At 44.2% G+C, this 227026-nt stretch overlaps 4 protein-coding genes, 1 long non-coding RNA gene and 1 pseudogene across 15 annotated transcripts; 2 read left to right on the top strand and 4 right to left on the bottom strand.

The window, feature by feature from the left end:
* Positions 1 to 15402: 15402 nt before the first annotated feature.
* LOC128351323 (interferon-induced GTP-binding protein Mx-like) lies at positions 15403 to 64753 on the bottom strand. Of its 3 annotated transcripts, XM_053310782.1 has the most exons (15): positions 64690 to 64753; positions 61763 to 61944; positions 58680 to 58917; positions 57497 to 57689; positions 56045 to 56182; positions 43071 to 43225; positions 42301 to 42439; positions 40296 to 40494; positions 35249 to 35327; positions 34839 to 34961; positions 33721 to 33862; positions 30146 to 30304; positions 29632 to 29708; positions 26632 to 26889; positions 15403 to 16081 (listed from the first exon to the last, which is right to left on the bottom strand). In XM_053310782.1, the coding sequence occupies exons 3-15, from the start codon at positions 58776 to 58778 to the stop codon at positions 15851 to 15853; spliced, it is 1992 nt and encodes a 663-aa protein (XP_053166757.1). In that variant the 5' UTR covers positions 58779 to 58917; positions 61763 to 61944; positions 64690 to 64753; the 3' UTR covers positions 15403 to 15850. The 3 variants fall into 3 exon arrangements, with proteins under 3 accessions (XP_053166757.1, XP_053166758.1, XP_053166759.1); XM_053310783.1 differs by lacking the exon at positions 64690 to 64753 and having other exon boundaries at positions 58680 to 58993; positions 61763 to 62381; XM_053310784.1 differs by lacking the exons at positions 26632 to 26889; positions 64690 to 64753 and having other exon boundaries at positions 61763 to 62384.
* Positions 64754 to 69643: 4890 nt separating this feature from the next.
* LOC128351542 (interferon-induced GTP-binding protein Mx-like) lies at positions 69644 to 111645 on the bottom strand. 6 transcript variants are annotated; one of them, XM_053311189.1, is made up of 15 exons: positions 111558 to 111645; positions 109788 to 109915; positions 105671 to 105760; positions 94398 to 94590; positions 93296 to 93433; positions 91772 to 91926; positions 88116 to 88254; positions 85706 to 85904; positions 84344 to 84422; positions 83887 to 84009; positions 83468 to 83612; positions 78484 to 78642; positions 76492 to 76568; positions 75302 to 75544; positions 69644 to 72437 (listed from the first exon to the last, which is right to left on the bottom strand). In XM_053311189.1, the coding sequence occupies exons 3-15, from the start codon at positions 105725 to 105727 to the stop codon at positions 72207 to 72209; spliced, it is 1938 nt and encodes a 645-aa protein (XP_053167164.1). In that variant the 5' UTR covers positions 105728 to 105760; positions 109788 to 109915; positions 111558 to 111645; the 3' UTR covers positions 69644 to 72206. The 6 variants fall into 6 exon arrangements, with proteins under 6 accessions (XP_053167164.1, XP_053167165.1, XP_053167167.1 ...); XM_053311190.1 differs by lacking the exon at positions 111558 to 111645 and adding an exon at positions 106579 to 106656 and having other exon boundaries at positions 109788 to 110048; XM_053311192.1 differs by lacking the exon at positions 109788 to 109915 and having other exon boundaries at positions 111558 to 111629.
* Positions 106430 to 107230, top strand: LOC128350500 (protein bicaudal D homolog 1-like; annotated as a pseudogene).
* Positions 111646 to 120969: 9324 nt separating the features above from the next.
* On the bottom strand, positions 120970 to 161656 carry FAM3B (FAM3 metabolism regulating signaling molecule B). Of its 3 annotated transcripts, none has more exons than XM_053309417.1 (8): positions 161565 to 161656; positions 137017 to 137160; positions 133197 to 133320; positions 131551 to 131609; positions 126908 to 126958; positions 123411 to 123498; positions 122789 to 122921; positions 120970 to 121673 (listed from the first exon to the last, which is right to left on the bottom strand). In XM_053309417.1, exons 1-8 carry the CDS (start codon positions 161584 to 161586, stop codon positions 121581 to 121583), a joined length of 714 nt encoding a protein of 237 aa, XP_053165392.1. In that variant the 5' UTR covers positions 161587 to 161656; the 3' UTR covers positions 120970 to 121580. The 3 variants fall into 3 exon arrangements, with proteins under 3 accessions (XP_053165392.1, XP_053165393.1, XP_053165394.1); XM_053309418.1 differs by lacking the exon at positions 161565 to 161656 and adding an exon at positions 161095 to 161527; XM_053309419.1 differs by lacking the exon at positions 161565 to 161656 and adding an exon at positions 160821 to 160954.
* On the top strand, positions 161119 to 183391 carry LOC128350760 (uncharacterized). Of its 2 annotated transcripts, none has more exons than XR_008319440.1 (3): positions 161119 to 161613; positions 169121 to 169302; positions 183214 to 183391. It is a non-coding gene; the product is annotated as an uncharacterized LOC128350760 (long non-coding RNA). The 2 variants fall into 2 exon arrangements; XR_008319441.1 differs by lacking the exon at positions 161119 to 161613 and adding an exon at positions 161653 to 161842.
* On the bottom strand, positions 164388 to 225598 carry BACE2 (beta-secretase 2). Its single transcript, XM_053309416.1, has 9 exons — positions 224944 to 225598; positions 188801 to 188889; positions 185664 to 185877; positions 183230 to 183358; positions 181156 to 181290; positions 177698 to 177799; positions 176040 to 176189; positions 173632 to 173800; positions 164388 to 172029 (listed from the first exon to the last, which is right to left on the bottom strand). Exons 1-9 carry the CDS (start codon positions 225265 to 225267, stop codon positions 171776 to 171778), a joined length of 1566 nt encoding a protein of 521 aa, XP_053165391.1. The 5' UTR covers positions 225268 to 225598; the 3' UTR covers positions 164388 to 171775.
* Between the last annotated feature and the right edge of the window lie 1428 nt (positions 225599 to 227026).

Below are 227026 nucleotides of genomic sequence, written 5' to 3'. Positions count from 1 at the left end.
GGCGAAATTGCCTGCCACTGATGAACATGTACTGTGCCTGTTGTGTTTGGGTGAACAGCATGTTCCTGCTGCCTGTAGGATCTGTAAATCCTTTTCAAAACAAACCTTGAAAAATCGATCCTTGCACCTCAGAGTGGCCTTGCATTCTCCGACGCCGAGACCAGAGTCAACATCGGCTATTGGCTTGGCTCTGAACTTGACACCGAGAGATTCGATGTTGAAATTGGGGTCTGTGCATGCACAGTATAAAAACCCATTGACTGATACAGAAGAGATCATCTTTAAGAAGCCAAGAATGTCCAATGCTAGACATAAAAAAACACGTGGCACCAAAGCTCTTCCGATACCAACTCTCCACTTCCAAAGAAGCATAAAGCCAGCATGGTGTAGTGGCTAGAGTGCTGGACTAGGACCAGGGAGACCCGAGTTCAAATCCCCATTCAGCCATGATACTAGCTGGGTGACTCTGGGTCAGTCACTTCTCTCTCAGCCTAACCTACTTCACAGGGTTGTTGTGAGGAGAAACCTAAGTATGTAGTACACCGCTCTGAGCTCCTTGGAGGAAGAGCGGGATATAAAATGAAATAATAAAATAATAAATCAAAGACTCTGCATCCATTGGGATTGAAAACTCCTTCAACCACGATGGTTCAAAATTGAGATTTGCCGACATCGATGGAGGCTTTGCTGCCAATGTGCTCAACGTCAAGACTGGCCCTGCAATCTACCAGTCCTCCACTGGGCTTGTTGACATTGTCCTTAATATCGACACCGACATCAACACCAATATGTAACACCTTTGGCATTGACAACCGAGGAAGACTATGGATCAGCTCACCGGAATGTTCCAAGTTCACCACTGGCAGTGGTCCCTCCGCACTCCTACAAGCCTCTGTCACTATCACCAGCATGGACACCTGTGCATTCTCTGCTGCATTTATTTGACAATGAGGATGATACCCTCTTTGATCAGAGCACTGCTAAATCATTGATGAGTATGTTGGAGTCTACCACTAGTACCCCTTCTGGATCTACATTCCAGGGGTTTTTTTTAGTGGTGGCTTATATGTCAGTGCAGAAGTGGATGGGGATTCAACTCAGAAAACCCCTTTGATGTCCCCTTTCACTGTGCCAACAGCTGCAACAGGTCTCTCCACTTTTCAAGCTGTGAGACCAGCTGTTTCAGCAGCCCCTTTGCCACCTGCCACTACTACATCTTTGTGGAGACCATCTGCTACTTTTGTTCCACCACAACCTGGTGGAACAAAAGGGATGCTCCTCATGGGTGTGGTTTTAGGCACACAGTATCATATCTCCAGCAACCCAATTGGACTTTGTGGGATTTCAGTTGTGGAGAGTACAGTGGATTCTGCAGGGCCACATTGCGCATCAGCAAACTGTTCCTGCACAGCACCGCCTTCCACCTCCTTGGCCTGCTGCTGCACCTCACCTTCCCCCTGTGGTGCCAGTGGAAGCAGCCTAAGGGGTTCAAGTGACCCCCTTCCTGTAAATGTACCTGCTTAACCTGTGGCACTGTCTGTGCCTCCGCATCCGATTGTTCCACGTCTGGCTGCAGAGGGACATCATCCACCTCTGTCTTCTCACCTGGTAGGGGCTCCAGAAACCATCCCAGAGGAGGTCCCCGTACCATCTAATGACTCCTACAATTCTTCTGATTCATCCGAACCTGACACTGATGATGAAGGCGAAATACCTGAACATTCCTCCGATGTTCCCCTGAAACCTTCTACCTTACCTTACGAAGAGATGAAGTCCTACACAAAAATGATACAACAAATGGCACAATTTCTAGGTTTGGAAATAAAACCACCAATACCAGACCTTGAGGACCCTGTTTACAAAATAATGGCCACGGTGCAATCGACATAGCCTGTTGCCTTACCCATACTGCCAGCTATTTCAAAAGCAACCAAAACAGCTTGGGAGGTTTTGCAGACCTCTTTCCTAATGTCCAAGCACCTGGAAGGCCTGTACTGTATTCAAGAAGAGAATGGTTATCTTTTTGAAGAACCCAAATCCAAACTCTTTAGTAATGTGCAGCCTCATCTAAATTGGGCCATCATATCACACCCTCAGATAAGGAGGGAAGAAAACAATGTTTTTGGATGCCACATTTACTCAACTGCGAACATATCCATTCACATTGAGAACTATTCAGCCTGCATGGCATCTTACAATCATGGTTTGTGGGACTCTTTACCAGGAATTCTCTTTGTTACAACTGGAGGAATTCAAGGCTAAATATGAAGAAATACTTAGCAAGTCCGGTGGCCTTACCAGACAGCAGCTAAGTACTCTTAAACACTTGGCGGAGACTGAATCACAGTCAACGACTACTGCAGTCTACCTCAGGTGTTGTGCCTGGTTACATCCTCAGTGCTGCCAAATGATATGAGAGACCGCATTGAAAATCTACCATTCGATGGCAAAGGTCTCTTTAGCGACTCAACTGACTTAACTATGGAAACTTAAAAAAATAAATCAAGTTTTATAGCAAAAATTTTCTTCAGCGATGACAGTGCAAAGCCCTTCCCGCTACCGGAACTTTAGTCGATAACATTCTGGCTATTGTTACCTAGACCATAAACAACAAAAACAGAACAAACCGTACCATAAGGGCTTTGCTCAGAGGAACAGGAATCAGGGGCCACGTTCTGGAAAGGATGCCTCCAAGCTGTCCCTTTGATTTCTGAGATCGTCTACCGCACATTTCTTCATCGCCTGCCAGGGTATTCAACACCAACCTGCTGGCTGTCACTGGCAGGCCTGTAATACCACCTGCCTTGCAACTTCCTGCCATCAGATTAGCCAGTTATGCTCCAGCGTGGCTCCAGATACATCAGACCAGCGGGTCTTAAGGTTACGCAATTGAATTGGAAACTTTGCCAGGCTTCGAAAGTATGAAAATCACTCCCGCAACTCCCACCTTATGGGAAGAGATACAAGCTCTGTTGGACAAGGGAACAATAGTGCGGCGGATGGACCAGTGCAGATCCATCAGTGCGGTGGATGGACCAGCTGCAGGGATTCTACTCATGTTGTTTCCTCATTCCAAAGTGGGATGGTGGGATCAGGGTGATCATGGATCTCCACGGCCTCAATCAATTCATAGATACGCGCAAGTTCCATATGACAATGCTGCAAGGAATCCTTCCACTCCTTGCCAGGGAGAGATGGCTCAAATGGGGGATAAATGAGTGCTAATAATATTAATAGCACTAGCACTAGCAATAGCACTTACATTTATATACCGCTCTATAGCTGGAGCTCTCTAAGCAGTTTTACAATGATTTTAGCATATTGCCCCCAACATTCTGGGTACTCATTTTACCGACCTCGGAAGGATGGAAGGCTGAGTCAACCTTGAGCCCCCTGGTCAGGATCGAACTTGTAACCTTCTGGTTACAGGGCGGCAGTTTTACCACTGCGCCACCAGGGGCTCATTAAGGTGAGATCCCACGCTGGGAGCATAACGGGTGGGTCCAGATATAAGTGAGAGAGTCCCTTTAGAAATTTCTTTATCAGAGGAACTGTGAACCAAGATGGTGTGGTGAAGGGTGAGTGCACAATGATGACAGCGAGATGTACCCTCAAGGATAACTTAAGTCCAGATTATTTGAGGGTTAAGAGGTAAGCACAAATATGCTGAGCGGAGATTTCTGTATGTTTCATTCCTCCAGTAAATGAAGGAAGCGGGTCCATTTATTTCTATAGGACTTCAGAGTAGCCGGCTTGTGGGCTGCCACTAGGATGCGCTGGAGGTCAGGCGGGAAGGTGGTCGGATCCACCAGGCCGTGAGTCGCAGGAGGGGTAGGTCATGGTGGAGAAGGCAACCCAATTGTTGAGTCAGGAGAAGTGGAATTTCTGGCAGGTGAAGGTATGTGCAGTAGGCTTGTGCATTTCGGTTCGGGTACAAAACATTGTGTCCAAAGATGGCACTTTTGGACATTTTGTACACCTTACAAAAATGAAAATTTTCAAAACGAAGTGTTTTGTACCTGAGCCAAAATGACCATATTTCAGAACCGAAGCTTTGTACTTCAGAAAAATTTTCGGACTTGTTTTGTGAATGTTGCAGTCTCAAGAATTTCCCTGCTACTTCCTCATTTGAGTGGTGGTGATGACGTCTCTTAGTGAAGTTTACTGGATTGGAAGTGGCTTCTTCAAATCTAATGATCATATTGTGTATTACTCGGGCAATGATAACATCAGAAGAAGAGGAGTGGGTTTTATAATTCAGGATAAAATGGGTAGAGCCATAGAAAGTTTTTGAACAATTAGCGACAGGATAATGGCAATACCAATACCAAGTGGGGAATATTGAAATCAAATCAATTATATTGTGCCAACGGAAGTGCAAAAGTTCTACTCTTGCAGTGAAAACATTCCCTGGCACGGACTGTGGATCAGATCACGAACTGCTAGTTGCCAAGGTGAAGTTAAGGTGCTTTAATGTTAAACGACCACCCATGACTCAGAAATTTGATGTTGAAAAGATTCCCCCAGTATATGCAGTTGAAATTAAGAACAGGTTTAAATTGTTTAACATCATGGAAAGACAACCTGATGAATTATGGGAGGAAATAAAGACAACTGTCACTGAAGAAGCCCATCAACATATTGCATATAAGCGGCCAATGAACTAGGCTAAGTGGATATCAGATGCTACAATAGAAATTTCAGACAGGAGAAGGAAAGCAAAAGTTATTGGCAACAGGGAAGAAATGCGAAGATTAAATGCAGAGTTTCAGAGAGAAGTGAGAAAAGATAAAGAAAAATATAAATATAATATAAATGTAAAAATAAATGGGAAATAAATGCATAAATAAATAAATAATAAAAGATAAAGAAAAACATTGGTCAGAACATTGTAAGGAAATGGAGGAAGCAGTTGGGAGAGGTCATATAAGGGAGTGTTTTGCTTGTGTGAAAAAGATGAGAAGTCCCTTCATGGCAAGAAAGGCAATGGTTAGAGGACATGATGGGTGGGAATTATATGATCAACAAGCAATTAGAGAATGGTGGCGGGAATATACAGAACCACTTTATGCAAATGAAAATCAAAGTCATGTCATAAGACCGGAAGAAGACCTACTAGCATTGGAACCAGATATTCTGGAGAAAGAAGTATGGGCACTCAATCAGCTGTCTGACCGCAAAGCCCCTGGAGTCGATGGAGTACCAGTAGAGTTATTGAGAGCTTTACCAATAAAGGTATTGACAGTGTTATGTCAAAGTGTATGGAAGACTTGTCGGTGGCCAAAAGAGTGGAAAAGAATACCAAAGAAATACCAAAGAAAGGTGATACGAAAGATTGCTCAAATTATCGCATCATAGCCTTGATACCACAGTGAGTAAAATTTTATTGAAGATCATTCAACAACGTATGAATCCAACTGTCGATAGAGAGATGCCAGATGTACAAGCGGGATTTCGAGAAGGAAGAGGAACATGTGATCACATTGCCAATCTTCGATGGATGATGGAAAAGGCGAAGGAATATCAAAAGGACCTTTATATGTGCTTCATTGACTATACAAAGGCTTTTGATTGTGTTGATCATGATAAGCTCTGGAATTGCCTCAGAGAAATGGGAATATCATCACATCTCATCCAGCTTGTACAGTCGCTGTACTCTGATCAAGAAGCCACAGTAAGAACGGCATATGGAGACACGGTGTGGTTCAAGATTGGGAAAGGCATTCGTCAAGGTTGCATCCTGTCTCCCATACTATTTAATATGTGCGCAGAAATGATTATGAGAAATGCACATTTTGAAGAATCTGCTATTGGAATGAAAACTGGTGGTAGGAATATTAACAACCTCAGGAGCAGGAGGGTGGGTGAAAATGACGGGGAGGGAAGAAGGGAGCCCAGCAACGGGGAGAGAAAGCACTGGGGTGGGTGGGAGGGAACAGACTGGGAAGGGGGACAGGACAATGGAGCGGAGGGGGGAATCTGCGGGAAGATTTTCAGCCCCCAAACTTCAGCTTTTGCACATTTGGGCTCCGAAACCGAAAACTGGGGGCTTTGGGAGGGTCGATTTCGGACCCTTCCCAAATTTGGGGGTCTTTAGATTTGGCCAAAGCCAAAAGAGAAAAATTCCAAAATGCACAACTCTAATGTGTTGTCTGAGAGGAGTAGGAGATGCAGGAAACAGGGCCTCCTGGGCCACCACGGGGTGATGAGAATACACTTGGATCCATCCTGTATAATTTTCAGTAGAATCCTGGGCATTAGGGGAATCAGAGGAAAGAGGTAGGTGGATAATCCGGACCACAGGATCGTGAAGGCGTCCCATAGGGAATTGTCCCCAACCCCTGCTCAGGAGCAGTACAGGGGGCATTGTGAATTGGTCTGCAATGCAAAGAAGTCTATATGGGGCGTGAACCAACGACAGAATAGAGAGGCGAGCATTGGTGGATCTAACTGCCACTCGTGTGAGGTGGTACCCGAGCGACTGAGTGTGTCTGCCTGCATGTTGGTTCTGCCCTGATTATGCACCACCACTGGTGTGACATCAATGCCAGTTCTTGATGACATGTTGGTTCTGCCCTGATTATGCACCGCCACTGGTGTGATATTCTGTGACATCAATGCCAGATCCTGATGGCAAGGTAGAGGAGAAAGAAGTGCCCCTACTACCGATTGAGGTACGCCTTTGCTGTGGTGTTGTCTGTCTGCATCAAAATGGAGGAATGGGCAATGAGGGGAAGAGTGCCTTTCAGAGTTTTGAAGATATCAAGAAGCTGCAGGAAATTGATGTGAGTGGCTTATGCTGGTGTCCCTAGACCTTGGAGGTGGTAATCTAGTATATAAGCACCCCATCCTCTCTCTGATGCATCCATTGTGAGTGTAAGGCGAATTTGGGGGGATGGAAGGGGCCGCCAATTGCAAGGTTGACTGGATTGTTCCACCATCTGAGCGAGCCTAGCACCCTCAACAGAATGTGGAGGATACGAGATTGAGAATCCGTCGGAGGGTAAAAGGCTAGAAAAAACCAGTGCTGAAGAGGTCGAGCTCTGAGATGTGTATGTGGGAGCACATGTGTAGTTGAAGCCATGTGTCCCAACACCTGTTGCATGACTCTTGCTGGCTGGGCAGGATGGGAAAGCAGCTGTGTGGTCAAGGAGACGATTGCCTGAATTCTCCTGTGTGGTAGGTAGAGCTGTGTCTTGATAGAATTGAATAGGAGACCCAGGAATTCTATAATTCTGGTCAGCGCGAGTTTCGACTTGCTGTAGTTGATGGTGAGGCCCAAGTCCATGAGAAAGGAGATGGTGATATCTTGGCGGAGTGTCCGAGGGTCCTTTGCCACCAGTAACCAATCGTCCAGTATGGGAAAACCTGGATTCCCTATTGTTGTAGATGGGCGATGACTGGGGCCATGCATTTGGTAAATACCCTTGGTGCCGATGCAAGGCCAAAGGGAAGTGCTTGGAATTGGTATGTTTTGCCCGCTACCAGGAAGCGGAGGTAGTGCCGATGTTGGGGCCGAACTGTGATGTGGTAGTAGGCGTCTCTTAAGTCCAGAGCGGCGAACCAGTCCCTCATGTGAAGGAGGATAAACATAGTGGGTATAGTGACCATCCTGAGCCTCCGGTAGGCGGCGGAGGTCTAGGATAGGTCTGAGGGTCCCTTCCAGTTTTGGTACCGTGAAGTATCTGGAGTGGAATCCCAGGGAGTCTGGGTTCCAAACCAGTTCTATAGCGTTCTTCCCGAGCAGAGTATCGATTTCTGAAAGGAGAGCTGGTGCAGGTGGTGTGGGAACCAGAGGTTTGAGAGGTGGTGCTGCAGAAAACTCCATGGTGTAGCCAGTTCTCACAACCGTGAGGACCCAAGAGTCCGTGGTGATGCATTCGCAGGAAGGGAGGAACAGGGACGATCTTGTGCCCCATCTGTGAAGAGCTGGATAGTCATTATATTTTTGGGGGTGCCGAAGAGGTTCTTGGTCGAGGTGCCTGACACACAGGCATTTCCTAGGAGGAAATGGTGTGCATTTCTTGTAGGGCTGGTAGCAGGAGGCCCGAAAGAACCAGCCTTGTTGCGGTTATGGCTCTGTGCATTGGAATTGGCCCTGTTGCCAACGCTGAGGGAGGAATGGGCAATAAGATGTCTGTTAATAGCTCATGGAGCGAGGTGTTTTATGGAGACAGTGAACCTTTTGGAGAGTTTCATCCGTTTTCTCTCCAAAGACAGCCTCTCCCTCTAACATTAAGTCATCAATCCTGGCTCTAGCTTCTGATGTTAGTCTGGAAGAATGTAACCAGGCATGCCTATGGAGTGCAACCTCAGTGGATATGCCATTAGCCGCACATTCTGTGGTGTCTGATGGTATACAGCTCTTGTTTGGTTATCTGTGCCATCTCTCATAGGAAGACTTTGGTCGGTTCTCTTTGGTCTGGAGGAAGGTGGTCCAGAAAGGGAGAAATACGCTCCCAAAGGAAGTGATTGTATCACGCGTTGTAAGCTTGGTAATTTGCAATGCGCAGATTAAAGGCAGATATGGAGTATAAGTGCCTTCCCAAGGCATCTATCTTTCTGTCCTCCTTGTAAGCCTCTGTTTCTAGAGAATGAAGATTCTACTACCACTTAGTTTGGTGCTGGGTGCTTGTGGAGAAAAGTGCCATCCTTTTCTTCCAGGGTGTGAACCCTGTAGAAGTTCTCAAGCTTCTTCATGGGTTGAGGCAATGAAGAGGGCTTCTGCCAGCAGGATTCTGTCATGGTAAGAATGAAGGAGTTAAAAGGAAGTGACACTGGAGGCTAGATGTCTACTTCGATGAGGCTGAAGAGTGGGTCAGGTTCAGTTTTGTCCTGCTGGGACATCTGGACTCCTAACGAGTTGGCCATCCGTGAAATATAATCAGCATATATCTTGTAATCCTCAGATGGTGAGTTAGGTCTTAATTCTGACACCAGCTCCGGAGAGAATGACCCCAAGGACTCAATGTCAGAACATGAAGAATCTATAGGCTGATCCTCGAAATCAGAATATTGGTCCAAGGAGTCTTCTTTCTTCAGAATAGGCAACCCTTCATCACCCGATAGGTCCTGATGGGTTGGACGCTTGCAATCTGGGAGAACTGTGGCTGAGAGAGCTCAAACAAGATGGTTATGAGGAGGGACTCTGGGCGGCAAGAGAGACATCGTGTAGGGAGGAGGTGGCAGCGCGGTAGTCAGGGGCCGTGTATTTGTGTGTGGAGGAGATCGGGATCGGTTGCTTGAACCTGATGCCAAGTTCCACTGACCGCGTTGCCTGGCTACAGTCGTAGGAACTTTTGTACAGTCCCCAGTGTTTGGTGCGAGAATGCTGTTCCAGGATCAAGCGTAATTCACACTGGTTGTCAGTAAACGTTGGGACAAGGAAGAGGAGCAGTGGTATGAAGTGCTCTGCCTGGTAGGAAACCAGGAGTTGAACTCTTTTTCGAAGTCCTGGTCAACCCACTGGGGTTGGTCGTAAGACTTTCTCATATTCCAGTTTCCCATCTGAATAAGCATCTGGTGCATAAACTAGGTCATTCGGGCCCGATAAATTAGCCACTGAGTCTTTGGTACCGAGGTCTTCAGGTTCGGTTCTGATGCTAGGGGTGTCATGGTGGCGAGGAGCTGGATCTGCCGTAACCATGGCAGTCCTTTGGTGTCGTTTTGGAGCGGGAGGATCAGGTAAGGGCAGGAACTTTCTCTTAGGTGGAGCTTCCACTTCGGAGTCCTGTTTAACCTTTTTCTTTTTCGGAGGTTGTACTGCCAGTATCAGGGTTGAAGGCTTGGAGTTTGAAGTGGACAGGATCAACTATGCTGTCGGTTCTGAGGTCAGTAAAGGAACTGCAGGCTCAGCAGCAAGGGCTGTCTCGGGAGTGGTAGAAGCTGGCTCTGCCAGGGAAGTAGAAGGCTGTAAGCATGAGCCTCTAGGGGAGATGTCAGCTCCCGCTTGCATCTTTGTTGGTTTTGAGGCTGCCTCGGAGGACTTGAGGGCTTGTTCCCAAAGCCACAAGTGGAGATGAGAGGCTCTATTTTTCCTCATTTGTTTAGTGAACCCTGAGCAGTGGGGGCAAGTCTCAACCTTGTGGCATTCGCCAAGACAAAATAAAAAACGGTTGTGGCCGTCTGTAGAAGGGAGATTTGCTCGACAATGGATGCACCGCTTGAAGGTGACTTTGTTTTGCCATAGGCTGTTTGTAAGTGGCAAAAACACCAGCCCCAAAGGGCCGAGGAATGCGGGTGGGGGGGGAGAACTGAGGATTAAATAGAAATGCTAACAAGAGGATGGTACTACTAAATAAAATAGGAAAGAAGAATAAGCCAAAAGCAGGGAAGGAGAAATATAGGAGAATAATACTGAATAAATTCCGATTTAGCTAGGAGCTACTCTCAATGCTGTCGATCTGTCCACAGAGGAAGAAAGACTGAGGAGGGAAGCCTGTACAGCCGCATATATCCTGAGGGGGAGGGTACCACCAAAACGCTACATTCGTTTAGCTGGGAAAGCTTCCGAGGTCTCTGCGCAGGTGCAAAGCTCATCCATGTAAAGCACAGAGACCACATCAAAGAACTGTCCCTACTAATCACTGTTTCCAGTGGCATTTGTCATTTTAGATTACAAGCCCTTTTAAAACAGGGAATCTATTTTAATGTAAGGTGATTTTACTGACTTAATCAAAAATGGTATACATATTTTTACTCTGCCTTTTAGCAACCCCACCCCACAAAAAGCCTATGTGGCTGACAAGTGTAACTATGATAGGAGTCAGCTCCTTCTCTCCACAGCCTTTAGTTTGTGGCCTTTATTCTGAAAGAGAGAATACTAAAACAAACCAAGTATTTGTGTGGGGTACCAATCTTGTCACTCAGTGCAAGTGAATGGAAATCCAATATGGCAAATAAATAGCAATTCTATTTATCAATAACCTAGGTTGCACAACCAGGCCCAATAAAGACATGTGTTATTGGATAAACTAGGGCCACTTTATTAGTTAATATTCCATATCCTGCAATGAGGCATAACAATCAAGAGTGCGGGTACCCCACCAAGGGCCAGCCTCATAAGGAGGACCACCCAGAACTGGGTGAAAGATTGGGTGTTATGTCAGCCCAGATAAAATCAACTTCCAACCCTAAAATCAACTTCAGTGAGAAATGGGTGAAAAAAGGTCATACCAAAGCCAATCAGGCATGACCCAAAAAGCAACCAGATGACCCTTACTGAAGCAGGAAGGATGCTCAGTCAGAAGCAACTGAAGCTGCTGGGAGAACATAACATAGCCCTCCAACTAGTAGCCGATGATAGACCTCTTCTCTGTGAAGTTATCCAAGCTCCTCTTAAAGCCATCCAGGTTGTTGGCTGTCACCACATCTTGTGGCAGAGAATTCCACAAGTGGATTATGCATTGTGTGCAAAAGTACTTCCATTTGTTGGTCCTAGATTACCCAGCAATCAATTTCATGGGATGACCCCTCGTTCTAGTGTTATGGGAGAGGGAGAAGAATTTCTCTCTATCCACTTTCTCCACACCATGCATGATTTTACAGACCTCCCCGCAGTCGTTTTTTTTCTAAACTAAAAAGCCCCAGGTGTTGTAGTCTTGCCTCATAAGAAACTTTCAGTGAGCTGTCCACCACGACCCCAAGATCCCTCTCCTGGTCAGTCACCAACAGCTCAGATCCCATCAGCATATACATGAAGTTGGGGTTTTTCGTCCCAATGTGCATCACTTTACACTTGCCAACACTGAACCACATTTGCCACATTGTCGCCCACTCCCCCAGTCTAGAGAAATCCTTTTGGAGCTCCTCACAATCCGTTTTGGAATCATCTGCAAATTTGGCCACCTCGCTGCTTACTCCTGCTTCTAAATCATTTATGAATAAATTAAAAATCACTGGGCCCAGTATAGATCCCTGGGGGACCCCACTTCTTACTTCCATCCATTGTGAAAACTCTCCATTTATACCTATCCTCTGTTTCCTGTCTTTCAACCAGTTAGCAATCCACATATGTACTTGTCCCCTTATCCCATGACCACTAAGTTTCCTCAATATTTATTTATTTATTTATTTATTTATATTTGATTTGGTTTGTATACCCCAGAGACCAATCTGGCTGCCACATTCTGAACTAACTGAAGTTTCTGAACAACATACAAAGGCAGCCCCATGTAGAGCACATTGCAATAGTCAAGCCGGGAGGTTACCAGCTGGTGCACTACTGTTTTGAGGTCATCCTCTCCGAGGAATGGACGCAGCTGTCGAATCAGCCGAAGCTGATAGAAGCACTCCTGGCCATGGCCTCCACCTGAGAAACCAGGGTGAGGCCTGGGTCCAGGAATAGTCCCAAGCTGCACACCTGCTCCTTCTGGGGGAGTATAACCCCATCCAGCACAGTAAGATCTAACTCACCCCTCAGATTCTGAGCCCCCACAATGAGCACCTCCGTCATGCTTGGATTCAGCTTCAATTTGTTATCCCTCATCCAGCCCATTACTGCCTGTAGGCAGGCATTTAGAGAATGAGTGCCATTACCTGAATAAGGGAGAAATAGATTTGGGTGTCATCAGCAAACTGACAACACCTAGCACCAAGTCTCCTGACGACCTCACCCAGTGGTTTCATGTAGATATCGAAAAGCATTGGTGACAGAATGGAGCCCTGAGGGACTCTATATAACAGCTCTTGTTTTGAGGAGCAACTGTCACCAAGCTCCACCATCTGGAATCTACCCGAGAGATAGGAACGGAACCACTGCAAAGCAGTGCCCCCTATTCCCAACTCCCCCAGGCGACCCAGAAGAATACCATGGTCGATGGTATCGAATGCCGCCGAGAGATCCAAGAGGACCAACAGAGTCACACACCTTCTGTCAATTCCCCGGTAAAAGTCATCCATCAGGCCGACCAAGGCTGTCTTAACTCCACAGCCCGTTCTAAAGCCAGTTTGAAATAGGTCTAGATAATCAGTTTCCTCCAAAACCGCCTGGAGCTGGTTAGCCACCACCCTCCCGATTACCTTGCCCAACCAGGGGCGATTGGAGATTGGCCTATAACCATCCATCGCAGGCTTCTTAAGAAGAGGTCTAACTATTGCCTCCTTCAAACAGGGAGGCACCCTATCCTCCCGCAGCGATTCATTTATGATATTAACTAGGCCATCTCCAACGATCTCTCCGCTAGATCGAAGCAGCCAGGTTGGGCAAGGATCCAGAGAACAAGTGGTAGGCCATACTGCTCCAAGCAGCTTGTCCACGTCATCAGGAGTCACATATTGAAAATGATCCAACCTAACACTGCAAGAGGCATCGCTGGATACCTCCCTAACAGACCCTGCAGAAATAGTGGAGTCCAAGTCAGCCCAAATACAGGAGAATTTATCCGCAAAGAACCCACTAAAGGCGTCACAGCAGAGGATCTCTGGGAGCCCTATTTGGGGCAGAGGGAGTAGAAATTATACTCCTTACCACCCAGGATAACTCTGCCATACGTGAACCCACAGACGCAATGCACACTGACCAAAAACACTTTTTTGCTGCAGGCACTGCCATCGCCTAAGTTTTCAAATGGGTTCTATGCTGCATCCTGTCAGATTCGAGCAGAGTTCTCCTCCACTTGCGTTCCAGTCGCCTACCAAGCTGCTTCATCCCCCACAACTTCTTGGTGTTTTTCTTTGATGAGGAACTTTGTCAAAAGCTTTTTAGAAGTCCAGGTATACTATGTCAACTGGATCACCTTCAGCCACACACTTGTTGACACTCTCAAAGAACTCCAAAAGGTTTGTGAGGCAAGATTTACCTTTGTGGAAGCCATGCTGGTTCACTCTCAGCAGGGCCTGTTCTTCTATGTGCTTTACAATTTTATCCTTGAGGATGCTTTCCATCAATTTGCCTGGAATGAACGTTAAACTAACCAGCCTGTAATTTCCCAGATCGCCCCTGGTTCCCCTTTTGAAAATCTGTGTTACATTTACTACTTTTCAGTCCTCCGGTACAGAGCCCAATTTCAGGGATAAGTTATAAATTTTAGCAAGGAGTTCGGCAATTTCACATTTGAGTTCTTTGAGGACTCTTGGATGGATGCCATCTGGCCCTGGTGATTTGTTTTCAGTTTTTCCAGACTGTTTAGAACATCATTTCTTATCACTTCTATCTGACTGAGTTATTTAGCCTCCATCCCTAAAAGCCTGGTTCAGGAACAGGTATATGTTCAGTATCCTCTGCCGTGAAGACAGACGCAAATAACTCATTGAGCTCCTCTGCAACCTCCAAATTCTCCTTAATAATCCCTTTCACTCCCTCATTGTCTAATGGTCCAACCATCTTCCTGGCAGGTTTCCTGCATCTGATGTATTTAAAGAAGTTTTTGTTATTCCCCTTGATACTTTTGGTTAAATGTTCCTCAAACTCTCTTTTTGCTTCCCTTATTGTCACCTTGCATTTCTTTTGCCAGAGTTTGTGTTCCTTTCTGTTCTCTTCATTTGGACAGGCCTTCCAGTTTAGGAAGGAAGTCTTCTTCCCTTTTATGGCTTTCTTAATGTTACCTGTTAGCCATGCTGGCATCCTCCTGGACTTAGTGGTACCTTTCCTCCTTTTTGGTATACAATCTCACTGGGCTTCTAGTATTGTGGCTTTGAGTAAACTCCATGCACTCTGGAGTGAAGTGACTCTCCTGATTTTCCCTTTCGGCTTTCTTTTCATCATACTCATTATTTTGGAGATATTTCCTCTTCTGAAATTCAAAATGTCTGTGTTAGATTTCCTTGGTGATTCTCTCTCCACATGTATGCTGAATTTGATGGCACTATGGTCACTGTTCCCTAAAGGATCAATGACACTGACATCGCACACCAGGTCCTGGGTGCCACTCAGAATTAAGTCCAAGGTCGCTTTCCCTCTGGTTGGTTCCAAGACCAACTGTTCTAGGGCACAGCCATTTAGCGTATCTAGAAATCTGACCTCTTTGTTATGACCTGTGAATTTACCCAGTCTATGTGTGGGTAATGTGTGGCTCACCCATGTATTACAGCCCTGCCTCTCCTTGACGCCTCCAACTTCCTGCTGCAACTTATGATTTCCAGCTACTACTCATGCAGTCTCTCCCAAGCTCATTGGCTAACCCACATCACATGGTGCGGGAATCAAAATAGCAGCCCCCTTATCTGCCTCAAGGGCTGGGGGCACAAACCTGTCTCCCGCCAAGCCGCGTACTGCAGCGGAGAGCAGCGTTACAGCTGCAATCATTAGCAGATACCAGGCAAGGGGATGTTAGCCCAGAAATTCAGACATTACAAGAGCAGTTTCTAAAGAGCGAACTCTTGTAACATTTGCACAATTTGTGGTTGACCTTATGCGAATGCAATGTTACTGGGCTGATATACCCTTGTGTAGTTTGCCAGCTGTAATGTGAATAAAATACTTTATTACAATCATTGATCAGTTATATACAGAAACAGATGATACTGCATTTAGACAAGTATATCATATAGTGTACATCAACATAGAGGCCTTATGTAACAACATCAAGAAAGGATAGATCTCAACAGCAGTTGCACAAAATTCGGCAACCTTGTAGGTGGTAGAAGGTTTCTTTCTGCCAGGAGGAGTATGCTGTAAAACTCAGTAGTTTGGCCAGGAAAGATTGCACAGGCTATCATTATAAAAAGGACAAAACAGCACATGGTGGACAGAGCTGTAATGTGTAAAATGTACACTCACAAAGCAAGTCACTGCATAGATTAAATGTCTGACTAGTCACTGCAAATCACAATAAGTATGTTTTCTTTCTCAAGTAACTGTAACCTGCTTAGCTAACATTTCAAACATTGTGCTCTGTGATGCATCGCCTTTTTAGCCAGGAAATGTTGCCAAGTGGTGCCGAGCTTGAGTCAAGCGATTAATCCGCTCACTGAGGAACACTCTCTTTTCAGCAGCATCTTTGCGCTCTTGAAGTAAAACACTCAGCTCTTCCTTTTCTTGTAACAGTTGCAGCATTTCATTTTGTAAATGATCTCCATATTTTTTAAGCATGAAGAACTGGATAATCAGAGGGATCTGGCACGAGAGACGGTTGCCTGCACTCTGAAATGACAAAGCGCACACAAGGCCATTAGTAACGTGTGTGTAATCCCTGAACTGTGCAAGCAATGGCAGATAAACTAGGCAGTAGGAAAGAGCCTCTTCCTGGTAGAGACCACTACCACGGCCAGGGGGAAAAAGTGCTACTACCCCCCACAAAGTTGTTGTAGAGATGGGTTGTGTGTGTGGATAAATTATTAGAAAGCAATATGAGGGCATATCCTCAACTCCTGCCTTTAGGCTTCCAGCAGCATCTGGTGGTCCCTAACCCTTTAGAAATTGCTTGACTGTAGGGTGAAATAGGATGCTGGACTAGATGGGCCTTGGGCCTGATCCAGCAGGGCTGTTCTTATGTTTTTAAATACACCAGTCATGCATTTGACTAGCATTACATTGCCAGCAGAGGGTAGCATGCAGCCACATGCTGTCACACTAGCCTCCAGACCAAAAGGGACAGGGAGCAAGATTGTCTTTAGCTCTGAAAACTTTCATGGAGAGGGCCAAGTACCTCACCCTACCTGCTGCTCTAGTATTCTCACTTGTAGTTGAATATTTGTAGTTTAATGTTACAATGAACCAAATATATCTTTCCGCAAACTCCACTCCACTGAAGTAAGTGTGATCCAGTTTCAATGAGACTTGCTTGGGGATGTCATGGGAGATCATGGTTCAGATCCATGAGTGAAAGGAGAAAGTGGATTATTCCAAGCACTCTGGCATAAGTGCTAGCAGAAGACTTCTCACAGTGCAGCGCTACAAGGTACTGCACTGTTGTGTTACAGTATGAGGGGGGGAAAGTGAATAAGGAAGAGACCAGCTACAGCATGTAATCTCTGGAGGACCATAAAAAGCTCTCGAGGAAACCTATACAAAGTCTTGCATAAACAGAAGAACCTTGCTAGATTGGCAGATCACTTTTCTCACAAAACATTCTTTTGCTACATTAGTAACAGCCCTTGCAATCCAAGCTTGACTTGTGTCACAGGAACAATTGTATGCACAAAGTCTGCTTAGGAAGAAAGGAAAGGTTTTGCATAGCTCCTAATAAGGCTCTGAAGTCCATCTTAATGATTAAATACATAGATCTTTGCAGTTTGAGCTCCAACTCTCTCCACTTTCCTATCTCAGTACCACAGCCATTAAAAACCTATTCTAGAACAACTATTTTAGCTGATGTCCATGCTAAATATATTAATTATTTGGAAAGGTTCTCACTGCACAGCAGATCAGACAGTAAATGTATATAGTAAATCATATGCCATGGCATGCATGGTCTTCACATATGCCACTGGCTTACATTCTGCACAGTGCCCTGCCAATCCAAGAATAGAGGGTGTATGTGGCTCTGTACGACTCACAGCCCATCACTGCAGCTAGCAAAGAGGTAGAGGCTCTGTGGATACTAAGGATTCTGTCCTCTCTGCAGTAATGACTATCCCATCATTCCTAATGGAAGAATCATTGCTACAGCAAGGATACTATCCTGAATAGCCATGGAGCCTCTACCCTTTCTTTAGCAGCAAGGACAGGCAGCTGAGTCACAGGAAACCAGCATGCGTCTCCAGCTCTTAGACCAGTGGTGTGCTGTGCAGAATTGAAACTAGTGATTACAGGAGAATGGCATGTTGCTTACCTGTAATTTTGGTTCTTCTAGTGGTCATCTGTGCTTATCCACCATAGGGCTTTGTGCCTACGCAGAGACCAGCTTAGAACGTTCCAGGTTTCTTGGAGTTCAGGCGGGAGCCCTGCCCCCATTCACTTATGTGCCTGTATGTGGCTCTTCTTCTCCAGTCACTGAGTCCAGCTTATTGAACCAGAGGGGAGGTAGGGATGGTGTGTAAGAGCACAGATGACCACTAGAACCACCAAAGATCTAGAGCAACCTGTCATTTTTCTGTGTGGTCTTCTGTGTCTTACACCATAGCGAACAACGCAAGCTCAGGCTTACATGGAGGTGGGATTAAGTGAAGAGCAACTGAAGAACAGCCCTCCTGAAGGCAGAATGCATACATGCCTGGACATCCAAAACATAATGTTGGATGAAGGGCAGTGGAGAAGACCAGCTGCAGCCTGACAGATGATGTCTAGGGGAACAGAGTGATCAAATGCAACCGAAGGGGCAACTGCGCCTTCTCCGGTAGAGGGAGAGGTGTACATACAAGTTGGTATACCAGCTGAATGGTGTTCACAATCCAATGTGAGAGAGTCTGTGCCGAAACCTGGTAACCTGTTTGCGGGTTATCAAAGGAAACAAGCAATGAAGTGGAAGCATGCCACGGGGCAGTGTGGTAGAATGCCATGGTAGAATGCTAGTGCCCTGCAGACATCCAAGGTGTCTAGTTTACATTGAGCCAAGTCCATGGGAGAAGGAAAGAAAGTTGGGAGAACCATCAGCTGAGAGTGGTGAGAAGAAGAAACCACCTTTGGGAGGAAGGTGACGTTTGAGTGCAGCACTACCTTGTCTCTGTGGGAGACCAGGTAGGGAGGATTCACCCTGAGGACCTGGAGCTCACTAACAAGGTAAGCAGACATGATCGCAACAAGAAAGGTCAACTTCCATGAAAGGAGCCAGATGTCAACTGTTGCTAGAAGATCAAAAGGGACTAGAGAGAGGATCCCATGCTGGTGCCATAATTGGGGCATTTGGGAACCCTAACCCTTTAGAAATTGCTTGACTGTAGGGTCCCCAAATGAGGAAGGAACAGTGGATGGCATAAAGCAAGGTAGGTGACTACTAAGGAATGCAAGTGGAGGAGAACTAAGCTCAAATTTGACAGGACATAGCATAGAGCCCATTTGAAGGTTTATGAGGATGCGGTGCATGCAGCAAAACCACAATTCTGGTCTGTGCACATTGCTTCTTCAAGTTCGTGATCAGCAGAGTTGTCCCAGGTTTTGAGGAGTTTGATTCAGGCTCCTTCCATGCCGAACTGGTCCCTGGAGACTGTGTTCTGCTGTAATGCTTTTAATGGGTTCTTCATGGCCAAAATCTCTTTTATTCGGGCCAACTTGGACTCCATTGTTTCTGCAGAGTCTATTCAGGTGGTGTCCAGCAATCCCTCTTGCAGTATTAGATTGGATCAGTTTCAATCTGTGATGCCTAAGGATGTGGACAACTGCTTGGGGTAGTGTGGCCTACCATTTGTTCTTTGGATCCTTGCCTGACTTGGCTTCTATCTAGCAGCAAAATTGTTGGAGGTGGCCTAGTTAATATTATTAACTCATCACTGAGGGAGAATAAGATGCCTTCTTATTTGTTCCACTGCTTAAAAAGCATTCCCTAGATCCCTCTGTGCTGGATAGTTATAGGCCAGTCTCCAATCTCTCATGGTTGCACAAGGTGATTGAAAGAGTAGTGGCTAAACAGAAATTGATTATCATTCTAGACCCATTTAAAACTGGCATTAGAGCAGGCTATGGGATTGAGATGGCCTTGGTAAGTTTGATGGATGACCTTTACTAGGGAATCGACAGAGGAAGTGTGACTCTGCTGGTTCTTTTGGATATCCTGCCAGCGTTCAATACCTCCGACCATGGTATCCTTCTGGATTGCCTATGGGAATTGGGTATAGGAGACACTGTTTTGCAGTGCTTCCGCTTCTATCTCTAAGGAAGATTCTAGCTGGTGGAGCTTGGTGATGGTTACTCTTTGGAATGGGAGCTATTATATGGAGTCTCTTGGGGCTCCATTTTGTCATCAATGATTTTTAACATCTACATGAAACAGATGGGTGAGGTCATCAGGAAATTCGGTGCTGGGTGTTATTAGTATGCTGATGACACCCAAATCTATTTCTCCTTATAATCATCATAATCAGGAAATGGCATCCACTCCCTAAATGCCTGCCTATAGGCATTAATGGGCTGAATGAGGGACAACGAATTGAAGCTGAATCCAAGCAAGATGGAGGTGTTCATTGTGGGGGATCAGAATTTGAGGGATGAGTTAGATCTTCCTGTGCTGGATGGTGTTACACTTCCCCAAAAGGAACAGGTATGCATCTTGAGAGTGCTCTTGGATCCAGGCCTCACCCTGGTATCCCAAGGTGGAGACTATGCCTAGGCGTGCTTTCCATCAACTTAGGCTGATTCAACAGTTGCATCCATTTCTTGAAGAGAATGATCTCAAAATAGCGGTGCATCAGCTGGTAACCTCCAGGCTTGACGACTGAAATGTGCTCTATGTGGGGCTGCCTTTGTATGCAGACTTCAGTTAGTTCAAAATGCAGCAGCCAGGCTGGTCTCTGAAGTAATCCAGAGACCATATTATGCCTGTTCTCAAATAGTTGCATTGGCTGCCAATATATTTCTGGGCAAAATACATAGTGCTGGTTATTAACTTTAAAGCCCTGAATGGCCTAGGTCCAGGTTACCATAGTCTTTCCCCATATGATCCCAATCTCACATTGAGGTCATCCAGAGAAGTCCATCTCCAGTTACCACCAGCACGCCTTGTAGCAACTTGGAACTGGGCCTTCTCTGTAGCTTCTCCTGGCCTGTTTAATGCACTCCTGTAAGATATCCATAGTTTGGGCTCATTGTTGGCCTTCAAAAGTGCCCTAAAGACTTACTTGTTTGGCCTGGCTTTTAAAGATTTTCAAATTGTTCTTAAGTATTTTTAATTGGTTTTAAATGGCTCTGAATTGTGTTAAATTCATTTTTATATTGTTTTAAGCAGTTTGTTTGTTTTTGTTTTTGTGCACTGCCCAGAGCCTTTGGATGGGGCAGTATAGAAATGTAATAAATAAATTAAGTAACTATGTCGCTATTGTCGCCAGGTGAGCCTTAAGGGATGAGATCTTGAGCCCAGACTCCTTAAGGTGAAGGAGATATGAACAGACAATCTTGGAGGTCAGGGGGAAATTGAGGAAGGTTCTTGGAGGAAAGGAAAGAAAATGGTTCCATTTCAGGGATTAAGAGGAGTGTGTAGGTTTCCAAACGGCTAAGAGAATTTGTTGTAGCCTGGCTGGAAAGAAGGACATATCCACTACACAATGAGCCTGAGGCTATAGAGGTTGGGATGGAGAATTTGTACGTTCACCTGCATAAGGAGGTGGGAGTGAGGTACATGGGTGCTGGCAGAGGTGCGAAGTAGTGTGGGAAACCACAGGTGGTGGGGCCACCATGGGGCGATGAAGATACAGTCCAGCACATCCTGTTGTATCTTTAGGCATACCTACGGATAGGGATGTGTGAACTGGTTTGATGTCGAGCTGCTTCAACATTGAACCGGTTCAGTTCGACAGTTCAGGGTCAAACCGAACCACCTCTTGTTCGCTCTGGGATCTAACCAAACCCTCCCCCTCCCAGAAGATTTGGTCTGGTTTGGATCCAGTTCAGACTCGAAGCAAACCAGACCAGCTGGTTTTGTGCACACCCCTACCCATGGGGTGATGAGTATCGGTGGAAAGAGATACAGGTGAAACTCGGAAAATTAGAATATCGTGCAAAAGTCCATTAATTTCAGTAATGCAAATTAAAAGGTGAAACTGATATGAGACAGGCGCATTACATGCAAAGCGAGATAAGTCAAGCCTTAATTTGTAATAATTGTGATGATCATGGCGTACAGCTCATGAAAACCCCAAATCCACAATCTCAGAAAATTAGAATATTACATGGAACCAAGAAGACAAGGATTGAAGAATAGAACAGTATCGGACCTCTGAAAAGTATACAGTGTACTGTGCTTGATTGGCCAGCAAACTCGCCTGACCTGACCCCATAGAGAATCTATGGGGCATTGCCAAGAGAAGGATGAGAGACATGAGACCAAACAATGCAGAATTTCTGAAGGCCGCTAATGAAGCATCCTGGTCTTCCATAATACCTCATCAGTGCCACAGGCTGATAACATCCATGCCACGCCGCATTGAGGCAGTAATTGCTGCAAAAGGGGCCCAAACCAAGTACTGAATACATATGCATGCTTATACTTTTCAGAGATCCAATATTGTTCTATTCTACAATCCTTGTCTTCTTGGTTCCATGTAATATTCTAATTTTCTGAGATTGTGGATTTGGGGTTTTCATGAGCTGTACGCCATGATCATCACAATTATAACAAATTAAGGCTTGACTTATCTCGCTTTGCATGTAATGCGTCTGTCTCATATATCAGTTTCACCTTTTAATTTGCATTACTGAAATTAATGGACTTTTGCACGATATTCTAATTTTCCGAGTTTCACCTGTAGGCAAAAAGGCCGTTCCATGTGATTTCAAAATGTGTCTAGGGAATACTGGGCAAGCCTAACTCTAGGGAATTCGTCCCCAGTCCCACCTTAGAGCAGAAGAGGGGACATTCGTTGGAACTGTTCATGGATACATAGAAGTCAACTGGTGGTACTGCCTATTTGTGTAAGAGAGGAAAAGGCACAGCGCTCTCCAAAAACCATTCATGGGTGTCGGTATGAAGCCTACTCAAAACATCGGCCTTGGAGTTGGTGATGCCTCGAATATGTACAGCGTGAAGATTATGATGAGTAATGCACCATGTCCAAAGAGTCACCTTAAGTTGCATGAGGGTCCTGGAGCTGGTGCCATCTTGTCTGTTTATATACACACGTGGACAAATGTGTTGGTACCCCTCCACGAAAAAAGAACCCACAATTGTCTCTGAAATAACTTGAAACTGACAAACGTAATTGGCACCCATCATTGTTTATTCCGCATTTAACAAAAATTAGACTTTGCTTTAGAGTTTTGATGCAACAGAATATTTCAAATAATAACACAAATGAAAATGGCATGGACAAAAATGATGGGACCTTTAACCTAATATTTTGTTGTGCAATGTTTAGAGGCAATCACTGCAAACAATCGATTCCTGTAGCTCTCAGTGAGACTTCTGTACCTGTCAACAGGTACTTTGGCCCACACTTCCTGAGCAAACTGCTTCAGCTGTGTCAGGTTTGAAGGGTGCTTTCTCCAGACTGCATGTTTCAGTTATTTCCATAGATGTTCAATAGGATTCAAATCAGGGCTCATAGAAGGCCACTTCAGAATCATCCAATGTTTTGTCCTTAGCCATTCTTGGGTGCTTTTAGCTGTGTGTTTTGGGTCATTATCCTGTTGGAGGATCCAAGACCTGTGACTGAGACAGAGCTTTCTGACACTGGGCAGTATGTTTTGCTCCAGAATGTCTTAATAGTCTTGAGATTTCACTGTTCCCAGCACAGACTCATGGTACCCCATGCCAGACACAGCAAAGCATCCCCAAAACAGAACCAAGTCTCCTCCATGTTTCACAGTAGGTATGGTGTTCTTTTCTTTGAAAGCTTCATTTTTTCATCTGTGGACATCTGTGGTGCCAATTATGTTTGTCAGTTTCAAGTTATTTCAGAGACAATTGTGGGTTCTTCTTTTCTCGTGGAGGGGTACCAACACATTTGTCTACTTGTGTATGCTTTTGCCATCATGTTGTCTGTCTGTATAGTAACTACAAAATTGCAGAGGAGAGGGAGAAAGACTTTAAGCAACTTGTAGATTGCGAGGAGTTCCAAGAAGTTTAGATGATGAGCCTTGCTTGGGGACCACCTGAGGTGGAGGTACAGTATTTGACATGTGTTCTAAAGCCCTGTTTGGAGGCATCTATGGTGAGTATATGGGTAGGCTTTGGAGGATGAAAGGGCATACCTACGGAAAGATGAGGGTCTGTCCACCACAGAAGAGAAAGCCATATATGAGGAGGAAGGCAGAGGGTGGTAGAAGGACGGTCTGTTTGGTGGATGAAATTGCAAAGAAACCAATCCTGTAAGATGCGGGAGCGAAAACACGCGCGAGGGAGAACATGTGGCCTAGGAGCTGTTGAAGGGTGCTCGCAGAATGAGTTGTGTTGGATGCGACTGTGGCCACCAAGGTGTGCAACATTTGGATTCTGCAATGAGGGAGGAACACTTCGGCATGACAAGAATGGAAAAGATGAACAAGAAATTGTATGGAAGTGGTCAGAGTGAGTTGGGACTTCTTGTAATTGATGGTAAGGCCCAGGTGGTAGAAAAGTGTGATGGTGGTGTGCACTGATGCAGTCACCTGCAAGGGAAAATCTGCAATGATTAGCCAGTTGTCCAAGAATGGAAACAGCTAAACATCCACCTCCTGAAGGAATGCAATGATCATCACCATGCCTTTTGTGAATATGTGGGGGGCTGAGGCCAGGCCAAAGAAGAGAGATTTGAAATGATAAGTGCATCCATCTATTTTGAAGTGAAGGAACCTTTGGTGTTGGGGTCTGATAGGTGGTAGTACAGATCAGAGCAGCGAATCACATTCGTTTGCGGAGGAGTGTGAGAATGACCAGTATCATCACCAACCAGAAACATTTGTAGAAGATGCAAGAACTGAGATTTCTCAAATCTAGGATGGTGCGTATTCCTTCACTGGCTTTGGGGACTGCAAAGTACGGGGAATAAAACCCCAGACTGGCTGAAGGAGGTACGGGTCTGATAGCATCCTTCTCTAGGAGAGAGGTGACTTAGTCTTGTACTGTTCTTGTAGGGTTGGTGGTGAGCAGAGTGGGGGCGGGGAGGGGGTCAATTGAGAATTCCAGGGCATAGCCTATCCTGATAATTGTGAGGACCCATGAGTCAGCAGTGATTGCTTCCCAGGCTGGCAGGTGAGGGGATAATTGAGTGCCAACTTGGGTAAGCTGCGGAAAGTCATTATTTTTTCGGGAAGGAAGGCTGAGTGCGTTGCTTCTGGAAAGGTGGCTTATTTTACTGGAATTGCTGCTTTTGTTTGTATTGTGGGAACCTTTGGGGATGAAAGGAGTGGTCAGAAGATGAGTATGGAATGTTTTGGCGTGGTGGCAGAGGCCTGGGCCAATGGGTAGGCCTGTGGGTACGAGAAGGTTGTGACTGGAGGCTAATCTTCTTATGCAATTTTTGCACCTTCTGTAAGGTCTCATCTGTTTTCTCTCCAAACAGCACATGGCCATCAAATGGAAAGTCTTCAATGTGTGTATGTGCCTCTTGGGTAAGGCCCGAGGATCGAAGCCAGGCATGTCGGCGGAGACTAAAAGAAGTGGCCATGACTTTTGCCACACAATCTGCAAATGGGAGCGGGATCATAGACAGGCCCTGGAGTGAGTGAGGTAGTGATCCTCCCAGGGGTATTCATAACCGTACCTGTAGGGTTCTCTGGGTTGATACGAGGCCAGACAATGGTCCGAGTAGTGGTAAGAGTCTTGAGAAAATTCTACTTCTGAACCTGGGAGTAGTAGTAGGAACTCTGGTCCCAGAATAGAGATCGGGACCGTGGGTGGTAATTGTCCCATTCCAAGTATTCTTGGTACTGAGAGCAGGAAACATCTCGAGACCGCTTCTCCAGCAACAGAGGGTAGAGGTGGTCAAATTTGGACTGCAGGGCCAAGGTCACAGAACAGGCTTGCTCCAGATCCAAGTAGGTATCTTCCAGCTCCGATGTTGGGACACCTTGGGCATCATGAGCCCCTTGTCCAATTCTGCTTCAAATTCCTCGGGATTGAAGACAGGGTTGACGACATCCTGAGTCAAGTGCACTGAATTTGGGGAGCACTGGACAGCTGAGAATGTTGAATCAAAGGCTGGAAGGGCCTGTGTGGTAGTGGTAGAATCCAATCTGTCTGAAGGTTTCTTTTTTAGGCGAGGGGCTGGATTGCCCAATGCAGGCCAGTTTTCTGGTTTTGGAAGGGGCGGAGTTGCACCCCAAGCCTGAAGATTGAAAGAGCCTTTTCTTTTTCAGCAAGGCTTGCTGTGAAGTCTGTACCATAGCAGTCAGTACTGAAATCAAATCCAAGGGAGTCGCAGGCTCTGAGGCTGGCTGCAGGAGTGTGCTTTGTCCCAACTGTTTAGACTATGGGGCCGTAGAAGACGAGGCGGTCACTGTCGTGGTAAGACTGGGGAGGGGAGGATGTTCTGCTTCTGAGGTCTGCATAGTTGGTGTTGCAAGAGATTTTGAAAAAAGCAAGGCCTGTTCCCACAACCACAAGCAAAGCCTAGAGGCCCAGTTTTTGCAGGCCTGTTTGTTTTGTCTTGAGGAGGCACATGTGGCAGACTCTTGTGTCCATTGCTTAAATTTTACCAAATGCCATTGATGGGAGTTTGCAGGCACAGCGGATACATCTTTTAAAGGTGACTTTTGGGGCCATACTCAAAAGTGGAGTAGAAAACCCCGAAAGGAGGGGGAGGGATGAAGGAAATGAAAAACAAAGTGAAAGAAGAGGGAACTTTGATAGGAAAGAAAGTCAAATAGAAGAAAGGAGAACTTAACTGAAAACTTTTTTTTTGCTGAAGCTCAGATTGATCAGAAAAGATGATAATCTGTCAGTGGACAAAGAAAGAAAGGGGAAGAGGAGGCATGCGCAAGTGCATAAGGGAATGGGGGTGGGGCTCCTAAGAAATTTGGAATGTTCCGAACTGGTCTCTGCACAGGTGCAAAGCCCTACGGTGTAAGGCACTGAAAACCATGCAGAAGAACATACATTTCCCTGTATCAATCAATCGGAAAAATGTCTCAAGTGGCAGTAGCCTCAGGCTATGATCTGTAGAAAGGAAAAGAGATTTATAACTTACACTGAAGTATGCCTGCAAATGATAAGCCATTGCTGTGATTGAAGCATCTTCTTGAACAGGAAAGGTTCCAAAATTGAAGACCGTGGGGACATGTGTAGAATCTTTTTGATGTGGGTTTTTTTGTTGTTCCCTTACAGTGTTTAAGTCTTCACTGTAGACATTGTCTTGACAGTATAACATCTGCTCCATCTCAAACTGGTTTCGGATTGTAACCTCCGTCGTTTCTAGTTGTTTCTCTTTAATATCCTCAATTCTATTCTGTGATAAGCAAACATAGTACAAATTTCCAGAATGTAATATGGCAGCATCCCTTTTTGACTGTTCCATACCAATACTAGATGTAATGGCTGACATGGTGCATTGCCTACCGCCTCCATAAGGATCCACGGCAGGTACTTCAGAGGAAGCTCCAACACAGCAATGAGGCAGCGATTGCAGAAGCTTTGCTTCCAGAGGATCCCTCATTCAGGACAGTGGGGAAACCTTAGAAATCCTGCTTCCATAGTTGCTGCCTCAGGACAGTGTTGGAGCTTCCTCTGAGAGCCCTGCTATAGATCTTTATGGAGGTGGTGAGCTGTGCATCATGCCAGTCAATGTCCTTGCACGTTTCCTTATGATCCTTAATCTTGAACTCCCTTCCTTAGCACTTAAGATTGACAAGGCCTTCTCAAAACTGACTTTTACTGCAAGCCCTCCAACCCACCACAGTGCAAACAAATATAAGCACAAGTTCAGCTAACAACATTTGATTATGTTCATATTCCCTTTGGGGAGAAATGCCCAGTTTTGTACCAAATTCTGCAATGAGAAAAACTAGCTCTGTGAACTGAATATATTCATGCACACTAAGAAATAATGGTTTACATACATGACAGTGCCCTACCAACCAAATGAGGGATGTGCACACTCATTCTGTGTCTCTCCAAACCGCATCCGTGTTGCTAATGAGCTCAAAGAGTCTCTGTCACGACTACCAATTGCATTATCATTGTAGCATCAAGCCTCCCATTGGGAATAATGGGAGACTTGTCACTGCAGCGATGATGCAGTCCTTAGTAGTGATAGAGCTTCTGCTTGTTAGGAGTGTGGATTCAGTTTGGAGAACTACAGAACAAGCACGTGCCTCCTGCTCCTGGATTAGTGGGGTGCTGCACTGTATGTAGGCCAGTTCTTCTTCATAAGATACTGGCCGCCATTAGCAAGCCACCAGAGTTGCCGAGCATGTAAATGGCAGCCCTAGGTCTGTTGCAGGAGCAGGCTGTTGTAGAACTCCTTGAAATGATGTGTGGGCACTTGCTTCATGCTATTTCCACTGGAAACCCTGGCTGGAAAAATAGTCAAAGTAATCCCACTGAAATGAATTTCAGTCCCTCTTACTTTCAATGGGACTATGAGAAATCTCCCTCCTCATGTCAGCCACTGAAGATCTTCCTTGGAGGCCTTCAGGAGAGCCTTAAAGACCTCTCTTTTTAGCCTGGCTTTTAATAGTGTCTAATTTTAATGAGTTTTAATCTGGTTCAAATTTTTTTGATTGCAATTGTTTTATTATGTGTTTCTGATTGTAATTAAACTGACCTGAGCCATTTTAGCAAGGGTGGTATATAAACTGAATAAACAAAGAGTTGTACAAAGCAAGTGCCCAGACTTGCTTTTTAAAAGAGTTTTGCAACAGAAAGCTGCCAGGGCTGCCTTTTATGTGCACAGTAGCCCTGGGGGCACAGCATGTTGGCCACTGCTTATATGCATGTTTTCTTTGCCCGCCAGATAAAGAACTGTGCAGGGCACTGAAATTCTAATCCCATGACTTTTTTCTCCTGCCCCCCTGTCATGTGGGAGGTTACCAGACACTGCTCAACCATATCTACAACCAATGGAACTAGATTTTTAAAAACATGAATGCAGATGTTGTCAGGATGGTGCATTTTGTGTCCAATACCAGTTTCTGGATTGGCAACTGCAGACAAATGAGATGCAGCCCTTACTGCCCCACTTCTTGTCCTCTTAAAATGAGAGCTTGTGGGAAATGCTGCTTGAGTTGTGGCCTCAGAAAATAGAGATGTGCAGGATGTGTGAGTTCTCCCACAACAGTCACTTGGGCCAGATATGATTCAACCAGTCCCACTCGTAAGTATGGTTAGAATGAAAGGAAAACCATTCAATACTGTTGATTGTTCCCTTCTTTCTTCTTTGTATGAACTTTTGTGTGTGTGTGGTTCTACATTTACAGAGGAGAAAGAAGGGTGCAATCAGCTGAAGGTAGAGGACAGATTTGCCATCTAGGCAAAAAAAGAAAATGAAGGAAGGAAAGTAAATTAGATTTTGTTGAATGGTAGGAATGGAAACGTAATTGGCAAGGATAAAAAAAAGAATTAGATTTCTAAAAATCCAAACAGAGCACGACACAAGTTTGAGTAATCTGGAAACAAAAAACAAAACAAGGAATGGTGATATCAACAAGGAAAAATTGAGGTGTGTTTTTTTTTAAAAGGAAGTTGAGAAATTATAACAAATTTAAAGCCAGAGAAACTTGCCAAAAGTCAAGGAAATACTGAAAACAGAAAGAGGTGAAGATGAAAGAGCTGGAACCCTCCCTCATTCTCTTGTTAGTTTAAAAAAGGAATAGGATCAAGAGTACAAGTAGATGTCTTAAGTGAAGACAAGACATGAACTGAGAGAGAAAATAAGGAGAAAACAGCAGCTGATTTATTGTGAATAACTGAGGAGCTAAGGGGGGGGGGAGAGAGAAGGATGGATAAAGGAAAACAAGCGACACAGTAGAAAACAAAACAGCCAGCCGCAATCACAAAAATCCATATATAATAAAGGGAGAAGTTTGTTTTACTTGACCACTAGGGCAGTGCTAAGTCCAAGGTATTGGTGGTAAACAGCAGATGGTAATACACTTTTTTGCAGGACAGGCAAGTCGTCAAAGACACTCTCCTTCTGAACATAAGAAGCTCTACACTAGGAGAGTTTGACTTGCATCATACATGTTCTTACCTTAGCAGCTCTGTAAATATTGTGAAAGTCTACAAAATGATCTTTAGCAACCTCTGTAAATGCTTGACGCACTAGTTCTGAGGGGGGAAAATATACAGTAATCAGAATCCATGAAGCAAAGGCCTCCCCGCTGCCATTTCCTATTATCTTCTACCAAGCCAGACCATTGGTCCATCTAGCTCCGTATTGTCTACATTGACTGGCAGTGGCTCCCGAAGGTTTCAAGCAGGAGTCTTTCCCAGCCCTACTTGGGAGATTCCAGGATTGAGCCTGGGACCTTCTGCATGCAAAGTAGATGCCCTACCACTGAACTATGTCCCCATCCCCAAATAGGATTAGTGTATATTATAGGAGTTACTGTAATCCTATAGTCAAACTAAGCAACAATTCCATTCATTTTTCCTATTGTCCTTTATTTGTAAATATTCATTTCCAATGTGTGAAGCATAAAGGTTTCAGAATTCAAATGGAACGTTTCCTCTATTAGTCAAAAACCAATTAATAAATGACTTGCCTGTTATTCTCTTCAGCATTTCAACAGCTGGCATTTCTAGTCCCATGATTTGCTGCTTTATTATAGTCTCAAATGTTTTGTAGCTGACAAACCCAGGAAGTTCCCGGCCACGATATTGTTGTTCATATCTCCACACCTCCTGATGTAGGATTTTTTGAACTGCAGAATGAAAAAAAATCACCTCATGACATACACCATAAATTCAGGGCACCATTATGGGACTTTTAATTTTAGGTGACATTAATAAGCAAACCCATTAATATTGAGAATTAACCCACAGCTAGCTTAAGTGGCCGGCAGGGAAATACTTGACTAACAAGCAGAAGGTTACTGGTTAGAATTCCCATTGATACTTGGGCAGCAGCAATACAGGAAGATGCTGAAAGGCATTATCTCGTACTACGCAGGAGGAGGCAATGGTAAACCCCTCCTGTATTCTACCAAAGAAAACCACAGGGCTCTGAGGACACCAGGAGTTGAAATAGACTTGACGGCACACTTTACTTTAGCTTTTAAAGCTTCAAGCTGCCATTTCAGAAACACACTAGAAATGTCAAGTCCATGCAGCAGAATGAGCTATAGAGTCCTGAGATAATAGAATGGACTGTACCACTTACATTAGAACAACTCTGCTGGATTAGACCAATTGCCCATCTAGTCTAGTATCTGCATCTCACAGTGCTACTTCTGAAAATGAAGAGTTCATAAAGCCTTCTGGATAACAGCCGAGACCTATACTCCATTAACTTAACTAGTCTCCTAATAAGGCATTAAGTTACTGGCCATTACTACATCCTGTGGCAGTGAACGAATGTGAAGTATTTTTCTTTTGTCCGTCCTGAGTCTACTGCCAACCAATTTCACTGGAGGATCACAAGTTCTAATTTGAGGAGGAGGAGAAGAAATTCCCTCGGTTCACTTTCTCCACAGCATGAATGATTTCATAAACTTCTATGGTACCTTTTCTTTTGTCTCTTTGAAAAAGTCCCAGATGTTTTAGTCTTTCCTCAAGAGATGGTGTTCTATTCTCCCAATCATTTGGGTTACTCTTTTCTGCACTTTTTCCAGCCCTACCATGTATATCTTTGAGATGCAACAACCTGAATTGTACATTGCATTCCAGATGCTTTCCACGAAAAGAACCCTTAGCATGGAGTGTGCCTTTCACACAGCCACCACACAGGCAGACAGACTGCGTAACATTATGTATGCAATGGAATGCAACATTTGCGCAATGGCACATCTATTCTATGGCCGGCATACTGCAAAGTGTTATGCAACATTTGCACAATGGCACATCTATTCTATGGCCGGCATACTGCAAAGTGTTATGCAACATTACACAGTTGTGTAAATGCAAAAATTGTGCAAATGAACTTGTGCAACAGTGAGGCCACTATATAATGGGCTCCCTCTTATTTGTTCAATTTGTGCCCTCCATTTGTGCAATTTTTGTGCTTGCGTAATTGTGTGAACATTACATTCCACCACATGCATAACATCGTGTAGCACCTCAGCCAAAGAGTAGGCATTTTCACCGAGGTATCTATAAGCCAAGGCCTCTTTCCTTGTTAGCCACTGCCAGTTCAGTGCATGCATTCAGTGAAGAGTATTTGCTCCAGTGTTCATTTTATACTTACTTGCACTGAACTTCATTTACCATTTTGTTGTATAGTCACCTAGTGGGCAAACTGATCACACTTCTAAGTGCTTCCCAAGCAAAAAGAAAAAAAAAGTGTAGGACAGTAGTTACCCCAAATTCTCCTTGATGAAATGTGATGAGTCAGATTTGTTTTTAAACTAGCAGGGAAGGTTTTTGTTTTTTAAAGGGGGAACATTCAAAGATTTATTCTGAAGTGAAGTGGTGCAGTCCACTGTTTCTCCTTAGAATTCCATCACCCCATCTACTTGCATGTGTAGATCAGGCCTCCATACAAGGATAGTGTCTAGTTGTAGGGTTTTAAACAAGAGGCAGGGAAACAACTGGTCAGAGATGCTGTGAGCGAAGTGTTGACAATATCCTTTGCACGTTATAGTTTTTCCTAGAATGCATGGAAATTGGTTGATGATTGAGAAGTTATTTTTTATGCACATCTTTACTGCATAATCAAGATCATAAGCATGTAGTGTTCTCATATATGGGAGAATGATAAATATGAGTGACAGATGATGTGGATGAAGAATAATAGGCGATATAGTTCCCTGCCTCTGTGCTCATGGATGTAACTCGGGACATTGTGGCAGGGCCACTGTGGCTCCAGGTTTTCAGAGACAGAGCTCAACATTTCCTTTCCATTTCTTTCCTATCTTTGCCTTAGTCTTCTGATCTCTTTAATAATTCAGTGCATGGATTATCTGAAAGTGTTCTGCCTTGGCTCTTAAGTGGTCAATTTGCATTATAGCCTTCATAATAACCAAGCTAAACTTAACTTTCAGATGCCAGGTTTTTTTGTGTGTTTGAGTATTTTATCAGAAGAACGTAAGTTTATTGTTACCTATGCTCTGTAATGTAGAGCATAAGCTTAACACAGTTTTGGAACGGGCTTTTTGGTAGCTTTTAGGTGATGCCAACACTATTTTAATAGCGTCTGGCTCAGATTGTTCTGGCTTCCCTGACTAATGTGTGCATAATGCAACATTCCCCAAGTGTGCAAAACTGAGCACTCAAGTTTAGATCTCTAGGCTCCTAATCCTGAAGCTTCTCAGACTATAATGAGCATGTAAATGACCAATGTGCATTCTCAGAATACAGGTGTTGCGGTGGAGGGTTGCTTTTTTGGGGGGTGGGGGGTGGATTAAGTGAATTTCTTCCTCCATTTTAAAATGTCCACATTCAAAACGTCACGTTCCCGGCATATTAAATGTACATATTTTAGCAATCTGTAACAAACAGGACAAGAACCTTCTGGTCTTGCACAGAAAGTAGTGCTGCTATTTGTCCTGGAAGTAAAAATGTCTGAACACCTGTTCTTACTACCAAAGAAAATGCAGCCGAAGGTCACCATTTTCATCGAGAAAAGGGTGAAGGGGAAATGGGTAACCTCTTCTCCTGCACCATGGTCCTCATCTTCCCCCCTGCAGCAGTTTGAAAAAAGAAACAATGGAGATGCATTCATACATCTCTGTCCTATTGTGTGGTCTGGCACTACAATGTAATGTCTTATTAGGACTGGTGGGGGTCCAAAACACTATGTAGCCACCCACTGCCATATGGGGAGATGTGTCCTTGCATCTTGTCAACCAATAGATGTCCTTGCATCTTGTCAACCAACAGAGCACGCACGAAGCAATTTCTGTTGACCCCCCCGCCACAGTTAGTGTTATTTGCTATCTAGAAATATGTCCCCAAGGATCGTGCAAAGGCAGGGGCAAAATTGTTGTGCCCTCCCGCAGCTGCTTAATAAGACATCGGCTGAGTTTAGAGCTGCCTCGCTGCCTTACGGTAGTGGAAGCCTCTGCGCATGCGAGCCAAGGTTCTTTGAGCAGTGCTCATTCTTGTGTGTACTCTATTTTGAATTCCATCAAAACAGCAATAATCATGGTGCTGTTCTCAACATGGACTTTTCCAAACTTACCCTTTTTGGCACTCTGATCAAGTGTTTGGCCCCAATTCTGAAATTCTTTACGAATTTTGCTGAACAGTCTGGAATCATCGTTAGACAATTTTTCTTCTCCTTGTACAGAACTTAAGATATCTTCATTGAACAATTTGATTTTCTGCAAAGACAAATTGAAAAAAGGGGACAATGCAGCTATTGATTAGAAAGACAAATTGACATATCTTTTTGATAGAATGAAAACTATGAAACAAAGGTATATCGGTTATTATAAGGCGTGGTTACTTTCTGAAGAGCTAGCAAGTTAAAGTGTGACATATTCTTTCATTTCTGGTCTCAAAATGCCCAGAGCTAACACTCAGTTATTTGCTAGTTCTCGGTCTCATAGGCCTTCTGCAATTTCTTCAGTCTTCCCAGCACTGCTCCCTGTATACTCAGTCAGTAAGTCACTAAGCTCAGCTTGGCATCTCCTTCATGTAGGCACCCTGGACAACTGCCTGGCTCGCCCACCTCCTAGGCCAGACCTGGATCAACCAATTGATTGGTGATCTCCCCATAATCTGTTCAGTGACACAATCTATTCAATGAGGAGTCTGAATATCAGCAAGAGAACTAACAGTTCATTTCTTTGTGATACTGAGCATTTGAAATGAAGCTTGCCCAGATACAGAAAGAAATGGAGAGCCTAAATGAAAAATTAATGGCTTACATTCAGTAGAATTGGATGTGTCTGCTATGATTTGTGGAGTATAGAGATAGTAGCTGTTATTGTTCATCTCAGAAAAGAGTTCAAAAGAGAGAAAGCACTAACTTGCATTGAGTCAGTGTTCTTGTTGATGGAGGACTATGCAGAGTTTTGAATTACACAGAGCTTTCCAAAGACAGCACATAAAGTGAGCTAAATGTCAGATGCATGCAGAATGAGACTGGTTAGGAACCCAAATGCTACAATGCATTTTTGATCTGTAACCAAACATACTGGATCAACAATTCTCTTAACTTTAAGGTGGATTAACAGTGTGAAGTACCTCCTAGGTTGGTACAGTCCTACATAAACAATGGCCCAGTAAAAGATGCAACCTATTAAGATGAGGAAGACCCAGAATATCACACATGCATACAACACACACACATACATCTATTAAGAAATACAGCTTCTCGCTGTCAGATTTTGGTGCTCCTTTGCCGTATCTGCGCAACTCCTCATTTGCTTTTTGGAGATGAGAGTTTATTTGTTCTTCTAAAGTTGGCAACGATTTCTAAAAAAGAAAGAAAAAGGAAGAAATGTACACCAGCTCTAAAATCTTATCTGGAAATGAAAAGATCTTTTGGCTAAGTAGAATATTTCACTTTTATAAAGGGCAGACAGAGATAACAAAGAACTAAGATATAGTTTTATTTATTTGTTTGATTTATATACCGCTTTTCATTAAAATAATCTCAAAGTGGTTAATATAATTAAAATATGCAATTAAAATACAAGAAGTACAGCTATATTACAGAAGTAAAAGCTAATCTCATTTAAAAGAGTTATCTGTTAACTTACATTAATGTGCTCCACAAGTTCACTTGTAAGTTTCTCAGCCAGTAAGGGCACTGTGGCTTTTCCTTCCTGCAGAAGGATACTGTAGGAGACAAAGAAAAATGTGAATATATGAAGCATACATTTACAGGAAATACTGAGAGGCTACTATATTTACCTGAATACAAGAGGATTCTGCATGGTCTGGGCCATGCAAAAGCCACGTGCACAGGCGCACAGCCACCAATATGGCCACCAGGTAAAGGCCAAACTGCAGCTGAAGAGCACCGCCTGAACAGGGTGAGGGGGTTATTTAGGAGGCCAGCAGGGGAACCTCCGTGGACCGCCCACCACCTCCAGGTACTCCCCCGAGGGGAGTACAAGGTTAAATTTTTTTTTATTTTTTTAAATGGGTCCGTTAACTCCCCAAACCAAACCGGGGGGGGGTCAAGGGGGATGCTGGACAAAACTGGTGCGGTTGGGTTCGAGCCTGGTTTGGCCTCGAACCAAACCGGGCCAGCTGGTTTTGTCCACACCCCTAGTGCTCTAGCTTTTGGCTCGCCGCTTCTCTTGAAGTTCCTCAGAGAACCAAGGAGGTTGATATTCACGAGGCCTAAGAGGTCACATAGGAGCAATCTTGTAAAGCACCCTTGTAGCCCTGATGTTCCAGATCTCAACAAGTAGCGCTGACGAGTTGCCTACCAGATTGCTGGGAAACTCCCCAAGCGCCTTCTGAAAACCATCGGGATCCATAATGTGCCTGGGGCAGACCATCCAAATAGGTCCATTACCCTTGTGAAGGGAAGGAGAGGCAGTGATCCACAAACAAATTAGGGAGTGATCAGACCACGGCAAGGGACAGATGGATAAGTCCCCCATTTTAAGTTCATGTCACCACTGCTCAGAGACAAAAACCATGTCTAAAGTTTGACTGCCAACATGAGTCGGGCCAGAGATAAGTTGCGACAAGCTCATGGCTGCCATGGAGGCCATGAAACCATGGGCAGCCATCATCGAACCCTTGCCCAGGGTGGTTGAAATCCCCCAGAATCAAAAACCTGGGGTTCGCAACCAGCAGGCCCACAGCAAGGTCGAGAAGCTCAGGAAGGGCTGAGGCCAGGCAGCTGGTACACAAGCAACAGCCCAAGCTTATCGCGAAGACCCAGTGTCACGAAAAGGTGCTGCTGCCTGCAAGGCAGGGCCCCTAATCAATGTGAGATTTTCCCTACAAATCACTGCTACTTCACCTCCCCGGGCAAGGCCCTGGGGCTGATGGAACACACGGAATCCTGGAGGGCAGATCTCAGATAAGGCAACATTGCCATCATGGCCCAGCCAGGATTCCGTAATACATACCAGGTTGGCCCGCTCCTCCATAACAAGATCAAACATGGAAGAGGTCTTGTTGCAAATCAACCTGGCACTGAAAAGCAGCAACCCAAGACCTTGCAAACCAGCAATCCAGTCACTTGGTCCCAGGGAAGAGGAAGGAAGGTTGGAAGCAGAAACCTGACACAGATTGCAGGGATTGCGACCCCTGAGCTGGCTAACCAGCCTTCTCACGCCATACCTCCCGAATGCTGAAACTGTCGGAATAGGCCACCCCAAATCTTCCACCCCAGCTAGCTCCAAAAAGGCACCCACACCTTGCCAGGAAGACCAAGAAAGAAAAACAAAAAACAAAACAAAACAAAAAATCACACATTACACAGGTCCATGAAGAGAAGGAGAGACAGAAGCTGAGGAAAAAAGAACAGTATCAGAACAAGCCTGTGACTCAATAGGCCTTGATAGGGCACTCCTGGCTGTATGCCCAGACAGAAAGAGCCACACTAGAAACAGATGAGTTTACAGATGTTGACTCATCAGCACAAGGACCTGAAGAAAAGGTTTAAGAACCAGATTGTAGATTGTTAGAAACAGAGCCAGAAGCAGAAGCAGCAGCACAGGTGTGTGCTGGCAAAGATTTAATTATACAGTCATAAAAGACCTGAATATAATAAATATCCCAGGACTTAAAAAAACTGAGGCTTAAACCAATAAGGAAAAGAAGAAGATAGACATAGACAGATATCCCTCCACATTTAAATACTGTGTTCACATAAGGATAATTTCTATTTCAGGTATTTAACAAACAATTAGGATCAAAATTCTAAAATCAAGCTTATGCTTATAAGCATACTGCTTTTAGCACCCGATTCAAGTGTATAGAATCAGATGTCCAGACAAATGGAAGGATAAAAAACTTCAACTGCAACCATTACTATCTGGCAGGGCAGTTGTTGTAGAAGGCCTGGTAGAGATTATAAATGCGTCTCTGAGGAAAGGTAGGATACCTCCTAGTCTTAAGGAGGCAATTATTAGACCGCTTCTGAAGAAGCCTACCTTGGATCCCTCAGAGCTGAGTAACTACAGGCCTGTCTCCAACCTTCCGTGGTTAGGCAAGGTAATTGAGAGGGTGATGGCCTCCCAGCTCCAGACAGTCTTGGAGGAAACAGATTATCTAGACCCATTTCAAACTGGCTTCCGGGCTGGCTATGGGGTGGAGACTGCCTTGGTCAGCCTGATGGATGATCTCCAACTGGGAATTGACAGAGGAAGTGGGACTCTGTTGGTCCTTTTGGACCTCTCGGCGGCTTTCGATACGATCAACCATAGTATCCTTCTGGAGCGTCTGAGGGGGTTGGGGGTGAGAGGTACTGCTCTGCAGTGGTTCCGCTCCTACCTCTCGGGCAGATTCCAGATGGTGTCCCTTGGAGACTGTTGTTTTTCAAAATCTGAACTTTAGTATGGTGTCCCTCAGGGCTCTGTATTGTCTCTGATGTTGTTTAACATCTACATGAAACTGTTGGGAGAGATCATCAGGAGATTTGGTGCATGGTGTTACCAGTATGCTGATGACACCCAAATCTATTTCTCTATGTCAGCATCATCGGGAGAGGGCATAACCTCCCTAAATGCCTGCCTGGAGTCGGTAATGGGCTGGATGAGGGATAACAAACTGAGATTGAATCCAGATAAGACAGAGGTACTCATTGTGTGGGGTCGAAACTCTGGAGACAATTTTGATCTGCCTGTTCTGGATGGGGTCACACTTCCCCAGAAGGAACAGGTACGCAGTTTGCTGGTGCTTCTGGATCAGAGTCTCTCCCTGGTGTCCCAGGTTGAGGCGGTGGCCAGAGGTGCCTTCTATCAGCTCCGGCTGATACGCCAGCTGCGTCCGTTTCTTGAGATAGATGACCTCAAAACAGTGGTACATCTGCTGGTAACCTTCAGACTGGATTACTGTAATGTACTCAATGTGGAGCTGCCCTTGTATGTAGTCCAGAAACCACAGTTGGTTCAGAATGCGGCAGCCAGGCTGGTCTCTGGGTCATCCAGGAGAGACCATATTACTCCTGTATTGAAGGAGTTACACTGGCTGCCAATGTGTTTCTGGGCAAAATACAAGGTATTAGTCATAACCTATAAAGCCCTAAACAGCTTGGGTCCTGAGTATTTAAGAGAATGTCTTCTTCGTTATGAAGCCCACCGCCCATTGAGATAATCAGAAGAGGTCCATCTGCATTTGCCACCAGGTCGTCTGGTGGCCACTCAGGGAGGGGCCTTCTCTGTTGCTGCCCCGAAGCTTTGGAATGCACTCCCTAGTGAAATAAGAGCCTCCCCATCTCTGACAGCTTTTAAAAGGTCCTTAAAAACACATCTGTTCACCCAGGCTTTTAAGTGATACCGTTTTTACTTTTTTTAATGCTGTTTTAGAGCATTGTTTTTTTTAAAAAAATAATTGTTGTGTTTTAAATCTCTTGGTTTTGTTTTAACTAATGTTTTGATGCTGCTTTTGTCTGTTGTGAACCGCCCAGAGACATAGATTTTGGGCAGTATAGAAATATGTTAAATAAGTAAATCCTCTATAATAAAAGGCTAAAGTGTAATCCTGTGTCTGCCCGTGTCTTTCTCGGCTGTTCTGGGCATGTGCGGAGCAGAGCGCATGCCCAGAACGTCCGAGAAAGATACGGCCGCAGAGACACGGTGGCCATGTTGGGGCCGGGAGGAGAGTGGGGCCGGGAGGAGAGTGCGGGCGAGGCGGCGGTGGCCCCGGTGGGGTGACTGGCTCCGATGGCAGCGGCCGCGGCGGGAATGCAGGCAAGGTGGCGGCGGCCACGGCGGGCCGACTGGCCCCGATGGCGGCGGCATTAGGCGGGTGAAGGAAGATCGGATCCCTCCTCTCAGCAACGGGTCAGAGGGAAGAGGAAGCATCGCTCCTCCTGAGCGAACTCCCCCAAGTCTCTCCCTCCCGGTCCCTGCCCCCACCTGCTTGGAATCGGGAACGTGGACCTCGCTGCCCCAAGCGAGCTAGAAATCCCCAGCTCGAGACCGACAGCACTCCGCCTCTGCTGAAAGCTCCCATACTGCAACAGGAAGAAGGAGCTCTGGCTGGCTGCATGATCGGAGACCGGATGGGCACCAGCAGGGTTGGGCAACACAGCCAGGCTGTGGAAGAAAGGCCGCTTTCCCTTCCCTCTGTGCAGAGCAAGCAGCCGGGGGGGGGCGCGCAGGAAGGCCGGAGGAGGACTGAGGCCAGCAGCATCCCGCGCTTCTCGGGGGGCCCTCACATGCCTCTGGGGAGCAGCCCCAACGCAGGAGGGAGTGAGCGGTGCACGCCCTCTGCGCTCCCATAATGGCTCCCCTGAGACTGGCAGGAGGATGCAAAGGCATGTCCATCCCACCCCGGAGGAGCCTGGTGCACCGCTCGCCGCCGCCGCCCTCAAGTCCCATTTGCCCCAATGGCGGTAGGTAGGAACCTAGTAATTCCGCTCCCCACGTCGCCGCTTTCAAGTAAACGGTGCCAGGTCAAATGAGCGACAGAGCTGCCACCTTTTGTCCTGCCCTGCCCTTCGGTCCAAACTACTCTGTGAGGAGCCAGTGTCACTAGGAGTTATGGAGGAGGAGGAGTGTGGCCCCAAAGCTCTACTAGCGCCCGTTAATTTAACGGGCTTAAAGACACTAGTAAATAATAAATACTACACAGCTGGCACAATGTATGGAAAATCATGTGCAATTCTCTGAGTACCTAAAATGTGCACTGTCCTCAAAAAATACTCTCTCTCTTTGGATTGCAGAGGCCAGAGTCATGTTGTCCTGGATATCTTGCTGCCCACGACATTTCACAATCATATATCCCTTTTTCAGGTGGATGATCAAGTTCCTCACAATGTCAACAACAGCCTCCTCAGTTCCTTTGTCTACCAGGTCAGGTTTTGTCAAGATTCCTATTACAAAATATGAAGAGACAATATATACAGGAACTAGGCATCTGCAGCATGACAGAAATAAGCATTTACATGCATAGTGAACACCACTTAGAATTTGTTCTACGGGCTGATGATGGGGGGTTACTTTTCCATACCCAAATAAAGCAAAATACGATGTCTTTGAATGTTCTTTATAGCCCACTATAATGGGCAGCACATGAGCCCTGGTAACATATGAATTGTAAGATTAAAACAGCTGGGACAGCTAAATGGCCCACAATTGCCACTGCACATTTTTCAGAAATGAGATCGCTAATAATAATTAGATTTCAAAATAAAACACATGGGTGTTTTTTTTTTAACATGCTACCAGGTTTTTCCCCCTTTTCCTTCTCTTAAGAGTTTCCACAGGCTGAATTCGAGTGTGTGTATGGTGTGGTGAAACATCCCTAACAAGAACCTGATTTTCCCCATTTCTATCAAGGCCCTCCAAAACAGCAATACCATCACATTTAGAAGTTTAAGAGATAGAGATTTTGTGAAAGGGGAAAAAAAAACATAAAAATAATGGTCCAGCCTAACAAAGAGTGTCCATTAGCAGGGTCTGCAGGGACACAGCAGGAGCCCCTGTGCAACTCCACCAGTTGTCTTGCACCCTTGTGAAAGAGCACCAGCACTTCTGAGCCTGGCCTGTGCTTCTCTGTAAGAACACATCAATAAGGGTCAATGACCTGTTTCTACCCTTACTGAGCACATTTGGAGAATGGGCTTCACTCAGAAGTATGAGTGCAACAAGCAGGGGGAGTGGCACGAGGACTCTTGCAGTGTCCTGCAGACCTTACTAATGCACATGTTTCATTAGTCAGAATGACAGCCATCATGCATAATAAAATAGAGACATGTTTACAGCACCATTTTTTCTGGGTAGGGTAGCAAAGAGGGATTTTTCCAGCTGATGCAGCTACATGCATACAGATATTCTCTTCACCCAACTGTTTCAGCTTCATTCACAGTGTAGCTGTTGTCAGCCAGCTTGGCAGGGAAAGGCTATGGAGTAATGGCTGGATCAAGGATCCCTCTTTCTGAGACACAACCGAGTCTGGCCCTCCATCGGGTGAGCAGAGCCAAAGAGGCAGGACTAAACAGAAGGCTGAAGAGCTTTCAGAAACCTTTGGGACTAGCTTCCAAGGAACTGGGTTAACTGGTACAGATTTAGGAAAAGAGCAGAATTTCAATGCCTTAATTACACACACACACACACCCCCCACATAGGAAGCTGCCATATACTGAGTAAGACTATAAGTCCATCTAGCTCAGTAGTATCTACACAGACTGGCAGTGGCTTCTCCAAGGTTGCAGGCAGGAATTTCTCTCAGCCCTATCTTGGAGAAGCCAGGGAGGGAACTTGAAACCTTCTGCTCTTCCCAGACTGGCTCCACCCCCTGAGGGGAATATCTTACAGTGCTCAAACATCAAGTCTCCCATACATATGCAAGCAGGGCGGACCCTGCTAAGTGAAGGGGGGCAAGTCATGTTTGCTACCACAAGACCAGCTCTCCTCTCCTAACCATAATGTACACAATTTCTATTATACATTTAATTTTGTCATGGATTTAACTTGTAGTGACTTGTCCTCAGGACAGGGAACAGCAAAAATCCAAATAAGCAAATAAGAGATGGTAAAAACCTGGGTTCAATGCGGGCAGAGAGTTATTGAAGAATCCCTTAATTGATTCAAAACAAATAGAGTAATGAGAAATGGGAAACTGAAATCTAAAAACAGCCAACCTATTTAACAGTGCATGATGATAAAAAGCTCCTTACCAAGGGTTCTTTCTCCATCTGGGTCCACCTCCTGAGCCATTTTCAATGCTTCTGTCGTGGCAATATCCACATTGCTTGGAACCACCACTAAATTTATTGTCTCTTGCTTAGCAATGAATTTTTTAATCAGCCTTTTGATCTACAATAAAGCATAAGAAAGAACTGTTACCAAATCTGCAGCAAATTTCACTGTTTGACAAACTCCTATCAATAGTTGAGTGGGATGGAAAGATGTCTAGCCAAGGATAGATCCAGGGAAAGAGTCAATGTAGGAACAGTTCTATGGTAAAAAGCAAGGCTAGATTAGAGCTAGGAATACCAACATAGCAGGCAAACAGGATGAAGATCAGGAGACAGGCAGGTAAGGATGGAAAAGAGGCATGCAGCAGGCTCAAGGAGAAAGCTTTCCTTGAAAGTAAGGTATCATCAGATGTTCTAGAAAAGATTGTTGACTGTTCTTCCAGTAGCTTTCCTTCATGCTCACTGCTTGGAGGCTGGACCAATAAGAGTAAGGTATATGTGAAATAGGATCGAGATTAGCAGTAAGTCAAGGCAATGAAACAGGATGCCTTCTAAAGTAAGCAAAGGAACTTCATGCCAGAACACAACATAGAACCATTCACTCTTCCAGTATGCTGGAACAATTCTGAGAAGCTTGATCCCATGTCTTGCCAGAAAGCCTTTCAAATTAGCATAATTTACCCATGTGATCTTCACTGCTGTATCCTATTGGTTACCTAGCCATGTCCAAGACATTTTCAGTTCTTTACCTGATCTCCAATATCTTGTGGCTGATTACCCACAGCCACTCGTGCAATCCCTGGTAGATCTATCAGTGTCAAATCTGCAACCTCTGGAGAGCAGATTTCTAAAGTAATTAATTCTTGGCTAATGCCCACTCCTTCACCAGCCATTGAGTTTTGAGCTAGGAAAAAAAAAATACAAAAAAGCAAGGTTTAAACATTCAACATAAAAATTTCATTCAGAAATTTTACAGTACTGTCAAACACCTCTGGTAAGCTTTTGTTTCATAACATGAATGCCAAACATAATATTGTGCAAACAGTGCTAACTGAGTTATTAACAGCGCTATTATTTTCTCGATTTTCTGCACAAGTACCTCAAATAACACATGAAAATATGCACTTCAATCTTTGTTTCTTTTGGAGAACATCAACCATAACATGAAAAGTTGTTTTCATGAAAATGCCAAACGCATTGGTTTAGAAGACTTTGAATAATGCTTTTAAAACCAATGCTTTTAAACACCCACATGAAACCACTGGGTGAGGTCATCAGTGAATTTGGTGCTGGGTTTTATCAATATGCTGATGACAACCAAATCTATTTCTCCTTGTCATCAATATCAGGAAATGGCACTAGCCTCTTAAATGCCTGCCTACAGGCAGTAATGGGCTGGATGAGGGATAATTAACTGAAGCTGACTCCAAACAAGATGGAGGTACTCATTGTTGGGGGTCGTAAGATGGGATATAACCTCCTGTTCTGGATGAAATTACACTCGCCAAGAAAGAACAAGTTCGTAGCTTGGGAGTACTCTTGCCCCCAGGTCTCACCTTGGTGCCTCAGGTTGAGGCTGTGGCCAGGAACACTTTTTATTAAAAAACTCTAGCCATTCCTTAAGAAGAATGTCCTGAAAACAATGGTACACAGGCTGGTAATCTCCAGGTTGTACTACTGCAATGCTCTCTATACAAGGCTGCCTTTGTATGTAGGTTGGAAACTTCAGTTAGTCCAAAATGCAGGAGCTAGATTGGTCACTGGGGTATCCTAGAGAGATCACATTATGTGTGTTCTTAAGGAGTTGCACTGGCTGCTGATATGTTTCCAGGCAAAAGTACAAAGTGCTGGTTATTACCTTTAAAGCCCTGAATGGCTTAGGTCTGGATTACTCGAGAGACTTTCTCTACCATATCCCCACCGTTCATTAAGATCATCAGGAGGGGTTCATCTGGTGGCGACCTGGGATTGGGCCTTCTCAGTTGTTGCCCCTGGGTTGCCCCATGCACCCCCATGGATAGAAGAGGATTGTCTTTGGAGGCCATCAGGAGAGCCTTAAAAACCCATTTTAATATCTGGTTTTTAATATCTAGTTTTAATTGCAATTTTAATGCATTTTAATCTGGTTTAAATGTTTTTATTATTCTTCTTCTTAATAATAATTACATTTGTACACTGCCCCAAACTTTCGTCTCGGAGCGGTTAACAATAGTATAAAACAAGTTAAAATATATACAAAAACTTAAAACAATTTAACAATTTAAAAATCAACCATGAATTAAAACCTTAAAATTTTTGAAGAACAGAAAAGGCTTGGGTGAAGAGGTGGGTTTTCAAACGCTTTCTAAAAATTGTCAGAGATGGGGAGGATCGTATCTCAGCAGAGAGCGCATTCCACAGTCTCAGGGCAGCAACCAAGAAAGCCCGCCCCCATATGGCCACCAGCCGAGCTGGCGGCAACTGGAGACAGATCTCTCCGGATGACCTCAATGGGCGGTGGGGATCATAATGAAGAAGATGTTCTCTTAGATACCCAGGGCCTAAGCCATTTAGGGCTTTATAAGTTATGACAAGCACTTTGTATTTTGCCCAGAAACCTATTGGCAGCCAGTATAATTCTATCAACAAAGGAGTAATGTGGTCTCTCCAAGATGACCCAGACACCAACCTGGCCACCACATTCTGTACCAACTGAAGCTTCCGGACTACGTACAAAGGTAGCCCCACATAGAGTGCATTGGAGATGTCAAGTCTGGAGGTTAGCAACATATGTACCACTGTTCATCTCAAGGACGCAGCTGGCGTATCAGGCAAAGTTAACAGAAAGCACCCCTGGCCACCGCCTCAACCTGAGAAACTAGGGAGAGGTGTGGATCCAGAAGTACTACCAGACTGCGAACCTGTTCCTTTTGGGGAAGTGTGACCCCATCTAGAACAGGCAGATCAAAATAGTCTCTAGAGTTCTGACCCCGCACAATAAGTACCTCCGTCTTATCTGGATTCAGTTTCAGTTTATTCTCCCTCATCCAGCCCATTACTGCTTCCAGGCAAGCATTTTGGGAAGTTATGCCATCTCCTGAAGAAGTTGACATGGAGAAGTAGATTTGGGTGTTATCAGCATACTGATAACACCCCGCTCCAAATCCCCCGATGACCTCTCCCAGCGGTTTCATGTAGATGTTAAAGAGCATTGGAGAAAGTACGGAGCCTTGAGGGATACCATACTTAAGCTCAGATTCTGAAGAGCAACAGTCTCCAATCGACACCATCGGGAATCTGTCCGAGAGGTAGGAGCGAAACCACTGTAAAACAGTGCTCCCCATCCCCAACACCCTCAGACATTCCAGAAGGATACTATGGTCGATAGTATCGAAAGCTGCTGAGAAATCCAAAAGGACCAACAGAGTCACACTTCCTCTGTCAATTCTCAATTGGAGATCATCCATCAAGCCGACCAAGGCAGTCTCCACCCCATAACCTGCCTGAAAACCAGTTTGAAATGGGTCTAGATCAGGCCTGCACAACTCAAATGACCTGGCGGGCCAAAACCAACAGTGATTTGGTTCATGGGGGCCAAGGTCAATTCTTAGGGTGCTGATTATTACAGTAACACTTAATAATCAAACAAATTAAAGTGAAATGAATTAAAAATGAATTTAATTAATATTTAACTTTTGATGTTCTGGCAGGCCAAGACTGATTAAATTAATATGAAATAAGTTGAATTAGAATTCATTCTAATAATATAAATATTATACAATCTATACAAAATACATAATAAAATGCATTGTTCTTCCTTTCCACGTCTGCCAAATCATCACACATAACATGGAACACTTTTAAGGGGGGGAAAAAATGAAAAGCTCTTCTCATAATTTTGGAAAAGCAGGGAGAAGGGGAAAGGATGCAACAGGAGGCTTGGCAAGAAAGAGAGAATGGAGCAGTCTTGGTGGGTGAGAGAGAGAGAGAGAATGGAGCAGTCTTGGTGGGTGACAGAGAGAGAGAGAGAATGGAGCAATCTTGGTGAGAGAGAGTCCGTTTCCCGTTGTTCCAGAGGTCCCCATTCTCCTCCCGCCACTGAGGAAGTAGGTGACTCTTGGCATGGTTGACCATCCATGTTCCAATAGTGCCTGAAGAGTGTTGTTCACATCTGACCATGCAGTTGAGAGGGAAGGAGACAGAATCAAGACATCTAAATAGACAAATACCTAAACTCCCCTCAGCCAATGGTGGGCTAAGAGGGGGCCCATAATCTTTGTGAAGATCCTGGGCATTGAGGAGAGGCTGAATGGTAGGGCCCTGTACTGGTAATGAAGGCTTGCATATTTGAAGTGCAGAAGTGAGGCTCACTGGGTGAACTGACATGAGTAGGTACTCCATCCATCAGGTCTATGGAGGCCATGAAGTCAAAGTGATGGAGGGATTCTGCAATGGATCATAGGGTTTCCATCCAGAACTTTCTATGTTTGAAATATTTGTTTAAGTACAGTACAACTCTGGGGGAACTGTCCTTTTTGGGCACAGTGAACAAAATAAACACTTCTGCCCCTTTGGCACTTGTTCTATTGTGTTGATGGATTCCAGATGTTGAATTGCTCACAACAGACTGGCATGACTCTGGTGTTGGAAGGAAGCAGTCGGTGGGGAGGGAAGTTAGCTCTATTTTGTACCCATGTAACATGGTGTTGAGAATCCATTTGTTGGATATGTTGGCAATATATGTTCCATGATATGTTCCATGCAAGGAAGAAGTCTGAGAGGCAACCTCCCACACAGGGGAGTAGTGAGTCAGGATAGCTGCCTAGGCTTGAATTGGGTAGTAACCATGGTCGGTTTGGTTGTCTGTTGGTGTTGTTGTGTTGTCTGTTCCAGAAGGGGCATTGTGTTCTAGAGTCCCTATCCCAAGGTCTGTAGGTGTAACCAAAAGGGATGAAAAGGCTGGCAAGGCCTTCATGGCTGTTATCTGTTATCCCTGTGAGGGACTGAAGGAAGTGCCTTCCTCTTGTCTTTAAAAGCATCATCGCCAAAGAGTTTGGCTGCAGTGTAAGTTACTGCTGCCAGGTTTGTGCATGAGGCAGAATTTGCTTGCCAGTGTTTAAGCCATAGGTTTCTCATTGCCACCACCATAGAGGCCATGGAGTGCGAGGAGAAATGGATAGAGCCCAAGGTAGCATTGGCTATGAAAGCCTGTGCTTTTTCTATCTTTAGGAGAATTTGCTTTTGGTGATTACAATCTGTGGGAGGAGCCTGGAGCAGCACATCTACCCGAAGTAGGGATGTCCATCCTATGATGGTTGTGGCGGCAGAGGCATAAACCGATAGTGAAGCCACCTTGTGTCCTTTTTTTAGGGTCGACTCCATCAGTTTTTAATTATGATGTCAGAGGGAGAAGTCCCCATCTCGAGGGAGGATGGCACCAGACAACAGGGCCACCATGGCTATGTCGGTGGGTGAGCCTAAACCCTCGCTGAAGCTTCTTGAGTAAGACATTAAAACTCATTAACAAGAGGAGTTTGCTTTCTATTAGTTGCTGGTGTTTTCCATTCCTGTTTAACTGTGTCCAAAAAACAATCAGGGGAAGGGAAGGGAAGGTCACGTTTTGTTGTTTGGGCATTGGAAATACTAGGGTTTCCCTGGATGGTGAAAAGTGATCCTATGAGTTTGTTTGTTGGAGGCCGTGTATTGACAGCTTTGTGAAATGCATAAAATTATTTGGTGGAACAAGGTTAAAGGACTCGGAGAAGGGTTCAGAGATTTGGTTGTCTGACCATACCCCTTTCTCGCTAGAGTCCATGTCTACATCTGGGTTCTCTGTTCATGGGATGGGAGTGTCTGGGTTCTCTGGCTATCAGGATTTGCAACATCAAGGCTGGGTCCCGGGTTTTGAGGATCCAGATCAGGCCCCCTGGGATGCGGATCTGGATAGTCATACCCCAAAATGTCTGAGAAATGGGATGGAGAGCCTTGAAGCTCCCTGACTTTTTTCTTTTCTTTCTTTTTATTTCTGTGGGATTTCCTCTTAGATTTTTATTTTATTTTAGGAAAGTTGGATGAGGAAGGAAGAGGAGTTGTTCCTGGACCACTTTTTAGAGCTTGTTTGTGCTGCAAGACTGACTTATCAAGTATGCCCTGGAACCAAAGCCGCTAAGCTGTTGGTACTTCAGTGGAGAGAGAAAGTATAGGGGCTGTTGGTGGGGCAGGGTGATTGGGGAAAGCAGGAGGGGGTGGGCGAGATGGCCCAGATATCACTGGTTTTGGTGGTGAAAAGTACATTGGTACTCACCGTGAAGGTGTCTTCTGGCTGGTGTAGAAGAGGTCACCCAAGCTTGGGATTACATCCCCCCACATGCTCCAAAAGGCAGGAAGTAGTCATACTTGAAGATCCTTAACCCAGTGCATGTGGGCGGATCTCCTCAGTGCTTAAAACAGCTCAAGCTACGGAATGAAAACCACAGAAACACAACAGAGAATATACAACAATATACAAACAATAATGCAGAGAAAGACAGAAAAACTGTCCCCCTACAACCAGATCATCAGCTCCAGCCTAACACAACCCGGGTGGGCCTTGGGTGACCTCTTCTACACCAGCCAGAAGACACCTTCACAGTGAGTACCAATGTACCTTTCTCGGCTGGTGTAGGAGGTCACCCAAGCTTGGGACATACCACAGCACCAACCATGGGAAGGAAAATACCCAAGCTGGAGCTACTGACCCGGAAGGACCTGTTGCAGGACCCTCCGACCAAATGCCGCTCTGGCAGCTTCATGTTCATCCAACTTGTAACGCCTTGAAAATGTAAAAGGCGATGACCAAGTAGCCGCCTTGCAAATCTCTTCATGGGACGCCGGTGAAGATAACACAGCGTAAGTGGCTGCCGATGTAGTTGAGTGTGCTGTAATCTGGCCAGGCACCGAAAGTCTCTGGGCTTCATACAACATCGTAATGCGTGAACGGACCCATTGAGCAATAATGGCTGAAGAGACCTTGCATCCCATCTTAGAAGCCTTAAAGGCCACAAAAAGAGCATCTGACTTCCGAAAAGCCTGCATCCGGTGCCACTCCTTCTCTGCAGGGTGACGAGCATCCGGACAAAAAGAAGGTAATTAAATGTCCGCCTCACTATTAAACTGAGACTTTACCTTTGGGATAAACGAAGGATCCGGGATAAGTCTCACAGAGTCCTTAGAGAAAATATACAAATTACTCTTAACTGACAGAGCCTGCGATTCAGAAACCTTCCTGGCTGATGTTACAGCTACTAAAAAGGCCACCTTCCAGGACAGAATCTGCAATGATACAGATCAAAGTGGTTCAAATGGCGGAAACTGCAGACCCCACAACACAATATGCAAATCCCATGATGGAAAACGATGGCAGACCAGTGGAGACAACAAAGCTGCCCCCCTCAAGAACTTGCGTAGAAGAGGGTGCCACGCCTGAACAAACGCTGATGAGGAAACAACATCTGGATCAAGCACGCCGCCCGGCATTTAAGCGTGTTGGGTTTCAGACCAAGCGCAAGGCCATCCTGAAGAAAACCTAGTAATCCCCTCCACCTGCACTTGTCCAGCTTTGCTGTCCAGCGCGAAAAACTACGCCAAGTCGATTGGTAAATCTTGTTGGCTGAACACTTTCTAGACACAAGGATGGTAAATCGGACCTTGACACAGCAGAACTGGATGGTCTGGCAAACTGAGTGGATGACCTACGGTCAAGTCGACGATCTCGGAAAACCAAGGCCCTCTGGGCCAAAAAGACGCAATCAATATCAGGGATGCCCGGGAACCCCGCAGCTTCCTGAGGCAACAGGAGAGCAGCGGCACTGGAGGAAATGCATACAGCAGACACGGAGGCCATGGCACCGATAGCACATCCGTCTCTTCTGCCCCCAACATCGGGAAACGTGAGTAAAACCTGTGAATCTTGGCATTCTGAGGGTATGCAGACAAGTCTAACTGGGGACACCCCAGCCGCTCTGTCAGCCACCTAAATACTTGAGGGTGCAGGCCCCATTCTGCCGGCTGGATCTCTTGCTGTCTTAGCCAATCTGCCTGAACACTGGAAATTCTGTTTACATGATGGCCCAGAATGTTTATTAAGTTGTTCTGTACACATTAAGATGTTCCTTCCCTTCACCAAGGGCGTGAAGGCTCTTAGGGCCAGAAAGACAGCCTGCAGCTCGAGCCAGTTTATGCTATGGAGTAACTCCTCCACTGACCAAAGCCCCTGGGCAGAACTGTTCCAACAGTGTGCCCCCCAGCCCTATAGGCTGGCGTCCGTCGTGACCATCACACTCTCGGGTTCTATGAACAGCTTGCCCTTGTCTAGGTTCCCCGGGCTGCCCAACGAATCGACTCGCGAAGAGACACCTAGAGAGAAATGTTCTTGTCACGTTTGAGGGCAATCCTGTGCTGGTAAGGGAAGAAAGCCCACTGTAACTGGCATAGATGAAAACCTCGCCCAAGGCACTGAGTCCATAGCTACCACCATGAGACCCAACAAACTTGCTAGATTGAGAAGGCTGGCCCACAGTCTCGAAGCAATCACACGAGCCAGTGACGATAATACCTCCATCTGATCCTGTGGCAGAAACAGTTTGCCTACTGAGGTGTCCATTACCATGCCCAAATGACGAAGGCTCTGTGTGGGCATCAGGTGACTCTTGCCCACATTTATCAGAAACCCATGGGCACGTAACACAGACACTGGACAAAGCCTACTGAACTGCCCCTTCTTGAGCAAGTTGTTGAGGTAACAATACAGGTGGACCCCCTCAGTGCATAACGTGGCCACTAGCAGACTAGAACCTTCGTAAAAACTCAGGTGGCTGATGAGAGACCAAACGGAAGGGCTCTGTACTGATAATGCCTCCCCATGTAGCAGAAGCGGAGTATATGTTGACTGAGTGGATGAATGGGGATGTGTAAATAGGCCTCCTGGAGATCTATTGAAGCCATGTAGTCCCCCATCTGCAATGCCTCTGAGATGGTACAAAGGGTTTCCATCCTGAACCTCCTTTTTATCACAAAGCGGTTGACTGGGCGTAAATTGAGAACTGCCCTGGCCGATCCATCCTTTTTTGGCACCATAAAAATCACAGAATAGATGCCTTTGCCTCTCTGAAGAGGTGGGACCTCCTCTATGGCCCCTATAGCCACCAGATACTGAATGGCCATGGACAACCCCTTGTACTTTACCGGTTTCCCGGATCTAGGGGCAAGGAGGAATCTGTTTCCTGGGGGGCTGGCCAGCTCCACTTCGTACCCGTGTAGGCTAATGGAGAGAACCCACCTGTCGATGGATTCTTTCCAAACGGGCCAAATGGCGGACCCCCACTTTGCCTGAGTGGGAGTCAGGACTGCTGCTTGGGGCCCCGCTGCTGGTTTCCGAAAGACTGATGGTTCTGCTGAGTGAACCCTTGCCTGCCTTGGCCTCTGGATCTGTTCCACTGCGATCAAAAAGGCCTAAAAGGCTGCCTCTGACAAACTGAGGTCTAAACGCCCTGAAGGTTTGCGTCGGTCTACGATTAAAACTCTTGTCCTCCTTCCTAGGGGCTGATGGCAGAGCCCTGCAGTCATCCTTAGTTTCAATTAGGAGCTCTTTCAGGGCCTCATCCCCAATTAGCTTCCCCCCCCAGCATAGGGAACAGCAGCTAATTTAGCCCTAGACACATTATCAACTTCCAAAATTTTAGCCATGTGTTGCGTCTTGCCAGGACACCTGCACTGACCGCACGTGGCGAGAACTGAACACTGTCCAGAGTCACATCCGCTGAAAAGGCAGCTGCCCTCTGCAGATGAGGTAGCTTACACCGCATCTTAGATTGATCAGTGGGTGGGTCATTGAGTAACTCGCTGGTCCACAAGACCGATGCTCTAGACACCAAGGACGCAGTGGTGTCAGCTCTGATGGCCACTGCTCAAGCCTCGTGGGCCCTGCGCAGTGCAGATTCTGCTTTTCTGATTCCTGGCTCCTTAAAAGAGGAGTCCCCATCCTTGGGTACCCTATGCTACTAAGTAGGGCCCCGAAGTGAGCATCCGTAAGTGGCACCTTCAGCAAGTCCAGAGTCTCCTCCTCAAAGTTGTACAATTTGCAAGCCAATGCCAACATATGCCTTGGGAGTTGCAATAGCCACCCATTCCTCTTTGATGGTATTAGTAAAGCCCTCAGGTATCACTGATTTAATCTGTGGTACCTTAGCCTTAGACAGCACCAAGGAGCCCTTGGACACAGGAGAGATCTGTTCCTCTGTAACTGGGTACAGATCAAGCGCAGCAATAGCCTGGTTAATTAGTGGCTGAAAATCCACCATAAGAGAGAGCCTCTGACTGTGTAGGTTTGCTGCAGAGTCCTCAATAACCTCCTCCTCTTCCGAGGAGGAGGGCCCCTTGTCTGGGTTGCCCAGCAATGTTTCTGACCCACTGACCCTGGGTCACAATAAATCTGGGGAGTCCTCTCCTGACTCGTCTGAAGGCCTCCCCCTACCCAAGGGCACAGAGTCCTAGCATATAGCCACCCTGGGCTGCTTAGCGGGCACCGTCTCCTCCTGAGAGTCTGAGGACGACACATGGATCACAGCCTGCCTTGCAATGCCTTGCAGGCTTCTGCGCTTTAAGCGCCGCTGCCAGTGAGACCTGAACGGCCTCCTGAATCCAGCCCTTTACAGAGGCAGCATCAGGGGGAACCCCCACATTCCTTGTAGGAGTAGGCCCTGAGGTAGGGGCCACATAGGGGGCATCTGCACTCACCTCCTCCCCCCCGAGCAAGTCCCGATCTTACCGGGGGGAGCTGCTCATGGCATTCTGGGTGCTCCGACGCCCCATCCACGGGCTCAGCACCGCCTGCCTCATCATCCTGCACGTCTTCCCCGTCTGATTCCGACAGGCTCTGGGGCGGCCACTCCTGGTGACGTTCCTTTCGGCGCGGCCCCAATACTCGCTGAGGCAGTCCTCCTCCTGCACGCCCAACTGCTAGGAAAGGGAGTTTGGGGGGGGGGGTGAGGCCAAATATCACAGGCTTACCTTGCTCGCGCTGCCGGGCGAAAGCTCTCTCACCAACGGGGCCTCCTTGTCAGGAATCCTCCGATTCTGGTGCCGCCACCTACATTCTGCTACGGTGGATTGCTGGTGGCATGAATTGCGCCCAGTCTCCTCACTGGTATCTGGCGACAGAGAGGACTGCTGTGGCCTACAGGCACCAGCGAGGTCATCTGATACATCTGCCATTTTCCTTACAGGATTTGCGCAGTCCCGAGTTTTTGGCGGGAACAGGCGCTGATGGGCGGATCTCTCCCTAATGGCCAGGAGTCCGAAGGTCTTCTTAATGGACATCGGCCAAAAGGTCGGCAAGAGGTGAGGAGAGGTAACGAATAACAGAACGGACAGTAGAAGAAAAGACATGAAATAAATAAATATAAATATAAATATAAATATAAATATATATATATATATATATATATATATAAATAAATTTAAAATTATTATTATTTTCTTTTTTCTTTAGTAACTAGAGAAAACTAATAGTAGTAGAATACCAGGTGAAGAATAGATTGGAAATAGTCAAAAATAATAGGAATATAAGCAGAAGAAAAGAAGAGGCCTAGTTAACAAGGCCAAAGCCAGCGAGCTGTAATGCGAGCCTTCTGGAGCAAAGGCAGGAAGTAGAACTGAGGAGATCCGCCCACATGCACTGGGTTAAGGATCTTCAAGTATGACTACTTCCTGCCTTTTGGAGCATGTGGGGGGATGTAATCCCGAGCTTGAGTGACCTCCTACACCAGCCGAGAAGCAGACATTTTGTTGTCCAACTCCCACCCTGGGAACACTGGTTGCATCAGGTGAGCTGGATTCCCTGGTCCAACCATTGTCTGGTTGTCCTGGGTCTTTTTCACAAGCTCTCCCCAATGACAGTGGGCATGGGGCAGCATTGGCATCAGAGGAGTACACCCACTGGGGGGCCTTGTTGCCTGTCCAGTCGGGGGTTGGGACCTCAAGCGGCAGGCCTGTGGACAGCAAAGCCAATGGTTTAGGCACTGATGGAGGAGGTGAGGCGCTTGGCATGGCCATTTGTGAGGCCGTGTGCTGAGCAGAGCAAGGCCCTGCATCCCCGCCACTGTGTTGAGAGGCCGTGGTGGAGGTGAGAGGTCCAGAGACGTGCCAAGGTCTGTAGGGACCAGTGGAGAGAAGGCTGGTTGTGCTTGGTCCCAGGCAGATAAGCAGATGGGCCTGACAGGCCTTCCCAGGGATCCATGTTGCTGTTGGAAGTGAAGGACTATGTGCTGTCTCTTGCCTTAATGACAGTGGAGGACAGACTAGTGAGTTAGAGGGCTAGAGGGTCAAGACATTGGTCATCCCTTCTCTACTGCTCTGACACTATCCCTTTGATATGTAGATTGCTAAACTCAGGGACTTCCTTCCTTCCTGCCACTTCCTCCTCCCTCTTCCTCTCCATTCCTTCTTCTTCCCTACCTTCTACCTTGCAACATGCAAGCTCCTCTCCCCTGCACCATGTGTGCAGAGATGAAGAATCCATCTGCATCCAGCTAGATAGATAAGAGATCCTACCTTTTCACTTTCCTATCTAGAATGGAGTTCTCTAATAAATACCATTTATATTGATTTGAAACTATGAACTGGCTCCAAGTTACTTTACTCTCAGCATACACACATGCCTAATTAAATTCCGCTGTGTTGTGCCTCTGTGCACTCTGCTATAATGAAAAGGGGTTTCTCCTACCAGAGAGAATTCCCAACAGTTGCTACCTCCGGCGGAAAGCAGCAGCAAGGACCTGCTGGTCGGAGTACTTGCAGCTGTAGAGCAGACTGACACTGCTTGTTGAGAGGGTCTCCTCGGAGAAGGAGGGACGTCTTCTTCCCTTTTGGGAGGACAACATTCTTAATTCTACCTGACATCTGGGCCATGGAAGGCCGAGAGACAGAAGAGAACAAAGATAGGAAGTTGGGATTTTGTTTTGTTTTTAAAAGAGAAGAAAATGATAAATAACTGGTAAAGAAGGATGAAGTAAAGAGCAGGATGAGAAATTTAGGCTTGGCTAGGAGATAAAAGAAAAGGCTGTCTCTGGAGCAGGATGCAGGACTAGAAGAACTGGGTGAGGTTCTCCTTCCCAGGCTCTTAAAACATCTCTTAATGTATAGTACTGCCAACTGGAGCATTTGGGAAGGATAACCCACAGGACATGCCCTCATCCACGTATCCACAGTTTCAGGATGGCCAGAAATGACCCTGATGGTCATTTCCAGCTGCCATTTTGTGAAGAGGAGCCATTTTGTGACTCATTTGGTCAAAATATTATTTCTCCCCCCCCCCTTATTTTTTGTGAGGGAAATGGAAATTTGGGACTTGTAGGGGGCATTCTTGGACAAATGGACACCCAGAGCACAGCAGGGCACTTTCTTTGTTTTGGGGCCAATTTTACCACCTCCAGGTAACCCCCCGCCCCAATCCCATTGACTTTAACGTTCTGTTATCTGCAGTTCCATTATCCATGGTTGTATTGGAGAATGGAACCCCCATGGATAGCACGTTTCACCTGTAAATAAACCAGTGTTATAACTCAGCATAAGGTAGCTTCATATTGTTATATGTGATTATACTATCACTTGGTTGAAGAAAATATCCTTCCTGACAGATGAGTATTAAGAATGAAATATCACTTCTAAAAGTATCAGGACTTATTACAGTGGAATCAACAATGCTCACCTTTTCGTATTTCCTTTTCCACTTCCAAAGGATTTTGGAGTTCCTCAATTATATCTTGGTAACTAATTTTCCCTTTCCATTCCTGGTCATGACGTGTTTTTTTCAGTTTGAGTGCTAGGGGACACCTGGTGACAATACCTATTTATAAGGAGACCAATGACATTAAAACCATAGACATCACATTTAGACATGCTGCAGAACTTTCCCAATGATGGCTTAAAACTGGTACAATCCCATGGATTGATATAACAGTTCACGGGCTAGTGATGTAAGCCCCCAAAATGGACCTTCTGACTATTCCGAGTATGTTGCTAGTATATGCAGCTCTCATTAACAAAAACCACTAAATAATTTAAGAAAGGATACCATTTTGCTGATAAGACTACACAACCTTTAAAAAAGATCTCTTGAATGTCTCACCCATTACTAAGTGAAAGCATTGCCTTTAAATTTTATTCATATCAAATTTGTGGTAACAAGATAATGCAGGCAAAAAAATACCACAGTGAATGAGGTAAGTCAAAACATCACTGGAAGATAAAAATAAGGCCTTTCTTACAATAAGATTTAAATGAAAATCACTGGAATTGTCAGACCTCCACTACTTCACTATGGTCTAGTGAAATCTCATACAGGTGAAACTCGGAAAATTAGAATATCGTGCAAAAGTCCATTAATTTCAGTAATGCAAATTAAAAGGTGAAACTGATATATGAGACAGACGCATTACATGCAAAGCGAGATAAGTCAAGCCTTAATTTGTTATAATTGTGATGATCATGGCGTACAGCTCATGAAAACCCCAAATCCACAATCTCAGAAAATTAGAATATTACATGGAACCAAGAAGACAAGGATTGAAGAATAGAACAATATCGGACCTCTGAAAAGTATAAGCATGCATATGTATTCAGTACTTGGTTTGGGCCCCTTTTGCAGCAATTACTGCCTCAGTGCGGCGTGGCATGGATGCTATCAGCCTGTGGCACTGATGAGGTGTTATGGAAGACCAGGATGCTTCATTAGCGGCCTTCAGCTCTTCTGCATTGTTTGGTCTCATGTCTCTCATCCTTCTCTTGGCAATGCCCCATAGATTCTCTATGGGGTCAGGTCAGGCGAGTTTGCTGGCCAATCAAGCACAGTACACTGTATACTTTTCAGAGGTCCGATATTGTTCTATTCTACAATCCTTGTCTTCTTGGTTCCATGTAATATTCTAATTTTCTGGGATTGTGGATTTGGGGTTTTCATGAGCTATACGCCATGATCATCACAATTATAACAAATTAAGGCTTGACTTATCTCACTTTGCATGTAATGCATCTGTCTCATATATCAGTTTCACCTTTTAATTTGCATTACTGAAATTAATGGACTTTTGCACGATATTCTAATTTTCCGAGTTTCACCTGTAGATCTACTAAGGGAAAAGCTGAGAGAGGAAATTCTCACCACTGCCCCTAGGAAGAGCAACTCCAGACAATGCTTCTAGAACAGAGCTTTTCCCAGAGCTCTGATCTCCAATCACAGCAATTGCTGGCAATGCCAGGTCCTTTTCCACTCCAAGGGCTCTCAGAGAATCAATGAGATCGATACATGGACGGATCTTCTCTTCGTACTGGTTGTACAAAGTATTTTCTGTTTTCTGTTAAAAAACATTTCAAGATAAAAACATAATCTTAATAAATCTGCAACCTAAATAACAACCTAAAGGCTTCTAACCTTAGAGAAATTTATATTTTGAAGGGTCAGCAGTGATTGTCAGGGTGTTTTGTTACATGGATATAGCATTTAGTGCCTGGGCTACTTACAATTGAACATCCGTATTTATTTGTTTCCTTCATGAAACAACGTGGCTTCTGATATGACCATTTGCAAGCTGAAGACCTTCAAGGCCCAAATGTTGGAACCAGATGCCCACAAACCTGGCTCTTATGACAGACCAGCTCAGGGCAGCCTGCTGCCCACTTTCCACAGCATTGTAAGAATGCGAGGGACTCAAGGGCTTATGTAATCCAGTGATCTTCATTGTAAGGCCAAACTGGGTTCGCTGCAAACCGGGTTGGTTCATTTGCAAACTGGACTGGCCTTAAATAAAATAAAAAGGCAACCAGTCCACGATCGAACCGGATCAGAGCCTGTCTATGGTGGCTATCATTTTGTCTGGAAAACAGAGTGTCTAGTTTTGGTTGCAAAAATAAAGACACTAAAAAAACAAAGATCATTTGTGTATGCCATAATTCTGCATAAAAGGTGCAAAATGTGACACTGGGCATAGAATTCAACTTTCATGTTTTCAAAAAGCAAGTTTCTAGCTCTTATGACTAGAAGCCTACAATTGAAAGTGTGTGGGAAATATCTACTATAATCTCCAAAGTCAGAAGAATGGCCAAGTAAGATTTCTAGCAGTCAGCTACCTAGCTGTCTCCAGAACTTACACAGAATAAATTATGCAAAAAACAGGTCACAGAATCCAGCTTTTCTTGATATAGAGGTGTTTGTGCGTGCATGCATGAAAAGTACGTACACAACCTTGAATAAAATCTCGGCTCTGAACTGTAGTGGATCAGTATAGTATCAGTTTAGTAAAGTATATCACCGTTTTCCCTTGATAAGTTCAAGATATCCAACTTACCTTATTTCGTACATCCAGGTGATTTATAGCCGTCCCTTGTCCCAGAGCTGAGATGAGTCCAGAACTCTCATTGTCTGGTGGATTGGGTGCGCTTGGCATAATTTAGCTTCTTCAGATACTGATAGAGGTGTATGTCCAAATCCCAGTTGGGCTGTTTGCTCAAAAAGCTACCTCAACGTCAGTGGAGTAGCCTTTTCTTCAGGAGAGTGTTTAGTCAAAACCTGCTTTTGGCTGCGTCCTGTCAATGGAGCACAATGGCAATGATTCTTTTTTACTGATTCTGAAATGATACACCCGTCTGGGTACGGTTATTTCTGCAATGACAATAATAAGGTAACTATTATTCAAGTATAACACAAAACTGTGCTATGGATTGAAGAACTGTGGTGTGCACGATTGGGTAAAATTGGGGCAGGGTTACGGATAAACCTGGAATGGCACTGGGACTGTTGGAGATGATACCAGAGGGGCTTTGCTGATGTTAAGAAACTGGAAGCAAGAAATATATGAGGAGGATTGTCCTCACAGTTGTTACACAGAACCCTAGAGTTGGAAGGGAAAGTCCAATATAAGTAGCAGGCCAGTATAAGTCCGATATAAGTAGCACCCCCTGCTAGATGTATCAAATCCAGAGCTGGAGCATCCCCAACCACTGTTCCCTCTAAGGTGTGCACATGCTCACAAGTTTTTGGATGTCTGCTCAGTTCAATTTAGATCCCACTCAGGTTGAATCGGGAAGGCCCCACTCTGAAGGCATGTGCACACACACTGCCTTGATACTGCCACCCAGAACAAAACTCATTCCGTACAGAGATGAAAAAAATTAGAGGGACCACTGTCCCCAACAGATGGCTGCCCAGCCTCTGCTTGAAGACCTCCAGCAAGGGAGGCTCCATCCCAGGTAATTGGTTATTTGGTTGAACTGCTCTTACCACTAAGAGGTTTATCCTAATGTTCAAAGCAAGATCGACCCTCCTGTGAGTTAAGCCCATTAGATCTAGACCTGTCTTCTGGGAAAGTAGGAAAAGTTATCTCCTATGGAACAGCCCTTCTGGTTGGTATTTGAAGATCATCACATCCTCATGTTCTGTCTACTCTTATCCAGGTTAAACACACTTGTTTCTTCAACTTTTCCTTATACGACTTATTTGCCAAGTCCCTGCCCATCCTCATGACGCTCCTCTGAAGGAACCTATTCCAATTTCTTTACATGGTTCTTGGTGTGATGCCCAGTACTGGACACAGTGCTGTACTACAGCTGAGTTCTGACTAGTGTGGAATGAGGCAGAAATATTACTTTTTGTGACTTGGCAATAATGGCTAGCATCTTGAGTAAGTTACTTGAGCAAGTTCCAGTGAAATTAAAAATACCTGTCTTTATTTCAATTAGACTTGAGGTGAAAAACAGTATTTGATTGCATTTGTATACCACCACTCAGTTAATCTCATGGCAGCTTACAACAAAATATAAGCAATTAAAACAACTGGGATGTCAGCCAGTGGTTCTATTAATGCAGTCTAAAATTGCAGCTGCATCACACTGCTGCTTCATGTTCAGTTTGTCATCCACTGTAATCCCGAGATCCTTTTCACGTGCCAAGTCAATAATCCCCTCCCTCATTGTACTTTTTTTTTTTGGCGCAAGTGCAGAATTTTGCATTTTTAGTTTCAGCCCAGTTTCCCCTTCTGTCATGGTCATTTTGAATTGTATGCCTGTCTTCTGAGGGTTAACTATCCCTCCCAGTTTTTGTATCATCTGAAGATCTGATGAGGATTCCTAACACCCCATCATCTAAGTAAATATTATATATATATTAACGAGTGCTAGGCCCAGGGCAGAGCCCTGGTGGCTCCCATTCAAAATCTCCCTACAGTCTGATGACGAGCCATTCACGAGCAATGCCTGGAGTGTCAGTTTTCATCTAGTTCTGAATCCACCTGATGGCATGATCATCTAACCCACATTTAATCAGTTTGCTAGCCAAAATATGAGGAACTCTGTTAAATGCTTTTCTGAAAGCAAGATAAATTACACCCACAGCATCCCATCATCCACTTAGCGGCTGCTAGCCCAGTCAGAAAAAGATTAGTCTGGCAGGATTATTTTTGACAAATCCGTGCTGGCTTTCTACTAAATACTGAACATTATGAAGATGCTTACAGACTCTTGATGCATAACAGAAGCAAGCAGGTGCTCTTCCCAGAGTGGATCCATCCCCAATGGGAATATCGTACAGTGCTCAAACATATCTCCTATTCACATGCAAACCAGGGCAGACGCTGCTTAGCAAAGGGGACAATTCATACTTGCTACCACAAGACCTTAAGTGGCACAGCAGGGAAATGCTTGACTAACTAGCAGAAGGTTGCCAGTTTGAATCCCTGCTGGTACTATATAGGAAGATGCTGAAAGGCATCAATAGTAAAATCCTCCTGTATTCTACCAAAGATTACCACAGGGCTCTGTGGGCACCAGGAGTCGAAATCGACTTGACGGCATACTTTACCACAAGACCACCTCTGGCATGCCAGATCTCCACGTATAACATTAGGCTGGAGCACCTGTCCCGTGGAGCTAGTAGTAAGAGTCTGTTTGCTATTGCAAGCAACACTGCCGCCAAGTTATTAATCCTTTTACGCAGGGAAGCCCCTAGTCATTGGGTTATACTCTGGGAAAACAGCTGGTGCACTACACACACACCCCAAATCCTAGCCACATATAGCATGTAAATGAGCTTGGTAACAAAAATATTATTATTTTTACATTTATATCCCGCTCTTCCTCCAAAGAGCCCAGAGCGGTGTACTCCATACTTGAGTTTCTCTTTCACAACAACCCTGTGAAGTAGGATATTCACTTGAAACGATTTGCTTGCAGCGTCCATCCCTCACACCCGTTAGCATCCGTTGGAAATGAGTTGCTGAAGTTGCCGGGTTCCCTTAAACGCCGAGATGATGATAATTCGTCCTCCTCTTACTAGCTTTAAAAACCCCATGAAGTCTAGAGAGCTTTGCATAGAGCAGATAAACATATAAACGCAGTTATCTCAAACTGCGAGAAAAGGAAAGGGAGAAGTTCTTACCTCCTTCGGGTCCTGAGCGAATAACGAGTACTAGTAGTCCTCCTCGTCCCAGTGCCTTCTCGACTTGAGCTCTTGCTTCGCTCAGGAAGCAAAGAAAACGAAACTCAAGAGAAGAGATGGGTAGATTCCCAGAATCTCTCCGGCTCTTGAAGGGATGCTGCAGTGTCGCTAGCTCCACCCACCTCCGGAATGAAAAATCAGGAAAACGAAACTTAGAAAGCAGCCTTGTGTTTTTCCTTCACCATACAGAGAGACCTGGTTAAGAACGGGGGGCGGGTTCTTTGGAGGGTGAAACCATGAGCCTCTCCAGAGTGCTGTGCTTCTCTAAACACTACGTTCGTTTCTTGTAGCTGGATTGACTCCACACCCCCACCGCACTATTTTGTATTTTGTTAGCACGTAGAATTCTAGCATACAAAGTGGTTCTCAATGCTCCCTTTTGTTATGGTGATATATAGTCATAAGCTCCATCGTGGGCACGCCCAAGTATGATATGATTGCACTACCCCTGCCTGCTTGGCTGCACTGAGGTATGTTCTCTGAATGAAAACGGCAGTGCGAGACCTTTCCAGGTTGCTTGACAAGAACTTTTCGGGCAACCAGTAAAAACAAAAATGCTACTTGATTTCAATTTCAAGGATGGGGCGGGGCCTGTAGCCTAGTGACATAGCACAATGGCGACTAGCTGCAGGAAGTTTAACACACCTGCTTTTAAAAGTCTTTTAAGTCGCATCCTCTCCAGAATGGGGATGGGATGTGTGTTCACATATGGGCCAGATTTACCCCCAAGGCCCTGTGAGTTATCAGGGAGCACATCACACACAATTCAGGTTCTTCACTGCCTGTTAGAGTGTAGCCCGGTTAATGGGGGGGGGGAGAGATCCACTTTTTGCTTTGTTTTTTTGGGACAACTTCGAGTTTTCAGTAAACTCACAGTAAAGCCTTGGAATTATTCACACATGACTTCGTGCTGCAAGATATTGAGCGAAGCCACTTCAAGTTACACTCGGCATTGAGGGAAGCAGCCCCTCCCCTCTGCTCTTGGGTGGTTTTTTTGGGGGGCAGAGCATCATATGCCTCCATGTTTTCCTTCTAGCCGGTGGGGGAGAGAGATTTCTAAAGCCTATATCTGCATTCCTAAAGATTGTATCCCTCTTATCATGTTAATGATTCTGCATCAGTGCTTCTCTCCATTTGTTCCAGTATTTTCAGATAAACTCACTTAAAACCAGCATTTTAAAAACCTGGAAATACACTGTGATACGTTAGAATTTGGAAGACAAAGCCCAATTTGTGTGTGGAGTGCTTCCAAGGATCTCGAATGGACTTCAGGGTAGGTTTGGCTGGTGTGTGAATGCACACACTCTTTTTCGGAGGAGATTCAGGGTAACAGCCCTATCTGTAAAGCCTTCCTCTGTGAGTAAAAGCCCTTGGTGCGGCTTGTTTCCATTCTTCTAATCCTACCCCATTGCCTTGCTCTGCCTTGGGCATTTTTCATGCAGTAGGCTTTACCGCGAGTGTATTGCAAAGCTTTGCTGTGAGTTCAAAGTTGCCCCCTCCCCCCCAAAAACAGAGTCAGCATGGTGTAGTGGTTAGAATGCTGGGCTAGGACCGAGGAGACCCGAGTTCAAATCCCCTTCCAGCCATGATACTTGCTGGGTGACTCTGGGCCAGCCACTTCTCTCTCAGCCTAACCTACTTCACAGGGTTGTTGCGAGGAGAAACGTAAGTATGTAGTACATCACTCTGGGCTCCTTGGAGGAAGAGCGGAATATAAAATGTAAATAATAATATATCTGGGATGGGAATATGTTAAGTTGGATATAAAATGTTAAAAATAAATAAATAAAAACTGGATTTTTTAAAAAAAACCCTGGATATAAATCAGGCTAAACTGTAATGCCCCGAATCATGTGTGAAGTGCTCCCTGACCCTGATAACTGGCAGGGACTTTGGGGTAAATCTGGCTGATACATGAATGCAGACTCTCCATCCCAGAGGAGATATGAGCCAAAAGTGAAAAACGCATGGACACCCCATTAACCCTCCACACAGGCTGGCATTCGCCCACTTTGCCAGTCTGGCAAATGACCAGCCCCAGTACCAAGGTGAGGGAGACCTGGGAGAGTGAGGCAGTCTGGGTGGGGCAAAAGGCATGGGTGTGAGCTGCCCATGGGCAGATGGGCCACCACTGGTAGAGCATCTGCTTTACATGCAGAAGATCCTAGGTTCAATCGGTAGCATTTCCGGGTGGTGTGGGATGGACTCACTTGTGCCTGAAACCTCAGGAAGTTGCTGTCAGTCACTGTATTGAGCAAGATGGCCTGACTGAGTATAAGAAGCTTGCTGTGTTTAGTGGGGAAAGGCTCTGCACTACTCTCCCCTTTATAACAATAAAATCTAAATGAGGTTAAGTTTGTCAGGCTCATGCCTTTTTTTGGCCTCTGTGTGGTATTTGTGCAATGCAATTAATCAATTAAGCAATTAATCTCTCAAACATTCAGTGTCATACTACTTATTTTTTCAATTCCTGTTGAAGGAAGTGGTGTAAACTATATTTTACTACCCCTTTTTCATTCTGTATTAACTCCTTAATCGTTATGGGACAAAAAATTCAGCCATTTAATTCAAGGCGTTTGTAATTAATTTTCTATTATCCTTAATCCATAAATCTATTTAAGGAAGGCGTTTCATTACAAGCAAGTAAAAGTTCAGGGAACTTACAAATAACTGTTCTTATTCAGCTTGCATGTTTCTGATGCTAACAATGGATAGATACTAAAATACATTATATTTATTTAAAGTTAGATTTCTATACCACCTTTCATAAAACTTATCCCAAGGTGGTTTACAAAAGTTAATACACAATAAAATCCATATAATCATATTAAAATCAATTAAAAACAATAGGAACCTTACAAACATACCACAAAGCAGCAGCCTTAAAAGAAGACAGCAGCAGGAGGGCAGAAAGGCAAGCAGTTTCTAAGGGGCGAACACCTGAACAAACAGCCTCAGTCTTTAACTGCTTTTTAAAGGCAACCAAAGAGGCCAGAGAGTGGATGCAAACGGGAGAGCATTCCAAAGCCTGGGGGAAACAACAGAGAAGGCCCCATCCTCCCCACAGTGAGGGAGGCTTGACTGTCCTGCATGCAGGATGGTCACAGAGCAAATACCCCTCCTATGACCTTGATGGGTAGGCAGAAACTCTTGGGAGCAGACTGCAATCCTTCAGATATCCAGGGCCCAAACTGTTAAGGGTTTTAAAAGTGATAACCAACACCTTGAATTTCATCCAGCAACAAACTGGCCATCAGTGCAGCTCTTTCAAAAGGGGCATAATATCCTCCCAGCCAATCCTTCCAGAAGGAACCCTAGCCACTTTATTTTGCACCAGCTGAAGTTTCCAAATAGCCTTCAAGGGGCAGCCCTACATAGGGTGTGTTGCAGTAATCTAGCCATGATGTGACTGGGGCCAGATCTTCCTTTTCAAGGAAGTGACACACAGCTGCCATACTTGCTGAAACTCTCCAAAGGTACTTCTATGTATAAGTGCATAGATACTTGGGCTTGATGAGAGTTATAGAAGATTCTGGTTATGGGTAGGGGGCAAGCAGGCAGGTGGGGAGGGAGCAAGTGGACGGGCAGCTGACACTGAGCAATAAAGCAGGGGCTGTGGTGGGGAGCAAGGACAGCTAGTTCTAAATTAACTTCTTTGAATTTCCACCTAGAAATGTGGCAGCTCCACCTTGTTACAAAGGCAAACTACTACCTAGTTTTTTGGGACCAAGTTCCTCTACACATTTATAATGTTCACATTAACAGTGTACATTCATACAAAGGTTGGAACCATCTGGTGTTGTGCAGGAGGGTGAAAGCAGACAATCCCTGTAGGACTTCAACTTACTGCGCCTTCTTGTATCATGAAAGTAAAACAGCAGAGTTACAGCTACAATGACTTCCCAAGCAGATAGTAGTATCTGAAAGAATGGATGAGTAGCTATCACTTGCACAATGACTTGCTAGCTGTCAGAAGCAACTGTAGAACAACTACTCATAGGCTGGGGGAGCAAAGGGCTGACAAAGAACATTCTTAGGGGAGCAAGAATTTTGATATACATTAAATATTTATACAAACAAGAAGGACCATTTTTAAGGCTCTTAGAAGCCCAGGAAAGAATGTTCATTTGAGGCCACCAACACCACCTTCTCACTGCATCCTGTGTCAATGCAGTTTTATCAGTTTGAATATAATCTTTACAAAAACCATCTGTATTGACTTCAGAATGATCTTATTTTTGAAACACAAGAATCTAAATATTTTCAGAGCATTGATGGAAAATTAGAAGCTTCACCATGAGCCTATCCAAAGTAAAAGCATTGTTTGCCCAAGGATTTAGGGGTAAACCAAACCCAGTTGCTAAGGAGTATTTGGAGGGGGAAGAATAAACAAAGAGCAACATTATGGTTTTACCCTGTTCTTTTTATCAAAGAAGGCTTGACTCTTGGCTTGTTCTTAGCTCCTGTCTTCTGTCTGGCCTTCTGGCTCCTGGTGACTACTTAGCTCTGACCCTTAGTACGTTCCTGACTGCTGGCTTCAGTCTAACCCTCCTGGCTCCCACTGCCTGCCTGGCTTTACTCCTGGTGAGCTCCTAAATCTCCCAGTCTTTTGAATTTGTGCCCTAACAAGCAGAAGGTTGCCGGTTCGAATCCCCGCTGGTACTATACTGGGCAGCAGCGATATAGGAAGATGCTGAAAGGCATCATCTCATACTGCGTGGGAGGAGGCAATGGTAAACCCCTCCTGTATTCTACCAAAGAAAACCACAGGGCTCTGTGGGTGCCAGGAGTCGAAATTCACTTGACGACACACTGTACCTTACTGACTGCTGCCCACAGCTCAGCTGCCTGACAAAGCTTAGGGCACAGGTGGGCAAACTACAGCCTGTGGGTGAAAGGAGGCCCTCTGGTCCTCTGACCCATGTAGCCTTGCTGTCATCCGGCCCCTGTTGCCTCACTGCTGTCCCTGTTGCCTCACTGCTGACAGCAGTGAGGCAACAGGGGCCGGATGACAGCAAGGCTACACATCCTCTCCTTGACAGCAAGGCTCTTGACAGCAAGGTTACACAGCAAGGCTACACATCCTCTCCTCTTCTGCTGCTGCCATGGCCTTTGGCCTTCATGGCTGCAGCAGCACACTGTAACAATGCCACCAGCAGGGTGGAATTCAAAAATGGTCCCCAAGCTCCTTTAATTGAAGATCTTTTCAGCTCCTTCTCCACTTCAGGAGGTAAGGGGAGGTGTGTCAGGCAGCATTTCTCCTTTCTACTCTCCCAGTGACTGATATTCAGCAACATTTCCCTTGTTATTGATCCTGTCAGTCAGAGTGAGGGTGGGCTGAACCTGAACATTAACCAGTTAGGAGGAAGCTGTCCAACACTCCTCCCCCTCCCCTCCTGGAGAGAACTTGTCTCACTTGAAGTCAAAATGAGTCCTCCAGTCAGGAACCAACAGTATGCCAGTGAGCTGAAGAGGTAGAGCAAAGAGTGAGCTGTCACCTAGTCAGCAGGCCTCCTTATCCTGCTTTCAGTGGCTCTAAGGCAGAAGTGCAGTCAAGAAGATAGCAGGCTGGAGAGGAGTCGTGCCAGCAGTGGAGCTACAGGTAGTAAGGTAGTAACCTGGCAGCGGCAGCAGATTGGGGCTGAGCAGCATAGCTGTGGCGGCAAGGGGGGCAAGGGGTGATACGCTGCCTGGGAGAAGGAAGCGCGGGTGGAGGAAGGAGAAAGGAAGCCCAGCCCAGCTCCAGGAGTGTTGAGGGTGGTGAGGGGCAGTCCCTGCCTGGGAGAAGGAAGTGTGGGGGGAGGGAGGAGAAAAGAAGCATGGTTCTTCTCTTCCCACCATGCTCAGAAAGAGATGCATGCCCCAGCTGCAGGGCGCCAGTGCCCGGTGAGGAAAGGGAGGAGGCAGCGGGGTGCAGGGGCATATCTAGGGTGGGGCAGGCAGGGCACGTGCCCCGGGTGCCACTTGAAGGGGGGCGCCATTCTTTTTTAAAAAAAAGGCTGCTGAAAACAAAATTGCCACCATGCATGCTCAAATGGGCTCTGTGAGGCCCTAGCGTGCAGTGGCCATTTTGTTTTCAGCTGCCATTTAATTTTTTAAAAAAATAAATGGCCACCGCACATAATCAAATGGTCCCTGTGAGGCCCTAGAGGCCATCAGGGGGAGGGGGGACCTTTGCAGACCCCCTACTCATGGCCTTTAGGAAGACCCCTGAAGGGGCTGCAGGTAATTTCTTTAAAAAATATATAATATGTCACTGTACACATATTTAGTTTGGCACTAAGTACAGAGAATCAGGGCTTGTGAATACTGAGCTGAAGCTTATGAGCTAGGATTGTATTCATTTGCTCTTACTTTGCTTCTTGTGATAAGTGAGTTAAATGTGATGTCTTAATAATATGGCTATTAATGGTGAGTTTGTCTTTGAATCAGTGTGAAATCCTTAGTATTAAGGCCCACTGGGAGTTTCTGGCTCTCTTTCTCTCATTTTAACTGTCTTTCTGAAATACTTGAATATATTCCAAGCAGTGACACAGTTTACTTTATTTTCAGAGTATCTGGGAAAAGTCAAATTCTCCATTTATTTTTAAAACTTATGTAATAGTGATGCTACAATGCATAGCAGAGAATTAGACAGGCACTTCTGTTTAGTTTTCCAAGTACACCTCCACAGAGTTTTTGGGTATTTCATGAGCCCCAGCATACTGAAATTTGTAGTTTCCCAGCATTTTTTGGTCTGGCTATGTCCACTGCTAAATAGTTTTTGAAAGATTAAAAGATTAACAAGGTTGACTTGTATTTTTGAGCTGATATTATGGTAAAGTTATCTGAAAGATGGGTGTCAGATGTTTGGACAGGGGGCACAATTTCAGTGCTTGCCCTAGGCGCTATTTCCCCTAGATACGCCTCTGGCGGGGTGCACCCCAAGCCTTGTGAGCTCCCTGATGGTTTTTACTTGCTACAGTGAAGGAAACTACCACCTACCTACACCCTTACCATGGAATCTCCTAAAAGTATTAGCAGGCTGATAATGACAAAAGCTGCAATCTTTTGAGAGTAACTTGGCCCAATTTTTGGAAAAACCTTTACAAAATGCATGTCCATTTTTCTATACAGGTGTGTACAATTCAAATGCCCCTATAGGCCGGAACCAACCATTATTTGGTGTGCGGGGGGCCAGGGTCAATTTTCAGTGCATAAATGATAATTAAAATTAATTATTAAAAATATTAATGAAAGTGAGGTGGCAGTTTTGGAGTTGGGGCGGGAAAGGCCAGGGAAAAGACAGGTGGTGTCTGTGGGCTCCAGCCCAGGGACTGGGGACATTTGGTTTCAAGTGGCCAAATGCATTGAGCTACTTTTGCTCATCAGCAGGACCTTCCAAGTGCTCTTTATGTCTCCTGATGTTGCTACAGGATATTTCTTTCTGGGGGTCATCAAAAGAGTCCTCAATGGCTGGATTCGGCTCTCAGGCCTTATGTTGTGCAGGCCTGTTCAAATGTTAGGAAACTTCATGTGTAACAATGGAAGTAATCGTAGATCTGGTCTTTCCCTGATGGACATGCTGCTTCATATTCTCCTGTAAACAACATTGCCTTCAACTGCCCTCATGGCACATCCACACCATGCATAATTCCCCCACTGCTCCTGGGCTCAGCCTTGTTTTTTTCAATACAGACTCTTGTTTATTCATGTTTTACTTCACAAGCATTTTATAGACCATGTTGTAACTTCAAGTAAATTGTAATCTAATACCTATAGGGAAATAGAAATGAAAATCTCAGACCAAGAATAAGGGGGGAAATAATGGTTTAAAGTAAGTGCAGTAATGAAAGCTTTATTTTTAAAGGGTTAATAATACAGCAAACCTGAAATTCACAGTCTTCAAAGAGCTAAAACATGGGAGGGGGGAATAAAAAATGCAACATACAAAACATACAGCGCTAAAAGCATAATACAAGTTATAATCTCAAAGTTTTCACTGTGTTTATGTGTGTGTAGGGATGCAGTTTATTTCTGGTCAACTTTTTCAAATTGAGAAATTTTATCATATCTAGAACTAGTTCAAAATGACATCTTTGCAGGATATATATTTTATTTTACAGATATAGAAACCACCTTTTACATACTTCTGGTTCAGAAGATATGTCCCAGCTGGCTCAGTGAACATGGGGCGGCAGTGCTGGATTTAGGCACAAGCTAAATAAGCTACCGTGTAAGGCCTCTAATTTTGAGGGGCCTCTGAATACCAAAAAATAATTATATTTCAAGTTTTATGTAATTGGTTGAAAAATAAAGAATGGGGGAAAGGACTCTAAAACAGATATTATTTTTCTGGTACGACAAAAAATATACTTATTTGGCTATGCATAATATTGAGTTTATAAATCTGTGCAGAACGAAGTAATGCAGAAATTTTATTACACCAGGGCCCAGTTTAGATCAATACCCACCATCATGATTACAGGCAGTGTTCGCCTCTTCAGTGCTGAAGAGGCATGAGCAGTGCCACACTAGGGTGGGACTTCCAACCCATTTTGTAGTGCTATGGGCCCTTTAAAATCTGTCAGAGGTCCCCTGTGGAATGGACTCTGCTCCATGCTGCCCCTAAGGGTGACCTGCTACACTGCAGCAGCTCTGGAGCTTTCCAAACCCTCTGCTGGCCACACCCTGTGAAGCTTGTTCCTGGCTTGCCTGCAGACAGGAAGAATAAGAGGCTGCCACCTAATGATGTAGCAGGGAAGTGACTTGACTAGGGAGCAAGAGGTTGCTAGTTTGAATCCCCGCTGGTGTGTTTCCCAAAATATAGGAAACTCCTTAAACCATATGGCTCTGTGGTCGCCAGGAGTCGACACGGACTCAATGGCATGATTTTTCCTTTTCCTTTCCTGTCTGAAGCTGCTCTTGCCTCAGTATCAAGCTTCTCTTGATCTGATGCAGTTGTTATTTCTCCTGTCTGATTAGTTTGACCCTTGTGTGTTTTTGAACTCCTGATTACCTGCCCAATCCTCAGGCTACTGATTACATGTTTGGCTTGATTCTTGGCTTGTTCTTAGTTCCTGTCTCCTGTCTGGCCTTCTGGCTCCTGGTGACTACTTAGCTCTGATCCTAGGTATGTTCCTGACTGCTGGCTTCAGTCTAACCCTCCTGGCTCCCACTGCCTGCCTGGCTTTACTCCTGGTGAGCTCCTAAATCTCCCAGTCTTTTGAATTTGTGCCCTAACAAGCAGAAGGTTGCCGGTTCGAATCCCCGCTGGTACTATACTGGGCAGCAGCGATATAGGAAGATGCTGAAAGGCATCATCTCATACTGCGTGGGAGGAGGCAATGGTAAACCCCTCCTGTATTCTACCAAAGAAAACCACAGGGCTCTGTGGGTGCCAGGAGTCGAAATTCACTTGACGACACACTGTACCTTACTGACTGCTGCCCACAGCTCAGCTGCTTGACAAAGCTTAGGGCACAGGTGGGCAAACTACAACCTGTGGGTGAGAGGAGGCCCTCAGGTCCTCTGACCCATGTAGCCTTGCTGTCATCCGGCCCCTGTTGCCTCACTGCTGTCCGCTGTCACATCCTCCCCTCTTTTGCTGTTGCCATGGCCTTTGGCCTGCATGGCTGCTGCAGCACACTGTAACAATGCCACCAGCAGGGTGTTGTCATTACGATGCATCACAGCAGCCCTAGCTGGCTGTGGCAGAAACAGACACACAGGCTAAAGGCCATGGTGGCGGCAAAAGGAGAGGAGGTTGACAGTGACAGTGGAGGCAGCTATTGCTGCTGCCAGACCACAGCAGAAGGTGGGTGGTGGCGACTATCGCTGTTGCCAGACATCAGCAACGGGAAGAGGAGAAGCTGGCAGACAACAGGAGGAGGTGGAGGTGGCCCACCATTCAAATTATTTCAAGTATGTGGCCTTCCAGCCCAAATGTTTGCCAACCTCTGGCTTAGGGCCTCAGCATGTCATAATTTGGCCCTGTGGGGAGCACCTTATGCACACATCCTGCTATCCCACTGCCATATAATCACATGGGGGGGCAGAATGTCCAGACCAACTCATTGTGTGACTTAAATAGGAGAAAAGTACAATTGGCTGGCAGTTAAATAATAATAATAATAATAATTTCTTTTACATTTATGAAACACTTTGAACACATGCAAGTAGTACATGAATGCATATTCCTTTGGACCACTCCCTCTTTGCTACTCATAAATATGGTTTTCTTCAAGTCTAATGTTGGTTATATTAATATGTTTAAATTATTTTTACTGGTTGATTAGGACATTCTAGAACATGACTCATTTATTTAAGCACTAAGCAGAGACCTCTGATATCTGCTGCAGGAGGAGAAAGAATTCCTTTCTATTTTCATTCAAATCCTCCTTGTTTAAATAGGGAACTTTGCTAAGCGCCGTCGAGCCATGCTGAGACGCTTGATTCTTTCCTTAATAGTGTTCCTCATATTGGCAGCATCTTTTCTCTCCTGAAGAAGAACGCCAAACTGATCTTTATCCTGCAAGAGCTGTAGCATTGCATTCTGTAACTTCTCGGCATAATCTTTGAGAACATACATTTGAATGATCAGAGGAATCTGGGTACCAAGGCGGTTTCCTGTACTCTGAAAATAGAATGAAAGTTGTGTGATCAGGCAGAAATCAGAAAGCATTGCAAATGACTGACTATTATTACAAAGGGTACAATTTCAACATGTGGTTATTGTTCAAGAAAAGTAAGAGTGAGCTTCCAAACATAACAGAAACAAAGCCAAAACTAGAAGCAGAGTAAGTATCATTCACTTTCACTTTCATCCCATGACCAAACAGATCAACAGTAAAAAGGTAGCAGGCCAGGGCTAGACAGAACATTCATTCATTCTCTCCTAGCAATGCCGTCTGAACATGTTGCCATCTGTCCGTCAGGACAGGGCCTTCTCTGTTGCTGCCCCCAGACTTTGGAATGCTCTCCCAGTGGCTATTCGCTCCTTAGACTCCATTACAGCTTTTAGAAAGCTTTTTAAATCTTGGCTTTTTATCCAGGCTTTTACATAATTGTTTTTATTGCTGCTTCTATGTGTTTTTATCTGTCTATTGTTTTTATGCTTGTATTTTATAGATTTTAAATTTGGTTTGTTTTTATATTTTTAGCTTAATACTTTTGTCGTCATTTTATTGTGTGTTTTTAACTTCTGTGAACTGCCTTGCAATTGTTTTTAATGAAAGGCGGTATATAAATGCAACAATAAATAAATAAAATAAATAAACACTCTGCATTGAAGTAGCCCCTGTATCTGGTCCCATATGGGACTCTGGCAACTGTAGTTGAGACATTCAATACAAATTCAGAATGCTGGCCACATTTTCTGGCTGTAAAGGGTCAGTGCATTGGAGTGTCCAACATTCTAAAGCAATAGAATCCCTATTCACATTTTACATTCAATGTTTATATGAGAGTGTTCACTGTACACGGGTACAGTTATTCACACATTATGTTGAACCTGGGCATAACAGTATGCTTCCTTATCTGTACCATACATTTCAGGGGCCTGTATCCAGGTTCACTTTTTAAAATGAACCCAGATACAGTCATTGCACAAAAACGTGTACGAGTGTGTAGACATATGTACACTCATGCAATAGAATGTTGGAATAGGGCTAGACACACATTCAAAATCTGTATTAAAAATAAGTCGGCATGCTGTAAAGTGGATTGCCAGGGACAGGGAGATAACCAGAGCAATACTAACACCATCAAGTACATGCTCTGGATGCACTTCTGAACTCTGGATGAACTTCTGAAAGGTGTACATCGATATGCCCTTAGTGAAACTTTTGAAAATGTTGAGTATTATGCTTTTAGCAATTCAGGGTTAGTACAGAATAAGCAAAATGCCACCTGGATTGGTATTCCCGTCTGAATTCCATGTGACTTTTGGCTTGTTTATAATGAAGCCACAGTATGGTTAGAAGAGCCTCATTTAAATATAGGATATAAGATAATAAACAAATGTATTTTTTAAAAAATACTGAGATACTTTTTATGCTGAGAGTCTGTTTATTAAAAGGAGGTATTCTCAAACATTTTGCATACTGAACCTTTTTGAATTGCTCTACACATAATGGGAAACACTCCCCCCCAAACACAAAGTAATTAAGATAATTATTCTCCCCTAATTCCAGGATAAGTTCAGAAGAAAGAATATATGGGGCTTCATGAGCATACATGTGAGCACTCAGTGGATGAGGCCATTCTGCATGCAAGCATTCAGATGCTCTTCCCAGAAGGTTCCAAGTTCCCTCCCTGGCGACTCCAAGATAGGGCTGAGAGAGACTCCTGTCTGTAACCTTGGAAAAGCCACTGCCAGTCTGTGTAGAGTAGACAATACTGAGCTAGATGGACCAATGGTCTGAGTCTGTAGAAGCTACTTTCCTATGTTCCTAAGAAATAATGTCATTTCCCCCCCACAGATTCGAAAAGGGAAATCTGCATTTGGATCCAGTCAAATTGAAGGGTTTTGTCTCATTGTCCTGGCTACCTGTTTAGCATTAAATCCTTAGGGAGGCATAACCAGTTGCAAAAGCAGGACAGTGGGGGGATGGCAGAACAGTTTATGTACTAGTTGTCTTGTGAACTACTACATACATTGTTCTGTGTTTCCCTTTCTTGCTTGCTTTTCCATTTTTTATCCTACCCACAAAAAAGAGTTTCTTTTAAAGAACAAGTTACTTTAGAGGGAGAAACCCCAAATCACAGCCCTTAAAACGTATCTGGCCTGGCTTTCCAGGGTTTTTAAATCGGTTTTAATATTCTAACCCGGTTTCAGGGTTTTTAAATATTGTGATTGTTTAATTGTTGTTTTAAAACGTTTTTAAATTGTTAATTGTTGTTATATTGTTTTTTAATTTTTGTTTTAGCCCTTTACTGTTTTAATGGTTTGTTTTAATTGTAAACTGCCCGGAGCCATTTTGGAAGAGCGGTATAAAAATCAAATAAATAAATCAGGGTTCAAACTAATTTTATTCCTTATAAATCATGGTGGCTGATATCCAGACTAACAGGGTGCACATGGAAAAAATGTTGCATACACACAGTGGGGGAGAGGCAATTTTTGCCAATCTCCCCTTCTATCTGCAGCCCACTGTGCATCCAAAAAAAAAAAAAAAATGTCTCTGGGTTGCAGGACCCTTAGAGACATGTTTCTGGGAGGCACAGTATGCTGCAGAGGGAAGACTGACAAAAATCACTGTTCCCTTGTGTGAGCAGAACATTTTTGTCTGAAAAAATACAGTGTTAGTCTGGATGTCAACCACTGTGTGGATGGATGGCAGAGGATATCAATCTAGATAAAAACAAGGTTCAATGCACAGTTTTGAATAATAGGGGGTCTACTGTATTTCTCCATTTTTCTAGGAATAGGCTTGTATGTGACATAAATTTGCAAGAAATTGATGCTAGAAAAAATATAAAATTTTTAAAAAACCTCACTCTGAAGTAGGCATCTAAGTGGTAAGCCATTTCCTTCATGGAGCAATGCTTTCCAAGAGCAGTCCCTGGACTTTGGAGAGCTGCCACATATGGTCTGGATTCCTTGGCTTTCTCTCTAACATTGTTTAAATCTGTACTATAAATGTTATCCTGGCAGTATACCACATGTTCCAGTTTAAATTGAGTGTTGATCATATATTCTGCTTCCTCCTCTTGCTTCAGCTTTATATCTTCAATATTGTTCTGCGTGATTAAAAAATAAATAAATCATTTTTTTAATCCCAGAGGAGTTAAAAGAGTAGATTCTAAATAGAGTGGCTGAAATCCCCATGAAGCATGCCCTTGATGAGAGCCCTCACAACTTCTCCTTTCCCCCCACCTGCATACTGTTGTGCTAGATTTCCAAGCACTGCTTTTATTTCATAAGGGCTCTGCAAGATCAGAAACCCACTGCTGAGGGTCAGTGATGTGTTTGGGTTCACGATGGGCTGAGAATCAGCAATGCACAGTGGTGGGTTCACTACATGCAAGCTGGCAGGACAGAGGGGATCATGGAGAAGCCAGCAAAGCTGCCATGCTGGATGATGCTGGGCCTCTGGTGAGTCACCTCTTGCCAGTATTCATTGGCAGCTGCTGCCCACCAACCACATTCCCTGAACTTCTCAGTCCCTCTTTTCTGCTGCCTGTCCACAGTGGTGCTGCTAGTGTCACCATTTAAAATTTTGCAGCCAGGCAGTCCACATGCAGACAAAACAGCTTCATCCATTAGGGACCCAGGACTAGACTCTGTCCTCTTGGCACCACTTCTTAACATACATGTATATTATCCCTCTTCACATGCCAAGGTCAATGCAAGTGCAATCTGTGTGCAATGTATGCATGTACAGATCTGTATGCATAACAGGGGAGGGAAAGAGAGAGGTAAGTGTTTTAGATGAAAATAGGAATATGCCCCCCAGTGGAGGAAACTCTGCTTTCCAGGAAACTATGCTTCCTTTAGACCAGCAACAGTGCCCTGAAAGAGAACCAAACAAAAGACACTGGGCTGATCTTGCCAGCTGAGTCCTTCTATGGGATAGTGGCAAACACAATTATATAATGCTTGTACTGATTTTGCAGATTTTTGGCAGCTTCTTTCATTGTCTGGAAGAAACTGTATTCATGGTATGACAAATAATATCGCCACTTACCTGAGTAGCTCTAAGAAGATAGTAAAAACAATGGAAGTGTTGGTAGGCCACTTGGGTAAAGTTTTCCCGCACAAGTTCTGGAAAACAGGTGGGTAGGGCTTTAGTAGAAGCTTTAGTATGGAAGCTTTATGGAAGCCAGAAGCTTTCGTATGGCTGTAACTCCCTAGCAGTTGAGCAAAGAAATAATACATTGTTCAGTAACTGGGAGGCTCAGCATTAGGGGCCCAGATCTAGACTCTTGGCACCAATTCTTAACATACATGTATATTATCCCTCTTCACATGCCAAGGTCAATGCAAGTGCAATTTGTGTGCAGTGTATGCATGTACAGATCTGTATGCACGTTCACACTGTGTTCAATGTAAGTACAGTGATAGACTTCTCTGTACTCAGCATTTGAAGGGGCCCTCTATCCAGGTTCACATTTAAAATGAATGTGTGCATAGTTATTCACACAAAACTATGTACAACATCATGTCCAAATAGGGCTCTTGGAACCAAGAGATCTGTGCAAACAGCAGAGAAGGAGCAAGGCACAGCGGCACCATACTTCTCTTCCTTTCTCTTCACCTCCTCCAATTGTGGGGAAAACTCCACCTACCGAATGTCGAGGAACTTTGACATTTCTCTTTTTTCACATTATATATGCCTACAGTAAGGGCAGGTTCAGAAGAGATCTTCTCATGTAATTAGGAAAGTGATCCATAGAGAATATACCTGTCATGACAACCTCACAGGATGTCCCAGCTCTCTCCCCTCTTTGTCAGGTGCGGGGAGGGCTCTACTCACACTTCAAATACTTGTTACAACTGCAATTGCTCAGTGGGAAGGGGAAAGCACTCTCAAGCAAAGGCCACTGAGGCTGGGGATTATGGGAGTTGAAGTCCAATAACACCTGAGGACCCAAGTTTGAAAATCCCTGCTTTAAACAAATAAGTGTGTAGAGAGGGCTATTCAAATGAACCATCCCCCCATGTGACAAAGGGACATGCTGAGAGGGCATCAGGATGTCATCATGATGGGCACACTCTTTGCATGCTCCTTTCCTTTCCTAATAGCATGGGCTAGTAAAGTATTGTCCAAACCAGCTGAAGCCCAGTACTGGCATCACACAAATCAAATGCTCACGAATCAAATGCTTGTATATCTTGTCTATACACTAGGTACTCAAAAAGTTATGGTGATACCAAAAATATAAGTGCTCACATAACTTGTTCTGTGATCTGAGAGAAACAAACAAGAAGCTGTCAATATATGTTCATCATTTAAATGCATTTCTGGAATTCCCCACACCCCCACTCTGAACTTTCCACTTAGTATTATGTGCAAATTAATTTCTTTTACTATAGGCTTCTCTCTACTTCTTGCAGGCCTGCTGCTGGGAGCAGCAAGGAAAGTTCTAGAGAACTGCACAAAGTAAACAAAAAAGTACAAGAAGTAAACAAGCACAGCTCTGCATGATAGTAATCATACAGTAAACAAACATGGAAAATCTGTTTTTCATAAGAATCACTTAAATTGTATTTTTCATTGAACCACTTTTGTGAACCAAAGAAAATATCTTCAACAACAAGAAAGAATATTTGATTTTAAAACTATTTTGGTTTTTCCTTCTGTATGAACTGAGATATTCCGGACGAAACTATGTCACAGGGCCATACACAAAAACACCAGCTGACATCTTGACTAAACCAACTGCTAGCGCAAAGCTGTTGCGCTACCTACTTGCACCAAGTATGAAGCCTGCATTCCACACTAGTGTTGTGCTACTGCAAGCACCTTTGAGCAACACTACTCGACTGTAGCACTTTTCATTTGTTTCTAACTGAAATTTTGCAGAATTCTACAAATCTTTTTTAGCACAACTTTGCAATCTTCTTGTTCTAGGACAACTTTGCTTATTATGCAAGCTCTTCATTAATCATGTTGTCAGCCACTTCTCATAAATGAGATTTTGAAAGAAGCACCCAGATATTTAACTATGAAACTCACCTGCTATATCCTTCAATAGCTCAAGAGCTGGCGATTTTAGCTTAATAATGTGCTGTTTTACAATAGCCTCAAAAGTCTTGTAATTGATAAATCCTGGAAGTTCTTTACCACGAAATTTATTTTCAAAGCTCTGAACTTCTTCCTTCATAATATCTCTTACTGCAATGTTAAAACAGTTCATATTAATTAATAGTATTAATAATTCAGCCTAATGTCCCCGGCCCCTATCCAGCTAAGGGCAGTCATGATGGTCCCTGTAAAAACACATTATTGTATGTAGACTTTGAAATATGAAACATATGTATGATTGTCCTTAGGAAAATGTCCCTATGTAGGATATTCAAAGAACAAAGCTCCCTGCTACTTATCTTCAACTTTTCATGCTGTAGCCCTGGCCTAGTCATCCAGAACTATGGCATGATGCAGCCATAATAAACCTAGAAATAATCCAGGTTATTTCAAATTAATTTAAGAACATCCCTGTTGGATCAGGCCCAAGATCTATTTAGTCCAGCATCCTGTTTCACACAGTGGCCCACTAGATTTATTTATTTATTTATTTTATTAAGAGATTTAATATGCCACCCAATCCGTAGACTCAGGGCGGTGTACAAACAAGAACAGCATCCGAGATTTAAAGGGGGGGATAAATAAACCATGATTATTATTGTTGTTGTTGTTGTTGTTGTTGTTATTATTATTAGGCAAATGCCTGGTGGAAAAGAAATGTCTTCAATAAGGTTTTGAAGGCTGAAAGGGAGGAAGCAGACCAAATCTGGGGGGCGGGGGAGAGAGAATTCCAAAGTGAAGGGGCAGCAACAGAGAAAGCCCTTCCACGGGCCCTAGTATTGTGGACCTCTCTAAGACCAGAGACCAAAAGAAGGGCAACCAGAGAAGATCTCACAGTATGGGACAGGACTGGCCGGGAGAGGCGGTCCTGCAGGTAAGCAGGTGCTAAGCCCTGAAGGGTTTTAAAAGTGAAAACCAGCACTTTGAATTGGACCCAGGAGCAAATAGGTAACCAGTGCAGCGACCGCAAGAGAGGTATCACACTACCATATGCGGGCTGCTGCATTCTGGACCAGATGACGCTTTCGGGTCGTCTTCAAAGGCAACCCCAGGTAAAGCACATTACAGTAATCCAGATGAGAGATGACGAGAACATGAGTTACCGTTGTCAAGGCCTGCTGGTCGAGATAGGGCCGCAACTGGTGGACCAGCCAAAACTGGGCAAAGGCGCCTCTAGCCACGGCCTCCACCTGCTGCTCAAGTAGAAGCCGTGAGTCCAAGACCCCCAAGCCGCAGACCACCTCCTTCAGGGGCAGCACAACCCCATCCAAGGAGAGACTCAGACTCGGTAATTGGCCAGATCGAGGAGTAAGCAAGAGCAACTCAGTCTTGGAGGGATTCAGTCTGAGCTTGTTTTGGCCCATCCAGACCTTGACAGCCTTCAGACACTGGGCAAGCACAGAAACGGCATCTCTGGAGTGGCCTGGGGTTGCAATATACAATTGAGGATCATTGGCATATTGATGGAACCTCACCCCCAATCAACGGATGACCTGTCCCAGCATTTTCATGTAGATGTTAAAAAGAATGGGTGTGAGAACCAAGCCCTGAGGCACCCCACAAAGGAGTGGCCACAGGGCAGAGTACTCACCACCAACTCACACCAACTGAAAGCGCCCACTAAGGAAGGAATGGAACCACTGCAAAACAGTGCCCCCAATACCTAACCTGCACAGGCACTCCAGAAGGATACCATGGTTGAGGGTATTGAAAGCCGCTGAGAGATCTAAAAGGACCAAGAGAGGGGCGCTACCCTCATCAAGGCCATGATACAAGTTATCAACCAGAATGACCAATGCCGTTTCCGTGCCATGCCGTGGCCTGAAACCTGACTGACAAGGATCTAGAAAATCAGCTTGATCCAGAGCTCTCTCAAGCTGGGCACATACAACCTTCTCCAAAATCTTTGCAAGGAAAGGAAGGTTGGAGATTGGTCTATAATTATCAAGGACCTCAGGACTGAGAGAAGTCTTCTTCAAAATTGCACACCACAGCCTCTTTTAAGGCTGCCTGCACAGACCCCTCACAAAGAGAAGAATTCACCAACTCCTGAAGCCAGGATCTTACATTTCCACCTGCTACTCTAATAAGCCAGGCAGGGCAAGGGTCCTGGCTACAGGTTGCAGCACCCATACCAGAGAGAATCCTGTCCACATCCTCAGCAGGCTCAAAAGTATCCCATATGACACCACAAGTTGAAGTCTCCATCATCTCTGCCGAAATGTTTCCACGCAAAATACAAGGTGCTGGTTATAACCTATAAAGCCCTAAACAGTTTGGGCCCTGGGTATTTAAGAGAACGCCTTCTTCAGCATGAACCCCACTGCCCACTGAGATCTGCTGGAGAGGTCCATCTGCAGCTGCCACCGGCTCGTCTGGTGGCCACTCAGGGATGGGCCTTCTCCGCTGCTGCCCCGAGGCTTTGGAATGCGCTCCCTAGTGAAATAAGCGCCTCTCCATCTCTGACAGCTTTTAAAAAGTCTTTAAAAACACATATCTTAATTAATGTTGTTTTAATGGTTTTAATGCTGTTTTAAAATATTATTTAAAAAAATTTAAATTGTTGCAATGTGTGTGTCTCCCCCCCCATTTTTGTCTTAACAAATGTTTTACTTTGTTTTTATTCTGTTGTAAACCGCCCAGAGACATAAGTTTTGGGTGGTATAAAAATGTTTCAATAAATAAAATAAATAATAAAAAAATCTCATTGGATCTTGTGCAATTGGAGTCCAACTCCCACCGAAGGTGAGCGACCTTATCAGTGAAGAATCTAGCAAACATGTCACAGTGGCCAGATGGAACCTCCATTGGATCCACATCCCCAAGCAGGGAATGGGTAATCTAGAATAAGGCTGCTGGATGAGAGTCAGCTGATGCAATAAGAGTGGAGAAGTGAGCAGACTTTGCCGCCCTTATTGCCACAGAATACTCCTGAAGATAAGAGTAACCGTGCTCGGTCGATTTTGGCATTAGTTTTCCTCCAGCGGCGCTCCAGGCATCTCTTAAGGAGCTTCATCTCCCTGAGTAAACCAAGGAAGCTGGGATCCATGAATCTGGAGAGGTCGCTTAAGGGCAATCTCATCCAGAGCCTCAACGAGCTGCGCTGGAGAGGTGCCCACCAGATTGCTGGGAACATCCCCAAGAACCCTCTGAAAACCATCAGAATCCATAAGGCGCCTGGGGTGGACCATCAAAGTGGGTCCACTGCCCCTGCAGAAGCAAAGAGCAGATGCCTCTGGGAAGCCCACAGGAAGAGCTGAGGGCATGCCCTCTTTCCTGCTATTGCTCCCCTGCAACTGGTATTTCGAGACATCTTGCCTCTGAAGCTGGAGGTGGCCTATAGGCCTCAGAATAGGAGCCACTGATAGACCTGTCTTCCATGTATTTATCTAAATCCTTCTTAAAGTCATCCAGGCTGGTGGCTGTTACCACATCTTGTGGCAGAGAATTCAATAGGTTAATTACACATTGTATTAAAAAGTACTTCCTTTTGTCAGTCCTAAATTTCTTGGCCATTCACATTTAAGAACCTTCTCAGGTCTGATTCTCCTCTTCCCAGAATAGGCTTCAAATGAATGGGATGGGGATGAGCCACTATGCCCTCTCCCCCAATTGTGTCATATACTGTATATTGCAAATAACTCACGTTAGAATGGGTACCTGTGAAGGTATCATTAGGGTCAGAATTCATCTTGAGCCTTCCCTTCCAAAGCAAATAGCAGTTGTTAGGAGCTTTGACCCAAACCAGACCATGGCAAGAGCAAAGATTTAAAGCACCCCGCTCCCTACAGTGCACTTCTAATCCACTGGGGAGGGGTGGGTGAGGATCTGGGTATTAGGTAGTTGAGAAAATACAAGCATGCCAATATGTTTCCAGGCAAAATACAAAGTGCTGCCTTAGGACCAAGTTACCTAAGAACTCCTTCTTCTACACAGTCCCCACTGTGCATGTATTAAGACAATTAAGAGAGAGGTCTGTCTCCAGCTGCCACCTATTTGGTGGCAACTCAGGATTGAGCCATCTCTTCAGCCGCTCCTAAGTTGTGGAATTCATTTCCCACAGAAATTGGAGGCTTAGCAACATTAATACCCTTCAAAATGCCCTTAAGACTAATTTTTTTTTAGTCTGGCTTAAAAAGAGGTTTTTAACTGAAGTGTTTTAATGTGTTTTAAATTTTTGGTTTTTAATTGTTGTAGTAGTGGTTGTTTTGTTTTAAGTTTTTTGTTTTTACTCGCTGCAACCTATCCACGGCTATTAGACTGGGCTAATGTGACACATGAAAGAAATAAAAGTAAATAATTAAGCAAGGATGTGCTTAACAAAATGAGGTCATTCACACGATCAAAAACTGTGTTCTACCTGGATTTGGGAGCTGTGTGTGCTCCCAATTTTTGGTTGTATGGAAGCAAGATAAGAGGAAAACATGGGGAAAAGTGACTGTGTGGAAGCAAGGTAGAAGGAAAATCTGTGCTTTTCCTCCTACCTTGTTTCCACACAATCACTTCTACCCAGGTTTTCCTCTTACCTTGCTTCCACACAACCAAACATTGGGAGCACACACAGCTCCCAGACCCAGGTAGAACAGTTTTTGGTTGTGTGAATGACCTCAATATATTGTTTGACCCTGACTGAAACTAAGTATCAACATGTTTTATTTTGTTTTGTAAACTGCCTTGAGATTGTTTCAATGAAAGGTGGTATAAAAATGTAACGATAAATGAATACAATTTTATTGATTAAATGATTGTTAGATTTATATAGTGCCTTTCATAAAATTATTCCAAGGTGGTTTACAAATGTTAACACAATAAAATTCCATAAAATCACATTAAAACATTAAAATCAATTAAAAACAAGAAAAACAGCCATTGAAGAAATGTTGAGAAAGCATAAGGTCTTTGAAACTAACTTTACCATTTAGTGCATTATCATTAATCTCCTCTTGCCAATTATTAAAACATTGTCGCACTTGTGTGAACAATCTTGGTTTTTTCTTATCTATCAAAACTTCTTCTCCTTCTGCTATATTTAAGAGCTCCTGATTGAATTGTTTGATTTTCTGTACAGAGACATAATATAGTTCTTTAAAAATATATCTGTCAAGCTAAAACATGCATCATTTCAAAAGAACAAATGTAAGTCATCATGCAGAAAGAATTTAGGTTTACAACCAAATGTTATGTGTAAATGTAATCTTACAAAGGGTAGGAGGATATGGAGTGTGCATGCAGTATTTTCAATTTCATTTTAAAAAATTACTGGCTTATAATAAAGGACTCAGATATTTTAAACACTAACACTTGACTTATCGCCCAACCCATATTGGTACATACTTGTACAAGGAAAACCATCTGTTCTTCCGAAGCTGTGGGCACATCTTGGCCACATTTCTGTAGCTCAACATTTGCTTTCTCAAGCTTTTGCTTTATTTGTTGTTCTAAAGTTGGTAGTGATTTCTGAAAGGAAAAAAAGTCAGGAGAAAGATACATTCAGCTGCATGTTCTGTAGAGTTTCAGCTTCAGGAGTTTGACATTATGTGTTGGTCCCAGCAAAGAGAGAGAGAAAGTAGACAAAGTGATTCCATTTTCGACCAAATTATGCAAATACCCAAAATTAATAAAATTCTGTGTTCTCTGATTTCAGTCTGAAGACTGCCATGTCAGAATCTGACCACTTCCACACAAGTACACTGACATCTGCAGTTACATTTTCTACTTTGTATCTTTGGTATGACACCCAGCAATTCCAAAATACAAACAAAAATTCTTAAATGAACCAGTGTTCACTTACACTGATATGTTCTATCAGCTCCTGGGTAAGTCTCTCTGCCACAAGTGGAATAGTAGCTCTGCCTTCTTCCAGAAGAGATCTGACGGGGAACAATCAATATAATTAAAGCTCAAACTACTATAATTTGCATATAGATATGCAGAGAAAGAGCGTCCACAACATTCTCTCACTTTGTTCAACGTTTCCAATTTTTGCCACACTTTAGCATGATTAGGAAATGGGATCCAGAACAGGGATACACAAATAGGTCCTGGCTCTATTCTCGCTGGCTCATACTGCATCAAAGGGAACAGGCTGCAACCTAAGACACAGCTGAGAAGCAAAACCTGCCTATTACTCCACTGAGATCTCTGTGGCAGGACACTGGTTTAGTCCCACCCCCATGGTGTCCATGATTGGATATGGAACAGACTAGAGATTTCCATCCCTCCTTCCCACTCCCAACCAAACATATCAAACATGAGCATATATTAGTGCTGAGCTGGAAAGGGGACATGTGCAAACATTTTCCATCCCACCCTTGTAAAACCGGGTTCTGAGAGAGAGACAGTGGGAGAAGAGTGGAGTATCTGAACATTTTCACATCCCTAGAAGCCACTAGGGATGTGCGGAACCGGTCTGGTGGTCTGTGGTCCGACGGTTCGGTCCGGGGGTTCGTGGGGAGGAGGCCCGGGCCTCGCAGAGGGCATCTGTGCATGTGCGGCGGCAGCCAAAATGGCTGCCGCTTGCTTTACGGAGACCCCAAAGGGCCAAAAAGACTACCTTTACCCTGCCACGGCAGTGATGAGGGAGGCTGGTGGGGGGAGAGGTAACCTTCGTGGACCCCCTGCGGCTACAGCAAGCCCCCCAAAGGAGCTACAGGTAGGTAGTTTTAATTTTAATTTTTTAAAAAAAGTTCGCGGACCTGTGCCATACTGGACCCTGGCCTGGGGGGGTTTGATGGGGGTCAGACCGAACAGGGCTGGTTCCATTCAAAGCCAGTGCCAGTCCGGCCTCGAACTGAACCGGGCCAGACAGTTCCGTGCACACCCCTAGAAGCCACAACTTTTGCTGTGATGATAAACCCTCACAAAAATTAGGCACTGCAGTTGTAAGAATATGAAAGTCATAATCTTCTGTCAAATGATAAGTGGACGATTCATTTATTAGTCCTCCATTTAGTCCCACTTCATCCTATAAGAGGCATAATTGCTCTTTCTACCCACCCCCGATTCCTCTGGACAGGGTACAAGCCAAAATACAGCCTGGTGGATATGAAATTAGCGCAGACATTTGTAACATATTTTCATGTTCTTCTGCAGTATTTTTCACCAAAAAGGGAACATGATCAAGTATTTCTGTTTGCATTGATTTTAATGCTACCTGAAATGGTCGTGACCTTCAAAAAATTCTCTCTCTTTCTGGATTGCATTTGCCAAGCTCACTTTATCATTGATGTCACACTGCCCACGGCATTTAACAATCATATATCCTTTCGTCAGGGAAACTCTTTGATTTCGGACAATGTCAACAACCTCTGTCTCAGTTCCCCTGTCAACCAAGTCAGGCTTGGTCAGGATGCCTGTAAAGTAATTGACACATATAAGGAAAGAATAATTTTAATGATTAATTTTATTTATTAATTTTACATTTTATATTCCGCTCTTCCTCCAAGGAGCCCAGAGCGGTATACTCCATACTTAGGTTTCTCCTCAGAACTTCTTCTGAAAAAAGCCTCGTTCCTGAACTTCTTTTGAATGCCAAGTCTCATCTCTGGACTAGGGGCTGTAGTGAAAGAAGGAGTGCTATGAACATGTGCAAAGCGAACCCTCTTTACCACTGAGTAATGATGGTTCCTTCCCCACACTGCTGGTGTAAGGAGGTAGGGCCTCCAGGAGGGCTTAAGGTCTACCCATCAAAATACTTTGATCTTGGCAAGCAAACTATTTTCTTCTTCCATACTTCCAAGTGTTCCTCATAGCAAAGCATAGTTCGTTCCTTGAAAATTTCCACATGAAGGAGGTTTAAAGGTCACCCAACATTAATAAAATTTAAGAGAATGTAACAATGAAAGAAAAATTGAAGGCCAGACTAGAGGTGACATAGGAGTTCCATAGCTGGAACTCCTAACCTCTTTTTCATTTTTCAAGAAAAAGTTGTTGGGGGATGGAGGTGCTAATTTGAACTGGGGCAGCATAGGAGCAGGGAGCATCTAACCCTTTCCTTGTGTCCTGCCCTCACCCTCTCATCCTCCAGATCAGATTTCTCAGTGAAGTTGGCATCAGTTGTGGAGAAGAAAAGATATGGGCAAATTTCTCTTCTGTGACTAATAGCAGCTTGAGGTGGGAAGATTTAAGTCAGGGAATCAACATGTGGGCAAAAACTTAAACTCTCCTTCCCTGAAGAACCCCAATCTAATCCCACACACCCCACACAGCTGCTTTTTGAAAAACTGCATGTTGGAAGTTCCAGTTACAGAACCCTAACATATATAGTTTGACCTTGAGGTACTTGGAAAAATCTGAGGGCTTTTGTCCAGACTTGATGACATTATATGCAGTGTGATAAAACAATTTCCCACTCAAAGTTAGTGTTAAATACTGAAGTAAAGAACTGTCTATTAGGGATGTGCACGAAGTTCCTTCGGCACCGGCGGGGGTAGTCCTTTAAGGGCGGGGGAGGGTGCACTTACCCCTCCCGCCGCATATCCCCTGCCGGCGCTCCGTCACTGTTAAGCCCCTTGGGGCCGCAGCGTTCCTCCCTGCCGCCCCGTTCCTGTCATCGGCCGGAAGTGGCCGGAAGAAGCAAGCGCGTGTGCGCCCGTCGCACGCGCGCACCCGCACGGCAGACAGCCGCGTGCACACCTGCAACGTGACAGAGCACCAGCGGGGGATATGCGGCAGGAGGGGTAAGTGCACCCTCCCCCACCCTTAAAGGACTACCCCCGCCGGTGCCAAAGCACCGAAACGGCCCCTGGAGCCGAAATGTTTCGGAGGCCTCCATTATGGCCTCCGAAACGTTTCGGGCACAAGCCTACTGTCTATGTGCTGCATTTGCACTGCTTAGGTCTACTTGGGTTAAAACTGCACCTCATTAAAGGTTAAATGTGCCATCAAGTCGATTTCGACTCCTGGCATCCACAGAGCCCTGTGGTTTTCTTTGGTAGAATACAGGAGGGGTTTAACCATTGCCTCCTCCCACACAATATGAGATTATGCCTTTCAGCATCTTTGGAAGGACAAACTATCTCAAATTGTCCTTTCTACTACCAGAATACTCTATATAGATGTTCAGTTCACAGCAGGAAAAAGCAGAATAAAAATTACTTCTGAATAAAAACTCAGTCTGCTGTCTGAGCTGCCATACTGAGGTTTTTAGACATGAGCAGATCCACTGGTAAGGGGCTATTACTGGCCAGCTGGCCAAAGTTCTTGGGATGTGTATTCAAACACCACACACTACATTGTGAGGTGATGAGTTTTGCTTCAGTCAGGACCTCACTGTGCTGTAGCCAAATTCAGAGATTGAACACTAACTGACAAATACCAGTTAGTGTTTTTGTGCATCCTGGTATGGACCTAACCAGAGAATAATCCTGTGGTTATGTCATGTATCTAGTCAGGAGCGTCTCCTATGAGTCTAGGATTTAAAAACATACACACACACACTAACTAACTAACTAACTAGCAGAAAAGACTAAACTTGTAATAAACATTCTTTGCCTCAATAACCTTTTTCTCTGCCACTGCAATCCATTTTAAGAAACCCCAAAGTGATTTTTAAATATATTTACCAAGTGTTCTTTCTCCTTGAGGGTCGACCTCTTGAGCCATTTTCAGGGCCTCTGTAGTTGCAATATCTACATTACTTGGCACCACTACCAAATTGATGGTTTGTTGTTTGTTAATATACTTTTTAATCAAGGTTATGATCTGTAACAAAATTCAGACAATAATTAATGTTTGGCATTTATATACTCCTTTTCAGGCAAACCTCTTGAAGTGGTTTACATAAAAGCATTACATAAGCATCAATAAAAACTATACAACCTGCAATGGAGACTCTAAGAGCTTTTCAGGTTATGCTCTTCTGTTGAGTCATCTGATAGGTTCTTCCTGTCTCTCCTCTCTAAGAGGAAGATGGTCCCTGGTCACTCCATGGTGACAGTTTGGGGAAGGAGGGGCCACCTCAGGTACAAAATGGGAACTGAATGGTAGCAGCTCCTCAGGCTGTGTCTGCCTCTTCTCACCTTCCCTCAGCACATGACAGGAAACAGCAAGGGGCCACCAGCATTGGAGCATGGGGAACTGGATGGTGGCCGCTGCCTCTACTGGGCCTGTCTCTCCTCCGCTCAGAGCAAGATGGTCCTGCTTAATAATTTTGCTGTGCTAAATACTATCCAATAGTACTCATAGGTAGAGCCAGTGAGAGTGTTGAGGTCTGGAACAATAATACAACCTTTTCTACTAAGGCTGCAGATTTACCCTTGTAACTGTATTTTTAAAATACTGTATTGCCAGGGGCGTAGCTATAATGGAACGAAAGGGTTCAAAGAACACGGGCCCCCAGCTCCTGAGGGCCCTCCAGATCCATCCCTTCCTATTTTCTCCATTGTCTCCCTCAATCTGAGGGGCCGCCAGAGAGAGGGATGAACATGGGCCCCCTCTTCTCTAGCTACGCCCCTGTGGATTGCAATATATAACAGTATGGTCCTCTCTGCAAAACTCATTATTGCACAGTCTGTCACTGAAAAATACACATGGAGCCAGTAAAGTCTTCAGCTTATCTCATCTCCTGTCACTCAGGGCCAGACATCATGTTACATTAAGCCCGCCATTAGCACTGATGGGCTTAACTTAAGCAGCCCCTGGATCAGGTGGGCCTCCGCAGATTAGGATTGTAGTGGAGGGGAAAGGGGGATCTAAGTCTATCTCTGCTGTGTTTGTGATCCAGATCAGGCCAACCCACAACTGCTATTTGCCAAGGAAGAAAAGCTCCCCTAGAGTGTTTTTCACACAGGGCTTTTAGATTGCATCTCCTCCGGAGTGGAGGGTGTGTGTCCACATATCGGCCAGATTTACCACCAAGTCCCTGGGAGCTAACGGGGCACTTCACACACAATTCAGGCTTTTCATTGCACGTTGTAGCCTGATTTATACCCAGGATTTTAAAAACCTCTTATTGCGTAAGTTATTGGGCAACTTCTAACTCACAGTAAAGCTTCGCAGTAAACTTGGGAAAATGCCTAGGTGTCACCACGTAGTTAATGTAATTTGCATTTTGGCTCCTCATCAGGTCAATTAGCACTCCTCTTCTTGGTTTCTTTTTCAAGAAGTTAATACAGTCATCCCTTGCCAACCACGATTTTATCAACTGAGGTTCTGAGCATGTGTGAATAGGAAATTTGTGACAGATCTTGCCAACCACGACCTGAGTATCTGCAGCTGGCAAGTGATTTTGGGGTTCCATTATTTTGAGGGGTTCAGAGGTTTGATCTGCTCATTCCTCTTGGTGACCCTTGTTGTGCCTTGCCAATTTAAAATGCCTTTGAGTGACACTTGGGGGGGGGGGTTCCAAAAAATTTCCAGAGGTTCAATCTTCTCATTCTTGGTGACACTTGGTAATATTACAGGATTTTTTGTGTGATTTTTTTAGCATCCTTTTGGTATTTCCCCCTTTATTTTTAGGTCTTTTATTTATTTATTTATTTGAAATATTTGATATACCGCCCACTCCGAAGACTTTTAGTGGTCGTGGTTCCCCTAACCCCCGGTTTCCCATAGACTTTAATGCCTCACCAACCACGAATTTGCCAATGGTGAAGTTTTGCCAGAACGGAACCCTAGCGGTTGGCGAGGGATGACTCTACCTTATTAAAGAGCACTGCATGCAACTGTGGTTACAAAACGTCTCAAAAATGTCTCTTATAACAGTGTAGTGATCAGCCACTCCTCCCATAAAGAGTTAACTGGAAGTGAACCCTGTCCTGACTGGTTAACTCCAGAGCTTAGCCAATCACACACCAGGTGGGTGTGACCTAGAGAGCCATTGGGAGGAAGGTGGGTTTCTTTGTTAGAAGAAGCTGGGCTGGAGGTGCAGGAGGACACAGGCAGCCATGGAGGAAGGCTGCCGGAAGATGACTGCAGCTCTGGGAAGACAGAATTGCAGGGGCTTGATTCTCAACCAGGGCTTTGGTGAGTTCAAGGCAAAGGAAGCCAGGGCTTTGGCTTTGGGAAGTTTAGTCTAGGGAAAGTTGGTTTAGTCAGATTTTGAGTTACACTTTCAGTTTCTTTTGTGTGCGTTTTGTATATTTGTATATTCCTGATACTGGTCTATTATTGTCTACCAAACATAAATAAATGAAGAAACACTTGCCTTCACCAATCCAGCCAAAAGACTCTGTAAGCTTTTAATTGTGTGTTTGTTTTTTCCTACACACCTGTTCTTTGCAACTGGGTGACCACCATTTTTAAAGTGTGCCATCCCAACATTATTTGAGGTGCTTTTTGAAGTATTCTGGTAACCTACTGAGTATTTTTACCTGTAACTAAAAGCTGAGAAAGCCTCAGACAGAAGTGGCCTGTAGCATTTGAATAAAACTGTTTTTTATTTTGTTCTTTTCTTTTACAAGCCTCTCCAGGTGGGTTTTTAACTCAGGAGAAAGGGAGGGGCTGAAATGGGGTTTCTCTGGTGCAAACACGTCTCCTCGGGCATTCAGCAGCTATCAGTTTTCTCACCACGTGCAGGCATACACATGGAAGGTTTTTGTACTTATCTAATAGCAGAATAAAGAGAGTTTCCCCTGGGATTCCACCCCATGCCCAGGGAGGGTCAAGCTCTGTTGAAAAGAGTGGGAGTGGTGTCAGCCATTTTTGAACCTACCAGAAATACAGAAGAGTTTTAGGAGTAGCCTTTGTCAGAAAGCTTAGCAGGGATGATTCCGCATTTTTCCTTCCTTTCATGTGAGCTGGCTCTGAGACAAAAGCTTTAATCCACTACAAATAGTATCACAATGCTTTAGCAATGCAATAAGGTTTGAACAAATATTTTACAATGTTCTTCCACTGCCCACCCCTCCTTTTTATTATTATAATGACTATAGACTCCTCACTCATGTCTTCTGCTACTTTCTTTGGGGTGAGGGAAGGGTTGTTTTTCAAGTTGTTGGGGTTGTGCAAGGTAACAATCCCACAGAGAGATCTCACTTTTCCATCCTTTTTTGCCTACCCCATCAAAGACAACCTGAACCCACAATCTCAAGAGCAGGAAGTTTGCAATATGGGAAGCATGCAAAGGTTAGTTTGAGGACAATGAAAGACAAACTGTATGAAAAACTGTAATGGTAAAATTACTTATTAAGGTAGTAAGGTTTGCTGTTGCAGACATACACCACGATTATATCCATTCAAATGATTTTCAGAATGCTACCGGAATATACATATATTTTACCTGTTTTCCAATGTCTGGTGGCTGATTCCCCACAGCCACTCTAGCAATCCCTGGCAGATCAATCAGAGTCAAGTCTGGAACATCTGGGGAGCTTATTTCGAGGCTAATTAAGTCATGGCTAATGCCCACTCCTTCACCAGCCATTGCATTCTGGGCTACATGTAAGGGAAAAACAAATGAATAGGTTAGAATACAGGAAGCTCTTTGACAATTTTTCTCCAAAGGTCAGGAAATGAGCTAATCTACCTTATATGAGCATTTCTATAATGCAACTAATTCTATATGCCCAGATAGAACTTTCTTTACTTTCTTAACAGCAGTCTTTGCTCTACCCAATCAAAAATTTACTGTTTAACCTCAAGCAGCTCTAAAAAGAGTTTGCAGTGAAGGGAGGAGATGACATGTAAAGCAAAAAGAAAACATTAAATTGTACTGAGCACATGCAAGTCCATTTGTACAATTAATGAAGCCTACTGAACCACAACATATATGCAATCCATGGTGCAGCATTACTTCAGCACTGATATTAACTATGTTAATAGTAGTGAGGATTGCCTAAAAGCCATGATTTGCAACCCTATTTCAAACCATGTTGAAGATGACAATCCTGGTTAGCATTAAACATGGTTAGAACCATTGCTAAAGCAAACCAATGAAGTGTAAGAGAAGTGAAATTTGTGTGCCAAATGGGAGAGGGAAGAAGAAGAAAGCATGTGAGCCCAAGACATACTTATAACCATGGTTATCAGGAACATTACATATGCACTGGGGTCTCAGATTTCTCTAGTTTCTGAATCTTGTTAGTCATTATCTACACATTTTAAAACTCACTCATACTAGAAATCTGCTCATTTTTCCTAAATATGAAAGTGAAGAATCTCCTGTTCTTTTTGAAATGAGAAAACTGCAACTACAGTGTATGAAGACTTCTAGAATCCCAGGGAATGGCTCACTGAGAAAGAAGTTAGGCACAGTAACCGATGCCTGATTTTCTATATTCACTTACACCAAACAACAGTAGTATTCAGTTCTCTGTGGGACACATGCCTATTTCAAAAACAAAAGAGAGACACGTCTCTGCAGTTGACTTCCTTTAGTCTGTGTTGTGCATAATCTAATTATGTAATAACAAAAAATAATCACAGTGAAATATTCAGATACAAACACTACAAACAAGAACATTTGGAATTTCTGTTTGATGCAAGTGGAGGCCCCCAAATTCACCACAGTATATTATGCAAGGGGGCCACCAGTCACCATGTTAGTGCTTGTTTGGGCTGCTTTGAGAATTCCTCTCATGCACAAGAAGGCACAAAACAAACTTTAGATACTGTTTTAATTGTGTTTTAATAGTTTTAAATAGTTTTAGTTTTTTTAAATTTTAATTGTTGAAATGTTTTAATCTTTTTATTGGTGGTTTTATTCTCTTGTAAACTGACCAGAGAACTTGCATTTTGGGCAGTATAAAAATATGTTAAATAAAATAAATAATAAAATAAAATAATAAATTTCCGTTACAATCACCTCTTTTTATTGCATCTTCCACTTGCGATGGGCTGGTCAGGTCTTGCTCTGTGTTCAAATACACTATTTTTCCTTTCCATTCTGTTCTGTCCTGCATTTTCTTCAGCTTGAGCTCTAAGGGACATCTGGTAACAATACCTATAGTATAAAAGTCAAAACAAGCAATAAGTTAAATTTGTAGAAAGAATGGAAGACAGAACCACCACCACAACAAAGCAGTAGCAGGAGCTCGACTCCATTTTGCAGTTTCCATTAAAACCTGGAGCAGCCAAACGAAGCCTGGTTATATCAGTGGAATACTGTGCAACTTTGCAGAAGTCTTTGAGAATATTCAAAGTGTCAGGCTCAGTACATCTAGATTCCAACTAATTTATTTATTACATTGATAGGAACTTAGGAAGCTGCTTTATACCATTGTCTATCCTCTAGCTCAGCATTCTACACTGGCAGCGGTTCTCCAGAGAGTTCTCCAGAGAGGCAGAGTCTTTCCCAGGCCTACCTGGAGATGCCAGGGATTGAACCTGGGACCTTCTGCATGCAAGCAGATGCCTGGTACCAATCAGCTTCCCTCCTGGGCAATAGCAGCTTTGGAATGTGATTTTTGTGAGGACTGCGGCATGTTGGGTCTTAGGTATGGAGGAATTAAAAACCCTTCCACCTTTGATGCAGTCTTAAGCCTGACACTGCCACACACCCCACCCCCGCAATAGCTATTTAAGAGAAAACATCCAAGCAGAAGGGTAAAAAACATGATTAATGTCATGTCTCGTTTGGCCATGGAGCTACATCACCATCCTCTGAGGATTCCCCTACCTTACAACAGACAGTGCTCACATGTAATCACCCATCCAAATGGAAACCAAGGTAAATCCTGCTTAGCCAAGGGGATAATTCATGCTCGTTACTGCAAAATCGGCTCTCCACCTTATATCCCATTTTTCCTCAAGGGAGGTTAGATTGTGACTGACCTAAATAAGCTTTGGGGTTTTGATTGGATGTTCTTCAAAGGCAGAAAGGATGATAGACTACTCTTATACTTAACTGACTGATTCATAGAAGTGTTTAACATTTCAAAGAGGAAAAGCTGAGAGGGAATTCTCACCGCTGCCCCTAGGAAGAGCGACTCCAGACAATGCTTCCAGTACTGAGCTTTTCCCAGCGCTCTGGTCTCCAATCACAGCAATTGCTGGCAATGCCAGGTCCTTTTCCACTCCAAGGGCTCTCAGAGAATCAATGAGGTCGATACATGGGCGGATCTTCTCTTCATATTGGCTGGACAAGGCACTTGCTGCTTTCTGAGAGAAAAACAAAAATGGCTCTCCATGACTGAAAACAGGAATTAATTCAGTTTCAAATCAAGTATTTCCTATCAATACTAGTGACACAATATTGTTGTAAACCGCCCAGAGATGTGAGTTTTGGGCATTTGGGAAGAGAGCTGGTCTTGTGGTAGCAAGCATGACTTGACCCCTTAAGCTAAGCAGGATCTACCCTGGTTGCATATGAAAGGGAGACTAGAAGTGTGAGTGCTGTAAGATATTCCCCTTAGGGGATGGAGCCGCTCTGGGAAGAGCATCTAGGCTCTAAGTTCCTTCCCTGGCATCTCCAAGATAGGACAAGATTTTTTTTTATAGGAAAAGATTTTTTTATTGAACTTACAAACTACCAAAGCATACAGTACGTTGCCAAAGTACAATTATATACAAAGTGGTTGTTTGTACATCATATATCTACAAAGAGTTACACGCAAGGATCTGGAAACCCACAAGGCTATGAAGTATATGCAGGTAATACTATAACTCGGGGATGGGGGATTACAAGGCACATCAGGTAATCGGGGGGGGGGGGTTACGTCCAACGTCCATTTCCATAATTTGTCCCATTGCTGTTTAGAAGAGATACACTTGTCTTTTTGCACATAACCATACAAACTTTCCAGAAGAGATTTACTGTCTCATCTGCGTGAACCTCTTGGTCGCGTCTTCCCTCCCTATTCCTATGCAGGAGCATTGCATAAATGACATACAGGTTTACTAACCTGATTACGAGAAGGGGAACGTTCCAATTCCCTAGTATGAGGGCACCCGTTCCGTCCCGTTTCCTTGAAGGTTTCTTTCTGGGACCTCGAAAGGAGGTTCTATCGCTCAAACCCGAGGTTAGTTCTTCCTAAGTCTGTTTTTCCAAATCAGGCCACTCTAACAGCTTGCTTACTCCCTGCCACACTCTTTTGGCTACCACACACTCTTTTAAGAAATGTGAATGGGTTTCCCTGAATGTTTTGCCTAGCTCACTAGCTTTCTGTTTGCAGGTGATTTTAGGACACTCTTGCTGGTCCTCTGGGAGCCATGGCTTAGCTGCATTAAGTGGTAGTACTTGGTGGTATAAGTGCCACTTTGTTTCCCATAAATGGAAAGGGACTATTTTCTCCTTGGCTGAGAGAGATTCCTGCTTGCAACCTTGGAGAAGCCGCTGCCAGTCTGTGTAGACAATACTGATCGAGATGGACTTATGGTCAGACTCAGTATATGGCAGCTTCCTATGTTCCAGTATAGAAGTGTGTTAAATAAATAAAATAAAATAAATAGTATAAAATGGTTATTTAAACATTTCGCATGTCTTAGGTCCTTCAACATGCTGAGTAAAGTAATGAGAATAAGATTCATATTTCCCCCCCATATGTTCACACTGCTGACCAATCGATTTTAGTTATTACTTACACATTTGTCAAAGAAGATTTACAGACAGAACTAAATATACACAATGTGTAGCAATAGCTTTCGCTTTAAAAGTATGTTCTTAAGGAAATCATACAGGTTCATGCAAACAAAACTGAATTTTACACACTTTTATACGAAACAGTTGTTTAATAGCTATACGAAGCATAGAATGCTTAAAGGCCTGGTGTCATGTGAACAGGACATATTGCAGAGGGCTTTCCTAAACAAGCAGAGGCCAGCCAGGATTGTGGCTATGTTCTGGTGGAAAGGACCCACAGGACTGATTCCACCCACATAATGCTGCACCTTTAACATTTACACTAGCATTATGGGATAAAATCACAACATAGTTCACATGATACTACTGCAATGAGTAAAGATACCTTGATCACAGGAGGCAGAAGACATTTTAAAGAATTGATTATAGTTTTGAAGAAGAAAAGTGCCATAATCATGGCATTCTTAATGAAGTGTTTATCAATGTCTTATAGTGAACATAGATCAAATTATATATGAACATAGGAAACTGCCATATACTGAGTCAGACCATTGGACTATCTAGCTCAGTATTGTCTTCACAGACTGGCAGCGGCTTCTCCAAGGTTGCAGGCAGGAATCTCTCTCAGCTCTTCCTTGAAGATGCCAGGGAGGGAACTTTGAACCTTCTGTTCTTCCCAGAGTGGCTCCATCACCTGAGGGGAATATCTTAAACAGTGCTCACACATCAAGTCTCCCATTCATATTCAACCAGGGTGGACCTTGCTTAGCTAAGGGGACAAGTCATGCTTGCTACCACAAGACCAGCTCTCCAATAAGGTTTGTCATTCTTTATTGGTATTCATATTTTCTCCTTTTCCCCCTCCATTGAGTTTCTCAGTTTTAATTTCAAGTTTGCCTGATCAGAGAGTTGTAGGTATAGCCGTCTCATATGGCCTAGAGCCCTTGGAATCAGGTGGTATATTAAAATAATAATTAATTAATCAGGCAATCAAATTCCATTCACAAAGAAAAACCTTCAGTTTAACAAGTTGCATTAAGGACTTTCCATGTGCACTCAAGAGCCAAAATGCTGTGAAACTGCAGCTGTACAAGGCCACACCCTTGCTTAAACAAGATGGACATGGTTATGGCATCCTATGCTATGCTTAGTTCCAGCTTTGCCATGACCTTGGAGCTGGATGGTGGACCTAAGTTCCAGATTTGTCTCTCCACAGGCAGCCCATGCCAGGTCCTCCTCCTCACCCCGCAAGTACCCTCTCCCCAGTTGTCCTATCTGCACCCTTTCCCCACAGCTGTCCACTTGCTGCCTTCTCTTTTGTTTCCTGCTTTGTGAACTTCATTTCTGCAAGATCAGGCATCTTCTAGAGAAGTTGACTTGCACAAAAACACTGGCTCTGTCCAATCCTCCCACAACAATGCTCCAAGTGTGGAGTAAAAAACGTTCCTGCAGGACATTGTGCTAGCGCTAGCACAGTGTTAGTCTGCATCCTGTGTATTCTCTTACTACAGGCGAGATGCTTTAAAGCACTTTATCTGTGATTATCCTGCACTGAGCAGGTTGGCTAAATGACCTTCAAGGTCTAAATGAGATTCAACATCACTTCCAATGCCATCAACCTAGATGGATGGTATTGGTTACACAAACCAGCAGGAAAATTGGAATGTTGGCTATTTCTCTTAGAATCTTCTGCTTGCTCATGAGACATTATAGGCTAAAGAGGGTGGAGGTTTTCTTTCTTTCCTCTTTTTCATAATAAATTTTTATTTTAAAAACAGAAAGAAAGAAAACATAGTTAGTTAGTTACATCTCTTGAACTAATAGATTACACAGATTACAGAGATAACAGATTATTTATTTATTTATTTATTTATTTATTTATTTATTTATTTATTTATTGTTAAATTTATATACCGCCTTTCATCAAAAATCCCAAGGTGGTTTACAGCAAAAATTTAAACACAAGATGGTAAAAAAGACACAATTAAAATATTAAGTGAAAAATATTAAACAAATCTGATTAAGAATTTAAAACAAAAGCATGAAAGCAATATAGAGTACAAAGAGCAGGAACAGAGAATCAAATAAATGCCTGGGCAAAAAGCCAAGATTCTACACTCTTTCTAAAAGCTGTGATGGATACTGAGGAGCGAATGGCCACTGGGAGAGCATTCCAGAGTCTGGGGGCAGCAACAGAGAAGGCCCTGTCCCGCGTGCATGACAACCAAGCCTCCCTCATTGTCGGCACCTGGAGCAGAGCCCCCTCAGATGACCTCATCAAGGGGGCAGTAACCCTTGGGAGCAGGCAGTCCCTCAGGTATCCTGGGCCCAAACCGTTAAGGGCTTTAAAGGTCAAAACCAGCACCTTGAATTGGACCCGGAAACAAACTGGTAGCCAGTGCAGCTCTTTCAAAATGGGTGTGATGTGCTCCCACCGGGCAGCTCCCTAGCTGCTGCATTTTGCACTAGCTGCAGTTTCCAGATATTCTTCAAGGGCAGCCCCACATAGAGCATGTTACAGTAATCCAGCCATGACGTGACTAAGGCATGGGTAACTGTGGCCAGATCTGCCTTCTCGAGAAAGGGACACAGCTGGCACACTAGCCGAAGCTGTGCAAAGGCACCCCTGGCCACCACCTCCACCTGAGCTTCCAAAAGCAGAGCCGGGTCCAGTAATACCCCCAAGCTGCATGCTTGCTCCTTCAAGGGGAGGGCAACCCCATCCAAAACCGGTAAAATCTCCTCATCCCGATTGGCTCTCCTACTGACCAACATTACCCTCCGTCTTGTCCGGATTCAATTTCAGTTTATTAGCCCACATCCAACCCATTATGAAGACAGGTTTTTAAAATCCGGTTAGTCCCAGAGGGTGGAATTTTAATTTTTCATGGGGATTCATTTGGCTTGCCTTCTGGCTTCCTCACTGACTCTTTTCTTACTTTACAGTTTGCAAGTACAATGCTCTTTGAAACTATTTTTCCTGAAATGCCCTGTGTAATCAATGCTACGCTTTGATTTGATTTATTTATTTATTTTAGGTCTTAAGGTTTATTTCTGCTATAAAGACTGTATATGCTGTACTGTACTATAAAAACTGATATTTTTTATAGAAGCTTTTTCTTTTTTGTGTTCAACTTTAAACATAGCCATTACAATACCCTCCTAAGAAAAATGAATCCATAGTGCAGTGTAATTTCTCAACTGCAGCCTTGCACATAATTCCCTGATACAACTTACAGCTAGTCCGGGGTCATCTACCAGACGCAGGCCCTGATAATGCAACTGATGTACCATTTGCTGTTACATGCACCCAACTGGCAACTAAGGAAGTGCACAATCTGGTCCGGCGGTCCTTTTCTGGACTGCCTGACCAGTTTGGAGGTTCAGCGAGGGGTGGTGACGTTTAAGGAACAGGGAAGGCGCTCTTCTCTCCCCACCCCTGGCCACGTTTCCCCCACTGGCGCTGTGCCCAAAATCGCTCGCACGGGGTGGCAGCGCACCCTCTTGCCGCCCCGGTCAGCATCAGACCTGTAGGTCAAAAGGTTACAGTTAAGTCCTGAATCAGAACTGAATCTTTACTATGGTCACTGACCAGCAGATCACAATTAAACCCATCATCATCTATCCAATCATCTTTATCAATCCGAAACATTATCTAATGAATCAATCTCAAACAAAATTAACCTATATAGCATAAACTACTTAGGTAAGTACGTTTTTAATATCCATGAAAGCATGACAACTTCACTCGCCAGACTCCAGTGAACAGACAAATCTGGGACTTAAGTCCACCACTCTGTCACTGACAGCCATTTGGTGGCAAGGTGGTGGCAGAGCCTGAACTAACCACAGCATAGCATAATATATCCATATTGCCTAAGTAATGCACTGCAATCTGGCCCCTAACAGCCACCATTTCCATATGCACTCTGTTTACACTTTATTTGCATGCTAATGTTAACGTGCCATTATACAAATCTATGGCGCGGCGACATTATGAAGAGGGCAACCAGAATGATAAGGGGCAGGGGCAGAGGGAATCCAGCGGCGGCCTGGGTCCAGCCAGCCCCCGCGGCCCCCCACCCCCGACAGCAGACACAGGGGGCATAGCTTTGCTTGCAAATGTGGCCGTTGGCAGACAAAATCCCTGGCCAGCACCGCATTCGCAGTGAGGCTGGAGTGGCTCTCCCTGCCTAAAAGGCAAGGAGAGTTGCTCCCAGCCGTGCTGCAAACGCGGCGCTGGTTTAGCTTGCAAACAGGGCCCCGTTTGCGAGCACAATCCCCGGCCAGTGCCGTATTCCCTTTAAGGCAGGAAAAGCTACTCCAGCCGCGCTGCAACTGTGGTGCTGGCTGGGGATTTTGCCTGCAAACGTGGCCACACAGCCCCATTTGCAAGCAAAGCTATGCCCTCTACATCTGACATCAGATGCAGGGTGTGAGGCTGGGGTGCCAGGAACGGCACCCAGATTGGCAGCAGCCTGGGTTCTTTGAATCCATTTGCTCAATGGCGGCTCCACCCCTGATAAGGGGGCTAGAGCACCTTCCTTACAAGCTTAGGGTACATAAAGGCAACTCAGTGAAGGCATGTTATTATTTATTTATTTATTTATTTATTTATTTGATTTATATACCGCCCTTCCGAAATGGCTCAGGGCGGTTTACAATTAAAACAGAACACATTGAAAACAATTAAAACAGAGATACAAATATAAATACCAATTTAAAACAACTTAAAAAACAATTAAACTATCAAAACAATTAAAACCCTGAAAACCAGGTCTTAAAACAATTAAAACTAATTAAAAACCCTGAAAGGCCAGGCCAAACAGATAGGTTTTAAGGGCTCTCTTGAAGGACAGCAAAGAATCAAGATTACGAATTTCTGGTGGGAGTGCATGCCACAGCCCAGGAGCAGCTACAGAGAAGGCCCGCCTCTGAGTCGTCACCAAACGAACCGGTGACAACTGGAGACGGACCTCCCCAAATGACCTTAACGTGCGGTGGGGAGCATGTAAAAGAAGATGCTCTCTAAGATATCTCTGACCCAAGCCATTCAGGGCTTTAAAGGTAATAACCAGCACTTTGTATTTTGCCCGGAAACATATTGGCAGCCAGTGTAACTGTTTTAAAACAGGCATCATATGGTCTCTCCGGGTTGCCCCAGAGACCAATCTGGCTGCCGCATTCTGAACTAACTAAGTTTCTGGACTATGTACAAAGGCAGCCCCACGTAGAGCACATTGCAATAGTCAAGCTGGGAGGTTACCAGCTGATGCACCACTGTTTTGAGACCATCCTCTTCGAGGAATGGGCGCAGCTGTCGAATCAGCCGAAGCTGATAGAAAGCACTCCTGGCCATGGCCTCCACCTGAGATACCAGGGTGAGGCCTGGGTCCAAGAGTACTCCCAAGCTACGCACCTGCCCCATTCTGGGGGAGTGTAACCCCATCCAGCACAGGAAGCTCTAACTCACCCCTCAGATTCTGAGCCCCCACAATGAGCACCTCCGTCTTGCTTGGATTCAGCTTCAATTTGTTCTCCCTCATCCAGCCCATTACTGCCTGTAGAGAATGAGTGCCATTTAGAGAATGAGTGCCATTTCCTGGGGATGAAAAGGAGAAGTAGATTTGGGTGTCATCAGCATACTGATAACACCCAGCACCAAACCTCCTGATGACCTCACCCAGCAGTTTCATGTAGATGTTAAAAAGCATTGGTGACAGAATGGAGCCCTGAGAGACTCCATATAACAGCTCCCGTTTTGAGGAGCAACTGTCACCAAGCTCCACCATCATGTTAGAGGTTTATAAAATTATGCATAATGTAAGGAGAGTGGATAGAGAGTCGCCCCCTGCCTTCACAACACTAGAACCAGGGGACATCCCATGAAACTGATTGGCAGGAAGATTAGGACAGACAAAAGGAAACACTTTTTTTTTTTTTTAAACACAGTAGAGCTCTTCTCACAATCAGTCAGAAGTGCTCACGGGTGGACTGCAGGGAGGGCTTCCTTAACCTCATTTAAGAGGGAGGCTTCACAGGCAAGTTTACCACCGTGTAGCCACAGGGATTGGGCCCAATCCTGCTGGTTTACACAAACGTGTAAAACCAGACTGGGCTCCCTTAGCCCAGCTTTCCACGTTTGTGTGAATATTTATTTATTTATTTAAAATGTTTGTACCCTGCCCCTCCAGTGCACTACTGCTTGGGGCTGCTCACAACAATAAAATAGATACAAGACATAATAAAATAAAATTAACCAAACTGAACAAGCAAGTTATAAGTCAGGTTAAAAACTGACTTTATTATTAGCAACCATTATTAGGTTCAAATTAAAAGTTATTTTAAAAACTAAAAACTGAAAATTATAAAAAGCTAAAGAACCTACTAGATATAAACAAAAATGGAGCATTAAGAGGCTTCCTTAAAAAGGTGTATTTTAAGTTGTTTTTTTAAAAAACACTGAGGGAGAGACCATGGTGAAGCTCTTCAGGGAGGGCATTACAAAGCCCAGGGGCCACAACCGAAAAGGCCCTGTCTCTAGTCCCCACCAAACAGATCTCTGTTAGTGGTGGGGCCATGAGTAGGGCCTGAGATGATGAGAGAAGGGCCCTGGCAAATTCATATGGGCAAATGCTGTCCGACAGGTACCCCAGCCCCAAGTCATGTAGAGCTTTAAAGGTTAAGACCAGCACCTTGAATCTAGCCCAGAAGCAGACCATTAACAACGAAGCTGGTTTCAGAAGACTTAGCAGTCATGTGATAAGGGGACAAGTACATATGTGGATTGCTAACTGGTTGAATGACGGGAAACAGAGGGTAGGTATAAATGGAGAGTTTTCACAATGGAGGGAAGTAAGAAGTGGGGGTCCCCCAGGGATCTGTACTGGGACCGGTGCTTTTTCATTTATTCATAAATGATCTAGAAGTAGGGGTAAGCAGTGAGGTGGCCAAATTTGCAGATGATACCAAACTCTTTCAGGTAGTGATATCCAAAACCGATGGTGAGTAGCTCCAAAAGGATCTCTCCAAACTAGGGGAGTGCGTGACAAAATGGCAAATGCGCTTCAATGTTGGCAAGTGTAAAGTGATGAATGCACATTGGGATGAAAAACCCCAACTTCAAGTATACGCTGATGGGATCTGAGCTTTCAGTGACTGATCAAGAGCAGGATCTTGGGGTCATGGTGGACAGCTCATTGTATGTGTCAACTCAATGTGCGGCAGCTGTGAAAAAGACCAATTCCATGCTAGGGATCATTAGGAAGGGGATTGAAAATAAAACTGCTAATATTATAATGCCCTTATACAAAACTATGGTGTGGCCACACTTGGAGTATTGTGTACAATTCTGGTCACCACATCTAAAAAAGGACATTATAGAACTGGAAAAGGTGTTGAAGAGGGCAAGGGGCCTAGAGCACCTTTCTTATGAGGCAAGGCTACAACACCTGGGGCTATTTAGTTTAGAAAAAAGACGACTGCAGGGAGACATGATAGAGATCTATAAAATCATGCATGGTGTGGAGAAAGTGGACAGAGAAATTCTTCTCCCTCTCACATAACACTAGAACCAGGGGTCATCCCATGAAATTGATTGCAGGGAAATTTAGGACCAACAAATGGAAGTACTTTTTCACACAACACATAATCAACTTGTGGAAAAGATGTGGTGACAGCCAACAACCTGGATGGCTTTAAAAAGGGTTTGGATAACTTCATGGAGGAGAGGTCTATCAACAGCTACTAGTCGGAGGGCTATAGGCCATCTCCAGCCTCAAAGGCAGGATGCCTCTAAATACCAGTTGCAGGAGAATAACAGCAGGAGAGAGGGCATGCCCTCATCTCCTGCCTGTAGGCTTCCAGTAGCATCTGGTGGGCCACTGTGTGAAACAGGATGCTGGACTAGATGGGCCTTGGGCCTGATCCAGCAGGGCTATTCTTATGTTCTTATGCTCTAAGCTGCCGCAGGATGGGTGTGATACTCATGAAACGACTTGCACCCACGAGCATCCTTGCAGCAGGATTCTGAACCAGCTGCAGCTTCCAAACTGTCTTCAAGGGCAGCCTCACAAAAAACACATTACAGTAGTCCAATCTGGATGTTACCAACGCATGAGTGACTGAGGTCAGGTCCAGCTTCTCCAAGTAGGGTCGCAGCTGTTGTACCAGCCATAGTCAGTAAAAGGCGCCTCTGCACACTGCACCTCCAAGCAGGGGCATAACTATAATAGGACAAAGGGACCAGTTGTCTGGGGGCCCAGTGCCTTGCGGGGGGCCCCAGAGACAAGTAATATGACTGAGTCCCCCAGCCGTGCACCCGTCCGGGCTTCCTTCAGTTGTATTCATCCTTCGAAATTGATGTGAGTGTTAAGACCTGGAGCTACCAGAACAGCATGTCTTTCTCTAGTACCATTAAATGACTTGCATCGTCCACAATTTACAAAACCTTTCAAAAAATAATTTAGGATGATGTTCTATTATGGCAGATAGGCTTTATTATATATTATATATAAATTTTACTATGCTTTTTGTTACCACTATTCAGCCTCATCTAAGATTTCTTTACTTCATGAGCCAAGCTTCGGGGGGGGGGGGCAGCATTTTAAAAATCTTGTCTCTGGGCCCACTACAACCTTGCTATACCCCTGCCTCCAAGAACAACATTGGGTCCAGAAGTACCCCCAAGCTGCGGACTTTCTCTTTCAGAGGGAGTGTGACCCTGTCCAAGACCAGATTTACCTCATTACTTGGATTATCAGTTCTACCAACTCAGAGCACTTCCATCTTATCTGGATTAAGTTTCAGCTTGTTTGCTCCCATGCAGTCCAGAACAGCCTCCACGCCCCAGTTCAGAGCATCCATTGCTTCCCTGGTGTCTGCTGACTTAAAAGATAGGTAGAGCTGGGTGTCATCAGCATATTGATGGCACCGCAGCCCTACGGATGACCTCTTCCAGGGGTTTCATGTAAATAAACAGCATGGAGAATAGAATAGATCCTTGTGGCACCCCATAGGCCAAAGGCCAAGGGTTGGAACAGGCATCCCCCAGCATCATCTTCTGAGTATGACCCTCCAGGTAGGAGCAGAGCCACCATATAACCGTGCCCCCAAGTCCCAACCCAGAGAGACGTCCCAGAAGGATAATGTGGTTGATAGTATCAAAAGCGGCTGAGAGGTACAGGAGGATCAACAGAGTCACACTCCCTCTGTCTATCTCCTGGCGTAGGTCATCAGGGCGACCAAGGCAGTTTCAGTCCCATATCCAGGTTGGAAGCCAGACTGGAAAGGATCTTAGTAATCAGATTCATCCAGGGCTGCCTGGAGCCGAATAGTCTCATTATGTAATTAATCTATGGAATTCTCTGCCACAGGATGTGGTGATGGCCAACAGCTTAGATGGCTTTACAAGGGGCTTAGACAAATTCATGAAGGAGAGATCTATCAATGGCTACTAATCTTGAAGGCTATATGCTACCTCCAGATTCAGCAGAACAATGGCGGGACAGGAGGTTATGCCTTCATCTCCTGCTTGTGTTTTCCCAGAGGCATCTGCTGGGCCACTGAGGAAAACAAGATGTTGGACTAGAAGGGCATTGAGCCTCATCCAGAAAGGCTCTTATGTTCTTAAGATATAATTTCAGATGTGTATGCCAGTACCTGTCCATGTTTATTGTTCAATGGAGGCAGGACATTTTTCCTTTCATGTTTGGACATCTTGCTTAACAATATGGTGTTCAGAATCTTGTCCTAGAATGAAAATCAGTTTGTTAGTCCCCAGGAAACATATGTGGTCTTGCTGACTCGCCCCCACCTGCACAAACTTTCTCAAAGATCTCTTTAATGCATAAAATAAGACATAAAACAAATGTACAAAATAAGCAGACATTTCAATGTGACACATCAGCTGCTTCAGTGCTATACACTAGTGGCTGAAACATGCTCTTAAATACAATAACTTTCAAATCCCCATTCAGCCATGAAACTCACTTGTTGACTTTGGGCCAGTCACATATCTCTCGGCCTAACCTACCTCACAGGATTGTTGTGAGGATAAACATAACCATGGAACCTCTAGGTTCCTTGGAGAAAGAGCGGGATATAAATCTAATAAATAAACAAACAAACAAATAAACAAACAAACTCAGCATCACGACTCAGCAAACTGACAGCAAATAGCTAATCCTGTTACAGCACCAACGTCAACCAATCCTGTTACAAGGTCTCATAATAAGGAGGGAGAGAGTGCAAATGTACACCCTCTCTCAATAGATAATGAATTTCATCACTTCCCTCATTTCCTCTTTCACATTTCTAGTAGGACAGTCATTCTATGTACATTGCTTCCCTAATCTTGAGCTTTCTCACATATGCCTCTACGGCCAAAATGGATAACTTTGTATCCACTGCTTGACCTTGATGTTCCTGCCAACAGTTTTGTTCAATCTTTATGCTGTATGTCTGCCAGATTTTCCTCATGTCTTTTCATCTGCCTGTAAAACTGCATGCATTCCATACAAACCATTTTATATACCATCTCCTTTGTCTGACACTATCCTTCATCGTACCTACAAATCTGGCAATCCTCCATTTCACGTTTGTTCTCATACAATCTTGACTTCACTAAATGCTGTCTCAAGAAGATCCTAGAATGCAAATACAAAGTGGCTGTGAGAGAGGTGATTGACCTCAAAGCTGAGATAAAGGCCTTAACAGAGAAATAGAAGTGCACTGAAAACTACACCAAAGAAAAGACAAAGTATGAGAGCAGGATCTAGATATATGACAAACAGATGACAAACCTGGAAAAATCAACTAAGGAAAGCCATGAGAAAATGGTACAGATGGAACAGGAGTTGCAACGGTTTACCATAATACTCTCAACACAACCCAGGATGAGCTGGTGACTTTGAGTGAAGAACTTGCTCAACTTTATCACCATGTGTGTCCATGCAATGATGAAACTCCTAAAAGAGTTATGCTAGATTATTACAGGCAGAGTATAGAGCTACGAGGAGTGGGAGCCTCAAGGGATGTGATGACCCAAGAGGGCTTCTATCACCACGGATTGCTAGGAGAGGAATGGCGTCCCCAGTAGAAGCCAGGACATCAGCTGAAGAGGTTTTGAAAGAGGACATAGAAGCCAGCAAAGAGCAATGTCCAACAAAGACATGCACAATTTCTCCTGTAATTACAACCCCTCCTTCCTCTCGTTTCTGACACCAGTGAACTTCGCAAAGAGCCAATGAATATTTACAACCTGAATGCTATAATAAAGGACCAAATCAAGCACTTGCAAAAGGCTGTAGACTGGTCATTGCAGTTATCCCGGCAGTGTGCGGCAGCCTGTGAACTGGTTCCCATGATAAGGAGGCCTTAATGGAAGAAATACTCAAACTGAAGTCCCTACTGAGTTAGGGTTTTCTGGCTTTCCAAAACCTGGTGCCTAATTTGCATATTATGTAAATTGGCTTAAATATAATTTTTGAGCAGAATAGTGACTGCACATTTTGCTCTATAACTCCACTTCTACATGGGCTAGAGCTTAGCATTTTTTATTAATTTTTTTAGTGAAAGCTGAAATCCGGGTGAATCTGGGTGGGCTAAGAAAGCTGGGTGAGATGCTTAAAATCCGGGTGAAACCAGGAATTTCAGGAGGCATGGCAACTCTATGCTGAGTACAAAACGGGAGCAGATAGCAACTTTGAGGGTAGTGCTGAAAGCCAACAAACAGAGATGCTGAGTCATTTGTAGAAAGGAAAAAAACACCCACTCGCTAATGGGAAAAATGGAGGAAAGGAAAGTAAGCCCTTGCTCAGTTTTCAGTGTGAAGCAGCGATGGCTGCTGTGCTGAGAGTCTCTTCAGGGGTTTAAGTGATGAAGCTACTTGTTCTATTTGCTGGAATATTTTGACAATCCTGTGATTATTACTGAGAGTGGACATAATTTCTGCCAAGCCTGCTTGACCAAGTGCTGGGGGAAGTCACACACATAGGCCTTCTGCCCAAAATGTAGATGAAAAGTTCAGGAAAAGAATGTCATGTTTCTATCACATCTGGCAAATGTGATAGAAATAGCCAGGCAACTTCAGAAGAGTTCAAATCATCAGGAGCAACAGGGGGCAGAAGTAAAGGAGAGTATCTAGAACGGTTAGATTGCACTTGTTTTTTAATCTTTTAATCAGATCTGTATTTTTATATTCTAATTTCTAGCTGTTATTTTAATTGTGTAATTTTTGTAGTCTTGTTTTGATGTTTTTGTGAACTCCCTTGAGATTGTTTTAATGAAAGGCGGTATAGAAAATAAACAAACAAACAAATAAATGGTCATAGGTATTAGGGTTCAAGAGTTGCCAGTGAAAGGAATTTAATCCAATTACTTGTGAGGAACAGTTCAAATCAGGTGCGGAGCCTGACCGCCGGTGGCTCGTGTGTGGCCCTGGCTGTGGCCCCGCTGACCCTGCCCCCTGCGTCTGATGTCAGATACGGGGGGCGTGGTCTGGCTCCCGAATGGCGCTTTGAGGCTCCGTTTGGGAGTTGGAGTCCAACTCCCGAGCGGGGGCTGCGTGGCCCCTTCGGGAGCTAAACTAAGGCTGGCGCTGCTTTTGCCTCTTGTGAGGACCTGTGGATTATTAATCACACTGACATATATTTATTTATTTATTTATGTTTATATCCCACTCTGCCTCCAAGGAGCTCAGAGCGGTGTACATGCTTATTATTTACCCTCACAACAACCCTGTGAGGTAGGTTAGGCTGAGAGATACATGACTAGCCCAGAGTTACCCAGTGAGTCTCATGGTTGAATGGGGATTTGAACTTGGGTCTTCCTGGTCCTAGTCCAGCACTCTAACCACTACGCTATGCTGGAGGTCTACCTGCCCGCCCCCCCCCGCCTCCTAAAACCACATACTGTGACACATGCAGTATTTTTAACATGTGGGTTCTTGAGGGTACAAACAGCAACTGAACTCACAAGAATGTAAGAATATCAAAGAGGTATATTTATGCAAATATGCATTGGTAGAAACATTTCAACATGCAACTTAACATATTCCCATCCCAGATATATTATTATTATTATTATTATTATTATTTACATTTTATATTCCGCCCTTCCTCCAAGGAGCCCAGAGTGGTGTACTACATACTTAAGTTTCTCCTCGCAAAAACCCTGTGAAGGAGGTTAGGCTGAGAGAGAAGTGACTGGCCCAGAGTCACCCAGCTAGTATCATGGCTGAATGGGGAGTTGAACTCGGGTCTCCCCAGTCCTAGTCCAGCACTCTAGCCACTACACCAAACTGGCTCTCTCTGTATATCTCTCTCCCCCGCCCCCGGTCTATTTTGTGTTATAATGTTTACAAAGGGAAGTGTTATAAGAACAAAGCAGCAGCTCTTTCTGAGCAACCTTTTTCCAAATCACAAAGATGGAGTGACTCCCCCCACCCATAAGAAATCCAGTGTGAATTAGCAAAAGCCCCCCACTCACGTCTTGGCTGGTGGGGAGCAAAGCACTACTTGCTTCCACATCCTATCAGTCCCTGGAACTCTCCCCCACTTTTCAGGTTGCCTATCCTCAAGCGTGGCTGTGAGGGGGGCAAGGGGAGGCAAAACACCCTCTCAGATACATAGCTGCCCCCACTCCTATTTCTCTTTCAGAAATGTAACATGTAGGACCAGGCTCTCCCACCCAGAAATGCACTCCACCCCTTCTGTGCCCCCCTCAGGTTTCTGCACAGTTTAACCACCACTGGGTTATACAGAAGAAAGTTTCTTACCTTTTCCTCTTGGAGTTTGACTGTACCACTGCTGCTTTCCTGATGTAACAATGTCTGCTGTTTCAGATCTGCACAACAGCATCAACTCTTTTCTTCTGGTTCAATGACTCATTTCAGTAGAAATGAAACTTAATAAAAAATGAAACCGAGTGCACTTCGTATAAAATCAAAACAGTGAACTACAGTGAGCCATCAAATGCATTTATCACATCACAGAATCTAGTTTGCATTTCCATGGACATGGCAAAGAGGCAGCCTGGTGCTAGTGCTGGATAATTTTGGCTGCATTTCTGTGATGCTGACTCAGAGCCAGGAAACGAAACTAAGCTTCCCGGTAGTAAGCAGTTCTTCTAATTCTAGGATCATTCATTCCCCCTCAGTTGATACCTTGATCATCTGAAGCAGAGTTGTCTTTTTCTAGAAAAGCCAGCTATGTGCTCCCTCTTATTTGATCTCCTTTTAAGCATTACATGCTTGTTTCAGTCTATTGTCCCAACATTCTGCTCAAATTGACCTACAGTGACTTTAAAGTACAATATAAAAACATCAGTGATTGAAGTGTAAACCCCAGCAAAAAATATCTAAGACCAGTAAATATATAAATAATAAGCACCTATATAGCATGGCCCGAGTGTTATAAGTGCATTATTTCAATTATCCTTACAACAGCCCTGCAGGGTTGAAAAGTAAGCATGGGCTTACAACACTGGTAGGGAAAATGTTGGGAGAAGGTGGCAAGGGGTGAAGTGACTAGCAAGGGACTGGCAGGTTATGTACTCCCTTCCTGTCTTATGGCCAGAGGTGCACCTAGGTAATTTTGGAGCCTGGACTAAAGGCCTTTGGAGACCCTCCAGTCACTGCATGTTAAGCGTCATTTTTATTTTATTTATTGTTACGTTTCTATACCACCTTTCATTAAAACAATCTCAAGGTGGTTCATACAAAAGTTAAAACAAGACTACAAAAATTACACAATTAAAATATTAGCTAGAATATAAAAATACAGATCTGATTAAAAGATTAAAAAACAAGCACAATATAACCATAGAAGATTCAAAGCAACACACACTGTGACACATGCAGTATTTTTAACATGTAGGTTTCTTGAGGGCACAAACCGCAACTGAACTTACAAGAATGTAAGAATATCAAAGAGGTATATTTATGCAAATATGCATTAGCAGAAACATTCCAACCCACAACTTAACATATTCCCATCGCACATATATCTCCCCCCTGTCTCTAAAGCAGAGATCACACTCGGCTGCCCAGCACAGGTCACAGTCATGCTCGCCACCCAGGGCAGTGAGACGAACACACTATCCAGGACAGACTAAAGAGGATTTGGGGCCCCCCAGGGAGTGTAGGGCCCTGGACTTTGGCCCAGTAGTCCAGGGATAAGAGCACCTCTGCGTATGGCTATGTAATTTGCTCCTTAGGCCACCCTGAATTTGTGCCAGAGTCAAGATTCGACCTGGTACTTACTAGGAAACAGCTGCGTTCTGCTATTTCTCAATAAGTTTGTGGCTAGGGTGTTGGACTAGGACCAGGGATACCTGAGTTCAAATCCCCATTCAGCCATGAAAGGGTGACTCTAGGCCAGGCCTGCACAACATACAGCCCGGGGGCTGCATGCGGCCCGCGAGGCCTTTTTTCCAGGCCCCCGGGGCTATTTCCCCTTCCTCTCTCTGCTGCTTAACCCGCCCCCCCAAATTCCAGCCACTGCGAGGCCGAGGAGATGGCTGCGGGAGTGCGGGTGTTCTTCCTTACCCTCCCCCACGGCAGCAGCGGCACACAGTGGCAGAAATCAGAGCGACACTCGGGCCTGCCATTTGGCCTGGCGTTGCTTCCCAACTGCGAGGCGCGCCTGCGCAGTTAAGTCTCTTAACTGCGCAGGCATGCCTCACAGTTGGAAAGTGACACCGGGTCAAATAGCAGACCCGAGCATCACTCTGAATTCTGTCACCGTGTGCCGCCGCCACTGTGGGGGAGGGTAGGGAAGGACACCTGCACCACCGCAGCCATCTCCTCGGCCGCACGGCGGCTGGAATTTGGGGGGGCGGGTTAAGCAGCAGGGAGAGGAAGGGGAAATAGCCCTGGGGGCATCTCCTCAGCAGCGCGGTGACTGGAATTTGGGGGGGGGCGGTGATGAGATAGGAGTCGGCAGTGGACAGTGGCCCCACGAGGGAGTCCAGTGGCAGGGGCGGGCAAAAATGGCAGGGACGGAGGGAGCCCGGTGAGGAAAGGAAGCATTGCCGAGGGATGGGGAGGGAAAGCTGTTAGTGGCGGGAGGAAAACGGGGACCTCCGGAACAACGGGAAATGGACGCTCTCTCACCAAGATTGTTCCATTCATTCTCTCTCTCTCTCTCTCTCTCTCTCTCTCTCTCTCTCTCTCTTTCGCCAAGACTGCTCCATTCTCTCTCTCTCTCTCTTTCGCCAAGACTGCTCCATTCTCTCTCTCTCTCTCTCTTTCGCCAAGACTGCTCCATTCTCTCTCTCTCTCTTTCGCCAAGACTGCTCCATTCTCTCTCTCTCTCTCTCTTTCGCCAAGACTGCTCCATTCTCTCTCTCTCTCTCTCTTTCGCCAAGACTGCTCCATTCTCTCTCTCTCTCTCTCTTTCGCCAAGACTGCTCCATTCTCTCTCTCTCTCTCTCTTTCGCCAAGACTGCTCCATTCTCTCTCTCTCTCTCTCTTTCGCCAAGACTGCTCCATTCTCTCTCTCTCTCTCTCTTTCGCCAAGACTGCTCCATTCTCTCTCTCTCTCTCTCTCTCTCTCTCTCTCTCTCTCTCCAAGACTGCTCCATTATCTCTCTCTCTCTCTCTCTCTCTCGCCAAGACTGCTCCATTCTCTCTCTCTCTCTCTCGCCAAGACTGCTGCATTCTCTCTCTCTCTCTCTCTCTCTCGCCAAGACTGCTCCATTCTCTCTCTCTCTCTCTCTCTCTCGCCAAGACTGCTCCATTCTCTCTCTCTCTCTCTCTCTCTCGCCAAGACTGCTCCATTCTCTCTCTCTCTCTCTCTCTCTCTCTCTCGCCAAGACTGCTCCATTCTCTCTCTCTCTCTCTCTCTCTCTCTCTCGCCAAGACTGCTCCATTCTCTCTCTCTCTCTCTCTCTCTCTCTCTCTCGCCAAGACTGCTCCATTCTCTCTCTCTCTCTCTCTCTCTCTCTCTCGCCAAGACTGCTCCATTCTCTCTCTCTCTCTCTCTCTCTCTCTCTCTCTCTCTCTCTCTCCAAGACTGCTCCATTCTCTCTCTCTCTCTCTCTCCAAGACTGCTCCATTCTCTCTCTCTCTCTCTCTCCAAGACTGCTCCATTCTCTCTCTCTCTCTCTCTCCAAGACTGCTCCATTCTCTCTCTCTCTCTCTCTCCAAGACTGCTCCATTCTCTCTCTCTCTCTCTCTCCAAGACTGCTCCATTCTCTCTCTCTCTCTCTCTCCAAGACTGCTCCATTCTCTCTCTCTCTCTCTCTCCAAGACTGCTCCATTCTCTCTCTCTCTCTCTCTCCAAGACTGCTCCATTCTCTCTCTCTCTCTCTCTCCAAGACTGCTCCATTCTCTCTCTCTCTCTCTCTCCAAGACTGCTCCATTCTCTCTCTCTCTCTCTCTCCAAGACTGCTCCATTCTCTCTCTCTCTCTCTCTCCAAGACTGCTCCATTCTCTCTCTCTCTCTCTCTCCAAGACTGCTCCATTCTCTCTCTCTCTCTCTCTCCAAGACTGCTCCATTCTCTCTCTCTCTCTCTCTCTCTCTCTCTCTCTCTCTCTCTCTCTCTCTCTCTCTCTCTCTCCAAGACTGCTCCATTCTCTCTCTCTCTCTCTCTCTCTCCAAGACTGCTCCATTCTCTCTCTCTCTCTCTCTCTCTCTCTCCCCAAGACTGCTCCATTCTCTCTCTCTCTCTCTCGCCAAGACTGCTCCATTCTCTCTCTCTCTCTCTCTCTCTCTCTCTCTCTCTCCCCAAGACTGCTCCATTCTCTCTCTCTCTCTCTCTCGCCAAGACTGCTCCATTCTCTCTCTCTCTCTCTCTCTCTCTCTCTCTCTCTCTCTCTCGCCAAGACTGCTCCATTCTCTCTCTCTCTCTCTCTCTCTCTCTCTCTCTCTCTCGCCAAGACTGCTCCATTCTCTCTCTCTCTCTCTCTCTCTCGCCAAGACTGCTCCATTCTCTCTCTCTCTCTCTCTCTCTCTCTCTCTCTCTCTCGCCAAGACTGCTCCATTCTCTCTCTCTCTCTCTCTCTCTCTCTCTCTCGCCAAGACTGCTCCATTCTCTCTCTCTCTCTCTCTCTCTCTCTCTCTCTCTCTCTCGCCAAGACTGCTCCATTCTCTCTCTCTCTCTCTCTCTCTCTCTCTCTCTCTCTCTCCAAGACTGCTCCATTCTCTCTCTCTCTCTCTCTCTCTCTCTCTCTCTCTCTCTCTCTCTCTCAAGACTGCTCCATTCTCTCTCTCTCTCTCTCTCTCTCTCCCCAAGACTGCTCCATTCTCTCTCTCTCTCTCTCTCTCTCTCTCCCCAAGACTGCTCCATTCTCTCTCTCTCTCTCTCTCTCTCTCTCCCCAAGACTGCTCCATTCTCTCTCTCTCTCTCTCTCTCTCTCTCTCTCTCCAAGACTGCTCCATTCTCTCTCTCTCTCTCTCTCTCTCTCTCTCTCTCTCTCTCTCTCTCTCTCTCTCTCTCAAGCCAAGCCTCCTGCTGTATCCTTTCCATCTTTCTTTCCCCTTCTCCCTGCTTTTCCAAAATTATGAGAAGAGCTTCTCATTTTTCCCTCCTTAAAAGTGTTCCATGTTATGTGTGATGATTTGGCAGAGGTGGAAAGGAAGAACAATGCATTTTATTATGTATTTTGTACAGATTGTATAATATTTATATTATTAGAATGAATTTTAATTCAACTTATTTCATATTAATTTAATCAATCTTGGCCTGCCAGAACATCAAAAGTTAAATATTGATTAAATTCATTTTTAATTCATTTCACTTTAATTTGGTTGATTGATTGATATTAAGTGTTACTCTAATAATCAGCACCCTAAGAATCGACCTCAGCCCCCATGAACCAAGTCATGGTTGGTTTCAGCCCGCCAGGTCATTTGAGTTGTGTAGGCCTGCTCTAGGCCAATCATTTGTCTCTTGTTGTGCAGGCCCTGGGCAAAAGGGAGTGTCAACTCTGCCGCAAAGAGCTGTGGAGGAGCTAATGCTGAGATTCAAAGGCAAAAGAAATCATAAAATGGTTCTTGCTTTGCCTACTATACTTAATGCTAAATTTTGCAAGATTTCTTCTTACTGTTCTGGGCAGTTTCTGTTGGATTGTTGCACAAGACTCAGTAACAGCATACACAAAGTATACTTAGCCACAAAGGTGAACAACCAGGCAAGTGATTGTGATGGGTGGATGAGTGAGTGACTAGGCAGTTAGAAGCTGGAGAACTAAGCAGGGGTGAGGTGTGTCTTGATACAGGTAAGAAGATTATCTCTTGTGAGTGGTGAGGTGTCCTAAGGATGGCTGGGCCATCCAAGCTGGATCACGAACTTGATGCGAGTTTCTACCCATCAAGGAGGTACCTACCTTTCATCAGATGACCATCCTTGGGTGGAGATAGCTGCCAGGAAGACCGACTTACCCCTATAAAAGCAATACAGCCCCAAGACAAAGATGGGAGAAGTCACCATCTACCTGCAAAAGGGGAATGTATGAACAGCAACTTGTCCAGCCCCTTCCTACACCCAGCGCCTACTAACTTGTCTTCTGTTATTTCTACTGCTTAAGCGGCTGTTAAAACTGAGTATCCAATAAAAGTTACATAAACGTTGTTAAACCACAACCAGGTCTCCAGGGTCTCCCTCCCTCTTAGAGATTCCTAATAGTGGGGGTCCCAGTCCATGCATAACACCCTCAGCCTAACTCGCCTCAGAGGGTTGTCATGAGGATAAACATCATCAAGCTCATTGCTCTGGGCTCCACGGAGGAAAAATGGGATATAGCGTGGTGCCAGTGTGGTGTAGTGGTTCGAGTGCTGGACTAGGACCGGGGAGACCTGAGTTCAAATCCCCATTCAGCCATGATACTTGCTGGGTGACTCTGGGCCAGTCACTTCTCACTCAGCCTAACCTACTTCACAGGGTTGTTGTGAGGAGAAACATAAGTATGTAGTACTTGGCTTTGAGCTCCTTGGAGGAAGAGCGGGATATAAAATGTAATAAATAAATAATATAAAATGTAAAAAATAAATAAATACATATAAATATAGCAATACATAAAATAATAAAAAGCTAATCTGAAAAGAAATGCATGGCATTGTGTCCTAAATGTTTGCAAGGGAGGAAGCAGTGCAACTCCTTTAGCGCCACCACTGAAAAAACAATTGAGGCTGTTCACACGAGCAGCCCTACTCAGGCTTGCACAGCCCTACCCGGGTAGCGCTGCTTGTGTGGAGTGCCAGGATCGGTCCTGATCCCAGTGCTGTCCTGCTGGGTAGCTTGAGTTTTTTACCCAGGCTGAAAGTGCAGTAAAAGGGCATGCGCATGCTGGTTGTGTGGCAGCATGAACTACCTGCTGCCCCATTTGGGTTCTTGGCAGCTTGTCCTACCATAGAGGCCAGGGGAAGGAGCGTCCAGGCCTCTAGAATACCTTCAATTTACCACGCAAGCAGTGCAGTGCATTGTGGGCTTTCTGGAGGCCAAGCATCTTTCACTGCGCTGCTCGCTGTAGCAGCAATCGTGTGGGTGCATGGTGTATCGAGAGGAAAATAAATGACCAATTGTGTGGGGGAAGGTAAAAACGCTCCTGCTCCCCTGATCCCGGAATAAATGGTCCCATGAACAACCTTTCCGTGTTTTGAAAATGCACATACTTGCTTTGTCAAGTGATCTCATTGTATGGATCTCCGAGCCAAACCTCTCTTGATGGCTGTAAAAGTTAATTAGATTCATATTGGTGTAAGCATTCCATTGGCTCCAGTGCAAGTTTTTTTTTAACCCAGTGCAAATAGAATTTGAAGAGTGATCTGTATCTCTCCTCACAGGAGAGGAAGCTGGCACGGGAAAGAATTGTAGGGGAAGAATGGCAGATCAGTCCCTAAATAGCAAAGCAAAACCAGTTTGGTGAGAAAGCAGCAAAGCAAGAGGTCTTGAGACAGTTCTTTAGTACTGAAGAACTACAAGGATTTATTTAAAGAAAAGGTTACAAACAACAGTGAAAAAGCCTGCAGCTTAATTTCAGCTGTAGCTCATGGCTGAAGAGAGAGACCAAAACAAACAGCCATCTCTGGAGAGACAACATGGAGACTAAGACTGGAAGAACAAAAAGGGGAAGAGAACAGCACCTCCCAGTGGTCATTATGAGACATTGCAGCTGAGAGATGATGCTGCCAGGCTCCTAGCTCCAACAAGCATTACATCATTTAGGCCTACTATCATTTAGGCCTACTAGTTGGCAGGGTGGTGTGGAACCAGGTGGAAGCAGTTGCTATGTTTCAGCAACATATGGGCCAAGTCAGGCGCCTTTACCTCAGAGCAGCAATTCATTTGAGGCCAAAACTACACATCACATGCCAAGACTCAGTGGCCTGTTTAGATCAGGAAAAGCTCCTTCTGGTTGGGGGTGGGTGGGATGATGTGATCCCAATTCTCATAGGGCTGGTTTGGATGATGTATCCAACTGGGCCTGACCATCATATGATTAGGGACATGTGCACACATTTTGCTCTCACTGGCCCCACACAATCATGAAAAAAAGCAGTGCAATACAAAGGAAGTGGGGCATATGGGCGCTTGTCCGTAATCAGGTGGTAGACAGGACCAGCTGAACCTTGTCCAAACCAGCACACAGTAGCTCCCCAACCCTGGCAGGTTAAAGTGCATGTAAAGCCATCTAACCTGTGGCAGTTATCCATGCAGTAAAGTCTGCTTCCTTTTAGACTCTCAGGTGATCCAGATGCAGACACTTTACCAACAGAAGGGCTGGTTCTACTTACAGCAGTGAAGTTTGGGATATTTTACTTCCCGGTTCATTGGTGTTTTAGCTGGTTATAATGTAATAACAACCCCCTTGAACCAGGGCAGGGGTTCCCAACCTTTATTAACAAGTGTACCCCTTCTGTGGCAAACCTTCAGCTCAGGAATTCCATAGGGATTTTTAGTGTGCACACATGTGTGTACAGGCTATTCCAGTCACTGGCCTACATTCAGACTAAGTAACATATGAGTAACATAGGCTCACTGCTAGACAGCTGGAGACCTGGAGAGCATGGTACAGTGCTTTATTTCACTTATTCCTGCATCTTTTTAAAGCTTAAGGAGCCCCAACAATTCCCATTGACTCAAGGTCTTGTTATCCACGGTTGTAGGCCAGAATGGAACCCATGTGGATAATGAAGACCACCTGTATACACATAGATACAAACCACCACAAATTTAAAGTGTTACAGTTAAGGAGATTGGCTACTGCAGTCACTGTCTCATATTCACACTAAGTTACTCATAAGCAGTCTTATTGAAATTAATGAGAAATTAAATTTCTCTACTGGGAAAAAAATAACCTACTTGTCCTATTAATTTCAATGGGAATACTCAGTGCTAGTTTTTAAAAACTTTTCAGGCTGAGGGGAGGGGTACACTGAGCTTCAGCACATAGCCAACCAATCAGAAGCAGAGGAGGAGAGTCTTTAACCTCCCTCCCTCCCTTTCTGCAGAGCTCACATTGGCTTCAAGTCATTGATCCTCATATGGAAAACTGTGAGGGCAACCTTAGTTCTGGGTATTTCTGCTTGCCACCACTCTGATCTGTTTTGGTGGGATCTGAGACCGAAAATCACCTTCTATACCTGGTTTGTTGTGTGGTAGCACGGGTTGTCTCTTCTGGTGACATGGGAGAGTAAATAAAACTCTCTCATTTCTTGATAACATTAAAATAACAGGTTTTATTGTTTTAGCACAAGTCTTAATGTGGGATCGTTTCAAGTTTTAGATGTAAATAATCATTGTAGTTTTAGGGTGTTGTCATAAATCTTATAACTTACAGTAAAGTTGACAATCTTCAGACAACAAATAGTTATGGTTCTGTCCTTGTTTATCATTTCCATTTGGGGGTTGAGGTACCTTGCTTGGTTACATACTGTATTAAAAAGGAATAGAAGACAACTTTGAATTTAAGATGACCCCCCCTTTAAAAAATACAGGCTAAATATTTTTCCAAAGCATTTTTTTCCAAAAGGAAAAGGAGTCTGAATTTAAGGTCTCTCTCTCTCTCTCTCTCTCTCTCTCTCTCTCTCTCTCTCTCTCTCTCTCTCACACACACACACACACACACACACACTCCAATTTCTAACATCAAAAAACTTGGAAAAAACCTAAACTTGGATTCAGGTAAATTGGGTAGTTTCTGGCCAGCCTCACTTCTGAGGACTTTTTGGTTTTTCACAGAACAGGCAATGACTTTCCTAAACACAGCAGATTTACTCCAGCCTCTATCTTCCTCAGATAATTCACTTTTGTTCAGATCCCTTATTCTTCACCAAGCCACTAGCTTATCTACTCTTCCTTTAGCTTCTAAGCAATTGTCCTCTAACTGATCTATAATTGTCTTTTCTGTTTAACTGCTCTCTCTCTAGGGCTGTGCATGAAGAGTCTGTGCCAAACCTGGGCTGGTTTGATGGTGGACCCAACTGGGGGCGGTTTGGTGTGTGATCGAACCAAGCCAGGTCCGGTTCAGATGAACTGGTTCAGCATGATAAGGGGGCTGGGTGAGGGTGGCAAACGAATAAGTAAGCTGCTTACCTGGCTGGCGCAGCTGCTGGCAATGCCTCTTGACCTCCTGGTGGCCCCAAACAGTGTGTTCCCTACTCTCTTACTGAGCTGCTGGCTGGGTGGTGGCTTGGTAAAAGAGGGGGGAGCTAGGGATGTGCACAGAACAGGGTGGGGGAGGCTCGAAGGGGGAGTGCTGCTTTAAGAGTGGGGGAGGGTGTACTTACCCCTCCCGCCACTGTTCCCCCCACAGGTACTCCATTTTTAGTAAGTCCATGGGGCAGTAGCATACCTCCCTGCCGCCCCGCTTGCGCCCGTTTACCGGATATGCTCAGAAGTATATGATGCACCTTTGCACACCTGCCACCACGTGTGCAACTGCATGGTGGAGGCCTCCAAACCAGTTCCGTGCACATCCCTAGGGGGAGTGCGCTGCTCAGGGCTGCCGCGAGGGCGAAAAGCAATGCTAGCAGTTGCGCTGGCCAGGTAAGCAGCTTTCTTACCACCTCCACCTGGCCGCCCCTTAACCCTGAAAGAGTACCCCATCTCCTGCACTTTTCAAAGGGAATCCTCACCAGATTCCCTTTTACAAGTATATCCCCCGAACCGGTTCGGCTCAATGGTTGAACGGGACTGGACTTGGTTCAGGCGGACACAGATCCGGCCGGGTCAGTTTGAATCTGGTTCGGATTCGAACCGAGCCGGCCAAATTGGTTCCGTGCACACCCCTACCTCTCCCCCCTCCTACATTCTAAGCAAGAGTTTTTTAATCTTTCCTGCAGGGGTCTCACTACTGCTATCTTTCAATCATCCTCCTGCATACTTGCACATTTCTACAAACATACGTTACAAACAAACAAACATATCAACAAACATTACTAACAGAAATACCCAAACACCACAAAAACAAATAGCATGGCTGCAGCATGGGCAGGCTGGAGGGCTCTACATACCCCTTGGGAGCCTCTCAGTGCCTAGGGGTACTAGCACCCCAGGGATACTAGCACCTTCTGTTGGGAACTCCTGAAGTAGGGTATAAGTTCATCACTTTATCATGCCAGTCTCCTTTAAGTTGGTAATCAACCCAGACTGTTCTATCTTGATTGTCAAAGCAACAGTAAGAGCCAACTTTGAACATAGGAACATAGGCAGCTGCCATATATCGAATCAGACCTTTGCTCTATCTAGCTCAGTATTATCTACACAGACTGGCAGTGGCTTCTCCAAGGTTGCAGGCAGGAATCTCTCTCAGCCCTATCCTGGAGATGCCAGGGAGGGAACCTGGGACCTAGATATTCTTTCCAGAGCAGCTCCATCCCCTGAAGGGAATGTCTTACAGTGCTCACATGTATTTTCCCATTCAAATGCAACCAGGGTGGACCCTGCTTATCTAAAGGGACAAGTCATGCTTGTTACCACCAGACCAGCTCTTGTGAACATAAAATACCACACAATTGTGTTTAAATATGAAAACCTTTTATTGCTTCCAGAGTAGTTCAACTAATAAATACATATACATTCAAGTATAAATTCTGTTAACCATGAAACTACTAGCTTCATAGTTAACTTTGGCTGGAAAATATTTCAATGAAAAGAAGAAAAGTTTGTGAGGAGGAGAACATGGGATGATTTAAAAAGCTGCATTGCCAATATAATCTTTGGCTGCTAGTCAAAAATCTGGCTGCTAGTTCAACTATATTAAGCACACGCATAGAAACAACTTGTTAACACAAAAACATGTGTGTATGGCATTTTACTGCTTCCAATAATCCTGTTATATTAAAGCCAAGTTCTAATGGGTTCTTTCTAATAAACAGCACAATCCATTAACAGAAAACACATTTTTTTAATCTTGAAGACCCATAAATGAAACTATTTACTACGGGGACTGCCATACCGTACTGTTGAACCTATCTATGGGTTCAAACTCATCATGTTAAATGTAAAATGTGGATATTTTCATCCATAGCTTTAGACATCACAACTTATGGCAAACAATCCTTAATGAGAATAGGAGTTAGAAATGGAGCACATGACTTTTGCCAAAAGAGCTTCATTTTCAAATTTAGCTTATTAGGTTTTGTGGAATACAGCCTTCTATCTGGATTTCAGCTGGCCAGTCACCGTATCGGTTGTTATTCCTGTCAGAATGGTTGATCTGTTCAAAAGACACAGAGACAGAAATCTGGTTGACAGTTGTTCAAATAATCTAATGATGGAAGCCTATTTGTGATTTGCCATGCTAGCATCAGCAGGTATGATACTTCAGAGCATGATGGTACCCATCACTAACAGTGCCACTACTAAGTTTATGCAGAAAGGTGAACACTACAGCAGAGCCAACTAGTTCAGTAACTGTTGATTGTTTTCTTATTCTGGAAAAAGGCCATTATCCAGGATGCTCAAGCATTTGCCAGCCTGAGGAGCAGGACTTCAGATACCCATTTAGCACAGTTTCCTCCCATCCCTGGCTAAACAAGGCCCTATAATACGAATATGAATATGATGAATATTTATATACTGCTTTTCAAGAAAAGTTCCCAAAGTGGTTTATCTAGATATAAATAAATAAATTACACATCATGATATACATCCAGCTGTCATCAGAAATGGCAGCCTACCTCGGAAGGATCACTGGGTGACTTTAGGCATTTTTTCAGTAATAATTCCTAATATAGGGGCTTTGCAGCTTCACCCTCTCAGTGGTGAAGAGAGGCCCTCTGGAGCAGTGCACCAAGAAGTGAAAGAGGTAAAGAGGTAATGGCTAGAAGTAAAATCAGCCATACCCTTGTGTGCATGAAAATACTGAGTGTGCACACACGAGGCACTCTGGATCAAATCATTTCCCCACTGCGCCATTAGGTGGCTTGGTCCACTGGACAGTACAGACTCTTAAAAGGCTTCTCCACGTACACAAAGTTGCAGCACCTCTGCGGCATTAACCAGGCATCTCCTCTTCAGCCATCACTTAAGAAGGGCCAAGGAAGAGCCATTAAGTAGCCATTTTTAATTGGCTCTGCTGCTGCATCTTTAATAGCAGCCCAACAGATATTCAGCAGAGGAAGCTCCATCTCATGAATACGCCTACTATGAAAAGCTTCATATACTAAATGTGTGTGTGAGCATACAAGGCTGTAATTAGAAGGTCAGGAGTGGGATTAATAAAAATGGTGGCAGCCTTACATGACGTGGTTGTCTAACTTTAAATCACATATAGGGATCAACTGCGAGACGGATTTCTAGTTTAAATTAAGGAGTTCAAACAAGTCTTACCTTTTCTTTTTGTATTCCTTCTGGCAACTTGAACCCTTTTGCAGCTATGAAAGCCCAGCTTGACCTGAATTTCATATTCCGTATTTCTGTACTGCCTAGGTCTGCTATTGCCTTTTTCGCATCCTCCTTTAACCTATGAAAACGACAAGGAGATCATTCAGTTCTATGACGTCTGCTACAGATACGAATATTTATATGCCGCTTTTCAACATAAGTTCCCAAAGAGGTTTACATAAATATAAATAAATAAAATAGTTCCCTGTCCCCAAAGGGCTCAGAATTTTAAAAAACAACAACAAAAACATAAGGTAGACAGCGGCAACAGCCACTGGAGGGATTCTGTGTTGGGGATAGATAGGGCCAATTGCTCCCCCCTTGCTAAATAAAGAGCATCACCACTATAAAAGTTGCCTCTTTTGTTCAGTCAGCAGGGGTTACTACTCATATTTTATAAAAGCAAAAGGCTACACAGGATAGGCTATGGACAATGAGGTAGAAGTGATTGTTAAAGAAGTGATTGTACTTTCAAAATCTTTGTTACCTTGGTGCTAAAGATTTGCAAAGCTGATGTACAAACCACTGGTGGAATTAAGAAGAGGGTGACATGAATTTGTTTGCTTACTTGGTGCTTCCATCATCATGAGTTACCATCATGAGCAGTGATTTTTGGGGAGCATTTTTGATGAAATCAGCCATTGGCTTGGAGAAATCTGTTGGTAGGAAGAAGAATGGTATTTTCTATTTTTTTCCTCATAAACCTCATCTCATTTCTTCATCTCAATTTTGCTCTTCTGTATAAACCAAAGCAACAACATTTCTTGCTCTTTTTGACTTGGGTGTTTCTTCCACCGATGCAATAAAGGAACAACACAGAAATGCATGGTTGTGAATATGTTCCAAACAGGAGTCCAGAAGAGCCTATTTGTATTGTCACAACTGTCATTGGCACACAAGAAGCTTGACTCTATATAACAGCTCTTGTTTTGACGAGCAACTGTCACCAAGCACGACCATCTGGAATCTACCCGAGAGATAGGAGTGCAACCATGTCAAAGCAGTGCCCCCTATGCCCCCATCCCTAACTCCCCCAGGCGATCCAGAAGGATAACATGGTTGATCGTAACGAATGCTGCTGAGAGATCCACCTCCCTGGTAGAGGTCATCCTTCAGGCCAACCAAGGCTGTCTCAACCCCAAAACCAGCTCTAGAGCCAGTTGGAAATAGGTATAGATAATCAGCTTTCCCACAAACCACCTGGAGCTGGTCGGTCACCACCTCTCAATCACCTTGCCCAACCAAAGGAGATTGGCCTATAACTATCCATTGCCAAGGTGTCCAGGGGAGGCTTCTTAAGAAGCGGTCTAACCATTGCCTCCTTCAAACAAGGAGGCACCCCACCCTCCCTCAGCGATGCATTTATGATATTAAATAGGCCACCTCCAACAATCTCCCTTCTAGATAGAAGCAGCCAAGTCGGGCAACGATTCAGAGAACAGGTGGTAAGTTGCATCGTTGCAAGCAACTTGTCCACATCCTCAGGAGTCACAGATTGAAACTGATCCAATCTAATACTGCAAGAGGGATTGCTAGAGACCCCCTTCATCGACCCTACATAAATAATAGAGTCCAAGTTGGCCCAAATACAGGAGATTTTGTTCACAAAGAATTCACTAAAAGCATCACAGCAGAATGTTTCTGGGGATTGATTTAAAGCAGAAGGAGCAGATATTAAACTTCTCACAACCCAGGATAGCTCTATTGAATGCAAATCTGTGGATGCAATGTGTGCAGACCAAAATATTTTTTTTGCTGTACGCACTGCTACCACATAAGCCTTCAAATGGGTCCTATGCTGCATCCTGTCAGATTCAAGCCGAGTTCTCCTCCACTTGCGTTCCAGTCACCTACCCAGCTGCTTCAGCCCCCACAACTCCTCAGCATACCAAGGGGCCATTTTAGAAGCAGGTTGGAAGGTACACTTAGGAGCAAACATGTCTACTGCCCTGGTGGGTTCTCTATTCCAGGTTCCCACCAGGTCATTGACAGAATCAACTGGCCACACCAAAGTAAAAACCCTCCAAGGCTTTTTCAAATCCTACTGGGTCTAGCATGTATCACCTAATGGCGCAGTGGGGAAATGTTTGACTAACAAGCAGAAAGTTGCTGGTTTGAATCCCTGCTGGTACTATATCGGGCAGCAGCAATATAGGAAGATGCTGAAAGGCATCATCTCATACTGTGCAGGAGGTGGCTATGGTAAACCCCTCCTGTATTCTACCAAAAGAAAACCACAGGGTTCTGTGGGCGCCAGGAGTTGAAATCGACTTGACGGCACATTTTACCTTTACTGGGTCCAGCAGCCTTTTTGGGTGGACCATCCTAATAAGTCCATCACCCCTGCAGGGGTGGATTGTGGCTGTGAAACCAACCTTAACCAGGTAGTGGATATTGAAGTCTCCTAGCTCCAAAAATCTGGGTGACTCCAACACCAACTCCGCAACCAGCTCGGTCAGCTCAGTTAGGGAGTCAGTTGGGTGGACAGTACACCAACAGAATCCCCAATCAATCCCTAGTTCCCAGTCCCAAAAATATACACTCAGTATAAGTCAGCTGTCTCAGAGGGGCCCTGGTAAGGAAGATGGTATTCTTATGGACCACAGCCATTCCCCCATCCCCCGCTAACTTCCCCTAGCCTGCTCCACAACTGTGTAACCTAGTGGGAGAACTGAGCCCACACTGGACCACTAGCCTCCCCCAACCAGGTCTCAGTTATACATGCCAGGTCAGCTCCTGACCTGGTATAAGTCATTAGTCCATCTAGCTCAGTACTGTCTACACAGACTGGCAACAGCTTCTTCAAGGTTGCAGGCAGGAGTCTCTCTCAGCCCTATCTTGGAGATGCCAGGGAGGGAATTTGGGACCTGCTTGGGAGATGCCAAGAAGGGAATTTGGGACCCATGCAGATGCTATTCCCAGAGTAGCCCCACTCTTTAAGGGGAACATCTTCCAGTGCTCACATGTAGTCTCTCATTCATATGCAAACCAGGGCAGACTCTGCTTAGCAAAGGGGGCTATTCACACTTGCTACCACAAGACCAGCTCTGCTCTCTGCCCATCTCTCAACTGCCCAGATTATCGCCATACTCCACGGTTTGACTAGGGCCATGCCAATCAGAAACTCTAAGGCAGGCTTCCCCAAACTGCGGCCCTCCAGATGTTGCTGAACTACAACTCCCAGCATCCCGAGCCACAATTTATTGTGGCTGGGTATGCTGGGAGTTGTAGTTCAGCAACATCTGGAGGGCCGCAGTTTGGGGACGCCTGCAATAAGGAAACCATCAGGTTCCATCAGGGGTGAATCTGAAAGATTTTAATAGACCTACCACCATTGTGGAGAGAAGCTGTAATCAATCTAAACTCCATCAGAAAGTGATCTGACCATAACAATGGAGCTGGGCGGGGGGGTTGGGACTGCCCCACATACAGACCACCAGCTCCTACTAAGCTGATAGCACCAGGTTAAAAAGATGTGTCAGGCTGGTGACATGTTGGGACAGGCCAGTGGGTGTGATGGTGTCTATGAAGTGCTGACCTGACCTGGACAAGGAAGCTTTGGCATGAAGGTTGAGATCCCCCAAGATCACAGCCTCATAGGCCTCAACTCAAAGTCTAAAACCGATCAGCTCAAGCAAGGATACTGTTAGGCAACAGGGTGATCAGTACACCGACAGAATCTGCCCCACCTGTCCCTAGTGCCCAGCACCAGTCCCCTGCTGGATAGGAATTCCAGAGAGGGAAATGGAATCCTTAAGGATGTAGCAATTCCCCATTACACTCCTCCAGTCTCTATACGCAATGCACTGAGAACTCAGACAGATTCAGCTGAAAAAGATCAACTCCTCCCAACCTGTCCCTTCAAATCTTAGTAATGCAGACCAATTCATAGATGATATATGTTTTATAACAGATTAATCTGGTGTTAACAAGGAAGCACCACCAGGCTCAAGGGCAAGTAAGCATAGAAACCTGGCTCCCTAAAACGGAGGGAAAATTGGGAAGGGAACAAAAAGTATCTGACCTCCCACTCATCTGGGTCATGAACATGGATTTGCTTCTTACCTCCTTCCCACATGTCAAAATATTTTGTGGCAACAGTCTTTCCAGACTTATCTAAAAGAAGAAGATGCATTTTAAAAATGGGAACACAGACTATACATAGAAAGAAAAATGGTTTTCTTGTTACAGCTCTAAATGAAACATTTAGCTCAAAATACTGTGAGTACACCACATGCCATATGCCCATTCTGTGCATAGATGTTCAGGTCCTTGAACAATATACCACAGTGGATTTGTTTTTAAACATTGATTAAAAATAAATAAAAAGTTGATTTTTAAAATTTAAGCCAGTTTAAAAAAAAAAAAAGATTTGGCTATAGAGTTTTAAAAAACCATGAACAATCTGGTTTAAAATAAAATAAAATATGTTTTTAACATAAGCCATCATATTAAAAGTGTACACTTGATCTTTTAAAAATGAATCTATAGCCCTTTATCAAACACACATGCTGAATGCAGATGTATGAATACAGAACAACATGGTAGGAGCCTCAGTATCACCCAGTTTGGATGTAACAAGAGACCCTGCCGGGTTCTAAGCCAATATCGAAAGCAAGATCCTTCCTCCCCTTCCGCATGAAGGGAAGGAGGAAGTGCATGCATTTGAGGCTAGAGGATGTCATGCCAAGTTGGGATTTAATCCTGGCTCTGCATTATGTCTGAACTGGGCCACTGTATCCATGCAAAAGGTATGTGTATGTAGCTTTAGGAGGCTACATTCAAAGGTTTCGGATTTTTGATTTCGGCTCTGGGTAAATCCAAATTTTTTGGATTAGCCTCCTAATCTAAGTGTTAAAGAAATGTTCTCCAATTTCTGTGGTGCTAAATGACAGATTCTGCTTCCTCCATGCCCTACAAACCCACTGTTATGCAAAAATGCCCCACAGCCCTAAAATGCATCCGATAGCTATTTTATACAGTTTATATCCTGCCAATGGACTGTCTAGGTGATTCACAAAACCACCAGTAAATAATTACATTTAAACCACTATAACATAACAATCTACTCAGTACAATATAAAAATGTGTTATCAATTGAGCACTTCGAGTGCTCAAAGTATTCCTCCCATTCACAGCAAGACTTCAACCGTGAACTTCCCAATTCACAGCTCAGCCTTTTATTGATTTATTTTATTGATATTTCTATACCGCCTGACATGTGCCTCCCTAGGCAGTGTACATGTTAAAAAACAAATATAAAAACAGGATAGAATAATTAAAACAATTTTATGATATAAAACCAATTAAAACTAATTAAAAGCCTGAGAAAACAGATGCATCTTAAGGGTCTTTTTTAAAACAGCCAGAGATGAAGAAACTCTCATTTTAACAGGGAGTGCATTCCAGAGCTTTGGGGCAGCCACAGAGAAGGCCTTGTCCTAAGTAGCCACCAAATGGGCCAGTGGTAGCCATAACTGGACCTCCCCAGATGATATTAATAGGCAGGAAGGTTCATGACAAAGGAGGTGCTTTCTTAAATACCCCGTACCCAAGCTGTTAGGGCTTTATAAGTAATAAGCAGCACCTTGTATTTTGCTCAGAAACATAGCGGCAGCCGGTGCAGTTCTTTTAAGACTGGTGTTATATGGTCTCTTCATGTTTTCCTGGAGATCAGTCTGGCTGCCACATTCTGCACCAACCGTAGTTTCTGGACTATGTATAAAGGCAGCCCCACGTAGAGAGCACTACAGTAATCAAGCCTGGAGGTTACCAGGCATATGTCACTGTCATTTTCCTCGTGTTGGCCAGAGTTGATAAAAAGTGCCCCTGGCTATTGCAACAACCTGAGTGACCAGAGAGAGTTTGGGATCCTGGAGCACTCCCAAGCTACGAACTTGTTTTTTCTGGGGGAGTTTAACTCCATCCAGAACAGTCAGATCTAAGCCATATCTCAAATTTCGATCTCCCACAGTCAGTGATTTGATTGATTGGTTAAATGCCGTCAAGTCGGTGTTGACTCTTAGAGACCACATAGATAGATTCTCTCCAGGATGATCTGTCTTCAACTTGGACTTTAAAGTCTCTCAGTGGTGTACTCATTGCTGTCGTAATCGAGTCCATTCACCTTGCTGCTGGTCGTCCTCTTCTTCTCTTTCCTTCAACCTTCCCCAGCATTATACTGCCCACAGTCAGTACCTCCCTCTTATTTGGATTCAATTTCAGTTTGTTGTCCCGCATGCAGTCCATAACTGCCTTGGGGCAGGCATTTAGGGAACTTATGCCATTACCTGATGAAGTTTATATGGAGAAATAGATTTGGGTGTCATCAGCATATTAATAATACCCTGCACCAAGTCTCCTGATGGTATCACCCAATGGCTTCATGTAGATGTTAAAAAGCATTAGCGACAGTATGGAGCCTAGTGAAAATTCATACATTAACTTCTGATTTGTGGAGCAACAGTCGTCAAGCGACACCATCATAAATCTGCCAGAGAGGTAGAAACAGAACCAATCCCAACTCCCTCAGATGACCCAGAAGGCTACCATGATCGATGGTATCAAAAGCCACCAAGAGATCCAAAAGGATCAACAGAGTCACACTCCCTCTGTCAATATCCAGTTGGAGATCATTCATCAGGCTGACCAAGGCAATCTCAACTCCATAGCCTGCCTGAAAGCCAATTTGAAATGGGTCTAGATAATCTGTTTCCTCTATCTGGTGCTGAGAGATCACCATCCTCTCAATCATCTTGCCCAACCATGGAAAATTGGAGACAGGTCTATCTATATATATAATTCTCCTGGGTGTGCCTTGGAATGTGTGTCCTGGAGCCCACCTGATTGGCTGGGCAGCAGAGGCACCTGATTGGCTGAGGCACACCCAGGAGGCTAGAGGCAGCGGCGGGCCGGCCGCAGAAGCGGCACTCAGCCCAGCAGCCTGGGCCCAGCCACAGAGGCGGCTGGAGACCAGGGCAGAAGGTGGAGGAGTGGGAGAGGTAACCACTGGCCTCAAAGAGCGCACAGATGCTTTCTGCGGGGTCAGCTAGAAATTGGCTGATTCTGAGGGATCCAGTTCAGGTTTCTTCAAGTAAGGTCTAATAATAGCCTCCTTAAGGCAAGGAGGCATCCTGCCTTCTCTCAGAGAAGCATTTATAATATGTACCAGAGCCTCTCCGATAGTACTACTGGCAGATAAGTCAAGTTGGGCAATGGCCAGATAACAGATGGTAGGACGTACAGTCAGAAGCAGCTTGTCCACAGCTTTAGGAGTCACAAACTTGAAGTGATCCAATCTGATCCTGTAAGAGGAGTTGCTGGACACTTCCCTAGTAGACTCTGCAAGAAATGTGGAACCCAGGATGGCCTGAATACAATAGATTTTATCCACAAAGAAGTCATTAAACACATCACAGAGGGTGATTGAAGGTTCCAAATTCACGTTCAAGGGGGAGAGGGCACATACTAGCCCTTTCACAACCTTAGACAGATCTGCTGGACATGAACTTGCAGAAGCAATGAAAGCAGAAAAGAATTGCTTCTTTGCCACCCATATAGCCAGAGCATGGATCTTCAAATGAACTCTGTGTTGTAATCTATTGGATTTGCGTCGAGTCTTCCCCAACTTGCACTCTAGTTGTCTACCTTGCTGCTTCAGCTCCCGTAATTCTTCTGAATACCACAGTTTTGAAGCAAGTTGGAGAGGACGCTTAGGAGCGATTGTGTGAACTGCTCTAGTGAGTTTGTTATTCCATGTTTGCACCAGATCATCGACAGAATCATTGGCAGAGCCAACACAAAACCCTTCCAAGGCTTATTGGAATCCACCCCTGCATTGCTGGGTTTTGGCTGCAAATCCTACCTTATCCATCCATGACAATGGGGAAATAACAGGAGTTCCCACCCATGGAACACCAGCCTGATCAGAAAAAGACTAAATTGAGCATGTGACCAGCATTGTGTGTCGATTCCAAGACCACTTGGGATAGGCCCATAATTGTCATGGCCACTATAAACACCTGAGCCACTCCAGACAACCTGGTACCAAAATGAACACTGAAGTTCCCCATTACAAAAAATCTGGGTGACTCCAGCACCAACTCGGCAACCAGGTCCATCAGCTCAGGTAGGGACTGTTGGGCAGAGGGGTGATTGGCACACCAACAGAAGTCCCAGTTTATCCTTGGTCCCTAAGCTTAGGCACACACATTCAATATAGGCCAATTCCCTACAGGGATCCTGGTAAGTGAGATGGTATCCTTGTAGGCCATAGCCACACCACCTCTCCACCCATATCCTCTCACCTACTCCAGTATTTAGTCACCAGTACTACACTATACTAGCCACCTAATGGTGCAGTGGGGAAATGACTTGACTAGCAAGCCAGAGGTTGACGGCTCAAATTCCAGCTGGTATGTTTCCCAGACCATAGGAAACACCTATATCAGGCAGCAGTAATATAGGAAGATGCTGAAAGCATCATCTCATCCTGTGCAGGAGATGGCAATGATAAACCCCTCCTGTATTCTACCAAAGACGACTACAACAGGGCTATGTGGTCACCAGGAATTGACACTGACTCAACAACACACCTTACTTTTACTACACTATACTAGTTGAATATCTGTTTTAGACTAGACCCAACTGTTCTTTTTTAAATACACAGGGTTGTGTTTAAAACAACAACAACAACAACAACAACTCACAGTCCACAATGGCAATATTTATTCCTCTTCCAACGTTTTGCTTTTCTTCACTTATGAGTCTGAAATTGAAAGACAAAACATCAATCTCAGAAGTATGTCAGACAGATCTTTTCCATTCAATTACTTCCTGCAGTTCTTAATTAAGAGACACTTAGCAGAAGGGGATGTTGGAAGCTTGAGAGCCATATCTTCCAAAAATGAAAGTTTTAGAATGCGGTGAACAGTGTTTTCTGGAAAACCTTGAATAAAACACAATGTAACTTCTAGCAAGAAATTGTACTCTATTTTACAGCAACAAACAACAATACTAAAATTACAGAGACAAAAACTGGCTAGTATTTCGAGCACTACTCCACAGCTACTCATGTGCATATTTTATATATTTATTTATTTTACTAGCACCCCTTTGCAATCCTGCTCCAACTACAGGATTAGCTACTGTGATATCGCATAATATAAATATTCAAAGTGACTGAAGGGGGGAAAGTAGCCATAGAGGGCCAATGCATGCACGTTGCTTCCAATGGTTTAACCATGGTTATGCAATTGGGAACAGGCCATGGGATAGCACTTTCCCTTCTGTAGCAAAAATCCCCCATTCTCTTAGCCACACTATCAGCATCAGGGTAACCCTTTAGAGCTAACCAGTGTTATCACTCCTTTATTTATATATTTTTATTTCTCTTTGTAAACCACTTTGAATACTTTTGTTGAAAAGTGGTATGTATATATAATATATTCATAATAGTAGTAGTTGTAGATTTGACAATAGGATTTAAAGGATATACAAAGACGTTGAAACAAACTGAGGTGGACAGAAAATTGTTTCAGCTTGCAAGCTGGCCTTCTCTTCATATACTGAAAAATTAGAACTCGTTTTTGCTACATATGACTGAACTGATAATGCAATATTGATACTAGTGGTATAAGCCAGCTTTAAAATAATTTTACATTCATGGTCCTTGCCTGTATCAAGGGAACTGTAGTTTTGTGCAGCTTGTTCTGAACATTATGAACAGATGAAGCTGCCTTATACAAAACCACATGATTAACTTGGCAAAGTTACCCCTGCTAACTTGGCAAAGCAGTACCTTTTAATGTGGTGATTCTCTTTATTTAGTAGGGGGAGAGTAACTGGCCCTATCCACCCCCAGCACAGGACCTCCAGTGACTGTTGCTGGTGTCTATTTTATGTTTCTTTTTAGATTGTGAGCCCTTCAGGGACAGGGTTCCATCTTATTTGTTTGTTATTTCTCCATGTAAACCGCCCAGAGCCATTTTTGGAAGGGCGGTATAGAAATCTAATAAATGAATAAATGAATGATTAGTTGGTTTAGCTTACAAAGGTCCATTCTGACTGGCAGCACCTCTCCAAGCACTAAGGCAGAAGACATCCCTAGACTTGCTACCTGATTATCCTTTTAAATAGAGATGCCAGGAAATAATTGGAAATTGAACCTGGAACATATGCATGTTTTCTAATGCTGTACCATAGAGTTTACAGCCCCCTCAAACTGTAATCAGATTCCCTAACTGTTCAACAGAGCTACAATTGCTAGGGTTCTTTGAAGAAGAAAGTTTGTAGGTCTGACACGCCCAAATATAGCAAAGAGCAAAAGCAGCCTTAAGCATGGATTGGTACTTACAGTTCATCTTCAAAACAGATTTTGGCAGTCTTCTGCTTGCCGCCACCACTGAGTAAGCGATAAGCATAACTCCCAAATGGACATGGAGACCAGTGATCACATTTCTGTCTTTTGGGGGGTGGAGCTACAATGAACATCAGAGAAGAAATCTTTGAACACTGGACAACCATAATTCTTAGCAGAGAATTAGTAACTACAGATGGCAGTTTAAGTTTTCACATCAGTGATGTAATGAGCCAGTGGTTAGAGTGCTGGACTAGGACCGGGGAGAACCGAGTTCAAATCCCCATTCAGCCATGAGACTTGCTGGGTGACTCTGGGCCAGTCACTTCTCACTCAGCCTAACCTACTTCACAGGGTTGTTGTGAGGAGAAACTTAAGTATGTAGTACACCGCTCTGGGCTCCTTGGAGGAAGAGCAGGATATACAATGAATAAATATATAAATAATAAAGTGCATTGTTATGGATCTTAGAAATGCTATGATGCTAATCATAAGATGGGAACAAAGAGGAATTTATCCTAGAATTTATCCACTGGTCTCAATATTCTACAGTTTTTCAATTAAAATGCTGCACACCACCTTTCAAGGATTTCATATGAATCTGAGTTCAATTCACTTATCCACCCTTTTCCCCTAGTAATCCTTCACTTACCTTAGGAACATAGAAAGCTGCCTTATACATAATCAGACCATTGGCCCTGCTAGTTCAGTATTGTCTACACTGTCAGGTGGTGACTCTTCTCAGGCAGGGGTCTTTCCCAGCCCTACCTGGAGATGCCAGGGTTTGAACCTGGGACCTTCTACACGCAAGCAGATGCTCTACCACTGAACTATGGCCCCATTTCCTAAGGGGATCATCTTATATCTAGCTACCCATCCAAATGTAAAACCAGGGCAAAACTTGCTTAGCAAAGGGGACAATTCATGCTTGCTACCGCAAGTCCAATTCTCCCCAAAGACCTCTCTTTTCTACTCTTCATTCTCCAACTGGATATGGAAGTGGTATACTAGCTGGTCTTGTGCCACACTTGATCATCTTCAAAATATATTAACCGGTCTTTCCCCAGATATTTCCATTCTGGGAATGGAATCCCAGGATATTGTGCTAGAGAGAACAGAATTCAGTTTAGGAGATGACAAGAGAAGGGGGACCAGGAGAATGTAATTGCTGGGAGTGACAGGGTCTCAGTTGCAGCAGAACTGGCTATTGACCACACAGCAGTAGCGGCCAGTGCAGGTGCCACTGGGTGGCGGCAGCAAGAGGCACCCTTAAGCATAAATTAGTAGGTGCTTACCTCCGCTCCAGCCACACCTGTAAGCTGCTCTGAGCTGCAGCACACCGCCCAGCACTCCTTGCGGTGGGGGATTGGCTCCACCACTCACATTGCTTCTGTGGAGCTGTCCTCTGCTGGCAGCCAGGTGAGTGGCGGAACCAATCCCTCACTGCAGGGAACGCTGGGCGGCGCGCTGCAGCTTGGAGTAGCTTGCAGCCGGTGCAACTGGAGTGGAGGCAAACACCTACTCATTTATGCTTAAAGGTGCCTTTCATTGCCCCCTCCCCCCGGTGGTGGCTGCCCTGGCTGCTACTGCTCCACAGCTAACTAATGTAGGGTGTCCTGCTCTATGTCTGTAGCTCTTCTTGTATGGACCACTTTTGCATCATTCAGAATAGCATGTCCCTTTCATGTTTTGGGTACACTGTATGCTATGACTTCACGGTGCCTAGCTTAGGCACCATGAAGCCAATTCACTCAGGCAGTGAAAAGCAAAGTGCATTGCAGCTATGGTACAACAATAATTTTATTTAAAGCCTGTGGCAGGCTTTACCCTTAGGGGTCTTGCCTCTTCAACTATTTGTGATTGAGGTTATTTTATAGAATAAATCACAACCTTGCTGCCACCAATTATTTCAAAGTTCTGAATTCCCTTTTAAACTCACCTTGATAGGATAAGGCCCTAAGGTAGGCCTTAGGGGTAGGAGAGAACTGAGCCAAAGTTTATTCTAAACTAAAAACGATCCCCTTTTATTTTGTAGAATTTTTAGAATAAAAAGATAACTATATACAGAATAATGTCCTTAAGAATATTTAGACACGTGTTGCAAATAAGTAGTGGCTAGAACCCTGATTTAGATCACTCCATCACATCTCCTGCCTGCTTATCAATCATGCACATAGGCACAGAACTGTAGTTCCTTGATGCAGGCTGCGTCCAGGCCAAAGGTTTTAAACAACTCCTCTTATCAGTTGCGGTGCCCAGTGAAGCCTTCCTCTCTCCATTCCATTTGGCTGCAAGTTATCTCTGCTGCTACTGCAGACTCAAGGGCAGCTCAGGGGAGGGAGCATGGTCAGGCGCCAAAAGCTTCCTCTTTGCAAATCTTGCTAAAAGCATGAGGAGCACCCCCCCCCCCACGCCAAATCTGACTGGCTAACTGCTGTTGCTAGAAGAATTAGCTCCAGGAACAGTGCTCCTTACCAATGGAAAAGGAATAAATATTAGGTCTTTACAAAGTTCCACTGGTAATACATTCGCATAATCCTTTGAAGACACCATGAGAAACACAGATTACTCCCTTTGCCTGGCCAGAGGAGGAGATCTCACCAGCTGCATGACCAAGACTTTGTAAACTATCTTTAGCTTAATTGGTCAAGTTATAACTGTGTTTGTGTGAGCTAATTACTGCTCTTCTTCACTCACCCCTTACACTGTAACAGATGGTTTATGAACCCACTTCAAACTATGGCTGAGCTCTAAGCATGGTTCATCAACTGTGGACATCACGCCAAACTAAACTTATGCTTCTTTAATCACCTTGTGGCATGTTGTTTGAAATGAGCTCCCAACTGCATTGGGGTGTAATATTGACCTACCTTACAGGGGTGTTGTAAAGACTGAGATAATTATGTTAGATGCAGAGTACATGCTAAGGCATTGTACAAATGCTAAGCGTCATCACCATCATCATCATCAGAGGGAAAATTTCTCTATCTCTCTATATACACATCCACATGCAAAACATCTGATTCTAAACTGGTGGGAAATATTTGCTAGTAAGACATTAACATTTGTGGTTCTTTCTGATATCTGAGCTCTCAGAAAATGCTGACATTTTCTCTTCAAGACTGTTTTATTTCAAAAGAGTAGGAAAGCCAAGTTTCTCTGGAATTCAAACTATGAAAAACTCTGGAATCTCACAGTAGACAAACTTATCTCTAAATAAGAGACTTGTGTAAACTTTTATACAATTCCTATCCAACACAAATTTAAGCAGGCTTGATCTCATTTAAACATGCGTATCTTTGCTTTGGATTGCAGCCAATATATATACCATTGTGTTGTAAGCTGTAATTGCTAAGTAAAGCATATTTTTCTTCTTTAAAACAAAAGAGGTTCGCTCCTTGACAAGTCATCTTAACTAACACTGATGTCAAAGTGATATCATCAGAGTCAACCTATATAAAATCTTACCTGTATCTCATCTCTTCATCTCCTGATAAAAATGCATTAAAGCAGATGCATGACTTGATGCCATCACACTATTTCTCTGCTCTTTGCAAAATGCAGTCAGCGCTGCAGAGAGGGGTAGAAACACTGAGCACAATGCCATGCCATGCACTGGCTTTGACTAAATCTTGCCAAGTGAACTGGATTGGCAGTGACCACACATTTCAGGTAACGTGTTGCCTGCCCCCCATCAAAAGGGACAGAGAGTTCTTACAGAGCAAAAAAGTCTACTTTGCTAAGCAATCATACCTTGAACAGCACATGAGAAAGCAGTAATAATTTGACACAAATGCAGTAAAATATGGCCACATACCTTTAAGTTTTGGTCTTTCTCCAAGATTCTGAAGATTGTCAAAGGCTGTTGATAGTGAATCTTCAGGTATGACATAAGCAAAGAGGGATCCTAAGTACCAGGCACAGACGGATGCTAAGAGAAGCCCTCCTAACTTCATAAAATCTGAAAAAGAAAGCACATGTTCAAGAAGACTTTGCACGATGCCACAGATCCAAATCTGACTCTGCACTCCCATCACTAGTCTGGAATATGCTCCAGCTCTGCTGTTGATGGTAAAACTTTTACAAACTACTTTACCTGCCACCACAGAGAGGCTGATACCCAAACGTACAAATGATGCTTATCACAAATTAAAGTACCATCAATGACTACCAAAACTGCAATATAAGAGGCTGGCAGCATTCTTGCCACCTCTGCAAAACGGATTTCGAGAAAGTGAGGAAGCATAAGAGCCCCTGGTGGCGCAGTGGTAAAACTGCCGCCCTGTAACCAGAAGGTTACAAGTTCAATCCTGACCAGGGGCTCAAGGTTGACTCAGCCTTCCATCCTTCCGAGGTCGGTAAAATGAGTACCCAGAATGTTGGGGGCAATATGCTAAATCATTGTAAACCGCTTAGAGAGCTCCGGCTATAGAGCGGTATATAAATGTAAGTGCTATTGCTACAGGTTGGGTACCTGCATCTATCAAAATGAAAAGGGAAGAATTATGTTCTTTTGTGGTAGAGACATCCAGTGGCAATGTGTACAGGATAAACTGCAAACACCTGCAAAGAGATCTCTCATCTGTACCAGCAAGAACAGACATTCTACACCAAGAATCAGTAGCAGAACCACTGTCAGAAGCAACACCTGTCCAGCAAGAAAAAGAATGTCAAGGCATGACTAAGACTTCCTCATGACCTGTGGAGTTGCCTGGTGAATCATGCAGATGAGAAGTGGAGACCCCTGCCATGGCAGCACCCCCTGAGGCCCTGCAATGGCGGTAAGTCTGCTATTTTTTTTTTCTATTTAAAAAGAACCAGCCTGGAGGATTTAGCTCGACCTTGAACCAAACCGGGCCCGGTTCGAGGGTGAGCCCTCAAGCAGGGCCGGTTCTCACGCATCCCTAACTGAGATCAGACACAAGGAAAAGCCAGAATAACTTTTATGCAAAGAGTCTTTTCTAATTCACCATTTGGACTTCTTTCCTTGAGAAGTGGCTTCATAATGGAGCAAGACAACGGAAGGAATTGGCATTCCTTTAGTATTTCAGTGTAAGCCCCCAAAAAACATTTCCAAAGTGAGTGAGCGATCATGATTTCTGTATCTTTGTAAATACAGAATTCATGGCCTCTCACTCACTTTACACAGATCTAAACTCTAATTGAGCATTATGTTGTACATGTGTAAAAGTACATGCACACATGGTACTTTTTGTGAATGACTGCACAGGTGTTCAAGTGAACTTGGATATGGGGCCTCTCAGATACAGGGTACAATGTATTACAGTATGTGTACTGAAAGTAACATGTGAATAACTTACGGGCATACAGATCTGTATAGACACAAACTGTACAGAGATAGTACATGCATTGAACATAACCTAGAAGCATGAAAATCTTTTCAAAAACTGTAGAATGATAAAGAGCTTGTTCAACGCCCCTTAAGTGATAATATAGGATTATTTTTTTAAAATATAAGTGACAGGTGTGGTGGAAGAAGAGCTTTTAATACTCAAGAGCAGGAAGAGAATTACCACTCCTCCCATCATCCCAGAAACCAAAATCAACACTCACAATTCTGCCAAGATATGAGTGACAAAACTTTATGCCCCAGTGGATAATGAAATCCTTTATGCTACATGTCTGCACTTGCACTGTGGGTGTCTAGAATTGCTGCATATCCAGAATTAGCTTGGATGGCCCAGGAATTGGATGCCCTGCCCGGGATGTAGGAAAATGATTGGATACACAATTTCCAGGAATCTGAGCAGAAGAAGACTGCTTTAATTCTGTGGTTCCCAACTGTGGTCCACAAGGGTGCTGCAGGTGGTCCATGGGGATGGTGGTGTGCTAATGTAGTAGTAAACATCATCTGCCTTCTCATTAGGTAAGTGCTATCTTGTCTCCCACTGACAGGCCTACTGCAGGTAAATGTACAGTGATGAGTACAATATGTTTGTGTATTAGCATAATAAATTATTAGAAACAGCGCATTCTTAATAGCCCTTGATATATACATTTTACTCCTGTTAGCCGCAGGCTATGTTAACAGTGTTTAAAATGACTTGCTTACAAGGTGGTCTTCAAAAGCTTTTGATAACAATGTAGTGGTCCGCATTTTAAAAAAAGGTTGGGAACTACAGCTTTAATGAATTTTACCCATTTTTCTGGTGCTTCTTTTCAAGCATTGTAGCTATATGGTGGCAATGTTTAAAAGCCTAATATTCTTACCCTTTCTCAGAAGTCAGTGCTACTGACTGCTAGGCTGGGTCGTCTCTATATTCATTCATTCATTCATTCATTCAACCAAACCAATTTGTAGACTGCCCCAAACCTCCATCTCTGGGCAGTTTACAACATAACATAAATTAAAACAAAAAATAAAAACCTTAAAACAATTTAAAACGACAATCAAGTTAAAAAGCTTGGGTGAAAAAATAAGTCTTTAAGGACTTTAAAAAAGTTGTCAAAGATGGGGAGGCTCTTATTTCAGCAGGGAGAGCATTCCAGAGTCTTGGGGCAACAATGGAGAAAGCCCATCCCTGTTTAGCCATGAGACGAACTGGTGGCAACTTTCCAGATAATCTCAATGGGTGATGGGGGCTCATGGTAAAGAAGATATGTTCTTAAATACCCAGGGCCTAAGCTGTTTAGGACTTTATATAGGTTATAACCAGTACCTTGTATTTTGCCCAGAAACATATTGGCAGCCAGTGTAGTTCTTTTAGTATAGGATTAATATGGTTTCTCCGAGATGAAGCGAGGACCAACCTGGCTGCTGCAGTCTAACTATGCTAACTGCAGATTCTGGACTACACACAAAGGCAGTCCTACATACAGTATTTGCATACGTACCACTGTTTGAGGTCATTTATCTCAATAAACAGATACAGCTGATAGAAAGCATCTCTGGCCACTGCCTCAACCTGGGAAAGCGGGGAGAAGTTTCCAGAAGCACTCCCAAACCACATACTGTACCTATTCCTTCTGGGGAAGTGAGACCCCACCCAGAACCCACAAATCAAAACTGTCTCTGGAGTTCTGACTCCACACAATAAGTACCTCTGACTTATTTGGATTCAATATCAGTTTGTTATTCCTCATCCAATCCATCACTGCCTCCATGCAGGCATTTAGGGAGATTATTTATGTGATGATGTTGACATAGAGAAATAAATTTTGGTGTCATCAGCATACTGATAACACCCTGCACCAAATGTCCTGATGATTTCTCCCAGAGGTTTCATGTAGACTTTAAAAAGCATTGGAGACAGTATGGAACCCTGTCAGTTCCTAATTGGAGATCATCCATCAAGCCAACCAAGGCAGTCTCCACCCCATAGCCCACCCAAAAGCCAGTTTATAATGGGTCTAGATAGAAACATTGGTAGACTTACCGTGAAGGGTTCTTTTCTGGTATGGGGAGGGCATCCACAACGTGACGGGTATTATGTTATGTTCTGCATGCTTCGAGACAGGGCCAATAGAATTCAAGCACGTCGCCCATCTACTTAGCAACTCCCTCTCCAGCCCCAGTTCTGTTGAGTCAAGCTGGACCATTGCCAAGAAAAATGTTTGCTCTAGATATTAATGCACAGCTCTGAATAATTAAAGTTATACTTGTCAGGAAAAGAGTAGAATCAGTGGAATACACAAAGTAGGAAAAAAGGCATAGGGAAAGTAAAACTATATTCCCTGGTAGTCGCCCCTCCACCCATGAATCGTCACAGACATCCGCGGGAGGGTTGGATGCCCTCCGCATACCAGAAATAGAACCCTTCACGGTAAGTCTACCTATCTTTCTTTTTCCAAGGTATGGGGAGGGCATCCACAACGCGACGGGACGTACCCAAGCTATTCAGAAGAGAGGGTAGCGGATGTTTACACCACCTTTTGCAATACTGTCCTTCAGACTGCGGCCTGTGCGTCATAGAAGGATGGTATCTTGTAATGTTTAACAAAGGGCGAAGCCGATGACCAAGTTGCCGCCTTACATATTTCTTCTAAAGGAGCCCTGGCTGAGAAAGCTGCTGAAGCCGAAGCACTCCTGGTGGAATGGGCCGTGATACCCTTAGGTGCCGGCATATCCAGAGCTTCATATGCCAATACAATTGTCGCTCTAATCCAGCGGCCCAATGCAACACTTGATGCCTTAGAGCCTAAAGAAGAAGGTTGAAAAGAAACAAAAAGAGAATCCGACTGCCTGAAGTCCCGTGTTCGTTTCAGATAGATTCTCAGAGCCCTCCTAACATCCAAGGAGTGCCAAGTCCGCTCTTTCAGATGTTTGGGTGATGGACAAAAGGATGGAAGAACAATGACCTGACTCCTATGGAACACTGAATTAATTTTTGGAACAAATGTGGGGTCTAATTTTAAGACTACTGCATCGTTTTGAAAAATACAGAGTTCATCCCTTACTGACAAAACTGCCAACTCCGAAGTTCGTCTAGCAGACGTGATCGCTACTAAAAAATAACACTTTGAAAGATAACAATTTTATCGAAACTGAGCATAGGGGCTCAAAAGGCCCCTTGGTAAGTGCGTTCAAAACTTTATTAAGATCCCAAGTGGGAAACCTATGAACTGGTGGAGAGGCCAAGTTGGTCACTCCTCTAAGGAAACGCTGAATGTGAGGGTGAAGATTAGCAGAACCTTGACCCGCTAAGTCCAACACTGATGCCAAAGCTGATGTTTGTCGGCGCAACGTAGAGGGGCGTAACCCCTTCTCCACACCTGCCTGAAGAAAAGCTAGGACCTCGGAAATACTTGCTGAAAGAGGAGTTACACTGTTTTGCCTCCCCCAGGTACAAAAGGCCTTCCAAGTTACCTGATAAATTCTTTTGGTAGATTCCCATATAGCCACCACGATTGTGTTTTGGACTGGACGGGAATAGCCCCTGGCCTCTAGCGCTTTCCGCTCAACCTCCACGCGTGAAGATGAAGCCACGCTGGGTCCGGATGGCACATGGGACCCTGAACAAGGAGGTCGTCCCTCAGAGGGAGGCCACGGCGGTCGAACCGACAGAGCTATCAGGTCCGAAAACCATGGCCTGCAAGGCCAAAAAGGAGCCACAAGAATTACCTCTGCTGCCTCGTACACCAACCTGCAAAGCACCGCCCCCAGAATAACCGCCGGGGGAAACGCAAACAGGAGACCTGATGGCCAGGGGGACACCAGGGTGTCTACCTGTTCCGCATTGTGACACTGATGTCTTGAGAAAAACCGGGGAACCTGATTGTTCCGTTGAGATGCAAAAAGATCCACCAGGGGGAGGCCCCATTTTCTCACAATTAGTTGGAAGACGTCGGGATGTAATGACCATTCCGCTGGGTCCAGCCACTGGCGACTCAACCAGTCAGCTTGGACATTGGCTGTTCTGGACAGATGCTCCGCTGAAATGGACTTTAGACGTGATTGTTTCCACTGGAACAGAAGGTTTGATTCCTTCATCAGAGCCCGAGATCTCGTGCCTCCCTGATGGTTCACATGAGCCTTTGCAGTGACATTGTCCATCCTGAAAAGTACATGCTCCCCTGCCATAAGTCTTTGAAAACAAATGAGAGACAAGCGGACCGCCTTGAGCTCTAGCCAGTTGACACTGAATCGTAGGTCTCTCTGATTCCATCTCCCTTGGGTGTGTTGAGACAGGCAATGTGCTCCCCACCCCGATAGGCTGGCGTCTGTGGTTACAATAATCTTTCGAGGAATCTCCAAAGGACGTCCTGCTTCCATTGCCGGGGACAGCCACCAATGTAGAGATGACTTGACCTTTGGGGGCAGTCTGACCAGCCTGTGGTTCCTTTCCATGATGTCCTGTTGGTAAGGGAGCAAAAACCACTGTAGCGGTCTGGAGTGCCACCTGGCCCAGGGTGTGCACTCCAAGCAGGCTATCATTAGGCCTAAAATTTGAGCCAGAGACATCACCGTCCCCTTCCTTCTGGATAGCCATGGTCTGATGGCCTTTGTGATTTTCATCTGCCGCTCTGGCGGCAGGGAGACAGTAGCCCTCTGTGTGTCGAATAACACTCTGAGATGTTGCAGGAGTTGAGATGGCTGTAGGTGGCTCTTGGCCCGATTGGTGATGAACCCATGGCTTTCCATGATGTGAACTGTGCGACTCAGATCCCTGGTTGCTTGCCTGTAATTGAGAGATCGAAGGAGCACGTCGTCTAAATACGGATAGGCATGAATGCCCTCCTGACGAATGTGGGCAATCACCGCCACCATGAGTTTGGTGAAAACTGGAGGAGCCGATGTCAAGCCGAAAGGCAGGGCTCTGTACTGGTAACATTTTTGGTTGTAAGAGAAGTGAAGCTGGGTGAATTGGAACATGAAGATAAGCCTCTGATAAGTCGATGGAGGCTAACCAATTTCCTGGGTGGATAGCAGCCTTGATGGTTCTTAGAGATTCCATCCGAAAGCTGCATTTTTTCATGAACCGATTCAGCTGCTTCAGGTTCAGTACTGCCCACCAGGAGCCGTCCCTCTTTGGGACCAAAAAGAGCAAGGAAAATACTCCGGTACCCATCTCTGTCGGTTGAATTGACTCTATAGCCTTGATTTCTAGTAAATGTTGGACGGCTTGATCCATAAGGATCCGCTTTGTTTGGACTTTGGATACTGGTGTTTCGAAAAAGAAATCCGGAGGGTGAGAAATCAGATCTATCTTGTATCCCTGTGACACTGTTTGCAATACCCACAGGTCTGAGGAACTTTCCCCCCATACCAAGGCAAACTCCTGTAGTCTGCCCCCCACAGGAATAGAGTCACTGCTTACGGTTCCATCCATTCGTAGGGCTTGTGAAGGATCCTGGTCTATTCTTGGAGCTTCCTCTGTTTTTGTTTCCCCAGGATTGACGCCAAGGTTGCCTGAAGGAAGATCCGAGTTGGTCTCTGTCCTGGAAACCATCTCTGTAGCCAACATTTGGGAATCGATTAAGTGCTCTGAAGGAACGAAAGGAACCCTGGTTAAAGCTGTTCCCTTGAAAAGGTCGTCTCATGTCCCCTCGACCCCCTGGCATGGCTTTTTTCTTATCACGGGTATCCACCAGAATTTGTTCTAGTGATTTCCCAAAAAGCTTTCCTCCCCTGAATGGGGTGGCTGCCAAAGCTGACTTAGACTTAGAGTCCACCCTCCAATGTTTAAGCCATAGTTCCCTGCACACTGCCACCCCGGCTGCCATGGACCTTGACACGTGCTGTATACAGTCAGCGCTAGAATCTGCCATTAAAGCACATGCCCTCGCAATCTTGTTCAAACCTTGGAGCAGCTTGACATTTTCTGGTGGAACCAACTTGGCCAGTTCCTTGGTCCACAATATGGACGCTCTGGCGAAGACTGAATTGGTTCTTGCTGCACTAATCACAATAGCGGAGGCCTCATGTGCCTTTCTCAGAAGGTGGTCAGCCTTTTTCTCCTCCGGTGCCTTTGGGAATTAATCACCTTCCTTGTTCAGCAGGGCACCGCTTACCAATTGTGCAACGGGCGCATCCACAACGGGCACAGCTAGGAGGGACATAATTTCAGGTGGGAGTGAATAAAGTTTTTTAGGAAAAGATATGTCAGGCTTGTGCGCTACAGGCACACCCCATTCAGCTAACATAACCTCCTTAAATAAAGATGGAAAGGGAACTGTGGCTGCTGAGACAGGGGTAGATGGGAATACCTCCTGATCTAACCCAGACACCTGAGGATTATCCACAGTAGTCGTCACATCCTTTATGGCTCTCTTTACTTTGGCTAAAAGAAGTTCAAATTCCATAGCTGGGAACAACCTGACCATATTGGGTTTCTCGGGTAAATTTTGCTCATCTGAGAGTTCGCCCTCCTCTTTTTCTTCATCTGAGGAGGTAGAGTTAGAATGGTGGGGTCTATGCCCAGTGCCGGCAGGTAGAGGACCTGGCGCAGCCACCTGGGGCATGGACAGGGATTGCGTATCCCCCAATGGATTGTTACTAGGAACAGCCGCAGGTACTGTTGTGTCTCCTTGTATAAGTACCCTTGGGCACGCTAGTGTCTGTGCTGCATCATCTGAAGAGTAAGGTTCCATAGCCTCCCTCCTATGCTTATATCTTTTGCATGGTCTTTGGAACACAGCCCTCTCTCCCATAGGGATAGCCCTTCTTGCTGGGCTAGAATCAGGGGATGATGAGAAAGAGGGACTCCTGCACTGCATGTGGGAGGTCTTGGTAATACAGGAATGACCGGGTTAACAGTCATGTCAGCATTAGTGGGGGCACACTGTACCCCAGACGATGTATAGGGCACCAAATTCACCCCAGCTGATGCATTATTTCTTAACAAAGTCCCCCAGCCAGCGTAATTCAGTAGGAGAGATATGTTCATTATTAGGTCCTATAATAACATCCCCACTGTGAACATTACTCCCATTAGGAGCACACGTAAGAGATTCCAGGTTATCACCAACTCTTACTGTTTCTTGCGTCGTAGCCTGCTGCCTCACTGACAACACAGCGGCTTGATCTGTCGCTAGGGACTTCTCTGAAACTGCAGGCGGGATCGCAATGGGGCTTAAAATGGCGGCCGCCATTTTGGCGGGAATGACCGTTGCTTCTAGAGCCGGTTGCTGTGCTCTGACTGCCTGCATTTGCAGACGTTCACTGAGAGGAGCAGCCTTGGAAGCACGTTTCCTCTTTTTTATTTTTGCCCCCTCCGCGTTTAAGTGCTTTGTCTTCTTAGTAGCTTTGAAAACAGCAGGGGCTGTAGAAGCTGCTTGCAAAATAGCCTGAGGGGACAAGGAAGCCGATGGCAGCACTTGGTCAGTCGAAGCTGCTCTATTCAGTGTGCCCAGTAGTAATGCGGAGCCGCTTCCCGCCTGCGAGGAAATATGCGCGATTCTGAGAGAGGTCCCTCCGAAAGGGAGCCTCTAAGCATGTCTCAGTGTGTGCCAATTCCATTGCCAAAAATGGGAGGGGGGGGAACCGGCGAAAGAACTTAGAGCTCGATGATAGGGAGGGGGAGGGGGGAAGGAGTGAAATCAGAAACCAATAGGAGAAAAGTGGTTAGCAGCGGGGTGCAAGACAAACCGGAACGATCGGCGACTCCCTTCCCCCCCTCGCACACAGTAGAAAGCAGAATCTGACAAGTATTGAGCTGAGAGGGCGAAAAACAGCACTGTCTACGAAGCAAGACAGGACAGAACTGGGGCTGGAGAGGGAGTTGCTAAGTAGATGGGCGATGTACTTGAATTATATTGGTCCTGTCTCGAAGCATGCAGAACGTAACATAATACCCGCCACATTGTGGATGCCCTCCCCATACCTTGGAAAAAATCAGTTTCCTACAAGACTGTCTGGAGCTGGGAGGCCACGACCCTCTCAAATATCTTGCCCAGAAAACGGAGGGTGGAGACAGGCCTATAGTTGCTTAAGGGATCCAATGCAGGCTTCTTCAGAAGAGGTCTAATGATTGCCTCCTTAAGACAGGGAGGCATCCTGCCCTCCCTCAGAGAAGCATTTATAATCTCTACCAGCCTCTACAATAACCCCCCTGCTTTATAAGTCATGTTGCACATGGGTCAAGGAAACAGGTGGTAGGCCGCACAGTGTACCAAGCAGCGTGTCCACATTCTCAGGGGTCACAAACTGCAACTGATCCAACCTAATCACATAAGAGGAGTGGCTGGACACCTCCGCATTAGATTCTGCAATACTTGTGAGGTCTGAGTCGGCCCAAATACGAGAGATTTTACCTACCAAAAACTCATTTAAAATATCACAGCAGGTAATTGATGGTTTCACATTCTGATTCAAGGGAGGAGGGGCATTTACTAGCCCTCTCACAACCTGAACAACTCCACTGGATGTGATCTTAAGGATGCAATATGGGCAGAAAAAAATTATTTCTTCTTTGTATTGCCTGAGTATAGAAACTTCAAATGTGCTCTATATTGTAATCTGTCAGATTCAAGTCAAGTCTTTCTCCACTTGCACACCAGTCATCTACCTTGCCGCTTCAGCTCCTGTAGCTTTTCTGTATACCATGGGGCCAGTTTTGAAGCTGGTTGTAGAAGACACTTCAGAGATATCATGTCTCCTAAGCAGTGTTCCCTCTAAGGCGTGTGCACATGCCTGCAATCACAAGTATTTTTTTTGTCCGCTCAGTTAATTTTAGATCCTGCTGAGGCTGAATCAGGAAGGCCCCATTCTAAATGCACACGCACTGCCTTGAAACACCTGCCCAGAACAAAACTCATTCCTCACACAGGTGAAAAAAATTAGAGAGAACACTGCTCTTAAGTCCTAAGATGGTTCAGTAAACCCCTTGCCTTCCATTCTGGATCATCCTTAATGTTAGCAAAGGCGGTAGTGGGCCTCTGAGTTTAGCTGTGAAGTATATGGGCAAAGAGAACCACCTTTTTTTCCTAGTAGCTTATTCAGGTGAAACATTCCTAACCTTCTGCAATGCAAAGAAAGCCATAAGAATTAATATACAAAACAGCCATTATCTAATTTCGGTCAAAAAAAGTAGGAGTTTAAAATGTGTGCCCCTCCCCTTTTGACAGTTGTATCCAGGAATTCTCTCAGATGACTGTGCCAATCCAGGGGCGTAGCTAGGGGAGAGGGGGCCGTGTTCATCCCTCTCTCTGGCGGCCCCCCAGAGTGAGGGAGACAATGAAGAAAACAGGGAGGAGTGGAGCTGGAGGGCCCTTAGGAGCTGGGGGCCCGTGTTCTTTGAACCCTTTCACTCAATTATAGCTACGCTCCTGTGCCAATCCTAGTGGTGTCTTAGAGGCAGCCTGTCTGACTGTGCAACATCTGTTTGGGATATTTAGCTCTTGTTTATAAATAAACCAAAAACTGAGGTTCTGGAAGAAGGAACTTCTTTATATGACCTATATTCTCTAACATGGACTCCCCGGAATAAACAGAAAAATTACAGCTGGAAGAGAAAAAAATATTGCAGGTAACAGAAAGGACATCATACGGCTTGGGATATAAACTGGTACAGCCTTGGGGTGCAGGGCTAAACAGAAACACTTTAGTCGGGCAGCATAACATGGTCAGTGAAGGGGCATGCCAAACCTCCAGGCGGGAAGCATTCCACCACTTAGGGCCATGACTGAAAAGGCCATGTCCCAGGTCACCATGAATTATACCTCTGAGGGAGGCAGGACCTGTAACAGTGAACCAGCTGAAGTGCTCAGCATTCAGGTAAGGAAGGAGGTGGTCCTTAAGGTACCCTTGTTCTAGCAGTTGAGGGCTTTAAAGGGAATGACCCACACATTGAATTGTGCCTGGAACCAAATTGGGAACCACTGCAAATGGCAAAGCAAGCAGGTTACTCAGTCCCTGTACTGAGCTTCTATAAACAGCCCAGGTACTGCATTCTGGACTCGCTGCAGGTTCCAAATGCTTTCCAAGGACAGCCCCATGCAGAGGCATAGCTATAATTGAGTGGATGGGTTCAAAGAACCCGGGCCCTGGAGCTCCACCCCTTCCTATTTTTTTTCATGATCTCCCTTGTTCCAAGGGGCCGCTGGGGAGAGGGGTGGACCCGGGCCTCCTCTCCTCTAGCTACACCCCTGGCCCCATGCATTACAGTAATTGAACCTCAATGTGACCAAGGCTCAGGTGATACCGGTAGTGGCCAAATTTGTGTCTCCAGGAAAGACTGTAGCTGTTGCGCCAGCCAAAGCTTGAAACAGGTTCTTCTGCTTACAGATGCTAGCTGTACATCCAGGAGCAAAGCTGGATCTTAGATCACTCCCAAACCTGCACCTGTTACTTCAGAAATACTACCCCACCCGGAACAGGTGTTTCATTCATTCTCATAGTTATTTTCCTTTTGACAAAACACACCTCTGGGGAACAGAATAAAGAATTTCAGCAGGCACAGCTTCTCAAGGCACTGATGGGAGAAGCTCTCTGCCAAAATTTTCACTTCAGTGGCTTTATTTCTATCTCGCCTTTCAGTCCAGAAGGATCTCCAAGGAGGCATATATAAAATGGCAATAGCCTTTAGGGCTGCTTCTATTCCAACACATAGTATTGCTCAAGGACAACATATACTCCCCACAAACACCGCCCCCCCCTCCAGTTCTGATTAGGGCAGGGGTTCCCACTGTGGCTGGGAATGATGGGGGTTGTACTTCAACAACACCTGAGGACCCAAATGTGAGAACCAGTACACTAGGTCATTGTGGCTGTTCATATCTCCTTTCACCCTTCTTGCAGTCAGGTGAAGGGTTGTCTGGTTGTGTGCTCCTGGGCCACCTCCACCCCCCACCCCACACCATACTGGAGACCTTTTCACTGTGCAGAGAGGGAGACACCTCAGGGCTGCTGAGCCATGAAAATGACATACTCTGTTGCCTGGCTGCATGCTCCTTATTCCCTTCCACCTGGAAGGGAACAGATGTACTAATGTTGTTCTCACTGCTATAAGATGGTAAAAAAAATATACATTGATAATGGGGGGGAAATACATCAGAGAAAGGCAGGAGGTTGACCGACAGCTGAGGTTGGGACGAAGGGGTAAAAAACCCCCAAAACCTGGCTTTTCCAGGGCCCCCAAGTTTCCCCAAGATACCTTCCTAACGCTCACAAAAGATTAAACCACTTGTGAACAAAGGAACAGCACAACAAAGCACCTCGTTCTTTGAAATCTTGATGCCATAAGAATAAGGTAGTTTAAGAATGTGAACCTTGAGCTCTATTTGCCCAAGGTAAATGATTAAGCCTAAATCAACATATACACTCTCACAACATTTATCAGGATTTCTTCAAAGGCTTGACAACACACTGCTCATAAGATTTGTGTGTGGATTGAATCGTTGACACTTACCTGAAAGGTCATTTTCCTCAGAGGTATGGGTTGTATCCGCAAAGGATGCTGGGTTGTCTCGTCCTCCTGCTCCTAGACAGGGCCAGTCAAGAGCTTCAGCTCATCTCAGGAGGGAGGGGCAATCCCCTGGAACTCCAGTTCATAGCCAGCTCTGAGAAAATGCTCCAGAAGAATAAAGAGAAGAAACAAGAAACAGGCAAGCAAAGAACAAATGCGCCATAATCAACATCGAAGGCACAAAACAGTTCCGGTAGGTTACACGGAGTAACTAAGCCTTCCACTTCCTCAGGGACAGCAAACTATCCCCCCCTCACCAGAGGGAAACCACCCCACATGAATATAGGAGACAGTAGGGTGCAAGATTTCAGGACAGAGGAAGATTAGGAACCGGACAAACAAGCAGGTGGGGGCAGATACAACCCATACCTCTGAGGAAAATGACCTTTCAGGTGAGTGCCAACGATTCATTTTCCCTCAGAGGAGGGTTGTATCCACAAAGGATGCTGGGACCTATCATAGCCGCTATGACCCACAGGGAGGGAGCTGTGAAGTCCGGCCTTAGGAAGAAACCATCTGCTGCAAGACTCTCCTCCCAAAGGCTGCATCTGCCAAAGTCCAATCATGAATTTTATAATGCCTCACGAAGGTGGAAAGCGAGGCCCACATGGCAGCTCGACAGATATCCACCAAGGGAGCTAAGGTGACAAGAGCAGCAGAGGAGGCCGCACTCCTGGTAGAATGGGCTGTAATCCCCTCAGGAGCTGGAGTATTCGAAGCAGCATAGGCTATTCGGATGCACTGACAGATCCAGTGAGACGGAGTAGATGTCGAAACCTTCTTACCCAATGAACAGTCCCTAAAAGAAACAAATAGGGATTCTGAGACTTGATAAGCCTTAGAGCGCCTTAGGTAAATCCTTATTGCCCTACGCACATCCAAGGTGTGCCATTCCCGTTCCTTAGGTGAGGAGGGGTTGGGGCAAAAGGAAGGCAGCATAAGTTCCTGAGCCCTATGGAATAGTGAGTTAACCTTAGGAAGGAAGCTTGGATCAAACAAATGTTGGAAGTGTGGACATTCTGAAGGCCCTTTTTTTCATATGTGGTGGACCTGTGGGAAGGCTAAAGCCTATTGGGATATGATATATAATGAGTTAAATAAAATATTTAAAATGACATTTCCTAAGAAGCCAGAATCCTTCCTAAGAAGCCAGAATCCTTCCTGCTGGGAATAACACAAGGTGTAATCTCTACAACTAATTTAACATTTTTTATGTATGCTTCTACGGCGGCCAGAATTATATATGCACAGAAATGGAAGAGTAATGAACTGCCTTCAAAAGAAGACTGGCTGATAAAAATTTTGGAATATGCGGAGATGGCAAAACTTACAACACTAATAAGAGACCAAAACTTGGAATGCTTTAAAGAAGATTGGAAACCATTCTTGTTGTATCTAAAGAATTACTTTCCTACTTTGGACTTTACAGCAGGGTTTGAAATTTAGCAAAAAAACTGCAGGTTGGGTAGATTAGCTGTGTTTGTAAGGGTTTAAATTTATGCTTTGAATTATTATTATAGCAAGGGTAAACTTTATAGCTGATGAATCACGAAGAGATGTGTGCGGGGAGTCCACCTTTTGTGTGTATTTGTAATGAATGACAATATTACTATTGTTAAAATTAATAAAAATTGAATTGGGGGGGGTGGAGGAAGGAAGGTTGGATCAGTACGCCACAATACATAGTCTGGATAAACCAGACATAATTCCTTCCGCACAGACAATGCGCGCAGATCTGAAACCCGCCTGGCGGAAGTAATGGCAACCAAAAACAAAACTTTAAACGAAAGCAAACGCAAAGGTACAGACCTCAAAGGTTCAAACGGAGGTTTGGTAAGGGCCCGAAGGACCAAATTAAGGTTCCAAGTTGGGAATCTGTGCACGGAGGCCTAAGGACAGATGCCCCTTTGAGGAATCTCTGAGGATGTGAGGGCTGCATCTGCTGCCTGCGTGCCCGGGTTGGTTGCCTTTCATAGGCTTCTGCCGGGGAGTCCCTCCTTCGCTCCCCCCTTCCCCCGCCGCCAGCCGCCTTCCCCCCGTGATGGTGGAGGACAGCGAGTCTGCAGCCAGCCAGCAGAGCCTCGAGCTGGACGACCAAGACACCTGCGGCATCGACGGCGACAATGAGGAGGAGACGGAGCACTCCAAAGGAAGTCCAGGAGGAGACCTGGGAGCTAAAAAGAAGAAGAAGAAACAGAAGCGAAAAAAGGAAAAGCCAAACTCCGGAGGTACCAAATCAGACTCTGCGTCTGACTCCCAGGAGATTAAAATTCAGCAACCTTCAAAAGGATGCCCCCCCCCAATATCCCTGAAGGTCTTGCAGCCTTCAGGGACATATTTGGGGGGACCATTGAGAGCAGCAGAAGGAAGGGAGGTTGGCAAAAAACACCTATCCTCCCCTTGCACAAGCAGAACGTACTTCCATAGCACAATGTTAGTTCGGATGTTGCCCATTAAGTTTATACAATTCTTCAGATATTAGTATTGAAGCATTAAAATAAACTTTATACATATTGCTAAGTATTATTACTGGCTTGGTCTGGGTCCATCATGGTGCTGAGGCAGAAGTTGCTCTACGGAAGTAATTGTCCATACACATGTTTTGTCCTGCATCACAAGATGATGTTTTCTGCATCAAGTATATTTTGTTTAAAATAGTGAGGATGTTGGGACAAAGAAGACCCCGATGATTGCAAGACAGAAGAAATAGCGAAGACCTGTTGACGCAGCGTATTAGGGCGGAGCCCCTTATCCAGACCGTTTTGGAGAAAACCTAGCACGTGAACCACAGACGCGAAAAGTGGCTTGACTGCCTGAGAGCTATACTAGGACGTGAAAGACTTCCAGGTTGACTGATAAACCCTGACCGTAGAAGGCCTCCGGGAAGCCAAAATCGTATCCTGGACGGGACTGGGATAGCCACAAGATGCTAAAGAGCCCTGCTCAATCTCCAGACGAAGAGATTGAGCCACTCCGGATCTGGGTGGAATACCGGACCCTGGTGCAAAAGATGACTGCGAGACCCCAGTGGGAGTGGCAGTTGGTTTGACAACTCCACCAGGTCCGAAAACCATGGTCTGCGTGGCCAGTGTGGTGCCACCAGAATAATCTCTGCCCTCAACAAGCGGAGCCGTCGAATGGTTTGAGGGATTATGGCAAATGGCGGGAAGGCGTATAACAGGCCTGGAGGCCACGGGAACGTCAGGGCATCCACTCCTTCCGCCCCGGTGGAGCGATATCTGGAAAGAAAACGCCCCAGCTTGGCATTTCCTGGAGTCGCGAAGAGATCCATATCCAGAAGCCCGAACTTCAGAACGATCTGTTGGAAGGCTTGAGGATCCAGAGACCACTCCGCTGGGTCTATCTGTGACCGACTTAGCCAGTCCGCGACAGTGTTTAGCACTACGCTGACATGATCGGCCCCTAAGGACAGAAGATGTTGTTCTGCCCAGTCCAGTAGGAGAGATGCTTCGCACATCAGAGCTCGGGACCTCGACCCGCCCTGCCGATTGACGTGAGCCTTGGCGGTGGTGTTGTCCGTGTGCACGAAGACATGGCGCCCTTGGATCGCTGGCAGAAACTCCACTAACGACAATCGAATGGCTCGCAGCTCCAGCGAATTGATGGAATTGGTGCGTTCGGCCTCGGTCCAACGACCTTGAGCCACCAGGCGATGACAGTGCCCTCCCCAGCCCAGGAGGCTGGCATCCGTGGTGACCTGAACCCGATCCACAGTAAGGAACCGGATCCCTTTCTTCGTGGCAGGTGACACCCACCAGTGCAGGGACCACACTATCCGGGGCGGCAGACTGACGCGCCTCCTGGACCTGCACATCACCTGGTCCTGATATTTGGAGAGAAACCATTGGAGCGGACGGGAATGGAAGCGACTCCAGTGGACTATGCCCAAGGTGGATACCATGCGGCCCTGCAATTGAGACAGGGACAGGATATCGGACCTAGGACGGGAGATCAGGGCACGACAGCAAGCCATCAGAGATTTTCTGCGTTCCGGGGTTAAACACACTGTCCCCTGAGCCGTGTTGATCACCACACCGAGGTGAAGAACTTCGGTTTGTGGAATAAGTGCACTCTTGGGGCCATTCACTATGAATCCGTGTGCTTCCAAGACGGAAAGGGTCATCTGGATATCCTGTTGACCTCTGAGGTGGGAGGGAGACCTGATCAGCAGATCGTCCAAATACGGGTAAAGATGGATGCCCTTGGTCCTCAAGTGTGCCACAAGTGCCACCATGAGTTTGGTAAACACCCGAGGCGCAGTCGAAAGACCGAAGGGAAGCGCCCTGTACTGAAAGTGGTGGGACCGGTAAGCAAACCTCAGGAAACGTCAATCCTGCTCGTGGATGGGCATGTGAAGATAGGCCTTCTTCAAATCCACTGATGCCAGGAAGTCCTCCTCCTGGAGGGCCATCAAAATTGAACGAAGAGTTTCCATGCAGAAACTCCTCCTCTGGAGGTACCTGTTCACGAACTTGAGGTCTAGGATAGCTCTCCACGCTCGATTCTTCTTGGGAACTAGGAACAGGATGGAGTAGACCCCCTTCCCCTGTTCCCCCAGAGGGACGGGTTTGATCGCCTGAATGGAGAGAAGGTGACGAATGGCCTCCATCATCAAGTGGTGTTTGGATTCTTTGTGGGACCTTGGGGATGGTAGGAAACGGTCTGGGGGTTGCGCGGCAAACTCCAGGGAGTACCCTGACACAACCATCTGTAGGATCCATGAGTCGGTACAAGTCTGAGCCCAGACCTGTGCAAATTTCCCCAGCCTGCCCCCCCCCAGAGAAAGAACACGACCTTGGTGGAGAGGGGCTTGGGGCCAGTCATTGGGCCTGACTGCGTTTGAAGCCGGGCTTGGCAGGCTGGTTAGCTTGCTGGTTTTTCCGAAATGAATTGTCCCGGAAGGAAGACTGATTCTTAGGCCAGTTCGACCTGTCAGGCCTATTCTGGCAAAAACGAAACGAAGATTTATATCCCTTAAAGCCAGATGTGGTCGAAGCGAACGACCGCCGATCCTGGCGCTGAGATGCCGCAGCTGATAGCATTGCCTTCTTATTGTCCTTCGTTTGAATCAATATGGGTTCCAGCACTTCACCAAAGAGCTTGCCCCCTTTAAACGCTGAATTAGCAAGATTAGACCAAGACTTGTGGTCAACTTTCCAATTTTTCAACCACAAGTGACGCCTTACAGTAACGTCTGATGCTAGGGCCCTAGCAGACAACTGGGAGGCGTCTAGGGAAGAATCTGCCATGAACTTGACTGCCTTCCCCAGTTTATTGAGGCCCTGCCAGAGACTGGTCAGCTCCGGGGGGACCAGGGGGGTGAGGTCCCTGACCCAGAGGACTGCAGCCCTAGCGAAAATGGAAGTAGCATTAGAGGCCCTGAGGGAGAGTGCCGTCGCCTTGTGGGACCTGCAGAGGGCAGCGTCACACTTCTTGTTCTCCACATTCTTCAAGGCATCCTCCCCCTCCTTAGGAAGCACCGCCCCTGTGACGAGGGTGGCCACCTCAGCATCAGCCAGAGGCACCTTCAGCTTATTCATGAGCACGGGACCTATACCTGCGCCTTACTGCAGGAGGCGGGCCCTTGCCCTCGGTAGGCTTATCCCATTCACTTTGAAAGACATCCAAAAACAATTGGGGACATGGGACAACAACCTCATGGGAGTGCAAAGAGAGGAGAACAACAGGATCTCCTTCAGTGCCTTCAGGCACAGGTTGGGACACCCCCTCCAATCGCAACGTTTTCCTGACCTTATGCAGGAGGACCGGAAAATCTGCTTGGGGAAACAGGCGGTAGTTGGTCTGCTGAACAGAAGCAGGCTCATCCTCATCCCCAGAGAGCTCCCCTTCCTCCCGGTCTGACTCGGAGGCTTCCGAGGGAGCAGGGAACTCTCTACGGGGAGGGCGCAGCGCCCCCCTGGCAGCCAGCAAAGCATTTGGGGAACAGGAAGGCAAGGCGGGAAGCCCGCCATCGAGAGCGTGAGCAGAAGAGGGCTGAGGGTCGGTGCGGCTCGCACCAGAAGGTGCCGTCAAAATGGTGGGCGCCTGGGTTTGCGCGGGAAACAGTGGGGCAGCGAGCGGCGCAGGAACAGGCAGAGGTGGCCAGGGGAGCTTTTGGAACTCCTCGGCCACCACGCGCCTCAGTAAGGCAGTGAATTTTGGAGGAAAGTCGTCCTCCTCCTTGTCCGCGCCCGTCCCTGGAGGAGAAGCGGCAGCCGCCGCCATAGAACAAAAACGCTTGGCGGGAGGGGCTGACTGGGGATCTCCCACGCCCGGCGACCCCACCGAAAATGCCAATGGCTCACCTGCCGAGTCTCCCATCTCCACAGACTCTCACTGCAACACCAGAGGCTCGGTGTTTGCGGCAGCCTCACCCCCACCATCCTGGAGGAGCTCTCCGAGGGTGGAGCTATGGGGCGCAGCCGGCCTGTCAGCCGATCTGAGCACGGCTAACTGCTTCGCCTGCTTCTTAGCCTTCTGAGAGGCTTTGGCGGCTTTGTGGACCCGAGAGGTGGGTGTGGGAGCAGAGGCCGCTACCCACTGGGCCTGGCACACCGAGTGCGCCACAGAGTCATCAGAGAGAGAGGGACACCTCTCTCTCGCCACGCTGAGTCTCCGTAGCCATAAGAAAGACACCTCGGAGCTGCGTTAGAGGACTAAAATCTCTCTCTCTCTTTTTTTTTCTTTTCTTTTCTCCCTGCTATCCCTCCCTAGTGCCGAGGGAGAAAGAAGAAGCAGGCAGAAACTCAAATAGAATAGATGTAGACCTTGAAACGGAGCAACGGTGAAGACAGCCCTTCTGGAGCGAGACAGGACAAAGAACTGGAATTCCAGGGGATTGCCCCTCCCTCCTGAGATGAGCCGAAGCTCTTGATTGGCCCTGTCTAGGAGCAGGAGGTCGAGACAACCCAGCATCCTTTGAGGATACAACCTTCCTCTGAGGGAAAATTTCAACCATACCAGCAAACCTAGTATGGAAAAAAAAGTATTGTTTTCTTGTAAGCTTCCCCTGGAAGAGCACAACACAGTCAGGACAAGCATCACCAGTTTTAACGTACCAGCATCCACTCAGCATCTGCAGGATCAGTGCCCCATTTCATCTCCAGTTTCTTCTACATTGTGGGCAAGTCTTACCCAAGACATTGAGCAATGATATTTGTTTGCCTTTGTTCAGGAACTATTTGTCAGCTTCACTTCCTGATCCTGTCACCCATCCGATATCGTCTTCTGCTGCATTGTTGCTAGTATTTGTATCTGGCTGCCTAGTAAATTTCTAGCTTATAGAGTTTGTGTATGAATAGGTGAGGTTTTGGACAAAAGCCTACTTAATGTTTTGATAACTGCAGATAAAAATGCAAGGAAGAACTGCTGCTTGAATCTTGATTCATGGGGAGCTGTTCCTGGTTCTGCCCTCCCCAATGCCCTGTGGGATTTCTCTCAGGCTTGGTGTGTGTGTGTTGCCAAGACATCCTTGTAGGGGCAGGGGCACATGACTTAGCCTCACCCCAGGGCCCAGCACAACATGGCACCGGTCTTGAATGTGGGCCTCTTTAAGGAACTGGGGAATGTTGCTAGAGTTGCTGTGAACAGACTATCCAGCTGCTTCATGAGGAGGTGATCTTTCCCCAGGGATGAAAATATTTGGTGCTAACTGGCCCTGGTTGCTAGGTAGGCAGCACACAGCGTAACTAAAACAGGGCAAGGGGAGACAGTTGTCTGGGGGCCCACTGCCTTGGGGGGCCCCTCAGAGGCAAGTCACATGGTTGACTCCCCCAGCTGCGCACCCACCCAGGCTTCCTTCAGTTGTATTCATCCTCCGAAATTGATTTGGCTGTTAAGCTACCAGAACATCATGTCTTTCTCTAGTACCATTAAATGACTTGCATCGTCCACAATTTACAAAACCTTTAAAAAAATAATTTAGGATGATGTACATAGGATATATATATATATTTTCCCTACTATGCTTTTTGTTACCACTATTCAGCCTCATTTAAGATTTCTTTACTTCATGAGCTGAGCTTTGGGGTGGGGGGCATTTTAAAATCTTGTCTCTGGGCCCATTCCAACCTTGCTACGCCCCCGGCAGCACACGTGTTTGTTTGTGTGTGTGTCCCCAGTGGGTACTGCAGAACCTTTAAAGAGAAGCATTTGGAGTAGCAAGGGCAACATCTAAGCCCAGGGTGGACATTTTAGATTCTATGTCCCAAAACCTTCATGCATCAGCACTGCTGTCAGGAATGTCAGGATCCAGCCACAGACTATCAATTTGCCCATGTGAGGAGGGTGTTGCACCCTTGGAGATGAAAACATCTGGTTCTGTATGGCCCTAATTGTAATTGTATTTTTATTCCCATTGTAAGCTACCTTGGGCATTTCTCTGAATGGAAAGGCAGGATAAACATCCCTTAATATGCAAACTAACATGGGATGATACCAAAGGAAAAGGAGGCAGATAAAAATACAGAGACATGAAAGGCATTGAGAAAGAGAGCACCTGGCTCAATGGTGCCCAGGAAGCAGGGATTAGAATGAAGGTTTTCCCAGACCTAGCCCGACACTATTCATTTCTTGCATTTCCTTCCACTGCACCACACTCCCTCTTTTTTAAAAAAAGGGGGTGGGATTGGATTGCAGGACCATGTGAACAGGGATGTTCTGCCCCCACCCCCCAATGATTATGGGGAACAGATCAGCATACCAAGTTAGGGGGCAGTATTTACACACACTAGTTCTTAATGGTGGAGAGAGTTGCCAGACAGTACTGTCTGAACTAGCCCATCATAAATGCTTCAGAATGTTTTTATTTTTTAAAAAAAAATGGTAACAGAAACCCTGTAGTGAGTAGATGGATGAAATCAGGGTTGACCCTGCTGGTCTGCCCTTACCTCCACGCATAGTTTAGAACTCGTCCATGGTGACCAGTGTATGTAGGCCCTACAAAAATCAAGGGTCCAGTTCTATGTGAACCGCCTTGTGATTGTTTTTAATGAAAAATTATACAACATTTATATATTTTATATAATATGAAATTTATATAAATTTAACAATAAATAAAACCAATAAAAATAGATGTGTTCAGAGACTGTGCACATAGGCCCCCGTTCAAAATTTACAAATAATGCATGGAGATGAGGCCCAGAAAGAATGATCCAAACCCCTTCCCTCTCCACACACACATAATGATCTACCTACTTCTGTCTTCTGCTAAACATCTGGAAGTATCTGAAGTCCTGAACACAGAAATCCTAATGTCAGATAAAGTCCCACTGAAATAAATGGATATGATTCCAAGTACATTCCTTGATTACTAGAGCGCTAGTTATTCCTCAAACCTTTCCCTCGTTGGTGTGATATAATGTCAAGCCTTTTTGTAACTTGTGATGTTTGCTTTCAGTGCTGCCTTGTGTCCGATGCTTATTATCACTATATGTCAGCTGTGGCTTGATGTTTATGAATTGTATAAGGTATGCACACGTGAGCACTGTAAGATAGTCCCCTTAGGGGATGGAGCCACTCTGGGAAGAGCAGAAGGTTTCAAGTTCCCTCCCTGGCATCTCCAAGATAAGGCTGAGAGAGACTCCTCCCTGAAACCTTGGAGAAGCCACTGCCAGTTGTGTAGATCAGGCCTGCACAACAGAAGGCCTGGGGGCCGGATTCGGCCCGCAGAGACTATTTTACTGGCCCCTCAGGTATCCTGCAGCAACACAAGAGCTGGAAACTGCCTTATAGCGCCATCCTGTGCATGCATTCTCAGAAATATGCTCCATGATGTGCCCAGTGAGGCTTACTCCCATGTAAGCATGCCTAGCATTGCAGCCTGAAAGCAACAACAACTAGGGAGAGGAGAGGACTTGGCATTTGTTTGGGGCTGACATGCACTCTAGAGGCCCCACTCATTGAGCACAAGGACAGCACCTATTCTCTGACCACTATCCTTGGTTAAAACTATGGGTCCATTGACGGGGGGATAGATCCACAAGTAACTAATATAATAATTTTAATTTTAATGTAATAATGTGCTAAAAATTTGATCTCGGCCCCCGCACACCACATTGTGGATGGTTCTGGCCCACCAAGGCATTTGAGTTGTGCAGCCCTGGTGTAGATAATACTGAGCTAGATAGACCAAAGGTCTGACTCAGCATATGGCAGCTGCCTATGATATTTTCATATTATATTTTAATCAGTGGTTTTAAACTTTGTGGCTCACTAATGATTCACCTTCGAGGCATTCGAAAGGCAGCAAATGGAACTGAATGAAACAAAGCTTGAGAACCTCTGTTTCAGTCTAAGGGTATCAGACAACTCTCAATAGAGGCCATGAACAAATATAGTGGAAAATATCCCCACCAACCACCAGTTTTCCCACTAATTTTTTTCATTTGTGTATGGAACGGGTTTTGTTCTGGGCAGCAGTATCAAGGTAGTGTGTGCACATGTGCATTCAGAGTGGGGCCTTCATGATTCAGCCTAAGTGGGATCTAAATTAAATGAGCAGACATTAAAAACAAACAAAGTGTGAGTGCAGGCACATCCACACAGCTTAGAGGAAACACCGCCTACCACCCTGATTCCTTACAACAGGCTTCCCTGTTCAGTCGCTTTCAGACAGAAAGGCTCCTTTCTCAGCCTAACTCAGCTCACAGGGTTGTTGTCAGGATAACCATAACCACATACACTGTTCTGGGCTCCTTGGAGGAAGAAGAGGATATAGATGTGAAAATAAACCCACTTCTAAAATGAAAGGTGGCAGGGCTTCTTATCCCTCAACGTGCTGCGATTGCTCAGTAGTGAGGGAAAGATTGCAGCACATGTCCAGAGACACTTCCATTTTATTCATATTTCAATACTTCAACTAAGTTCTGGTCCAGGGGCGGGGGTGGTGGTGACAGCAAACAGACGAAGCCCGGTCACCAGCACAAGCTTGCTGGCACGGAAGTCAAGATCCTCACAGAAGGGGGCGAGAGAAAGCTAGTCAGCCGGGTGAGAAAGTGTGCGCTACTCACTGTTGCAGCCCACCCGCATCTTCTTCACTAGGTCCTGCTGGGGCTTCCCAAGGAGTCCTTCCCTACAATCTGCACGCGATGACGGACAAGGAAATGTGCTGCCGGGCTGAACTTTTGCTCTCTGCTTCTTGTACTGGCAGATTCCTGCTCTAGCTGGAAGGAGGAGGAGGAGGAAGTACCGAACTCTGCTACACCTGTTTGCCTGCCCGCCGGCCAGCCTCAAACTAAAACTCCCAAATTGGCACTGAACTCGAATGAAGCGCAGGAGAGCAAAGAAAGGAAACTACCCCTCAAGCCAGTCCACGGCACAGTAGTTCCTTCGATGCTCGCTCCCGCCAGGGGGCAGCGCTTGCCGCATGGCGACGGGGAAGGTTCATTGCAGGGGGGAAAGGGGGCTTCCTGTAGAGCAGCGCAGACCAGAAGGGCACCTAACCGCCTCTCCCGCCCCTTAGCAAATAAACTGCACACACTGGCTCGTGAGGGTTGTTGCATGGCCTTGATTCGCTTAACCCTTAGAAGGTGAGTCTGCAGGAGCTGCCTTCTTCCCCTTTTCGTTCCAGAATTCTAGCCTTTTAAAAGTCACGTGTTTGGGAAGCGGCCTTACACTGAAGTCAGACCACTGATCTATTTACGTCCGTTCTGTGTCCACATTGGCGGCGGCAGCAACTCTCTTGATAGAATTTGCTCAATGGTTAGAGCACATGATTTGCATGCAGAAGATCCCTGGGTCAATTCCTGGCATCACTAGGTAAGATAAAGGTAAAGTGTGGTGTCGAGTCGGTGTCGACTCCTGGCGAGCACAAACGAGCCCTGTGGTTGTCTTTGGTAAAATACAGGAGGGGTTTACCATTGCCTCCTCCTCCCAAGCACTGGGTCAATCCTTGACATCTCTAGGTAGGTAGCAAAACAAAAGACCTCCCCACATCTAAAGCCCTGCAGAGCTGCTGCTCTTGCTGGTCTGTGGACAAGGCTGAGTTAAATGGAGCAATGGTCTGACTCAGTAAAATGTAGCTTCATATATTCAGATACACGAGACAAAAGATGCATCATGCACCTACTCTGAGCTTCCCAGGACACATGGTGTGGCTGCTGTTGGGAACAGATTGCAGGATTGAATGGATACGGCAATTCTCTGGGGTTTTAGACAAGGTTATTTTCTCAGGCCTGTATGCATGCAAAGCATATGCTCCACCACTGAACGATGGCCTCTGCCCTGCCCAATTGGCTATTGTAATAATATTTTAATATTTCATTTTGGAAATTTAGATATTTTATTATTAAAAAAGTATTTTCCATAAGGAATATTCAGAATACTGAATATTCTGTCCTGCCTTATGTTCTATAATCTGAAAAAATAGGCAAAACCAAAAAAGGCATATTAAAACAATTCCCTGACTACTAAAAGCCAGACTTGTCCAACAATACGTTTGAGGGAAAAGCCCGTGTTCAGGCTTTGTCATGCCTTCTCAGGAGGTGTAGCATGGTTAGGAGGTAACCAGAGTGAACTTTTATAGGCTAGTTCACATGAGATAGCCCTCCTGATGCGCTCACCTTGGAATGGAAGATGGCTGGGACTGCTGCAAGGCTGTGCTTGCATGGAGGCATCATTTGTGTGAGCTGCTGCATATCCGTGTGTTACCTCCTTAGCAATTTATGTACATTGTTTTGCAATGCATATTCCATCCCTTAGGAAGGAGAGTCCACAATGAGGCTGTGCGCTGCATTCTCATCATCCTCACACCTGAAATGCTGTAGTATTTACAAAGCCTTTAATTATTCCAAAGCCAGCTACTCTGGTTGATGAAGTGCAGTGACTTGGAGGCAGGAGCCACGTGGTGGGAGATGTACATGTCCTAGGTGTAGACTTGAGAACAGAGCAGACTCATAAGCAGTTCAAGAAAAAAAGTTCTCCATATTTGGTTGTTAACCTGTTTGACTGCTCCCTCCTTCTCAAGATACCCACATGAACATCAGTTTGAAAGCACAGCTTTCAATCTTTGGAAGGATAAAGTTGACCAAGAGGTTATGCTGTATTGCTACTCCTACCGCACTGCTTTTCAACAGAGGTTCTCAAAGCTGTTTATATAGAAAAATTAAGTAAATAAATGAGTCTCCTGTAGGGATGTGCACAAATTACGATTCGCAGCACATCCCCAACACCTTTAAAATGGAGAGCTGGTGCATACCTGCTCCTCTGCTGCTTGTCACTGTATTGGCAGTGCTCCTCTCCAGCTATCATCATATGGAGGCAGAGCCCTCCCCAGCTGGCTTTGAACAATGCCCATTTGTGCAGAGGCCATTTGTGCACCACCAGCACTACACGAGGGGAGGGCAGCTGGGAAGAGCGCTGCCAGTGTGTGATAGCTGGGGGGAGCACCGATACAGGAAGTGGGGGCAAGTGGCGGAAGAGCAGGTATGCTCCTAAGTTTTAAAAGTCCCAGGGATGTGTTCTGAATCACACTATGAATCGCAATTCATTCATATCCCTAATCTCCTGTCCCCAAAGCGCTTACAGCCTAAAAACACACACTAGGCAGAAACCAGCAACAGCCACTGGAGGCTTTAATAAAATATTAGCATCTATAATCTAAGTTTGAATTTTTAGCTAACAAGTAAAGCACAATCCCTTTAAATATTATGGTAGGCATATGAACTTTACAGTGCATACTCTAAATAGATTTATTAATAGAAGGTAAAACCTGTGATTTTAATTCATGAAGTCTGCATTCTGTACCAGTGACATTGTGCATGTGACTAAATTTCCAACAAGTTTTCTTTGCTAACCGGTTGGGCATGTGGGTTGGTATCTTAAAGATACAGAACAATGACAAGAGTGAGATTTAATGGGCTAATTAGACAGTTGACTGTAGTTGCAGTACTAAATATATGACTTAGCAACCTGGAAATAATGAACATCTGAAGCTGGCTTGTTTGTCAAAAGCAGTTGATTGCCTGTATGTTTGTACATTATGTTTTATTTTCAATTATTTTAGGATGTTGAAGTCAAGCACAGAATAAATGTTTTATGTTTGGAAGGTTGTGCAAGTGCGCCACCTTGTGAATGACAATGTGCTCCACATTTAGATCTATTGGCAAATACCTGGAAATCTCTTTAAAAGCAATAGATTTTAGCAAGGTCAGGATTTCACCCACAAAGGTATCCTGCTTTCATTTTATATCTGAAACCATTCTTTATAACCAACACCTACTTTATGCTTTATTTCAGAATTGGTTGGCAGCTTAAAAACAATAAGTTGGTATCAATAGGGTGACACATACATGCACACAAACGCTGAAGAGGTTAGACTCCTTTATTAACTTAAAACCAGATTATTTTTTTACATAGTGCACTTCTGAGAACAGAGGAATTAAGTACAAAAACACACCCCACCATTTAAAAAATATAGTGATGACTGACAAGTTTTCTAGTATACTTTAAATACAATATCCCAAGATGTTGGCCTTGTATGATTTATATTCATTTTTATTTAACACCACCACAGTTCTGTTCTGAGATGGAGAACACTGTTCCCTCTAACAGGGATTCCCAGATTTTGTTGACTACAACTCCCAGCATCCCTAGCTGCAATGGCCTTTGGCTGGAGATTATGGGAATTGTAGTCAACAAGAAGCTACTACAGTGCTTTAGGTTGCTTAAGCTCTTTCTCCATCAGTGTTGCCTCTAACAGGGATTCCCAGATGTTGCATCCCTTTAGAGGGAACACTGATGGAGAAAGAGCTTAAGCAACCTAAACCACTAGTAACTTCTTGATAATGGCTGGGCTGCTTCACATAATGCAAATGTCACATGGAAGCCAAAGGAAATTACTTCTGCATGGCAACTGCTACAGGTAGCAAACCATGTTGTATGCAGTAGCTTGCCACAGGGACTTGCTCTGATTGTCTGGTTTGCCTCCATGCTGCTATCGGGTTGCATCTGGTGGGTTATGCCAAGACAAAAGCACACTGTTTTTTTGAGCCATATGGCAAGCAGGCTGCCTCCTCACAGAGGCAGTGAAAAATAATCTTCATGTGGTGGTCATATCAATAAGCGACAGGTCGCTACCACAACTGGACCTTCTGAATAGCAAAGTATCTTATTTTCTATTGCTGTTTTTAGAACAAAATGTACACATCTGTCTGGCACTGCTAGCTAATCCTACTTTTTCTTGATGTATCAAGGGCCATAATTTCCTTAGTGTTGAAGTGCTTCTAGTGATTGCTTGCAGTATGGTCTTCCCCCTCTCTATATAATAACTCTTCCTTTAATAAAGACAGTAGCTTAAGCCTCTATTTCTTTAAAAAAATAAAAATACAGGGTAGGTCCCAACATTGACTTTGATGCAACAAACCAACATATTTTGTTGTTTCTGTTAAGGGATCTGACAAATATTTGGGGGCTTATCAGATCATTTCTAATAGTGCCCCTTCCCAGACCTCATCTCTTGGTTGTTTCAACTCAACACAGTCTTTATATTCTTTCCATTAAGCTATTAAAAACTGATGAAATTATTTGCTAGGAAACAGCAATAGATATCCATTCTTCCATTTTGTATAGAGGCAGAATGCATAATTATCCAGCTGATATGGTCTCTGTGTTGCTGGACTAAACCACTTCAGATTGTAGGTGGAGGATCAAATATTGAACACTCCTTTTAATATACTTAAATAGGTTTTAAATATATTCAAAACTCACACATCAGGCAGATGGCTAGGTTCAAATATTCTTCTTGACACAATAGTTTCATATGGGCAGGGATTTTTTAAAATGTGGAAATAAATATACAACCTTGTGCAGCCTGAAGTGGTACACTTTAGCAAGAGAGAGGGGCTACCAATTGTATGCAATCCTTGGACGACTAGCAAAGGGATGATTTGCTCATGGTTTTCAGATGGAGAAAATGGGGATACAAGACTTCACATACTGAGGGGACAACAGCAGGAATAGATTGGTCCTAATCAGCTTCTGCTAATTCTCCAAAGAGGTATCTCTGTGCCAAATTTCTTGTTGACAAGGTCACTCACACTACCTTTTGTACACACATGAAGGTGCATTGAAGATAATAGGACTTGCTGTCCTGGAATGCACTCAAAACGTATGTAAACATCATGAAAATAGTAATATCAAAGTATTCAGATAAGCTTAAATTCATTGACATAGTTGCAAATTCTCCCATTCCTACTTAGAGAAGGTGCATTTTAAAATAATTTACTGATACCGATGATCTTATAACAACATTCTAAATATAACAAGACATTTGAACAATTTGAAAGCTGTGATTATTCTCCATTTTGAAGCTAAATATTCCTTTCTTCAATGGAAAGCTTTATCATTGGAAAGCAACTAAAGGGGCCAGTTCAGCTGGTACAATCCCTGCACATGCAGTTAGGAAGAGGATGTGCCATGTCCTCCACAGACTTCTCTATATCCTCCTGACATGTCCCTTTATCACATAGTGGGGTGGGGGTGGAGGTGGGAGAGTTAATCCAAATAGCCCCTCTACATGCACTCCAAATACTTGTTTAAAGAACAAGTGTATGAGTCCATTCAGATGAACAGCCCCACACACAATAAAGAGACATGCCAGGAGGGCATTGGGATGTCCATGCCCTTGGTGCATTCCCTTCCTAATCGCACAGGCACTGGGCAGGGATGGTCTCATCCAACGAGCCCAATGTTTATTGGAAAACTGGACTTTATAGCTGTGGGCTAGCCAGTTGCATGTATTCCATGAGATTAAAGGACATGTTAATGTTTTGTGACAACATTATTAACGAGAAACTCAACCGCAATGTCTCTATCAATTCAGAATTAGTAATGATAATACATTATCTGTTTCTGTCTGGTTGCATATTGGATACACTTTGAAGAGCACATAAAACAACTTGGCCATTCTCTTTCAGAATTAGTGTGCCGATTCCAGTGAGTACCACCCTCTCCCCAATTTTAGAAGGCGGCTCATTTTTTCAGCAAGTTTACATAGTAATTCATAAAGGAAAAGTTACCACATAGTGCTTTTGCACTATGCTGTGATCTGCTGTGATGCTTTCTTGTGCACATGCCCTCACATTATCAGATTAAACTAGAGTGAGGGTGCTTATCTTCTCAGGACTAAGTTTAATATTATGTTGATCATGTGAAAGTACATTTACAACAAAGCTTTATCAAAGGAGCTGAAAATGACTTCACCTTTATGTCTGAATATATTAAAAGGCATTCCTATAGGCATAAAAAATGTGAATGCAAGTTTTCATGCATCAGCTGCCACTGTACTAAAACTATAGTTTAGAGTAAGTGTAATTAGACTAGAGTTCAATTCACATTTTATACCAAACTAAACTTTCTGCATGCTCTATTTGTTTAGTGGTCTATATGAAATGTAAACCTTAAAGAGATGGGGTGAATCCACCAACTGGCAAAATATAGAGAGAGTGGGGGGAGGTAAAACACAAACTTGTTTTGCATTTCACCTAGGTCTCAGAGAGGTAAGACACTCTAAATTACCTTTTAAGTAGTCTTGGACAGCAGGAAACATTTGATTGTTCAAACAAAGTGTTACTGGACCATGATTAAAGACCTAATCATATTTCAACTCGCATTGTAAGGATGTCACTGATGTTTTAGCAATGTTTAAAACTGCCAGTATTAGTTACAACATTAAAGGGAGATTACTTTTACTTCCACATTTAAATTGGTACAAGTTTAGAATACTAAACATTTAAAACTTGCATATTAGGAATCTGACATGCAAAGTTTTACCACATTGGAAATTGGTCACTAAGATGGCCATTCTAGATTATTTTTATACAGACCTTGAGGCTAGAAATAAGTGAGGTTGTCCCGATAGACAAAGCAATATAAAGATGACCTAGCTTACAATCCATATAAGTAATAATAAACTGTCACGTTTACTGCAAATTGGCACTTTTGTAAAGTAAAAAGACATAGGGGAACAAGAACAGAGAGCTTATGTCTCTTAGCCTTAGGAAGACTCAAAAGACAGAAATGTAGTGTTTTATTTCACTCAATAGGGTTGTTTGGACTAACCCCTCTATATGCATACCAAACACAGAGTGGGGAGCTGTGGTGATAGCCCCATTCCCCTTGACCTGCATCAGTACAGCTGTATCTGCTTAGGCACACTCCTCCATACATTTGGTATACATATGGAAAGATCTGCCTGAACAGTCTTGTTGACTGCTGTCATTAAGCAATGTTAAAGATGTGATGCCAACAAATGATTTTGCACTAAGACCCAGTTCATTGTGCAATGATAATATGCAAATCAAATATTTATCTAGAACCATGTTTTCTCTATTGGCAATCAAGCAAAATTAAGTGGTCCAAAAGGTCAACCTCAGAGCTTGACCTGTAGTCAGTTTAGTATGCAAGTGCAGAAATCCAGTGTCCAAATGATCTGCATCAGAAACTCTTTGTGCACGCATAAAGAACAAGCATCAGGGAGGATCCTTATACACATCTCCTTTACATGCTAGTTCTGAATGTGCAAGGAGTAAAAAAGAAAGAAAATTCAAATGTCTGATGCCCCACCTGTAACTTAAAGTTATAGTTCTGTAACAAATACATCCCACGAGGCTGCAGATCATCTAAGAAAGGATACCATCTTCTGCTGGTCCCTAGTTTGAATCTGCCCTATCTTGGTATTACTACATTACCTAAAGCGTTTGTTAAACTTGAACAAAATTAAAAATTTCCCTACTAATGAAGAACTAATGTTTGTAGCAGAATTTGATCACTAATGATAAAGAATAGCAGTTTCGTGGCCAAAGCATGTGTCCTAGTTTGAAAGGTTTTATTGGACAGCCCCTAACTAAGCAATCAACCCTCCTCTTACTGAACAGATCTTATTTTTTTTCAATTTAGTTACAGAAACTTTCCCTTAAATTTTTATGACAGGGTAGGTGGGGGGGGGGGGGGGAAATAGTAAGTGAGAACAGATAAAGGCTGAATGGTGCAGCACCTTTCCCAGAAGATGCTCAAGTGCACTTTCTTAATGTGTTTCAGGTTTACAATGGAACTTTATCAGTGCTACCATTGCTGCTACTGTTGCCTGAGCAACAGCGGAATAACTGCTGCCTTCACAGCTAGCAACTGTATATCTAAATTTAAAGGATGGATGGATGAAAGTTGTGCTTCAAGCAAGTGTCAGTCAGCACTGTTTTCAATATCCACGTTCTAGTGATAAGGTATTCAACAAAAACTATGCATTATATTATATTTATTATATGCATTATGGCTTATATGCTATTCAAGCACTCATATTTACAGTGTCTTAACTAATGATATTCAAAATGAAAGTGTTAATAGGCACCACTATGAAATATTGTGGAGTGAAAGGCTTCTAATGAATGTAATTGCACTGGGAATGATGCTCAGGCTGCTACCAAAACATTTTTCACTATCAAAGTACATCTTTCAAGAGTGTTTAGTTCATCCCCATAAAGGCAGTTTACTGCTTGCTTTGCATTGCTGTGTTTCAAGATTTTATGCAAAAAGAAAGACATTAAAATGGATTCTAAAGTAAAATTGCAAGATCAGAGGCTTCCTGTAGAGACTACTGTCACTTTGAAAAGAAAGAAAAAGTGATTTGGATTTTAATGTTAGCTACAAACCAGAAGATTGAATCAGGAGAGCACAATCAACTGAAAATGAAGTTTCCCTCTAAACAGAACAGTGTGCTTTTCTTCGTGGAGATTAAAAAACAAATAGGCTTGCATTTCAGAAGCGCTTATCCAGTTATGGATCCTCAGTATCTTTAGTGGTAATTCTGTCCCCACTGAGTGGAATAGGTAACCAAAAATCCCATCACACAACATAAATGTGTCTCTCAAGGGAGGAACTATGGAAGACAAGCTTCCTGTACAGCTTTATTGGAATGCTACAGATGTGAAAGTTACTCCCTGTGATTTTCTAATGAAAACCTTTTAAGGCAGATTGTTTGTTCTTGGCATCATTGGTTGAACAGCTCTGTTGCCTATGCCATAAGAAGTGTATACAAGTTGCTTACATATCTAGCATCTTTGAGTGAAATGAAAGTGTGATATGTGACAGCCTTTAACTTCATGATCCAAACTGTGGAAAATTATTTATGTGAAAAGGAAAGTTTACCTGTTTGACAAACTACCATTTCCCACACATTTGCGTAGTCATTTTTACAGGGCAATACCTGAATCTGAAGAACGGAGCAGAGACTGTATTGCCTCTACAATAATTAGACAAGTTGCTGATTCCCACGGAATGGAATTGCTTACTATATGGATAAATGAATGTTGAAAGATAGCATCACTTCATTAATCTCAGTGAATCTTTAGTTTTAGGAATTCATTTTCAGTTCTACTACCCATAATTGGGCTCTCATCGCACAAAAGTGTCCCCATTAAAAATACTGGGGGGTGGAGGAGCCTGTTTCAAGCCAGGCTTGGACATGCTGCTGTCACATACTTTCAGTGTTTGTGGGTGAAAGCTGGCACGGGCTGAGACCAATGTGCAAATAAACCTTGAGTGTCCTATTTCTGCCACGCCTCCAATAGTAGGCTTTTTCAAAAGTGCATGTTAATCAGGGGCCCATCCATCTAAATCACTGTTCATTCGTGAAAAGGCCTTTCTCAACAGTGGCCTTTGCCAAATGGGCCACCTTTGAGTTGAAGAGATTCCCCTTACCTTGTATTGTTTTCATTTCAATTTAAAGTCATTAGAGAACTCCAAAAGGTGTAAAGAGAGACACTTGCCCTTATAGCCCATCTGTTTTGCAGGATGCACAGACAAAGGCTTGAAGAACCCATCCTAAGATTACTGAATGCATGAATTCAGAAAACAGGTTGCTAATGTGGGTGGTCAAGTCAAATGTTTTAAAATGTCATTAAATGGGGAAAAGTCCAAAGGGAGAGCTGAAAAGAGCTAAGCAGTTGTGCTGTATTTCCATGGAAAGAGATCTTTCCTATTTTGAGAGCAGTTCTACCTGCATCATACTTGTGAATAGCATCCTTGTAAATTCAGAGGTAGTCTTGTTTTATATTAAGGCTGCACAATAGGTTTTGGTTTCAGTGTTTTTCCCTACTTCATCTCTTCTGAGAGTTTAGATCACAAAGAGAGATCCATTCAGAGTAACAGATACTTTCCTTCATCTGAAAGACAAACTTTCTTCAGTCTCACTTGCTTCCTTTGACAGAAAGAACTAACATCCCTTTCCACCAACCACTGATTGAGATGTAGTTCACAAGCAACAAACTGCATTTCTTTAAAATATGACTAATAAATTCAAAGCTCGACAAACCTTTGGCTCAGCATTCTGATGACACTGGAAGTTTGATTAATGGATTAACAAAACCATAACTATTTATGTCTTTGATGAAGAGTGGAGGAATTAACCTTATTGGAATTTTTTCAAAAAAGTACTAAGAGCTTAAAGGCTCGTTGGTAACAATGTTGACTAGAAACAGCAGAATAGCACTTGCAGTGGTTATGTATTTGGTTAAAAAAATGGTATTAGAAAATAAAGCTCAAATTATGATGCAGCAGAACTGGAGGACATCCTGTGATGCAACGTGGTGCTTGTGTTTATAAAGGAATGAAGCTTAAACTTCCACCTTCAGTTGGGATAGTCCATCCTTAATCCTACTAAGTGGAGTACAAGGATTCTTTGTCCTTTGATCAAATTCTTCATTTCCATCTATGCCGTACTAAGGACGATTCATCATTTACGACATCATTGTCAGTGTAATGATGACGGCACCGAGGTGGGATGAGCAGCAAGATAATTAGCACAAGGAGGACAAGTCCACAGAAACTCATAAGGGCATATGACACAATCCACAACAATGGTTCCTGGAAGGTTAGTGTAGCTACACAATTGCTTGCTATATCTGCAGTTGTGAAGGGACCTTCAATCTCAGATACTGGAAGACCATCAACTTCTAAAAGAGTGCAAAAATAGAAAAGGAGATAAATGTTTAACAAGGAAATGTTCACACATTTAAAACTGTTAATCATGATGGACAGCATTCAGGCTAGTCAGCCTTCATTAAGCACCATTTAAGTTAATGAGACTTAAATTAGCCATGACTAATTTCAATGGGTATGACTAACTTAGTTTGGTTGCAGCCCTGATGTTTGCAACTATTTTGTCCCATCTCTCTGTTAAGCTAAGGATTATCCACATGTTTTAGAACCATAGACAAAGCCCAGCTACACCTTAATCAGATTTTCCCATTTGTGATTTATTTGCCATTCAGTTGTGCTACTCCTACAAAAGAACAGAACAAAATCCACTCCATTATAATTTCCTCTAAGAGTGAACACAGGTGGTTGAGTACCTATCAGTTGGCATGTGAAATATAAAAAGGTTAAAAAAAAAGGTAATGGTCTTTTCATACTGGGGGTATGCAGAAGTAGTTACATCTGCAATTAATAGGTAGGTGTGTGTGTGTGGGGGGAGGGGGAATCTCCCAAAGAGCCCTATAAGCTTTCAGGATTTATGGAATGTTCGGGGCTATTAGGTTTGCGGATGGCAACCAGGGTCAAAATAAACCCTGTAGTGAAGTGTTCCTGTAGTGAAGTCTTCCTAGAACACCATTATGAGGTCATTCACACAATCAAAACCTGTGTTCTATCTGGGTTTGGGAGCTGTGTGTACTCACAATTTTTGGTTGTGTGGGAACAAGGTTAGAGGGAAACCCTGGGTAGAAGTGATTGTGTGGAAGTAAGGTTGGAGGCAAACCTGGGGAGCTTTTCCTCCTACCTTGCTCCCACACAATCACTTCTACCCAGGGTTTCCCTCTAACCTTGCTCCCACACAACCAAAAATTGAGAGCACACACAGCTCCCAAACCTAGATAGAACACAGGTTTTGATTGTGTGAATAACCTCTATATCTATCCGCACAAAAGTGTGGTGTGTGTGTATGCGTGTGTGCAAGCAAGTGTGTGTGCATATACCAGGGCTGCACAACTCTGGCCCTTCTCCAGATGTTGGACCACAACCCAATGCCGGGAACTGTAGACCAAACACAGCTGGAGGGCCAGAGTTGTGCAACCCTGATACATACATACTCACACACGGATGTGTGTAGAGTTTTAGATGCAAAATTCAAGCTAGGATCCAAAGTACTAAATTTAGGCTTCCAGCCATGTAGAATTTTAAAGTCTCTCTTTTGAACAGCTGACATAATAATCTGTCTCACATCAAACTGCTTTCAAAAGCAGTTTCAAAAGTAATTGTCATATGGAATAGGAGGCTGCTGTTCAAGGAACACAGAGTCCAAAAGTTCCCTTAGGTACATGGAACTAGCTGCATGATTCTTTAAAGCACAGTTCAGTTATGTTGTTCACTGGGTGGCTTGGGCAAGTAATCATCTCTCTGCTTGGCATACTTTGCAGGACTACTGTTAAGGCCACACACACACACACACACACACACACACACACACACACACACACAGTGCCAGAAAAACTATTCATTTGCAGTTCTGCAAATACTGCTTGAGGAATTAAAGTGCTTAAGAGTTGCATATTTCTTACCAGCACATGGACTTAATGCAAAGCCCAGTCTCTTTTGAGCTCTATCAAAGATGACATAGAACCCCTCCATCACTGTAGCACCAATGACCAGAGCATTGGAAGAAGAGGAGATGCCAAACCGATAACAGACTAGATTCTGACCAATCTCTAGAACAGGCTGAATATAAAGCTGTTTATTTGGAAGAAAAAAATTGACTATTAAAGAACAGCCACATACATTGCTTAGAAGATAAGAACTGAATGCAAAAATGCAGCCAAATGCGTTAAGTAGAGCTGTAGAAAATGATTCCATAGACCGTAAAATTGCTGAGTTTAACATGTGAGCTGTCTCCTGCTACCAAACAGTCAATGTACACAACCCCCACTTATCTCTCATGCAGAAATTTCTTTTAAGACCTGGCACCATCCTCCTCTTCTATAGTTGCCTCTGCCTAAATTCCTAACTCTTCCAGTCTCCATGTCAAAGTGGGATTCATTCAGCCATAAGCTTTGGCCCTGTTTTTTTTAATGAGTTTTTTAAAAAAATGTATACACATCTGCTGGCTGCAATTAAGTAACTGGAACAAGAAAAACAAGTGCAGTTTTGTGAAGGAGACATTCCGATTTCCCTAACCATACTGGAACCAGACTGCATATCAGTATATTTGACCTTTGCTTAAATGTTTTAACATGATAGTTGGATGAATAAGATTATGCTTCAGACTAAACAATGCCATCAAGGCAAGAACAGACCCGTTTGGTTATTCATTAAAAGTTTAAACCTAGAATTATATCTGGAGGTCATTTTAAAGTTTTAGTCTACTATTATGAAACACAAAGCCAGTTCAAACACTACATCAGTTCTCATGTAGTCATAGCAAGGCCTTTTGCCAGGGTCCTGCCAAACTGACCTCAAATGTATTTCTACATATACATAAATGAAACTGCTTTATATCAAGTCAGAACATTGGCTCATACAGCCCACTATTGTCTACCTTGATTGGCAGTGGTTCCCCAGGGTCTCAGGCAGAGGTTCCCCCCCCCCCCCCGCAATACCTGCTAGATAAACCTTTTAACAGGAGATACCAGGGATTAGAGACAAGACCTTGTGTGTGCAAACATGCGCACTATCCTTAAGCAATGGCTCTTGCCCATGTATACCTGGCCACTAGGACTTTTATCATGGAAATCTTGCTTGTTGGCCACCTACACCACCCAGACATTGTTCACAGAAAAGGTATGTCCATGAGAGCAGACTGGCAGGAGCCCAGTCCTAAGGGAATTGCTTGTGAACCAGTCCACTGTTTCTACAAAAAGGAAGTAGAACAGAGAAGTAATGGCTATTTGCCTAGGAGGGTCTATACACACAGAAAAATGATGTTAAGAAGGTTTCCACTGTTGTGAAAATGCAAACACTGCCCTGTTCAATAGGTGGGCATGGGACACTAAGGGCCAACTAAAAGCCCTATATGCTTCCCCAGTCTTCTAGGATGTGGACACAGGTAGGGTGTGGGGGGTTCAGCTTGATGTCTGCAAAGAGCTCGTGTGCATGCAACTTCAGGTACGTAGCACTTGGTGTGTGTGCTTGGGAGAGATCCAGATGTAGATTCCATGCAAACATTTAATAGAATGTGTGTAGGTTGGGGCCTGCCTCTACAGTCTGACACACACACCCCACTGGCACACATTCAGTCGCCATGGTTAGGTTATGTGAATACTGTATGGCCAATGTGCTGAAGAGATCTTTACAAAGTTACAAGCATGCAAGCAAGCAAACTTTACACTATTAACTTTAAAACTATTACACTTTCAAGGCCAGCTTTGCCCAATATACAGACTTCCACTGCCTTGCAAACAACAAAGCTACCTCTCTGCTTAGTGTTGGAGACAGATCCAGGTAACCACTAGATTTTATATTTTCTGGGAAAGAAGCAAGAATGGCTTTATGGGAGAAGAGCCATCTTGCTTCTTTCCCATTAGCCCTCAGTGCACACCAAAATCTGTCTCACAGCTAGCAGAAACTATCTGCATAAAAACTCCTGCATTCCATCGCAAGACTGTTACAAACCCTGAGGTTTTTCTGCCATGCCCACCTTTATTATTTTGCCTAACATCCAGCCTTAAGAGTTCTGAAGAACTTGAAAGCTTGCTCAGTACTTTGCAACATCTTAGTTGGTACTAATAAAAATATTATTCTACATTGTTTTTTAAAAATAATAATTCACTAGAGGGCTAGCACAATTCTGCCAGGGACATGCTACCTTCTGAGGAAAGAAATGGCAACACTACTAAGGAGAGAGAATGTGTGTAGCAGTGAAATCTACAATAGAATATTCATTAAGTGTTTTCAGTCAGTGCTTATGTCACCATATGGCCAGTGCAAGTATCATTTCTTTGTATGATTGATACAATACAAAAACAGCTCAGACCTGGGGAAGGACAGTGATCCTAAATGATCTGCTCGAATTTTCATCTCTCAGATAGATAGATATCTTAGGAAAGTATGTCCAAGGTTTTTCATTTTTATCCCAGCAAGCAAGCTGTGCACCAGACCAGAATCCGGATGAGAATTCTTGGATCTATATGGGAGAAGAAGAAGAAATCCAAAACAAAATATACTTAGTACTCAGAAACCATAATTCTTCTCTCACCCACCACAATCCCTGTTAGTTGTTTCCTGTGCATGGTTTGACAAGGGAGAGCTGTAACCATTTGCTATTTCCAGTATCTCAACATGTAGCCAGAAGAGCTCACTAATAAAAGGAGGCCAAGTCTTCAAGATATCACACTAATTATTTTTTGGACAGCATATACTTCCATATTGGCATGCTTGAACATTTCACAAATGACATTAAGAACAGCTTTCAGAGTGCGGATAGATGTATCCAAAAACAGCACTGGGTGCAGGTTTTTCTGTTGCAGGATGAGTTGTTCTCCCCCCCCCCCTTTGCACCTCAAAAGACATATGCATAGAATACAGATTTAATCTTGATCGCCTTCCCCTATTTGCCCATATTTTAGGTAGGCTGTCTACTTTGTTGCTTTTTTCCTCCCCAAGTGCCTTGCGTTTTTTTGGGGAGGGTTTTTTTTTTGGGGGGGGAAGCGGTTCATTTGTCACATTACTTCCATTATTTCCACTTGAAATGAGGGTGCAAGAGTATCCGCATGCTGTTTGAGGGAGTTCTGTAGCCTCCACAACAGCCCCGGGGCTGCCTTTTATGTGCGCAGCAGCCCCAGTGGCTTGCCTACACCGAGGTTTCACTAAGCAGCATGTCGACCAGTATTTGTTGACAGTGTATGCTTCCTTCCAGTCTCTTCTTTGTACCAGAAGAAACTATAACCTCCTTTTCCTTCCCTCTTACCAATTTCTTGGAAGCATCCCATAAATGTGAATGCCTTCATAACGCACAGCATTCACATAATTTGACATGACCCAGTTAGCTTCGGCCCTGCTTCCCATTTGTGGCACAGTTCGGTCTGTTTTTGTATAAGTTGATTCGGGGTGAGAGAAGCAGGCAGGCACACGTGAATAGCCTTGCTTTGTTGCAGAAGTTTGGACTTGGTGGTAACCTTTTCTCATAAATTTTGGTATTTTTGATGCACTCTCTTTTAAACAAACATCACCATTACAATAGGATTGCCATGTGCCATTTTGAGCCTTGGACCACTCATCTATGATCCATTAAAGGTTATCCCTCTCTTCTCTAGGCAAATTAGCTTGTACTCTAATCAGATACTAGGCACATTGTTGGCAGTGAACAATAACCAGCATTCCTAGGCCAGACGACTGATATTGTGAGTAGCTGCCAACAAATCAATTAGTTCTTAGCCCAAATCCTCCATGTTTGGAGAAGACAGAATGTTAATGATTTTCAAATACCTTGGAGCAAAACAGAATTATGTCATTTGGATGATAACCATTCATTTACATTTTTTCCCATCTAAAATGCCTCCACACACATGGAAAGAGGCATATTTAGTTTCAGTTCCCTGACTGGGAACTGAAACACTTTTGTCCCAAGACAGCTATTAAAAATTGTTCCTTTAACGAACAAGCTTTCTCAGAAGACACATTTTTGTAGCTTACCAGGGATGTACGTGCAATTGCTCCCACAACAGCATTGAAGACTTTTTCTGGCAGGCGGAGGAGAGTGGTGCCACTGTCTACAATGGCTTTATCTGCATTGTACTAATCAAGAACGAGGAAGATAAATATTAACATATGGCATCAAACAACTGCACGGGCAAGTCATAAGTACAACTGTTCCCTGTGGTGGGATCTGGGCTGGAGAGGTTTGAGCACAAGGGCCAGCTCTTGACCACCCCACTTACAGCTATAATGGCATTTCTGAAGTGCCTCAAGCCCAACTTGTTTCAAGAATCCCTCAGCATAGTCCAAACAACAGCTTTATAATATGTCCTGCCCTGGCTGCCGCCACCACCCACCACTAGGCCTACAACATTCATTCTCTATGGACATTATCAAACATCATACTTCACATCCGGCAGCCTCAATGTGAAAGAGTAAACGGAACTATTTCTATGTCTGAAAATGGCTGCCTTAAGTAAGGGCTTGACAAATCCCAGGCACCAGGGACTCATGGTGCCTAGAAATTTAACCATAGTGCCTAGATTAAGATATCCAGAGGTAGAGTTACTTAATAAAATATCTATTTGTCCCAGGCAGCTGTATCTCTTCTGTTACTTGTAAAGGGGAGAGAGAAGTCCAATTACCCTTCTCCTATAATGTCTGACACAAAGTCCACGAATTTTGTCAAGTATCCATTGCATGACCCTTAAAATTTTGGGCTAGCTCCTAGACCTAGATCCAAAGAGAATTTGTCAAGGCCTACCTTAATTCTATAGTGTAACAAAGTCATCTGAACTGGGGCCTAGAACAGAAGTTCTCATCCTATATGTGTGCTAACACAAATTTAGAATGAGTATGTACAAAGGCTTGGAAACATTACTGTCCACAAATAAGTACAAATTACTCAAAAATCACTGTCACCTGAAGGCATTTTAACCAATGGGCTTTAGATCATATGGCTATGATCAGTACAATATTAAATTGCTATCAAATTTGCTTACATCCCTATAGGAACAGACATTCTATAGGTGAATCACTGAAAAATGACAACCAAAGGTGAATCTCCTTCAGAATTCTTAAAGAAACAGAAGCCCATCTGCATATGGAATATGATTAACACGATTATGTGATAATAATCATAATCATATAATTAAAGTCCCAATACTCTATCACCTAAAGACCAATAAAAATAGAATCAAGTGGATCACCTTAGGATGGGATATTTTTGTGCTGCTATCCCCAAAGGCCACTAATCAAACATCTAATGGTGTGGGCACATCGAGTAGGGTCTCCAAAAAGGATATTTGTAAGGGTAGGTTCATATGTGAGAAGATGGTTCTTGGACCTAGATTCATGGTTCCCAACCTTGGGGCCTCCAGATGTTGCTGAACTACAACTCCCATTAGTACAATAAATTGTAGTTGGGGATGATAGAAGTTGTAGTTTAGCAACATACTACACCAGCACTTTTAATTGACCCCAGAAAGCACGTGAAGATATCACAACCCATCATTATATTCTCCAGCAAACACCCTGATTATGTACCTGGTATTTCTGAGTACTTCTTAAAGGCAGCCCCATGCAGAGGCTACTACTACAGTTTAATCTGGATGTCACCAAGTTATGGGCTACCAACACAGCAGGGTCATTCCTATCCAGGAAAGGAAGAAGTGGTGAGCTTGCCAAATGTAGTCACAGCAAGGCCTGTTGCCAGGGTCTTGGCAAACTGACCTCAAATGTACTTCTAAATATACATAAATGAAACTGCCTTATATTAAGTCAGAACACTGGCTCATACAGTCCACTATTGTCTACCTTGATTGGCAATGGTTCCCCATGGTCTCAGGCTGAGGTTTTTCCTATTACCTGCTATGTAAACCTTTTAACAGGAGATGCCAGGGATTAGAGATAAAACCTTGTGTGTGCAAACACATGCACTATCCCTGAGCAATAGCCCTTGCCCATGTATACCTGACCACTAAAACTTCCATCATGGAAATTTTGCTTGCCGGCCACATACACCACCCAGACAGAGTCCATGAAAAAGCTACGTCCATGAGAGCAGACTGGCAGGAGTCCATTCCTAAGGGAGTCATTTTCATGCCCACTGTTTCTCCAAAAGGAAGTAGGGCAGTGCAGTAATGGCTATTTGCTTAGGAGGAACAGGTCTATGCACACAGAAAATAGATGTTAAATAAGTTCCCATTGTTGTGAAAATGGGAAATGCTAGCCAAATGTGAGCTTGGCCATTGCTGCCACCTGGCAATCCATGTTGCAAATCCAACTCTGAAAAGGAAGTGCAACCTCATCCAACTCATTCTGTCTACTTGTTCCAGGAACAGATATGTTCACAACCAGCAGTACTTTCACTTTCTCTGGATTAAGGCTTGATTGTGAAGAAAAAAGCTTGAAACCCTAAAACCAAGAGCTTATAAGAAACTAGTAATGATTAACAACGCAGCTATGCTTATAGTTGTTGCATGCCTCATCTACTAATGCAGCCATTTTTCCCTTATAGTGGGGAAAATGTTGGCTGTGGTATTTCCTCCTGGGCATCTTCATTCCATTCCATTCTACTCCACTCCAATGGGCCTCTTTCAGAGACGTGCCCACTAAGTAGTGTCCACTGTTGCCAAATCTGTTTGTAAACCTGCCAGACAGGTTTTGATGCTATAAAGCAGAGCTGATGTAATGCAGGATATATCCAAATGGCACGGAGACATTCAGAGACTGAGAAGTCCAGATATATGGGAGTGGCGATAGAGAGCTACCAGAGGAACATGGTAAATAGGATCACAAACTGATATTACTTGATATTTAAACTGATATTTACAACCCAGATTCTAATCTAGTATACTCTAAACTAATCCCTGCTAATGAGCAAAGAGGCACCTTTTCAAATGGTGATTCTCTATATATTTAAGCAAGGAGAAAGCAACTGGCCCTACCCACCCTCAGCCCAGCATCCCTCCAGTGGCTGTTGATGGTGTCTACCTTGTGTTTTTAAGACTGTGAGCCCTTTGGGGACAGGGAACCATCTTATTTGTTTGTCTTATGTAAACCACTTTGAAAACTTGGGTTAAAAAGAATTATATAAATATACACAGTAGTAGTCTATGCTTTCTATTCATTACATTTTAATCTCACTTTTCCTCCAAAAAGTTCAAGGCAGCATATACATGGTTCTCTCCTCTCCATTTTATCCTCACAACAATCCTGTGAGGTAGGTTAGGCTGAGAGAAATTGGGCAGTGCACATCATGGATTTGAAATTAGGTCTCCTTGGTTTTTGTTCCACCCTCTAACCATTGTACCACATTGGCTCTCAAGATTTCAGTGGTACTTGATCTGAAGCACCATTAGGATTTTTACATAATACCAAATTCCTCCAATTCTTGCTTGCAAACAAAAACATTAATAAAGGAATATTAAGTGAGGTATTCTTATTATAAATACCTCTTTACAGTCCAAATCAAGGGGTTGGCCTCCAACCTCCAGTTTCAGTATTTCAACTTGATAATACCACTCTTCCTTGATAGGTGTATACCAGATTTCCCCTTCATACAAACTTGGTTCAATTCCGCCCAGGATCTGTAAAGGAACACAAGTCACAAGCTTTAACTCCACTGCAGCACACAGCCAAAGCACACACGTTATACGGCATACAGCATGCACACATCCTGCCAGATGGTGCTCAGGACACTTAAAATTATATTTAAATACACTTTTAGCTTCTTTTACAACAAACAAGAGAGGCAATTGTATTAATGTGTAAAATAGGTCTGCAGTCTGGTTTTTCACAGCAATTCCTTAACTAAAGTGATTGAAATCACGTTTTTTCCCACTAAAGTGAAAAAAAATCAGTTTGGTATGACTAAAATCAATTTAGTATGCCTTTCAAATAGATTTCTTTTGTATTCTGAAACGTGCATTTGCTTGAACAAATGAATATTAAGTACTGAAAATACACACACAGCACCGTGAAACAGCGTTCGAAATAACTGATAGTGATGAACAATTGTGAACACCTTTTGACACGGCCAGCATTAAGCCTTTGTACTTAAAGAACACTGGCTGATTGGAAGAGCAGAAGCATAGCATTATCAGTTTCAGGAACAATCAATTCAAAGCCATAAACCCAGGGAGGTCAGAGCACTTCCCACGTCACACATTTTATGAAAACAGTCCCCCTCTGTTGCTAAACAATGAGTGATAGATTATTTTTAAATAATATGAGAAACTGTACTTTCCATTCATTTATTACCTTGTTACATTATACAAATGCAATTGATTAACTCAATCAATGACCACTTAGTCAAGTAAAAGGTCTTAAAAACTGGCTGCTTCACCAAATACAGTTAGTCATGAATTAGTTCACTCTCTGCTGGCAAGCCAGTGAGAAGCAAACTGCAATACCTGCTCACCAAGGACAGTGCCCATTCTGTACCTGTTGTACTACTTGTCCAAACCTAGGAGTGCCACCTGAAGAAAAAAATCCACACTGCTGCTTCTAACTGGAGAAGCAAAATGCAGAGCTATGACAACTATGCATGCATTCTCTTTCCTCCTCCCACCAGGTCTTAAGGTCAGGCAACAAGGCTGGCACAGAGCAGCGCAAAGGAGCGTTACAGCCTGTGCATGTGTGCAGATGTCCTCTCCCAACTAAACTGTTTGCTCAGCTGACTTAATACAGTTTATATACTGTACCAGGCTTTCCAAGTTTTAGTTCATTACTCAAAAAATAATTGTTGCTTAGGATATTCAGTTACAAAAGTCACTCTGAGAAGAACAGAAATGGGGTACTGCATTCTCTCTCTATTGTTACTGCTTTAAAATAATTAACATTATGTAGAGAAAAAGCTGTGAACAGCCAAGATTATTTTATCCCATTAATATTAATGGCCTTGTCTCACATTCTTAACATTCCTCTTAGAATTAAAAATGGGACTTTTCTTTCTATACTAAAAAGAGAGGACTTTGTATTTAAAAAATTGTTCTTTCAGAAACACAGAATATTTGCTTATAAATTATGCCCCATATACATGGAAGTTACACTTATACCAATAGAATATTAGATACTAATGAACACACAGAGTTTATTTTCAGTCTGAAAAGTTAACAGTGAACTTTTGAGGGAACAGAATCAGATTCCCGGTATTAAGTAAACAATGACTTCTGTGGAAAATTTGATGCTTTCACTTTACTTAGATTTAGAAAAAAGAAAACACATTGTCAAATTCTTATCTTCATCAGTACAGATGTTTTATTCAGCAATGGAGTAATCACTATAAGAAATATAGGGTTGATAAATATAAGAACATTATATACCTTTCTGCCTTATAATGGTCTGTATAGAAAATGTTTTAAGTCTGTAGTGATGTTGTTTTGCTTTCTAGCAGATACGGTAACAGGAACCTAATAACATCCTATTTCCAAGTAAATAGGTTTAAATTCACTGTGTTACAGACATACTAAGAAGGTAACACAAAAAAGCCATTCATCTTTTCCTTTCAGGCTGATTGATACCCACAAGACTACCTCCATTGGTACCAGTTCCAGAAGTAGGCAAACCAGCTCCACACATCTGTAAGGAAAAGACGTTGGGGATCTCCACTTGACTCACAAGGGAATCAAAAAATGTCATCAACGAACTTGAAGGCTGCAATAAAACAACAACATTTGTCTAAATCAATCTATAGATCTCCTTCTATTCTCCCATGCAGATAGCTTGATTTGTTAAAAAGAATTCTAAACAACTAAAATAATAAATGTAGATGTTGATTTCTGTCTGAGGTGACACTGGTGTGACACTGAGGTGACACTGTCTAAGATGACCCTTTCTCCAATTATTCCCTACATATGGGTGGGAAGCAAGAGTATACCTTACCTCCTCTCTCACCTGGTGTGCTTATCACAGGCACCACCATCCATCCATTCATGCAGCAGCAGCAGGGTATATGCATGTATAATCCTGCGTACAGAGGCCCATTTAACAGATAAAATCCAGGAATCAACCATGCAATCTGAGTTGACACATGTAGGCCCCAAGGGAACCTTACATCACTATGTGAATGTCTAGGGGCATTAAAGGTGGGGTAAGCATACACAGGAACATAGGAAGCTGCCATATCCTGAGTCTATCCAGCTCAGTATTGTCTTCACAGACTGGCAGCACCTTCTCCAAGGTTGCAGGCAGGAATCTCTCTCAGCCCTATTTTGGAGAAGCCAGGGAGGAAACTTGAAACCTTCTGCTCTTCTTAGAGCGGCTCCATCCCCTGAGGGGAATATCTCACAGTGCTCACACTTCTAGTCTCCAATTCATATGCAACCAGGGTGGACCCTGCTTAGCTGAGGGGACAAGTCATGCTTGCTACCACAAGACCAGCTCTCCTCTCTCTGGATGGTGGGGAGTAAGTTGCACTCTCACTACCATGCATAGGGGGACTGAAGTTTAGGAAAATAAATTATTGTACAATACACCCCAAAGTTGCATAAAATAAACTGGATACCTTCTGAAGTCAAATCTCCATGTGCATGATGCTGAACAAACCCAGATTTGATAGAAATCAGAACAAAAAGCACACAATCCCACAACCTGCTTTGGATAGCATCTGGGCAACATTATTCCTGTATGACTGTGTTGTGTCAAACACTTGTCTTTTTCTGAACCTGTATACAAGTTTTCCACTCATACCAGCTACACCATTCCAAATTAATTGCTTGAATGTCTAATGTTTGTTTCCTTTTAAATACACGTTGTGATTTAGTGCTATATTTGCTTGTTGGTTCAATTTTTAAACCGCTTTTCATAAGACATCCCAAAGTGGTTTTAAAAATTAAAATACAATAAAATTCCATAAAAATCACATTTAAAACCTTAAAATCAGTTAAACAATAAAAACCATAACACCCCTCCCCCTCAAAAACCCCAAACACAAAAAAGACAAAGAGAAGCAGGAAAGCTCCTATATAACCATGATTAAAGACACACAAGCATATCCCTAAAATCCTCAGTTATGCTTCAGTACATGCAACTATTGCACACATAGGCATGCATACAATACTGGAACTAAACTTCTTTTAGGTCTATTCACAATAAATTGTGTCGGGATAAAATTACATGGATGCTCCAGTGCAGGAGTGGCTATTTCAAAGAAGTCTTGAGAAACATATTAAGTGGAATGGTGTGGGGGACAACAATAAAATAAAAGGGCAATAGAATGGAATAAAGCGTTTTACATCTCTGCCTTTACTAGGGGTTTGCATAGACCAGTTGCTGTGGTTTGGTACAAATCTGGACCAAACCGCAGGTCCTCAAACCGGTTCGGTCAAACCCACTGGCTGGGCTGGTCAGGTCACCGAACCAGCTCAAACTGGTTCAAAATGGTTTGCAATAAGGATGTGCCTGAAACGTTTCGGAGACCATTTTAGAAGCCTCCAAAATGTTTCAGCCACTGGGGCTGTTTTTGATTTTGGAGGAGGCAGGGATGCTCCCTTAAGGACGGGGGACAGTGCACTTACCCCTCCTACTGCATTTTCCCTGCTGGCGCTCCATTATATCAAAGCTCCTAGGGGCGGCAGCGTACCTCCTTGCCGCCCCATTGCCCTTATCAGCTGGAAGTGGCCGGAAGTACCGGGCGCATGTGCACCTGGTACTTCTGGCCACTTCTAGCCGAGGATGGCAAGGGGGTGGCAGGAAGGTACGCTGCCACCCCAAGTGGCTTTGATACAATGGAGCGCTGGTGGGGAAAATGCGGCGGAAGGGGCAAGTGCACCTTCCCCCGCCCTTAAGGGAGCACCCCCGCTGCCTCTGAAATGCAGAGGAGCGGTTCTGGGCACATCCCTAGTTTGCAACTGGCCACTCGAACTGGACCGGTTTGCGGTAGACCGGTTTGCAGTTGAACCAATCCATGCCTTTATTTAAATTCAAAAATATAGAATTGATGGACAAAAATGTCAAATACCTTGGCTAAGGCAGCGTAAGCAAGTCCAAGGATCCCATGCCATTTAACTCCTTTTATAAAGAAATTGTCAGACTGAAAGATGCTAGCAATGTTGATAGTACAAGTGGTGTTGATCCCTTGGATGGTGATAACATCTGTGCCTAGAGTTCCAGTCCAGCTCCCTTGGGTATATCTAACAGTGACCTCCATGCCCAGTGACTTGTATGTGTTTGAGCTAAGAAAGGAAAGAAAGAAGAATATATATATTTAAAGTCATTCCATGCTACAGTCATTATTCTGCACATCAGCAACCCACATTCTTCACCAAGAAAAACTGAATTGTGACCTGTATAAATTATGCAAATTCAGCAAACTCTCTCCTTCTCCATGTACAATATGCAACTATTTCCCAAATGCCATATTAGCCAGGCTAGTCCACACCACGCCCCCACCACATACATTTCAACTTTTCACTCACATATTATGTTCCCTGATCTGTTCACTATGGGAAAATAATATACAGGAGACCCTCGTTATCTGCGGTTTCACAGATTATGATTTCATCTATCTGCAGATGGCTCTTAGGGACCCAGTTTCTTTATCTGTGGCCAGAAATATAGGCAATTTTCACCTATCTCTGATTCCTGACTGGCCGGAAATGACTTCTGATGTCATTTTTGGCCACCATTTTGAAGCACAGAGCCATTTTGTGGCTCTTCTTTGTTTAAAAAATTGTTTTAAAATGAAAAATAAGAGGATTTGGGGAGTTTGGGGGTTATTCTTGGAGACCTGGAGAACAAGATACTATGCTTTTCAAACCTTATTTCTGCTCCCTTCCTGCTTTTTGACATTTTCTTTTTAGAGTAAAGAACCTACCCCCTGGGTTCCCATAAGGGAAAGGTTTCTTTGTTCACTTTGTTTCCATATTTATGCTAACTGGAGGAAATGGAACCCCAGCAAATAAAGAGGGCCTTTGTATGCAGCAATAATAAACTTGTGGCAAAATAAAACACTTATCAGGAACTTCAGCTATGAATGTGTATGTGCATTTTCATAAAATCTTTCTCTATTGGACAGCAGTCATGAATGACCAGCTCCTCTTATATACAGTTAAGACTTCACTAAGATATCCTTCAAAAGTTAAGGCTGTCCAGCCACAGTTTGCAAAATCTAGTAGGGTGCAATCTTATCTTATACTTTTTAAAAACAACCATTTGAGTATCATATGATCTGGGTAAGTCCCATTCTGCTGGCAGAACTTGAGATATGCTTCCATCATTTCAACTTTACTAGGGATGTGCACAGAACTGGTTCAGTTCGAATCCAAACTGGATTCAAACCAACCCAATTTGGTTTTGGTTCCAGTCAAACTGGACTCGCACCAGTCCAGTTCGACAAACAAACTGATTTGGAGCTCTACTGGTAATGGTGAATCCAGTCAGGATTCCCCTTTACCAGTAAATGGGCAGGGGGGCTTTCCTAAGGGCAGAGCAGGCAGAAGGGGAGTAATTTAGTACTTACAAGCCCTCACTGGTGGTGGCATCTGCTACGGGGTGTGTGTGGCAGGGGTGGCGGCGGCTTCCCCCCACCCTTGCCAGCCTCCCCCAGAGTAGCACATACACAGTCATCTCTAAAATGGCCTCCAAATGTGCACAGAGGCCTGAACTGGGCTTGAGAAGACCCAAACCGTGCCTGTGACCAACACCAATGGGGCTTGTAAGTACTAAATTACTCCCCTCCTACCCGTTCTACCCTATATGAATACGGCTACTATTTATATACCGCTTTTCAACAAAAGTTCCCCAAATGTTTTACAAATAAATAAATAAATAAATAAATAAATGGTTCCCTGTCCCCAAAGAGCTCACAATCTAAAAACATAAGATAAACACCAGTAACACCCACAGTGATGGAGTGGGGGGGTGGCAGCTCACCGGAGGAGCCGGCACAACCTGCCTGCCTCCTTTTAAAGGTACCGCTCATCACCCTGCACCAAAACATTTTACCTGCAGAAGGCTGAATCATTTCAGTGCCTCTTCAAAGAGGCACCAAAACAATTCAAGCACATCCCTACTCTTGAATTCCATTGCACTTTGGAATTTCAATTATATCACCAGTATTTCCCAAATGCTTTGGAAATCTCTACTTTAAATCAAATTTCCCTGGGAATGTTTAGTCGTCATCTGCTACAATCTACTGAAATAGTAATTCATTATTACAATAGCATCATTGGCTTTTTTAAAAAAAATCTGCCTGCATATTTGTCTACATTTGTTCATCACATATCACCCAAGGGGTACCTAGCAAAAGGTGTGTACAGAGCAACTACTGAGACACCATAACTTGTTAAGAGTGCTCACAGTTATTATACCACAGAGACTGCTTAATGGGCATCTGACGGGCTCTGGGCAGCATTAAGTATCTCAGGACTAAAGAAGGAGTTCAGCACCCACTTTTAAAGACTGTTTAACACATTGCAACAGTGATATGGCAGCTGCTTTCTATGCCACTCCAATGCCATTTGGATGTAGGAACCCTGTTGGACTGGGCCAGGGACATAAACCCACTGCAAACCTCATCTGGCCATATTTGGATGATAAGGAACCCCATCATGTTCTCCACTGACACAGTTGCATAGGAAGTCAGACCATTGGTCCATCTAGCTCAGTATTGTCTACACCAGAGCTGCACAACTTCGGCCCTTTTGCAGATGTTGGCCTACAACTCCCATAATCCCAATTGGCCACTGTGGCTAGCGATTATGAGAGTTGTAGTCCTAAAGCAGCTGTGGGGGCTAAGTTGAGCAGGCCTGATCTACACTGACGGGCAGCAGCTTTCCAAAATTTCAGGCAGCAGCCTTTCCCAGCTCTTATCTGGAGATGCCAGGAACTGAACCTAGGATCTTCTGCATGCTAAACAGATGCCCTACAACTGAGCTACAGCCCCATCCCCAGATCCCATGCTCGCTCACTCTACTGTGATGTGTAGAAAAAATAAAGTCCTCAAAGCAGGGAGACTCAACACTTCATAACACTCAGCTGCTTGCAACAAGAAGCTTCAATTTGCCCACTGTACACTGACTTTCCGTGATCAATTGTAAGAGTCTCCAATGACCTTTCCTAAGTATGTGTGGGAGAGGGGAGAACCAAGGCCCTTACTTTTCTGCATTGAAGTAGGTGGTCAGATCTGCATTTGGTGCACCTGCAACTGCAAAATTGCTGCTTCCAGTGTCAACTAAAATATTTAGCTGTAGAAAAGAAGAGAAAAGAAAAGAAAAGGGGATTACTATATGCTTTACATTTGTTAAAGCTGGGCATATTTTCAGCTTGTGTACCCAGCCGAGTACTGCATACCATTTAAGACTTAATTGTTCAAAATGTCATTGCTTCTGGAGTACTATTTTGCTAATGGAAGGGTAGCTTTGGTATTTTAAGGGAATTTGGAAGCAAGATTGTGAATTGATTTGGGCCCACATAAAGATGCCAAGGATCCATCATGACCATGACCCTTCTTTTTCTTATTGATTGACTGATTGGCCATTTATAGAAATAATGCAGTAGGCAGGAATTGGTATTGAAAATTAAGCCTTGTTTAAAGTAGCAGCAGCATAGAGCAGAAGTACAGATTATGAGCAGCAGAAAGAGCAGGAAATTTAAGAAAGCTGGAACACAACAGAACTGGAATTATAGATTTCCTTCAGCCTGAACATTCAAAACAAATTTTTTAAAGATGCTTAGCATAAACAATGACAATTGCACATTAGATTGTATTTAAGAGCTCTGCTGACCACTTTTCACTTTATTTTTATTCAACTAGTCATCCTATAAGCTATTCATATTAGCAAAATTTTAGTTCAGTAATTATTTATTCAAATTATTATTTGTGTAGACAGATCAGATATGCTGAACTGTTGCTAGATTTGAAGCAAGCAGCTGTAGAGAAAAGGGACATGCACATACTATACAATTCTTTTTGTATTTGTATTTTACTTACATGAGTACTACTGGACCCAAAATCATGATATATGAGTAACTGTGTTTTCTGACTGTCATCATTATTTACCAGGAGCACACATTCCATTCAGCATGTCATTATCAATTTCAAAAGTCACCTTTGCAACCAACTGCAGGCTACCAATCAAAACAGCCACTGAGATACATCATAGCGGAAACATGGGTGTGTGTGTCGGTGTGTGTGTGTGTGTGCGAGCACTACTCATGTGTCTAAACCCCACCCGCACTGTTGCAGAACAGCCTTGTTCTGTTGTGACTTAAACTTGTGCAAGAATAGTTGCACAGCATGATGTTCACTGGAAATAATGGACATCACATTGCACAACTGCACTTGTGCAATTCAAAGTCACAGAAGAACAACATAGGTGGGGTTTAGACACACACCGCTGCACAAGCAGTGCTCAACCCCCCATATTTTGCTGTGCTGTATGACGGTGGGTGTGTATAGTGACAGGATTGAACACCCAATGAGGTTCGCTCTTGGTTCTATTCAGGTTGTATGCTGAAAGTGTGTACAGATTTCTGTATGCTCATACATGTTTTAGTGTGAATGACTGCACCTGCGTTCATTTTAAAAGAGAACCTAGGTACAGAGTCCTCAAATTTATGGTACAGATAAGAAGTGTGCATTCAACATAATATGTGAATAACTGTACTTGTGTACGATGTTCACAGATAATACAAATACTGAACGTAATGTGTGAATAGGGCTAGTGTTTCAATTAAAGCTACCAATCTAACACACAGGAGATTCTCATGATTGCCAGGAATGGGCGCAGAGGGTGTGGGTGGAAGGCTGCTTTTATATGCAAGCAGGGCAGACCCTGCTTAGCTAAGGGGACAAATCATGCTTGCTACCACAAGACCAGCACTCCATTCTTTCAAAGGATAATATGACTGCTCATCTTAATAAGCACTACAGCATTCAGCACATTTGGCTCTTGAAGAAATATTTGCCAAAAGATACAACCACACACCAGAATATCATTCCAGTAGAATGAGAATTTACATGAAAAATTAGTATTTGGACTGACATTCCATATCTATATGAATCTGGAATAACTAGACATAGGCAACGGAAGAAAACAGTGATCTATTGTAGTCGACACAATGGCACTAGTTAAATACACTGAGGGAACTAGAAATGCTTGTTTAAAATTCAAAGTTTTCCTTAGTTCTTTGGATGCTTCTCATAAAAGAATCCATCAAGAGTAAAGGTTATTTCTGCTTCTTCAATTCCTTTTACATTTTTGCCAACAACAAAAGGCACGTAAAGTAAAACTGGTTTGTCAAGTGTTTCTTAAATACTCCCAAACCAGTCTTAACTACTTTGTATCTGTGAAAAAAATGACCAAAGTTTCAACAGTTAAGTGTTGGAGGCAAATGCACAAAAAATACAGAGATCAGTACTCCCCCACACACATTCATTAGGGCACACATGGCAAATGTCATGTGCCAGTGAAATTAAATGTTGTGTAAATACTAAAAAAAAACAACAACACACCAAGCAAAGTTAAAGATAGTTTTTGTGACTACATCCAATCTGGACATGTAAGTCATGTTGTAAAATTTGTAAAACGTGCCATACTACAAGTGTGCAATTAGGTAATTTAAAAAAAAAACACACATTAATACACCTAAAAATAATAAAGAGTAGTCAGACAATCCCAAACAACTTAATTTGCTAGGGCTATACTTTATTTATTTAGCATATTTATTATACCACGGAAAACATATGTCTCTGGACGGCTTACAATACTTTTACTGTAGGAAGTGATAAATGAAAAGATTAAAATATGTACACACACATGCACTATTTCATTTCAAAATTCTGAAACAGATATTTGATTTTTTAACATAAATGCACAATTTCCCATGTTAATCACAAGAAGATTTGCCAGTTTGCCCTGAACCATTTTAAGTATCCATCATCATCCTATTTATTTTACTTTGCCCTTCAAGCAAAACTTTCCAGGATGACTGAAGTATCCTGTTCTTTTTGTGTGTGTTTTTAAATCCAAGAAGCCTTTCCTTAAGTAATGAGTTTCCCTTTCTCCAAAGTCTTCATCCATTTGTGGATTTGACAGCTGCTCTATTATTTGTGGATTATCAAGGAAGGATATCAGCAAACATCTGAATTAACCAAGGCCAGAAGCCACTAAAGGTAAAATTGTGCTGTCGAGTCAATGTCGACTCCTGGTGACCACAGAGCCCTGTGGTTTTCTTGGTAGAATACAGGAGGGATTTACCATTGCCATCTCCTGCGCAGTAGGAGATGATGCCTTTCAGCATCTTCCTAGATCGCTGCTGCCCAATATAGGTGTTGCCCATAGTCTGGGAAACATACCAGAGGGGATTCAAACTGGCAACCTCATGCTTGCTAGGCAAGTCATTTCCTCACTGCCCCATTAGGTGGCTCCTAAAGGCTTATAAAGGTAAAGTGTGCAATATCTTTTCCCCATTGTTGCTCCCTACCAAAGTAGTCATTGTTCCATTAAGTCTCACTTGAAAGGAAGAATTGCTTGAGCTCATTTCCATCCTAACCCATTGTTTGGAGAATCAGGAATGTGGGAGGCCAAAGTCTTCTCCATTAATTTTTTTTCACCACAGGGTTCCATGTTACTCATCCAATGTTTTTGCCTTGCAGTGAAAAAAACTAATTTTGAAACACCTGTTCTTCTATTGACATCTTCATTAGTCTTATAAAAAACAGAAATCAAAACTGAGTTGGCCCACATAAACGGCCCAACCAGATAAAAGAACTAAAAATCTAGTTTTTTTAAATAATGACCCACATTAACTGCAGTGTTAAGAGGACAGGGCAAGAGTTTTGCTCTTGTAGGTGAGTGACAGGAGTCGAAATCGGCTTGACGGCACACTTTATCTTTAGGGAGAGTGACTAGCCATGCTGAAGGCTAGCCGTAAAGCCAATCGCATTGGGAGAGGCACAGGGAAGCTATTTTCGCTTCTCTCCCTTGTCTGCAAAAGCCCCATTTACTGTGGGAAATATGTCTTTGAGGGCCATACAACTGTCAGGGACATATTTCTGGTAGCAAACAGTGCTTTGGAAGTGAAGAAAAATGCTTCCCTATCCCTCACCCCACACATTGAGCTGTGTAGCTAGCCTTCAGTGCAATTAGTCTCCCATCTCCCTGGAGACTAACAGGGAGATTTGCCCTGCCCACCTAAAACTGCAGACAATGTGGGTCATTATTTTTAAAAACAAGATTTTTATTTCTTTTCTATCTTTTCTCTGGTTGGGCAGTGTTTGTGTGTTTCCAGGTTTCCTGGGAGAGCTCTTGCTCTGCCCTCCTAATACTGCAGAGAATGTGGGCCACTACTTTTTAAGATAGATTATCATGCCCCCCACCACCAAAAGAAAAACATCCACACAGTTTCACAAATCATGGATTCATGTAACGGCTACTTCTTCTGTGAAGTTACATATTGCAGTCCCATTTTTGAGCCTCATCATGGACAGGTGATGGTAAAGCAAAGTCTATTTACACGTCACGTGCACATTTACCCTTCAACTGTGAAAACAGTATCCCCTCAGCACTGAAAGAGCTCCTATGGATGAAGAACTCTTTTAGGTAAACAAGTTACTCATCTGGGTCCCACATTTTCTTTTGGATCTATACTGGCATGAGTCACTAATCATCCTTTGTTTGAGGTTAGGGTTAATGATTTACAATTATAGTGGAATTCCTCTGACTTTTTGATACAGCTAAGAACTGATTACTGCCTCACCCTGGGTCTCCCAACAAGATTACAAAACAGACTCCTGGAATCATCATTCTATCTTCTTTGCCATGGATTACATGACCTTCATGAGTCAAACACTGGTATCCACAATGCAAGCAATCCTGATGAAAAACATGCACAAAGCTAACCATTTAAACTCAAGTTTCCCAGTTTAAGTCTTGGAGTTCTTGATAATAACTCTCCTAATTTAAGGACAGTGTTAGTGGCAGTGAAGACGCTATGCATTCAGAGGAAAAACAAGGAAAGAAAGGACAGAAAGATCAAAGCAGGGGTGTGCATGAACTGAGCTTCGGGCACTGGTTCAGTTCCGCAGGAAGGGGAGTGGTGAGCAGGATCTTTATTGCAATTCTAGCAACTTGCCTGCACATGTTGTGACTGGGCTGACATACCCTTGTGTGGTATGTCAGCCAATTTCTCCATAAACCAACAGAAGAAACACAAGTTGTTCATTCAAGTCTAAAATCTATACATCAGAATGCTAAATTCATGTAATGTTGCGAACAAGTCTTAGAAATGTTTCCCTAATCAAAAGAAATTTGTTAACAGACAATAATGCTTTAACAAACAAGGAAGCTAACTGCACTGATGACAGAGTGGGCTGTGCCTGTATAAGCAGACCTATATCTTGTTTGTTTAAGGGAAGCATTAGAAGTGTTCTGCTGCTGCACATGGCTGTAATTTGCATCTCCGACTGCTGTCATTTTAACGCATTTAGTTTTAAACAGAAGAGCAGTGAGGTATTAAGAATGAAAAGTGATATGCTACAGAAAGGAACCCTACACCAAACACAGTTCCAGGCCCAGTGCAGGTGGCAGTGATAAAATCATTGTTCATGCCAGGCTCCTATCTGGGCACCCTCTCCTCCTTCCATGCCAATTGGCAATGTGGTTTGAAACCTTGGCAGGTAGGGAACAGCAGCTGAATGAATGTCCCAGTGGAGATTTTTATTATTACTTTTTAAAAACCCCACTCTTCCAAGAAAGTCAGAGCAGCATATAAGCTGACCGCCTCTGCATGTTATCCTTGCAACATTTAGGCTGAGAGTGTGTGACTGACCCTAGGTCACCTAGCGAGTTTCATGGCTGAGTAGGGATTTGAACCTGGGCCTCCCAAGTACTAATCTGATACTCTAACCACTGCACCAAACTGACTCTAATTCTGAACATTCGTTCTATGTTCTATCTGGCAATGACAGCCATTCCAGGTCAAGTGGGACCAACCCAGCCCAGGCACCAGTGCTGTAGGACAGGTATCTTTTTGATGTAAAAGATCATTAAGTGTGCAAAAGTCATGTTGGATCAGATGTAAATCTAATCCAGCACCATTTCCCACAGTGGCTAGCCAGATTTATTTTATTTTATTTATTTAAAATATTTCTGTACTGCCTCAAACTTGCATCTCTGGGCGGTTTACAATTAAAATCATTTAAAACATAATATCAATTAACAATTAAAATCATTTAAAACATTAAAAACATTAAAAACCCAGTATTAAAAATTTAAAACTATGAATCAAATTAAAAGCCTGGGTGAAAAAATGTGTATTTAGTGCCATTTTAAAAGTTCCCAGAGATGGGGAGGCTCTTGTTTCAACAGGGAGTGCATTTCAAAGTCCAGGGGCAGCAACAGAGAAGGCCCATTCCCAAGTAGCCACCAAACGATTTGTTGGCAACTGGAGATGAACTTCTCCAGATGATCTTAACAGGAGGTGAGAATAATGGCGAAAAAGACATTTTCTTAAATACCCAGGGCCCAAGCTTTTTAAGGCTTTATAGGTAATAACCAGCAACTTGTATTTTGCCTGGAAACATATCGACAGCCAATGTAGTTGTTACAACAAAGGAGTAATATGGTCTCTCCTAGATGACCCAGAGACCAACCTGGCCGCCACATTCTGGAAGAACTGCAGTTTCTGGACTACGTACAAAGTCAGCCCCACAGAGTGCATTGCAGTAATCTAGCCTAGAGGTTACCAGCACATGTACCACCATTTTGAGGTCATTTATCTCAAGAAACTGATGCAGTTGGCGTATCAGCCAAAGCTGATAAAAAGCACCTCTGGCCACCACCTCAACCTGGGACACCAGGGAGAAGTTTGGATCCAGAAGCACCCCCAGACTGTGCACCTGTTCCTTCCGGGGGAATGTGACCTCATCCAGAACGGGCAGATCAAAATTGTCTCCCGAGTTCCAGTCCTGCACAATAAGTACCTCCATCTTATCTGGATTCAGCCTCAGTTTGTTATCCCTTATCCAGCCCATTACTGCCTCCAGGCAGGCATTTAGGGAGGTTATGCCTTCGCCTGATGATGCTGACAAGGAGAAATAGATTTGGGTGTCATCAGCATACTGATAACACACTGCACCAAATCTCCTGATGATCTCTCCCAGCAGTTTCATGTAGATGTTAAACAACATCGGAGACAATATGAAGCCCTGAGGGACACCATATGAAAATTTAGGTTTTGAAGAACAACAGTCTCCAAGAGACACCATCTGGAATCTGCCTGTGAGATAAGAGCAGAACCACTGAAAAGCAGTGTCTCCCATCCCCAGTCCCCTCAGACGTTCCAGAAGGATACTATGGCAAATAGTATCGAAAGCTGCCAAGAGATCCAAAAGGACCAACAGAGTCACACTCCCTCTGTCAGTTCCTAATTGGAGATCATCCATCAGGCTGACCAAGGAAGTCTCCACCCCATAGCCCGCCCAAAAGCCAGTTTGAAATGGGTCTAGATGATCAGTTTCTTCTAAGCCGCCTGGAGCTGGGAGGCCACCACCTTCTCAATCACCTTGCCCAACCATGGAAGTTTGGAGACAGGCCTGTAATTGCTTAACTCTGAGGGATCCAAGGCAGGCTTCTTCAAAAGTGGTCTAATGATTGCCTGCTTAAGACAAGGAGGCATCCTGCCCTCCCTCAGAGAAGCATTTATGATCTCTACCAGGCCCTCTACAACAACCTCCCTGCCAATTATAAACCATGTTGGGCAAGGGTAAAGAGGGCAGGTGGTAGGCCGCACCATTCCAAGCAACTCTTCCACATCCTCAGGGGTCAATATACAAGGAGCTGCTGGACACCTTGGCATCAGACTCTGTAACAATTGTGGAGTTTGAATCTAAGTCGGCCCGAATACGAGAGATTTTGTCCACACAAAAACTCATTAAAAAGGTCACAGTGAGTAATTGTTGGTTCCAAGATGCTTCTATGAAGTATCTAAGTAGGACATAAAGCCAATGGCCCTGCCCCACTGTTGCTCTTCCCTAACTAGTATTTAGTGGCATACTGGTGATGAACCTGAAGGCTCCATCCAGCCATCATGACAAATAACCATGATCGTCCTACCTGAATGTGTCTAATCTCCTTTTAAAGCCATCTAAGCCAGAAGTCATCACCCATCTTGTGACAGTGAATTCAATAAATGAATTAAGCTTGGTGTGAAGAAGCATTTTCTTTTGTCTGTAACATAACTTAACATCAGTCAGACTGACACACAAGGCTTCCTGAATGCTTATTTTCTGGAAGTCCAAGCAGAGTTTTCTTAGATTCTATAGTTAATGATCAACAGCCAGAAGTCATTCTAACACAGTGATTTTTGCAAAGGGAAAAAAAGCTGGTTAATAGGTGGGAAAATTAGCAGCCAATTTAAATACTGCCTCATTTAACACAACGATTCCTAATTACATTATCAACCCATCTGGAAGGACTGCTTGCAACCATAACAGAGGACTGATAAAGCACTCTAACTGCTATAATGTGTGCTATTTCGCCAAAGTTATTATTGGCACTGAGTTTGTAAATATGATTCTTTCTACACTTCACAGTACTTATATTGGCTTTGGGGGAAAACCACAAAATTAGAAATACATTAGTTAGAAAAGTCACATATTTCTCTTTATTATGTGAAACCAGAATACAAGCAACATTTACAGTATCATTTTTAAAAAACTAGAATATATATTTTAACTTTTGATCTCCCAGTTTCTTTCAATATCTAAAAAGTACAGGAGAGATATTGCTTATAAAAAATAAAATGTGTACTAAGAGAAGAAAAATCCGCATAACTGTTCTATTCAGACAGTTTTAAATCTCCCCAGCCTCTCAAATAATAAAAAAAAGGGCCTGCTATCACAGTTACAGCATTCACCTCTTCAGGAATACTTCTGGAAATGTGAATGGTGCCTGTGAGGGGGTGAATAACGTGCCAGGCAGGATTTCCAGTGAGCTTCTGGACAGCTGTACTCACATCCAGCCTTAAACAGAGTTAAGGAGAACATTCATTTATAGAATGCCCTCCACAAAGATGGCTATGAAAGCTAACAAAAAAGCTAACCAATTCAGATGTCCATGACAGTTAACAGTTTTATTTATTTATTTATTTATTTATACCGCCTTTCATTAAAACAATCCCAAGGCGGTTACACGTGGTCCTACTCTTCTGTTATTTTTGTAAAGTGTTTGCAGATGCAAAATCACATCAAAGTTTGGACAGGAGTGACAGAGTGAAGAAGCCTAGATCTGGGGAACAATGATATTCACATCACCACTTGATACCAGTGCTGTACCTGCCTAGGGTAGGTACATGGTTTTACCCATGGAGACACCTCACTTGTGTTTTTTTTTAATGATGTAGCTCCCCGGTTACAGAATGTTACATTACAGTTACACAGTTACAGCACATATGGCTTTTTGCCTGCAACCATGCCACCAAGATAACAGAGAAGTCACACCTAAGGCAGCCATAAGACATTATGAAATGAAAGCACAATGAAAATACTTCCATCATGTAAGTAACAATTAAAATATTGAGCACCTTAAGCAACTAAAGCCATGAGCAGCAGAAGAGAGACTTCTTAATGGCAAGAGGGCAATGGAACCAATTTCCTAGAGGGGTGGGTGGGCTCCTTTGCTGGAGGCTGTAAAGTAGAGGCTAGCTTTGGATTTCCTGAATTGAGCAGAGACTTAGCTACTTACAATTCTATATCCCATAAGCCTCGATACCCCATAATAGATGGTATAGAGGTCAGAATACAATTACATACTCCATAAGGCCTCTAGATAAATGCCACCTCACTTTTTAATCAAAACTTCCAATGTCAGGGCCAAATTAGACATTACACTGGGAGATCTGTGATTCACAACCTGATTTTTAAGGCATGTGTGTATGTGTGCATGTGTTGGTGCTGCTAATTTAAGCATAGATGCAACATGGGGGAGGCATTTAATCCTTTCCGGTTGCATTTTCCCCAACCTTAATGCAGGTGTAGCTTCCTTGGAGGGAAGGCAGGGTAGAGGATGGAGCTTTGCCTAGAACATCTCTAGCATGGTTGCCATGGAACACCTCATCTTGCATTTTGGACCTCTATGTCTTCTTCTTCCACATGGTTAATTCAAATTGCTGCCATGCATGATTTACACCCTGTTATATCATTCATTTTGAAAGGAGACATGGAAAACAGCATCCTTGCATCTTACCCAGTCAGAGCTTTAGAGATAGGAAGAGACAGAAAAGGAACATTGGACTTACCGTGAAGGGTTCTTTTCGCTGTGACTGGAGCTCATCAGTATGGGTTGTGCACTGAACATGCGCGAGAGACAGGACCAAAACATGTGAGGCTAGCTTCCTGTTGCCAGAACTAATCAGTATGGGACATGCCCAAGTGGTATGCGAAAGAACAACTGGGAGGGAAGGATATATTCAAACTACTTGTAGAAGGACCATGCACCCAAAGGTCACATGAGGTGTCTACAAGGAGAATATTTGTAGTGATGAATAAGGAGAGAAATGGAAGAGCAGAATGGCTGCTATACCGCATCCAAGGAGCGCGTGCCGAGAAAACCGCTATGGCTGCCCTGGGCATAGAGAGAGTTATAATTCTTCTAGAACAGGTATTGAAGGAGACAAAGGGAGGTCAGATATGTGAAATACCTGACCTATAGTGTGCATGATCTAGATGCATAGAGCCCAGCAAATGTGTAAGCCAGGTCCTCCTCTGTGGTAAGGTGGGGAAGAACAAGGTCATAAGACCGGTTGAAGGAGGGATCAGGTTAAAGTACCATGTAGTCAACTTGGACATGCAGATTCCTTATCCTCTCTAATAAAACGCTTGGTGTCCGTCCGTGGACGGACACCAAGCGTGTGTCCGTGCCTCCCTGCCCTGTTCTGCGCCTGCGCGAAGCACAGGCGCAGAACAGGGCAAGGGAGACACGCTCGCCAGTACCCGGCAGCCATCTTGGGCGGCCAGAAGCAGCCGCCCCGAAGAAGCCAGAAAACCGGCGCCGGGATAAACTGGGCGAGGCAGCGGCTTTGCGTCCTTGCCGCCCAAACCGCCAGTTCGGGAAGAGACTTTAAAGAGAGTGGAGCTCTGCATGCGAGCACCTCTCTCCTTCTGTTAATTGAGCAGCGGATCAAGCGGAGGACGTGTTCCGGGGGCAAGGAGGTATCGGCAGTTGGGTGGGCGGGCGGTTGGTCGGCGGCGGAAGCTGCGGGGGCAAGTGGCTGGGCCGATTTGGCCCTTAATGAGGGAGGGAGGGGGAATGGCAGCGGGGGGACAGGAGAGCCGTTACTAGGGCCCGTTGTTCAACGGGCCAAAATTAACTAGTGTATAATAAAGCAGTCAGCACAGGCACTGTGTGAGATGAAGATAAAGTGACCGCAATGACATAGTATGGCAGAAACTAGAGAGAGGAAGAAGATACGGGTTTGAATGGTGGCAGGGGAATGGCATTAAAGGCCGCATTCAAGTATCCCGATAGTAAAAAACACTGGACAATAGGGGAAGCCAATCGGAGGCCATTAGAGAAAAACTGGGCACTGTGGGAATGTTGGACAGAACCACTGCGCTCTGAAAAGTTCAGAATCAAAGCCAGAACAAAGGTATGGCATTTGAGAGAACTGGAACGCAGACCAAAGTTGGAACGCAGACCAAAGTTCCAGAATTGGAACGCAGTGGAGGCAAGGACTTCAGCAACCTCTATGGCCTGTGGATTGGTCATTTTCTGTGTTTCTAGAGAAGCTGTCCATGTTGTCTGAAGGGCTAGACAGTAGATGCATGCTGGGAAGTCAAGATGGAATGTTGCACAGCATGCAAGTAGCCCTCAACCCCAAGATGTACAGTTGGAGCCATACTGGGACAGATGGGCGAGAGACCCTTAAGGGAGAAGATCCCCGTGGAGGGGGAGACACCAGGGGTGGTGGACTGAGAGGTAGACCAGTTGTGAGAATCCTGCCCTCCGGAGCCTATGGGATGCTAGTAGGATCAATTCTGACTGCTGTAAGAACACTTCTCTGAGGATCTTATGAGGATTGGGCTCCGCCATTTGGGTTCATGACCTGGACCTGGCATGTCTGTCTGTGTGGGTATCACCTGTCTGTGTGGGTAACTTTGTGGGTATGTTGTCTGAATGTATTAACACATGACAGCCCTAGAGGAGAGGCGGAATTGGATGAGGGCCAGGCGGGATGCCTCTAGTTCTAGCCAGCTGATGTTATTTCTTGGTGGGAGAGGAGACCAAAGACCTTGTGCATATTGGGTTTCGTAGTGAGTGCCCCACCCTTTCGGGCTGGCATCCATGGTAACTGTGAGTCTTGGCGGTCCTGTTAGAGGGGCGCCTCTGCTGCAGTTGAGGAGAGCCCCCATAACAGGGAGTGAGAAACAGTAGGAGGGAATCAAATCTGATTGTGAGTGGCCACCTAGATGAGAGCTTGCAACAAAGCAGGAGCCATTGAAGAGATGAGAGTAACATGTTGATCGGGGAGTGCACTCCATACACAATACCATTGATCTCCTAGACATCTGCGCTGGGAGAGAAGCCTGAGGTCTGGGGCAACAACGTGAAGAGGCTGGTTGAGCACAGAGACTGTGTCTCTCTTTTCCTGGGGAGCAACATGAATGACTGAGTGGTATCAAATGTGCTCCCAGGTGTAGAAGAGACTGAGACTAGTGAAGATGGCCCTTCTCTGAGTGATGATGAATCTGTGGAAGTACTTGTCCAGTGGCATTGGACTCACTCGCTTTCTGCTTTCTGGAAGATCAAGGATTGTGGGGTGTATGTATCTGCTCTACCAGTGGTGGAGCCACCACTGGGTGAATGGGTTCAAAGAACCAGGGCCACCAATGGAAAAGGCCCTCAAAGCCCCATAGCTCAGGCTCCATAGGAGCCCAGAGTGAACTCCCCACTTCCATGCCCGGGCGAACTATCTGCTATTTATTTCTGGCAGCGCAGATGTCTGATTTTCCACTTATATTGTGCAAATATTGACCATGCAGTGGCTTATTTTTCCATTTTTCTGCTTGGTTCTTGACTTAACAACAACAACAACAACAACAACATGATGATGATGATGATGATGATGATGATGATGATGATGCAGTGGCATATGGGGGAAACAGAGGAGCAGGTGGGAACTGAGGATTTAAATTGTAGTCTCCCATTCCATGCAACCAAGGTTGATCCTGCTAGCAAGGAACAAACTATGCCCACCACAGGGGATCAGCCCACCTTCCTTGGGTGCAACACAGGAGCATAGGGTTGCTAGTTCTGTTTGAGCAATGGAGAGATGCCACAGAGGGGAGGAATGTTAAGCCCTCTGTGTTTAAAATCAGAACAACTGGGTGTTAAATGGCCATGCTCCAAAATGGGAATGGCCTCTCCACAAGGACTGTAGCCTGGGAAGGAGGAGGGCAGTTACCTAGCAGAGTGTCAGGTTCTGAGAGGAAAAAAGGAGCAGTGGGAGGAGGCATTGGGGGTGGGTGCATTACGCTTATGCTGACACTACCTGGCCAAGAATTTTGGGCCAGTTGGGCACACCTGGTGGAATACGGTGGGATCGAGCCCGAATGGGAGAGGGAGGTATTACTTACAGGCTGTGCTGAGTAGGTCTGCCACAACGGTTTCCAGCATGGTCGCCAGCAAGCTCCTGTGGTAGAGGGATTACCCTTAGGAGTCGCTGACCGCACGGGCTCAAAGGTGGGCAGCTAGAGCAATCACCACGTCCTCTCCAGCAGGAGTGCTGGGATCGGCATGGGGGGGGGCAGACCAGCTGGTTCCCCCTCAACCGCCATTGCCGCTTGTGTGGTTTGCTTAGACGCCAATAGTTCGCCCAAAGGACGATGGTCACCATTTTCTCTGTGCCTTGTGTGGTTCGCTTAGATGCCAGTAATTTGCCCAAAGGATGATGGTCATCATTTTCTCCGTGCCCTGCTCCACCAAGGGGCTAGGGAGGCAGCAAGTCTTGCTTCTTCGTTGACACATGCCAGAAAGAGATCTGCTCACTGAAGCGAGGAGGACTGAGGAGGCTCTGCCAGTACCATGGAGTGCTTGGTCTGTTTGCGGCTTTTTAGTGTGAGCCAGAGTCGCCGCAACAACTGTACCTGCTGTAGTGCCAAGAGTGGGGGCTTTCTGCATAGGCGAGGCCAACCTATCCCATATTGGGGGTTGGAGAGCTCTCACGAGGACAGCTGGCTTTACAGATGGCTGCAAGTCCTCAAAAAAGGGGGCCCTGCAAGATATTGCTACAATCAGGAGGCACTTGCTAAGGCGCAAGGGGCAGGCAGGAATTGCATTTCTTTTTAGTCAGTTCTGTCTGATCCCCACAATCTTTTGCTTTATTATTATTTTAATTAGCTGCTATTTTATATGCAACAGCTGCCTCCACCCCAGCAAGCACCAGATCAGCTGGAAGAATTTCAATTCACATAGGCAAGGCCAAAACCGCCCAAGTAGGTGGGTTGGAGGGCTCTTGCGAAGGACTGCTGGAATTGGAAGCTAGCTGCAGGCCCTCAGAAAGGGATCCTTGCAGCAGCTCTTCTGCCTGAGCAGGCTCCATAAGGAGTAAAGGAAAATGAAAGTGAAACTAGAAATTGCCAATGGTCTAATTAGGAATGGAAAAATGTTTAGGATCTAGGTTAAAATAAAATGCTAAGATAGCTTCCTTCCCACCCTCACACAATCTAAGAAGGGGAGGGGGGAAGGAGGAAGAGAAATAAAAGTTTTATAAAGGAAAATGAGAAACTAGCCTGTCTTTTCTCCAAAAAATGCTGGAGAGCTTTCACAGCCCTACCTCAAGCAAGACAGGACCGGAATTGGGGATATGGCACCCTCTGGCAACAGGAAACTAGCCTCACATGTTTTGGTCCTGTCTTTCAAGCATGCTCAGTGCACAACCCATACTGATGAGCTCCAGCACAGGGGAAAAAACCTTTTCCCCCACCCCTGCAAAATGCAGCTCTTTGGTCACTTCCTGGTAATCTATGGTTTGTGCTAAAGCAAAAGTAGTTGTCATGATGGGAGCCAGGCACACAATGGACTTTTAGATGCATGCTGAACTCTCATTCTCCAGTGGGCCAGCAACAGTACAGAGTGAAAAAACAACTATGGCCTAGACCTCTCCCTCAATCCATCCTGCTAACATTGCTTCTAGTCTTGAATCTGACATCTAGCAGTTTGGGGAACTTTTGTTCTGAACATCTCCACTTTCTGTATTCCAAATGACAGGTGGTAAATTAGTACGGGCCTTTACAGCTAGTTACATAAGAGAAAGTGGCATGGAACCAGAATAATTCTGATAAACTGCCCTGTGTCTCATTGCAAGTGTGATCCTAACCATATTTTTCTCAGAAACAAACCCCACTGATTCAAATTGGATGTACTTCCAGCTTCAGCCTTATCTGCAAAGATCTTTCATTGCATTTCAGTCATTTTGTTAACAACAAAAACACTTTTATGCACTCTGATTTGAGAAGCAGCAAAAGAAACTCATGTAGAAAGGAACATCTAATGTTGCCTTGATTGGGCACATTATGGTTTTACCTGCTATTTCCTCCCCCTCTTCTCTAATGCATCCAGGGACATTTCCAAGTTAAAAAAAAATTGTTCACTTAACCTTTACAAAGCCATCATGGGCACTTGAAGGCATTAAAACTTTTTCTCAGAGCCACAATGGATCAGTAGGCACTGAAGAAACATAACAACATGAGTGCTTTTCTAGTTTATAGTAGAGAACAAAAACTTGCTTGAGTCCCAATGTAATATTTTGTTCTACAATTTATTCCCATATTTACTTACAAGCAATAATTAAAAATGTAGCTCTTACAATAATAAATAATGCACTATTCACCTGATTCATGGGGAGTCAGGAATTAGTAATGGGTTTATTTCTTCATTTTATGAAATGTATAGTGTGAGCTGAACCATATGTACTGGGAAAACACTCACTGATTTCAATTGAATTTCTTTCCAGCTAAGTATGCTTAGGATTGCTGCCTCAGGGCCAAAAAAGATGCAGTGTGGAAAATATATAAGTGAATCTCCTGAAGTTTCAATTTTACTTAAAAGCCTTAGGAGGTGGGTCATAGGCTCCAACTTTGACTGGAACAAGTGTGCTGTGGTGAGGGTGGCGGGTTCATCCCTTCTCTGCTGTGCAATTTCCACAAACTAATTTGCCCCCGCTCAACTTGCTATTAGCCCCACATCAGAAAGCATCAGTCAATGCTAGAAGTGTAAGAATTCTCTGAACTCTAATCTCCCTTAGCTTTGAAACCTGGGCTGGGTAACTACCAGTTACATTTATTTTACAGAAACTTATGCTACTAAAAATAAGAGACAGAGATCTCTGGTCATTTCAATCACTAAATGTTTGCTCAAATGCAGATATTTGACATCATTCTTGTATGGAGAATTAACTCTGGGTTTGTTGCTCTGGAGGAAGGGCTGCATCAAAGCTGGGGAATGGCAATGAGAATATCTCTTGAACACACCATTCCCATTTCACATGAGAAATAAGTAGAGAAATTAATTTGTCCATAGTCAAGTTAAACAGTGGAGAGCTAGGTTCTTATTTGTGAGCCAATTTCCTCTTCCTGTTGCTTCTGAAGTGCAATTCCTTCATGCAGAGACACAAAGTACTTTAGGGAGTTCATGATCAACAGAAATGGTTTTGTTTATGAATCAACTCTGTTCTTAATCTGACTGGAGAAAAGAAAAAATACATTAAGCCTATATGTGTGTTGTCTAAAACTCTCTATTGTTGTGTAGCATATGTAATTCAGATTAATTTGTAAGTTTATTTATGAGGGATATTTTATATGCTTTAATTATATTTGTATGTCTTTTTTGGAAAAGGAATTTTTAAAAGATAAAACATTGCTGAGGAGAGGCCATGCCCATTAAAGAATATTAAAGAATACTGCTTTAATCCAGCTCCATAAAGGAGTGACACATTCAGCATCAGCAGTAAACATGGAAAACAGGGTGTTTACTTGAAAGTTGGTTTGGCTCTCTACAGATTATCAGTGCATCATTTGTCTCTTGTGCAGTGATCTATTTTCTGTTCTTGACAGGAGAGCATCTTAGAAAGAAGGACTGGGATATTCTTAGCCTTGGGAATGTTTTGCAATGTTTAATCACACTGTTTTCTTTCCTGCCCAGCATTATAAAAATGTGTCACCTGAAACAATGGTCTGACTCAAGGAACTAAGTCTGTCCCCTATTGACTTTTGAAGAAACTACTCACCAGGGAGTGGCACCACTACCAAGAGTGAGAACTGGCACAGTGCTAGCCACAAATGATTCCCGCCCCCCCCCCCCGAGTAACTGCTTGAGCACATGAAGCTGCTTTATACAGAGCAAGACCATTGCTCCATTTACCTCAGTATCATCTACACCAGGCCTGCTCAACTTAGGCCCCCCAGATGTTTTTGGACTACAGCTCCCATAATCACCAGCCACAGTAGCCAACAGCCAAGGATTATGGGAGTTGTAGGCCAACATCTGCAGGAGGGCCGAAGTTGAGCAGGCCTGATTTACACTGACTAACAGTGGCCCTCTGGAATTTGGATGGGGGTTGTTCCCATTCCTACCTGGAGATGCCAGGGGCTGGACCTGAGACCTTCTATATTATTCAAAGCATATGCTCTACCACTGAGCTACAAACCCTCCACCCCACTTGAATACAACAATATATATGGTGGGTGCACGAGTCAAATTCTAGTCCTCAAACACTTGGATGGTCTCTTTTGAGGACTGCAGTTTCTCTTTGAGCATTTTTCCTGATCAGTTAGAGACAGCTTTCAATATTTTTGTAGCAAGAGTAACTTGAACTTCTGTTCTCACAACCCACCCCAGCTATACTGTGAGAAAGTGAGCTCACGCATCTCACAGACAGCAAGGTCCCTAAGCACTAGATGACCCTTGGAGCTCCCAGATCTCACTGTGGATGAAAACCACAAGTACCAGCTTTGCATGCACACTGGAAACACAAGTCACACACTTGTGCTTTCCACACTTCTTGCAACATCCAAACAGGGCTTTACAAAATCTATACAAGGGAATTTGGTCTCTAGAATATCACTTATGAATGCTGTTAAAGCAATTCAGCGCACACACACACACTTATTTATCAAAAGAAATATCATGGAGCCTTTTTAACTGACCTGCACAGATGCGTGAAATGCAAAAAACCAATTTAATCAATTGTGAGAACAGCCTTTGGCTGCAATCCCAGGTATACTCACCTAGGAGCAAGAAAGATGCTCTGAATTCAATGGTATTTACTTTTGAGTAAAATTGCATAGAATCAGTAGTTAGTTTCAGACATTGTTTATTTTGAACCATAATATTTCCTCCACTGTTACCTTTTTCAAAATTGACCTCTAGCAGAATAATTATACTCACATCTATCCTCAGTAGTTTTAAAGAGAGCCTTTTCTGAAACTTATATTAATCCTCTTTATGGGGCTTACAGAAATAACCAGAAAATAAAGATCCCAAAGGGCTAAGCAGGAAAAGTGGGCAATTCCAGTGCAGCTAGAGCTATATCAACATTGATTAAAGCCTGGCATATGTTGAATATTTTTCAAAGTCTTGCCTCAAAACCTCTTTAAAAGTTAAGTAGCCATGGCACAGAAGGGAATTTCCTTTCAAGTATGAGCAACATGCTACAACACAGAAGACAGAAAGCTGATATACCTCTTCAGCTTTTCACAATGGAGAGAACAGACCCTGGAAAGCCTTTTAGATTTGTATATTAGCTAACTCCGGTATTGTATAATCTAGCACATGTTAACTGACTGTAGGGAAGTGTAATGAAGCTTGCTGAATATTCATATATTGCACAATTGTTTAAAATAGCCCATGAACTAGGTTCAAGGCACAAGGTCCATACTAAGTAAGTCATGACTAAACCCCATGGCACGAGCAATATCCTCTGCCCTTCTATCCAAGTCATGGTTAATACTATCAGCAGCCATGTCTCCCTGGCCTTTGAAAATCACTGCTAACAGGCATGTTGAAAAGACATGTGCATCTAACAGTATGCAGTTATTTCTCTCATTCATCAGTAGCCATTCCACTAAAAGGTCTAAAGAGTTTTTGCACTGCATTAAAAAGTTCAACCGCAGAATCTCACCTTCTTTGTAAATTAATGCTGCCCAGACTACCATTTTAAACTTTAAAAGGAATCAATCTGCTAAAGCCCCTTTCTTCTTAGGTCAGAGCTTCCAAGCCAATATTAATCTATTATTTCTTGGTGTGAAAAAATGGCCTTTCCAGCATTCAGAAGAACCTACTGGATTCAAGCACAATGGACAGGCTTAACAAAACTGTCCTCTACATTCTTTTGGCACATCAATTACTCTTATCACTTCTTGTTGGCCCTGAAATGTGTGTACAAGAGGGTGGTTAAAATGTGTGAAGTAGTAACCAACCTGCCTTGATGAACAAGGATCAGGAACAAGGCTCATCTAGTCCAGCATCCTGTTTCACACAGTGGCCCACCAGATGCCTCTGGGGAGCCCACAGGCAAGAGGTATGTGCATGCCCTCTTTCCTGCTGTGTCTCCCCTGCAACTGGTATTGAGAGGCATCGTGCCTCTGAGGCTGGAGATGGCCCACAGCCACCAGACTAGTAGCCATTGATAGACCTGTCCATCATGAATCTGTCTAAGACCCTTTTAAAGCCATCCAAGCTGGTGGCCATCACCACATCCCATGGCAAGTAATTCCATAGATTAATTATACACTGTGTGAAAAGGTACTACTTCTTGTTGTTCCTAAATTTCCCAACCTTCAGTTTCATGGCTACTTCGCTGGTCAACCCAACTTCTAGATAATTTATGAACAAGTTAAAGAGCACTGGTCCCAGTACCGATGCTTGGGGGAACCCACTTCCTACCTACCTCCCATGTGAAAACTGTCCATTTATTCCAACTCTCTGTTTCCTGTCCTTCAACCAGTTACTGATGCACACATGAACCTGTCCCCTTATTCCATGACTGCTAAGTTTACTCAAGAGCCTTTGGTGGGGAACTTTATCAAAAGCTTTTTGGAAGTCCAAGTATACTATGTCAACCGGATCACCTTGATCCACATGCCTGTTGACACTCTCAAAGAACTCCAGAAGGTTAGTGAGGCAAGATTCTCCCTTGCAGAAGCCATGCTGGTTCTCTTTCAGCAAGGCCTGTTCTTCTATATGCTTAACAATTTTGTCCTTAAGTATGCTTTCCATCAATTTACCTGGAACCCCAGTTAAGCTGACCGGCCTATAATTTCTCAGATCCCCCCCACCCCCCGCCCAGATCCCTTCTTGAAAACTGGAGTCACACTGGCTACTTTCCAGTCCCTCTGGTACAAAGCCTGATTGTAGGGACCAGTTATGTATTTTTGCTAGGAGATCGGCAAATTCACATTTGAGTTCCTTCAGAACTCTTGGTTAGATGCCATCTGGCCCTGGTGATTTGTTAATTTTTAGTTTTTCAAGACAATTTAGAACATCATTCCTTGTCACCTCAAATTTGCCCAGTTCCTTAGCCTCTAAACCTGAAAAGCTCAATTCTGGAGAGGGTATATGGTCAGCATCCTATATCATGAAGACAGATGCAAAGAACTCATTCAGCTTCTCAGCAATCTCCTTATCCTCCTTAATAATCCCTTTCATACCCTCATCATCAAAGGGTCCAACCACCTCCCTGGCAAGTTTTCTACTTCTATTTAATGAAGTTTTTGTTATTCCTCTTGTCACTTCTAGCTATATGCTCCTCAAACTCTCTCTCTTTTCATCCTTTATTGTCTCCTTGGATTTCTTTTGCCAGAGTTTATGTTCCTTCCTGTTCACTTCATTTGGGCAGGACTTCCATTTTCTGGATTCTTCTTCCCTTTTATAGCTTCCCTGACTCTACTTGTTAGCCAAGCGGGCGTCCTCCTGGATGGTACCTTTCCTCCTTCTTGGTATACATTCCAACTATGCTTCTCGTACTGTGGTTTTAAATTACATGCTTTCTGGAGTGATTTGACCCTCCTGACCTTCCCATTCAACTTCCTTCTTACCAGTCCCCTCATTTATGCAACATCTGAATACTGAATATGCACAATAAATGGAAGTTAAATACTAGTCTGTGATAAATGAACATGTACAGCAAGGGTGTCAAACTCAATCACATAAGGGGCCGAAATCTAAAACACAGGCTAAGTCGCGGGCCGAGTTTTTTGTTAAGATACTTAGTCTTAGTAGTAGAAGTATAGATCCTTCCTCACCTTATAGTACCAGACACATAAAATGATACTTCATGTGCAGTGTTCTCTCTAACTTTTTTCATCTGTATGCGGAATGAGTTTTGTTCTGGGTGCCAGTATCAAGGCTGTGTGTGCACACATGCATTCAGAGTGGGGCCTTCCTGATTCAACCTGAGTAGGATCCAAAATTAACTGAGCGGACATCAGAAAATGTGTAAGCACATGCCTTAAAGGGAACAGTGTTCATGTGTGAAATTTAAAAAGAGAAAAACCTGAGTTTAGTGTAACATCCAAGCACACTCTTCAACTTTTTATATTAAATATTTATTTTACATATGTATCTTTCCAAACACGACAGCAGTTTATGGTGATCTTGGACAGATAATTTCACTGTGAAAATAATATAATTTCACCAGAAAATAGTTTTCACTAATCAAAGTATTAGTGAACAAATAAAAGGCATTTTCTGAAAAATTCTAAAAATTCAATGTTTAAAAGCACAAGCAAGGAAAAACCATTACGAAGAATCATCATCATCATCGACAGTGGCCTTTTCATATAAGAACCTTTTATTATTTCACATTAATTTTGTTTGAAAGTAATTATTTCATGAATGACTGGAAAGTTTGGTTCTGCAACACCCACCCAACCACCCACCATGATGACAGGTAATGTTTATCATACAGTGGAAATTTTTTCCTAATGTAGCTGGAATTCCTAAGAAGAAAGCAGTACAGTGGGGTGGGGAAAGCTGACAGAAGTTAGAAAAGGAAAAAAGAATGCCAAAGGGGGGGAAAAGCAGGGCACAAAGACTGGGCTGTTTTTAATTTTAATTTTCAAAAAACCAATTAAAGATATTCATAGTCAGAGTTCAAGTTATGCTCATTGTAGCAAGTTTTTAAATCCCAAGAACAGGGTGGATTTGATTTAAATCAAACTGATTTAAATCATGATTTAAATCACTAGCAGGGTGGATAAAAATCAAAAAAATCTGATTTAAATTAAAAAAATCCGATTTAAATAAAAAAAATATTTTATTTAAATCGGATTTTTTTTTAATTTTTATCCACCCTGCTAGTGATTTAAATCGTGATTTAAATCAGTTTGATTTAAATCAAATCCACCCTGCCCAAGAATAGCTCAGGGGTTCTCTTCAAGAAGACCTTAAGATAGAGTATCTGCCACCATGTTTGTCTTCCCTTGGATGTACTCTACCTTGAAGTCATATTCCTGCAGGGCAAGACTCCAACACACAAACTTCTTCTTATGCTATAACTCCTGCAGCCACTTAGGAGCTGCATGGTCAATCCAGAATTCAAATCTGTGCTCCCACAGATGATGGAGATAAAGTGGCCATTCTTCTAAGGCATACACAATGGGTAACACTCCTTTTTGGACACAGACCAATGGGACTCCCTTTCTGACAATCTTTACTTATAAATACAATGGGATAAGGTAGCTGGTCTGGACCTAATTGGGTCAAGACTACTCCAATGCCCCTCTCCAAGGCATCTGTTGTTAATGTAAATGGTTGCTCATAATCTGGAGCTTGAATACTGGGCAACTGTTGAGGGTAGCTTTAAGCTGAACAAAGGCAGCCTGACACTGCCTGGACCACACCACTTTGTTTGGTTTGTTTTTTCTTGGTAAGGTTGAGAAGAGAGCAGCAATCTTACTATACTTGCGTACAAGTTTGCAATAGTACCCTGCTAGCCCCAGGAAAGATTGTTCTTGGCTTTTCTCTTAGGGACAGGCCATTGTTGATAGTCTCTACTTTGGTCTCCAGCAGTGAAATGGTGCCCTGGCCTACCTTGTATGTCACCTGATCAGGCTTATCTGACATTTTTTGGCCTTACTAGTAAGTCCAGCTTCTTTGATGTGCTGGAACACAGACTCAACTGTTCCTGATGTTGCTACAAGGTAGAAGAGAAAACAGCCACATCATCTAGGTGAAATCATTCTTCCCTGTGAGGAGTTCATTAACCAGCCTTTGGAATGTTGTGAGGGTATTTCAAAAACCAAAGGGGAAGCACATTACATTCATACAGTACATGATGTGTAGTAAAAGCTGATTTCTTTTGTCCTGCTCAGTCAGGGGCACCTGCCAATATCCTTTTGTTAGGTCCAGCATCAAGATGTATTTGGCACCTACCTGCTCTAGTAGGTCGTCGATGAGAGGCATGGGAACTGGTCTACTGCCGTCCTTTTGCTTAACTCTCTATAGTCTACCCAAAAGCAGATCTCCTCCCCTGGCTTGGGGATGAGGACGACAGGAGACACCCAGGCACTCTTGGAGGGTTGGATTATGACCATAGACTGCATTTCGTCCATTCTTTTTCAAGGGCTTTGTGCTGCCAGGGGGCAGCTGAGTAATGCCAGCAATGAATTGGCCTGCTATCCCCAGTGTCTATGGAACGTGTAGCTAAGTGGGTATGTCCTGGCTGTGTGGTGAACAGTTCAGTGAACCTCTGGCACAGCCACTCAGCATCCTCCTTCTGCTGGGGTATTAGCGTAAGTGTCCATGGTGTCTCTTCTATTCCATCCCTGTGGCAAACCCAGAGGCACCTCTGCAGCCCCGCAAACTGATGGAGATCCTGTCCCTGCTGCAAGGGGCAACAACCTCTTTGTTTCTTAAAAAAAAATTCTGAGACTCTCATGCCCTCTGCCAGGTCTACTGTGATGGTGAAACCACTGCTTCCTGCGAGTAGTAGGGCTTGAGTGTGTTCACGTGGTATAGTCTAGGCTTGAATTGGGTCCTTGAGAACTCAACTACATAATTTACTTCCACCAAAGAATTTTTTAAACAACTTTTTAAAAATCCGGTATGGACCTTCCCAAGCAGCTTGCATCTTCTTGTTGCGCATTGGCCTGACGACCAATACGGGATCAAGGGTTTGCTCTCTGGCATGCATGTCATACCATGCATTTTGCTCAGCTTCGATCTCCCACATGTTTTGCTGTGTAATTTGCAAAGTTTCTCACAGGGTGTTCTAGAAGTCCAGGATATTAACCTCCTGAGGGGCCTCTTCCCCCTTCCTCTGATGATGGATCAGCTCTAAGGATCCTCAGATATCCCTCCCACACACAAGTTCAAAGGGGGAGAATCCAAGGCTAGGGTGTGGCACAGCCCTGTAGGTGAACAACAACTGTGGTAGCACCAAGTCCCAATTGTTGGAGTGTTAAAGGATTAACTTTCAGATCATTGTCCCCAAAATTCCATTTTTTCACTAAACCATTTGTCTGATGACTGATGTGAGTTGTTCCACACTATGTGTGGCCCATAAGTTCTCCATCACCCCAGACAGGAAATTGGTCCCTGCATCAGTCAGGATTTCTAGAGGCATTTTGTTTCAGCATATGGCCACGCCCCTGAATCTAATGTAAGAGGCAGGGGGCGTGGCTGGGGTGCTGGGGGGGGCAGCCTGGGTTCTTTGGACCTATCCATGTAATGGTGGCTCCACCCCTGCACTGAGGACCTGAAGAAGAGAGTGTGGCTCCAGCCTTTTCTGGCTGCTCTCTCTTCAGCTTCCAACACTGAACCCCCAAACAGAAAGTATTGACCCCCTCCTCCCCAAAAGAGAGGGCAAACCCCCATTTGAATCTAATTGGTCCAGGCTGGTCTGGCTACCAATCACAGGGCTCCTGAGGATTTCCAGGCCCTGTTAACCCCTAGCTATCTACATAAATTTCATGCATAAATCTCAAGCATGGAAGAAAGAGTAAAGATCTGCTATTTGCCCCTTTGGGCAGCCAACAGAAAAGCGAAGCTCGAGATGGTAAACCCTGAAAGTGAGAGCCAGCAGCCAGATATTAATGCACTGCCTTCTTTTTTCAAAGGGTATTAACCATTTACCCTTTATCAGAAACAAGGTTAAGTAGTAGCTGTAAGACAGTGGACAAAGCAAATTTTAAACAGGCATGGATATCGGAATTGCCTGTGGCTAGGAAAAATGTTAGACAATATTATAATACACAATTCAAAATGATATGGTGGTGGGATAGTGGTCCCTGAAATAAAATCTATTAGAGGAGAAGTGTTGCCTTCATGCCCCACCTCGCTGTTCTTGCTGGAAACAGACCTTTGGGCTTAGCCAGCAGCAGGGCTTTTCCTGTGTTCTTAGCCAGTATTCTAGTGGAAAGGGAAGGGTGGGAGGCACATCAGAATGACTGGACACATTTATTAGTCTAGGTCAGTTCAAAGGTACATGGAATTCTAAGTCAGCTGCTGGCCCCTAGATCATTTGCCACTGCTCACAAGACTGCAACAGCGCCACAGGTTCTGTACCTGATCTGTTACGGAAAGCACAAAATAGATAACAGTAGACTGTTAAAGTAACACTACTACTAAATGTTTATTTGGTGCTAAGCAAACTGGAGCAGTTTTCTTGGAGCTTTAGACATGCCTGTGTATATAATTTTAACACATTTTTTGTGTTAAAATGTTATAATGCCGAATACTGAAGATTTGCAAATGAAAGGGATGGTGAAAAACTGGAACTGATTCTCCCCTCCTGACTCTCTCAGTTTATAGGGGCATCCTTCCACAAATTACTGATTTCATGCTGTAAGGGGCTATTGCATGTGCGGGAGGGAGAAATGACACAATGTCCAAAGGCTTTCAGGAAACAGAGCTCCATTCCTCAAACAGCTTCTCCAGCACAGGCCCCATTTACTCCAATGAGCTTTAGGAGACTGGAGCCCTTTAAGAACCACACAGTTAATCCTCATCATCTGACTAGCCATTGTGCCCCAAGAATGCATCACTTATTCACATGAGATCCCATGACACAGTGTGGGGGGGGGGGGGAAGCTAAGCCTTCAAAGGTTTTTTAAGAACTAAACACATATACAGATATGCAGGAAACACACTCTTTTGAAGTACTGAGTAGTTCAACTGACCAACTGGTTAGAAAATACTTAACATCAGGTTACTTTGTGACCAAACAAACCTCAGTTTTTAAATGTTCTTACATAAAGTAATCATCAAGAATTTAACCCAAGAAAGAAAGAAAAGTTTACGCATTCCTGTATTTGAGAAAGGGGGAAGTTCCTCTGGCCCTCTATCTTGTTGAAACAACATTTAGAACTAGAGGATATTCTCCTGCACCCAATTTTTGTATCAAAAAGAAAGCCCAGTAAAGTTTGTTTTTTAAAAAAACACAGTTCCGCAAGAATTCTTTAAGACTGGAATCGACTGGAGATTCTTTAAGACTGGAACCCCCAAGAATAGGACTAAGCCTATGGAACACAGAAAGACTTGTTTCTGAACAGATATGCATAGGGTTTCAGTGCACGTTAACTCCCCTTGGAAAGTTATATTTCCACCATCCTTCCCAAGAAGCACCAGTGAGCCAAAGTACTGCTAATCTAGGTTTGGATGAGACCATCCCTGCCCATATGACTAGGAAGCTGCAAGCATGGCAATGCCACATGGGGATGGTTCCCAAGACAAGCAGGGAGTTTTGACAAGAAACACGGCAAATCGGGAGAACCCAATAGTTAGAGAAGGAGGGAATAGGCAAAACATGTTAATGCAATGCAGCTGTTTTTGTAGGTAGACCAGGTGACTTAGATCAGAAGCAGCTGCATGCTGTTATAAAACAAAGAAGAGAGGCTAGGTTTTGAGATAAGGAGAACAGGAGGGGGCAATTCTCCTGGGTTAACTATAATTTAGGTTGTTAGTGGAGGAGATCAGGATGAGGATTTTTTGAAAATTTAGACAAACCTTGGACATAGTTGGACAAACCTATTTGTGAATATGGATCTCCACTGTGGTTTCTATAGGGATCTGCACTATAGGGAGAGCACCTGTATAGGTTTTACTCCCATGGAGACAGCAGCTGACATGCCTAAATGTCTCCTCCACTGACTATCAATGCTGTGATCTAAGACACACTTATGGAGTCCCAGAGGCTCCAGCTTCCAGTAAAAGATAGAAAAGAAACAGAGAATGGAATCCATGTTCTAATGTGGGTGCTTGCGAGAAGGGGCTATATCTACCTGTCTTTCAGCTTTTCCTGGCTGGAAAGGGGAGGCTGAAGATCCAAATGATATAGGGAACTCCCAGCAGATAGATTTAGCAGCTTGCGAGAATTAAGGGGCCCCAAGATAGCAATTTCAGCTCAGAGATTCTCAGGCTTGGGAATCTCTAGGATTAATCCACAGATTGCACACTGAGTATTCAGTGCGGTGGATGGTCAGGATAATGAGAAGCAGATCAGTCTCAATCTCCGGGAACAGCAGTGTGGAGGTAAATCTATGGGTAGCTTAGCAGGCTGGACAAAGCTAACCAACGAAAGTTGAACCACAAACACTGGACACAGAACATCCACACACAGAAGACTGAACAAAATACTAGTTTTGGGGAAGGGGTTTTATACCTAATGGCGCAGTTGGGAAATGACTTGATTATCAAGCCAGAGGTTGCTGGTTCAAATCCCCACTGGTTTGTGTCCCAGACTATAGGAAGCACCTATATCGGGCAGCAGCAATATAGGAAGATGCTGAAAGGCATCATCTCATACTGCACAAGAGATGGCAATGATAAACCCCTCCTGTATTCTTCCAAAGACAATCACATTGCTTTGTGGTCACCAGGAGTCAAAACTGACTCAACAACATACTTTACCTTTATACCCTAAAGACTGAGCATCTTTCTAAGGCAAGAAACCTTATCTGAAGTATTTATGAGGGGTATCAATGTAGTCCTGCGACAAAGCTTACTGCTTAAGGAGATTCAGATAGGCTGAATTGCTTAAGGGTAGAGTTCAGTATGGATGTGAAGCTCATCCTTCCAGACTGTTCTAAAGAGGTAAAGGTAAAGTGTGCCATTAAGTTGGTGCCGACTCCTGGCGACCACAGAGCCCTGTGGTTGTCTTTGGTAGAATGCAGGAGGGGTTTACCATAGCCTCCTCCCACGCAGTGTGAGAAGATGCCTTTCAGCATCTTCCTATATCACTGCTGCCCAATATAGGGGTTTCCCATAGTCTTGGAAACATACCAGCAGGGATTTGAACTGGCAGCCTCTGGCTGGTAGTCAAGCAATTTCTCTTAGGTGGCTGGTGCACCTAGGTGATTTTGGATCTTGGACCTAAAGGCCTTTGGAGCCCCCACCCCATGCAAATTAAGCATCATGCTTGGTTGGATGACCACACCACCTGGGACAGATTAAAGAGGATTTGGGGGACCCTCAGGGCTGTGGAGGCCCTGGACCTCAGCCCAGACGTCCAGGGGTAAGAGCGCCTCTGCTGATCTAATTATGAGGTTCTAGTTCTCAAGGCTTGATCAGTAGTAAGAAGTAGGTTTCGCACGAACAGGGAGACTGCTCTGTCAAGGAATTTCTTTATTAGCGACTACCTTTAATTTCCTGGGGAAAGCTGCTTAGGATATGCATACCAAACCTGCTTGCTCTAGGGTCCTCCCAAGTCATCCAGTTTACTCAGGCTTGCTTGTTATTGGTATCCAGTATGTGAGAGGAGCACTGATGCCAAACCTTCTCTTACATTCCAATGAGAAATCTTTTTTTCTGCTTCATCTCTGGTCATGCCTATATGGACCTGAGAAAGTCCTAGTACTGCTTGGGAGATGCATAAGCATATAGTTTGGGCTGAAGAGAGGGTTAGTCCTAACAGGTGCCATTTGAATGAACAGTCCCCTCCCACAAGCAATGAACAGGGCATCAGGACATCCACAGAGGATGTCAAATGTGTGCACTCTTGGGGCGTCCCCTTCCTAACTGCATAGGCAGTGGCAATAGCATCTGTACACGCCCCTATTTTAGTGGTTAAGAATGTGACCTGTAATCAGGCAAAGTCCCTGGTGTACACATAGTGGCTCATTACATGCATTCTAATGAATGTGTGTAGGAACTTGTTGCTCTTCTCCCCATTATGCACATTCATTTTACCTTGGATTCATGTCTAATGAGGAAGAAAAAGTCAAACCTGCATAAGGGTACCTAGCAGAACAATAAGCACAGAATCACATCCAGTCATTTCTCCCTGATTTTTGTATCCGAGAAGCTGTCTGAATGAACTTACGGAGGTGAAGGAGAAGGACTAGTCAATATTATTTTCAGATCTCACAATCACTGTTTGCAAGAACAATGATGAAACAGTTAATGTGCATTATGATTTACTGTATTTACCTGAATAAATACAGGTAAATATGGGCGGGGGGCATTGTCTTAAATTCAGGGTCTTCTTTTTGGGTAAATTGTATAACCTGTATTTAACCCATATTTTAAAAAGGGGCTCATCTTAAATTCAGGGTTGTCTTCTATTTGAGTAAATATGGTACATTCTTCCCCCCAATCTCCAATCAAAATACTAAAAATACGGGAAATGAATGCATGAATGTGCAAGGTGAACCTTGCTCTTTTCCTAATCTGTTTCTATTTATTCTACATTTACAAAACCAACACCCACCCTGATATGAAAACACACACTTACAAAAGTAATATCACTTTACACATGGGGAAAAGTGATCTAACTGCAGATTGGGATCAGGTTAAACTTCTCATGCCTCAATTTAGTGTCAGCATGTGAACACTTATGGAGCATGGCTGGATGAATTTTAGGGGCATGTTTACACTAAAAATTAAAACCGGTGTCAAGACTGTGTAATTGTCATGGCAAGAAACCCTGTCAACTGGAGAGCTGGTCTTGTGGTAGAAAGCATGACTTGTCCTCATAGCTAAGGAGGGTCTGACCTGGTTGCATATGAATGGGAGACTTGATGTGTGAGCACTGCAAGATATTCCCCTCAGGGGATGAAGCCGCTCTGGGAAGAGCAGAAGGTTTCAAGTTCCCTCCCTGGCTTCTCCAAGATAGGACAAGATTTTTCGGAGAGGAGAGCTGGTCTTGTGGTAGCAAGCATGACTTGTCCCCATAGCTAAGCGGGGTCTGCCCTGGTTGCATTTGAATGGGAGACTTGATGTGTGAGCACTGCAAGATATTCCCCTCAGGGGATGAAGCCGCTCTGGGAAGAGCAGAAGGTTTCAAGTTCCATCCCTGGCTTCTCCAAGATAGGGCTGAGAGAGATTCCTGCCTGCAACCTTGGAGAAGCCGCTGCCAGTCTGTGAAGACAATTCTGAGCTAGATAGACCAATGGTCTGACTCAGTATATGGCAGTTTCCTATGTTCCTAACTGTAGGGTTGCAAGAGGATCTAGAGAGCTCTAACAAATAATTTTCAATAGACTTCTAGAACCATAGTTTCAAGGACCCAGTAAGATTAAATTTCTGATGTACACAGGATCTTAAACTACATAACCAGAGTCTGAGAATATGTGAAAGAGACTGACCACAGATTTCCAAACCATAGTGTCTTAACTTAAAGTCTGAACTGCCTAGCAGCTATCACATCAAATCTGTATCATGGCAATCTGCTAACTTTAATGCAGTATATAAAGGAAGTAGACCATGAGCAGATGATGCCACATACAGACACGCTTATCCTCAGTTGGCAAGTAACTTCATGCATCTGATGTACCATAGTCCAGTAAAGCTTATGCTGCAATAAACTTGTTTGTCTTTGAGGTGCCACAAAACTCTTCCTTTTTGCTGTGATACCGAATGCACAGGTGGCCATTCGTGGCCCTTGTAATTTGCAAGTGGTTCCATTCCCACCAACTTCCATGGATAATGAAACCGCAAATAAAGAGACCCTAACTCTATGGGGATTGGAGGGTTATGTTTCTTGAGCTTTAAAAACTGCTTAAAAAGCAGGGAGGGGCAAAAATAATAGTAGAAAAGCACAGTATCTTGCTTTTCAAGTCTCCAGGAATGCCCCCAAATCCTCTTATTTTTGTTTTAATTATATTATTATTATTATTATTATTATTATTATTATTATTATTATTATTATTATTTTAACAAGAAGAGCCACAGAATGGCTCTGTGCTTCAAAATGGCAGCTGGACATGACATCAGAAGTCATTTCCAGCTACTCAGGAACCTTAAATAGGCAAAAATTGCCTATATTTCATGCTGCGGATAAAGAAACCGGGTCTTTAAGACCCATCCACAGATACATGAAACCATGATCCACAAATATTGAGAGTCTCCTATAGTATGTTGGGGGAGGGGTCGACCTGGTAGATGGATGTTTCCCACCCTGGTGCCTCTAGCAGAAGGGTGGAAGAGGTCAACATCACCACTTTCTCATGCCCCCATCGCATGCATTTCATCTTTTGGTCTGTTTCTCACTGGAGAACCAGACCAAGCCTCTGCTCCTCTCTTCTCCTTGGCACCACTGCGAGAGCCTTGCAACACCTTTGACTACATTCCCTGTCCCAATTCAGAGTGCAGATCTCATTACGCCAAGCTCTGCTTCCATGAGATTTCTGTCTTGCTGTGGCTCCCCTAAATAAATACTCCCTTCCCAGCTCTGGGGGGAATAATTTAGATCAGGAAAATGAGACATGAGGAAGGGTTAAATACCCCTTCCCCAGCATTACTGTTCCAATCCTATTTGGAAACCTCTATTTTTAAATACTGGACATTCAGTTATGGATCTCCCATAGCATGCCAGTTTCCACCCTGCAGCAGGCAACAGATTAAGCTTTTCTTGGGCGGTGGGAGCCATGATCCTCTGCAATCTAGCAATTCTGTAAGGCTTCCTACAGTGCAAATAGCACACTTTCAGTGTTCCTGGAGTTCCAGATACTGAAGATGCAAAGGAAGCTTAGCTGGTGTTTGCATATGTTGTGCTCAGAGGAGCCCCTCCTGCCTGGGCAATGCTCTCAGAAGCCTGTACGGATACTTGAGCAAGGAACCATTGTTGTCAAATGCATGTTTCTGCTCAATGCTTTCAGTTCTCTAATGTTTCTACTCTGCTTTCAGATCTGTTTCCACACACTGTGTAACATATGTAGCCAGAGGTGGATTAACGTAGTAGCAAATGTAGCATTTGCTACAGGCCCTGCGTTTTCTAGGGCCCCGCACACCTGGCTTCCAACTGGGAATTAAAGTTAAAACTTTACCTGTTTTGTTTGGTCCCTGTTAGATAAAATATCCCTTTTCTGCTAAATGGCCCTATCCACCCCCAACACAGTACCTCCAGTGACTGTTGCTGGTGTCTATCTTATGTTTCTTTTTAGATTGTGAGCCCTTTGGGGACAGGGAGCCATCTTATTTATTTATTTATTTCTCTATGTAAACTGCTCTGAGCCATTTTTGGGAGGGCGGTATAGAAATCAAACAAATAAATAAACAAATAAATAATAAATAAATGTGCCTTTTAAGAGAAAGCCCAGCACAGCATCTGTCTAGTGGCTGTTGCTGGTGCCTACCACACTTTTCTTTGTAGAGTGTGAGCCCTTTGGAGACAGAGAATCATCTATTCACTCTTTATTTTTCTATGTAAACCACCTTGAGAATTTTGATTGAAAAACAGTATATAAATGTTCACTGTTGTTGTAGTAAGTGTGAGTTTGTGGCTTGGTCCTCCCATACTCCAAAATATAGCAAATTTTTAAAAAACGAATTACTTTACTATGCAAGTAAATAATTTATGTTTTAATATTTATGTGCATTTTTAAAAATTCAGGGTGCCTTTATAACATATGCTACAGGCCCCGCACTAGCTTAATCCGGCCCTGTATGTAGCTAGCAATTAAGTCAGGAGTTTGCTTCTTACTTTGCCACAATCTATTCCTCAAGGCTTCCTCCTCCTCCTCCTCCCTCCACTAACCCTTTTCACCATAGTGAATGAAGGAGTGCTTAGACAGCCAGGGAACTACTTTTAAAGCTGCATATGGCCATGATAGCCATTTCGAAAGACTGATTGGAACAGTGTGTATACATTGGCAAGCTAGAACATTGTATCATTCATCAACTAAATAGAACATTGCATCAATGTACTGTATCTATAAAAAGTCCCTGGGAAACAGGTGAAGATAGGCATTTTATGTAACTGGCTAACATATCTGTCTGTCTTCATGTGCACGCAATGCTTCCTAAACGCAATGCCTCCTTCATGTGCATGCAATGCCTCTTATTATTTCTCTGTATAAACCGCCCTGAGCCATTTTTGGAAGGGTGGTATAGAAATCGAATAAATATTAATAAACATACATTCCTGAAATCTAGCAGAGTGAGCTTCCCAAAACGTCAAGAAAAAATTGATTTGATTGCCCTTTAAGTAAGATTTTAAAAAGCAGATGGAAGGAGTCCAGCCTTGTATCAGGCATAGGGGCCAGATAGGTTAGTGGAAAGAAGATAGAGCAAAGTTTGTTTTAAAATTTATTATTTATTTAATTTGTATACCACCCATTCAAAAATAGCTCAGGGCAGTTCACAATCAAAGGGCTAGTGGCGATTTTAGAGGTCCACAATGAAAGGATTCAATGGAACACAAGAAGCTGCCTTATACCAAGTGAGATCTAACTCAGTATTGTCTACGCTGCCTGGAATCAGTTCTCCAAGCTTTCCGGTAGGAGCCTTTCCAATCCTACCTGGAGATGCCAGGGACTGAACCTGGCACCTTCTGCATGCAAAGCAGATCTCTTGTGCTACCACTGACTGGAAGAAGATGCCCTAACAAAAAGACAACATCCCAGATCTTTGCAATTAACTCAAATCATGCAAATTCTGCAGTTACTGAAGCAGGACAAACAAATATGAGCTGGAATGACAACACTGGCAGGCAATATTTTGCCTCCAGATCAAATCAAGATATGCACATTTGGCATGGGAGTGGGGGAATAGCAATAGCAATAGCAATAGCACTTACATTTATATACCGCTTTATAGCCGGAGCTCTCTAAGCGATTTACAATGATTTAGCATATTGCCCCCAACATTCTGGGTACTCATTTTACCGACCTCGGAAGGATGGAAGGCTGAGTCAAGGAGTGTCAAGGATGGTCAACAGAAAGAGCTCCATGTTCACAGCAGAGGCCGACCACACACTTTAAAGATCCCAGTCACAAAGCCAGAAGTTTTGTGCAAATGCAGGTATTAAAGGCATACAATGGCAACAGAGTTCCTATACATTTGTTGTCTAATTTTATCTTATGAAATATCCTGTACCACTATGCATTGTTATTTTTTCATTGTTAGATATCTTTATTCTATCAGTGCTTTTAATTTCTTAACTACCTTGTGAATTTTTTATTTTAAAAAGGTAGAACAAATAAGTGAACTACAAATACAAAACAAACAAAAATAATTCACAACCTTAAAGATGTTGCAAATTTTTAAGCTATACACCACAAATTCTCAGTCACACACTCACAGATAAAAGACAGGAGGGATACACACACTTATTTAAAACGAAGCATACAACTCCATTCATACATTACTATACTTCCATTATTTTGTAACAGAAAGTAAGCAGTGTGAAGGCAAAAATAAATTCTACACCCCACATGTTAACTGTTTGTACAAACACAGCTCTCGTTTTAGTTATTGAACAACCTTCCCTTGCTCAACTATTAATGAAATCTAGATACAGGCTTCTCCGGGATTTATGCAATGCTATCCAGTATAGTGACCTATCAATGGAAACTCAGGAAGGACAGTCTACAAGACAACCATAGAAGAAATTCTAATTCTTAGGTTTTTCTCAAATTACCATGAAAAACACAGTCCAAAGTTTACAAGGAAACTCTCGATACAGGGAAATCCACATGACTTTGTAATGGCTTGGGTGTGTTGAAGTGCTTACGCCAGGGGCGTAAATACTATTAGGCAAGGGGAGGCAGCTGCCTGGGGCCCCCCACGCCTTGAGGGCCTCCCCAGAGGCAAGTCACATGACTATATACTGTGAAGTGTGTGTGTATCAGCGAGGGGCCCATTTTAAAATTTTGTCTCTGGGCCCACTCCAGTCTTGTTACTCCCCTGGCTTATACAAATGAGACATACTGGAGAGTAGATTTAGACCAGTATCACAATGCTTTTTAAAATATGTCTATGGTGGGGCCGGCCACATTTGGAATACCGTGTACAGTTCTAGTAACTCCTTATCAGAAGGGATACCTCAGAGCTAAAAGTAGCACAGAAAAGAGCAACCAAAGTGATCCAGGAGTTAAAGCACTTTCCCTACAAACAAAGGCTAAAGTGTTTGGAACTTTTTAGTTTAAGGGGGAAATGGGGGACATTATAGAGGTTTATACAATTATAAATACAAGCTATAGAGATTTCCCTTCCCCCTTCTCTCATAATACCAAGAAAATGGATTAGCACTGGGTTCAGCACTGACAAAAGAGAGGACTTCATTCTTCGCACAATACGTGATTAACTCATAGAATTCACTTGAACTGGATGCAGCGATGGTCCCTGGAACACACAACTCTTCAAAACGGGCTTCCACAAATTCATGGAGAAGGACAAGTCTATCAACACATCTTAGGCACGATGGCTATATGGAACCTCCAAGTTTAGAGGCCGCAGGGAGGCAACCATAGAGGAAGGCTATTGCCACAAGGCCGGCTTGTGGGCCAGCAGGAAAGCGTCGGGCTGGCTGGGCATTATTGGGAAGCCGACACCGGACTAGATGGGCGTTTGGTCTGATCCAGGAAGCTATTTTATAGAAAGCAGTATAAGTAACTTGCAGATTGGCGTGTTTCGCATGAATGTGTCTAGGATGAACTACCACGTTCAAGGTCTGTAATCACACACACACACACCCAAAGCGGATGAGAATGCTTAAAACGCGCCTGACAACACGTGTTTTGAAAAAATGGGAGAAAAAACGACTCTATTGTTACTCTGGTAGAGAAACTCAAAAGGAACCACCAACTTCTCAGCAGTAAGTGAACTTGTTTTCCCTTCCCCTCCCCCTCTTTTATAGATTTCAACAGTGCATATAACGTAACCAAGGACATAATATAGTCAACTATATAGATGTGTGAATATAACTGAAAAAGAAAGAAACAAGAAAACCCTTTCAGTATTACTTGCTTAGTAAGTGAACTTGAGGATGCGTCCACGTTTGGGTTAACAGCTTCTCACGTCTCCTGCTCTAGTGCTCGCATGCATCCCCCCTCCCGCCCTCGACTCTAGAGCAGCTCCTACCTTCTGTGGCGGGGTCCCGATGCTCAGCTCAAGGTAGTATCCGCGCCCCGAGTCTCCCTGCAGATTGTCCACCATAGCCATGAAGTTGACGGAGCCGCCGGGATCGGAGGCGAAAGCCAAGCCGCCCGCCGCCGCCGCCTCCTGCGGCTGGCCAGTGGCCGTGCTGCTGCCTGGCGGCTTCAGCAACACAGGCGTGGGGACCAAGGAGGCGTTGGGGGCAGTCGGGGGAGACATTCGGAGGGGCAAGACCAGTTGAGCCCAGCAGCGCCCGGCAGCGGCGAGCACGAGGAGCAGGAGACACCAAAGTGCCTGCGATCTGCCCATCCCTGCGCCGGCGCCCGAACACTAAAGAGAAAGGACTCGCCGCCGCCCGGCCACGCGCGGCTGCTGCTGCTGCTGCTGTGGACAATCGCCGCCGAGGAGAAAAGGGCCGGCTCCTTGCCGCCCAGGTTTCATCGCGCCTTGCCGGGATCGGCTCCTCCTCACATGCCTGCCCTCTTCCCCCGCCCCTTCCCGCTGCACTGACTCGAGGCGAGGAAAGTTTCTCTTTTGCTGCGGGCCGCAGCTGAAGCGCTCGCGGCTCTTTCTTGTCCTCGTCCGCCTCCTGCTTTTGCAAACAATTGCCAGTGCCAAGTAACTTCCCGAGCCCCACCAAACTTCCTTGCAGCGGATGTGACGGGATTGGAAACTGTCTCCAGCAGAGCGGTCAGCTCACCGCACATTGCAAGCGCAACCCTCCCCGGCTGGGCTGGGCTGGCCCGGCCCGATCTGCCCCGGCTCGTGGCTGGTCGAGGAGGAAAGATGGAAAACGCGGGTGGAGATGGGGGGATTTTTCCACAAGTATTTTTAGCGGACGTGGTGGGTTTGGGGTGCCATGATGGGCAATATTGTCAGGGATATTTTTGTTCTTAGCCTACTTTTCTTAAGGAAAGTAAGATTATGAGATCACCCAGCATTCTGTGTGTGTCTCCCCCGCCCCCATAACTTCGCAATAGGGATATGCATGATTTGGTGGGTTGGGAGTGGTACCTTTAAGCAGGAGTAAAACAAGAACTTACAGGACTTATATAAAAGTATAAGCATGCATATGTATTCAGTACTTGGTTTGGGCCCCATTTGCAGCAATTACTGCCTCAATGCGGCGTGGCATGGATGCTATCAGCCTGTGGCACTGATGAGGTGTTATGGAAGACCAGGATGCTTCATTAGCGGCCTTCAGCTCTTCTGCATTGTTTGGTCTCATGTCTCTCATCCTTCTCTTGGCAATGCCCCATAGATTCTCTATGGGGTCAGGTCAGGCGAGTTTGCTGGCCAATCAAGCACAGTACACTGTATACTTTTCAGAGGTCCGATATTGTTCTGTTCTACAATCCTTGTCTTCTTGGTTCCATGTAATATTCTAATTTTCTGGGATTGTGGATTTGGGGTTTTCATGAGGTGTACGCCATGATCATCACAATTATAACAAATTAAGGCTTGACTTATCTCGCTTTGCATGTAATGCGTCTGTCTCATATATCAGTTTCACCTTTTAATTTGCATTACTGAAATTAATGGACTTTTGCACAATATTCTAATTTTCCGAGTTTCACCTGTATCTACTCCTCTGTCATCCTGCTATTTTTCCATGTGTGGCACTGCACTGCTCAGAAGTCCACGGGACCAGTGCATGCACAGTGGCCATGTGCATGGTCAACATGATGTTGCTGGAAATGTGTCCTGCCACCAGGCTGCTGGCTGAAGCCCCACGGCCACACGTGGACTTCTGAGCGGAGCAGTGCCACGCCTGGAAAAGTGGCAGGGCAGTGAAGGAGCAAGGAAGGCTCTGCTTTACTCCTGCTTAAAGGTATCACTCTCCGTCCTGCTGAAACATTTGTGCGCTTCCCTGCTTCTTAATGCCTGGACTAATATGAACCAAATTGGGTACAGTTGTAGGGACACCTCCACTGTGTAGTTCGTGATGATGTCATCCATCCCCATTCAAGATGGCGGACATATAAATGTTTGAGGTGCAAGTGGGCTAACTTGAGGACTGTAACCACTTTGAACCAAATTTGGTTCACTTGTAGTGAGTGACACATAG

The sequence above is a fragment of the Hemicordylus capensis genome, chromosome 3 (genome assembly GCF_027244095.1).
Source record: "Hemicordylus capensis ecotype Gifberg chromosome 3, rHemCap1.1.pri, whole genome shotgun sequence".
In the NCBI taxonomy this organism is placed as follows: Eukaryota; Metazoa; Chordata; class Lepidosauria; order Squamata; family Cordylidae; genus Hemicordylus; species Hemicordylus capensis.
This window is presented reverse-complemented; position numbering and strand designations above follow the sequence as displayed.

Excerpts from the sequence above, each read along its gene's own strand:
- LOC128351323 (XM_053310782.1), bottom strand. The coding sequence starts at position 58,778 with ATGCCAAGCGCACCCAATCCACCAGACAATGAGAGTTCTGGACTCATC. Across the intron at positions 42,440-43,070 it reads CACAAGATATTGGAGATCAG|ATCAAAAGGCTGATTAAAAA; the intron begins GTAAAGAACTGA and ends GCTTTATTGTAG. Across the intron at positions 40,495-42,300 it reads AGATGGAGAAAGAACCCTTG|GAATCTTGACAAAACCTGAC; the intron begins GTAAGGAGCTTT and ends ATTTTGTAATAG.
- LOC128351542 (XM_053311189.1), bottom strand. The coding sequence starts at position 105,727 with ATGTCCAAACATGAAAGGAAAAATGTCCTGCCTCCATTGAACAATAAA. Across the intron at positions 88,255-91,771 it reads CACCAGACATTGGAAAACAG|ATCATAACCTTGATTAAAAA; the intron begins GTAAAATATATG and ends ATTTTGTTACAG. Across the intron at positions 84,423-85,705 it reads GAAGGTCACGACCATTTCAG|ATCTCTTCTGGAAGAAGGCA; the intron begins GTAGCATTAAAA and ends GTTCCCCGTCAG.
- FAM3B (XM_053309417.1), bottom strand. The coding sequence starts at position 161,586 with ATGCAACAACCCTCACGAGCCA. Across the intron at positions 133,321-137,016 it reads AGAAAGACCAAAACTTAAAG|CTCCACCCCCCAAAAGACAG; the intron begins GTATGTGGCCAT and ends TGTTCATTGTAG. Across the intron at positions 123,499-126,907 it reads TTTTGACATGTGGGAAGGAG|ATTTCTCCAAGCCAATGGCT; the intron begins GTAAGAAGCAAA and ends TCCTACCAACAG.
- BACE2 (XM_053309416.1), bottom strand. The coding sequence starts at position 225,267 with ATGGGCAGATCGCAGGCACTTTGGTGTCTCCTGCTCCTCGTGCTCGCC. Across the intron at positions 173,801-176,039 it reads GGATCACTGTCCTTCCCCAG|CTTTATATTCAGCCTGTTCT; the intron begins GTCTGAGCTGTT and ends CCAAATAAACAG. Across the intron at positions 172,030-173,631 it reads TGCATTAAGTCCATGTGCTG|AAGTTGATGGTCTTCCAGTA; the intron begins GTAAGAAATATG and ends GCACTCTTTTAG.